A 256,905-nucleotide genomic window follows, 5' to 3' on the forward strand; every position below is an offset into this window, starting at 1 on the left:
TACAACCCCTGGGTTGTATGGTAGTTTTATGTTTAGTTTGTTAAGAAATTGCCAAACTCTTTTTCTAGGGTGACCATACCATTCTACACATTCCCACGACATTTTGTGTGTGTGTGTGTGTGTGTGTGTGTGTGTATGAAGAATCCAAATCCTTTTTTTTTTTTAAGTGTCCCACCTATATTTTTTTTAAATTTTTTTTCTCCTGAGAGTATCATCCAATTTGTATCTCCTGAATTTCCTGTAGCCCAGAAGTTAGGGCTAGAGGTTTGGTTAGATTTAGGTTAGATTTTTGTTGCATCACATGAGCCCTAAGGAAGTCAGAGTGTGCTGGTGGACAGCAAGTCTCTGAACAGTCATTAAACACGACCCAGAATGACAGCAAACATGTCAGGGATATTGAGCTATTGTGTGGTGAGCCCTGAAGAGTTAAAAGTGAGGATCAGATTTTTACCTCCAAGAACCCTATCTTTTGAAATTAACAACTAATTCTAATAGTGTGTGCCTGCTAATAGGAATACACCAAGTAGAAGCTTGGAGACAGCGGTTAATTCTGCTTTAGGGATATGTATATGGGGTTATAAAACTTAACTAAAGGCTAAACTCTGAGGTGGCCTTTGAATAAAAGAAAACCTGATTCCATGTAGAATAGCCATAAGAAATGATCCTGAGGTGGTATAGAGCAATTTGGAGTCCCTTGGTTTCTGTATTAAAGAATATTTTGTGGCCGATTAAAGAAACTCTGAAAATTTCTGATTTTTGTGTGTTTTAGAAGGTAAGCTGCATGAACACTGGGGCAGTGGGAAGAGTGGATGACAGTAGGCCAGGGACCCCTGCAGTAAACCACTGCAGTCGTCTATGTGAGATACCCTGAATGAGGTGCCGTAAAGAGGAAGAGTAGGGTTCAAAGTATTTAGGATTTGAATTCAAGACTGAAGTTTTAAGATTTTGTGGATATGACATTGCTACACTAAATGTGTTTGGAATATAGACGTCTGAGAAGGAAGATGAATATTAACGTGTTGTGTTATGAATCTGTGGGACAGTCGAGTAAAAGTATCCAAGTAGACTGTTAAAAATATAGCATCTGGAACTCAGGGGATAGTGTTCGGAGGTGTAGGGAGAAGAGAGCGGGTTTGTGATGGATTAAGGGGCAGGCAGGAAACGATCTAAATTCAGTCGCCGTGCTGAGGAGCTTTGCTGTCAGCCAGCAGGCTCAGACTTCCTTCAAAAGGAGGCTGAAACGGCCTAAGCAAGGGCTTGAAGCTGAAACCGGCACAGCCCCCGCTCCAGCCCCGGGCAGAGGCCGGCCCGAACGTGCAGGTCACGTGGTGCGGGTGCGTGACAGGAAAAGCGCGGGAAAGGCAGGGGGCTGCGCCTGCGCAGTAGCCGGCAGTCGGTTAGTGCGCAGACCTGCCCAGCCGAGGATGGAGGGATGGAGCCGCCCCAAGACATGGCTAAGGTTTCCAACACAGAAGACAATCACAACAGGCGGGTCCATTCCCTGTACGCAGCGCCGTTATTTCAGAGAATTTCCCAAACCCACTTGGAAAACATGCAAGCGAGGGGGTCGGAATTCTCTTCTACAGCTTGGAACGTCCAGGAGCAGGACCAGACCTCTAATCTGTCCAAAGTCGAGTTCAAGGAGAGTCCTGGGTACCGGTTGCTGAATGTAAGTGGGGGTCTGGCGGGTGGAGTCTGTCCCCTGACCCCGGAGAGGGTCAGGCAGGACCAAGGGGTCAGTGTGCCAGTGGGAGGGAGGGAAACCTGCCCTCGTTTGGAGAGTGGTAACACCTGAGGGAGAGTTTTCTTGTGGGGCACTGACAGTTATTTAACTTGTCAGAGCCCCGTTTCGTTACTGCCTACCCTGAAGGGTTGTCTGAAGAACTAAAAGAGGTAATAATATAAAATACTTAATGCAGTGTGAAGTAAAGCGTTAATAGATGTTAGCTGCTATCATCATCATCATCATCACTGGGAATTCATTTGTCTAAAGGGCTAAACTCCAGAAACATCAGTTAACTCTCTTTTCAATGCCTGAGGTTCTTATACATGGACCTGTAGGAGCAAAACTGTATCATGTCTGCAAAATGAATTATTGGCGTCCTGTTCTTAATTAGGTAAACTTGTACCTGAAGTGTGTGAAACTCGAGTTTAATTTCCATTTAGAGAAGGCAGTGGCAACCCACTCCTGTACTCTTGCCTGGAAAATCCCATGGACAGAGGAGCCTGGTGGGCTGCGGTCCATGGGGTCGCTGAGAGTTGAACAGGACTGAGCAACTTCACTTTCACTTTTCACTTTGGTGCATTGAAGAAGGAAATGGCATCCCACTCCAGTGTTCTTGCCTGGAGAATCCCAGAGATGGGGGAGCCTGGTGGGCTGCCGTCTATGGGGTTGCACAGGGTTGGACACGACTGAAGTGACTTAGCAGCAGCAGTGGTACTGCCAAAGCATAGGGGAAATGGAAAAGGGGAATCAAACTGAAACTCACATTTTCAAAGTTTGTTAGAGCATTATTAGGAAATTATGCATTCTTTGTTTTTCTTAAGTTATTAAAAAATAGTACAGTATTTATCAGGAAACAATTTGTATACATAAAGATATTGTTCTATCAGGAAGCAAATGGTACACAAATTTAAGGAATTGAATTTGCCTTCTAGTGATTGTATATCATTTTTATATTTGGATTCCTGATTTATTTGTAATGTGTGGTATGTGGTCTGGATTTAATTTATTCTTTTCCAAAATAGATGTCCCAACACCATTTATTTAAAAAAAAAAATCTATCTTTGCCCTAGAGTTTTGAGATGCCACCTTTATGCATAAGATTTAAGCTTCCATATACTTTTTTTTTCTGGACTTCTATTCCGTTTGTGTTTATCAATACAAGTGCCAAGACCTTACTGTTTTTTTAAGAAAAGATAAATCCTTTGTTGCAGGAATCTTTAACATGCTAAATGCCTTATGAATATTCAAGAAGGGAATATGAAATGCAGCATTTCCCAAGTCAATCATATTTAGTAGGCATTTCCCATATATTTCATGACTCTACCTTGGGAAAAGTACTTAAGACCATACTCTTTTATTTGAAGACTTAAACTATGTTTTGAAGTCTGGTAGGGCTGGTCCCCTCCTCTCTTGTGGTTTTCTTTTCCTGTAACTTCCTGACTATTCTCACTCTTTATAAAAACTTTGTTAACTTGCTTATCTCATAATAAAAGCCTTTTTAAAAACTAAAAATTTCATTAAATTGATAAATTAAGTAGAACTGACATCTTTATGATGTTGGTCTGTCCTATCCAGAGATGTTTTTTCATTATTCACCTCTACTTCTGTGTCTTTCAGAAGTGTTTTAAAGTTTTCCTCTTAAGAGTTTTGCCCACTTCTCATTAAGATTATTCCTCAAGTGGGGCTTCTTCTACTTATAGTTCACTTCAGTCGCTCAGTTGTGTCCGACTCTGCAACCCCATGAACTGCAGCACACCAGGTCTCCCTGTCCATCACCAACTCCTGGAGTCCACCCAAACCCGTGTCCATCGAGTCGGTGATGCCATCCAACCGTCTCATTCTCTGTCGTCCCCTTCTCCCACCCTCAATCTTTCCCAGCACCACGGTCTTTTCCAGTGAGTCAGCTCTTCACATTAGGTGGCCAAAGTATTGGGAGTTTCAGCGTCAACATTAGTCCTTCCAATGAACACCCAGGACTGATCTCCTTTAGGATGGACTGGTTGGATCTCCTTGCAGTCCAAGGGAATCTCAAGAGTCTTCTCCAACACCACAGTTCAAAAGCATCAATTCTTCTGTGCTCAGCTTTCTTTACAGTCCAACTCTCACATCCATACATGACCACTGGAAAACCATAGCCTTTACTAGACGGACCTTTGTTGGCAAAGTAATGTCTCTGCTTTTTAATATGCCGTCTAGGTTGGTCATAACTTTCCTTCCAAGGAGTAAATGTCTTTTAATTTTACGGCTGCAATCACCATCTGCAGTGATTTTGGAGCCCAGAAAAATAAAGTCAGCCACTGTTTCCACTGTTTCCCCATCTATCTGCCATGAAGTGATGGGACCAGATGCCATGATCTTAGTTTTCTGAATGTTGAGCTTTAAGCCAACTTTTTCACTCTCCTCTTTCACTTTCATCAAGAGGCTCTTTAGTTCTTCTTCACTTTCTGCCGTAAGGGTGGTGTCATCTGCATATCTGAGGTTATTGACATTTCTCTCGGCAATCTTGATTCCAGCCTTTACTTCTCCCAGCCCAGCATTTCTCATGATGTACTCTGCATATAAATTAAATAAGCAGGGTGACAATATACAGCCTTGACATACTCCTTGCTCAATTTGGAACCAGTCTGTTGTTCCCTGCCCAGTTCTAACTATTGCTTCCTGACCTGCATACAGGTTTCTCAAGAAGCAGGTCAGGTGGTCCGATATGCCCATCTCTTTCAGAATTTTCCACAGTTTATTGTGATCCACACAGTCAAAGACTTTGGCATAGTCACTAAAGCAGAAATAGATATTTTTCTAGAACTCTCTTGCTTTTTCGATGATCCAATTATTCATCTATTTTAAGGCTGTAGATTTCTGTATGTTAATTTCATGTCCTGCTTCCTTATTGAATTTTTTAAATATTTGAGTTAGTATTATTTTTAATTCTCTAGGTTTTAGATATACTATCAGATCATCTTCAAATGGATACAGTGTTACCTCTTTTCTTTCAATTCTCTTGCCTCTATTTGATTTTTCTTACCTAACTGCTTGGACTAATGCTCCCAGTTAGTAACATGTTGAGTCATAGTAGAGATCGTAGACAACCTTACCTTGTTCCTGATCTTAGTAAATGTTTCCAGTGTTTCCCCATCAAATGAAATATTTGAAGCTTCAAACTTCAAGTCCTGGCTTAATTGCTATTTTTGTCAGTGTTTTAACAGGAAGAGTTGTTGAATTTTGTCAGGGGCCATTTATTAATAAAGATATAGGGAGATAATTGCATAATTTTCCTCCTTATATCATAAGGAGAAATTCATTATTAGTGAATTTCTTGTTATTGAACCAACTCATTACATTCCTAGAATTAATCTCACTTGATTATTGCATATTGTTTTCTTTGTGGTATTAGAGTCTGTTTTTATTATTTAGTATCTTCGTGTCAATGTTTTTGTTATAATCATCTGTTGGAAAAGGCAATGGCAACCCACTCAAGTGTTCTGGCCTGGAGAATCGTGTGAACAGAGGAGCCTGGTGGGCTGCTGTCTGTGGGGTCGCACAGAGCTGGACATGATTGAAGTGCCTTCACATTCATCCATAGTTTTCTTTATGGGTTTAGGTATCAATGCTATGCTTGCTTTGTAAAAAGAATAAAAAAGTTTTCTTTAATGGTGCCATGGGATACTTAATTTTTGAATTTGGTAGAATTCCCTGTGAAATCATCTGGACTGTTGCTTTTCATTGGTGATAGCTCATTGCTAGCTGTCTCTCTCTCTCTCTCTCTTTTTTTAATAGAAAGTGATCTGTTCAAACTGTTTACCACTAACAGCATCAATTTTGTTGAATTGTATTTCCTTAGGAGATCCAGTGCAGCCAAATAAATAAATAAATATTTTTTAAAAAAGAATATATCTTGATTTTGTCAAATACATTTTCTGCATCTAGCTAAGTTATGTCATTTTGTCCTGTATTGGACATATTTACCAATATGACTTATTAATTTAATTTTATTACATTGATTTTTCAGATGAAAAAAATCCCACTTTGTCATGGTGTATGGTTCTTTTTAATACGTTGTTGGATTTAATTTACTAATATCTTGTGAAAGATTTTTGCCTCTGTGTTTGTAAGGAATAATGATTTATTGTTTTTTATCTTTGTGATGCCTGTCTGGCTTTGGTATTGTTAGGTCCATGAATCAAGGCAAATTGGAAGTGGTCAAACAGGAGATGGCAAGAGTGAATGTCGACATTCTAGGAATCAGCAAACTAAAATGGACTGGAATGGGTGAATTTAACTCAGATGACCATCATATCTACTACTGTGGGCAGGAATCCCTTAGAAGCAATGGAGTAGCCATCATAGTCAACAAAAGAGTCCAAAATGCAGTACTTGGATGCAATCTCAAAAATGACAGAATGATCTCTGTTCGTTTCCAAGGCAAACCTTTCAATATCACGGTAATCCAAGCCTATGCCCCAACTAGTAACGCTGAAGAAGCTGTGAACGGTTCTATGAAGACCTACAAGACCTTTTAAAACTAACACTCAAAAAAGATGTCCTTTAATTGACATATACATACTACTATATATAAAATAGATAACTGATAAGGACTTACTGTATAGCACAGGGAACTCTACTCAATACTCTAACGGCCTATATGGGAAAGAATCCAAAAAAAGAGAGGATACCCTTTGCATCATGTTAGACTTAGTAAATAGGCATGGTAGTCTTGAGCAGACATAATCTAATAACCTATATTATATATAAATAATAAAATGTATAAAGCCTCCAAATTTTTCTAAAACCTAGACCTAGAGACTGCCTTATTGAGTGAAGTCAGTCTGACAGAGAAGGAGAAAAATCGTTTGACATCCCTTTTATGTGGACTCTAGAAAGAAATGATACAAATGTACAAAATAGAAAGAGACTCACAGACTTAGGACTTAGAATACAAATTCAAGGTTGCCCGGGGGAAGAGATAGTTAGGGAGTTTGGGATCAACGTGTACATACTTCTGTATTTAAAATGGATAACCAGCAAGGACCTACTGTATAGCACATGGAACTCTGCTCAATGTTATATGGCAGCCTGGATGGGAGAAGGGTTTGGGGGAGAATGGATACATGTATTTGTATGGCTGAGTCCCTTCACTGTTCACCTGAAATTATCATAATATTGTTAATCAGCTATACTGCAATACAAAATAAAAAGTTGAAAAAAAAAAAAAAAAAAAAAAAGATGTCCTTTTCATTATAGGGGACTGGAATGCAAAAGTAGGAAGTCAAGAAACACCTGGAGTAAGGCAAATTTGGCCTTGGAGTACAGAATGAAGCAGGGAAAAGGCTAACAGAGTTTTGCCATGAGAACACACTGGTCATAGCAAACACCCTCTTCCAACAACACAAGAGAAGACTCTACACATGGACATCACCAGATGGTCAACACCAAAATCAGATTGATTATATTCTTTGCAGCCAAAGATGGAGAAGCTCTATACAGTTAACAAAAACAAGACCAGGAGCTGACTGTGGCTCAGATCATGAACTGCTTATTGCCAAATTCAGACTTAAACTGAAGAAAGTAGGGAAAACCACTAGACCATTCAGGTATGACCTAAATCAAATCCCTTATGACTGTACAGTGGAAGTGAGAAATAGATTTAAGGGACTAGATCTGATAGACAGAGAGCCTGATGAACTATGGACGGAGGTTCATGACATTGTACAGAAGACAGGGATCAAGACCATCCCCATGGAAAAGAAATGCAAAAATGCAAAATGGTTGTCTGAGGAGGCCTTACAAATAGCTATGAAAAGAAGAGAAGCAAAAAGCATAGGAGAAAAGGAAAGATATTCTCATTTGAATGCAGAGTTCCAAAGAATGGCCAGGAGAGATAAGAAAGCCTTCCTCAGCGATCAATACAAAGAAATAGAGGAAAACAACAGAATGGGAAAGAGTAGAGATCTCTTCAAGAAAATTAGAGATATCAAGGGAACATTTCAGGCAAAGATGGGTTCAATAAAGGACAGAAATGGTATGGACCTAACAGAAGCAGAAGATATTAAGAAGAGGTGGCAAGAATACACAGAAAAACTGTACAACAAAGATCTTCATGATCCAGATAATCACAATGGTGTGATCACTCACCTAGAGCCAGACATCCTGGAATATGAAGTCAAGTGGGCCTTAGAAAGCATCACTACGAACAAAGCTAGTGGATGTGATGGAATTCCAGTTGAGCTATTTCAAATCCTGAAAGATGATGCTGTGAAAGTGCTGCACTCAATATGCCAGCAAATTTGGAAGACTCAGCAGTGGCCACAGGACTGGAAAAGGTCAGCTTTCATTCCAATCCCTAAGAAAGGCAATCCCAAAGAATGCTCAAACTACCGCACAATTGCACTCATCTCACACGCTAGTAAAGTAATGCTAAAAATTCTCCAAGCCAGGCTTCAGCAATACGTGAACCGTGAACTTCCAGATGCTCAAGCTGGTTTTAGAAGAGGCAGAGGAACCAGAGATCAAATTGCCAATATCTGATGGATCATCGAAAAAACAAGAGGGTTCCAGAAAAACATCTATTTCTGCTTTATTGACTACGCCAAAGCCTTTGACTGTGTGGGTCACAATAAACTGTGGAAAATTCTGAAAGAGATGGGAATACCAGACCACCTGACCTGCCTCTTGAGAAACCTGTATGCAGGTCAGGAAGCAACAGTTAGAACTGGACAGGGAACAACAGACTGGTTCCAAAATATGAAAAAGAGTACGTCAAGGCTATATATTGTCACCCTGCTTATTTATTAACTTCTATGCAGAGTACATCATGAGAAACGCTGGGCTGGAAGAAGCACAAACTGGAATCAAGATTGCTGGGAGAAATATCAATAACCTCAGATATGCAGATGACACCACCCTTAGGGCAGAGAGTGAAGAGGAACTGAAAAGCCTCTTGATGAAAGTGAAAGAGGAGAGTGAAAAAGTTGGCTTAAAGCTTAACATTCAGAAAACTAAGATCATGGCATCTGGCCCCATCACCTCATGGGAAATAGATGGGGAGACAGTGGAAACAGTGTCAGACTTTATTTTTTTGGGCTCCAAAATCACTGCGGATGGTGACTGCAGTCATGAAATTAAAAGACACTTACTCCTTGGAAGGAAAGTTATGACCAACCTAGACGGCATATTAAAAAGCAGAGACATTACTTTGCCAACAAAGGTCCGTCTGGTCAAGGCTATTGTTTTTCCAGTGGTCATGTATGGATGTGAGAGTTGGATTGTGAGGAAAGCTGAGCACCAAAAAATTGATGCTTTTGAACTGTGGTGTTGGAGAAGACTCTTGAGATTCCCTTGGACTGCACGGAGATCCAACCAGTCCATCCTAAAGGAGATCAGTCCTGGGTGTTCATTAGAAGGACTGATGCTGAAGCGGAAACTCCAATCCTTTGGCCACCTGATGCGAAGAGTTGACTCATTGGAAAACACCCTGATGCTGGGAGGGATTGGGAGCAGGAGGAGAAGGGGGCGACAGAGAATGAGATGGCTGGATGGCATCACCGACTCGATGGGCATGAGTTTGTGTAAATTCTGGGAGTTGGTGATGGACAGGGAGGCCTGGTGTGCTGCAATTCATGGGGTCACAAAGAGTCGGACATGACTGAGCGACTGAACTGAACTGAACTGACCTCATAGCATAACCTGGGATGTGTACTTTCCTCTTTCCTCTTCTTTTTTATTTTCCTTGAGTTTGTTAAGGATTGTTATTATTTCTTAAGTATTTGATAGAATTCACCAGTGAAACAGTTTGGGCCTAAGTTGTTTTTGTTTGGTTTGGTAGGAAGAGCTTCAATTACTAATTTAATTTCTTTAGTTGCTATAAGTCTTCCCAGATACTCTTCTTCAGTTTTGATAATATGTGCCTTGATAGGAATTTTTCCATTTCATCTAAATTTCTGATTGGCTAATATAATTATATATTAATTGGTTATAAATATAATTGGTTAATATATTGTTTGAGATTGTAAGTAGTTACCTTATATGACAATAAACTTTTGCAGATGCAGTGAAGTTAGTATTTGTGATGGAGGCCATTATCCTGGATTATCTGATGGGCCCTATGTGTAATCACAAATGTCCTTATAAGAGAGAGATAGAGGGATATTTGGACACACTCAGAAGAGAAGGCAGTGTGATCACAGAGGTAGAGGTTGGAGTGATGTGACCACAAGCTAAGGAATGCTGGCCTGTTGTCAGAGGCTATAAGTCAGAAGGTATAAGACTGGACTTTTCCTTAAAATTTTGGCCTAGGGGGACTGATATTAACTTCTGGTCTACACAACTGTGAAAAAACAAATTTTTGTTGTTTAGGTCGCCAAGTTTGTAGCAATTTGTATAGCAGCTACGAGAACTAATACCATGCTATTTCTTTATAATCCTTTTAATTTTGTAAGATCAGTGGTATACCCCTTTCTTTTTTGGTTTTGGTAATTTGTAACCTCTATCTTTTTTCTTCATCAGTATAGCTAAAGATTTGGCAGTTTTGGTGATCTTTTCACGTGCCTACCTTTAGTTTCATTGATTTTCTGGTTTTTTTAATCTTAATAATTTCTATTCTAACCTTTGTTTTCTTCCTCTTGCTTACTTTGAGTTGAGCTTGCTCTTATTTTTCTAAGTATGTTTAATGCTAATTTTCAGCTGAGTGCTGCTTTAGGTGCACTTCATGAATTTTGTGTTGTGTTTTCATTTTTATTCAGCTCATAATATATTCTGACTTCTGTTGTTCTTCTTCTTTGACCCAGAGCTTATTTACAAATGTTTTTAATTCCCAGGATTTGTGTATTAGCCAAATTTCCTTGTGTTCTTATAATTTATTGTGTTGAAGTAGGAGAACATTCTTTGTTTGATTTCAATTCTGCCAAATTTTATTGAAACTGGTTTTATGGGCTAGCATATGGTACATCTTACAGAATGTCCTGTGTGCAGTTAAAGATATGTATTTTGGGGGGTTTTGTTCAGTATTTTGTTTGTGATATTCATTCATGCTGTGTTGTACGTGTAGTTACTCATTTTCCTTGCTTTGTAATATTCCATTGTATGAACATATCACATATTTATCCATTCCATTGTTAATGAATATTTGGGTTGTTTCTAATTTTTGGCTATGGTGAATAATACAGCTGTAACTGTTCTTGTATATGTCTTTTGATACACATATTTTTGCATTCTGTTGGGGATATATCTAGGAATAGAATTTCTGGGTCATTAATATGTATATATTCAACCAAATACCAAGTGTTTTTCAAAGAGAATATACCAATTTATATTCCCACTGGCAGTGTGTTAAAGTTCTAGATAATCTCCATCCTTCCATTTCATAGTGCTTGTCTCTTAATGGTTAGGCATCTCAGGGAAGTGTAGTGGTATCTCTTTATGGTGTTAGCTTTCATTTCCCTGAGGACTAATGAGGGTGAGTTCCCTTCCAAATGATTATGAGTGATCTGATAAACTATTTTGTGAAGTGCTTGTTCCCCATTTTTCTGTTGGATTGTCTTTTTCTTACTAGTTTGTATACGTTTGTGTACACATTCTAGTTATAGGCCCTTTGTCAGTTATACTAAACATGTGGCAAAAATCTTCCAGTGTCTTATCTTTTCACTTTGCTCTGTGTGTGTGTGTGTTTGTGTGTGTGTGTGTATTCTCAGTGGTGTCTGACTCTCTGTGACCCCATGGACTGCGCTTGCCAGGCTCCTCTGTCCGTGGGATTTTGCTGGCAGTAATACTGCAGTGGGTTGCCATTTCCTCCTCTGGGGATTGGAACCGAGCTTCCTGCATCTCCTACATTGACAGGTGGATTCCTTACCACTGCGCCACCTGGGAAGCCCCTTCACTTTCCTAATGGTGTCATTTAATAAACGGAAGTTATTAAATTTAATGTAGTTTAATGTTTCAAACTTTTTCTTTGTGGTTATTGCTCTGTGTTCTGTTTTAGAAATCTTCTACCTATATCACCTTCTAATTGTCTATATCATGAAAATGTCATGAAAGTCTGTGTTATCTTCTAATCGTTTTTTCTTTCACGTGGAGATCTACAATTCACTGATTCTGTGTGTGTACTGTGAGGTATGAGTCAGGTTTTCTATTCTTTTTCTCTCTTTTTTTCCCTTTTGTCCTTCATTCTTTTCTCTTCTTTCCTTTCTCTCTCTTTGCTTTTTCTTCTTTCTCTCTCTTTCTTCTGTGTGGCAATTTCTACTTACTCATTTGAGAGTGTTTTTTTCCCCACTATTCTTTAGTTCTGTCTTTGTCACAAGTGAAGTTTGCATAAATGTTTGTTTCCAGACTCTCTAATGAGTTTCTTTGGTGCATTTGTCTATTATGCTAATGGTAATCCCATTCTTCAAGGGCTTCCCTTGTGGCTCAGCTGATGAAGAATACACCCTCAATGCCGGAGACCTGGGTCCGATCCCTGGGTGGGGAAGATCCCCTGGAGAAGGGAAAGGTTACCCACTCCAGTATTCTGGCCTGGAGAATTCCATGGACTGTACAGTCCATGCAGTCTCAAAGAGTTGGACACGACTGAGCAACTTTCCCTTCACTTCTCTTCATGCTAATGCTGTTAGACATTAAGAAATAATGTCTTTATTTCTTTAATTTTTAAGTATGTTATCCTGTTTTTCTTCAAGATTGTCTTGGAAAAGCTCATCAGTTTCCACAGGAAGACTTGTTGGAACTTTGATTTTGATTGCATGAAACTATAGCTCAATTTGAGGAAATGAATTACATATATTTATGTAGATATATATAATATAAATATAAAATAATATCTAATGTTTGTATGTAGATATGTATATTTACATATAAGCATGTATAAATATATATAACATATTATACTTATGTATAATATATACATATTATGTAATATAAATTTATATATATATACATATAATATATAAAATACAACTTCTTTATGCTTTTACACTTATTTATTTTGTCTAGGCTCCTCTTCCCCTAGTCTTTAATTTTTTACTTCTTCAGACCCGCTTGAAATATTGTCATCTCCTTCGCTAACACTCTTTCTCCTCACTCCCCTTATCTGCCATGTGTTTATGCAATGGTTTATAGGCATCCTGAATGGGGCTTGGTACCGGAATCATAACCCTTGCTTCTCTTTAGCTCCAGAATTGTGACCATTAGTACTTTCAGAAAAGTGGACAACCAAATAAGGAACTAAGTATAACCTTCATCCGAGGCATTCTGGTGATGAATCACAGTTGAAAACTATTATGGAATTCTTACCTCCATATCATATTGAAGGCAGTGGGCCTATCAGATGGAGAAGGTGAAGTACTTCATTCTGAGCAGACTGTGCTGAGGTGGACATACACGTGGGAACTGGCAGCTTCAAACCTCCAGAAAGATAGATATAGGCATCTAAATGTGACTTCTTAGCAGTATTCTCCAAATTTCTTTGACTGCACAATATTATCAATAAAAATATGTGAACATCTTTAACCAATATTTTGGATATTTATTTATACATTATAAAATATAATGCAATTTACTCTATAGATTCTACAATATACAAAAATTAAAAATTATAAATAAGCAATATTTCTAAAACTGATTTTTAGTTCATTTTGTTTATTAGTGGTACAGAACTCAATAAGTATCGCTATTTTTGAAAAACATGATTTAATACTTAGTGAAGGTCTGGTTTAAGGCAAATTTATTTCAGTATTCGGTTTTTAATGCTGTTATATTTAGAAAAGATAGCTTTAAATATTTGAAATTCCAACTGGAAGCACTGCTTTTTCATTGAACCTGTTAAATCACAATACTCATTTTTTCATTTCTGCCATGTTATTCAAAGTCTTTAGTTCACATATTTTGCATAAAATGTTACTTCTCTGATTAATTAGTTCTGGTAAACTCTGGGGAGGGCTTTCATTTTTTTACATTTGAAAGGAAAAATGTTCTCTTAAGCTGCTGGTGGGCTTCCGTGGTAGCTCAGCTGGTAAAGATCTGGAGAATCCTCATGGACAGAGGAACCCATGGGGTCACAAAGAGTCGGACACTACTGAGTGTCTAAGCACAGCACATAGCATACAACCTGCCGAAGCTCTTCATTTGTGAATGTTTTAGACAAAAGTGTTTCTAAATTTTTAAAGTGTGATACTGTGAGCTTCTAGGGTGCTCATAGCACATTTGCATACACATAAAGAAACATTAGAAGGAAATATTTCCGGTAGTTTTTAAAATGTTCTCATCTTAACGTGAATTTATTTCAAAAAGATAGTTTTTTCATACTCATTAACATGCCACCACCTTACTCTGAAAGGACAGATTAAGAAGTATATATTTTAAAATATTTGCTAATTTGTGTACTACTGACAGCCATCAAAGAAAAGTTTAGCAAGTTGAAACATTTCTTTTTGTAAAACCAAAGTGTATGATGCATCGTTTATGTTTATCAACTTTTTAAAAGGGCTTTGCCATGAAATTTCTTGTGATCAATGTTTAGCTATTTGCAAAGTAGACTAAATATTCTACTACTCAAGGTAATGTAATTGATTGACCTACTTAACTAGCGAACGCAATACCCAGACTGTTTTAAAGAATTCCATGCACCTGTAGCTTGTACAATAAATGACAATATCTGACCAATCGAATAAATTATTGTTTTTCCATGTATAAGATATGTGCACAGAATGAGTAAAGATAAACTCCCTCTTCTCAGCATTTGTTTTTCTTATAGTGAAACTGTCTTTGTTTTTTTACTTGTCTTTAACACTGGCCTGAACTTCTCAAGGGCAGGAACATTTCAAGCTGAAATCAGCATAATGCCAGGCATATAATCCTGCCAGTATACTAGTGAATGCTAATTGATGTAAGGATAGTGAGGTTGCCGTTAGCACTAGGAGGGGGAAGATGCTAGGAAAAGGTAAACCTGTAGGCTGGTGGGTTTTCAAAGAAAACTGTGGAATGGGGGAGAGTGGTCCAGAAAGGCCGTTGGAAACAAAGTGCAGAGCGATGTAAGTGAATGTAGAGGCTTTTAAATAGAAGTGCCAGGAGGGACTTCTGTTCAAGGTGGGGCCAAAGGCGGCAGAGAGAAAAGGCAAGTGGAATTAATTGGAATTAAAATTCTCCACAGGTTCAGGAGAAATCCTTTGTGGTGTCAGAGGCTTTATGAGACTAGTCTTTAGAAGTTTTGTTCAAGGTTCTAAACAGAATTTTGGCAAAGAGTTGTTTTGCTCATGCTGCTGCCATTGAAGAGAGCTCTGCTCATATGAGGAAGGAAAAGTAAAAAAGATAATAAAATGAGGGATTGTTAAGTAAAATGCCAGATTCTTAAGGCTAAATTTAGTATTAGTATTCTAAAGAAGTTTTTCCTAATTATTTTGTAGTTATTATGATGCATTTTCAAAGTAGACTTCCATAAGAAGATCATTAAAACTTTAGAAAGTATGAGGTTCCATATTAAATACACATAGACTGTACACAGATTGATATTTTTGTAACAGTACAGTAATTGTCATTAAGTTAGCTTAACCTGTGAATTAATCACATATAAAAAGCACATTAAACCAGTCAGATGCAACAATAACAAAATGATCCAAGATATATTAAAAAAAAAAGTTTTCAGTACACCTCAAGTGTTTGTTCTGTCCTTTAAAACAAAATTTTCAACATAACTAAGGATTTATGCATATTATAAGAATTAGACAAGTAATTCTTAAAAGACACATAACAACAAAGCTTTTTGGAAATTTTTCCTTATAGATAAGACCATGTTGATTCAAGTTCAGCAATGGTTGAGAGTAAATATCATTCTCTTTTTTAGGTTAGATTTTTAAAAGACCATTTATTCACTATTCCCCTAACCTTTCCTCTCTTTCCCCTTCCCATCCCGTGCTCTTTACTTTCAAAATCTATATTAAAGTGTCTTGTAATTTTTAAATGCTAACCATTATGTGTAGTGACTGGAGCTTTTAAACACAAAGTTAAATATCAACCTACAGATATTTGATTGAGTTATTCTGGATGAAATCACACAATCAAAAACCAAAAGCCATCTATTTATTAGTCTTTTCCAGGGTACCTACTATTCCAAAGGATGTAATTGCAGTCCCTGCAGTGGCTGATAACTGAAGGAATATTGGAATAATTTGCACCAGGATTACTGCTGTTTGTGAGATACAGGATCTAGTCCGTATTAGACTGAGATGATCATTTTTTGTTTGCAAAGAGAACTCACTGTTCATGCTATTATGTACTTCTCTCCTGTCTCACAATTACCTTAATGATTTTACATTTAAATGTACACATTTTGTTTCTCTGCTAACTTAATAATAAACTTGGGGGTAGAGATGAGTTTTCAAGTCATAGAATATATAAGACTAAAATATATAGTATCTGATACTAGATACTCATGAAATATTTGTTGAGAAGTGGTATTTTATCTAATTATATTCTTCTTTGCCTTCTAAAGTCTCAACTTATTTACATTGTAGATGCTGAGAAAAACTCTTAAACGGTCTGGAAATAAAGAACAAGAAGTAACACATGGGACACCAAGTTTGGTGCCATTTGGGGATGTGGTATGTATGACTAAGTCTCAATAAACCCATATAAATTATTTCTTATTTCATATGAAGACAATTTAATGTTTATTGCATGGTATCAAAAAGCATGAATAGAAAATGGCTATCTCTGATAACCATATTCATGAATTTTTCATTTTTATGAGTCAGATAAGCATTCTAATAATCACTGAAATTATGGAAAACATTCTGATTCGCAGAAAAACTGTTATCTGTACTAGGGATTCCCAAGACATTATGTTTTATCAGTCCTTACCTAATGTAAAATGAAAATAATTCAGACAGTGACAGCTGTATTGAAGTTAATAAATGAACCATTTTTGGCTTTGTATTCTTGTTTATTTTAGGTTTACTTTGAACAAATCTTGCCTATTTTTCTTCTGTATTTCTGCTTTATATCTGTGACTAGATATTACTAATAAAAATTTCTAATGAGAAAAACTAACAAAGTGAAACTTTAAAAAATATAGTTTGGTGAACATAAAATGAAAGAAAAATTAACTTTAAAAAATTCATTCTCTGTGTTTTTATTTTGATTGTTATAGGTCGGCTGCCTGGCCATTCATGTAAGAAACTGCAAACATTTTACGCCTAAGAGTATCCTTTCTTTTGATTTAATGATCATACTATGATCATATGTCACTGTTTCAGTTATATATTGCTGCCTTACAAAACACTCAAAGACTCAGTAGCTTAAAACATTAACCACTTTACTACCAATCATTATCTGTGCATTCACTAAGTGGTTCTTCTGCTTTATACTTTCACAGCTGGGGCTGTAGTTCAAAAGGGCTGGTATGTCCAAAAGAACTCATTTACATGTCTGGTGCCTTAATGAGAATGCCCGAAAGACTGGACTTAGCTGAGAGATTGGACCTTTCTTCCCCTGTAGTCCCAGGGCCTTGTCTTTCATCATTAATTTTTTTCTGCATTAGTTTTTATTTTAAAATGTTAAAATACTATCTTGATTACTGCAGTTTCTGGTGTCCACTTAACTTTGTACCCTGGGTAGCGCCTCTCTCAGCTCGTCCTAGTCTCAGCCATGGTCATGTCCATTGCATGTTAAAACAGTCACAGGACTAGGCCAGATTCAAGAGCAGAGGGAAATACTAAGTTCACTGTTTGAGGTGGGGAGTGACAAAAGATTTTTAACTATCTGTAATCCACCTCAATCATCATGTATGTTTAAGAAAAAATATTTATCTTCTTGGATGATAGTACTAATTTATTTCTATGCGTCTCTTAAACATTGTTTAAAGAATTTATTTTTCTCGGTGACTTTAAGTAAGTTGAATGCTTATTATTGGATTATTGTGGCATAAAACCAGCCTCATTATGAAGGCTTGATGGTTAATTTTTATATAAAGTGAGTTATTGAAGAGAATTCTATATAAGCAGAGTTTTAAAGATAAATCATAAAAACAAAATTGTTTTAATTAATGGAGTGCTATGAAAGATAAAATACTGACTAATATAGTATATGTGAAGTAGATAGTAAAGTAAATTACAAGATAGAGTGCTGCTTTAAATTTTGTTGTCCTAAAATTAAGAATAGATTATTCTGAATTATATTTTTTGAATTTTCACATAATTATTAGAAAAAATTTTCAAGTATGTGTTGTGAGTGTTTGGTTACCTTAAAAATAATATATAGGAAAATTTTCAAAATAATTATAATGAAAATGTGAGGATAAAAATATGAGAAGTAATCTAATGAAGAATCAACCGTCTTTTCCTGATTGTGCCTACCACCAATAGGCAAAAATACTATTTTAAAAGGCTTTCCTTTTTGTTTAATATGCTCTATAACTTCTTTCTTTATTTGATTGAGTCTTAGGTTTTGGCCTGAATTGTTTAATGGGTTTATTTTACAATGTGTTACTATTCAGTCACAATGAAATTTGCTTCCTAAATATGTATTTTCAGTCATTTCCCAGCATTACAGTAATTTGTTCATTCGCATCTCTATTAACAATGTGGTGAAATGTACAAAAACTTGTAGCTTGCTATCCCAAAACACTGAAAAGGACTTTATGATTACATTTGATGAAGTGAAGTATTTTTCTGTACAGGTAACGTTAAATTTCTCTTCTAGAAAAAATAATGTATTTTTAATAATTTGAAATAGTCTACACTAATATGTTTTTTCCTCAGGGGATAGGAAAAAAACAAAAACAGTGTTTTTTTATTTGATATTTTACAGTATTTATTTCTATATTATGGGCTATAATGATGTTTTTGCAGCTTACTGTAAAGTGTATAATTGCGGTGTTCTTCTCTGAGAGCTTGTTGTTGGTGATTCTCAGTGTTTATCACACATGCATACATTCTTCTCTATCTCACTCTTCCCTCCCCATCTGCCCTCTTCCACCTGTCTTAGTCAGGGTGAGCTATTATAGCAAATTGCCCCAGACTGGACGGCTTAAACAGCAGACCTTTATTTCTTGCTTTTCTGGAAGGTAGGAAGTTCCTTAGAAGGACACTAATCAGAATTCACAAGGGCTCCAACTCTCCTGACCTAGTTACCTCCCAAACACCCCATGAACAAATGCCATTGCATTGGAGCTTTAGGCTACGGCTTGACTTTTGAGAGACCCAAGCGTCCAGTCCATACACACCTGTTTTTCATCTCCTTTTCCCTTACCTCTCTGCTTTCTTCTTGTGTAGACTCTCCCTCTTTCCTTTTGCATGGATTAGCTTGTTAGTCTTTATAACAACCCTTTGCTATATACTCTTATATATACTCTTATTATCATCTTTGTTTTGCAGATGAAGAAATAGGTACTGTACGGTTTTAAGAAATTTATTAAGGTCGTATAACTAGTAATTGGTGGAGCTGAGAATACAGTCAGTCTGGCTTCAGCTGGCTTCATTAGACCGTCTCCCACCAGGGCTCCCTCAGCTGAGTTTACTTCTATTTACAGTCAAGCTTCCTAGAATCCTAAATGTATCTCAGAGTTGTCTTTAAAATGAGAGATACATCAAGGGTGAAACAGATCACCAGCCCAGGTTGGATGCATGAGACGGGTGCTCAGGGCTGGTGCACTGGGAAGACCCAGAGGGATGGGGTGGAGAGGGAGGCGGGAGGAGGGATCGGGAAGCGGAACACATGTAAATCCATGGCTGATTCATGTCAATGTATGGCAAAAACCACTACAATATTGTAAAGTAATTAGCCTCCAACGAATAAAAATAAATGGAAAAATAAAAAAAAATAAAATGGGAGATACTATTTCGTTTAGCTGCAGGATTCCTTGATTAGTCCAATTGTTTCCTGATAGTTTTATTACATCAGTTGAATTTCAGTGAAATCCTAAAACATTTTCTCTATGTCATATATATGTATATATATGTGTGTGTGTGTTTGTGTACATATGTGTGTGTTTATATATATTTCAAACTTCATTTTGCTTAAGTGTTGAATATTGAAAATACTTCTTTAAACGTGTTTAAAAACCCATTATTTTCCTAGGTTCAATCCATATTATTTCTTTTACTTTGCAAATAATTTTCCTATGCTTTATTGCCAAGTTTTCAGGAATTTTGTAGATATATGTTCATTTAAATAAAGCTTGCAAATAATACTGGAAAAATATAAATTAATAGGGTGCTTATTTTCATTAGATAATCAAAATATTTTTCCTATGTTTATTTTAATAGTAGCTGTTAGTTTGATTATAATAAGAGGAGAGTTTTAGTGGAGCTCTAATGGAAAATTTTGGAATTATCTAGTAATATTAACATAGAAAATTGGACAAGCAAACAAAGAAATGTGAAAAAAAAGCAAGACATTAATTCCAGGGAAATTAAAAAAAATGATACAGGACTAAAAACATAATCATTGTAAGTATATTATTAAATCCTAAAAATAGTTACATATACATAATATAAGCACTAAGTATTAGTCTAACAAAAAAGTATGAAATATATTGGAGGACTAATGGGAAAAGAAATGTGAAAATTGTGGGACAAGGCTACTGACAGCTCATGTTTTTCTTTCACAATAAGCAGTCAATAGATTGTATCTATATGACCTCAGTGTTCATAGTAGCATTATTTATAGTGCCAAGATATGGAAGCAACCTAAGTGTCCATCAACAGATAAATGGAAATAGAAGATAGAATACATATATATATACACCATGGAATACTACTCAGCCATTGAAAGAATGAAATTTTGCCATTTACAGCAACATGGATGGACTTGGAGGGCATTATGCCAAGTGAAACAAGTCAGAGAGAGAGACAAATACTGTATGATATCACTTATATGTGGTATATAGCAGATTGGTGAATATAAGAAAAAAGAAGATTCACAGATACAGAGAAGACAAAAATAATGGTTGCCAGTGGGGAGATGGAAGGAGGAGGAGCAAAATAGAGGTGGAGAATTAAAAGGTACCAACTATTAGGTATAAAATAATATGTTGTTCTCCAGAAACGCAGGAACATAGCCCTGAGCGTCAACTTACAGGCTGCCATAGTCACACCTAACACATAGACCCATCTCAAAACTCATTACTGGGCACTCCATTGCACTCCAGAGAGAAGAAATCCAGTTCCATGCACCAGAACACCAATGCAAGCTTCCCTAACCAGGAAACATTGACAAGCCAATCGTCTAACCCTACCCACTGGGTGAAACCTCCACAATAAAAAGGAACCACAGACCTCCAGAATACAGAAAGCCCACTCCAGACACAGCAATCTAAACAAGATGAAAAGGCAGAGAAATACCCCGCGGGTAAAGGAACATGAAAAATGCTCACCAAGTCAAACAAAAGAGGAGGAGATAGAGACTCTACCTGAAAAAGAATTTAGAATAATGATAATAAAAATGATCCAAAATCTTGAAAACAAAATGGAGTTACAGATAAATAGCCTGGAGACAAAGATTGAGAAGATGCAAGAAATGTTTAATAAAGACCTAGAAGAATTAAAAGAGGCAATTAAAAATGAATAATGCAATAAATGAGATCAAAAACACTCTGGAGGGAACCAAGAGTAGAACAATGGAGATAGAAGATAGGATAAGTGAGGTAGAAGATAAAATGATGGAAATAAATGAAGCAGAGAGGAAAAAAGAAAAAAGAATCAAAAGAAATGAGGACAACCTCAGGGACCTCTGGGACAATGTGAAACACCCCAACATTCAAATCATAGGAGTCCCAGAAGAAGAAGACAAAAAGAAAGGCCATGAGAAAATACTCGAGGAGATAATAGCTGAAAACTTCCCTAAAATGGGGAAGGAAATAGCCACCCAAGTCCAAGAAGCCCAGAGAGTCCCAAACAGGATAAACCCAAGGTGAAACACCCCAAGACACATATTAATCAAATTAACAAAGACCAAACACAAGGAACAAATATTAAAAGCAGCAAGGGAGAAACAACAAATAGCACACAAAGGGATTCCCATAAGGATAACAGCTGATCTATCAGTAGAAACCCTCCAGGCCAGAAGGGAATGGCAGGACATACTTAAAGTAATGAAAGAGAATAACCTACGACCCAGATTACTGTACCCAGCAAGGATCTCATTCAGATATGAAGGAGAATTCAAAAGCTTTACAGACAAGCAAAAGCTGAGAGAATTCAGCACCACCAAACCAGCTCTTCAACAAATGCTAAAGGAGCTTCTCTAGACAGGAAACACAGAAAGGTTGAATAAACGTGAACCCAAAACAATAAAGTAAATGGCAACGGGACCATACCTGTCAATAATTACCTTAAATGTAAATGGGTTGAATGCCCCAACCAAAAGACAAAGACTGGCTGAATGGATACAAAAACAAGACCCCTATATATGCTGTCTACAAGAGGCCCATCTCAAAACAAGAGACACATACAGACTAAAAGTGAAGGGCTGGAAAAAAATATTTCACGCAAACGGAGAACAAAAGAAAGCCTGAGTCACAATACTCATATCAGATAAAATAGACTTTCAAATAAAGGATGTGAAAAGAGACAAAGAAGGACACTACATAATGATCAAAGGATCAATCCAAGAAAAAGATATAAAAATTATAAATATATATGCACCCAACATAGGAGCACTGCGATATGTAAGGCAAATGCTAACAAGTATGAAAGAGGAAATTAATAGCAACACAATAATAGTGGGAGACTTTAATACCCCACTCACAACTATGGATAGATCAACTAAACAGAAAATTAACAAGGAAACACAAACTTTAAATGACACAATGGACCAGCTAGACCTAATTGATATCTATAGGACATTTCACCCCAAAACAATCAACTTCACCCTTTTCTCAAGTGCACACAGAACTTTCTCCACAATAGATCACATCCTGGGCCATAAATCTAGTCTTGGTAAATTCAAAAAAATTAAAATCATTCCAGTCATCTTTTCTGACCACAGTGTGGTAAGATTAGATCTCAGTTACAGGAAAAAAATTGTTAAAAATTCAAACATATGGAGGCTAAATAACATGCTTCTGAATAACCAACAAATCATAGAAGAAATCAAAAAAGAAATCAAAATATACATAGAAATGAATGAAAATGAAAACACAACAACCCAAAACCTATGGAACACTGTAAAAGCAGTGCTAAGGGGAAGCTTCATAGCATTACAGGCTTACCTCAAGAAACAAGAAAAAAGTCAAATAAATAACCTAACTCTACACCTAAAGAAACCAGAGAAGGAAGAAATGAAGAACCCCAGGGTTAGTAGAAGGAAAGAAATCTTAAAAATTAGGGCAGAAATAAATGCAAAAGAAACTAAAGAGACCATAGCAAAAATCAAAAAAGCTAAAAGCTGTTTTTTTAAAAAAATAAAATTGACAAACCATTAGCAAGACTCATTAAGAAACAAAGGGAGAAGAACCAAATTAACAAAATTAGAAATGAAAATGGAGAGATCACAACAGAAATATAAAGGATCATAAGAGACTACTACCAGCAGCTCTATGCCAATAAAATGGACAACTTGGAAGAAATGCACAAATTCTTAGAAAAGTATAACTTTCCAAAACTGAACCAGGAGGAAATAGAAGATCTTAACAGAGCCATCACAAGCACAGAAATCAAAACTGTAATCAGAAATGTTCCAACAAACAAAAGCCCAGGACCAGATGGCTTCACAGCTGAATTCTACCAAAAATTTAGAGAAGAGCTAACACCTATCTTACTCAAACTCTTCCAGAAAATTGCAGAAGAAGGTAAACTTCCAAACTCATTTTATGAGGCCACCATCACCCTAATTCCAAAACCAGACAAAGATGCCACAAAAAAAGAAAACTACAGGCCAATATCACTGATGAACATAGATGCAAAAATCCTTAACAAAATTCTAGCAAACAGAATCCAGGAACATATTAAAAAGATCATACACCATGACCAAGTGGGCTTTATCCCAGGAATGCAAGGATTCTTTAATATCCACAAATCAATCAATGTAATATACCACATTAACAAATTGAAGGATAAAAAACCATATGATTATCTCAATAGATGCAGAAAAAGCCTTTGACAAAATTCAACACACATTTATGTTTAAAACTCTCCAAAAAGCAGGAATAGAAGGAACATACCTCAACATAATAAAAGCTATATATGACAAACCCACAGCAAGCATTACCCTCAATGGTGAAAAATTGAAAGCATTTCCCCTAAAATCAGGAACAAGACAAGGGTGCCCACTCTCACCACTACTATTCAACATAGTGTTGGAAGTGTTGGCCACAGCAATCAGAGCAGAAAAAGAAGTAAAAGGAATCCAGATAGGAAAAGAAGAAGTGAAACTCTCACTGTTTGCAGATGACATGCTCCTCTACATAGAAAACCCTAAAGACTCTACCGGAAAATTACTAGAGCTAATCAATGAATACAGTAAAGTTGCAGGATATAAAATTAACACACAGAAATCCCTTGCATTCCTATATACTAACAATGAGAAAACAGAAAGAGAAATTAAGGAAACAATACCATTCACCATTGCAACAAAAAGAATAAAATACTTAGGAGTATATCTACCTAAAGAAACAAAAGACCTATACATAGAAAACTATAAAACACTGATGAAACAAATCAAAGAGGACACAAACAGATGGAGAAACATACCGTGTTCATGAATTGGAAGAATCAATATTGTCAAAATGGCTATTCTACCCAAAGCAATCTATAGATTCAATGCAATCCCTATTAAGCTACCAACGGTATTTTTCATAGAACTAGAACAAATAATTTCACAATTTGTATGGAAATACAAAAAACCTCGAATAGCCAAAGTAATCTTGAGAAAGAAGAATGGAACTGGAGGACTCAACCTGCCTGACTTCAGGCTCTACTACAGAGCCACAGTCATCAAGACAGTATGGTACTGGCACAGAGACAGAAATATAGATCAATGGAACAGAATGTAAAGCCCAGAGATAAATCCACGTACCCATGGACACCTTATCTTTGACAAAGGAGGCAAGGATATACAATGGAAAAACAACCTCTTTAACAAGTGGTGCTGGGAAAACTGGTCAACCACTTGTAAAAGAATGAAACTAGAACACTTTCTAACACCATACACAAAAATAAACTCAAAATGGATTAAAGATCTAAATGTAAGACCAGAAACTATAAAACTCCTAGAGGAGAGCATAGGCAAAACCCTCTTCGACATAAATCACAGCAGGATCCTCTATGACCCACCTCCCAGAATATTGAAAATAAAAGCAAAAATAAACAAATGGGACCTAATGAAACTTAAAAGCTTTTGCACAACAAAGGAAACTATAAGCAAGGTGAAAAGACAGCCCTCAGATTGGGAGAAAATAATAGCAAACGAAGCAACAAAGGACTAATCTCAAAAATATACAAGCAACTCCTGCAGCTCAATTCCAGAAAAATAAATGACCCAATCAAAAAATGGGCCAAAGAACTAAACAGACATTTCTCCAAAGAAGACATACAGATGGCTAACAAACACATGAAAAGATGCTCAACATCACTCATCATCAGAGAAATGCAAATCAAAACCACAATGAGGTACCATTACACGCCAGTCAGGATGGCTGCTATCCAAAAGTCTACAAGCAATAAATACTGCAGAGGGTGTGGAGAAAAGGGAACCCTTTTACACTGTTGGTGGGAATGCAAACTAGTATAGCTGCCATGGAGAACAGTGTGGAGATTTCTTAAACAACTAGAAATAGAACTGCCATATGACCCAGCAATCCCACTTCTGGGCATACACACTGAGGAAACCAGATCTGAAAGAGACACGTGCACCCCAATGTTCATCGCAGCACTGTTTATAATAGCCAGGACATGGAAGCAACCTAGATGCCCATCAGCAGACGAATGGATAAGGAAGCTGTGGTACATATACACCATGGAATATTACTTAGCTGTTAAAAAGAATTCATTTGAATCAGTTCTAATGAGATGGAGGAAACTGGATCCCATTATACAGAGTGAAGTAAGCCCGAAAGATAAAGAACATTACAGCATACTAACACATATATATGGAATTTAGAAAGATGGTAATGATAACCCTATATGCAAAACAGAAAAAGAGACACACATGTACAGAACAGACTTTTGGACTCTGTGGGAGAAGGCGAGGGTGTGATGTTTCGAGAGAACAGCATTGAAACATGTATATTATCTATAGTGAAACAGATTACCAGCCCAGGTTGGATGCATGAGACAAGTGCTCGGGCCTGGTGCACAGGGAAGACTCAGAGGGATTGGGTAGAGAGGGAGGTGGGAGGGGGGATCGGGATGGGGAATACATGTAAATCCATGGTTGATTCATGTCAATGTATGACAAAACCCACTACAATATTGTAAAGTAATTAGCCTCCAACTAATAAAAATAAATGAAAAAAAATATGTTGTATATATATTGTATATATTGTACACATGGAGAAGACAGCAGATGTTTTGTAGAATTATAAATGAAGTACAACCCTTAAAAATTATGAATTACTATATTGTACACCTGTACTTTATATATTGCACATCTGAGACTTCCTGGTGGTCCAGTGGTTAAAAATACACCTGCCAGTGCAGGATCAAACATGTGTTTGATCCCTGGTCTGAGAAGATCCTACATGCTCATGTAGCAGCTGAGCCCATGTACCGCAGCCGTTGAAGCCCGCCCACCTAGAGCCCATGCTCTGCAACAAGAGAAGCAGCCACTGCTGCTTCTGCAGCAGGAAGCCCTCACACTACAACTAGCGAGTAACCTGTGCTCTCCTCAACTAGAGAATGCCCTCATGCAGCAGTGAAGACCCAGCCAAAATAAATAAATAAATGTTTGCTGCTGTTTGCAGCAACATGGATGGATTTTGAGGGCACTATGCTAAGTAAAACAAGTCAGGGAAAGACAAACACTGTGTGATCATTTATATGTGTAGTCCAAAAAAATAAGGGAATTCCATGATGGCCCAGTGGTTAGAACCCTGTGCTTTCACTGCCCAGGGTGTGGATTCAATCTCGGATCAGGGAACTAAGATCTTACAAGCCAGGTAGCACAGCCAGAAGAAAAAAAGGGAAATGAACTCAGAGAGAACTGATTGGTGGTTGCTAGAGGTGGGGTTTGGGGGTGAGCAAAATGAATGAAGGTAATCAAAAGGTGCAAACTTCCAGTTATTAGATGACTAAGTCCTTGGGATCTGATGAATAGGATGTGACGATAGTTAACAACATGTCTGCTCGGTCACTCTGTTGTGCCGACTCTTTGCAACCCCATGGGTCTGTAATGCGCCAGTCTCCTCTGTCCACGGTACTTGAAATGGGTGTTTCAAAAAATGGGTGCTTCAAAAAGTATATCTTATGGGTGTTTTTATTCAGAAATTATGTCTGAAATTCAGACTGAAAATGTATTGTTTCTTTTCATATGTATTTTGTGTTAAGGTTCCCAGACGTCAAGATGATGAGAAGAATAATATTCGCTTAGAACTAATGCAACGTGACAGTACAAAAAAGTATCTTCTTTTGTTAGGGAGTGTTCAGGTACATCTTTATGAAGTAATTCAGGTATGTATCAAATCATTTTTTTACCTTGGTATCACATTGTCCAGTTGGTGTTTATTTTCGAGATTTATCTTTACTTAATGGACTCCTTTTGCTTATTATCCGTCTTATGTGTTTAGTAAATTCATGTGTGTAGTAAACAATATTTCCCTCTGGCTCAAAAAAAAAGTTAGTTTGTAACAGCATAATGTTTTTTAAATTTTATTTCCTGGAGGGCAATAAATAAGTGAAAGTTGTTCAGTTGTGTCCGACTCTTTGTGACCCCATGGACTGTAGCCTGCCAGACTCTTATGTCCTTGGGGATTCTCCAGGCAAAAATATTGGAAAGGGTAGCCATTCCTTTCTCCAGGGGATCTTCCCCATCCAGGGATCAAACCTGGGTCTCAGGCATTGCAGGCAAATTCCTTACCATCTGAGCCACCAGGGAAGCCTCGAAGGGTAATGATATAATCTAAAAGACTAAGCACGCTTTTTGTTTGTTTTGTTTTCTGAAATGTTTCAAAACAGGACTCAGACCACAGACTCTCTTAACTGTCAGTTCCAGTTTCAGCTCAGTTCTTTTTTTCCCTAACTTATTTATTTTTTATTGAAGGATAATTACTTTACAGAATTCTGTTGTTTTCTGTCAAACCTCAACATGAATCAGCCATAGGTATACATACATCCCCTCCCTTTTGAACCTCCGTCCCGTCTGCCTGCCTATCCCACCTCTCTAGGTTGATACAGAGCCCCTGTTTGAGTTTCCTGAACCACACAGCAAATTCCTGTGGCTATCTATTTTACACATGGTAATGTAAGTTTCCATGTTACTCTTTTCATACATCTCACCCTCTCCTCCCCTCTCCCCATAAGTCTATTCTCTATGTCTGTTTCTCTGTTGCTGCTCTGTAAGTAAATTCTTCAGTCCCATTTTTCTAGATTCCATATATATGCGTTAGAATACAACATTTATTTTTCTCTTTCTGACTTACTTCACTCTGTATAATAGGTTCTAGGTTCATCCACCTCATTAGGAACTGATGCAAAAATATTCCTTTTTAATATTCCATTGTGTATATGTACCACAACTTCTTTATCCATTCATCTGTCGATGGACTTCTAGGTTGCTTCCATGTTCTAGCCGTTGTAAATAGTGCTGCAGTGAACAGTGGGATACATGTGTCTTTTTCAATTTTGGTTTCCTCAGGGTATATGCCTAGGTGTGGGATTGCTGGGTTATATGGTGGTTTTATTCCTAGTTTTTTAAGGAATCTTCATACCATCTTCCATAGTGGCTGTATCAATTTACATTCCCACCAACAGTGCAAGAGTGTTCCCTTTTCTGCACACCCTCTCCAGCATTTATTGTTTGTAGACTTTTTGGTGATGGCCATTCTGACTGGTGTGAGGTGATATCTCATTGTGGTTTTGATTTGCATTTCTCTAATAATGAGCAGTGTTGAGCATCTTTTCATGTGTTTGTTAGCCATCTGTATATCCTTGGAGAAATGTCTGTCTAGATCTTTTTCTCACTTTTTGATTGGGTTGTTTGTTTTTCTGGTATTGAGTTGTATGAGCTGCTTGTATATTTTGGAAATTAATCCTTTGTCAGTTGTTTCATTTGCTATTATTTTCTCCCATTCTGAGGGTTGTCTTTTCAGCTTGCTTATAGTTTCCTTTGCTGTGTGAAAGTTTTTAAATTTAATCAGGTCCTACTTGTTTACTTTTGTCTTTATTTCTGTTACTCTAGGAGGTGGGTCATAGAGGATCTTGCTTTGATTTATGTCATCGAGTGTTCTGCCTATGTTTTCCTCTAAGAGTTTTATAGTGTCTGGTCTTACATTTAGATCTTTAATTCATTTTGAGTTTATCTTTGTGCATGGTGTTAGGTAGTGTTCTAATTTCAATCTTTTACATGTAGCTGTCCAGTTTTCCGAGCACCATTGATTGAAGAGGCTGTCTTTCCCCATTATATATTCTTGTCTCCTTTGTCAAAAATAAGGTACCCATAGATGCACGGGTTTGTTTCTGGGTGTTCTATGCTGTTCCATTGGTGTGTATTTCTGTTTCTGTGCCAGCACCACACTGTCCTGATGACTGTAGCTTTGTAGTATAGTCTGAAGGCAGGCAGGTTGACTCCTCCAGCTCCATTCTTCCTCAAGACTGCTTTGGCTATTTGGGGTCTTTCGTGTTTTCATATGAATTGTGAAATTTTTGTTCTAGTTCTGTGAAAAATGTCACTGATAATTTGATAGGGATTGCATTGAATCTGTAGATTGCGTATGGTAGGATAGTCATTTTCACAATATTGATTCTTCTTACCCAGGAACATGGAGTATCTCTCCATCTGTTTATGCCATCTTTGATTTCTTTCATCAGTATAACTCTCTGTGTACAGTTCTTGTGTCTCCTTAGGTAAGTTTATTCCTAGATATTTAATTCTTTTTGTTACAATGTTGAATGGGATTGATCCCTTAATTTCTCTTTCTGATTTTTCATTGTTAGTATATAGAAATGCAAGTGATTTCTGTGTATTGATTTTGTATCTTGCAACTTTGCTAAATTCAGTGATTAGCTCTAGTAATTTTCTGATAGTATCTTTAGGGTTTTCTATGTACAGTATCATGTCATCTGCAAACAGTGAGAGATTTACTTCTTCTTTTCCAACCTGAATTACTTTCATTTCTTTTTCTTCTCTGATTGCTGTAGCTAGGACTTCCAGAACTATGTTGAGTAATAGTGGTGAAAGTGGACACCCTTGTCTTGTTCCTGATCTTAGGGGGAATGCTTTCAGTTTTTCACCATTGAGAATAATGTTTGCTGTAGGCTTATCATATATGGCCTTTACTGTGTTGAGGTAGATTCCGTCTGTGCCCAGTTTTTGAAGATAATCATAAATGGTTGCTGAATTGTGTCAAAGCCTTTTTCTGCATCTACTGAGATTATCATATGGTTTTCATCTTTCAATTTGTTAATATGGTGTATCACATTGATTGATTTGTGTATATTGAAGAATCCTTGCATCCCTGGAATAAACCCAACTTGATCATGGTATATGAGCTTTTTGATGTGTTGCTGAATTCTGTTTGCTAAGATTTTGTTGAGGATATTTGTATCTATGTTCATCAGTGATATTGGCCTGTACTTTTCTTTTTTTGTATTGTTTTTGTCCGGTTTTGGTATCAGGGTGATGGTGGCCTTGTAGAATGATTTTGGAAGTATTCCTTCCTCTGCAATTTTTTGAAAGAGTTTTAGAAGGATACACATTAGCTCTTTTCTAAATGTTTGATAGAATTCTCCTGTGAAACCATCTGGTCCTGGGCTTTTGTTTTTTTGCGAGATTTTTTTTTTTAATCACAGCTTCAATTTCAGTGCTTGTAATTGGGTTGTTCATAATTTCTATTTCATCCTGGTTCAGTCTTGGAAGATTGAACTTTTCTAAGAATCTGTCCATTGCTTCCAGGTTAACCATTTTATTGCCATATACTTGTTCACAATCAGTCAGTTCAGTTCGGTCACTCAGTCGTGTCTGACTCTTCGCAACCCCATGAAGCGCAGCACACCAGGCCTCCCTGTCCATCACCAACTCCCAGAGTCCAACCAAACCCATGTCCATTGACTTGGCGATGCCATCCAACCATCTCATCCTCTGTCGTCCCCTTCTCCTCCTGCCCTCAATCTTTCCCAGCATCAGAGTCTTTTCCAATGAGTCAGCTCTTCTCATCAGGTGGCCAAAGTATTGGAGTTTCAGCTTCAACATCAGTCTTTCCAATGAATATTCAGGACTGATTTCCTTTAGGATGGACTGGTTGGAACTCCTTGCAGTCCAACGGACTCTCAGGAGTCTTCTCCAACACCACAGTTCAAAAGCATCAATTCTTCTGCACTCAGCTTTCTTTATAGTCCAATTCGCACATCCATACATGACCAATGGAAAAACCATAGCCTTGACTAGACGGATCTTTGTTGGCAAAGTTATGTCTCTGCTTTTCAATATGCTGTCTAGGTTGGTCATAACTTTCCTTCCAAGGAATAAGCGTCTTTTAATTTCATGGCTGCAGTCACCGTCTGCAGTGATTTTGGAGCCCAAAAAAATAAAGTCAGCCACCATTTCCACTGTTTCCTCGTCTATTTGCCATGAAGTGATGGAACCGGATGCCATGATCTTAGTTTTCTGAATGTTGAGCTTTAAGCCAACTTTTTCACTCTCCTCTTTCACTTTCATCAAGAGGCTCTTTAGTTCTTCCTCAATTTCTGCCATAAGGGTGGTGTCATCTGCATATCTGAGGTTATTGACATTTCTCCCAGCAATCTTGATTCCAGCTTGTGCTTCTTCCAGCCCAGCGTTTCTCATGATGTACTCTGCATATAAGTTAAATAGCAGGGTGACAATATACAGCCTTGACATACTCCTTTTCCTATTTGGAACCAGTCTCTTGTTCCCTGTCCAGTTATAACTGTTGCTTCCTGGCATGCATACAGGTTTCTCAAGAGGCAGGTCAGGTGGCCTGGTATGCCCATCTCTTTCAGAATTTTCCACAGTTTGTTGTGATCCACACAGTCATAGGCTTTGGCATAGTCAATAAAGCAGAAATAGATGTTTTTCTGGAACCCTCTTGCTTTTTTCATGATCCAGCGGATGGTGGCAACTGATCTCTGGTTGATCTCTGGTTCCTCTGCCTTTTCTAAAACCAGCTTGAACATCTGGAAGTTCATGGTTCACATACTGTTGAAGCCTAGCTTGGAGAATTTTGAGCATTACTTTACTAGTGTGTGAGATGAGTGATATACCCATTTGAATGCAGAGTTCCAAAGAATAGCAAGGAGAGATAAGAAAGCCTTCCTCAGCGATCAATGCAAAGAAATAGAGGAGAACAATAGAGTGGGAAATACTATAGATCTCTTCAAGAAAATGAGAGATACCAAGGGAACATTTTATGCAAAGATGGGCTCAATAAAGGACAGAAATGGTTGGAACCTAACAGAAGCAGAAGATATTAAGAAGAGGTGGCAAGAATACACAGAAAAACTGTACAAAAAAGATCTTCACAACCTAGATAATCACGATGGTGTGATCACTCACCTAGAGCCAGACATCCCAGAATGTGAGGTCAAGTGGGCCTTAGGAAGCATCACTACAAACAAAGCTAGTGGAGGTGATGTAATTCCAGTTGAGCTATTTCAAATCCTGAAAGATGATGCTGTGAAAGTGCTGCACTCAATATGCCAGCAAATTTGGAAGACTCAGCAGTGGCCACAGGACTGGAAAATGTCAGTTTTCATTCCAATCCCAAAGAAAGGCAATGCCAGAGAATGCTCAAACTGCCACACAATTGCACTCATCTCACAGCTAGTAAAGTAATGCTCAAAATTCTCCAAGCCAGGCTTCAGCAATACATGAACCATGAACTTCCAGATGTTCAAGCTCGTTCTAGAAAAAGCAGAGGAACCAGAGATCAAATAGCCACCATCCGCTGGATCATTGAAAAAGCAAGAGAGTTCCAGGAAAACATCTATTTCTGCTTTATTGACTATGCCAAAGCCTTTGACTGTGTCGATCACAACAAACTGTGGAAATTTCTGAAAGAGATGGGAATTCCAGACCATACCTGACCTTCCTCTTGTGAAACCTGTATGCAGGTCAGGAATCAACAGTTATAACTGGACAGGGAACAAGAGACTGGTTCCAAATAGGAAAAGGAGTATGTCAAGGCTGTATATTGTCACCCTGCTTATTTAACTTATATGCAGAGTACATCATGAGAAACGCTCAGCTGGAGGATGCACAAGCTGGAATCAAGATTGCCAGGAGAAATATCAATAACCTCAGATATGCAGATGACACCACCCTTATGGCAGAAATTGAGGAAGAACTAAAGAGCCTCTTGATGAAAGTGAAAGAGGAGAGTGAAAAAGTTGGCTTAAAGCTCAACATTCAGGAAACAAAGATTATAGCATCCGGTCCCATCACTTCATGGTAAATAGATGGGGAAACAGTGGAAACAGTGGCTGACTTTATTTCTCTGGGCTCCAAATCACTGCAGACGTAATCGCAGCCATGAAATTAAAAGACGCTTATTCCTTGGAAGGAAAGTTATGACCAACCTAGACAGCATATTGAAAAGCAGAGACATAACTTTGACAACAAAGGACCATCTAGTCTAGGCTATGGTTTTTCCATTGGTCATGTACGGATGTGAGAATTGGACTATAAAGAAAGCTGAGTGCAGAAGAATTGATGCTTTTGAACTGTGGTGTTGGAGAAGACTCCTGAGAGTCCTTTGGACTGCAAGGAGATCCAACCAGTCCATCCTAAAGGAAATCAGTCCTGAATATTCATTGGAAAGACTGATGTTGAAGCTGAAACTCCAATACTTTGGCCACCTGATGAGAAGAGCTGACTCATTGGAAAAGACTCTGATGCTGGGAAGGATTGAAGGTGGGAGAAGGGGAAGACTGGATGAGATGGTTGGATGGCATCACTGACTCCAAGGACATGGGTTTGGTTGGACTCTGGGAGTTGGTGATGCACAGGGGGACCTGGCGTGCTGTGGTTCATGGAGTCACAAAGAATCGGACATAACCAAGCAATTGAACTGAACTGATTGTTTGTTTCTTTTCTTTTTCAGTTATTTCTTCTCTGATCTTTATGATTTCTTTCCTTCTGCTAATTTTGGGTTGTTTTTGTTCTTCTTTTTCCAGTTGTCTGAGGTGTAAAATTAGGTTGTCTATTCAATGTTTTTCTTGTTTCTTGAGGTGGGATTGTATTGCAATAAACTTCCCTCTTAGAACTGCTTTTGCTGCATCCCATAGGTTTTGAGTTGTCATGTTTTCTTTGTCATTTGTTTCTAGAAATTTTTTTATTTCTTTTTGATTTCTTCAGTAACCTGTTGGTTTTTTAGAAATGTAATATTTAATCTCCATGTGTTTGTGTTTCTTATAAGTTTTTTCTGGTAGTTGATATCTAGTCTCATTGTGGTTGTGAAGCATTGTGGTTGGTGAAGATGCTTGATAAGATTTCAATTTTCTTAAATTTACTGAGGTTTGAATCATGACCCAAGATGTGGTCAATCCTGGAGAATGTTCCATGTGCACTTGAGAAGAAGGTGTATTCTGCTTTTGGATGGGATGTCCTGAAGATATCAATGAGATCCATCTCATCTAATGTATCATTTAAGACTTGTGTTTCCTTATTAATTTTCTGCTTTGATGATCTGTCCATTGGTGTAAGTGGGGTGTTAAAGTCTCCTACTATTATTGTGTTACTGTCAGTTTCTCCTTTTATGTCTGTTAGTGTTTGTCTTATGTATTGAGGTGCTCCTATGTTGGGTGCATAGATATTTACGATTGTTATGTCTTCCTCTTGGATTGATCCCTTGATCATTATGTAGTGTCCTTCCTTATCTCTTGTAATCTTCTTTATTTTAAGGTCTATTTTGTCTGATTATGAGTATTGCTATTACAGCTTTATTTTGCTTCCCATTTGCATGGAATATATTTTTCCATCCTCTCACTTTAAATCTATATGTGTCTTTAGGTCTGAAGTGGGTTTCTGATAGAGAGCATATATATGGGTCTTGTTTTTGTATCCATTTAGCCAGTCTGTGTCTTTTGGTTGGAGCATTTAATCCATTTACGTTTAAAGTAATTATTGATATTTGTGTTCCTATTGCCATTTTCTTAATTGTTTGGGGGTTGATTTTGTAGATCTTTTTTCTTCTCTTGTATTTCTTGACTATATAAGTCCGTTTAACATTTATTGTAAAGCTGGTTTGTTGCTCCTGAATTCTCTTAACTTTTGCTTGTCTGAAAAGCTTTTTATTTCTCCATCAATTTTGAATGAGATCCTTCCTGGGTACAGTAATCTTGATTGTAGATTTTTCCCTTTCAGTACTTTAAAGATATCCTGCCCTTCCCTTCTGGCCTGCAGAGTTTCTGCTGAAAGATCAGCTATTAAGTTTATGGGGTTTCCCTTGTATGTTACTTGTTGCTTATCCCTTGCTGCCTTTAATATTCTTTCTTTGTGTTTAGTCTTTGTTAGTTTGATTAGTATGTGTCTTGGTGTGCTTCTCCTTGGGTTTATCCTGTATGGGACTTTTTGTGCCTCTTGGACTTGATTGACTATTTCCTTTTCCATGTTGGGGGAATTTTCAACTATAATGTCTTCAAAATTTTTCTCATACCTTTCTTTTTCTCTTCTTCTTCTGGGACTCCTATAATTCGAATGTTGGAGCATTTGATATTGTCCCAGAGGTCTCTGAGACTATCCTCAGTTCTTTTCATTATTTTTACTTTTTCTGCTCTTCAAAAAGTTATTTCCACCATTTTATCTTCTAGCTCACTGATTCATTCTTCTGCTTCGGATATTCTGCTATTGATTCCTTCCAGAGTATTTTTAATTTCAGTAATTGTGTTGTTTGTCTCTGTATGTTTATTCTTTAATTTTTCTAGGTCTTTGTTAATTGATTCTTTCATTTTCTCCATTTTATTTTCAAGGTTTTTGATCATCTTTACTATCATTATTCTGAACTCTTTTTCAGGTAGTTTGCCTGTTTCCTCTTCATTTATTTGGACTTCTGTGTTTCTCATTTGTTCCTTCATTTGTGCAGTATTTCTCTGCCCATTCATTATTTTTTTTTTTTTTAACTTATTACATTGGAAGTCTTCTTTTCCCAGGCTTTGAGGTTGAATTCTTTTTTCCTTTTGGTTTCTGTCCTCCTAAAGTTGGTCCAGTGGTTTGTGTAAGCTTCCTATAGGGTGAGATTTGTGCTGAGTTTCTGTTTGTTTGTTTTTCCTCTGATGGGCAAGGCTGACTGAGGTGGTAATCCTGTCTGCTGATGATTGGGTTTGTATTTTTGTTTTGTTTGTTGTTTAGATGAGGTGTCCTGCACAGGGTGCTATTTGTGGTTGGGTCATGCTGGGTCTTGTATCCAGGTCGTTTCGTTTGTGTGAGTTCTTACTATTTGATACTCCCTAATGTTAGTTCTCTGGTAGTCTAGGGTCTTGGAGTCAGTGCGCCCACTCCAAAGGCTCAGGGCTTGATCTCTGGTCAGGAATGAAGATTCCACAAGCGGTTTGTTATGGCATTAAGTGAGATTAAAACAAATACCCAAAAACAAGAAACCAGAGATGAACCCCAGACAAATGACAGTTGAAAAATCAGGCAAATAATAATTAAAATAATGGAATATACACATATATGTATACACCCATAAGCAAAGTCAAAATAGTCCAACTAAAATGTAGTACAGTATATTGACCTGGTGAAGAAAGGAAATCAAAAATTATATTTCCCAGTTAAGAACAAAACTAACTAAAGCACAAACTGGAAACCAAAACTAAAAGCAAGGTGCCAAGTGGGGAATAAAGCAATGAAAACCATACTAACAAATGTGTTGAGAGGAAAGGAAAGAAAGTAAAGAAAGAAAGACTAGATATGCAAAGTTAAATAGAGGTAGATGAAGAAGATTTATATGCATTAAAGATTAACTGCAAGGGGAAGAGAACAGTAGGAAAGGCAAGCAAAGGAATAAATATATAAAAAATATAATAGGTTTAAGAAGATTAAAAATTAAAATTATAAAAAAGAGAAAAAGAAAAAGAAACTCCATAGAACTGCAAAAGCCCAACATAGGGGCAGAGGTTTATAACAACAATAAAAAGTGTGACTGACTATACACATACACATATACACCCATAAGCAAAATCAAAACAGTCCAACAAAAACAAAGTACAATAGATTGGTGAACAAAGGAAACCAAATATTATATCTACCAGTTAAGAAGAAAACTTACTAAAGCACAAACTGGAAAACAAAACTAAAGCATGGTGCCAAGTGGTGAATAAGCAACGAAAATAAAGCTGACAAATATGTTGAGAGGAAAGGAAAGAAAGAAAGAATAGATATGCAGTGTTGCACAGAGGTAAATAAAAGAAGATTTATATACATTAAAGATTAACTGCAAGGGGAAAAGAATAGTAGGAAAAGCAAACAAAGGAATAAATGTAGAAAAGATAATAATAGGTTTAAAAAATTAAAATTAAAAAAAGAGAAAAGAAAAAAAAAAAAAGGAAAACTCCACAGAACTGCAAAAGTCTACAATAAAAAATGTGACTGAGGGGAAAAAAAGCTCAGAAGCTTAATTAGATTTCATAGTGACAGTAAAATCAACAACTACTACAGAGAGGGGAGAAAAAAAGGAAAAAAAAAATCCAAAAAGATCTACAGAACAAGTCAAAACATTATTAAGTGTTTTTCTTGAGTCACTGCTGTCAGAATCCTTTCCCTCGCTGGGAGTCACAGTCCACCTCACCTCCCCAGGATGCCCTCCAACACTGTGCTGGTCTCTGGACCTGCTGAGGGGGCAGCTCAGAGTCTAACTTGGTCCTCGTCCTGTGCGTTCTTGCCTCCAATGTCCACAGCTATCAGAACTAGCGCGTTTTCTTTTGTGGGAGCTCTCAGTGGCCTTTTGTATATTCCATAGACACAGAGTCTGCCTAGTTGATCCTGTGGATTTAATCTGCAGCTTTTACAGCTGGTGGGAGGGTTTTGGGTCTTCTTCCTTGGCCACACTGCCCCTGGGTTTCAATTGTGGTTTTATTTCCACCTCTGCATGTGGGTCGTCCACTGAGGTTTGCTCCTGAGGCTGCCCTGGAAGACTTAGGTTTGCCCCTGTGAGGGCCAGGTGTGGAGGTGGTGCAGCTGCTTGGGTCACAGGGGTTCTGGCAGCAGCAGGTAGTCAGGGGGGTTGGCGGCTAGGGCATCAGGAAATATAGCACTCTAGATGGGTATGGCAACCAGTATGGCCAGTACGCTCCAGTATTCTTGCCTAGAGAATGCCCCTGACAAGGAAACCTGGCAGGCCATGGTCTACAGGGTCGCATGGAGTTGGACACGACCAAAGTGACCCAGTGCACATAGACGCAAGACTTTTTTTGTGCCTGTGGCAGCTCTGCCCCAGTGAGAGTTGACCATGAAGGTGGTGTTGCTGCTTGGCTTGTGGGGACCCTGGCGGTGCCAAGTGTGCAGGGACATGGACTGCCTCCACTGCAGGAGTTATGGCCCTATCTGAGTGTTTTTTCGAGCCTCTTGTAGCTGGTGATCAGAAGGCCTCTTTGGCCAGTCTTTCTCCATAGCTCTGTCCGTTCAGGCACCTGGAGGGCTCCCTTGCCTGGGGTCCTTCTCTGTTGTTTGGTGTGTCAGGCACATAGAGGGACCCCCTGGCTGGGGTCCTACTCTGTAGATGGGCACATCAGGCACTTAAAGGGGGTACCCCGGATGGGGTCCTACTCTGTAGTTTGTCACATCGGTCACTTAGAGAAGCACCCTGGGTGGGGTCCTACTCTGTAGTTCAGTGCATCAGGCGTTTGATGGGTCAGCCTCTCTATTGTTCAGCTGCCCATGCTGGCGTTTGGGTGAGAGAGGCTATGGTGATGGCTCCACCCCCTATGCATGACTCAGCGGTATCGCCTTGCTTCCATGGCTGCCCGGCTTTTCTCCACAGGCATTGCCCTCCAGTCTCCTCCCTGACATCCCCTAAATCCGTGTTTCCGCAGTCAACAACAACTCTTGCCCTGGGATTGCTCCACAATCCCTAAACTCCAGCTCCCAGCTGCCGCGCCTTCCAGGGAACCTGCGTCCCTGTCTGGGATATGTATGGCTGTGACAATGACTGTCTGATTCTCATTCCGTTTAGGCTGCCACAGAGCAGCTGTTTACTCTCAGCCTTAAGTGTTTCTCCTCTGACTCAGGCAGTTGCCCTGATGTGGGGATCGGACCCCTGCTTCACTTCCCCCACCCGCTGAGGGTAGGTCCAGCCCTACTTACACTCCTGTTTTTCCCCCTAGTTCCTTCATCCTACCGAGTTTTGCGTGGTTCTATATATTGTTTTCCGCTGGTCAGGTCCTCCTCTCCACTCCACCTCCTGGTGTTCTGCATGCATTTCTGTGTCTGAAGGTGTGTTCCTGATGCCTCCGTGGAGAAAGATGTACTCCACATCCACCTACTCCTCTGCCATCTTATTCTCTGAAGTGAAGGTTTATAGAAGGATTTCTCGGACTTTCCTAGTGGCTCCGTGGTAAAAGATCTGCCAGCCAATGCAGGAGACACAGGTTTGATCCCTCATCCGGGCTCAGTTCAGTTCTTCAGCTAGGCTGCGTATGCCACCTGGGACTATTACCTGGGGCTTTCCAGGTGGTGCCAGTGGTAAAGAACCCACCTGCCAGTGCAGGAGACGTAAGAGACACAGGTTTGATCCCCGGGTTGGGAAAATCCACTGGAGAAAGAAATGGCAACCCACCCCAGCGCTATTGCCTGGGAAAGCCCATGGACAGAGGAACATGGCAGGCTCCAGTCCATAGGGCTGCAGAGTTGGGCATGACTGGAGCAGCTTAGCAGGCTGCTTGTAGTCTGCCCTGTTGCGTGTGTCATTTAGGGGTCAGTGAAGTTTTTAGGCAGACGTTTAAACTCAGATTCTGTGGTTCATTCTCTCTGTCTACTGCCTCCTGCCGTTGCCCCCAGGAAAAGGTGATTAATTATTCTAAACTTTGTATTTAATATTTAATTGTTCTTTTCATAATTTTACTACTAAATGTAGAGTTATAAAAAATAGTAGCATTTGTGTTTCTAAACATGTTTCTAAGGTTAAGACACTTATTTTATTAGCTAGTGTTCATTCTTTCACTGCTGTGTACTGTTCCATGTGGGAGTATTCCTCAGTTTATTTATAAATTTTTTAATGGATATTTGGATTGTTTTCAGTTTCTTACTATTATGCACATTGCTATAATAAATTTTTTGAGCATATGTTCTAATACATACCTGTGGAAAGTCTCTACATTAAGATGAATTGCCCTGTGTGAATCTCTATGGTGAATTGCTGCATCATAAGTAAAGAGACTGAATTATTTATTGAACAAAGTTTTCAGAGAAAGAAACTTTGGTTGTTTGTAGATTTCCCTCCAAGGCTTATGATTTCATCTGTAGCATGGTGCCTCTGTGTATTGTCTTCTCAGTATCCTTCTGTAGGCACCTCTTCATTAATTAAGAATTGCATCGTTTCCCATATTAGAATTTCCAAGTTAATTTCTTATAGTCAAAACTCAGATACCAGAAGTACAAAGTTGACCATGAGGACTTTTTTTTTTATGTCTTCTGATGGCTTGATGTTGGCATGGAGTGATAGCTTCATGATAATATTTAAGCATCTGGATGTAAGACAATAGAAGACAAGAACTATGAGAAAATCACACATGATATTATAAATGTCTTGCATCTACTTTGTATCCAACCCTATTTAAACTAGACCTAGTGGGAGAATAAATCCCCATGATGAGTTTGGCCGACCTTAAATAGGCAATTGGCCTTTTAACTGGTCTTTAATTGGCCTGTGTACTCATTCTCCTCCTGATAGTAACATCTTTCAAAACTACAGTGAATATCACAACCAAGATATGGAACATTTCCATCTCTACAAGGATCTCTTATGTTGCCCTTTTGTAGCTATATCCACTTCCTTCTGTCGTTAACCCTTCCTTAATCATTGGGTTCCACCAGTTTGTTCTTAATTTCTGTAATTTCCTCATTTCAAGGATGTTATATAAATGGAATCATACATTATGTAATCTTTTAGGACTGGAGTTATTTCTCTTATTGTGATTCTCTGGCGAATCATACAGGTTACTGCATATATCCACAGTTCACTCCTTTCTGTTGTTGGGTAGTACTTCGTGATGCAAATGTACCATGATTTGTTTAAACATTCACCCATTGGAGGACATCTGGTTTGTTTCCAGCTTTGGGCTGTTATAAATAAGTTACTCTAAATATTCACAGATTTTTGTGTGAACATAGTGTTTGCTTCTCAGATAAATTTCTGGGTTGTAAGATAGTTGCATGTATAGTTTTAAAACTGTTTTCCAGAGTGGCTATGCCATTCTACATTTCCACCAGAAAAGTATGAATGATCCAGTTTCTCAGCATCCTCATCAGCATTTGGTAGTGTCACCATTCTTTATTTTAGCCCTTCTGATGGATGTGTAGTGATATCGAGGTATTAATTTGCAGTTCCACCTATTAAGATGCAGAACATATTTTCATGAGGGCCTTTTTTCCTTATAGCTTTTTGAGGTAGAGTTTACGTGCAGCACTTTGCAAGGTTAAGGTGTACAGTATAATGACTTGGCTTACATACCTGATGAAATGATTATCACAATAAATTTAGCACATATCCATCATATCATATACATAAAACACTAAAGAAATAGAGAAAAAAGTTTTTTCTGATAAGAATTCTTACCATTTACTCTCTTAATAAATTTCATGTATCACATACCGTGGTGTTGATTATATTTATCATGTTGTACATTACATCTCAGGTATTTATCTTATAACTAGAAGTTTGTACCTTTTGAATCCTTTCATAAGTTAAAGGGTCCTTTACAATTTATGATTCTGGCCAAAAAATTTACACTTATCTGTCTAGTCTAGTCTCTGAAGCTTGAGCTGTATCATTTACTATTTGGGTCACATGTAGGAGTAGATTTCAGACCACTGGAGTACAGAATTGCTAGCCAGGGTAGAAGTCCTCATGCATATTGGTAAAATCTAGTGCTTGACTGAGTTGGAAAGACCTGATGATAAGAGTCAAACTGCACATCATGTTTGGAAGCATGGGGGGGGGGGCGCATCTGATTGTACAACAATTATCTCACATGTGTATGCAAAGGACATGTGTCTTGTTTATGATTACCAGTTGCTCTCAGTTGCTTTCTGAATACCATCATTGTCATTCAGTCACTAAGTCCTGTCCAACTCTTTGCAACCCCATGGACTGGAGCACACCAGGCTTCCCCATCTTTCACTATCTCCTGGAGTTTGCTCAGATTCATGTCCATTGAGTTAGTGATGCCATCCAGCCATCTCATGCTCTTGTCACCCCCTTCTCCTCCTGTCTGCAATCTTTCCCAGCATCAGGGTCTTTTTCAATGAGTTGGCTCTTCACATCAGGTGGCCAAAGTGTTGGAGCTTCAGCTTCAGCATCAGTCCTTGCAATATAATTTCTGAATATAACTGGCCTGATTTTGGAGTACAAAGACACTGAATTGAACTAAATCACATAATAGGTTTTGCATAGCTTTACAAAAAAAGTAATTGGTCTGTACTCATATCATTAATCCCTTGTTCCTTCCCATTCCTGATATATCTTGGGTTTCTTTGAAGCTCTGGGAGAAACCAGAAGTATCAGCTAATTGTTAAGGCTTGAAGTCTAATTAAGGCATATAAGTATGTTGGAGTTTATACTATTTCTGTATTGATTATATAGGGGCTTCCCCAGGGGTTCAGTGGTAAAGAATCCTCCTGCAATGCAGGAAACACAGCAGGAGCTCTGGGTTTGATCCCTGGACGAGGAAGATCCTCTGGAGAAGGAAATGGCAACCCACTCCAGTATTCTTGCTCGGAAAATCCCGTGGACAGAGAAGCCTGGTGGGTTACAGTCCATGGGGTTGCAAAAGAGTTGGATAGGACTTACTGCCTAAACAACAGCAAAATTGATTATAAAAAGGGAATGTATTGTTAAATTTGAGATGAATTGCAGTACCCTTTGCATTCGTTGATTTGGATATATAATCCATACCAGATGAGCCTAAGACTCGATGATAAATTCAACAATTAGAAAGATTGATAACTAGTGTAATTATTTGAGAAAGGTGATAGAAACTCAATGGTGTGGGAAATTGTTAGAGTAATGCCCCCTAAAGAATCATGCCTCCCTGTATCTACACTTATGAGTAGTCTACAGTTCCCCCCCAACCCCTCCACTACTGGGCTTAGCCATGTAACTTGCTTTGGGCTGAGCAGACCCACATTCAGGACAGGGAACCAGGTAGCTCATTGCCACAGATTGAAACTCATCAGTAGACCTGATTGAAGGCAAGCCTAAAACTCAGTGGATTTAGATGAGTTAGACGCACCTTCAGGTTGAATATTTAATTGGCTTCAATGAAGATTCAATTGGGTAGATCTCAGTGGGACTTTCAGAAATAACTCAAAGACATTTACAGTAGTTAAAAGTATGACTAAAAGTTTACTTATATTTGAGGAAGCTGAATCATTAGGTTCAGTTCTTCCATCAAATGCAGAGACACAGTTCATAAAAGAGAAGAAGAAGAAAAAGGCAGTCTTGGAACAGTAGGCTATTTCTCCACTCCTCACTTTGGGAAAAGGGAAGCTATCAAAAACAAAAAAAACCCTAAAAGAGCATGTTGACAGGATTGTTAAGGAAATCAGTTTCAATTACTTATGAATTTTCTGATAGATCTTGTGGCTTTATATGATGAATATATGTGATAAGCTAATTTTGTGTAATGTCTTGTCAGTTTACCACCACCTGTTATTTTCCTCATTATAATGCCTTACCAGGAACTGAGAGGGGAGCTGTTGAGTAGGTTCTTGTAGATTGTTATGTCTTGGGGGTGCAGAGGACATGTAGCCAAAGTTTTCACTAAATGAGAACTAGTGACCAGAATGTATGAAAGACATGCCAGAGAGCATGAGGCTTAAAAGAGGAAAACTTTTTATCCACATTAAATAACAAAATCTGGAAGGAATAGAAGAGAGTGTGGAGGATGCTGCTCCATCTCCTGACCTTGAGGTGTGTCAGCGTTCATCTGAGGAGTCTGTAATGGAAGCAGCACCCTTAGTGGTGAGGCAGGTCTGAGGTAAAGAAAAGGAGGAATGTTTAGCAGAACAGTTAAAGATGTAAGGTTGTTTGTCAGCCATGAATCAGGGGTTTCATGAGCCACAGGAGAAAATGCTGGGAAGAAAGGGAATCGTTGAATGATGGATTAGATGAGAGCAGTCAAAACACAGCAGAGATGACCAAAGATGGTGACCAAGGATACTGAAGGGTTGTTGCTGGACCACGAAACACGCCGGGATTCTTGGCCTCCAGAGAAGAATTCAATCCGGGGCCAGAGACGAGGCTTGATTGCTCAGAGCTTTTGTGTAATATAGAGTTTTATTGAAGTATAAAAGAGATAGAGAAAGCTTTTCACATAGATATCAGAAGGGGCAGAGAGAGTGCCCACCCCCCCACCCCCCGCTAGTCTGTAGCTGGATGTTATATAGCTACTAGCAGTCTGCTAATTAAAGAAAGGAAATGTCTCAAAACTCAGAGAATGGCACCAGGCCCCTCACCCACAAGATACATTTTGAGATAATCTTAGCACCAGGTGAGTCATCCCAGGCCATAAAACAATTGACATGAATCTTGAAAAAAGGCAGACTCCCATACAAATATATAGTTTCATTAACATAGATTAGGAGAACAGTGTATGAGTATAACATACTGGTTTGTCAAGTTGGTTCTGAGCCTTTAGGCAGAACGATTGAAGACAGAGTCTGGGGTAAATACATAGCACATTAACATAGCTTAAGAGAAACATTTCCATAAGAAAAATATATCGGTTAGCTCAAGGTTTGAGAAGAGTTAAGTTCAGGTGGAACCAGGTGTCCTTATGGCAGCACAGAATTTTAAGAGAAACCTCTTTTTAAATTTGTATAGAGAAGGGGGAAAAAATGTAACACTAGTTTGTTTCTTCCTGCCGCTTAAGAGAGAAAAAATAGACGTCTGACACTTGCAGCCTATTTCCTTCATTTGGAGACCTCTGGCCTTCCTGCCTGCTATCCTCTCAATACCAAAGATTTCCTTGGGTAAAAAGATTCCAACAGTCCCCAAGAGATGAGAGAAGCACTCAGTTCTGTCATGAGTCAGCCTATCATATTGATCCATGTTGACCCCTCAAAAGGAGTGTAGGCCTGGCAGTTCCTCTAAGTAGAAGTAGTAGGAACATTTTTCTTTAAAACATAAATGTACATATTAACATTTATTTCTGGTACAATCTGGAAGTTTTATTTTCTTCCAAACATTCATAATTTTTGTATTTTAGCTATTAAATCATATATGCACTAAAAATCATTACCTGATTTTTTTAAATTTATGAAATGATTTAGATAATTTACAAGTGACACCATGACTATATCAGTAATTCTATATTTAATAATTTTCTTGTTTCTTTTTTCTAGAAAGGGTGCTTTGCTGGAGAACTCCAAATGTTGAATAAAAATACAGTAAGAACTTTACTGAAACTTCCAAAGCCTTGTGCGCACATTTCATGTAACTTTGCTCTGATATTGTTTTTATTCTTTTGTTACACTTCCAGTCACTGTTTGAGTTAATGTAAACATATTAAAGAGAAAGTATAATATTTGCTCAAAAAATCATCTCTACTTTAAAAAAAAAAATTGCTGCTATCTTACTGCTAAATGGTGAACACAAAAATTAGAAATCGTTGGGTAAGAGAGTAAAATGCATCTCCTTGCTGCTTTGACTGTATAGCCTCAGGTTCCTCACTTGCAGAATTGAGGAAGAATTATTTTCCTCCTTGAGCAGTCTCTAAATTGGTGTTTACAGTTCTTACTGAATTTCTTTTTAAGTACTTAAAAATTATCTTGATTAATTGATCATCCATTCTGAGAGGCTTCTCCTTCCAAAAGCCAAATTGAGGACAAGGAACATAAAAAAAGAATGAAGAACATTTGAGGTCATAACCTCTGATTCCCTCCTTCATTTCACATATGAGCAAGCTGAGGTTCAGAGAGATGAAATCACTTTTTCCAAATAAAAAATTTATCTTAAAATGAAAGTGGAGATGGGAAAAGTGTGAATAAATACTTAAAACATATATATGTGGCCATGAATACATATGTATGTATATATCTCAGCATAATTCTGTTAACAATTTTAAATTGATATTTTTCATATCTTCATCATATAATATTCCATAACTTTAACATAAAAATGTTGTTTTAACATTTCCAGAACACCATAGATTCTTACATAGCAATTACTTCTGTAAAATTTTTTAAATGAAGAGATTCATGCTTTGGTTTTTCTAATTTAAAGATTTGTGAAGTAAAAATATCACTCTATTCAAATATCTTTCTGATCAAATAATAAAATAAATTTGGCATGTTTAGTTTATCTGCAGGGTGGAGGTGGAATTTATGTTCTCCTATGGAAACTTTGGTTATGGATTTTCACATCAGGTTAGTTTCCCTCTTTTAAAAATAATTCTGTTGCAGCTCTTTAGTCATATAATCCTCCTGAGCCTCTTCCCTTTCCAGTTTGATATGTTCTTTAAAATAAATATTTTTAAAAAGAATGACATTTTTCTCTAGTCTAAGGAGAAGTGAAACTTCACCATTGTTTATACATTTTTAAACAATGATATTTTATTCAGGATGTCTTTATTTTAAAACTTTTGTGTGTTAGTGTCTGTGTACAAACATACTTATGTGAAAACAAAGTTAAATATTCAAGAAGTGAGTGTGTATTTTTATATCTAAAAAAAATCATTAAAATGGAATCATTTATGTTATTCAGATATTTTGTACTCTAGTCACATGGAGTCCTTTCTCACTATGATTGTTTTCAGTGTCAACTCTTCTTGATTCATCAAGAAAGTAATATGCCCAAAGAAGATATCTTTCTAGCTTAAGCCTACCTCTTTAAATTTACTATGTGTATCCAAAGTTGCAGTGAAGATTTTTATACATTAGCCTTTATCCTGTTCTTTCATTTTGTCCTTAGGCTGGATTTCTATAGTGGAAATTATTGTCAGTAATGACCTTTTCAAGGAATTGGTCTAGAAAAATCTACCCAATAATCTACCAACATATATTCTTATTAAGTATTTGAAAGGACTGTTGATATCTCTGGATATTGTCACAGCTTTGGGGCATTTATAAATCCAGTCTCATTAGTACTTCTGTTGTATAGAAGAAAGGACCCCTATCCTTTACATATAATCTTTAATTTTCAGCTTTTACTATTTTTTATACTCTTGGTTTTTTAAATTAGGAATTTAGAGTCAGTAGATCAGTCTCATTAAATAAGTCTACTGCTGGTTAACTCGGAAATCCCTATAAAATGCATTTTTAAGTTTTACCTATGGTATATCATTATTTTTTTAATACATTTTGGATCACAAGTAGGTAGTGTAGTGATGAAAGCTGTTAGACACAAGCTTTTTTTCTTTTTTCCTTTGATTTTCCTTCTGTCCATTCTGGCTATTTTCTTATCATGAATTGGGCCTTATAGGGATTCTTAATTGTTTAGTCCTTTTGTTACAGTCACAGGTCATGAACACTAACTTCTGAGGTAGGTGTTGTGTGAATGTAACATATAACAATCCCAGAGATAGATCCTTTTCAAATAAAACTGGGCAGGTATTGCCTTTTATTTAGGTGGATTCTACTAAAAACTAGGAACGAAGGCATTATAAGGAAAAGAGTGGGAAGTTTAATAAAAGTTCTACTTGATTTTATGTCTGTGAACTTTTCAGTTACATATCCCCTACTTACCTAACATGGTAACGTATAAAGAGTACTTGCACTGAGGAGATAAAGTTACAGTCAAACCCTGGCTCTCATGCCTATTGGGTAGCCCTTGAGCAAATTACTGATCGTTAGTATTACCTGTAAAATAGAGATACTTATCTACCTCATAGAATTATTGAGAGGATTAAATAATATTGAAGATGTAAAATTCTTGACAGATACTTAATGCTCAATGTTAATTCTTTCTTTCTCTCTTAATTAATTTCCTCCTTTTATATATATGGGCTTCCCTTGTGGCTCAGCTGGTAAAGAATCTGCGTGCCATACGGGAGACCTGGGTTCGATCCCTGGGTTGAGAACATCCCCTGGAGAAGGGAAAGGCTACCCACTCCAGTATTCTGGCCTGGAAAATTCCATGAACTGTATACTCAGTGCTCAATGTTAATTCTTTCTTCCTCTCTTAATTCATTTCCTCCTCATTTCATTATATTAAATAATTTTATATATATATATGTGTGTGTATATATATATATATAATTTAAGTCCAGGAAATAGTCATATTAGGATGAACTGAAGTTGTGACTAAACAGTGTTAATATGTACTTATTACTTTCTTCAGTTAAAACCTCTTCAGAAAATTATTAAGCCATCTATGTTTATGGATATTGCACCACCTCCAGAAAGAACAGACCCTGTGACGTAAGTGTTAAAGTCTTATTAAAAGTCATTTAAAACATGTAATCCATCTGGTGGAACATCTTGATTGTTTTTAAGACATGTCCAGAATGAGCTAGTCTCCAAGGTAAAGAAAGCAGTGAATTGTTTTGCCTCAGGTGGAAGATATTTTGAGTTTCTGGATGTAGCCCTGGAGAGAGTAGTTGAGGAGGTCTGGAGATAAGAAGAGAAGGGTTGTCAACTTTGTGACTGAAGGTCGGAAGGGAGTGGAAGTCTAGTGAGGAAGTTGGCCAGTGAGATATTCCTTTTGTAGAAAGAGGTGAGGAACTTTTAAGATCAAGGTGCCTAATAGTTGCATTTTCTGTTCTGCAGTGTGGTAGCATTATGCCCATTTCCACACACTCCGTTTGTTACTTCTAAATTTTCAGAAAAAAGCTTATGGTCAAAAAATGTCGTTAGGAGGCCAAAACTAACTTAAAATATAGTATGTAAATTAGTCTTGAAATTTCAACAGTAAAGATAGATCAAAGAAAAATGAGCACCTGAGAGAGATATTTAATCTATGGTGCTATGCAAGAATAAAGAATAGAAAATACCTGAAATGGGATTGAGGAAATTCGGTATAGACTAGGAAATTATATTCTGAAGAGTTGATTGTCCTGTCAACACTGAGCATTATCATTAAAAATAAATTTTGTCCATTTGGTATTGGTGATTTGTTGAAATGGTAAAGTTTAACATTTTTCTTATGTTTATTGATTGTTATTTCATGTCCATCCACTGATTGAATAGACACTTATTGAATGTTTGCTGTACCCCACGTTTAATGCAAAGGTAGCATGTAAAAAATATGGTGATAGGAATGAGATGGAGCCCTCCTAGAGATAAACATGAGGTCCGTGGGACACAGCCAGGGCGCCTCCTGTACTTTTTAGGGGAGTTAGGAGGAAAGTATGAAGTGAGGATCCACAGAAGAAAAAGCGCTGGACATAGGACTTGGAAGGCGAGTAGTGGTGCACCAGGCGGGTTGTGTAAGGCTGAGGAGACACACTCCCTGACGAGGGCACGTGAGCAGACGGTGGGAGCCACGGGAGGCTGTGTTTCCATGGAGAGCAGTGCCTGGTTAGTGGTGGGTTGCCAGGGACACAGGAATAAGGCAGGGAGCAGTAGGAGCTGGGCTGGAGCAGCAGTCCAGGCGAGACGTAGCAGTCAGGAGGTCAGGCCCCAGAACCAGACTATGTGGGCTCTCCCATGGGCCAGCTGTGCAACCTCGAGCAAGTTACTTCGGCCCTTTGTGCTTCATCTGTTGAACGGAATAAAAATAACAGCTGCCCAGGTGAGTTATTGTAATGTTAAATAAGGTACGTATAAAGCACTTGGAACATGGTAGCAAATAACAAAATTGTCAGTTGTTAACTACTTACTGAAGTAATGAATGTTTTATCACCACCCTCATCATTGTAAGTTTATGCTTCTCAAATGTGAGTGAAGCTTACTGTTTTGAGCCCTCCCACATGTGGCGGGGCAACGCAAAGGCACTGGAAAATATGGTGCATCTTTCTGGAGTGTTACCTTGCTCATAGATTTTGAAAGGGAAAATGTTATTTTAAAATTAACATCCTCATATTATATAGTAGAATTTAAAAGTCACATAAATTTTCAAGAGAGCAAAACGATTGATTCCAGGAAATGATGTGGTTTGTGTCTGATTGCATTAAGCTACGCTTCCAGACACCTTCACTGTCCTCTACCCACAGGAGTTCTTTGTTGGGAAAATTTGGAAATACTTCAGATATAGAGCTGTTGAAGAATTTGAAGCGAGGTCAATAGGATTGAATATAGACAGAACTGGTTTAGTATTGGAGATCAAGGACTGGAGGGAGCTATCGCAGTAGTCTACACGAGAGGTACTGACAGTCTGGAAGAAGGCAATGGCTAGATGGGTATGACGGTTAATTCTGTGTGTCAGCTTGACTGGGCCATGGGTTCCCAGATATTTGGTCAAACATCATTCTGGATGTTTTTGTAAGAGTGTTTTGAATGAGATTAACATTTAAATCAGTAGACTGAGTAAAGCAGGTTGCCCTCATTGGGTAGGCTTCATCCAACCAGTTGAAAGCCTGAATAGAACAAAGAACTCTGCCCTTTCCGTGAGTAGGAGAGAATTCCTCCTTCCCAGTAATAGCCTTTGACTGAAATGTTGGCTTTTTCCTGCCTTTGGACTTGAATGGAAACATCAGATCTTCCTGGATCTGGAGCCTGAACTTCTCTCTCTTTCTCCCCTGCACCCCCCACCCCTTCTCTCCAGCTTACTTGTTTTGTTTCTCTGAATGCCTCTCACTAATACAGATTTTGATACTGAGAGTGGCTTGAGAGAAACAGAAGTTTAAGGTTGAGTTTTCTGAATTAGTTCTGAGTTTTCTGAAGTTAGCTCTCTAATCTGATTAGATTTAAAGACTCTAATGACTCAATTTCTAGTGGTAAAGAGACACTGATACTCCTCAGCACGACCTGGCAATAGCAATGTGAAAAATATCACCATTGGATATCCTTAATCAACAATTTATAAGCAAAGATATGAGTGACTATATATTTGATACTTCCAAACATTTTTGTCAAACTAGTGAACATAATGAGTTTGCTCAAGGATTCAAATTCCCAGCTCAAGCCCAGTGTAAATGACCTGAAATCATCCATGTGTGTTCTGAAGGAGACCCTGAGCTCCTGTAGCCATAATACTAAGATTACTGACAATCAAAGGCAGAATTTCATCTTGCAGCTGGCTGAACTACAAGGCGAGTTGAGCTCCCAGCTTCACAAGGTGTCAACTTTTAAAGTGAAAGTATTGATTGGGACTAAGTGGAACCTTCAAGTTAGAATGGGAAAATAGAAAATCTTGATGAAACTGGGGACACTGAGCCCACAAATTCTGATATACCTCCTTTGCCAGTAACGTCTTTATCCGTAGCAAAAGTGAAAGTGGGCTTTCTGCCTCCATCTCAGAAGATTAACTCTGTATTGCTTGAGGAAATAGTAATCTTCCTCTTCTGAGGCAGTTGCCATGCAAGATGATGTTGATTCTCCTCAAGACTCACCCTCGCAACCCCTCTTTGCTTTTAGGCTTATAACTAGATGCAAGTCCCAGCAAGCTCCTAAAGGTGAGGTTCAAAGTGTGACCCACGAGGAAGTGCATTACACTCTAAAAAGAACTGCCTGAGTTTTCTCATTTATATATACAAAAATCCAGGGGATGTGTAAGGATATTTAACGTATGGTGTAATGGTGGCAGGACTATTAAGTTGGATCATATAAAAAATTTACTGACATGGGCTGACTAAGTAGAGATTCTGTGTTAATTCAGCTTGAGGGGTTACATAGAACTCTTTACAGTGTGTTGGTTACTGAAACATGGACCAAAAGATAACCCACTATGAATGAACTGAAAAACCAGACCTAATTTAGTTTAATGTAGAGGAAGGGATTCGGAGGTTTAGGGAGATTATAGTGTTAGAGGGGATTTGTCGTTTAAGACCTACTTATTCTGGGAGGCTGCAGAAGGCACACTGATTTTTATGAAGCTGAGAAAAAAGTTTGTGAGGGAATCCCCACCCTTGAAGAGCCCTGTGATTGCTCTTCTCTGAGTAGACTTTGCAGTGGGAACTGCAGTCATCAGAAAGGAAAACCTAAATGAATTGGGAGGAATTGGATCCCAGCATCACAAGGTAGGTGTGGGTACTGTGCTGGACAGCAGAGTCCAAGCAGCAAACAGAGTAGTCTGACTCATGCAGAACCATGGCATTGGATAGTCGATCATGGTATTCCTGGAAACAGAATATACAGGAAGTCTACTAAATTCTTGCTTGATCTGTATTAGCATTGAAGTTCTAGATCAAGTGAACAAAAGTAACCTAAATCATAAAAGATGATGCTGTGAAAATGCCACCCCCAGTATGCCAGCAAATTCGGAAAACTCTGCAGTGGCCGCAGGACTGGAAAATGTCAGTTTTCATTCCAATCCCAAAGAAAGGCAATGCCAAAGAATGTTCAAACTGCTGCACAGTTGCCCTAATCTCACACGCTAGCAAAGTAATGTTCAAAATTCTCCACGCTAGGCTTCAACAATACGTGAACCAAGAACTTCCAGATGTTCAAGCTGGATTTAGAAAAGGCAGAAGAACCAAAGATCAAATTGCCAACATCCGTTGGATCATAGAAAAAGCAAGAGAATTCCAGATAAACATCTGCTTCATTTAAAGCCTTTGACTGTGTGGATCACAACAAACTGTGGAAAATTATTCAAGAGATGGGAATACCAGACCACCTTACCTGCCTCCTGACAAACCTGTGTGCAGGCCAAGAAGCAACAGTTAGAACCGGACATGGAACAACAGACTGGTTCCAAATTGGGAAAAGAGTATGTCAAGGCTCTATATTCTCACCCTGCTTATTTAAATTATATGCAGAGTACACCATGCGAAATGTCGGGCTGGATGAAGCACAAGTTGGAATCAAGATTGCCAGGAGAAATATCAGTAACTTCAGATGTGCAGATGACACCACCCTTATGGCAGAAAGTGAAGAGGAACTAAAGAGCTTTTTGATGAAAGTGAAAGAGGAGAGTGAAAAGGCTGGCTTAAAACTGAACATTCAAAAAATGAAGATCATGGCATCTGGTCCCATCACTTCATGGCAAATAGATGGGGAAACAATGGAAACAGTGAGAGAATTTATTTTCTTGGGCTCCAAAATCTCTGCAGATGGTGACTGCAGTCATGAAATTAAAAGACACTTGCTCCTTGAAAGAAAAGCTATGACCAACCTCGACAGCATATTACAAAGCAGAGACATCACTTTGCCGACAAATGTCCATCTAGTCAAAGCTATGGTTTTTCAGTAGTCATGTATGGATGTGAGAGTTGGGCCATAAAGAAAGTGAGTGCCGAAGAATTTATGCTTTTGAACTATGGTGTTGGAGAAGACTCTTGAGAGTCTCTTGGACTGCAAGGAGATCAAACCAGTCAATCCTAGAGGAAATCAATCCTGAATGTTCATTAGAAGGACTGATGCTGAAGGTGAGCCCCAATACTTTGGCCACCAGATGCAAAGAGCCAACTCATTGGAAAAGACCCTGATGCTAGGAAAGATTGAAGGCAGGAGGAAAAGGTGACAACAGAGGACGAGATTGTTGAATGGCATCACTGAATCAATGGCCATGAATTTAAGCAAGCTCTGGGAGATGGGGAAGGACTCAGAGGCCTGGCATGTTGCAGTCCATGGGGTCACAAAGAGTTGGACACGATTGAGCAGCTGAACAACAACAAAATGTCACTGTTATCTACCACTTAGAATAGGGGCTTAGAGAGAGAAGGTGGTCAAGGAAGTTTTAACTCTGATTTATCTCACAGGGGACCCAGCTGGTCCCCAAATCCATCCTTTAGTTATTTTCTCAGTTCTAGAATGCACAAATAGACATATTCAGCAGTTGGTGAATATCTCCCTTGACCTGTGGAATGAGGGATGTTATAGTGGGAAAGACCAAATGGAAGTCACTAGAGGTTCCAATGGTAAACCAAAAGTAATACTATATTACTGGAGGGATAGCAGAGATTTGTACCACCATAAGGATTTGAAAGATGTAGAGATGGTGGTTCCCATCACATCCCCATTCAACTCACTTATCTTGCCTGTGCTGAGACAGATGTATCTTGGAGAATGACAGTAAATGATTGTAAGCTTAACCAGGTGGTGACTCCAAATGCAACTGCTGTACTAGATGTGGTTTCATTGCTTGAGTGAATTAACACATCTTCAGTACCTGGCCTGCAACTCTTGATTTGACAAATGCTTTTTTTCTCCATATTTGCTAATAAAGACCATCCATAATAGTTTTCTTTCCACAGGCAAGACCAGTAGTACACCTTCTCTGTCCTACCTCAGAGATATATCTCTTCCCAACTCTATAATTTAGTAGACAGGACTCTTGATTACTTTCTCTTATATAAGGTATCACACTGTCCCTTCCAGTGATGACATGCTGATTTGACCTAGTGACAGCACTAGTGTAGACCTATTGGTAAGATATTTGCATGTCAGAAGATGGGAAATGTCTAATAAAATTCAAGGGCTTTCTACCTCCCTAGTGGCTCAGATGGTAAAAAAAAAAAAATCTGCCTGCAGTGCAGGAGACCTGGGTTCAGTCTGTGGGTTGGGAAGATCCCCTGGGGAAGGGTGTGGCTACCCACTCCAGTATTCTTGCCTGGAGAATTCCATGGGCAGAGGAGCCTGGTGGGCTACAGTCCATGGGGTTGCAAAGAGCTGAACACGACTGAGCGACTCTGACACTTTTTTACTACTTAAGTGAAATTTTAGGGATCCAGACATGTGGCTTGTTAAGATATTCCTGCTGAGGTGAAGGGTAAGTTATTGTGTTTGGGCTCTCCTACAACCAAAAAACAGTCATACCACCTAGTGGGGTTCTTGAGTTTTGGAGACAACATATTCCTTTGGGTATGCTGCTCTGGCCAATTTACTCAGTAACCTGGGAAAAAAGTTTATGTGTGTGTGTATATATATATATATAATTTTTTGTTCTCTCATTTCCTTATCATGTAACATAACATGTATTCACTTTATATCATAATATTTAAGTATTGTTAACCTTATGTCATAGTTATTTAAATTTCAGGATATTAAGCAGAAGAGTAAACATCACCCAAGGGCTTTACGTCCTCTTATAGGGAAGGAGCTAGTGAGTTTTTGGCTGTATGTATGAAGGAGAGCTGTATCATGTAAGATGAATTATGACCTTTTTATTTTCTCATTTGTAAATAAAGCATGCTGTAAGGAGATGTTTATGGGTGCCAAGTTGACAAGGGGATGAACTTGTCATGGTTAATTTTTTGTGTCTACTTGACTGGGCCATGACATAAAGATTTGAACCTAGATATAGGGAGAGAAATCTGGGCTCAAATGCTTTCTACATCTCCCTAGAACTTCAGATCCTTCTCTCCGTTCTCATCTTTGCTACCCACAATCTTAGTAGTAGGAGTACTCAAAAGCCACTCTCTCAGTATTTCTGACTTCCTCTTTCCTAGCTCTGTTCTCTAGTGGTCCAATGTGGATATGTGAGCTTACAGTTTAAAACAGAAAGTGATTCAAAAGTAATAGCTAACATGAATTTTAGAAGTGTACTTTTGTATAATTTTGATATTTAACTTTATTATCATTTTCCAGAAATGTTATTATACCACAGCCAATAGCATATCCAGCATTCTTATCCCCAGACCTGAATGTTACTGTTGGGATGCCAACTACAACATCCCAGTCCAACCAGCCATCTGTTGTGCAACTTGAAAAACTTCAGCAAAAACCCCGGGAAAGGTAAAAAACCAAACCAAAACAAAACAAAATTTTCAGCTTATTTATGTATTATTTATATATTAATTTTTTCCTTTGAGACATGGGCTTGCTTTTAGTCTGGAAAACTTCATCATGGTGATATTTCATGTGCCCAGAGGTTATTCCAGAGTTTTGCTTTAGCATATATAAGGGTTTGTGGTAAAAAGTCAATGACATGGGAAAAAAAGGGGTGAGAATGCATTATAAGGGAGAAAGTATAATATTTGCTCTGCCTCTTCACTCAACAATAGATTTTATAGGTCTCTTATGGTCTTTTCTATATTTCCCATCTTTTTTTCTCTATGCTTTAGATATTTTCTTCTGACTGATCTTATAATCATTGAATCTTCTTTGTTCTTTATCTGTTGTTAAGCCAACTGAATTCTTAATTTCAGTTCTTTCCTTTTCAGTTATGGAATTCATAATTTATTTCATAGTGCCACTTTTCTGCCAAAATCCCCAATCTTATCTTTTAGTTCTTTGAACATAATAATCGTTGTTATTTCCAAGTTCATCCCTGATAACTTGATTATTTGGATTTCCTAAAAGTTTATTTCTGTTGTTGGCTTTTCTTCTCATAATTTTTAGTCATATTTTCTGTTCTCACATGTCTAGTTATTTTTATCAAGTGCCAAACATTGTATTTGAAAATCTGTAGAACTACTTTGAGGATCTTGATCATATATTTTTTACAGATAATATATAAATACATTTGCATCTGGTTGCCAGCTAGCCTAGGAACACTAAGCAATCCTAGATCATCTTAATTCAGTTGAGACTGAAGTGATTTGGGCTTTCATCCCTGTGAACAGTAGTCTTTTTATGGTTTACTGTGGATAGCTGGTGAGAAGTTGCTGTAAACCACAGAGAGCCCAGCCTGGCACTCTGTGATGACCTAGAGTGGTTGGATAGGGCAAGGGGAGGGAGGCTCAAGAGGGAGCAGATATGTGTATAATTATGGCTGATTTGTGTTGTTGTATGGCAGAAATCAACACAGCATTGTAAAGCAATTTTCCTCTAATTAAAAAATAAATTAAAAAAAAAAAAAGAGTGACACTAGTGCGAGGCACCCAGGGTCCAATATTTAAGGAGGCCTTTATTCTTGGGGAAGAACCCTTTAGGGTCCCAACTGAAACCCCAGGTGTTTACCACGGCTTCTCATCCTTAGCAGGGTCTTAACTCTGGTTTCCCTCATTCTTACATATTTATCTCAGAGCTCTTAACTCTTCATCACCACAAATACCTTGAAGGAAAATGGCTCCAAATTATGGGCTCAAAGTCTCCAGACTTCTTTTCTGTCTGGAATCTTGGATCTGAACATGCTTGCTGCCTTTATAAACTGACTGATGCTTCCAAACAAAAAAATTTTAAATATTTTGTCCAGTTTTTTTCAGTTGTCCAGTGAGATGGTATGTCTGAAGTAACCTGTTCCATCATTGCCAGAAATAGAACTCTTGAATATTTTAAAAATAGTGTTTATGTGTATGCATAGTTTACTTGACTTATAAATTAATTCACAAACATTGAATTGAGTCATCAAGAAACCTCTTTTTCCCTTAGTCATGTTTTATTCTTTTAATGACGTTTGTGCATGTGTGCTCATTTGCTTCAGTTGTGTCTGACTCTCCAAACCTATGGACTGCAGCCTTCCAAGCTCCTCTGTCCATGGGATTCTGCAGGCAGAAATACTGTAGTGAGTTGCCAGGGTTTCGTCCCCACTCAGGGATCAAACCCGCATCTCTTACGTCTCCTGCATGTAGGTGGATTCTTTACCACTTGTGCCATCTGGGAAGCCCTCAATAACATTTATTTATTTATAATTTTTATTGGAATATGGTTGATTTACAATTCTAAATTGTAAATTGATTGTCAACAAAGGTCCGTCTAGTCAAGGCTGTAGTTTTTCCAGTAGTCATGTATGGATGTGAGAGTTGGACTATAAAGAAAGCTGAGTGCCGAAGAATTGATGCTTTTGACCTGTGGTGTTGGAGAAGACTCTTGAGAGTCCCTTGGACTGCAAGGAGATCCAACCAGTCCATCCTAAAAGAGATTAGTCCTGTGTATTAATTGGAAGGAATGATGTTGAAGCTGAAACTCCAGTACTTTGGCCACCTGATGTGGAGAGCTGACTCATTTGAAAAGACCCTGATACTGGGAAAGATTGAGGGCAGGAGGAGAGGGCGACGATGGAGGATGAGATGGTTGGATGGCATCACCAACTCAATGGACATGGGTTTGGGTAGACTCCAGCAGTTGGTGATGGATAGGGAGGCCTGGTGTGCTGCAGTTCATGGGCTTGCAAAGAGTTGGACATGACTGAGTGACTGAACTGAACTGATTTACAATGTCTTGTTAGTAAACAAGACATTTTTGTCTCTTGTTATGGTCTTTGGCTGATTTATTTGGTTGTCCATTTTATTCTTTTAGCACTTTGAGTGTATGATTGCCACTTTCTTCTGGCCTACAAAGTTTCTGCTAAAAGATTTGTTCATAGTCTTATGGTGGCTTCTTTGTACATAGCAAATTGTTTTTCTCTTGCTGCTTTTAAGATTCTCTCCTTGTCTTTCATTTTTAGCAGTTTAATTTTAATGTTACTCAGTGTGAGTCTTTTGGATTACTTTTATTGGGAACCGTCTGGACTTCCTGGATCTGGTGTCTGCTTCTTTCCTCTGGTTAGGGAAGTTTTCAGTCATTATTTCTTTGCGTAGGCATTCTGTCCCTTTCTTTGTCTCTCCTTCTAGTTCCCTCCCCTGTAATAAATATATTGGTCTACTTGATGGTGTATCATAACTTCCTTAAGCTGTCTTCTCTCTTTTTCATCCTTTTCTGCTTCTCTGATTGGATTAATTTCATTGCTTTGTCTTCACATTCACTGATCCTTTCTTCTGAATCATCTGGTTTGCTCTTAATCTCTCTGTTGAATTTTTTTCAGTTATTGTATTCTTCAGCTCTGTGATTTCTGTTTGATACTTTCTAGTATTTTCTGCCTCTATGTGAAATTCTCACTTTGTTCATGAATTTTTCTTCTGACCTTGATGAACATCTTTATGAGCATTATTTTGATTTCTTTATCAGGTAAGCCACTTATTTCTGTTTCATTTATGTCTGTTTCTAGAGTTTTATCTTCTTCTTTTGTTTAGAACTTATGTTTCTGGAGTTTTATTCTTTTTTTTAGGACTTACTCCTCTCTTACTTCATTTTCCTAACTCTCCATGTTGGTTCCTGAACATTAGATAAAACAACCACCTCTGTTAGTTTTCCTATTGTGGTCTCATGTAGGAAATGAACCTTATCATCAGCCTAGTCCAAGTTCTTGGTTGTCCCTCACACCTTTGTGACTGTCCCAGTTACCTTCTTTGTTTTTAGTGACCTTCCCAAGACTTGAGGGTGTGTCAAGACTTGTCAGTATCCCAAATGGGAGGACTTCAGTCAGCACCTACACTCAGGCTGATTGGAAGGCTAACCCCCCAGGTAGATGCTGGTAAAGTATGTAGTTAGAACCCTTCCAAGGAGAAACTGGTAAGACTTTTTTTTCCTGTTCTCTCTGTGCTCCGTCTGTGTGTATACGCACATTGTTGGTAGCTCCTGTACCCATTAAGAACTTCTTCTTTGTGTGCTGTAGTCCTGTGGACTGGAAAATGCAAACCCTGTTGACTATGACATCAGGCAATCCGGGGACCTGTGCCTCCGATGGCAGCCACAAAATCTGGGGTGCCACTGTGTGTGCAAGCTCTTTCCTTGGGGATACTGGTGATCTGGATCAGGCTAGGAGAGAAGGGAGATGTGGAGTCTGCTAGCTTTCCTGGTTTCCTAGAAGCATGCTAAATTAGAGGCCTGACCCTCAAGCAGCAGCTTTTACAGAATTCAAGTAAGCATTTCTTGGGGAAGGACTGGGAGATGTACAAATTTGCATACACTGTGCTGAGCCTTGGGCAAACATCTATGGCAAGTCCTTCAGTTCAGTTCAGTTGCTCAGTCATGTCCGACTCTTTGCGACCCCATGAATCGCAGCACGCCAGGCCTCCCTGTCCATCACCAACTCCTGGAGTTTACTCAAATTCCTGCCCATTGGATCAGTGATGCCATCCAGTCATCTCATCTTCTGTCATCCCCTTTTCCTCCTGCCCCCAATCCCTCCCAGCATCAGGGTCTTTTCCAGTGAATCAACTCTTTGCCTGAGGTGGCCAAAGTATTGGAGTTTGAGCTTCAGCATCAGTCCTTCCAATGAACACCCAGGACTGATCACCTTTAGGATGGACTGGTTGGATATCCTTGCAGTCCAAGGGACTCTCAAGAGTCTTCTCCAACACCACAGTTCAAAAGCATCAATTCTTCGGCCCTCAGCTTCCTTCACAGTCCAACTCTCACATCCATACATGACCACTGGAAAAACCATAGCCTTGACTAGATGGACCTTTGTTGGCAAAGTAACGTCTCTTCTTTTAAATATGCTATCTACATTGGTCTAACTTTCCTTCCAAGGAGTAAATGTCTTTTAATTTCATGGCTGCAATCACCATCTGCAGTGATTTTGGAGCCCAAAAATATAAAGTCTGACACTGTTTCCACTGTCTCCCCATCTATTTCCCATGAGGTGATGGGGCCAGATGCCATGATCTTAGTTTTCTGAATGTTGAGCTTTAAGCCAACTTTTTCACTCTCCTCTTTCACTTTCATCAAGAGGCTTTTTAGTTCTTCACTTTCTGCCCTAAGGGTGGTGTCATCTGCATATCTGAGGTTATTGATATTTCTCCTGGCAATCTTGATTCCAGCTTGTGCTTCTTCCAGCCCAGTGTTTCTCATGATGCATACAAGTTAAATAAGCAGGGTGACAATATACAGCCTTGATGTACTCCTTTTCCTGTTTGGAACCAGTCTGTTGATCTATGTGCAATTCTAACTGTTGCTTCCTGGCATGCATACAGGTTTCTCAAGAGGCAGGTCAGGTGGTCTGGTATTCCCATGTCTTTCAGAATTTTCCACAGTTTATTGTGATCCACACAGTCAAAGGCTTTGGCAGTCAATAAAGCAGAAATAGATGTTTTTCTGGAACTCTCTTGCTTTTTCAATGATCCAGTGGATGTTGGCAATTTGATCTCTGGTTCCTCTGCCTTTTCTAAATCCAGCTTGAACATCTGGAAGTTCATGGTTCACGTATTGCTGAAACCTGGCTTGGAGAATTTTGAGCATTACTTTACTAGTGTGTGAGACGAGTGCAATTGTGTGGTAGTTTGAGCATTCTTTGGGATTGCCTTTCTTAGGGATTGGAATGAAAACTGACCTTTTCCAGTCCTGTGGCCACTAATGAAATGAGCAAAACCCTCCCAGTTTCAGCTGCTGTTCTCAAACTGGCTGGCTGTGCTTTCTTGTGACTGCCTGTTGGCTATTTGGGGATGACTTATTCTCACATTCATCAGGTGCCCCTGTTATACCTATTGCTTTCTCCCATATATTCACTGATACCATGAAGGTCTTATGTGTATGGGGTTAATAGGAAAACCTTGTCACATGATTTGGTTGTAAATGTTGCCTATAAATTTTGGGGTATGCTAGCCAGATACTGTGAGTTTTCATGTAGATATTTGGGAAGATTCAAAAACTATACTGTCACTGCTTCTATCATCATCTTGTAGTTTTCCTTGTTTTGCAAAACTTTATATTCATAATACTTTGTTGTGGTATCATTTGGGGGGATTTTTTAAAAATAATCATCTATAAGTAATAACAGTTGTTTCTTTGTTCCCAGTCCTTAGTCTGTAACTTTTTCTTGTCATTCTGTGCTGGCTAGAAGCTCCAGTTAATGTCTGTTATAAATAGTGGATATCTTTGTTTAGGATCTTTCATGGCAAAACTCCTAGCATTAAAAAACCAAACACATTATCTATGTAGTTTTTTTTTGCTGATGTCTTATACCAAATAAAGTAAATTATTTCCTTCTCTTCCTCGTTTTCTGTGAGTTTTTTATTTTAATCATACATGGCCATGGGATTTTGCCAAATTATTTTTCTCTTTTAATCAGCTAAATTGTATGTAAATTATATGTTTTATTGTTAATGTCAAAATATCCCTATATTCCTGGAATAAAGCCAGCTTGTTCATGGTATATTATCTTTTCCTTATACCACTAGATTTTTTGTACTAAAATTGTGTTTTATTTGTAAGATTTGCATCTATGTTTGTGAGTGAGATTAAACTAATTTTCCTTTTTTGTAATGTCCTTGTTATGCTTTATTATCAAGGTCAATGTCCTCATGAAATAAATTGAGAAACATTTCCTCTTTTCCATTTAATTCTTGTCAATTATATATTTCGATTATGAAAGTCTTTTGAAATTTCTTGGATTAGAAACAAAATTCTCATCTTTTTATTTATTTTATTACTGAAGAGATATATGAACTGAATAATTTTAAAAATATGTATATATTGTTTACATAATGAAACCAATATATATAGAATAATTTCTAAAATATATGTGTATAACTTAAAAATAATAAGACCATTGCCTAGATATTTACAACATAGGGTTAAGAAATACAACATTACCAATATTATAATGTATTTTATGTGCCCTTATGAGATTACATCCCTCTCCAGGAAACTACCACTCTGAATTTTATTGTAACCATTCTTTTACCTTTGTATCTTTAAACAATATATTGTTGATTTTTTCTTTAAGAACTTTATATAAATGTATCTTACTGTATATGTTGTTCTTTGATTCATACCATATATATTCTTCTGTCACTTTTTAAGTCTGTGACTGATTTCTTTCTTTAGGCTGGAAAAAATGAAAAAAGAATATAGACATCTAAGTACATGGACAGAAAAAGCTAGCTATATAGAAGGACTTCTTACCCCAGGATTAGAATGTAAAGAATCTAAGGTAATTAACATAATACATTGTTTCATATATAGATTTTTATTTAAAATTTGTGATAGTTAAAAATAATGATCAAAAGCCTGTTCTTTGTGTCTGTGTCTCCTTTGCTGCCCTGTACTCACAGATGGAAAGAACGGACTTTGGACTCCGTGGGAGGAGGAGAGGGTGAGATGACTTGATGGGAGAGCATTGAAACACATACATTATTATGTGTGAAACAGATAACTGGTGCATGAAGCAGGCACCCAAAGCCAGGGCTCTGTGACAGCTCGAGGGATAGTGTAGGGAGGGAGGTAGGAGGCGAGTTCAGGATGGAGGGGACACAAGTTTACCAAGGCTGATTCATATTGATGTATGGCAAAACCATCACAATATTGTACAGTAATTCTTCTCCAATTAAATAAATAATGATCAGACACTGCTTATTTTTCCCTCTCTTGTTGTTGTTCAGTTGCTAAGTCATGTCTGACTCTTTATGACCCCATGAACTGCAGCACACCCGGCTTCCCTGTCCTTTGCTTTTTCCCAGAGTTTGCTCAAACTCATGTTCACTAAATCAGTGATGCCATTCAACCATCTCATCCTCTGTCATCCCCTTCTCTTCCTGCCCTCAATCTTTCCCAGCATCAGGATCTTTTCCAATGAGTGGGATCTTTGCATGAGGTGGCCAAAGTATTGGAGCTTCATCTTCAGCATCAATCCTTCCAATGAATATTCAGGGTTGATTTCTTTTAGGATTGACTGTTTTGATCTCCTTGCTGTCCAATGGACTCTCAAGAGTCTTCTCCATCACCACAATTCAAAAGCATCAGTTCTTTGGTACTCAGCTTTCTTTGTGGTCCAGCTCTCACACCCATACATGACTACTGGGAAAATACAGACCTTGGTTGGCAAAGTAATGTCTCTACTTTTTTAATATGCTATCTGGATGTAGATATAGCTTTTCTTCCAAAGAGCAAGCATCTTTTTAATTTCAAGGCTGTAGTTACCATCTGCAGTGATTTTGAAACCCAAGAAAATAAAGTCTCTCACTGTTTCCATTGTTTCCCCATCATTTGCCATGAAATGATGGGACCAGATGCCATGATCTTTGTTTTTTGAATGTTGAGTTTTAAGTCAGCTTTTTCACTCTCCTCTTTCACTTTGATCAAGAGGCTCTTTACTTCCTTGTCACTTTCTGCCATGAGGGTGGTGTCAACTGCATATCTGAGATTATTGATACTTCTCCTGGCAATCTTGATTCCGGCTTGTACTTCCTCCAGCCCAGCGTTTCTCATGATGTACTCTGCATATAAGTTAAATAAGCAGGGTGACAATATACAGCCTTGATGTACTTCTTTCCCGATTTGGAACCAGTCCATTGTTCCATGTCCAGTACTAACTGTTGCTTCTTGACCAGCATACAGGTTTCTCAGGAGGCAGATAGTGTGGTCTGGTATTCCCATCTCTTTAAGAATATTCCACAGTTTGTTGTAATCCACACAGTCAAAGGCTTTAGCATAGTCAATGAAGCAGCTGTTTTTCTTTAGAATTCTCTTACTTTTCCTATGATCCAGTGTATGTTGGCAGTTTGATCTCTGGATCCAGCTCTTACATCTGGAAGTTCTCAGCTCACATACTGCTGCAGCCTAGCTTGAAGGATTTGAGCATAGTTTCTGTACTTTCATATTCTGATAACATTATCAGTTATATTTGATCAGTAAATATTGATTACTTATAAGGTTTAGTTTTTAACAACTTTGTTGAGATATAATTCAGATACTATACCATTCACCAATTTAAGTGTACAATTCGGTGACACTAAGTATATTCATACAGTTGTGCATCCATTGTTGTAATAAATTTGAAAATATTACCATTACCCCTAAAAGAAACCCCATACCTCTTGGCCTATAACCTCCAAACCCTCCATGCCCCACCAGCCCTAAACAATAACTAACCTACTTTATGTCTCTATAGATTGGCTTGTTGTAGATATTTCATACAAATGGAATCATACAATATATGGTCCTTTGTGACTTACTTCTTTCACTTAGTATAGTGTTTTCAAGGTTTATCACTATTGTAGCATGTATCAGTACTTCATTTCATTGCCAAATATTTCATTGTATGGATATGCCTCATTTTTTAATCCACTCATTAGTTAGTGGACATTTGGTTGTTTTCACTTTTTAACTATTATATATAATGCTGCTATGAACAGTCATGTGCAGCTTTTTGTGTAAATGTATGTTTTTAATTCTTTTGTGTATATACTTAGGAGTGCAGTTGCTAAATCGTATCATAATTCTGTTTAACTTTTTCAGAAACTGACAAACTTTTCCACAGCAGCAGCATGATTTTACATTTAACCAGCAATGTATGAGGGGTCCATGACTTCTACAAAACTTGTTATTATTTTTTTTTTTAATTTAATTATAGCCATCCTGGTGGGTTTGAAGTAGTATCTCATTGTAGTTTTCATTTGCATTTCTTTAATGACCCATGATGAGAACAACTTTTCATGTGAATACTGGCCATTTGTGTATCTTCTCTGAATAAATTTTTATTTATATCTTTGGTTATTTTTTAAATTTAGCTATTTGTATTTTTATTGTTGAGTTGTAAGAGTTATTTATATATTTTGGACACTAGACCCTTATCAGGTAGATAAGTAAGGCTTAATATTTAGAAGTACAATCTAATATATACATTTTTATCTGGCTGTAAAGGATTCATAGGGATTTCAGTGAATAAATAAAATGTTAACTAAAATCACAGCCTTGAAATGGTAGTAAAACCTATTTTTTTTAAAACATATTCCTGTTTTTCAAAGCCTCTGATATAATTGGGCAGGATTGTGCTATGATAAGATGAATCAGTTAGCATTTGCTAATACAGAATTTGTATTTTAGGGAAATTGGGGGACTTTTAGGTTAAGGGACTTTGGACTTTGGGTTCTTATTGAAAAGTCAGTATTTTATTAGAGCCAGTGGTCACCCCACTGTATAATTCTCCTTAAAATTTTTTAAAGATCCATATCACTTTGCAGTTGATAGACTATAATGTATTCCAGTAAACAACTGATCTGTTTCCTGTGGATATCCTCTTACACCCCATGAAATTAAACATTATGTCATTTGTCTTGTAATCTTTCTCTCTCATGCATTCAGAAACCCTATCAATTCTTGGATCTCCTCTCCCCGGAACATCAGCTCCTAGCCAGGGTGTTAGTACTATTTAAAATAGTACTGTTTGCTTTTCTCACAAACCCATATTCTTCTTATCTTCTATAATATTTTAAAAGTATTAAAAGAAGTTATGAAGGCAGAGAAAAATGTTTTAGCTCTTTAAACATTTCTCTAATATGTTTTCTTCTTTTTTTTTTTTTTCCTTCTAGAAAAGTAATGTCAATGAGATACTAGAAAGCCAATTGGAAGAGAGACCTACAGATACTGTTACATCAGGTTATGTACCTAATTTACTTTTGTATTTATTATTAAGATAATTAAAACAGGGTGGTTATATCACAAAAAGAAAACCAGTAATCTGCTTTAAGTAGATTTCATTTTTTGTTAGGGAATAAAAATACATTTCATTATAGTCTTGGTATATAGTATTTATTTTGTAACACTCCAAAGAAAAAAATTAGACCCAATAAAGAATTATTTTTATTTTTGATACTCCTTTCCTCCTTTAAGGACAAGAAAAAAGTTAAATCTTATCCTATAGTCTATGAAAAGGTGTGTTGTTAAACATTGTTAACTGTAGACCTATTGATTTCTTTTATGTGGAGGGTGTGTATGTGTTTCTGTAAGAGAAAGGGAAAAGGGAAAAATTAGGACAGGAAATAAAGTTAGCATTAAATTTGAGAACTTTATACAAATCATCAGTGTGTGTGTGCATGCTAAGTCATTTCAGTTGTGCCCGACCCTGTGGGACCACATAGACTGCAGCCCACCAGGCTCCTCTGTTCATGGGACTCTCTAAGCAAGAACGCTGGAGTGGATTGCCATTTCCTTCTCCACAAATTATCAGTAACATATTTAATTAATAAAAGATACTGTATATGCAGCTTTAAGAAAAATCTATTAAAAGATTCACTTAGTAAGTTAAAATAGATGCATAATACTCTATCTTTAAAATCTTGGATTCTGCTGATGTGAATTAATGATTTATTGTTATAAGTTTTTGCCACAGGTTATTTATCTAATTCTACTTCTCCAGCTACCTCAGTCTTTAGTATATTCATTTCCTAACCTCCGAGGATCAACCAGCCTAGCAGAGCTATTTCATCTTTAATCTGCCCTTTAACTGAAACATTCAAGTTTTAGGTTGTAGCAGAATAACAGCTTCCCTCTTTAATATCACTGTTGAATATTGGAAGTTAACCTTTCTCACTAGTGAGTTAACCACTCACTGGTGGTTGCTATCTTTATTTTTCTTTAATTTTTTTTCAATTATCCTAGGAGTTTATTTCAGGTCCCATTGGATCCTCTGGTGACTTCTTTCCTTTTGGCATTCCAATAGCTTCCTGTAGTTACAGCTAAGTGATTTATTTACTGATCACTGTGTTCCTGGCATGTTACTTGGATTATATAAATCAGTCCTCACAGCAGTCAACTGAGGATGCTATTATTATTTATCCACATTTTTACAGATGAGGAAACTGAGGATCAGTCTGTGAGAGGTCACATAGTCATTAATTTGAACCTTGTCTGTTTGATCCAAGAGCTCAAGCTTTTAGCCACATTGCTGCACACGTTATATATACTTGCACCATTCCTATAAGATAAACTGTCTCTAATCTGATTTACTTGTGAGAAAACCAAGGCTCAGAAAAATGAGCTGATAGTAGTCATGCAGCTAATAGTGACCTTACTAAATTTTGTTTTTATTAGATTTAGGCATTCCATTTTATCTCTGTATTTAATCCCTTCCCCTTTTTGATTTTTTTCTTTGCTAAATATGTATTGTTTATATTTCTAAAGTGAAAGTGAAAGTGTTAGTCACTCAGTCGTGTCCGACTCTTTGTGACCCCATAGACTGTAGTCCACCAGGTTCCCCTGTCCATGGAATTCTCCAGGCAAGAATACTGGAGCGGGTTGCCATTTCCTTCTCCAGGGGATCTTCCCAACCCAGGAACTGAACCTGGGTCTCCCGCACTGCAGGCAGACTCTTTACTGACTGAGTCACCAGGGAAGGCCAATATATTTCTAGAAATATTTTATATTGCTAGGAAGATTTTGTAAGTGCTTCAGTTAGCTTCTGTTGAAAGATCCTAGTTCTTTGGTTATATACACCTTTATTCTAATCTCTTTTTCCAATCCGAACCTTAATCACTGACCATCTTGGGATTTATTTTATTTCCTCTTGATTTTTAGCAAGATATACTCAGTTTTCATTCCAATCCCAAAGAAAGGCAATCCCAAAGAATGTTCATACTACTGCATAATTACATGCATTTCACATGCCAGCAAAGTAATGCTAAAAATTTTCCAAGCTAGTCTTCAACAGTACATGAACTGAGAACTTTCAGATGTTCAAGCTGGATTTAGAAAAGGCAGAAAAACCAGAGATCAAATTTCCAACATCCGTTGGATCATAGAAAAAGCAAGAGAATTCCAGGAAAATATCTACTTCTGCTTCCTTGACTGTGCTAAAGCCTGTGACTGTGTGGATCACAACAAACTGTGGAAAATTCTGAAAGAGACGGGAACACCAGACCACCTTACCTGCCTCCTGAGAAACTTGTATGCAGGTCAAGAAGCAACATTTAGTACTGGACATGGAACAATGGACTGGTTCCAAATTGGGAAAGGGGTACATCAAGGCTGTATATTGTCACCCTGCTTATTTTACTTATATGCAGAGTACATCATATGAAATACCAGGCTGGGTGAAGCACAAGTTGGAATCAAGATTGCCAGGAAAAATATCAATAACCTCAGATATGCAAATGACACCACCCTTATGGCAGAAAGCAAAGAAGAACTAAGGAGCCTCTTGATGAAAGTGAAAGAGGAGAGTGAAAAAGCTGGCTTAAAACTCAACATTCAAAAAACAAAGATCATGGCATCTAGTCCCATCACTTCATGGCAAATGGATGGGGAAACAATGGAAACAGTGAAAGACTTTATTTTCTTGGGCTCTAAAATCACTGCAGATGGTGACTGCAGCCATGAAATTAAAAGATGCTCCTTGGAAGAAAAGCTATGACATACCTAGACAGCATATTAGAAAGCAGAGATATTATGTTACCGACAAAGATCCATCTAGTCAAAGCTATGGTTTTTCCAGTAGTCATGTGTGGATGTGAGAATTGGACCATAAAAAAGGCTGAGCACCAATAGAATTGATGCTTTTGAATTGTGGTGTCAGAGAAAACTCTTCTCCAACTTTGGACTGTGGTGTTGTTCTTCAAGGAGATCAAACCAATCAATCTTAAAGGAAATCAGTCCTAAATATTCACTGGAAGGACTGATGCTAAAGCTGAAGCCCCAGTACTTTGGCCACCTGATGCAAAGAGCTGGCTCATTAGAAAAGAATCTGATCCTGGGAAAGATTGAAGGCAGGAGGAGAAGGGAACGACTAAGGATGAGATGGTTGGATGGCATCACCAACTCAATGGACATGAGTTTGAGTAAGTTCCGAGAGATGGTGAAGGACTGGGAAGCCTGGCAGGCTGCAGTCCATGGGTTTGCAAATAGTTGGACATGACTGAGTGACTGAACAACCAATATTATATGCCTGTTTCAATGTCTTATATTGATGTATCTGAAGTGTTATCATATTATACTTTTTCACTTTATACTTGTTCATTTACTCCTCCATCTTCCTAGAGATTCGTCAGCCTGTTATTGTAAGTATATAGTGTCTATGTTTGAATAGCTGCTTTGATTTAAATTGTTCTTATTCTTGGTGAGAAAAATTGTAATGATATTTTATTAATGCATAATGTTTATTATTTTATATATAATAAAATACTTCTATAAATTTCTTAACAGGTATCTCCCTAATAAAGGAGCAAGCTGAAACTATTCCAAGTGAGGTAAGGAAATTTGAAAGAGAATTTCTAATAGTTACTGTTTTATAACGGGGTGAAATATTTGTAAACAGAAAATATTAATGGATGAAAGGAAAAAAGCACTCAAGAAGTTATTTAGGTCTTCATGGTTATTTCTGATACAGCAATATTTGTACAGTTACGTGTTTCATTTAAGTTAAATTATACTGTTAAAGGGGAAGTTTCAGCATTAAATTGTAACATTTTAAAGTATATATGACTATAGGGGACAAAAGGTGTTTATGAACCAAAGAGGGGAAACAAGTTAAAATCATGAAGTTCTACATCTCAGATATGGATGCCACAGACCTAACTACATTCTGTACTTTTTCTCTGTAACTATATACTCTCTGTAATATGCAATCTCCATAATAATAGTCTATATTGTATAATATATTTAACATAATATTTACTCTTTAGCTAATTTTACAGAAGATATCAGTTCCAAAAACCAGTGGACCCTTATGAAAACCAATAAAATATAAAAGGTTCTTTTGTACTACTTGAAAAATAGGACCTAATGATTTCTATTCTTGGGCCACTGGCTCCCCAAATACCAGTTGAGGAGTCAACATACACTGTTTTCCATAGTCCAAGAAGAGACAAAAAAGGCAATATAGGGAGCTTCTCATACAGCTAAATTTACTTGTCTTAACAGACTTTTATCATTTCTTTTATGATACTATTACTTGTAGTATTTTACTATTAAAATTTCTTTTTTTGTTATATAATTGTGATTTTTATGATATTGTTCTTTGTATTATTTTGCTATCAAAATTTCTTTTGTTATGATATATTGGTGATAGTATAGTAACAGTAAAATATCAGACACCTTAATTTTCCTCCTTTGAGATGTTGCTGATTTATAAAATATGAATATATGAGAACTACTGCTTCATAATGCAGTATGGTCATTTTTATGGGTAATCTCTGTAGTCCATGGCTGCAGGCAGGTAGAGAATTTCTCAACTCTTAAGGAATGTAATAATTTATAAATATTGATGGTAACTTTTATAATAAAGGATAAAAGTACAAATGATTTTACGTCCAGTTTTGTTAGTTTTAAATATTTTTAATTGGTAATGATTAATTGGTAGCTTATTGATATATTTTCTAGTTACTGGATAATGATGATAATGGTGATAAGAAAGGCCTGACTCTACCAACTTTGAACCAGTCAAGAAAAGATGATTCAAGTGTTGTTGCTCCTAAAACTGATGTGCCATCAAAGGAAACAGATACGCCATTGTCCACTGTTTCTAGGCTGTCAATAACAGAAGAGGACCAAATACCACCTTTAGAGGAACACCGGCAAGAAGCCATGCCAGTGAAGAAAATGAAAAATCTCTTCTTTCTACCAGAAGAAAAATTAAAAGAGAGATACCCAGGCCTTTTGAAAACTGACTCATATACATCAGAGGTAAAGTTGAAAAATACCTATATGAATCCAAGTAGAATAAAAAGGAGGAACTTGGATTTATCTCCAACAGAAATTCGGTGGCAAAGCAAAAGTCTCAGCTTAGCTTGAAAGAAGAACACAAGCTTAGTTTCCCCAGATTCAAAATCAAAAGGTAGCTTTCAAGGTAGGGATGCAAAGAAAGACTTTGAATAAAGGTATCTGCCATCATATTAGAAGTATAAGAGTAGGAAAAACAAAAATTCGTTAATAAAAATTAAATACAAATAAATTGGAAGTGCATTCAGATGTCTCCAAGTAGAAGTATGTCTAAGTATATTAAATATTCCTACCATACTTAAAATCATCAAGTAAAGGAGAAAAAGCCCCTGAAGGAAAACTGATGTGAGAAACCAGTAATACAAACTAGTCTCATCAGTTCAGTTCAGTCGCTCAGTTGTGTCTGACTTTGTGACCCCATGGACTGTATCGTGCCAGGCCTCCCTGTCCATCACCAACTCCTGGAGCTTTGCTCAGACTCATGTCCATCAAGTCAGTGATGCCATCCAACCATCTCATCCTCTGTTGTCCCCTTCTCCTCCTTCCTTCAATCTTTCTCAGAATGAGGGTCTTTTCCAGTAAGTCAGTTCTTCGCATCAGGTGGCCAAAGAATTGGTGCTTCAGCTTTAGCATCAGTCCTTCCAATGAATATTCAGGACTGATTTCCTTTAGGATGGGCTGGTTGGATATCCTTGTTGTCCAAGGGACTCTCAAGAGTCTTCTCTAACACCACAGTTCAAAAGCATCAATTCTTTGGCACTCAGCATTCTTTATGGTCCGACTCTCACATCCATATGTGACTACTGGAAAATCCATAACTTTGACTAGACGGACCTTTGTCAGTAAAGTAATGTCTCTGCTTTTTAATATTCTGTCTAGGTTGATCATAGCTTTTCTTCCAAGGAGCAAGCATCTTTTAATTTCATGGCTGCAGTCACCATCTACAGTGATTTTGAAGCCTAGGAAAATAAAGTCTGTCACTGTTTCTATTGTTTTCTCATCTACTTGTCTTGAATTGATGGAACTGGATGCCATGATCTTTGTTTTTTGAATGTTGAGTTTTAAGCCAGCTTTTTCACTCTCCTCTTTCACTTTCATCAAGAGGCTCTTTAGTTCTTTGCTTTCTGCCATAAGGGTGGTGTCATCTGCATATCTGAGGTTATTGTTATTTCTCCTGGTGATCTTGATTCCAGCTTGTGCTTCATCCAGCCTGGTATTTCATATGATGTACTCTGCATATAAGTTAAATAAGCAGGGTGACAATATACAGCCTTGACGTACTCCTTTCCCACTTTGGAACCAGTCTGCTGTTCCATGTTCTGTTCTAACTGTTGCTTGTTGACCTGCATACAGATTTTTCAGGAGGCAGGTAAGGTGGTCTGGTGTTCCCATCTCTTTAAGAATTTTCCACAGTTTGTTATGATCCACACAGTCAAAGACTTTGGCGTAGTCAGTAAAACAGAAGTAGATGTTTTTCTGGAACTCTCTTGCTTTTTTGATGATCCAATGGATGTTGGCAACTTGATTCCTGTTTTTTATGCCTTTTCTCAATCCAGCTTGAACATCTGGAAGTTCATGGTTCACATACTGGTGAAGAATTTTGAGCATTACTTTGCTAGCCTGTGAGATGAGTGCAATTGTGCAGTAGTGTGAACATTCTTTGGCATTACTTTTCTTTGGGATTGGAATGAAAATTGACCTTTTCCAGTCCTCTGGCCACTGCTGAGTTTTCCAAATTTGCTGGCATATGGAGTGCAGCACTTTCACAGCATCCTCTTTTAGGATTTAAAATAGCTTACCTGGAATTCCATCACCTCCACTAGCTTTGTCTGTAGTGACGCTTTCTAAGGCCCACTTGACTTCGCATTCCAGGATGTCTGGCTCTAGGTGAGTGACCACGTCATTGTAGTTATCTGGGTTGTGAAGATCTTTTTTGTATAGTTCTTCTGTGTATTTTTGCCACCTCTTCTTAATATCTTCTGCTTCTGTTAGGTCCATACCATTTCTGTCCTTTATTGTGCCCATCTTTGCATGAAATAGTCCCTTGGTATCTCTCATTTTCTTGAAGAGGTCTTTCCCATTCTGTCATTTTCCTGTATTTCTTTGCATTGATCACTTAGGAAGGTTTTCTTATCCCTCCTTGCTATTCTTTGGAACTCTGCATTCAGATGGGTATATCTTTCCTTTTTGCCTTTTTGCCTTTCTTTTTCTTGGGGATGGTCTTGGTCACTGCCTCCTGTATAATGTCATGAACCTCCATCCATGGTTCTTCAGGCACTCTGTCTATCAGATCTAATCCCTTGAATCTATTTATCACTTTATCTGTATAGTCATAAGGGATTTGATTTAGGTCATAATTCAATGATTCAGTGGTTTTCCCTACTTTCTTCAATTTAAGTCTGAATTTGGCAATAAGGAGTTCATGATCTGAGACACAGTCAGCTCCCAGTCTTGTTTTTGCTGACTGTATAGAGCTTCTCCATCTTTGGCTGCAAAGAATATAATCAACCTGATTTTGGTATTGACCATCAATACACATGGATATCAGTGATACTTATGTGTAGAGTCATCTCTTGTGTTGTTCAAAGTAGGTGTTTGCTAGGACAAGTGCGTTCTCTTGGCAAAACTCTATTAGCCTTTGCCCTGCTTCATTTTGTACTCCAAGGCTAAACTTGCCTGTTACTCCAGGTATCTCTTGACTTTCTACTTTTGCATTCCAGTACCGTATGATGAAAATAATATTTTTTCTTGGTGTTAGTTTTAGATGGTCTTGTATGTCATCATAGAACTGTTCAGCTTCAGATTCTTCGGCATTTGTGGTTGGGGCATAGACTTGGATCACTGTGATAGTGAATGGTTTGCCTTGGAAACAGAAATCATTCTGTCATTTTTGAGATTGTACCCAAGTACTGCATTTTGGACTCCATTGTTGACTATGAAGGCTACTCCATTTCTTCTAAGGGATTCTTGCCCACAGTAGCAGACATAATGGTCATCTGAATTAAATTCATCCATTCCAGTCCATTTTCGTTCACTGATGCCTAAAATGTTGATGTTCACTCTCGCCGTCTCCTGTTTGACCATTTCTAATTTACTTTGATTCATGGACCTAAGATCCCAGGTTCCTATGTAATATTGCTCTTTACAGCATTGTACTTTACTTCCATCACCAGTCACATCCACAGCTGGGTGTTGTTTTTGCTTTGGCTTTGTCACATCATTCTTTCTGGAGTTATTTCTCCACTGTTCTCCAGTAGCATATTGGGCTCCTACCAACTTGCAGAGTTCATCTTTCAGTGTGATATATTTTTGCCTTTTCATAGTGTTCATGGGGTTCTCAAGGCAAGAATACTGAAGTGGTTTGCCATTCCCTTCTCCAGTAGACCACATTTAGTTAGAACTCTCCACCATGACCCACTGTCTTGGGTGGCCCTACACAGCATGGTTCATAGTTTCACTAAGTTTGATAGGGCTATAAGCCATGCAATCAGTTGGTTAGTTTTCTGTGATAGTGGTTTTCATTCTGTCTGCCCTGTGATGGGTAATGATAAGAGGCTTGTGGAAGCTTCCTGTTGGGAGAGACTGACTGTGGGGGACTCTGGGTCTAGTTCTGATGGGTGGGGCCATGCTCAGTTCAGTTCAGTCTCTCAGTCATGTCTGACTCTTTGCGACCCCGTGGACTGCTGCATGCCAGGCTTCCCTGTCCATCTCCAACTCCCGGAGCTTACTCAAACTCATGTCCATTGAGTCGGTGATGCCATCCAACATTCTCATCCTCTGTTGTCCCCTCCTCCTCCTGCCTTCAATCTTTCCCAGCATCAGAGTCTTTTCCAGTGAATCAGTTCTTCACATCAGGTGGCAAAAGTATTGGAGTTTCAGCTTCAGCATCATCCTTCCAATGAGTATTCAGAACTGATTTCCTTTAGGAGGGACTTGTTGGATCTCCTTGTAGTCCAAGAGACTCTCAAGAATCTTCTCCAAGACTACAGTTTAAAAGCATCAATTCTTCAGCACTCAGTTTTCTTTATAGTCCAGCTCTCACATCCATACATGACCACTGGAAAAACCATAGCCTTAACTAGATGGACCTTTGGTGGCAAAGTAATATCTCTGTTTTTTGATATGCTATCTAGGTTGGTCATAACTTTCCTTCCAAGGAGTGTCTTTTAATTTCATGGCTGCAGGCACCATCTGCAGTGATTTTGGAGCCCCCCAAAATAAGGTCTGTCACTGTTTCCACTGTTTCCCCATCTATTTGCCATGAAGTGATGGGACTGGATGCCATAGTCTTAGTTTACTAGGCTATGCTCAGTAAATCTTTAATCCAATTTTCTGTTGATGGGTGGGTGTTTGACCTGAGGCCAAACTTTGTAGGAGTAATGCCAGTAATGGTGACCTTCTTCAAAAGGACTTATGGCTACAGGATTGTATTCAGTGCTCCTGGCCCTGCAGTAGACCACTATTGACCCACACCTTCACCAGAGACTCCTGGACACTTATAGGCAAGTCTGGCTCAGTCTCTTATGGGAACATTGCTCCTTTCTCCTGGGCCCTGGTGCACATAAGATTTTGTTTGTGCCCCCCAAGAGTCTGTTTCCCTAGTCCTGTGCAGGTTCTGTAATGAAATCCCACTGGCCTCCAAAGTCAAATTCCTGGGGGTTCTCAGTCCCTTTGCCAGATCCCCAGGTTGGAAAATCTGTTGTGGGTCCTAGAACTTTCTTAACAGTGTGAGAATTTCTTTGGTATAATTTTTCTGCAGTTTGTGGGTCGTCTGCTTGGTGGCTATCATGGTGGGGCCCAACTAGTCTTATGGGATGGTATAAGATTCAGCTGCAAGTATAACAGCAATAGCAAAATCTAAATTCAAAGGAAAACCTGAGAGGTTATCTCAGTGGAAAAAAAATTTTTTTAAGTTGTATGTTATTTCTTTCTTTCAAAAAAATTTTTACTGGCGTATAGTTTCTTTACAGTGTTGTGTTAGTTTCAGGTGTACAGAAAAGTGAATCAGCTGAGTGTGTATGTATGTCCCCTCTTTTTTGGATTTCCTTCCCATTTAGGTCACCACGGAGGACCGAGCAGAGTTCTCTGTGCTATACAGTGAAGTCAAGTGAAGTCGCTCAGTTGTGTCCGACTCTTTGCGACCCCATGGGCTGTAGCCTACCATTCTCCTCCGTCCATGGGATTCTCCAGGCAAGAATACTGGAGTGGGTTGCCACGCCCTTCTCCAGGGGCTCTTCCTGACCCAGGGATCGAACCTGGGTCTCCCGCATTGGAGGCAGACGCTGTAACCTCTGAGCCACCAGGGAAGCCCTATACAGCCCTAGAGCACTTCCCACCAGGGAAGTACTATACAGTAGGTTCTCGTTATAGTGTCAGTACCAATCTCCCAATTCATCCCACCTTCCCCCTCGCCCCATTGGATTCCGTACGTTTGTTCTCTTTGTCTGTGTCTCTATTTCTGCTTTGCAAATAGGTTCATCTGTTCCATTTTTCTCGATTCCACATGTATGCATTAATATGCAATATTTTTCTCTTTCTGACTGACTTCACTCTGTCTTTAGGCCCATCCACATCTCTGAACATGGCACGGTTTCATTCCCTTTAATGGCTGAGTGATATTCCATTGTATGTATGTGCCACATCTTCTGCATCCATTCCTCTGTTGATGGACATGTAGGTTGCTTCTGTGTCCTGGCTATTGTAAATAGTGCTTTAGTGAGCATGGGGGGTGCATGTATCTTTTGGAATTATTGTTTACTCTGGGTATATGTCCAGGAGTGGGATTCCTGTGTCAAATGTAAGTTCTATTTTTAGTTTTTTTAAGGAACCCCCATACTGTTCTCCATTGTGGCTGCACCAATTTACATTCCGACCAACAGTGTAGGAGGGTTTCCTTTTTACCACATCCTCTCCAGCATTTGTTCTTTGTCGGCTTTTTAACGATGGCCATTCTGACTAGTGTGAGGTGGTACCTCGTCATAGTTTATATATTTTGTTTTGTTAGATAGTCATGCAAGGGCTTATTCTCCCATTTTACCTGGAAGTTTCTGTAATTCAAATGCAGCTTCAGTAAATGATTTCTGGGTTTTAATGAAATATTAGTAAAATTCTTTTCAGCGACTGCTAAACATTTCCCTAAGTTCAACTAAATCACTTTCCTTCCTGAATAGGAAAAAAAAAAACACTTCCTAAACTTGCTGCTGCTTCTAAAATTAGTACTGTCAGTGTCCTAATACTTGTTCTTCATCTCTTCTAAGAACCCATTACACTTTTTGTCATTCCCTTTAGAATGTATTTGTCTTATACTGAAATACACATACAGGAAATACATAAAATGTGAGCATCTTAACAAGTAATTATAAAGCAACAACCATTGTAATCTCTACCTAGGTCAAGAAATAAAACAGTGCAGTTACATGAAAAGTACTCCCTCAACCACGTGCTGTTTCCTGATGACAGTCCCATTACATTCTCTCCAGAGAGAAGCACTGTCTTGACTGTTGTGATAACATTTCCCTCCTTTGTAGTTTTACTGGTTATTTTTACATTCCCAAATGACAAAGTTATGCAAAAACTTATTACATTATTGCTTATTATTTTTAACATTAAATTTGCGAGATTCAATCATATTTTTGTATGGATGTAGCTAAGTAATTTTCCTTGCCATAAAATAGTCAATTGACTGGAATACAATTTAAATGTTGTGTGAATGTAATTTATTGTGTGTGTGTGCTTGCTCAGTCAGTCATCTGTTAAAAACATGCTGTTATTAATATAAGCATTTTTGTGGCATGCAACTCTCTGGGGTGTATACATAAAGCTGAAATTGCTGATTCCTAACTAGATAATATACCCAGTTAGCCACATTGTTTACCAAGATAGTTGTTCTTGTTGTTCAGACACTAAGTCATGTCCGACTCTTTGCAACTGCATTGACTGCAGCATGCCAGGCCTCCCTGTCCTCTACTATCTCCTGGAGTTTGCTCAGAGTCATGTCCACTGAGTCGGTGATGCCATCCAACTGTCTCATTCCTCTGTTGCCCCCTTCTCCTTTTGCCTTCAATCTTTCCTATCATCAGGGTCTTATCCAGTGAGTCGGCTCTTTGCATCAGGTGGCCAAAGTACTGGAGCTTCATCTTCAGCATCAGTCCTTCCAGTGAATATTCAGGGTTGATTTCCTTTAGGATTGACTGTTTTGATCTCCTTGCTGTCCAAGAGATTCTCAAGAGTCTTTTGCAGCACCCCAATTCAAAAGCTTCAATTCTTAAGTGCTCAGCCTTCTTTATGGTTCAGCTCTCATATCTGTACATGACTACTGCAAAAACCATAGCTTTGACTAGTCTGACCTTTGTCGATGAAGTAATGTCTCTGCTTTTTTTATGCTGTCTATGGGTGTCATAGCTTCTCTTCCAAGGAGCAAGTGTCTTTTAATTCCATGGCTGCAGTCACCATCTGCAGTGATTTTGGAGCCCAAGAAAATAAAATCTGTCACTGATTCTACTTTTTCCCCTTCTATTTGCCAGGAAATGATGAGACTGGATGTCATGATTTTCATTTTTTTGAATGTTGAGTTTTAAGACAGCTTTTTCACTCCCCTCTTTCACCCTCATCAAGAGGCTCTTTAGTTCCTCTTTACTTTCTGCCATTAGAGTAGTATCATATGTATATCTGAGGTTGTTGATATTTATCCCAGCAATCTTGATTCCAGCTTGTGAACCAACCAGTTTTTCGTGTGATGTACTCTGCATATAAGTTGGATAAGCAGAGTGACACTATACAGCCATGACGTACTCCTTTCCAAATTTTGAACTACTTTGTTGCTCCATGTCCCGTTCTGTTGCTGCTTGACCTGCATACAGGGTTCTCAGGAGACAGGTAAGGTGGTCTGGTATTCCCATCTCTTGAAGAATTTTCCACAGTTTGTTGTGATCCACACAGTCAAAGGCTTTAGTGTAGTTACTGAAGCAGAAATAGATTTTTTTTAATTCCCTTGCTTTCTCGATGATCCAGAATTAGTTGACAATTTGATCTCTGGTTCCTCTGCCTTTTCTCAATCCAGCTTGTACATCTGGAATTTCTCAATTCACATACTGTTGAAACCTAGCTTGAAGGACTTTGAGCATTACCTTGCTCACATGTGAAATGAGCACAGTTGTATGGTAGTTTGAATGTTCTTTGGCATTGCCATTCTTTGGGATTGGAATGAAAATGGACTTTTCTAGTCCTGGCCACTGCTGAGTTTTTCAAATTTGCTGGCATATTGAGTGCAGCAGTTTAACAGCATCATCTTTTAGGATTTGAAATAGCTCAGCTGAAATTCCATCACCTCCACTAGCTTTGTTCATAGTAATGCTTCCTAAAAGGCCCACTTGACTTCACACTTGAGGATGTCTGGCTCTAAGTGAGTGACCACACCATCGTGGTTATCTGGGTGATTAAGACTTTTTTTTATTGCTGTTCTGTGTATTCTTGCCACTTCTTTATCTCTTCTGCTTCTGTTATATCCTTGCCATTTCTGTCCTTTATCATTGTCATCTTTTCGTGAACTATTCCCTTGGTATCTCCAGTTTTCTTGAAGAGATCTCTAGTCTTTCCCATTCTATTGTTTCCCTCTATTTCTTTGCATTGTTCACTTAAGAAAGCTTTCTTATCTCTCTTTGCTGTTCTCTGGTACTCTGCATTCAGTTGTGTATATCTTTCCCTTTCTCCTTTGCCTTTTGCTTCTCTTTTCTCAGCTATTTGTAAGGCCTCCTCAGACAACCACTTTGCCTATTTGCATTTCTTTTCTTGGGGATGGTTTTGGTCACCACTTTCTGTACAATGTTAAGATGGTGGTACCAGTTTACCTCTTACCTATAGTGTGTAAGTTTTCCTGTGGATATTTCTTGAATAACATGTTGATACTCTTGGACTATTAATTTTATCAATGTGAAATGTTATGGTACTTTTCTTTTTCTTTTGTTTTCTATAAATTTTATTGAGGTTATTACTATAATAATTTCCTAATTATGATTTTATTAATTATAACTTATTAATTTCTCTTAATTTCCTAGGGATGCCATTGTTGTTGTTGCTGTTCAGTTGTGCAGTCACGTCCAACTCTTTGCAGCCGCATGGACTGTAGCTCGCCAGGCCTTCCTGTCCCTCACCATCTCCTGGAGTTTGCTCAAGTTCACATTCACTGCATCAGTGATGCCGTCCAGCCATCTCATCCCTTGATGCCCTCTTCTCCTTCTGTCCTCAATCTTTCCCAGCATCAGGGACTTTTCCAATGAGTCTGTTTGCCTCAGATGACCAAAATACTGGAGCTTCAGGATCCTTCCAGTGAATATTCAAGGTTGATCTCCCTTAAAATTGACTAGTTTGATCTCCTTGCTGTCCAGAGGACTTTCAGGAGTCTTCTCTAGCACCACAGTCCAATGGCATCAATTCTTTGGCATTCTACCTTCTTTACAGTCCAGCTCTCACAACTGTACGTGACCACGTGAAGACCATAGCCTTCATTATACAGACCTTTTCAGCAGAGTAATGTCTCTGCTTTTCAATACAATGTCTAGGTGTGTCATATCTTTCCTGCCAAGAAGCAGCTGTCTTCTGATTTCATGACTGCAGTCACTGTCCACAGTGATTTTGGAGCCCAAGAAGAGGAAATTTGTCACTACTTCCACCTTCCCCCCCGCCCCTCTATTTGCCATGAAGTAATGGGGCCAGGTGCCATGATCTTAGTTTTTTTCAATATTTAGTCTTAAGCCGGCTCTTTCACTCTCCTCCTTTACCCTCATCAAGAGGTTCTTTAGTTCCTCTTCCTCTTTCTTTTCTGTCAGAGTAGTATTAGTGAATAGAGTGGTATTATCCACATATCTGAGGTTGTTGTTTCCCCCACCTGTTTTGATTCCAGCCTGTAACTCATCCAGCCTGGCATTTCTCATGATGCACTCAGCATATAGGTTAAACAAATAGGGTGACAGCAGACAGCCCTGTCATACTCCTTTCTTGATCTTGAGCCAGTCAGTTGTTCCATACAGTGTTCTACCTGTTGTTTTCTGACCCGCATACAGGTTTCTCAGGAGACAGGTAAGATGGTCTGGTATTCCCATCTTTCTAAGAGTTTTGCAGTTTGTCGTGATCCACAAACAAATAGGTACCTTAAAACAACAGAAATTTATTGTCCCATAGTTACAGAGACTACAAGTTTGAAATGAAGGTGTCAGCAAGGTCTGGCTCTCTCTGAAACCTATAGGGGAGAATGCTTCCTTGCTGCTTCTAGCTTCTGGTATTGGCCAGTAATCTTTGGTATTCCTTGGCTTCTAACCATATCATGCCACTCTCTGCCTCTGTCATCACATGGTCATTTTCTCCTTGTATGTGTCTCTCCTTTTATGAAGATATCAGAAATGTCAAATTAAGGTTCCAGCCTATTTCGATAGGACCTCATCTTAATTTATTATATTTGCAATAACTCTATATTTGCAATAACTCTATTTTCAAGGGTACATTTTGAGTTATTGGGGCTTTGAACTTTTTTGAGGGACTTTGTGTCTCAAATCTTTTTTAGAGACAAAGTCAACCCATAACATTTACATACCATGAAATACACCCAATTTTATATGGACAGTTCAATGAGTTTTGATAATGTATATTTCACTATATGAAGATCTAGAATATTTTCATCACTACACCATTAAGAATTATAATATTTTCCTCCAGGTTTACTGAGATTTCATTAACAAACAAAATTGTATATATTTAATGTGTATACAGGCTTCCCGGGTGGCTCAGATGGTAAAGAATCTGCCTGCAATGAGGGAGACCTACATTTGATCCCTGTGTTGGGAAGATCCCCTGGAAGAGGGCATGGCAACCCACTCCATTATTCTTGCCTGGAGAATCCCCATGGACAGAGGAACCTGGTGGGCTACCGTCCATGGGGTCCAGAGTTGGACATGACTAAGCAACTAACCACAGCAGAACGTGTATACAGTGTGATGCTTTGATATAAGGGTACCTTGTGAAATCATTATCATCACCGGGTTAATTAACATACCCATCACCTTCCAGAGTTACCTGCGTGTGTGTGTAGTGAGAAAACTTAAGATTTACTCTTTTAGCAAATGCGATGTATAAAATGCAATATTACTGTTAATAACTATATTAACTATGCTGTGTGCAGAACTTATGTGCTGTACTCTCGAACATTTTCCATCTTATAACTACAGTCTTGAACCCTTTGACCAGCATTTCCCTATCCCTTAAACCCTAGCTGCTGGTAACTACCATTCTACTTTCTGTTTCTACAAGTTTGGCCTTTTTTTTTTTTTTTTTAAGATTTCACTACAAATGAGATTTTCTCCATCTGACTTATTTCACTTAGCAATATGCCTTCAGATTTCATCCATGTTGTCACAAGTGGCATTATATCCTTATTTTTCATGGTTGAATAATATTCTTTTGAGATAGATACCCATCTTCACCCATTCATCTTTCTATAAACATATAGGTAGTTTCCATACCTTGGCTATTGTAAATAATGCTGCAATGAACATTAAAGTGCAGATATTTCTTTGATATATTGTTTTAAACTCTGGTATATGCCCAGCAGTGGGAATGCTGGATCATATAACTCTACTTTTAATTTCTTGAGGAACATCCATACTGTTTTTCATAGTAGTTGTTATCAATTTACATTCTCACCAACGTTGCATAAGGAATCCCTTTTCTTTACCTCCTTGAAAAATGTGTGAACTCTTGTCTTTTTAATGAGAGACAGTCTAACAGTTAAGATTGTGGTTTTCAGTCTGTCTGCCCTCTGATGGAGAAGGATAAGAGGCTTATGGAAGATTCCTGATGGGAGAGACTGACGGAGGGGGAAACTGGGTCTTGTTCTGATGGGCAGGGACATGCTCAGTAAATCTTTAACCCAATTTTCTGTTGATGGGGGGAGCTGTGTTCAGTCAAGGCTATGGTTTTTCCAGTGGTCATGTATGGATGTGAGAGTTGGACTATAAAGAAAGCTGAGCACCTAAGAATTGATGCTTTTGAACTGTGGTGTTGAAGAAACTCTTGAGAGTCCCTTGGACTGCAAGCAGATGCAACCAGTCCATGCTAAAGGAAATCAGTCCTGAATATTCATTGGAAGGACTGATGTTGAAGCTGAAACTCCAACACTTTGGCCACCTGATGTGAAGAACTGACTCCTTGGAAAAGACCCTGATGCTGGGAAAGATTAAAGGCGCGAGGAGAAGGGGATGACAGAGGATGAGATGATTGGATGGCATCACCAACTCAATGGGCATGAGTTTGAGTACACTCTGGGAGTTGGTGATAGACAGGGAGGCCTAGCATGCTGCAGTCCATGGGGCTGCAGAGAGTTGGACACAACTGAGTGACTGAACTAAACTGAACTGAACAGTTATGAGGTGATCTTGTGGTTTTGATTTGCATTTCCTTGATGGTTAGTAATTGGAGCACTTTTTCATGTTGGAGCATGAAATTAGTGATTGGAGCACTTCCCCTGTTGACTGTGGATGTGTTCTTTGAAAGAATGTCTATTCAGTCCTTTTCCCCCTTTTATTTTTTTTCTTAATATATATTTTATTGAAATATAGTTGACTAACAATGTTTCAGGTGTATAGCAAGATGATTCAATTTTATACACATATATATTATATATATATGTATATATATTTACACACACATATATGTTGTTTTTCAGATTTTCCATTATATGTTATTACAAGATACTGACTATAGTTCCCTGTGATAAACAGTAAACCTCTGTTACTTGTTGCATATCTAATTTTTTAAATTAGAACTCTAGCATTCTATTCATACTAGTCAAAAATGTCATAAATTTTTTGGTTAGGCAAAAGTTGATAAGTTTTCTAAAATATATATATTATACATACTATTTATATATATGTATGCAAAAGCTTTCCTAATATGCTTGATAAAGACTTGATAAAGAACATCAAAAAGAAAAAAGAAGAGATGGAGAAGTTGGAAAACATAAACTAAATGAAATGGGAGCACTGAATATGAAATAGAAAAAGTGAAACAAACTGGATAAAAGTAAAAGATCATCATAGAGTCCAGTGATTTTTAAACATAGCTGCTCATTAGAAACATATCTGGAGCTTTGGAGAGAAAAGGCAATATCTGCTGAAATCTCTTAACTTTTGCTTATCTGGAAAATTTTTTATTTCTCCCTCAAATCTGAATGAGAGTCCTGCTGGGTAGAGTATTCTTGGTTGTAAATTTCTTCCTTTTCATCACTTTAAATATATCATGTCATTTCCTTCTGGCTTGAGTTTCTGTTGAGAAATCTATTGATAACCTGATGATATTTTCCTTGTATGCTGTTGTTTTTCCCTTGTTGCTTTTAATATTTTTATTTGTGTCTTTAATTTTTGTCAGTTTGATTACCGTGTGTCTCAGTATATTCCTCCTTGAATTTTTCCTGCCTGGAACTCTCTGTGCTTTCTGGACTTGGTTGAGTATGTCCTTTCCCATGTTAGGGAAGTTTTCAGCTATTATCTCTTCAAATATTTTCTCACATTCTTCCTCTCTTTCTTCTCCTTCTGGGACCCCTATAATGCAAATGTTGGTGCATTTAATTTTGTCCCAGAGATCTCTTGGGCTGTCTTAATTTCTTTTCAGTCTTTTTTCTATTCTCTGTTCTACAGCAGTGATTTCCACCTTTCTGCCCTCCAGATCATTTATCCGTTCTTCTGCCTCAGTTATTCTGCTATTGATTCCTTCTAGTGTATTACTCATCTATGTTTGTTTGTTCTTTAGTTCTTCTAGTTCAGTTCAGTTCAGTTCAGTTGCTCAGTCATGTCTGGCTCTTTGCGACCCCATGAACCGCAGCACGCCAGGCCTCCCTGTCCATCACCAACTCCCGGAGTCCACCCAAAACCATGTCCATTGAGTCGGTGATGCCATCCAACCATCTCATCCTCTGTCATCACCTTCTCCTCCTGCCCTCAATCTTTCCCAGCATCAGGGTCTTTTCCAATGAGTCAGCTCTTCGCATCAGGTGGCCAAAGTATTGGAGTTTCAGCTTCAACATCAGTCCTTCCAACGAACACCCAGGACTGATCTCCTTTAGGATGGACTGGTTGCATCTCCTTGCAGTCCAAGGGACTCTCAAGAGTCTTCCCGACACCACAGTTCAAAAGCAGGTCTGTAGTAAACATTTTTTGCATCTTTTCCATTGTTTTCCTGAGATCCTGGATCATCTTCACTATCATTGTTCTCAGTTCTTTTTTTGGAAGGTTGCCTATCTCTACTTCATTTAGTTGTTTTTCTGGGGTTTTATCTTTTCCCAACATCTGGGACATAGCTGTCTGCTTTTTCATCCTGAAAAGACTCTCATGCTGGACAAAGATTGAAGGCAGGAGGAAGGGATGACAGAGGATGAGATGGTTGGATGGCATCACTGACTCAATGGATATGAGTTTAAGCAAGCTCCAGGAGATGGTGAAGGACAGGGAAGCCTCGCGTGCTGCAGTCCACGGGATCACAAAGAGTCGGACATGATTGAGCAACTGAACAACAGCAGCAGCATCCTGATTAACTTTCTGTAATGTGGTTTTTGTTCTAGCCACTATGGGATTGTGGTTTCCGGCTAAGAGGCTTTTGTAAGCTTCCCAATGGGAGGGACTGGTGGTGGGAAAAAATTGGGTCTTGCTCTGGTTGGCAGGGCCAATCTTGTTAGTTGTTTGGCCTGAGGCAACCCAGCCATGGGGTCTACTGGCTCTCTGGTAGGGTTGATGGTGACCTCCAAGAGGGCTTTCACCAAAGGGGACGTTCCAGGACTGCTGCTGCCAGGGCCCCTGTCCTTGGAGTGAGCCCCTGCCAATGCACACCTGCACAGGAGCCCCTCCAGCACTCGCAGGTTGTGGTTCAGTTTTGGTTCAGTCTCCTGTGGGGTCACTGCTTCCTTCCTCTGGGTCTTGGCACACACAACATTTTGTTTGTGCCCTCCAAGGTTGGAGTCTCAGTTTCTCCCCAGTCCTGTGGAAGTCCTGTAATCAAATCCTGCTGGCCTTTAAGTTCAGATTCCCTGGGGATTCCCAGTTCTTTTTATTGGATCCCCAAGCTGAGAAGCTTGACGTGGGGTTCAGAACTTTTACAATAGTGGGAGAACTTTGCTATTTCTGTTCTCTAGTTTGTGGGCCACCCACCTGGTGGGTATGGGATTTGATTTTATCATGATTGTGCTCCTCCTACCATCTCACTGGGGCTTCTTCTTTGTATTTGGATGTGAGATATCTTTTTTTGGTGGGTTCCAGTATTCTCCTGTCAGTGTTCAACAGCTAGTTGCAGTTTTTGTGCTTTCTCAGGAGGAGAGGCATGCATGTCCTTCTACTCCACCATCTTCCTTTGCCCCCTTTTAAAATCTGGTTATTTGTTTGTTTGCTATTGAGTTGTATAAATTCTTTATACTGTTTGACTATTAGCCCCTTTAGAGATATACAGTTTGCAGATATTTTCCCCCATTACTAGATTGCCTTTTCATTTGTTGACTGTTTCTCTACTGTGCAGGAGCTTTCAGTTTAACTTAGCCTCGCTTGTTTATTTTTTTATTTTATTACCTTTGCTTCTGGTGTCATATAAAAAAAAAAAATCATTGCCAAGATCAATTCAAGGAGTTTTTTCCCCTACGTTTTCTTTTAAGAGTGTTATGTTTTCAAATCTTATATTTTAACCTTTAATCCATTTTGAGCTATTTTTTTGTGAGTGATATCAGATAGGTGTTCAATTTTATTCTTTTGCACGGAGATATCCAGTTTTTCCAACTCCATTTATTGAGGAGACTGTACTTTACCCATTGAGACTTTGTGGTCATCCTATCAAATATTAGTTGGCCAGATATGTGGCAGTTTATTTCTGGGCTCTCTATTCTGTCTTATTGGTCTGTTTTTATGCCAGTACCGTACTGTTTTGCTTACAATATAGCTTTGTAATACAGTTCAAATCAGAAATTGTGAGACCACCAACTTTATTCTTCTTTCTCAAGATTGCCTTGGCTGTTCAGGGTCCTTTGGAATTCATACATTACTTTAGGATTTTTTTTTTCTTCTGTTTTTCTGAAAAATGTCATTGGAATGTACAGGGATTTAATTGACTCCATAGATCTCTTTGGTTATTTGGACATTTTAGCCATAGTGATTTTTCAATCCATGAACATTGGCTATCTTTCTATTTATTTGTATCTTTGTCAATTTCTTTCTTTCAGTGTCTTATAGTTTTCAGTGCAAAGGTCTTTTACCTCCTTGATTAAATTTGTTCATAAGTATTTTATTTCTGATACCACAGATTGGTGGTTGCCAGAGGTGCATTTTGGGAGGTGGGTCAAATGGGTGAAGGTGGTCAGAAAGTACAAACTTCCCAGTTATAAGACAAATAAGTCCTTGGTTTGTGATGTATACTGTGGTTAACAATTCAATGAGTATATTTGAAAGTTGCAGAGAATAAATCTTAAAAGTTCTCCTCACAGGAAAAAAATTATAAGTGTGTGGTGATGGATGTAAACTAAACATTATGTAATCATTCTCTCTCTCTCTATATATATAAAAGCATTATGTATACTTAAAACTAGTACAATGTTGTACACCAGCATGTAGGAAATATTAGAAGTTACAAGCCACAAGTATGATAATGGTAGCTTTTATATTTACCTACATAGATACATTTTCCAGAGTTCTCTGTTAGTACAGGCTTGAGTTACTGTCTAGTGTCTTTTCCTTTTATCCTGAGAGACTCTCTTATCATTTCCTGTAACAAAGAAATAATAGTGACAAACTCCTCTAAATTTTGTTGATCCAGGAATGTCTTAATTCTTCATTAACCAGTCCCTGGTTGCTTTAAATTTTGCATTAAATTATGAAGTTTGAATTAGTTGATCTTTCAGCCTTTTGACAGTTTATTATATTTGTTTCAGGAAGGAACTAATTCTTTGAGCAATCTACTATTTTCTATGGTATCACTTTTGCATTCTCTTCTAATATGTGCTTTATTTTATGCTAATCTTATTTTTATTTTAAGTTACTGTTTTTGTTTCCTGGGGCTTAGGGGAATAAAAAGAGGTCAATGATATACAAAGTAGTATCATGTACTTTTTGTTATGTTTGCCATTTCCTACCTCAAAAAACTATTATTACCGTGTTTCAAGTTCTCTCACTACCTCTATTGTACTGGTTAAATTATCAATGAATTATTTTGTGTATTTAAGATAAAGCCAAATGGTAACACTGGATCTCATTTTATTATTATTTGTAGCTATCAATAATGCTGAATTTAAAAATTATAGTGATACTTATTTTTTCTATTCACCTTCTCTGTTCTGTTTTTACTTCAGAGTTCACCTTGTTACTGTTGCACAAAGGAAAATTTAAATAGACCTTCTGGTTTAGGTAAGTTATTATTTGTATATATACTTGTAATTTTCAAATATTTAGTGAAATTGAGAACATAAACTCATGTAAAGCAATTATTATCAAGAACTTTCTTCAAAATATTAATTACACTATGATGTTTGTGATTACTGACATGACAAAACTATGGAATTACAGTATTAGTGGGAAATCAAGCAAAACAAAATACAAATGGCCGAAAGATCCTAGATAATATTTATTTTGCATGCATTATAATATTGCTAAGCCATTTATTACATTTATCTGTGTTTACAAACATTCTGGCTATATGTAGATATACCTAATGAAGAAGTTTTTCTAATTCAACGAATTGTTCTGTGATATCATTATGAAGACATACTTGACATATCAGAAAACACAAAGGTAATAATCAAAATATTTAACAACCAGTACAGCATAAGCATGGAACAACGAGATTAGACAATGCCGTTGGATCAAAGGTCTGGAAGTCCCCTGCTATGCCATGTTGGGGTTGAAGGAAATGGGAAATTCCTATACTTTGGCCACCTGATGTGAAGAACTGACTCATTGAAAAAGACCCTGATGCTGGGAGAGATTGAAGGCAAGAGGGGAGAGGGTGGCAGAGAATGAGATGGTTAGATAACATCACTGACTCAATGGCCATGAATTTGAGCAAACTCCGGGAAATAGTGGAAAACAGAGGAGCCTAGTGTGCTACAGTTCATGAGGTCACAAAGAGTCAGACACAACTTGGCAACTGAGCAACAATAACAACAGAAATGTTTTAATATTTAACAATTGGGGCAGTTCTATGACTGTGTAATAACTGAATATCCATCCAGAGGAGACTGTAGAAATCTAATTAAAATGAAGACAGAATAAGAATATAACTCAAACACTTGACAGAAGATGAGCAAGCAAAAACATTTTTTTGTAATATGAAAGCATCCTTGAGTTGTAGAGATTGTTCTTCAATTAGGAACTTAGAGAGAAATAGAAGCTGAAAAAATGTATTTAAAAAAATACAGGGAAAATACCAGATGAAATTGTGATTAAGAAGTATAATTTTAGAAGACAGTTTCTTTTTTTTTTTAATTATTTTTATTAGTTGGAGGCTAATTATTTCGCAACATTGCAGTGGGTTTTGTCATACATTGACATGAATCAGAATGGATTAAAGATCTAAATGTAAGACCAGAAACTATAAAACTCCTAGAGGAGAACATAGGCAAAACACTCTCTGACATGAATCACAGCAGGATCCTCTATGACCCACCTCCCAGAATATTGGAAATAAAAGCAAAAATAAACAAATGGGACCTAATGAAACTTAAAAGCTTTTGCACAACAAAGGAAACTATAAGTAAGGTGAAAAGACAGCCCTCAGATTGGGAGAAAATAATAGCAAATGAAGCAACAGACAAAGGATTAATCTCAAAAATATACAAGCAACTCCTGCAGCTCAATTCCAGAAGAAAGTTTCTGAAGTGGAAATTTGACTTACCTGAGTAGTTGATGTGGTGAAATGAAAATTATTAAAAATTAATGTTTTAGCCATATATGTTTTTGTATTTATCCATAAGAATACATATGTATATGTATGTGTATATACGTTCTACACAATAATAACAATTCTAAGAACATATATTATGGTACAGGAAACTATTTTAGAACATAGTATGTCAGTGTCTGGAATACTTTAAATGTCAGGAAAATTTTAAAGTACACCTAAATTATTATTTATCCTAGAAGAAAAAGTGACCATTTGGAATAACATTCAGGAGTAATTAAAACATCCTGGACGATTAGGATATTTGGAAACCCATAATGTGATTTCTCCAGAACTTTCATTGTAATATCCTTTGGGATATTCTAATCATTAAATTACTTTTGGAGTAAATCTGATAGAACAGCAAAGCAAGCTCCTTATTTTATTATTAATACTTCCAACTATTTCTTCAAAGGGTGAAATAGTGTATCAAGTAATAGGAAATATTGATGAGGGGGTACACTGATCTTACCCCTGCCTTGCCACTGATTAGCTATGGAACTTCAGTTCAGTTCAGGCGCTCAGTCATGTCCGACTCTTTGCGACCCCATGGACTGCAGCACACCAGGCTTCCCTGTCCATCAGCAACTCCCGGAGCTTGCTCAAGCTCATGTCCATCAAGTCAATGATGCCATCCTACCATCTCATCCTCTGTCGTCCTTTTCTCCTCCTGCCTTCAATCTCTCCCAGCATCAGGGCCTTTTCCAGTGAGTCAGCTCTTCGCATCAGGTGGCCAAAGAATTGGAGCTTCAGCTTCAGCATCAGTCCTTCCAATGAATATTCAGGACTGATTTCATTTAGGATGGACTGGTTTGATCTTCTTGCTGTCCAAGGGACTCTCGAGAGTCTTCTCCAACACCACAGTTCAAAGGCATCAATTCTTTGGCACTCAGCTTTCTTTATAGTCCAGCTCTCACATCCATACATGACTACTGGAAGAAAACCATAGCTTTGACTAGATGGACCTTTGTTGGCAAAGTAATGTGTCTGCTTTTTAATATGCTGTCTAACTTGGTCATAGCTTTTCTTCCAAGGAGCAAGCATCTTTTAATTTCATAGCTGCAGTCACCATCTGCTCTGAAACTTAGGCAACCATTTATCTTATAAAAGCCTTGATTTTTTTTCCTTTTTAAAAGTGAAAGAGTGGAACTAGATACCACCCCCTTGCAGTTGCCTTATATTGCCTTATAATCTTCATAACTTTGTAGACATTTCATATATATTAATTTATTTAGTCTTCATACAACCTTGTTAGGTTGACATTATTATCCTAGTTTTATAGATGAAGCAACTGAGGCATTGAATGGCTGAGTCATTTGACAATTCTGGAACAGAAGTCTGTGAAACAAGCCAGTGGTCCAATCTCCTCTGAAGAGTGAAGAGCCTTTATAAGCAGTGCCAAGTCAATTGAAAAGAACAAACAGAATTGGAAAGAGCATCTATGGTATATCTTTTAAAAAGTAAATGCTTAGGGAGCAAAACAGGGCTTATTTTCTTATTGTTCATTCCAGTTTGCTCTTGAGTAGGTTAACTTTTCTGGATTTTTCTTATTTTTAAAATGAGAAAGATGGTTTTAAGACTATTCACTCTCCAATTTTTCTAACAGTCTATATTCCTAAGTTTATATGTGACTAGATTCTTTTAAAAATGATTTAATTCCTAAATACATATTTTATATGATTTTATTATACTTTGCTTTACACTTTTCAGTTTATTTATGTAGATTAGTCTTATATAATTAACCTAATTCTCCTATGGATACATTATATAAAATAAAATGCAATATATATTAAAGAGTTTATTTAGTAAGTTTCCCATAGCACTCTTGTTAATAAATTCCTTGCATGATCATTACCTTTAAGCAAATTGGAGACATATGCTAGCCCAGTTCCTTTGCAGCAGCTTTCATTGATACCCTCTGGCTACTGATACGTATGTACATATATTTCAGCATACTACCGCAATTCATTGAAGAGAATGATTGTTTCACCCCATGCTTTTATAAGCTCTTTAAGTTTATTATGTAAGAATCTTCTCTAGTGTCATGAATTGCGGAAATACAGACCTATTCATGAAAGGTATCTAGAATGTAGGGTGTGTGTCCACACAGCTTTACAGAATTGGGTATGTATAGCAAATGTATGATGGAAGATCACCCAAATGACTGCCAGAGGATAGGCTAAAATGAGGCTCCAAGAAGGATTAGTAAAAGTGATCCTTTAAATATTGTCAAGCACATATGGGGAGAAGGCGATGGCACCCCACTCCAGTACGCTTGCCTGGAAAATCCCATGGACCAAGGAGCCTGGTAAGCTGCAGTCCATGGGGTCGCTAAGAGTCAGACACAACTGAGCAACTTCACTTTCACTTTTCACTTTCATGCATTGGAGAAGGAAATAGCAACCCACTCCAGTGTTCTTGCCTGGAGAATCCCAGGGACAGGGGAGCCTGGTGGGCTGCTGTCTATGGGTCGCACAGAGTCGGACACAACTGAAGTGACTTAGCAGCAGCAAGCACATATGTGATAAGGTGCATAATCTTTAACAGCCACAAAAATATTCAGAATCACCTAGAGTATGGTGATTATTTTTTTTTAGTTTTTACTTCATTTTTTTTTTTCAGTGTTTTATTTATTTATTTATTTATTTTATTAGTTGGAGGCCAATCACTTCACAACATTTCAGTGGGTTTTGTCATACATTGATATGAATCAGCCATGGATTTACACGTATTCCCCATCCCGATCCCCCCTCCCACCTCCCTCTCCACCCGATTCCTCTGGGTCTTCCCAGTGCACCAGGCCGGAGCACTTGTCTCATGCATCCCACCTGGGCTGGTGATCTGTTTCACCATAGATAGTATACATGCTGTTCTTTTGAAATATCCCACCCTCACATTCTCCCACAGAGTTCAAAAGTCTGTTCTGTATTTCTGTGTCTCTTTTTCTGTTTTGCATATAGGGTTATCGTTGCCATCTTTCTAAATTCCATATATATGTGTTAGTATGCTGTAATGTTCTTTATCTTTCTGGCTTACTTCACTCTGTATAAGGGTACATTGTGTGAAATGCCAGACTGGATGAATCTCAACCTGGAATCAAGATTGCTGGGAGAAATATCAGCAACCTCAGATATGCAGATGATATACCACTCTAATGGCAGAAAGCAAAGAAGAACTAAAGAGCCTCTTGAGGGTGGAAGAGGAGAGTGAAAAAGCTGGCTTGAAACTCAACATTCATAAAATTAAGATCATGAAATCCAGTCCCATCACTTTCTGGCAAATAGAAGGGGAGAAAGTGGAAACAGTGACAGATTTTATTTTCTTGGGCTCCAAAATCATTGCAGATGGTAACTGCAGGCATGAAATGAAAAGATGCTTGCTCCTTGAAAGAAAAGCTGTGACAATCCTAAATAGTATATTAAAAAGCAGAGATATCACTTTGCCGACAGAGGTGCATCTAGTCAAAACTATGGTTTTTCCTGTAGTCATGTACGTATGTGAGGGTTGGACCATAAAGAAGGCTGAGCACTGAAGAACTGATGCTTTTGAATTGTGCTGAAGAAGACCCTTGACAGTCCCTTGGATTGCAGGGAGATCAAACCAGTCAATCCTAAAGGAAAAAACCCTTATTGGAAGGACTGATGCTGAGGCTCCAATACTTTGGCCACCTGATGCAAAGAACTGACTCTTGGAAAAAACCCTGATGCTGGGAAAAACTGAAGGCAAAAGGAGAAGTGGGCAGCAGAGGATAAGATGGTTAAATAGCATCACCGACTCAATGGACGTGAGTCTGAGCAAACTCTGGGAGACAGTAAAAGACAGGGAAGCCTGGTGCGGGGCAGTCTGTGTGGTTTCAAAGAGTCGGACACCACTTAGCGACTGAACAACAACAAAGATGGTAAAATTAACAGCAAAACTTACATTCATTTGTGCTTGTTATGTCGCAGACACAGTGTTAGATGCTTTAGCCTGTACATGACACAACCCTGTGAGAGAGGATCGTCACCCTTTGACAGATGAGGAAACTGAGAAAGAGAGAAGCAGGATAACATGTCCAAATTTAGGTGGTTGGTCAGTTGCAGAGACTGAGTCTAGGCAATCTGGCTTAGAGCCTGTTGCCTTAACTGTTGTGCTACACAGTCACTAGAGACATGTCTGAATAACTTGTTTATCAAATGCCACAAGGGCTGAATTAATTATATTATTTTTTTCATTCTTTTTCAGATGAGTTAGTGCAAGATAAAGCCTGTGGACAGAAAAATACAAATAGAAAAGGAAAATCAGTAAGCATATTGATATATCCTTTAAAACTCATTGTTAAGATTTTATATTATTTTGAATTAATTAATATTTATTGTATATCCTGTCATCAAAAGGCATATAATTATATAGTATAATATATGTAGTAGAAAACTTAGGAATTTTTGCCTAGCTAAAAAATTTGTGACATTTTGATTCCACTTGTTTAACTTAGTCTGAATAGAATGCTAGATTTCTAATTTATATTCACTGAAAATTTTTATATAGTTCCATGTATTTTGGCATCTGATATTACTACTAAAAGACTAGAAAGTTTATTACATTAGTGAATTTCTTTAAAAAAAAATTTGAATGAGGCTTGAAATTTCAATCCAGTTCTGAGAATATAAAGAAATACTATGTTGTGTTAAAAAAAAACAAAACAGGAAATTAACATGTGATACAGTACTATTAATGGTCTTCACTGGTGGCTTAGCGTAAAGAATCTTCCTGCATTGCAGGAGACACAGGAGACCAGGTTCTATCCCTGGGTTGGAAAGATCCCCTGGAGGAGGGCATGGTAACCCACCCCAATTTTTTTGCCTGGAGATTCTCATGGACAGAAGAGCCTGGCAGGCTACAGCTCATAGGGTTGCAAAGAGTCAGACATGTCTGAAGCAACTGAACACACACATATACAGTATTATTAAATAAAGTACAGATTACGTTCAAATCTCACAAAATGTTATGCTACTGTCCATTATTTGTTTTCATACTTTATTCAAGACTCCACATTGTATTTAGTTGCTCCATGCAACAAATTCTGGTAAATTCTCTTTTCATCTTTATTCTGTTAAAATATTTTCTTTGTAAGGTTATAGTGTATTGAAAATGAAAATTAAGGCGTAGTAGAGGAGTACTAGAGGACTTTAAAAGAAATAAGAGAAAAAGAAAAATAGAAAATAGAAGAGAAAAAGGAAAGAAAAAAAAGAAAAAAAAAGAAAGAAAAAGAAAAAAAAAAGAAAAAAGAAAAAAAAAAAAAAAAGGAAAAAAAAAATTTTTTTTTCCCCCCTAATTAAAAAATCGTAAAAGTCTATGGAAATGAAAGTTAAGGAGTAATGGGGGAGTAATAGGGGATTTTAAAGGAAAATAAAAGAGAAAAAATAAAAAAGAAAAAAGAAAAAAAGAAAAAAAAATTAAAAAAAGAGAAAAAGGTAAAATTATATCTAGGAGTTTCTCTGGAGCTGTTGCGGTCAGTGTGGGTTCGGCTCAGTTTCAGATAGCTCCTCGTTCCAGCTTATGCTTCTCGATATCTACAGGCTCCTCCGGTGTAGTCAATGTTTCCTAGAGGGATTTTAATCTGTTGCACCAGTCCCTTCTGAAGCGGTTCCCTTTGTTTATTTGGCTTCTGTTTGCCGGTCTCTTCAGAGCCTCATTTCCGCCCTGACACAGGCGGGCGGAGGTGGACTCCCATTCAGGTAGCTAGTTCCGTCGCTCTGCGGGGAGGGACCTGCGCCGCGGAGATGGGCTGGGGCTGCCGGGAGGGGCTGACGCTGCTCTCTCCTCTGCGCTGCTCAGGCTCCCGGCTGTTCTATATGGGGCGCGCCCCGCGCTGCGCGAGGTTCCAGCCCTCGGGTGTTCCACAAAAGCGCGGAGGGAAAAGCTGAGCCTGCTCTCAGTGCCTTCCCCGTCAGAGCGGTCCAGGCAGCCAGGGGCTTGGTGGGCGCACCCCCACCAGGTGTGGCGCGCCCCCTCCCTTCCGCGGACCCAGTCTCAGTTTCCGCTGGCGCCAGTCGGGTGCGCGCGCCTTCTGCCCTCCGCGTCCCCAGCCCCAGTCCCCGCCCGCGCCGGTCGGGTGCCTGCGCCCTGTGTCTCGCCGCGACCTTCCCCTCCCCCCTGCCTCCTGCCTCCGGCGGGGCTGGGCCGGTCCGCAGCCTGCGAGCTCCTCTCTGGACCCTCTCGGTCTCTTTGTTCTGCGAACGGCCGGCAGTGTGTTCGGGCCGGCTAATTTACTCTCTCTCTTTTGGTCTCCCACAGTTCAAATTGGCAACTCACAGAAGCTCACTCCGATTGTCCTCAGGGCACTCAGGCCCGGACCCTACCCCAAGCAATGCCGCCTAAGAGCTCCCGGGACGGATCTCCGTCCTTAGCTCTTTTGTCTCACTTTTTATCTTTTATATTTTGTCCTACCTCCTTTCGAAGACAATGGGCTGCTTTTCTGGGCGCCTGATGACCTCAGCTAGCGATCAGAAGTTGTTTTGCGAAGTTTGCTCTGTGTTCAGCTATTCTTTTGATGAATTTGTAGGAGAGAAAGTGGTCTCCCCGTCCTGCTCCTCCGCCATCTTGGCTCCTCCTAAAATATTTTCTTATTTTCCTTGTATGGCTTCTTGGATACATCCATCATTTAAAAGTGGATATTTAATTTCCAAATAGATGGGGTTTGTAAAGTATCTTTGATATTAATTTCTAATTTTAATGTTAAATCCTCATTTGTATGCTTTCCTCTCTGCAGTCACCTTCTGTGGTCTTTGTCTTCTAACTTTATTGAGGCTTTCAATGGCTAGGTCAAAGTTCTCTCTTGGTAAATGTCACATTGCTCTTGAAAATATATGCATTATTTTCAAATATCTTTTGATATTGATTTCTAACATAATTCCACTGTGATAAGAGAACAGACTCTGTGTAATTTCAATACCTTTAAACCATGAAATTTTTGCACCTTATTTTAGGTCCTTGGATATGTTCCAGTGTCTCCTAATTTATAGTCTACGGGAACTTGAATAGAATTTGTATCCTATTTTGTGAAAATTGTATAAATCTTAATTATGTTAAAAAATAAAATAAATACCTCTAAATAGAGGATTATTAGGCAGAGAAATGGAAAAGTATATAGTACCATGGTAACCATAGAATTAACTAAATAAAAGACTCACTAAATTAATCAAGATACTAACACAATCATCTCAGGAAGAATTGAGTACAGACAATAGAAAAAGTGTTCATTTATATGAATAACTGCATTTAATTCATTATATTAAAGGTTCTTTCCACCTAAATAACCTAAAGCTTACTTACATCTCATGGAAAGACTTTAGCATTCTATTAGTAAAATATTTTCATTAAAGCTGTCTATTGGTGAAAATCATTCAAATAAAAACAGAAAGCATATACTCTACCATGATGAATTTATTACCTTATTATAAGTAAAGTTTACTTATATTATTTGTCATGGTTTATTACAAACTTATAAATTATTGTAAAGCAATATAAATAAATATAACATTAATTTTAACAAGTTATACTATTTAATTCTGCCTCTCCCAAATTGTTTTAATAGGCAACTCACAGTAGCACCAGGAAAGCATAGACCATCTCTGCCCAGCTACCTACAAAATTTCCGTTCAGACCAGAGTAAATCCAGATTAGTTTCTAATATATATTTCTTCCAGTAGGAAAGGACAAGAGAAACAAGCTCTACTTTACAAAAATGTCTTAAAATCTATTAATGATATAATCTTAATTTAATTATTTCATAAATGTAATACCCAAAACCAGGATTTTTTAGGGATCTTCATAAAACTTAAACCTTTATAACCATGGTTCAACTCCTCTCCCTAACTAAATGTTTATAACTGACATCTTAATACTCATTGGCCCAATTCTTCTAGCTGTGGCATTTCTCATATTATATGAAGAAAGTTTTAGGTCTCATGTAACTTCAAAAAGGACCAAATATTATTGGACCATATGGTGTATTATATCCCATTGCCAGTGCAATCAAACTGTTCATTAATGAATGACTATGACCAGCTATTTAATACATCATCTATCTCCATATTTATTATTGTATCGTCTTAACTCTAACCTTAGCCTTAAGCCATATGAATCCCTCTACATATACGTTATCCTCTCATCAACAAAAATCTAGGGGTATTCTTACTAGCTGTGTCAAGCCTAGCCATCTGTTCTATTCTGTGAGGTGGATGAGCTTATTATTCAAAATACGCTCTAATTGGATCCCTAGGAGCAGTGGCACAAACAGTATGATGTGAAGTAGCACTACAAATTATCCTTTTATCAGTCCTTTTAGTAAATAGATCTTTTACCCTCTCAACTTGCATCACAACACAAAAACATCTATGATTAATTTTTACATCATCATGACCTCTAGCCATAATATAATTTATTTCAGAATAAATTGTATTTATCCTACAGAAACTAATTGAATCCCTTTGATATAACAGAAGGAGAATTAGAACTTTTATCTGCCTTTAACTTAGACTATGCAACAGGCTCATTCATTATATTTTTCCTATCAGAATATGCCAACATCCATCATAATAAACATTTTCACAACAGTCCTATTTCTAGGAGCATTCCATGATCCCCATACACCAGAACTATATACAATGAATTTTATTACCAAAACACTACTGTTAACACCCACGATTCTCAACCCCTAACTCATACATCTACTTAGAAAAAATTTTCTATAACTAACACTAACCTCGTGTATATGATATATTTCACTACTGAACATAACATCAAACATCCCTCTACAAACATAAGAAATATGTCTGATAAGAGTCACTTTGACAGAGTAAATTATAGAAGTTTAAATTCTCTTATTTCTAGAATTATAGGAATTGAACCTACCTTTAAGAATTCAAAATTCTTCCTGCCACCACATTTCACTATATTCTATAGTAAGCTCAACTGCATAAGCCATTGGACCCATACCTTGAAAGTGTTGGTTTATAGCCTTCCTTTACCAATAAATCCCATTATCTTTATCATTATCTTAATAACCATTATTTCAGGGACCGTAGTATGACCTAGTTCATACTGATTACTTATTTGAACTGGATTCGAAATACATTAGCTGTCATCCCTATTCTAATAAAAAACTTTAACTCACGAGCCATAGAAGCATCAGCTAAATATTTCTTAACACAGGCCATCAGATCAATAATACTTATAAATAGCCTACCATATTCTGGTCAATGAACCACCATAAACATTTTTAATCCAACAACATCAATACTCATAACAATAGTTCTAGTCATAAATTAGGACTATCCCCATTCCACTTCTGAGCACTTACAGTCACACGGGGCATTTCACTAACAGCAGGGTTGATTCTACTAGTAAAACCCAAACTTGCACCATTATCCACATTGTACCAAGTCACACCATCCATTAACCTAAACTCACTACTAATCCTCCCCACACTGTCAGTCATGACTAAAAGATGAAGCAGCCTGAATGAAACCCAGCAACAAGATATCAGAGCTTATTCATCAGTCACTCACATGGGATGGGTAACAGCCATGATATAATGCGACTCTACCAACCCTAAACCTACTGATTTACGTTATAACAACACTCACTATATTCACATTGCTCATTCACAGCTCAGCCACCACTGCATTATCATTGTCACACACCTGAAACAAAACACCCATCATTACAAGCCTTATCCTCACCATTCTGTTACCAGTAGCAGGCATCCTGCCACTATCAGAATTCGTACCCAAAAGAGTAACTATTCAAGAAACAACAAAAATAAGCATGTTATGTTACCTACACTATTAGCCACCGTAGCACTACGTAGCCTGCATTTCTGCATACAACTTACATATTCTACATCACTAACCATATTTCCATCAGTCAATAACATAAAAGTAAAATGACCATTTGAATATATAAAACAATTTGTCTACCAATAATAGCTGTAATATCTATATTACTTTTACCCCTTACACCAATCCTTTCAGTACTGGGATAGGAATTTAGGTTAATACAGACCAAGAGCCTTCAAAGCTATAACCACGTATAATTTCCTTAATTCCTGTACAATAAGAATTGCAAATCTCTATCCTATATCAACTGAATGCAAATCAAACACTTTAGTTAAGCTAAATCCTCATGAGATTAGTGGGATTACATACCCACAAAATTTTAGTAAACAGCTAAATACTCTTGGGCTCAGTTGCAAAGATTAGTGGGATTACATACCCACAAAACTTTAGTAAACAGCTAAATACTCTTGGTGGCTCAGTTGCAAAGAATTTGCCTGCCAGTGTAGGAGACGTGGGTTTGATCCCTGGGTTGGGAAGATCCCCTGGAGTAGAAAATGACAACCTGTTCCAATATTCTTGCCTGAAAAATTCTGTGAACAGAGGAATCTGGCAGGCTATAGTCCATGGGGTTATAAAAGAGTTGGACACAAGTTAGCAACTAAACAACAATAAAATACTCCAGTCAACTGGCTTCTGTCTACTTCTGCCACTGAGGGGGTGGGGAGGCAAGAAAAGCTCCAACAGAACTGAGGCTGTTTCTTTGAATCTGCAGTTCAGTATGTTTAATTCGCCACAGGACTTCACAGAGAGGACTCAACCTCTGTCTTTAGATTTACCATCTAATGCTTACTCAGCCATTTTTGCCTGTGTTCATAAACCACTGATTATTCTCAACCAATCATAAGAAATCAGCCACCTGTTTTTATTATTTGGTGCCTGGGCTGGAACAGTGGGTACTGCCAAAACCTACTGATTAGTGCTGAATTAAGTCAACCTAGAGCATTACTTGGGAATGATCAGATTTACAGTGTAATTTTAACAGCCCACGCATTTGTAATAATTTTCTTCATTATATATGATATACTTCATAGGTATCCCCTGGAGAAGGAAATGGCAACCCACTCCAGGATTCTTGCCTGCAGAATTCCACAGACAGAGGAGCCTGGTGGGCTACAGTCTATGGGGTTGCAAAGAGTCGGACGCAACTAACACACACACATATTTTATAGGTATATCATCTATACCTGTGATAATAGGAAGCTTTGGAAACTGGTTAGTTCCTCTGATAATTGGATCACCAATATAGCCTTCCCTCATGAACAGCATATGCTTCTGCCTACTTCCACCCTCTTTCTTACTCTTATTTGCAGCTGGTGCAGGTACAGGCTGACCTGTATACCCACCTCTAGTCAAACACCTTGTTCATGCAGGAGTTTTACTTGATCTTACCTTTTCCTTCCCTTATATTTAGCAGGTGTTTCTACAATTCTAGGTGCTATTAATTTTATTACCACAATTATGAACATAAAAGCACTCACTGTACCTCAATACCAAACACTATTATTTGTGTGATCTCTCCTAATTATAGCTCTATACTATTATTATCATTGCCAACACTAGCACTGTAATTATCATACTGCAAACAAACCAAAATCTAATAACAACCCTTTCTGACGCTGCAGAAGGAAGAGACCTCATTCTTTATCAATACCTGTTCTGATTTTTTGGTCACCCTGAAGTTTATAGTCTTATCTTACCTGGATTTGGAATAATCTCACATATTGTAACTTATTATTGAGGAAAACAGAGCCTTTGAGGCATAGTATATGGGTATATGGGCATATTATGAGCTACGATATCTCTTAGGGTTTATTGTATGAGCCATTCATTTGTTTATTGTTGTTATGTGCTCAGTCGTGTCCAACTCTGCAGTCCATGGACTGCAGCATGCCAGGCTTCCCTGTCCTTCACCATCTCCCAGAGCTTGCTCAAACTATGTCCATTGGGTCAGTGATGCCATCCAACCATCTTGTCCTCTGTCCTCCCCTTCTCCTGCTTTCAATGTTTCCTAGCATCAGGGTCTTTTCTAACAAGTCAGCTCTTCGCATCAGGTGGCCAGAGTATTGGAACTGCAGCTTCAGTATCAGTCCTTCCAATGAATATTCCAAGGGACTCTCAAGAGTCATATGTTTATAGTGGGCATAGATGTTGATACATGTGCATATTTTATACCAGCTCCTGTCGTTATTGTTATTCCTGTAGGAGTACGAGTGTTTAGTGAAGTGAAGTCGCTCAGTCGTGTCCGATTCTTTGCGACCCCATGGACTGTAGCCCACCAGGCTCCTCCAGCCATGGGATCTTCCAGGCGAGAATACTGGAATGGGTTGCCATTTCCTTCTCCAGAAGATCTTCCCCACCCAGGGATTAAACCTGGGTCTCCCACATTGAAGGTAGATGCTTTATGGTCTGAGCTGCCGGGGAAGTCTGCAAGTATTTAACTAACTGGCAACTCTTCACAGGGGCAATATCAAATGATCCCCTGCTATATTATAAGCCTTAGGCTTTACTCTCCTTTTTATAGTAGGTGGTTTAATAGGAATTGCTTTAGCTAACTCATCCCTAGAAGCCACTCTTCATGATACATATTAGGTAGTTGCACATTTCCGTTTCACCATTATAGGAGGCTTCAGACATTGATTCCCACACACTTAACTCAGCATGAGCAAAAATTCATTTTGTATTTATATTTGTAGGCATAAATATAACTTTTTTCCCATAACATTTCCTTGATCTGTCTGGAATATCACAATGATATTCCTACTACCCTGATACATACACAACATGAAATACTATTTCATCAATAGGCTCATTCATTTCACTAACAGCAGTGATACTTATAATTTTTATCATCTGAGAAGCATTTGTATAAAAATGAGAGAGCTAACCACTGCAAACTTAGAATGACTACATAGATGTTGTCTATGATATCACACATTTGAGGAACCCACTTGTATTAGTTTAAAATATCTAAGAAAGGAAGGAATCAAGCCCCCTTTTACTGGTTTCAAGCCAACACCATTATGTCTTTCTCAGTAAGTGTGATATTAGTAAAATTTACATAACTTTGTCAAAGCTGTAGGTGAAATCGTACATACCTCTATGGCATGTCCTTCCCAACACGGCTTTCACGATGCAGTGTCACCTGTTACAGAGGAACTTCTACACTTCCGTGATCACATGTTAATAATCATATTTTTAATTAGCTCCTTAGTCCTATGTATTATTTCACTCGTGTTAACAACTAAGCTAACACATACAGGCACAATAAATGCACAAGAAGTGGAAAAAGTTTGAGCAATCTTAGGAGCCATCATCCTAATTTTAATTCTCTTGCCATCACTATGAATTCTTTATAGATAGATGAAATAAATAATCCCTCTCTGACTATGAAAGGACACCAATGATATTGAAGTTACGAATACACAGACTGTGAAGACTTTCATATATGATTCATACATCAGATCTAAAACCAGGAAAGCTGCAGTTACTAGAAGTAGATAACCAAGTAGTACTATCCATAGAGATAACAATCTGAACATTAATTTCCTCCAAAGATGTTTTGCACTGTTGAGCAGTTCCTTCTTTCAGCCACTCCAGGATGCGTAAAACAAGCAGCCCTAGACTATGGACGGTGCTCTAAAATTTGTGGGTCAAATCAGAGTTTCATGACTGTTGTCCTTGAATCAGTTCCACTGAAATACTTTGAGAGATGATCTTCACCAGTATTATAAATTCATTAAAAAACTAATTAACCTTTTAAGTTAAAGACTGGGTTTTAACTCTCCCCTTAATGATATGCCACAACTAGACACATCAACATGGTTTATTTCTATTTTTTATTGTTTTCTTTTTTAAATTTATTTATTTTAATTGGAGGCTACTTACTTTACAGTATTGTAGTAGTTTTGCCGTACATCTATTTTATCAAAAATTCTAGTCTTAATCATTATATTCCAACTAAAATTTTAAAAATATATTTCAAACCAAGAAATAAAAATATACTAAAATGCAAAAACAACTCACCCTTGAGAAGCAAAATGAATGAAAATTTATTTGCCTCTTTCATTAACCCAACAATAATATAACTTCTTATTGTTGTATTAATCATTATATTCTCAAATATTTTATTCCCCACAGCTAACTGACTAATCAACACTGCATGGTTTTATTCAACAATGATTAGTCCAACTTACATTGAAACAAATAATAGCTATTCACAACCACAAAGAACAGACCTGAACACTAATATGTATATCATTAGTATATATATACATATATTAATATGTATATACATATAACACTAATATATGTATATGTATAATATACATAACACTAATATGTATATCAGTTATGCTTATATTTATTGATTTACTATTTATTGGATCAACAGATATCATACAGGACTCACATCACATTCATTTACACACACTATACAACTGTCAGTAAGTTTAGATATAACAGTCCCTCTGTGAGCAGGAAATCTAATTACTGATTTCTGCCATAAAACCAAAATTTTATGGCAGGATTTTGGCAGAATTTATGGCAAAACCCAAAAATTTCTGCCATTTGTTACTGCAAGGAATACCAGTTCCTCTTTTATTCAACCAATAGGCTTTGCTGTATCATTAACACCTAACATTATAGCAGGACATCTATTAATACATTTAATTGGGGGAACAACTCTAGCACTACCAAATATTAGTAACACCACAGCCTTCATAATATTTAAGTAGAAAAGGAAAGATATACCCATTTGAATGTAGAGTTCCAAAGAATAGCAAGGAGAGATAAGAAAGCCTTCCTCAGTGATCAATGCAAAGAAATAGAGGAAAACAATAGAATGGGAAAGACTAGAGATCTCTTCAAGAAAATTAGAGATACCAAGGGAATATTTCATGCAAAGATGGGCACAATAGGACAGAAATGGTATGGACACAACAAAAGCGGAAGGAATTAAGAAGTGGTAAGAATGCACAGAGGAACTGTACAAAAAAGGTCTTAATGACATGGATAACCACGATGGTGTGATCACTCACCTAGAGCCAGATATCTTTGAGTGTGAAGTCAAGTGAGCCTTAGGAAGCACCACTATGAACAAAGCTAGTGGAGGTGATAGAATTTCAGCTGAGCTGTTTCAAATCCTAAAAGATGATGCTGTGAAAGTGTTACACTCAGTATGTCAATGAATTTGGAAATCTCAGCAGTGACCTTAGGACTGGAAAAGGTCAGTTTTCATTTCAATCCCAAAAAATGGCAATGCCAAAGAATGTTCAAACTACTGCATAATTGTGCTCATTTTACAAGCTAGCAAGGTAATGCTCAAAATCCTTCAAGCTAGGCTTCAACAGTACATGAACTGAGAAATTCCAGATGTACAAGCTGGATTTAGGAAAGGTAGAGGAACCAGAGATCAAATTTCCAACATCCATTGGATCATCAAAAAAGCAATAGAATTCCAGAAAAACATCTATTTCTGCTTCATTGATTATGTCAAAGTCTTTGACTGTGTGGATTACAATAAACTGTGGAAAATTCTTCAACAGATGGGAATACCAGACCACCTTACCTGCCTCCTGAGAAACCTGTGTGCAGGTGAAGAAGTAATGGTTAGAACTGGACATGAAACAACAAACTGGTTCAAAATTGGGAAAGAAGTATGTCAAGGCTATCTATTGTCACCCTGCTTATTTAACTTATATGCAGAGGATATCATGAGAAACGCTGGGCTGGATGAAGCACAAGCTGGAATCAAGATTGCTGGGAGAAATATCAATAACCTCAGATATGCAGATGACACCACCCCTTATGGCAGAAAGTGAAGAGGAACTAAAGAACTTCTTGATGAAAGTGAAAGAGGATAGTAAAAAAACTGACTTAAAAGTCAAACATTCAGAAAACAAAAATCATGGCATCCAGTCCCATCACTTCCTAGAAAATGGATGGGGAAACAATGGAAAAAGTGAGAGGCTTAATTTTCTTGGGTTTCAAAATCATTGCAGATGGGACTGCAGCCATGAAATTAAAAGATGCTTGCTCCTTGGAAGAAAAGCTATGACAGACCTAGACAGTGTATTAAGAAGCAGAGCCATCATTTTGCCAGCAGGTCTGTACAGTTAATGCTATCATTTTTCCAGTAGTCATGTATGGATGTGAGAGTTGGACCATAAAGAAGGCTGAGTGTTGAAGAATTGATGCTTTCACACAGTGGTGTTGGAGAAGACACTTGAGAGTCCCTTGGACAGCAAGGAGATCAAACCAGTCAATCCTAAAGGAAATCAACCCTGAATATTCATTGGAATGACTGATGCTGAAGCTGAAGCCCCAATATTTTGGCCACCTGACGTGAAGAGCCAACTCACTGGAAAAGACCCTGATGCTAGGAAAGATCGAGCGTAGGAGGAGAACAGGGCAACAGAGGATGAGATGGTTGGATGGCATCATCAGATCACTGGACGTGAGTTTGAGCAAGCTCCAGGAATTAGTGAAGGACAGGGAAAGCTGGTGTGCTGCAGCCCATGGGCCCACGAAGAGTCAGACATGACTAAGCGACTGAACACAACAACAATCCTTGTTTTACTTAACTGTCTTTGAATTTGCCGTTGCCCTAATTCAAGCTTATGTATTCACCTGTCTAGTAAGTCTTTACTTATATGACAACACACAGTGACCCACCAAACCCATATCTCATAGTAAGTCCCAGTTCTGACCCCTTAGAGGCGCTCTCTCGGTGCTTCTAATAACCACAGGCCTAGTAACTTGATGTCACTTTAATTCAGCAATATTATTATCATTAGACCTATTAACTGATACCTTAACAGTATAACAGTTGTCCAAGAAAGCACTTTCTAAGACTACCATAGACCAGTTGTTCAAAAAGTACTTCAGTATGAAATAATCTTATTTTTATTTCAGAAGTCCTCTTTTTTTAACTGGCCTTTTCTGAGCCTTCTATCACTCAGGTCTTGTTCCTACACCTGAATTACATGGATGTTGACCACCAACAGGTATCCATCCTCTAAATTCACTAGAAGTGTAGCTCCTTATTGCCTCTGTCTTCTTAGCTTCTGGAGAATCCATCATCTGAGCCTAACACAGTCTTGTAGAAGGAAACCAAAAACATACTCCAAGCTTTTTTAAAAAGACATAAGCAAAATTAAAATGTCATCAATTCGAGTCAGTAGTGGAGTGGAAATGATAGAGGACAGAAGTAGTGAGCTTGAAAAAATATCAGTAGGATTTGCCAATCTGAACAACAGAATGAAGATAAACTGAAAAAAAACAAACACAACTTCTGGGATCTGTGGAACAATAACAATAGAACAATAGGAGTTGTCAATATTGTCAATAACACTATTCATACTCAGATTATTAGAATCCCAGAAGAAGAGGAGAGGGAAGGAAGAGGAGGAGAAAGAGAAGAAGGAGGAGAAATTATTCAAATAAATATTGGCTGAAAACACCCCAACATTGGTGGAAAACATAAACCTACAGATTAAAGAAGCTGAGCAAAGCCCAAAGAGGGTAAACCCAAAGAAATTCAATTTAATTCTAAAAATTAAAGAAAAAATGTCTTGAAAGCAGCCAGAGGGAAACAGTGAAATCTATAGGGAATAGAAACATACCATGGAATATCTATTTGAATGATAGTGATTTTCTCATTGAAAATCATGGAAACCAGAGGATGTGGTACAATATTTTTCAAGTATGAAAATAAAAGAACTGGCAACTGTCAATTCAATGCCCAGCAATAATTCAGGAGTGATGGGGCAAAGAAGATATTCTTAGACAAAGGAAAACTAAGAGAATTTGTTGCTAGCAAACATACCCCTAATGAATACCTAAAGGAAATTCTTTAAAAGGAAAGAAAATGAAAACAGAAAAAGGCTTGGAGCTATAGAAAGAAAGAAACAGCAGAATGGGCAAATATTATAGCCATCCTAATTCTCATGGGTTTTTCAATAATATGTCATCATTAAACCAAAGATTACAACACCACCTCCTGACCAAAATAATCTGCAGATGTGAAATGTAAGTAGGAGAGATACATAGGACAATTATTTTTTAAAAGTTGGGATGGTTAAAATGCCTAAATGGAAGTAAGATTTCTGTACTTCACTTGAAGAGGTAAAATATCAATGCCAGTAGATTGAAATAAGTGAATATATTATAATACCTAGGACAACCACTAAGAAAACTGTAAAAAAAAAAAACTAAAAAAGTATAAATCAATGTGGAATCCTAGAAAATATTCAAATAACCCGCAATGAGGTAAGAAAAGAGAAAAAGGAATGAGAAATAGAGGAAACAAACAGGAAAAAAATAACTAAATGGCAGACTGGAGTCCCAACATGTCAATAATAACTGATATAGAAATTTAGTAAATGATAAATGGTCTAAATGCACCATTTAAAAGACATGGTTGGGAGAGAGCAGCCAAGATGGCAGAGTAGAAGGGCCCTGAGCTTACCACCTCTCATGAGTATACCAGTCAGAATAATCTGCAGAATAATCATCACTGAAAAAGATTGAAACCTACCAGAAAATAACCTACAGCTAAAGACATAAGGGCAGAACCACGATGAGACAGGTAGGGGAAGCAGACTCTGGATATAATCAAATCCCATATCCTTAGGTGGGTGATCCACAAACTGGAGATAATTATATTACAAAAGTTCTCCCCAGGAGAGTTCTGAGCCCCATGTTCGGACCTCAAGCCCAGGGTCTGGAACCAAGGAGAGGAGCCCCCAGAGCATTTGGCTTTGAAGGTCAGTGGGGCTTGATTGCCTGAAGCTCCACAGGATTAGGGAATAGAGACTGCATTCTTAAAGGGTGCACACAAAATCTCACACACACTAAGAATAAGGGCAAAAGCAGTAATTTGGGACAAGGCTGGGCCAGACCTACCTGCTGGTTTTAGAGGGTCTCCTGATGAGGAAGGGGCAGCTTTGGCCCACCACAGAGATATAGACACTGGTGGTGGATATATCGGAGAACATTCATTTACATGAGTTTTCCAGACTGACATTTTGGCACTATGATCTGGCCTCACCCAACAGACCACAGGCTTCAGTGCTGTGATGTCTCAGGCCAAACAACAAACCAGGTAGGGACACAGCCCTTCCCGTCCACAGACAGGCAGCCTAGAGATTTCCTGAACCCAAAGCTGCCTCTAGACATGCCCTGAGACATGACCCTGCCCACTAGGGAACAAGACCCAGCTCCACCAGCCCTTCTTGCGAGGAAACGTGTACAAGTCTCTAGACAAGCCTCACCCACCAGGAGGCAGACATTAGAAGCACAAAAACTGCAGTCCTGCAGATATAACATATACATGAATTGGAAAACTCAACATAGTAAAGATGTCAGCTCTCCCCAGACTGACCTTTAGATTTAATGTAATTTTTATCTAAATACCAGCTCTTTGTAAATATAGACAAAACTATTCTAAGATTTATATAGAAAGCACAGGTCCTAGAGTAGCTAGAGTCATCTTTAAAAAGAAGAAAACGGGAGGAATCACTTTACCCATATTAAGGCCTACTAGCTATAGTAATCAAGCTACAGTAGTCAAGAGTAAAGATAGTGTGGTATTAGAAGAGAGACACAAAGATCAATGGAACAGAATAGACATCCCTGAAATAGGCCCACAAAAGTGCACCCAACTGATTTTCAAAAGTGATGCAAAAGCAATTTAATGGAGGAATGATAGCCTTTTCAAGAAGTGCTGAAGCTATTGGGACATCCGTGGGCAAACAAAACCAAACCTTGTCCTAAGTCTCTTACCTAAGATAAAAAACAGTAATAAAATTAAGTGCTGGTGAAATGTGGAGAAATTGCTGATGGGAGAAGACACAGGTGGTGGTTATTTTGCAAATGAAAACTGAAATCAGTCACAGAGGAGAGTTAGAGTAACAGGCAAGAGACTTGCAGACAGCTCTCAGGCCAGACAATGTTCTTTTCACTGCCTAAATCAACTGAATATTTTAAAAATCCTTTCCACTGCTGCAGAAGATGTTCCAAGGCAAATCAGGAGTTGTTGCTCTGGGAAGACTCTGTACAATCAGAGCTAGACATGGGAATAGAAATCACAGGAATAAAAGTGCAGAAATGATACACTCCGGGCAGGGGAAGCAAACGGGGTCTGTACTTAAAGGAACCATCTTAACTTCCGCATATCCCACCCCCAACCCCTACTCCCTCCCCGACAAAAGTAAAGTCTGACCTAATGATTTAAAAAAAAAAAAAAAAAAAAAATTTTGTAACCGCTCCTGAAAACATTTTGGCAGTTTTTCAAAAACACTAGCTATGCAACCTCCATGTAACCCAACAGTTATACTCTTAGGCATTTATCCTAGAAAAATTAAGTCTTACAATCACACACACACAAACACCCTGAACAAAATGTTCATAGTAGCCAAAAAGTGGAGACAACACAAATATTCTTTAATTGGTGAATGGCTAAACAAACTGTACTACCTCTATGCCTTGGGATAATACTCAACAATTCAAAGGAACACTGATACATACAACAACCTGGATGAAATTCCAGAGAAGTATGCTGAGTGAAAAAAAAGCCAATCTTCAAATGTTATACACTATATGAATTCTTTTATATGACATTCTTGAAATTATAAAAATACAGAACAGGTTAGTGGTTGCCAGGCCATAGGTAGGAGATGGAGGCAGGAAAGAAATGGCTGTGACTATAAAAGGACATTAGGGATCCTTGTGGAAATATTCTACATCTAAGCTGTATAATGTTAATATCCTGATCGATATTGACATTATACAGTTTTTCAAGATGTTACTATTGAGGGAACCTGGATGAAAGGTACATGGTCTCTCTGTGTTATTTCTTACAACTGTGTGAATCTACAATTATTTCAAAATAAAGTTTAATGTTTAAAAAAGAAAAAACTTACCTTAAATACTTTTCTTAAGGGTGGTAGTCACACCTGTGTATGAGAGATAAAACTAAATTAAGTTAAACAAGAAGAATTCAGTGGGTAACCTGTAAAACATAGGTTACATAAAATCAGCAGACTTAGAAAGTTGAGAGGCTCTATCACCTAGGGCAACAGGATTGTGAATTGAAAACTGGAGTTCTAGAACAAATTGCTTAGAGTCTAAGCTAATTGCTTCATAAACAAGTCACAAAATCTTCAGACTTCTATGGTAAAATAAACTTTGACGTTTGAAGTTCAAAGAAGAGTTTTTTTTATGAGCCAAGGTACACAGTGTGTTAAAGAAATGCTGTATTTTGAGACAAACTTCTGGAATGCTAATATGAACTGGAAAGGACTAACATCTCTTTCAATTCACAGCTGATTCAGGTGACAGTCTTTCAATGGTTCCTTCACATTTTTAGAGTCCCTTCCTAAATTAAGATTTTTTTTAATATAGCATAATAAGTTTCTGTCTAAACCCTGACAGTGACAGAATGTGAAATCCTTTCCCCAAAGGTCAGGATTCAAGAAAGGTAGGGGCAGGGAGGAGGGAATTTACCTACCAATGAAAGGCAGTGTTTGGTGATGGTAAGAGAATTAGGAATAGGAAACTAGGATATGGGAAAAAGAGCTTGGATTTTACAGAAAGAAATACCTAGGTTCAAATCCAAATTCTTCTACTACCATGGTCATATAACTTTAGGTAATTTACATCTGAGTTTCAGTTTTCTCACCTGCAAAATGATTATACTATCAAATATTTCAAAGAATTTAAAGAACTTGGAACATAATAGTTGCTTGCTAAATGGTGTATATTTTCAGCTGTACAAGTATATGATAGGATAAATATGAGAAGCAGAATTATTGGATCAAAGTGAATGAGCATGTTTGCTTTTGATAGATACTGCAAGATTATCCTTTAAACCATATTTACTTATTTGCATTTGTACCCAAAATGTAGGAAAATGTCCATTATCTCACAGCCTGGTCATTTTTGTTTTTGTTAATTTGATGCACAAAAATGATACTCCATTGATATTTTAATTTGCATATTTCTGAGAATTAATGAGTGAACAGTTTTCATGTGTTTATTACCCATTTGTATTTCTGTTATTTGACCGTTTATAATCTCTGCTCATATTTACAAGTTGAGTTGTGTATGTGCTTATTTATGTGTGAAAATGCTTTTTATTTTTGAGTAACAACACTTTGTTATCTATGCTGTTTGTTACCTACATTTGTTTTTACTTCTTCACGGTCCTTATAGAAATTTGAAATGTTTATGTAGTCAAATCTGGCAGCTTTTCCTTTATGGCTATTAGTTTACATCTTGTATAGAATATCCTTCCCCTCTCCAAGATTATGTCAACATTTTCCTAGATGTTTTTCTGTGTATACTTTCTATATTTAAATATTTAATCCATCTATATTTGATGTTTTTGGTATGAGGTAAGGATCTATTGATAATTTTGCTGAAATGGATAGATAGTTGTCTCAATGCTATCTATTAATTGTGCATATAGTTAACAGGATTTTGTCTGTCAGTAACCCTTCTTGAGGGTATCATCTCTGCCCCAACTCTAATCGTTGGTATATTTGGCAAACTTGACACTATACCTCTGTGGCAACAAGGATAACCATGTAATTTGATATAAAAATATTTAGAGGCACTTCCCTGGTGGAATCTTCTCAGCCCAGAGATTGAACCCATATCTATTGCATCTCCTGCACTGGCAGGTGGATTCCTTACCACTCTGCCACCTGGGAAGCCCAATAGTTAAACGCATACTGACTTCCACAGTGGCTGCACCAATTTATATTGGTTTGTTTCCCTCATTTTGTTTTCCCCTTGAGATATTATTGACACAACATATGTAAGTGTGAGGTGTACAGTGTGATAATTTGATACATGTATATATTGCAAAATGTTTACCATATTAAGTTTAGCACCTCCATCCCCTCATATGTTTACCTTTGTGTGTGTGTATGGTGATAACATTTAAAATTTACTCTTTTAACAACTTTCAAATATATAGTACAGTAATGCTAATTATAGTCACCATACTGTACATTAGATCCAAGAACTTATTATTAATCTTATAGCAGAGAGTTTCTACTGTTTGACTAGTTAGAATCCACATGTAAGTGAGAACATATATATCTCTTTCTCTATGACTTATTTCACTTAGTATAATGCCTTCCAGGTCCATGCATGTAAACCAATAGTTTCTTACTTTTTTTATCTATTCATTTGTCAGTGGACACATAAGTTATTTTCATGTCTTGACTAATGTGAATAAACCTGCTGTGAATGTAGAGTGCAGATTTCTCTTCAAGATAGTGTTTTCATTTCCTTCACATATATGCCCAGAAGTGGGATTGATTGATCATATGGTAACTATTTTTAACCACCCCATAGTTAAACCCATGTGTGTGTGTGTGTATGTGCCCAGTCACTGAGTCATGTGTGACTCTTTGCAACCCCATGGACTGTAGCCCACCAGGGTCCTCTGTCCATGGAATTTTCTAGGCATGAAAGTGAGCAAGTTGCCATTTCCTACTCCAGGGGATTTCTCAACCCAGAGATTGATCCCATGTCTCTTGCTTCTCCTGCATTAGCAGGCAGATACTTTACCATAGTGCCACCTGGGAAGCCCAATAGTTAAATCCATGCTGACTTCCATAGCAGCTGCACCAATTTACATTCCCACCAACTGTGCACAGGGGTTCCTTTTTCTCCACAGTCTCACCAACACTTATTGTCCCCCATTGTCAACATCTTATATTACCATAGTACATTTGCCAAAACTTAAGAAACCAACATCAGTACATTACTAATAACCCACATCCAGATTTTATTTGGATCTCACTATTTTTTCCATTAACATTCTATTCCAGGTTTCAGTACAGAGCACCACATTATATTTAGTTGTCATGTCTTCCCAGACTCCTTGGGTCTATGACAGTTTCTCTGTTTTTCCCTGATTTTGTTTCTCTTTATGACTTAAAAAATCTTGATGAGCTCTGGCCAAGTATCCTGTATAATGTCCCCCAATATGTGCTCATCTAATAATGATCAGATTCATGAGTTTTCACAGAAAATGATGAAATATCCTTCTCAGCACATCACATCAGGATTCATGATATGGTAGTGATATTTGCCTTCACTACCTGTTTAGGTCTTTTTTGTTTGTTTGTTTATTATTATTTTTTTAAATTTTAATTGGAGGCTAATTACTTTACAACATTGTGGTGGTTTTTGCCATACATTCACAGTAATCAGCCATGGGTGTACATGTGTTCCCCATCCTGACCCTCCCTCCCAACCCCCTCCCCATCCCATCCCTCAGGGTCATCCCAGTGCACCAGCCCTGAGCACCCTGCCTCGTGCATTGAACCTGGACTGGCGATCTATTTCACATATGATAATATACATGTTTCAATGCTATTCTCTCAAATCATCCCACCCTTGCCTTCTCCCACAGAGTCCAACAGTCTGTTCTTTACATCTGTTTCTCTTTTGCTGTCTCGCATATAGGGCCATCATTACCATCTTTCTAAATTCTATATATATGCGTTAATATACTGTATTGGTATTTTTCTTTTTGACTTACGTTGTTCTGTATAATAGGCTCCAGTTTCATCCACCTCATTAGAACTGATTCAAATGCATTCTTTTTCTTTTTTTTTATTAGTTGGAGGCTAATTACTTTACAATATTGTAGTGGTTTTTGCCATACATTAACATGAATCAGCCATGGATTTACATGTGTTCCCCATCCTGAACCCCTCTCCCACCTCCCTCCCCATCCCATCCCTCTGGGTCATCCCAGTGCCCAAGCCCTGAGCACTTGTCTCATGCATCCAACCTGGACTGGTGGTGTGTTTCACACTTGATAATATACATGTTTCAGTGCTGTTCTCTCAGATCATCCCACCCTCGCCTTCTCCCATAGAGTCCAAAAGTCTGTTCTATACATCTGAGTCTCTTTTTTGGTCTTCCATATAGGGTTATTGTTACCATCTTTCTAAATCCATATATATGCATTAGTATACTGTATTGGTGTTTATCTTTCTGGCTTATTCACTCTGTATAAAGGGCTCCAGTTTCATCCATCTCATTAGAACTGATTCAAATGTATTCTTTTTAGTGGCTGGGTAATATTCCATTGTGTATATGTACCACAGCTTTCTTATCCATTTGTCTGCTGATGGGCATCTAGGTTGCTTCCATGTCCTGGCTATTATAAACAGTGCTGCAGTGAACATTGGGGTACACGTGTCTCTTTTGATTCTGGCTTCCTCGGTGTGTATACCCAGGAGTGGGATTGCTGGGTCATATGGCAGTTCTATTTCCAGTTTTTTAGGGAATCTCCACACTGTTCTCCATAGCGGCTGTACTAGTTTGCATCCCCACCAACAGTGTAAGAGGGGTCCCTTTTCTCCACACCCTCTGCAGTATTTATTGCTTGTAGACTTTTGGATAGCAACCATCCTGACTGGCGTGTAATGGTACCTCATTGCGGTTTTGATTTGCATTTCTCTGATAATGAGTGATGTTGAGCATCTTTTCATGTGTTTGTTAGCCATCTGTATGTCTTCTATGGAGAAATGTCTGTTTAGGTCTTTGGCCCATATTTTGATTGGGTCATTTATTTTCTGGAATTGAGCTACAGGAGTTGCTTGTATATTTTTGAGATTAATCCTTTGTCTGTTGCTTTGTTTGCTATTATTTTCTCCCATTCTGAAGGCTGTCTTTTCACCTTGCTTATAGTTTCCTTTGTGGTGCAAAAGCTTTTAAGTTTCATTAGGTCCCATTTGTTTATTTTTGCTTTTATCTCCAACATTCTGGGAGGTGGGTCATAGAGGATCTTGCTGTGATTTATGTCGGAGAGTGTTTTGCCTATGTTCTCCTCTAGGAGTTTTATAGTTTCTGGTCTTACATTTAGATCTTTAATCCATTTTGAGATTTTTTTTGTGTGTGTATGGTGTTAGAAAGTGTTCTAGTTTCATCCTTTTATGAGTGGTTGACCAGTTTTTCCCAGCACCACTTGTTAAAGAGGTTGTCTTTTCTCCACTGTATATCCTTGCCTCCTTTGTCAAAGATAAGGTGTCCATAGGTGCGTGGATTTATCTCTGGGCTTTCTATTCTGTTCCATTGATCTATATTTCTGTCTTTGTGCCAGTACCATACTGTCTTGATGACTGTGGCTTTGTAGTAGAGCCTGAAGTCCGGCAGGTTGAGTCCTCCAGTTCTTTTCTTCTTTCTCAAGATTACTTTGGCTATTAAAGGTTTTTTGTATTTCCATACATATTGTGAAATTATTTGTTCTAGTTCTAAGGAAAATACCGTTGGTAGCTTGATAGGGATTGCATTGAATCTGTAGATTGCTTTGGGTAGTATAGTCATTTTAGCAATATTGATTCTTCCAATCTATGAACACAGTATATTTCTCCATCTATTTGTGTCCTCTTTGATTTCTTTCATCAGTGTTTTATAGTTTTCTATATATAAGTCTTTTGTTTCTTTAGGTATATATATGCTTAAGTATTTTTTTGTTGTTGTTGTTGCAATGGTGAATGGTATTGTTTCCTAGATTTCTCTTTCTGTTTTCTCATTGTTAGTGTATAGGAATGCAAGGGATTTCTGTGTGTTAATTTTATATCCTGCAACTTTACTGTATTCATTGATTAGCTCTAGTAATTTTCTGGTAGAGTCTTTAGGGTTTTCTGTGTAGAGGATCATGTCATCTGCCAACAGTGAGTTTTACTTTTTCTTTTCCTATCTGGATTCCTTTTATTTCTTTTTCTGCTCTGATTGCTGTGGCCAACACTTCCAACACTATGTTGAATAGTAGTGGTGAGAGTGGGCACCCTTGTCTTGTTCCTGACTTTAGGGGAAATGCTTTCAATTTTACACCATTGAGGGTAATGCTTGCTGTGGGTTTGTCATATATAGCTTTTATTATGTTGAGGTATATTCCTTCGATTCCTGCTTTATGGAAAGTTTTTATCATAAATGGATGTTGAATTTTGTCAAAAGCTTTTTCTGCATGTATTGAAATAATCATAAGGTTTTTATCTTTCAATTTGTTAATGTGGTATATTACATTGATTGATTTGTGGGTATTAAAGAATCCTTGCATTCCTGGGATAAAGCCCACTTGGTCATGATGTATGATCTTTTTAATATGCTGTTGGATTCTGTTTGCTAGAATTTTGTTAAGGATTTTTGCATCTATGTTCATCAGTGATATTGGCCTGTAGTTTCCTTTTTTTGTGGCATCTTTGTCTGTTTTTAGAATTAGGGTGATGGTGGCCTCATAGAATGAGTTTGGAAGTTTACCTTCTTCTGCAATTTTCTGGAAGAATTTGAGTAAGATAGGTGTTAGCTCTTCTCTAAATTTTTGGTAGAATTCAGCTGTGAAGCCATCTGGTCCTGGGCTTTTGTTTGTTGGAAAATTTCTGATTACAGTTTTGATTTCCATGCTTGTGATGGGTCTGTTAAGATCTTCTATTTCTTCCTGGTTCAGTTTTGGAAAGTTATACTTTTCTAAGAATTTGTCTATTTCTTCCAAGTTGTCCATTTTATTGGCATAGAGCTGCTGGTAGAAGTCTCTTATGATCCTTTGTATTTCAGGGTTGTCTGTTGTGATCTCTCCATTTTCATTTCTAATTTTGTTAATTTGGTTTTTCTCCCTTTGTTTCTTGATGAGTCTGGCTAATGTTTTGTCAATTTTATTTATCTTAAAGAAAAACACAGCTTTTAGCTTTGCTGATTTTTGCTGTGGTCTCTTTTGTTTCTTTTGCATTTATTTCTGCCCTGATTTTTAAGATTTCTTTCCTCAACTAATCCTGGGGTTCTTCATATCTTCCTTCTCTAGTTCCTTTAGGTGTAGAGTTAGGTTATTTATTTGATTTCTCTCCTGTTTCCTGAGGTAAGCCTGTATTGCTATGAACCTTCCACTTAACTGCTTTGACAGTGTTCCATAGGTTTTGGATTGTTGTGTTTTCATTTTCATTCGTTTCTATGCATATTTTGATTTCTTTTTTAATTTCTTCTATGATTTGTTGGTTATTCAGAGGTGTATTATTTAGCCTCCATATGTTTGAATTTTTAATAGTTTTTTTTCCTGTAATTGAGATCTAGTCTTACTGCACTGTGATCAGAAAAGATGCTTGGAATGATTTCAGTTTTTTTGAATTTACCAAGACCAGATTTATGGCCCAGGATGTGATCTATTCTGGAGAAGTTTCCGTGTGCACTTGAGAAAAAGGTGAAATTCATTGTTTTGGGTGAAGTATCCTCTTGATATCAATTAGGTCTAGCTGATCCATTGCGTCATTTAAAGTTTGTGTTTCCTTGTTAATTTTCTGGTTAGTTGATCTAACACCTATGGATAGATCAACTAACCAGAAAATTAACAAGGAAACACAAACCTTAAATGACACAATGGACCAGCTAGACCTAATTGATATCTATAGGACATTTCACCCCAAAACAATCAACTTCACCTTTTTCTCAAGTGCACACAGAACCTTCTCCAGAATAGATCACATCCTGGGCCATAAATCTGGTCTTGGAAAATTCAAAAAAATTGAAATCATTCCAGTCATCTTTTCTGACCACAGTGCAGTAAGATTAGATCTCAATTACAGGGAAAAAATTGTTAAAACTTCAAACATATGGAGGCTAAATAACACGCTTCTGAATAACCAACAAATCATAGAAGAAATCAAAAAAGAAATCAAAATATGTATAGAAATGAATGAAAATGAAAACACAACAACCCAAAACCTATGGGACACTGTAAAAGCAGTGCTAAGGGGAAGGTTCATAGCATTACAGGCTTACATCAAGAAACAGGAAAAAAACCAATTAAATAACCTAACTCTATACCTAAAGCAATTAGAGAAGGAAGAAATGAAGAACCCCAGAGTTAGCAGAAGGAAAGAAATCTTAAAAATCAGGGCAGAAATAAATGCAAAAGAAACTAAAGAGACCATAGCAAAAATCAACAAAGCTAAAAGCTGGTTTTTTGAAAAAATAAACAAAATTGACAAACCATTAGCAAGACTCATTAAGAAACAAAGAGAGAAAAACCAAATTAACAAAATTAGAAATGAAAATGGAGAGATCACAACAGACAACCCTGAAATACAAAGGATCATAAGAGACTACTACCAACAGCTCTATGCCAATAAAATGGACAACTTGGATGAAATGGACAAATTCTTAGAAAAGTATAACTTTCCAAAACTGAACCAGGAAGAAATAGAAGATCTTAACAGACCCATCACAAGCAAGGAAATCGAAACTGTAATCAAAAATCTTCCAGCAAACAAAAGCCCAGGACCAGATGGCTTCACAGCTGAATTCTACCAAAAATTTAGAGAAGAGCTAACACCTATCTTACTCAAACTCTTCCAGAAAATTGCAGAAGAAGGTAAGCTTCCAAACTCATTCTATGAGGCCACTATCACCCTAATTCCAAAACCAGACAAAGATGCCACAAAAAAAGAAAACTACAGGCCAATATCACTGATGAACATAGATGCAAAAATCCTTAACAAAATTCTAGCAAACAGAATCCAACAACATATTAAAAAAATCATACACCATGACCAAGTGGGCTTTATCCCAGGAATGCAAGGATTCTTTAATATCCGCAAATCAATCAATGTAATATACCACATTAACAAATTGAAAGATAAAAACCATATGATTATCTCAATAGATGCAGAGAAAGCCTTTGACAAAATTCAACACTCATTTATGATTAAAACTCTCCAGAAAGCAGGAATAGAAGGAATATACCTCAACATAATAAAAGCTATATATGACAAACCCACAGCAAGCATCACCCTCAATGGTGAAAAATTGAAGGCATTTCCCCTGAAATCAGGAACAAGACAAGGGTGCCCACTCTCACCACTACTATTCAACATAGTGTTGGAAGTGTTGGCCACAGCAATCAGAGCAGAAAAAGAAGTAAAAGGAATCCAGATAGGAAAGGAAGAAGTAAAACTCTCACTGTTTGCAGATGACATGATCCTCTACATAGAAAACCCTAAAGACTCTACCAGAAAATTACTAGAGCTAATCAATGAATATAGTAAAGTTGCAGGATATAAAATTAACACACAGAAATCCCTTGCATTCCTATATACTAACAATGAAAAAACAGACAGAGAAATTAAGGAAACAATACCATTCACCATTGCAACAAAAAGAATAAAATACTTAGGAGTATATCTACCTAAAGAAACAAAGGACCTATACATAGAAAACTATAAAACACTGATGAAAGAAATCAAAGAGGACACAAACAGATGGAGAAACATACCATGTTCATGGATTGGAAGAATTAATATTGTCAAAATGGCTATTCTACCCAAGCCAGTCTATAGATTCAATGCAATCCCTATCAAGCTACCAATGGTATTTTTCACAGAACTAGACCAAAGAATTTCACAATTTGTATGGAAATACAAAAAACCTCGAATAGCCAAAGTAATCTTGAGAAAGAAGAATGGAGCTGGAGGAATCAACCTGCCTGACTTCAGACTCTACTACAAAGCCACAGTCATCAAGACAGTATGGTACTGGCACAAAGACAGAAATATAGATCAATGGAACAGAATAGAAAGCCCAGAGATAAATCCACGAACCTATGGACACCTTATCTTTGACAAAGGAGGCAAGGATATACAATGGAAAAAAGACAACCTCTTTAACAAGTGGTGCTGGGAAAACTGGTCAACCACTTGTAAAAGAATGAAACTAGAACACTTTCTAACACCATACACCAAAATAAACTCAACATGGATTAAAGATCTAAATGTAAGACCAGAAACTATAAAACTCCTAGAGGAGAACATAGGCAAAACACTCTCCGACATAAATCAAAGCAAGATCCTCTATGACCCACCTCCCAGAATATTGGAAATAAAAGCAAAACTAAACAAATGGGACCTAATGAAACTTAAAAGCTTTTGCACTACAAAGGAAACTATAAGTAAGGTGAAAAGACAGCCCTCAGATTGGGAGAAAATAATAGCAAATGAAGAAACAGACAAAGGATTAATCTCAAAAATATACAAGCAACTCCTGAAGCTCAATTCCAGAAAAATAAATGACCCAATCAAAAAATGGGCCAAAGAACTAAACAGACATTTCTCCAAAGAAGACATACAGATGGCTAACAAACACATGAAAAGATGCTCAACATCACTCGTTATCAGAGAAATGCAAATCAAAACCGCAATGAGGTACCATTACACACCAGTCAGGATGGTTGCTATCCAAAAGTCTACAAGCAGTGAATGCTGGAGAGGGTGTGGAGAAAAGGGAACCCTCTTACACTGTTGGTGGGAATGCAAACTAGTAAAACCGCTATGGAAAACAGTGTGGAGATTTCTTAAAAAACTGGAAATAGAACTGCCATATGACCCAGCAATCCCACTTCTGGGCATACACACTGAGGAAACCAGATCTGAAAGAGACACATGCACCCCAATGTTCATCGCAGCACTGTTTATAATAGCCAGGACATGGAAGCAACCTAGATGCCCATCAGCAGATGAATGGATAAGGAATCTATGGTACATATACACCATGGAATATTACTCAGCCATTAAAAAGAATTTATTTGAATCAGTTCTAATGAGATGGATGAAACTGGAGCCCATTATACAGAGTGAAGTAAGCCAGAAAGATAAAGAACATTACAGCATACTAACACATATATATGGAATTTAGAAAGATGGCAATGATAACCCTATATGCCAAACAGAAAAAGAGACACAGAAATACAGAACAGACTTTTGAACTCTGTGGGAGAAGGTGAGGGTGGGATATTTCAAAAGAACAGCATGTATACTATCTATGGTGAAACAGATCACCAGCCCAGGTGGGATGCATGAGACAAGTGCTCGGGCCTGGTGCACTGGGAAGACCCAGGGGAATCGGGTGGAGAGGGAGTTGGGAGGGGGGATCAGGATGGGGAATACGTGTAAATCTATGGCTGATTCATATCAATGTATGACAAAACCCACTGAAATGTTGTGAAGTAATTAGCCTCCAACTAATAAAAAAAATAAAAATAAAAAAATAATAAAAAAATAAAGAGTGTATGTTTTCTTCTTAGGGAAAAAAAAAAAAAGTCTCCCACTATTGTTGTGTTATTGTTAATTTCCCCTATCATACTTGTTAACATTTGCATTACATATTGCGGTGCTCCTATGTTGTGTGCATATATATTTATAATTGTTATATTTTCTTCTTGGATTGATCCTTTGATCATTATGTAGTGTCCTTCTTTGTCTCTTTACACAGCCTTTATTTTAAAGTCCATTTTATCTGATATGAGTATTGCGACTCCTGCTTTCTTTTGGTCTCCATTTGTGTGAAATATTTTTTTCCAGCCATTCAATTTCAGTCTGTATGTGTCCATAGGTTTGAGGTGGGTCTCTTGTAGACGGCATATGTAGGGATCTTGCTTTTGTATCCATTCAGCCAGTCTTTGTCTTTTGGTTGGAGCATTCAGCCCATTTACATTTAAGGTAATTATTGATAGGTATGGTCCCATTGCCATTTACTTTGTTGTTTTGGGTTCGTGTTCTGTGTTTCTGTCTAGAGAAGATCCTTTAGCATTTGTTGAAGAGCTGGTTTGGTGGTGCTGAATTCTCTCAGCTTTTGCTTGTCTGTAAAGCTCTTGAATTCTCCTTCATATCTGAATGAGATCCTTGCTGGGTACAGTAATCTGGGTTGTAAGTTATTCTCTTTCATTACTTTTAGTATGTCCTGCCATTCCCTTCTGGCCTGAAGAGTTTCTATTGAAAGATCGACTGTTATCCTTATGGGAATCCCCTTGTGTGTTATTCGTTGTTTCTCCCTTGCTGCTTTTAATATTTGTTCTTTGTGTTTGATCTTCATTAATTTGATTAATATGTGTCTTGGGGTGTTTCGCCTTGGGTTTATCCTGTTTGGGACTCTCTGGGTTTCTTGGACTTGTGTGACTATTTCCTTCCCCATTTTGGGGAAGTTTTCAGCTATTATCTCCTTGAGTATTTTCTCATGGCCTTTCTTTTTATCTTCTTCTTCTAGGACTCCTATGATTCGAATGTTGGGGCCTTTCACATTGTCCAAAAGGTCCCTGAGGTTTTCCTCATTTCATTTGATTCTTTTTTCTTTTTTCCTCTCTGCTTCATTTATTTCCACCATTTTACCTTCTACCTCACTTATCCTATCTTTTGTCTCCATTATTCTACTGTTAGTTCCCTCCAGAGTGTTTTTGATCTCATTTATTGCATTATTCATTTTTAATTGACTCTTTTTTATTTCTTCTAGGTCCTTGTTAAACATTTCTTGCATCTTCTCAATCCTTGTCTCCGGGCTGTTTATCTGTAACTCCATTTTGTTTTCAAGATTTTGGGTCATTTTTATTATCATTATTCTAAATTCTTTTCAGGTAGATTCCCTATCTCCTCCTCTTTTGTTTGACTTGGTGGGCATTTTTTATGTTCTTTTTCCTGCTGGGTATTTCTCTGCCTTTTCATCTTATTTAGATTGCTGTGTTTGGGGTGGCCTTTCTGTATTCTGGTAGTCTGTGGTTTCTTTTTATTGTGGAGGTTTCTCCCAGTGGGTGGGGTTGGACGATTGGCTTGTCAAGGTTTCCTGGTTAGGGAAGCTTACTTCGGTGTTCTGGTGGGTGGAGCTGGATTTCTTCTCTCTGGAGCGCAATGGAGTGTCTGGTAGTGAGTTTTCAGATGGATCTATGGGTTTGGTGTGGCTTTGGGCAGCCTGTATATTGACACTCAGGGCTATGTTCCTGTGTTGCTGGAGAACTTGCATGGTGTGTCTTGCTCTGGAACTTATTGGCTCTTGGGTGGTGGTTGGTTTCAGTATAAGTTTGAAGGCTTTTGGATGATCTCTTATTAATTAATGTTCCCAGTAGTCAGGAGTTCTCTGGTGTTCTCAGGTTTTGGGCTTAAGCCTCCTGCCTCTGGACTTCAGTCTTATTCTTCCATTAGCCTCAAGACTTCTCCATCCATACAACACTGGTAATAAAACTTTTAGGTTAATGGTGAAAAGATTCTCCACAGTGAGGGACACCCAGAGAGGTTCACAGAGTTACATGAAGAGGAGAGGGAGGAAGGAGATAGAGGTGAGCAGGAGGAGAAAAAGGGGGACTCAAGAGGAGAGAGACAGATCTAGGCAGTACTCTGTTCCCCAGTTGTTCTCTGTGGCCCAGAACACCCACAGAGATTCACAGAATTGGATTGAGAAGAGAAAGGGGAGGGAGGAAATGGAGGTGATCTGGGGGAGAAATAGGAGAGTCAAAAGGGGGAGAGAGTAATCAAACCAGTAATCACACTCCTGCGTAAAAATGGGTACTGAAGATTGGATTCTTAAATGTCCAAAATTGATATCAAATACTGAAAAACAAAGATTAAAATTCTAGAGTAGAGGTTAGAATTTTAAAAATACAATATTTAAAAAAACACAAAATTTAAGAAATATGTATGAAGTTTGCTTTAAAAATAGGGTCCTTTTTTTTGGCAAGGTTATAAAAATGAAAATTGAGGAGTAATAGAGGACTTTAAAAAAAAAGAAAATTTTTTTAAAATTTTTTTAATTAAAAAAAATAATAATAGTAAAAATATATCTAGGAATTTCTCTGGAGCTGTTGTGGGCAGTGTGGGTTCAGTTCAGTTTCAGATAGTTCCTTTTTCCAGCTTATACTTCTCAATATCTATAGGCTGCTTCCAGTGTAGTCAGTGTTACAGGGATTTTAATCTGTTGCACCTGTCACTTCTAAAGCAGTTCCCTTTGTTTATTTGGTTTCTGTTTGCAGGTCTCTACCGTGTCTAATTTCCGCCCTAACACAAGTGGGCAGAGGTGGTCTCTTGTTTAGGTTCACTTGTTCAGTCGAGCTGTGGGGAGGGAGGGGCGCTGCAGACAAATCTCACTGGCGTGTGTGGGGAGCACTCACAGTGTTCCAGCCACACTGGGTTTGTCCCCGCTCACGGCGCGTGTGCTTCCTCCTACACTGCTCAGGCTCCAGGCTGCTCTACAGGGAGTGGGCCATGAGTTGTGTGCACGTCCCAGGCCCAAGCCGCTCAGGTTCAGGTTTTCGGGTACTCCACAAAGGCGCAGACTCAGTTGGGCCTGCGTTTTGTGCCTTCCCTGTCTGAGCAGCTCAGGGAACCAGGAGCTTGACAAGCACACTCTCACCAGGTGCAGCACGACTTCTCCCCTCCCCGTCCCAGGCTCAGTTTCCAGACGCATCAGTCAGGTGCACCTTGTGTCTCTTCTGGGGAGCTGACCTCTGGCTGCGACCCTCCCGGCAGATGTCAACCATCCAGAATCTCAGGTAGTCTTTGGTTAGAAACTGGAAGCCTGTTTGCAGTTTGGTAGGGGATGCCACCTCTGGGGCCCGAGTTTGCCTCTTTCCGGCTCTGGCTGGCGCCCGCCTCCCCCCTGCCTCCTGCCTCCGGCGGGGGATGGGCTGGTCCACAGCCGGCTAGCTCTTCTCTGGTATTGCTCAGTTCTTTTGTTCTGCGAACAGGCCGGCTGTGTCTTAGGTTAGGGCTTTTTGCAGTTTAATTCTCTCTCTCTATCTCGCTATCCCACAGTTTAAGTTGCTGTCTCACGTTAGCTCCCTCAGATTGCCCTCAGGGAATTCAGGTCTGGTCCTTACCCTAAGCAATGCTGCCCGCTCCTCTCTGTTCAGCCCCCACTTGCTGGTGGCAGATGCGAGCGTCTGGGGTACTTTTCTGCTGGGAGTTGCTTTTAGGAATGTAATCTGTGAGTTTTATTGGTTTTCCCTCCCAGTTAGGATGCCCTCCAAGATTCGAAAACTTCCCCCAGACCCGCCAGTGAGAGGGTTTCCTGTTGTTTGGAAACTTCCTCTATTAAGTCTCCCTTCCCAGGACAGATCTCCATCCCTAACACTTTTGTCTCTCTTTTTGTCTTTTATATTTTATCCTACCTCCTTTAGAAGACAATGGGCTGCTTTTCTGGGTGCCTAATGTCCTCTGCTAGTGATCAGAAATTGTTTTGTGTAGTTTGCTCTGCATTCAAATGTTCTTTTGATGAATTTGTAGGGGAGAAAGTGGTCTCCCCCTCCTACTCCTCCGACATCTTAGCTCCCTCCTCCAAATGCCTTCTTTTTAATAATTGAGTAATACTCCATTGTGTATATGTACCACAGCTTTCTTATCCATTCGTCTGCCGATGGACATCTAGGTTGCTTCCATGTTCTGGCTATTGTAAAGAGTGCTGTGATGAACATTGGGGTACACGTGTCTCTTTCAATTCTGGTTTCCTTGGTGTGTATGCCCAGGAGTGGGATTGCCAGGTTGTATGGCAGTTCTATTTCCAGTTGTTTAAGGAATCTCCACACTGTTTTCCATAGTGGCTATATTAGTTTGCATTCCCACCAACAGTGTAAGAGGGTTCCTTTTCCCCCACACCCTCTCCAGCATTTGTTGCTTGTAGACTTTTGGATAGTAGCCATTCTGACTGGCATGTAATGGTACCCACTGAGGTTTTGATTTGCATTTCTCTGACAATGAGTGATGTTGAGCATCTTTTCATGTGTTTGTTAGCCATTTGTATGTCTTCTTTGGAGAAATGTCTGTTTAGTTCTTTGGCCCATTTTTTGATTGGGTCGCTTATTTTTCTGGAATTGAGCTGCCCGAGTTGCTTGTATATTTTTGAGATTAATCCTTTGTCTGTTGCTTTGTTTGCTATTATTTTCTCCCATTCTGAAGGCTGTCTTTTCACCTTGCTTATAGTTTCCTTTGTGGTGCAAAAGCTTTTAATTTTAATTAGATCCCATTTGTTTAGTTTTGCTTTTATTTCCATTACTCTGGAAGGTGGGTCATAGGAGAATCCTGCTATGATTTATGTCGGAGAGTGTTTTGCCTATGTTCTCCTGTAGGAGTTTTATAGTTTCTGGTCTTACATTTAGATCTTTAATCCATTTTGAGTTCATTTTTGTGTATGGTGTTAGAAAGTGTTCTAGTTTCATTCTTTTACAAGTGGTTGACCAGTTTTCCCAGCACCACTTGTTAAAGAGATTGTCTTTTCTCCATTGTATGTTCTTGCCTCCTTTGTTGAAAATAAGGTGTCCATAGGTGTGTGGATTTATCTCTGGGCTTTCTATTTTGTTCCACTGATCTATGTTTCTGTCTTTGTGCCAGTACCATACTGTCTTGATAACTGTGGCTTTGTAGCATAGCCTGAAGTCAGGCAGGTTGAGTCCTCCAGTCCATTCTTCTTTCTCAAGATTGCTTTGGCTATTTGAGGATTTTTGTAATTCCATACAAATTGTGAAATTATTTGTTCTGATTCTCTGAAAAATACCGTTGGTAGCTTGATAGGGATTGCATTAAATCTATAGATTGCTTTGGGTAGTATACTCATTTTTACTATATTGATTCTTCCAACCTATGAACACGGTATATTTCTCCATCTATTTGTGTCCTCTTTGATTTCTTTCATCAGTGTTTTATAGTTTTCTATATATAGGTCTTTTGTTTCTTTAGGTACATTTATTCCTAAGTATTTTATTCTTTTCATTGCAATGGTGAATAGTATTGTTTCCTTAATTTCCTTATGAGAATCCCCTTGTGTGTTATTCGTTGTTTCTCCCTTGCTGCTTTTAATATTTGTTCTTTCTGTTTGATCTTCATTAATTTGATTAATATGTGTCTTGGGGTGTTTTACCTTGGGTTTATCCTGTTTGTGACTCTCTGTGTTTCTTGGATTTGGGTGGCTATTTCCTTCCCCATTTTAGGGAAGTTTTCAACTATTATCTCCTCAAGTATTTTCTCATGGCCTTTCTTTTTGCCTTCTTCTTCTGGGACTCCTACAATTCAAATGTTGGGACATTTAACATTGTCCCAGAGGTCTCTGAGGTTGTCCTCATTTCTTTTAATTATTTTTTGTTTTTTCCCTTCTGCTTGATTTATTTCCACCATTCTATCTTCCACCTCTCTTATTCTATCTTCTGCCTCAGTTATTCTACTGTTGGTTCCCTCCAGAGTGCTTTTGATCTGTTATTGCATTATTCATCATTGATTGACTCTTTTTTATTTATTCTAGGTCCTTTTAAACTTTTCTTGCATCTTCTCAATCCTTGTCTCCAGACTATTTATCTGTAACTCCATTTTGTTTTCAAGACTTGGGATCATTTTTACTATCATTATTCTGAATTCTTTTTCAGTTAGGCTCCCTATCTCCTTCTCTTTTGTTTGGATTGATGGGCTTTTATCACATTCCTTTACCTGCTGAATATTTCTCTGTCTTTTCATCTTGTTTAGGCTGCTGTGTTTGGGGTGGCCTTTCTGTATGCTGGAAGTTTGTGGTTCCTCTTTATTGTAGAGGTTCTTCCCTGTGGATGGTGTTGGACGAGTGACTTGTCAAGGTTTCCTGGTTAGGGAAGCTTGTGTCGGTGTTCTGGTGGGTGGAGCTGATCTCTTTTCTCTGGAGTGCAATGAAGTGTCCAGTAGTGAGTTTTGAGGTGTCTATGGGTTTGGTGTGACTTTTGCCCGCCTGTGTTTTTGTTCTTGTGGTTATGTTCCTGCTTTTTTGGAGAATTAGCTTTGTATGTCTTGCTCTGAAACTTATTGGCTCTTGGGTGGAGCTTGGTTTCAGTGTAGGTATGGAGGCTTTTGGATGAGCTTTTGTCAACTAATGGTCCCTGGAGTCAGGAGTTTTCTGGTGTTCTCAAGTTTTGGATTTAGGCCTCCTGCCTCTGGCTTTCAGTCTTATTCTTATGGTAGCTTCAAGACTTCTCCATCCATACAGCTCTGATGATAAAACATCTAGGTTAATGGTGAAAAGATTCTCCACAATAAGGGACACCCAGAGGGGTTCACAGAGTTACATGAAGAAGAGTAGAGGGAGGAGGGAGATAGAGGTGGCCAGGAGGAGAAGAGAGGGAATCAAAAGGGAAGTCTAGCCAGTAATCAATTCCCTTTTGCTCTCCACAGTCTGGAACACTCAGAGAGGTTCACAGAATTCCATAGAGAAGAGAAGAGGGAGGAAGGAGATGTGACCAGGAGGAGAGGAAGGGAAGTCAAAAGGAGAGAGAGAGACGATTCTAGCCTGTGATCAGTTCCTTAAGTTTTCTCCACAGCCCGGAACACCCAAAGAGATTCACAGAGTTAAGTAGAGAAGAGGAGGGGGAGGGAGGAGATAGAGGTGACCTGGGGGAGAAAAAGGAGAGTCAAAAGGGAGAGAGCAATCAAGCCAGTAATCACACTCCTAAGTAAAAATGGGTACTGAAGATTGGATTCTTAAAGGTATAGAATTGATAACAAATACCAAAAAAGCAAAAATTAAAAATCTAGAGTAGAGGTTAGGCTCTCAAAAATACAATATTAAAAAAACAAAACAAAATCACAAAAGTTATATATAAAAAAATATGAAATTTGCTTTAAAAATAGGGTCTTTTTTTCAAGGTAATAGATTTTAAAAATGAAAATTAAAGGAGTACTAAAGAACTTAAAAATAAAAAAAATTTTAATTAAAAATTATAATAGTAAAATATATCTAGGAATTTCTCTGGAGTTGTTGAGGGCAGTGTGGGGTCAGTTCAGTTTCAGATAGTTCCTTGTTCCAGCTTATACTTCTTCTCAGGGTCTGTAGGCCCCTTCCAATGTAGCCAGTGGTAACTACAGGGTTTTAATCTGTTGCACCTGTCACTTCCAAAGCCATTCTCTCTTCTTTGTTTATTTTGGCTTTCTCTGTTTGCAAGTCTCTTCAGTATCTAACTTCCGCCCTGACACAAGAGGGTGAAGGTGGTCACTTATTTAGGCTCACTTGTTCAGTGGTGCTGAAGGGAGGGAGGGACACTGCAAACAAACATCACTGGTGTGTGTGGGGAGCGCTCGCAGTGTCTGGGCCCACTGGGTTTGCCCCCACTCACAGCGTGTGTACTTTCCCTGTCTACACTGCTCAGGCTCCAGGTTGCTCTGCAGGGGAACTGTCCGAGGCGGGCCCTGGGTTATGTGCACTTCCCAGATCTACACCACTCAGGTTCAGGTTCTCGGGTACTCCACAGAGGCACAGACTCAGTTGGGCCTGTGTTTTGTGCCCTTCCCAGGTCCCGGCAGCTCAGGCGACCAGGTGATTGGCAAGCGCAGTCTTCCCAGCTGGGTGGTGCATTTTATCACCTCCCAGTCCCAGCCGCTTGGTTTCCTGGGTGAGCAGTGGGAGCACCATCTCAGGTGTGCCGTGTGTCTCCTCTGGGGAGCTGATCTCTGGCTGCGGCCCTCCTGACGGATGTCAACCGTCCAGGACCCCAGGAAGACTTGGTTAGCAGCTGGGAGCCTGCTCACAGTTTGGTAGGGGATGCCGTCTCTGGGGCCGAGTTTGCCCCTTTGCTTCTGGCTGTGGCTGTCGCCCGCCTGCCTCCCTGCCTCCGGTGGGGGATGGGCCGGTCCACAGCCGGCTAAATCTCCTCTGGTATTCACTCAGTCCTTTGTTCTGTGAGCGACCCAGCAGTACCTTAGGTTAGAGCTTTTTGCCGGAAAGGTCTCTCTCTCTCTTGTTTTTTTTCCTCTCTGGCTACCCCATAGTTTGGGTTGCTGTCTCACGTTAGCTCCCTCAAATTGCCCTAAGGGCTTTCAGGCCCAGTCCTTACCCTAAGCAATGCAGCCTCGGCCTCCCTGTTTAGCCCCCGCTTACTGGTGGTGGATGCAAGCGTCTGGGCTACTTCTCTGCTGGGAGTTGCAGTTATGCACATAATCTGTGGGTTTTATTTATTTATTTTTTCCTCCCAGTTATGTCACCCTCTGAGATTCCAAAACTCCCCCAGACCTGCCGGTGAGAGGGTTTCCTGGTGTTTGGAAACTTCTCCTCTTTTAAGACTCCACCCCCGCCCCACCCCCAGGATGAGGCTCCGTCCCTAACTCTTTTGTCTTTCTTTTTATCTTTTGTATTTTGTCCTCAGTTCAGTTCAGTTCAGTTGCTCAGTTGTGTCCGACTCTTTGCGACCCCATGAACCACAGCACACCAGGCCTCCCTGTCCATCACCAACTCCCGGAGTCCACCCAAACTCATGTCCGTCGAGTCAGTGATGCCATCCAACCATCTCATCCTCTGTCGTCCCCTTCTCCTGCCCCCAATCCCTCCCATCATCAGGCTCTTTTCCAATGAGTCAACTCTTCGCATGAGGTGGCCAAAGTATTGGAGTTTCAGCTTCAACATCAGTTCTTCCAATGAACACCTAGGACTGATCTCCTTTAGGATGGACTGGTTGGATCTCCTTGAAGTCCAAGGGACTCTCAAGAGTCTTCTCCAACACCACAGTTCAAAAGCATCAATTCTTCGGTGCTCAGCTTTTTTTACAGTCCAACTCTCACATCAGTACATGACCACTGGAAAAACCATAGCCTTGACTAGACGGACCTTTGTTGGCAAAGTAATGTCTCTGCTTTTTAATATACTATCTAGGTTGGTCATAACTTTCCTTCCAAGGAGTAAGCGTCTTTTAATTTCATGGCTGCAGTCACCATCTGCAGTGATTCTGGAGCTCAAAAAAATAAAGTCTGACACTGTTTCCACTGTTTCCTCATCTATCTGCCATGAAGTGATGGAACTGAATGCCATGATCTTAGTTTTCTGAATGTTGAGCTTTAAGCCAACTTTTTCACTCTCCTCTTTCACTTTCATCAAGAGGCTCTTTAGTTCTTCAATTTCTGCCATAAGGGTGGTGTCATCTGTATATCTGAGGTTATTGATATTTCTCCCAGCAATCTTGATTCCAGCTTGTGCTTCTTCCAGCCCAACGTTTCTCATGATGTACTCTGCATATAAGTTAAATAAGCACGGTGACAATATACAGCCTTGACGTACTCCGTTTCCTATTTGGAACCAGTCTGTTTTTCCATGTCCAGTTCTAATTGTTGCTTCCTGACCTGCACATACGTTTCTCAAGCGGCAGGTCAGATATGGTCTGATATGTCCATCTCTTTCAGAATTTTCCACAGTTTATTGTGATCCACACAGTCAAAGGCTTTGGCATAGTCAATAAAGCGGAAATAGATGTTTTTCTGGAACTCTCTTGCTTTTTTGATGATCCAGTGGATGTTGGCAATTTGAACTCTGGTTCCTCTGCCTTTTCTCAATCCATCTTGAACATCTGGAAGTTCACGGCTCACGTATTGCTGAAGCCTGGCTTGGAGAATTTTGAGCATTACTTTATAGCCTGTGAGATGAGTGCAACTGTGCAGTAGTTTGAGCATTCTTTGGCATTGCCTTTCTTTGGGGTTGGAATGAAAACTGACCTTTCCAGTCCTGTGGCCACTGCTGAGTCTTCCAAATTTGCTGGCATATTGAGTGCAGCACTTTCAGAGCATCATCTTTCAGGATTTGAAATGGCTCAACTGGAATTCCATCACCTCCACTAGCTTTGTCCATAGTGATATTTTCTAAGGCTCACTTGACTTCACATTCCAGGATGTCTGGCTCTAGGTGAGTGACCACACCATTGTGATTATCTGGGTCGTGAAGATCTTTTTTGTACAGTTCTTCTGTGTATTCTTGCCACCTGTTCTTAATAGCTTCTGCTTCTGTTAGGTCCATACCATATCTGTCCTTTATTGAACCCTTATTTGCATGAAATGTTCCCTTGGGATCTCTAATTTTCTTGAAGAGATCTCTAGTCTTTCCCATTCTGTCATTTTCTCTATTTTTTTGCATTGCTCGCTGAGAAAGGCTTTCTTATGTCTTCTTGCTATTCTTTGGAACTCTGCATTCAAATGGGAATATCTTTCCCTTTCTTCTTTGCTTTTTGCTTCTCTTCATAGCTATTTGTAAGGCCTCCTCAGATAACCATTTTGCCTTTTTGCACTTCTTTTCCATAGGGATGGTCTTGATCCTTGTCTCCTGTACAATGTCATGAACCTCCGTCCATAGTTCATCAGGGACTCTGTCCAGTCTAATCCCTTAAATCTATTTCTCACTTCCTTGGTGGCTCAGACGGTAAAGTGTCTGCCTACAGTGCGGGAGACCCGGGTTCAATTCCTGGGTCAGGAAGATCTCCTGGAGAAGGGAATGGCCACCCACTCTAGTATTCTTGCCCCCCCTACCAGCCCACAAAAGGGGCTCAAAGAAATATTTTGTCCTACCTCCTTTCAAAGACAATGGGCTGCCTTTCTGGGTGCCTGGTGTCCTCTGCCAGTGTTCGGAAGTTGTTTTGTGGTATTTGCTCAGCGTTCAAATGACTGTTTGATTAATTTGTAGGGGAGAAAGTGGTCTCCCCATCCTATTCCCCACCATCTTAGGACCACCCTGCCCCCATTTAGGTCTTGATTGCCAGGTTTCTCCACTGTGCAGTTACTGTTTTTTTGCTTTCACTGCTCTGATTTTTTGAAGTAAGTCCCTAAGTCTCGCCTACCCTCAAGGGTGTATATGCGAGGGTGGTGGGCCAGAATTAAGCTCTACTTCTTGGATGGGGGAGTATCTACATGTCTTTTTTTTTTTTTTAATTCTTCTGTGAGAAAGATTTGTTTCCCTCATTTATTTATATAATTTATTTCCATGAGTGTAGTTATATACATATATATATAGTTATATATATGTAGTTATATACATATATATATAGTATTATATATATACATATGTATTATATATATATATATGTTTACATACATATATACATATATATATATATAGTATTATAATCTAATGTGGTATTATTTTGTTGGATTTCCAGCTTTGGCCAATGGGGCTTTCAGTGTGTTCTGTGTCCCAGTGACATGCCCATGTCCTTTCATTTTTTGAGCATTTTCATAGTTTTTAGTGCTCTATGATGTTCCAGGCTTATACTGAATTTTTCTTACCCAGTCATAATATCAATAGTTTCTACATGGAGTCCTGGTTATTTCACTGGAGAATGATATTTGTAAATCAAGCTCTGGGCACTGAGTGTACTTGTTGATACAAGTGTTCACTTTCTTCATATTTGTTATTTTTCCAGTTTCCTTCTATTACTGATTTCTAGCTTCATTCGTTGTGGATGAATAGACTCAATATGCGTGGAAGTTGTTGAATCAGTTAAGAATTATAAATGAAAGTTTAGAAACACTGCCTTAAATAGTGGTGCAGTGGTTTTCATGATGTCATCCTGGACCCAGATGTTCTTTCTTTCTGGAATCTATTGCCAGCATATGCATGTTAGTGTAGAGTAACAGTAAATGAACTCTTACTTCTAGGAGTCACGATGTGTTCCAGGCAGGAAGAAGAAAGGAATAAAGGTTGACCAAGTACCTGTCAGCTCAGTCTGCCTGTTTTAAGATATACTCTTAGAAGCTTCGTCCAACAGTTTTCAATGATATGTAGTTGGCCAGAACCTTGTTACATGGCCACTCCTGTCTTTTAAAGGAGGCTGGAAGATGTAGCTTTTTGAGTAAGGGACATTTTTGCTCCAGAGAAGGCAATGGCACCCACTCCAGTACGCTTGCCTGGAAAATCCCATGGACGGAGGAGCCTGGTGGGCTGCAGTCCATGGGGTCGCAAAGAGTCGGACACGACTGAGAGACTTCACTTTCACTTTTCACTTTCATGCGTTGGAGAAGGAAATGGCAACCCACTCCAGTGTTCTTGCCTGGAGAATCCCAGGGACGGGGGAGCCTGGTGGGCTGCCGTCTATGGGGTTGCACAGGGTCGGACACGACAGATGTGACTTAGCAGCCACAGCATTTTTGCTCCAAAAAATTGAGGTTCTTGAAATAATATGTATTTTGGGAAAGTAACTCTCAGTCTGTGTCACAGGGAGCAAGAGATTAGTTAAGAGACTCTTGTTGGGAAGAGATGATGGTGACTTATGCTGCAGGGGTAGTAGGTGGTGGTAGCATATGATTGGATATTTAATATATTTTGAAGGCAGTAGCCACAGGACTTAATGCTGGCTTATACATGAAACAGAGGAGGAGGAGAGAAAGATTGATGCAGGTTTCTGGTCTGACAGTTCAGTGGAGGTGGCACCATTACCTGAGATGAGGAAAAACAGAGAAAAGCCAAGGTTTTGTGGGTTTTTTTTTTTTTTTTTTTTTTTTTTTTTGAGGGAGGAGGGGAGCAGGGAGGTAATCTAGAATCCTATTAGGTATACATTAAATTTGACGTGCCTATTATATAGCTAAGTGGAAATCAATGCCGTTCTAAATATTTCTGAGGATACTATTTTGAATCTTTCCAAGGGTCTTTTTCCCCCTGCATTCCTCGGAAATAGCTCTATTTACTCTGGGGTTAGTTCTGTTTATTCTTATTGATCCTTCACTTACATATACTGATTTTCCTCACATATCTGATGAGTTTTGTTGGCTTGCTTTATATTTGTGAATGAAGGAGTATGTTGGCTGTATAGGCATGCTCTGTGTGACAGGCAAGCTTCCCTGGAGGGTATTTGGGGAAATAGTGTCAGATTTCATTTTCTTGGGCTCCAAAATCACTGCAGACAGTGACTGCAGTCACTAAAATACATTTGGTTCTTGGAAGAAATGCTATGACAAATCTAGACAATGTATTATACAGCAGAGACATCACTTTGCCGACAAAGATCCATATAGTCAAAGCTGTGGTTTTTCTAATAGTCACGTACAGATGTTGAGAGTTGGACCATAAAGAAGGCTGAGAGCCAGAGAATTGATGTTTTCGAGCTGTGGTGCTGGAGAAGACTCTTGCGAGTCCCTTGGACAACATGGAGATCAAACCAGTCAATCCTAAAGGAAATCAATCCTGAATATTCATTGGAAGGACTGGTGCTGAAGCTGAAATGCAAATACTTTGGCCACCTGATGTTAAGAACTGACTCACTAGAAAAGACCCTGATGCTGGGAAACATTGAAGGCAGGAGCAGAAGGGCGTGACAGAGGATGAGATGGATAGATGGTGTCACTGACTCAACATGAGTTTAAGCAAACTCAGATAGTGAAGGACAGGGAATCCTGGGGTGCTGCAGTTAATGGGGTCACAAAGAGTTGGACATTGACTTAGTGACTGAATAACAACTGTCCTGAATTTTTTAACTCACAAAAGTATTGGATGTTCACCTAATCAATAATACAGAGTTAAAAGTTAATAGTGTCCTCATCTTTCCTTTTGTCCAGAGTTTTCTCCCTTGAGAAAACAATGTTAACATTTTGTATCCTTTCATATATTTTTCCATGCTTATATATTAGGGGGGAGTTTTTGTTTTTTTTGTGTTTTTTTTCCCCAAAATGAGATTTTTTTTCCTACTACTTATTCTTTCACTTCCTTGTCAGACATATTTCATTTACCTTTAATTTTTCTACTAAATTCACTTAAAGCAACAAACTTTCAAATGTTAGAATTTAAACTTTTTAAGGGAGATTTTGGAAAATTCAAAGAAAAAGAAAATGAGTAAAAGAACAGGTGTGGAAAAGAATGAGATGTATTTGTAGAGTTCCGAGTCAGACACATTTTTCTGGAGGAGAGAAACTGTAGTAGGGAATTCTGAGATACTTGGGGAAATCACTTGGAGTCAGTGTCTCAGGGTAGTGAATAACATAACATGGGAAGCTGCTGAAGATGTAAGAATAAAGTCATGTTATTGACTGCTTAATATTAACAAACACTTAAACCAAAAGTATTTCTTATGAAAGCGTCATTCCTTGAATTATTTTAACTGACTTGATATATAATGAAGCATCTCTAGACTAAAGGAGGCAGTGTATAGAAAAGTGGTTTATAATACTAAGTGTTCTGCAAAGAGATAGTATCGTTTTCTCTAAATGAGTTGGAAGTGTACATGCATCTTATGATATTTTCAAAGCACCATTGTCTTTCACTGCAGTTTTCATTGTGTGGTAGTAGGCACATCAGATAAAAATTTAGAATGCCTAGGATTTAATCTGGTAATTTAGGGCAATAACTTCAACTGCAGATTCTTGTGTAAAACAGAGAGTAGGTCTTGATTATCACTAAAGTGTCTTCTGGGCTTCCCAGGTGGTGCTAGTGGTTAAGAATCTGCCTGCCAGTGCAGGAGAAGCAAGAGATGTGAGTTCAGTCTCTGGGTTGGGAGGATCCCCTGGAGTAGGAAATGGCACCTACTCTAGTATTCTAGTCTGGAAAAGTCCATGGGCATGGGAGCCTGGCGGGCTGCAGAGCAGGGGGAAGAGCCGGACACGACTGGGCGCACACGCATACAAAGTGTCTTCCAGCTCCAGAAATTGTTTCTGTAATTTTCCTGTACACCTTGATTTAGCATAAAGTATTTCCTTAGGGAGTAGTTACCCATTTAACAATTACAGGTTGAGAGTCATTGAAATTGTTGTCTCAATATAATATCAGATGCCACTTATTATCTAAAGCATTTTACAACCTTTTAAAACTAGATTACATTTGTTTTAACAGTTCTGTTTTCTTTTCTACTTTTGTTTCTGCTTAAAGTTGCTGAGCATTATTTTGGTTTTACAGATTCAATAGAGAGAGTGTTGTAGTGTCAGGGAAGTGAAGATTATATGTCTGATATAAACTTCTTTTGATTATTAGCAAATTACAGTAGTTATGAGGAAAATATTTCTTTAGTTTTTAAAATGTTTAATATCTTTAATAACTATTGAATGAGTAAAATTATCTTGGGAAATATTCTTTCATTACAAGCAGTCTAAAATTAAAGCTTCTCTTTTTAAAAGGTGGTTTTCTCACCAAAAGAATACATTTCACCGTGTTTCAAACCAGAACATACAGAATTCAAACCAGCATATCAGGTGAGTCCTGAGTTTTCTTATCCCAATAGCAATTATACTTAATAATAGGTTTCTCTAATACTTTGTGTAATTCAGTGATTCCAAAACCAGACTACCCATTGGAAACACTCACCTATCTTTACAAAAATACACATTCCCAGGTCCCACCTCTGACCTAATAAATCTCAATTTGGAAATGGAGCCTGGAATTTGTATTTTTCAAAAAAAAAAAACAGGGATTCTGATGCTGTCACCTGGGTATCAATTAACATTTGAAAACCATATGAACTAAAACAAATACTAGGTTGATTATTTCACATTTTGCCTTTTAAATTGAATAATGGAGAAGTTGTATGAACAAAGAGTTTGAATAAGAGACTTCATTTTGAAAGGCTATTTCAATAATAGAATAGCCTGATCTCAGAGCTACAAAATTGCCCGTGACTATTACAATGACATTTCACTGTACTTTGGAACTTTCTGTACTGTTTTCTATAGTTTCTGAGGCATATATGATAATTATCCAACAGCAAGATTCTACTGTAACATGCTAAGGACATCATTGTTTAAATTCTCAAATGATCTGTGCTCCCAAATCAATCTTTAGAGAATACTTATGATACTTTTAATGGAGTATCTATTACTTGCTTTGCATTTTTAAAAAGTTACCCCCATTGCGGCTAAAATATTTATATGGATAGGACTTAGATCATGATGTTAGCTTTTGTCTAAGCAAATTCAGCTAATACTGGAAATGGAATTCTTAAAGAAAAACTATTGATGAGTGCCTTTTAAGTGTTCAAAATCTTTCAGGTAGCAAAAAGCTCTTGAACACAACATAGTATAAGAATTAGGAATTTGAAAAATTTGCATTATGATTCTCATTATTATTCCAACTTTAAATATTTTAAAAGAATTAAAATTGATTTTCTCTTGGTAAAAAGGTAGGAAGATGAATAAATTTGAAGATTGCTCAAAGAAAATTAAGTAGAAATTTTATTATAAATTTCAAATGTTTCAGAATTTCTTACCTTTTTTTAAATATTATAATTCCAGAAATTCAACATCAAGAATGGTTTTGATCCTTTTCTAAGGAATATAAACAACAAAATGCCAGTTCAAAAAAGGAAAGACCAAGATATGCTCAAATGTAGAAATATTTTAAGTGCAGAGATTATAGAGCATGAAGATCAAGATCCTCCTTACCCAACACATTCAAAAACTGCAAGACCTGCTAATAAAACCTGGCCCCATAATCTTGATATCATTTCAATAAAGGCTTTAGACACTAAGAATAAGTTAGCTGGTGATCCGGGTATCACCACAGTAAAGACTTCAGACCCTGAGAATAATGTGGCCCATGATCCAGGTGTCATCACAATAAAGACTCTAGACACTACAAATAATTTAGCTCATCATCGTAGTATCACCAAAATAAAGACTTTAGACACTAAGAATATATTACAGGAAAGATTACCACATGTTTCGTTACCAAACTTTGAGGGAGACTCATCAGTGACTGAAAAAGTAAATGTACATAAACGTCGCCTCTCAAAATCATTAAGTCTTACTTCCCACATAGAAAATTTAAAACAATCAATGGTGCTCAAGTCAATTTTAAGTAAAAATCTGCAAGACCTTTCAGATAGATTATTTTCTACACCAGGAGTTCCTATGGACCCTGCAGCAAGAAAGAAAAGTTACAGTTCTCCACTTCTAACGGTTATCCATGATGAACAACCAAGTAGTTTGGAAGATAAAGTATTTGAAAACATTCAAGATTTAAGTAACCGGCTTTCAGAAGGAGGCATTTTAAATTCAAAGTCTCTTTTAAGTAAAATAATTAAAAATATTCCCGCAGATTCACTTTCAGAAGGCAGACCAGGAAATTCTCCTGAGGCAGAAGAAGAACCTGTCTCTGAAAAATACTTACAGCCTGGTGAGACAGACTTTCCAATTAAAAAAAAGAGTAGTTTCAAAAAGAAACATTCAAAAAGTGAAATATCTAGCTCAAAACCAGATTTGAATAGCCTTGTATATGATTATGTTATAAAGCAAATATTCATTGCACCAATCTTCTCAGAGTTGGCGAGAGGAGTGAAAAAAGCAAGTGAGACACAGATAGACTCGCAGAGTCAGTTACCCACAGCTTGGGAGAGTTTGCTCTCTTCCAATGTTCCAGTTCCCCACTATGAAGAAAGCAATAATGAAATAGAATTTCCACCAGCCAATTCTGTTATAAGCCAGATAATACAGGCATTTCCCGTAGATACTCTTTTAGAATCAGGGATAATCAAAGTGATGGAATTAGATAAAGAATACCAGAAAGGTTTTTTGCTTGATACAGAGACAACTTTTGCTGAAGAAAAGCCAAAGGATTCTACAGAATATTATTCAGAAATAAGAGGCAAAGCAGAACCTCTTTCAGACCAGAATTCAGCCATCATTCACCAAGAAACCACTTCTTCTTTTAAAAGAGTTGAATTCATAGACAAAGGCCAAAATACATCCCCACATGAATCAAAATACCAGTCGACACCAGATAAAAAACCAGATTTGCCAAGTAATGGTCAGAGACTTGATAGAGAAGAAAATGATACAAGTTCTACTTTAGAAAACTTAAGTACCTCATTAATGGGTAAACTTAATGACTCTGATGTAATAATGTTAAAATCTTTTTTGAAAAACATATATAACTTTTTTTTCAAATATAATCAATCTGAAAACAGACCACCAGAAAAAGAATTAGAAAGACTAATTCAACATCCTTTTCCAAATAAGACAGAAGACTTTGAAGAAATCGAAGAGAATTTTGATAAAGCAGACAAACTGGACAGAAAACCTGTTTTGAATCCAAAGCTGCGTATATTTCTAGAAGAACTCTCAGAGTCAGAAATAAAAAATTTAAAATCTGAATTAAGTAAACATGTCCAGCATTACCTTGTAGAAAGGCTTTCAGAATCAGGACATATCACCAAAGAAGACTTACCAAAAATCTATCAAAATCTGTATTTGATGAATGAGAAAGTAGAACCAAAAGGACAAAATATTTTTCTGGAGAAATATTCAGAAACTGTAAAAGAAATCATGTCTTTTGTAAATAATTTTAATCATCATTTCATAGATAAACATTTGGAAATAAAACTAAGATCTTTTTTAAGTGAAATTCTCCAAAACTATTTCCTGAAAAACCTTTCAGACAACAGTTTATTTAAAGAGACAGAATCTGACCCTATGTGCTCAGAAGTATCTTCTCTAAGAGCTGAAAGTGCCTCAATATCTTTCCACCAGTTAGGACAAGACACTTCAAGCAGGAGTTTTGGCAGTAGACTTGAAATAAACATGAAATATCCCTTAAATAAATCTCTACAAAGCTATCTTATCGCTTTATCAGAAAATGAAATCTTAGATCTAAAAGCTGATTTAAGCAAACACCTCCAGAGCCTTTTTATAGAAAAACTGTCAAAATCAGGACTAATCACAGAAAGGCAATTAGAGGGGATAAGCCAGCACATAAATTTGGTTAATTTTAGTTCCACACCACTAAAATATATAAAGCCAGATTTGTCTTTAAGAGATGAAAATCAGTTTGTGGAGGAGCATTCAGAAAAGCAAAATAAATATTCAAAAATTGCTCAGAAAACCACTTTACAAAAAGTTCCCAAAGATAGACTTGTAGAAACAGAGTTGACCAAAAAGGAAGAAAAAGAACTTTTTTCCTTAGAAAATATTAAAGAAAATCCACCAATAATTCAGGAACAGAAAAGACATTCTCAAGAAGCTAAAAAACTGAGATTAATTAAAGTACAAACCTGTTCCAACAAAAACACTCAGGTGAGTCCACTAAATAAGTCTTCAGAAAGACTTACAGATACAGTGCCTAAAAAAAAAAAGAAAGAACATGGTTTCATGCAGTTTCCTCATAAAGAAAATTTTGAATTTAAAACAGAGACTCAAGACCCACATAATTGGAGTGGTAAATCAAAAATAACTCAATCAAAGGCTTGCTTTGAAAAGACACTAAAAATGAAGTCTCTTGACAAAAAGGATCACAATAACACCTATAAGTTGATGGTACAGGAAAAACCTGAAGCAGTATTGTCACCATATCAAAGAATTCCTAATTGCAAGATGCCAAATGAAGATGAGGAATACGTAAACAAATTCACTTTTCCTTCCAGGCAAAAGAATATTCTAACTTGCCTCAATTCAGAGGCTGGAGAGAAATCAAAGTTAGAAGACCAGTATCATCAGAGATTTAAAGGAAATAATAACAATAATAAAAAACAACATTTAGAAATATTTGCACATTACAAAGAAGAAATACAAACCCTTTACACCAAACCAAATGAACTTTGCAATGAAACATGTGCCTGGGTGCCTGAATCACAATTGCTTAAAATTTTGATAGCTGAGAAAAATTCAAAACCATCTCTCTTCCCGAAAGTACCAAAGAGAGAAAATCTAAAGCCCAAGGTCCGAAAAGAAAGAGATCATGTCAGCAAAAAAAAGTCATTTAACAAGACAGTTAGTGTATTACCAACTACACCGCCCAGCACAGGAATCCATCCAAGAAAATCTGTTCCAAGGACATTGCTTCATTGGACTGCAAGAAGAACTACACATGTAATAATATTTTTCTAAATCTTTTATTTCTTTACTTGGCAAAGTTCTTTAGATAACATAGAGTGTATGTGTCTTCATGCAAGTATGTGTGTAACCTTAATTGCCCCAAAATATACAGACCTCCAAATTTTAAAAAATTCTTTTGACATTCAGATATCACCTTGCCTCATTCAAAAGGTAGTCAGAAAATCAAGGGACTGTTAACATCCTTAGTGCCTTTGTATAAAACAGATAAAAGGGACCCCCTGCTCCAGATCATGAATTAGAAAAAAGTACTCTTTCCTCCAGGCCAACCCCAGGCTGGCACAGCCTGCGCAGGGTACAGAGTTACGTGTACGGAAGACCGGCTGTTTCAGCCCTGACTGACCCCTCGGCCATGGGCTGTTAGCAGCCACACCTGTGCAGCCACGGGCAGTGGCTGTATACTACAGAAAGGCTGGGACTGTCTTTTCATGCATATATACGTATAAATATATAGTCTTTTTTCAGATCGCTTAATTTTGTTTTTAAAACAAATATGAAACTCCTATTACATGCCAGTTATTCTAAGCCTTAGAGATAAGCAGAATTTAGTCTTGAATTATGAATTACAGTTTAGCTTAGCTTCTATTCTTTTCTTTTTTCCATCACCACCCCTCTGCCTTGTGCTGAGAAACATGGGAATTCAAATCTATTTTTGATACTAATATAAAGCAATTAGGAAGGTACCTCTGCTACCTGGCTTTATACAAACCATTCAAGAGCAGAGTTAAAATCTAGGAATGGAAGGGACTTATTTTAATTTTCTGGAACATTGCTCTTTCTGTTAGTATATATAAATAGGCATGACCAACAGTTGGGAAAACACAAATTCTAAAATGACATAATATTGATAATTTGATGTGCATAACTATCTCTGAATGAGAAAATAGAAAGCAAATTATTAGTTTTAGTAAATAGTAAGGCAAATCAGTTGCAGGGTAAATATTATCAACATAGCTTATTCTCTCAACTTGGGATTTCTCTTTTCTAAATTCAGTAATTTAGAGTGTGTGTGCGCATGTACAGGAAAAAGTAAGTAAAAGGTGTTCATAGTTTTTGGAGAGGGAAGACTTTCTGAAGTTCCTTCAGATAAGTGGAATCTTTAATATCACTTTTCCAAACAAAATAAGAAATTATGTTTATGTTTGTGTTAGGTTGCCCTAATTCTTCTTAGTCCTGCCTCAGTTCTTCTTACTTGGCAGTTGTATTAATCTACTCCCACCTTCTCACCAGATCAGAGCAGGCTTATTCCCTTGGGGTGCAAGGTTTTAAGTGACAAACTGCAAAGGAAACTAGTTTACGCTAATCTGAGAAATTACTAATAAGTCCACACCTCCTATGGGTACTTATAGATTATTATATATTTTTACTTTTTAATATAAATTTATTTTAATCTGAGGCTAATTACTTTACAATATTGTAGTGGTTTTGCCATACACTGACACGAATCCACCACAGGTGTACATGTGTTCCCCATCCTGAACCCCCCTCCCACCTCTCTCCCCATCCCATCCCTCTGGGTCATCCCAGTGCACCAGCCCCGAGCACCCTGTCTCATGCATCAAACCTGGACTATATTTTTAATATAGTCATATTATACCAATTTGGAAAAAAAGGAAAACAAAGCCCATAATCCCACCACCCTAAACAACCATCATTTTTAAAAAATTATGGCAAATTTCCTTCCAGTTACTTTCTTAAATGTAAAATTTGTTTAGTCTCAGAATGTACACAAAAATTTTTAACATTTTAGACTCAATGGACATCAGTTTGAGCAAACTCTGGGAGATAGTGAAGGACAGGGAAGCCTGGCATGCTGCAGTCGTGGGGTTGCAAAGAGCCAGACATGACTTAGCCACTGAACAACAACAAAAATCACAATAAACATAACCATATAGATGCTGAGCTCTGCATGTGTGTGTATGGATATATCAAAGGTGTTAATTTTTAAAGAATGAATGTTTAGATGATTTAAAAAGTGAAATGAGTTCATAATTTATATTTGGGGTTGGGGAAGAGCTAATTTAGAGGAGAGTTAAAGGAGGGCTGGCTTTGCCTAGGAGTGTGGCCCCTGAAGACAGCTCCCTTAAGATTTCTGGTTTCCAGCTTGATATCTTGCATCTCTTTTGAAACAACAGATTCTTTGAAACAATAAGATTATTTAAAGTATGCTTTCTATGGTATCTGATGGCAGGCATTGAATGTAGGGTCTGAATTTAGGGACCATCTATAAAACATTTGAATGCTCTCATTCTTTGTTGATATTATAAACTTTAGTCCTTGTAAATCTAAAATGTACTCTTAAGAAATCTAACTCACCAACTTGATCTTTTATTTTAATGTTTAGGATTGTTCGGATAGATTTGAGGAATTACATGTGACTCCATTTAAGCATCTTGAAAATGCAAAATCAAGAGCAAGGCTTTTAGAAAAGAGCCCAGATGATAGCCATAATCAGTTCAAACGCTTTGCAAGACCATATACTGCTCCAGAGGTTAACAAAAGAGAAAGCTACACTGGAAAATTTACAAGTCCTCGAATGGTTTCAGCAGGCTTATTTCATATAAATGATTCAATCCCAGAGTATGAAATCCATAAAATGCGGCCAAAAAAAAAAATTTAAAAGAGAATATTGAAAAATGTTTGCTCATTTGTGATATTATCCAAATGTTAAACAGTTCAGAATATGTGAGGCCAACAGAATAGCATTTCTTCAATTAGCAAAATGGTTTGGAGATCAGTCCTTTTTATGTGATAGGAGTCAGTAACCAAATTTCATCTTGTTAGAACCATTTTGTTTTAATTAAAATGAAAAAGAAACACTTTTGATGTAAATGTGTTTTTGTTTATGAACCTTAGGGAACAAACTCAGAAATACATATTCATTAGTAAAGTTTTATTTCCCAGCTTTTCCCCTTTCCACTAGTCTCTTATTTCCCAAATCTTTGCTATGCTCTGAATTATCCCTGAACACCCAGTCTCAGGGTCTCTATTTGCAGTTATGTGTGTTTAGCCTTTGGTATGAATATACTTTAAATCTTGAGCTCTAGACTCAACAGTATGCAACTCCCTGGGCCTGCAGAACATCTATCAATTTCAATAACATCTATCAATTTCAATATCATCTGATACCACAGCTTTTTACACTATAAAGATAATAAAGAACAGGTTTAATGGTACTAAGAACTGAGGCATCTAATACACTGGAGTGACTTTTTTTTTTTTTTTTTTTGGAGTGACTTTCTAAATTCGCCTATGAAACAGCCTCTTTGATAACACAGAACTCAAGAAGAAACTATAAAACAGAAACTGCATTAAAGTATCTAGCTAATCAGCATAGGATTTAAACCAAGAGACTGGTTCTATTCTTACCAAACACAGTATCTGAATATTGTTAAACTTTGGTTTACTCTTGAAAAGAATTTCAATTTATAGAATTTTTGTCAGTTTCCATTTTCTACCATAAATCATAAAGTCTATGGAGTTCAAATAGAATTGGCTGATGTAAAAGGTAATTCCCGATCACTCATTTAATAGCATAATCAAAGTAGTAATTTGGGGAGGGAGACCAAGAATTTCTCAAAGTTGCGAGAGCACGTACCAATCAGAGTATGACTGGGAAAGCACAAATACCCTTGGATCTTCCAAGTAGAAGGAACATAGGGAGTTGATTTCATGGGTAATGGAAAACAAGGCTAAGAAACTAAAAGGGATGATGTGGCAATCTAGAGATTGGCAAGAGGAGAAAATACCAGCCCTCAGGACATCAGGAAGCAGTGGTGTGACCCGCGTCCTAAAGCCAGAAGTCAAAGACCAGACCAGTGAGAGACACCACAAAAAACAGGGGAGCGGGGCAGAGGGTGAGAACTGTTTTCTCTCCTTCCGCCCTCTAAAAGTGTTGGTCGCTCAGTCATGTTCAACTCTTTGCGACCCCATGGGCTGCAGCCTCTGTCCATGGGATTCTCCAGGCAAGAATACTGCAGTGGGTTCCCACTCCCTTCTCTAGGGAATCTTCCCAGCCCAGGGATTGAACCTGGATCTCCCGCATTGCACGGAGATTCTTTACCGTCTGAGCCATCAGGAAAGTCCTGGAAACAGAATGAGGTAGCATGGGATGTTTACTTTCCAGTGAGGCAGAGCAGCGGAAGCACGGAGAAATGTATTTGACAGCTAAGAGGCAACTAAACAACACTTATGGAGAAAACCACTGATCTAGCTTGCAGTAAGGCCTTCCCTGGTAGCTCAGCTGGTAAAGAGTCTGCCTGCAGTACAGGAGACCCCGGTTTGACTCTTGGGTTGGGAAGATCCCCTGAAGAAGGGATAGATTAGCCACTCCAATATTCTTGGGCTTCCCTGATGGCTCAGACCATAAATAATCCACCTGCAAATGCAGGAGACCTGGGTTGGGAAGATCCCCTGGAAAAGGGAACAGCTACACACTCCAGTATGCTTGACTGCAGAATTCCATGGACAGAGGAGCCTGGCAGGTGACAGTCCATATGGTTGCAGAGTCAGACATGACTGAGTGACTTTCACTACTACTAGCTTGCAGTAAAGGAGGAAATAACTTACTAGATGGAAATCTCAAGTCACTTTGCCTCATTAAACTTTTAATGGCAATACTGTGACACAGTCAAAAATCTACCATGGAAATAAATTTTTTTTCAAGTTTTTTTAAGAAACAGCAAAAGCAGAAGACCCATGCCCTTTATTCAAAGAATCCCTTAAATATTTATTAAATGTCTAATGACAAACATTTTGCTAAACACTATATACTCGTGAATAAGACAATGTGCTCAAGACATCCTCAGTATACTGGGGACATAAACACAGAATTAGTCACAAGTGTTGTTGTGGAAAGTACTGTAGAAACTCATGGGGGAACATTTTGGCCAAAGTGGCTGGGCTAGTTTGGATCCTTCAGAAAGCAGATACCAAGATGAGATCAGTCATGTATGGTAAGCAGAATAACTGTCCCCCCCACCCCCAGTCAACAACATATCTACAACCTAATCCCAGGAACCTGTGACCATGTTACCTTACATGGCAAAAGGTACTCTGCAGCTGTGGTTAATGATCTGGAGATAGGCTATCCTGGATAATCTGAATTGATCCAACATAATCAAAAGGGTTTTATAAGACAGAAGCAGAAGGGTCAGTCAGAGAGAGACAGAGGTGCGAACTCTGAAACAGAAGCTGAAGTAATGCCTGTGAAGCAAAGGAAGGCTGGTAGTTTCTAGAAGCTGGGAAAGACAGCAAATTCTTGAGAGTTCGCAGAAGGAATGTAGCCCTGCCAAATCATTTTACAATTCTGACCTCCAGAACTGTAAGGTAATAAACTTGTGGTTGTTTGAAGTCACTAAATTTGTGTTGTTATAACAGTGATGGGAAAAAAAAAAAAAACTGATACAGCATTCCAGGATCCTCAGGAAAAAAATTTAAGGCATTCACTCTCAGGGTGAGGCTGTTAATTACCGTATCTACTTCTGTTGTTTTTGTTCAGTCATGTCCGAGTCTTTGCGACCCTATGGACTGCCAGGTTTCCCTGTCCTTCACTATCTCCCAGAGTTTGCTCAGACTCACGTCCATTGAATCAGTGATGCCATCCAACCATCTCATCTGTCACTCCTCCTTCTCAGGCCCTTAATCTTGCCCAGCATCAGGGTCTAATGAGTCAGCTCTTCACATCAGGTGAGCAAAGTATTGGAGCTTCAGCATCAGCCCTTTCAATGAATATTCAGGGTTGATTTCCTTTAGGATTGACTGGATTAATCTCCTTGCTGTCCAAGGAACTCTCCAGAGTATTCCCCAGCACCACAGTTCGAAAGCATCAATTGTTTGGTGCTCAGCCTTCTTTATGGTCCAACTATCACATCTGTACATGACTACTAGAAAAACCATAGCTTTAACTGGTTATGGGATAGTTAATATTTTTGTTTTTTAAAAAAATTAACCATTTTTTTTGTTTTTAAAAATTCTTTTCTTTTTAATGGGTGTACATGTGTTCCCCATCCTGAACCCCACCTCCCACCTCCCTCTCCATCCCATCCCTCAGAGTCATCCCAGTGGACAAGCCCTGAGCACCCCGTCCCATGCATCGAACCTGGACTGGCGATCTGTTTCACATATGATAATATACATGTTTCAATGCTATTCTCTCAAATCATTAACTAAAAAAGTTAATCATTTTTTAAAAATTTATTTTAAATGGGATATAATGGCTTTACAATATTGTGTTAAGTTTCTGCTGCACAACCACGTGAATCAGCTGTAAGTATCCGTATGTCCCCTCCGTCCTGGCCCTCCCGCCCACCCCAGGCCCCACCCCACCCCTCCAGGTCAGCACAGAGCACGGGGCTGAGCACCCTGTTACGCAGCAACTCCCCACTAGCTATCCACCTTACACACGGCAGCATGTGAATGTCAGTGACACTCTCTCAATTCGCCCTACCCTCTCCTTCCCACCGTGTGTCCACAAGTCCACTTTCTATGCCTGCATCTCTTTTCCTGCCTTGCAAACAGATTCATCGGCACCATTTTTCTAGATTCCATATATATATATATATATATATGCATTAATATACAATATTTTTCTTTTTCTGACTTACTTCACTCTGTATGACAGATTCTAGGTTCATACACATCACTACAGCTGACCCAGCCTCATTCAATTTCATTCCTTTTTTGTTCCTTTTAAGCTCTGTGATGACCTGGAGGAGTAGCATGGGGAGCTGGGGTGGGAGGAAGGAGATTATACACACACACACATATAGCTGATTCACACTATCATACAGCAGAAACTAACACAACATTGTAAAGCAATTATCCTCCAATTAAAAAAATACCTTATAAATAAATACACAGAAAACCTACAGTTACCAAAGGGTTAAGCAGGTGGAGGGATAAATCAGGAGTTTGGGATTAACAGATACACACTATGTAAGTAAACAATAAGGATCTCCTGGATAGCACAGGGAACTATACTCAATATCTTTTAGTCTATACCAGAAAAGAATCTGAAAAACAACATGAGAGAGAGAGAGAGAGAGAGAGAGAGAGAGAGAGAGAGATCACTTTGCTATACACCTGAAACTAACACATTGTAAGTCAACTATATTTAATACTTAAAAAAAAAATCCACTGGCTTTGTTTCTCTGGAGAACCCTAATACAGTGGAACTCAGAGGCACTGTTCCTTGGCCTCCGGTCACCTTTTGCAGTACACATATTGACTCTCCACACAGATGGGGGAGAATTTCCTCCATGGTACCTGTATCTCTTGCGGAGGGGAATTTAGGAGGTTAGTGGAATGAACTGTAGTGCCCCCTGCCCCCCACGACGGCCCCACCTCAAGGCCTCAGTTGGTACTTGTCTCCTCTCTCTTCCTCGCTGGCAAGTCTTGCAGGCTTCCTGATGGAGTAACCCAAACATCCTTGAGGGAGGCTGGCCAATAAACATGAAAAGGTTTGTGTTTTTAACTATTTAATTTGTGTATTATTTGTCTCAGTGTCAAGTCTTAAAGCAATCATTTAAACATAATTTTTAATGTAATGTCAAGTGTGTGCAAATAAAATCTGCTAATTGAGGTAAACCCAACTTACCACAGTCCAAAATACATACTCCCTTTAAGACAGCATATCCCCTTTTGCTAATAAGGTAAAACCTCAAGTTCACTATGTCCTTATATGTTGTACCCCCTACAGGAGCAAGAATAATCATATAAAGGGCTGGAAGATCTGCTTCCACTGAATCAAATACCAAGTTGTCCCCAATTCAAGAGGTTATATAAGTGTATCTATTTCTCTGAGAAAAAGCTTTCCTTGACAAAACAAATTAGACTCTTATGTTTTAGCTCTGTCAAACCACACAAAATTATTAAGTATAAACTCAATTCAATAAATCTTTATTAAGCTCCCACTGGGTGCATGAATTTAGGATCTATAATTTACATAAGTAGAAAAGTGTTACTTTAGCCCCTTAAAAAAAGCAAATTACAACTTCTGTGTATATTTCAAGTGAATCATTTAATGTGAGTGAGGCTCAGTTTGATATTACCAGAAATATTAACAGAAGAAAGTGGGAAAGTATAAGCATTTTCCCTTCTATCAGAAAAGGGTTTGATGCCAGGATAAAACCCTGTTGTTTTAACAATGGCTGATCAAAAAGGCTAGGATCTGGAAGTAAAAAATGTACTTGGAAACACTGTCCTCTGCGGGCTCATTCCCCTGAGGGCAGCAAAATGCTGAAAAATTTAACTGGCTCAAAAATCATACTGAGAGATCAAAAAGAAGAGTTAGTCACAGCTTGGGGAAGAATATTTTTTTCATGTCATCTGTCATCTACAGATGACACTAAATGTAGTTAGAGTAATAATTCCAAAGTTTCCCTGGAGTTGTCAGAGCACTCTGAGCTAACCGAAGGGGCTATAAACTCCTGCTCCTTTGAACAGAGTGGTTTCAAATGATAGATTCTCCAGTGCACCAACTGTATTTTCAAGTATAATTCTAGTACTTGTACCTAGCAATACAGAAGAAAAAGCAGCAGGGAGAAAGTGTCAAGTATATAGGACATAAAAGGATCTGGCAGCCCTAGAATTCCCAGTTTGAGTCTTTTTCATCAGGAAAATCACATTCTGGCTCAGTCCAAGGTGATGCTGGAGACAGTGATATTGATGGCTTGTGACAAGGAGGAGGCAACAGTGAAAGTATTGAACTCTGGTTTTCTTCTTTCATCTGTTAAATAAACTCAAAATAAGGTTGAAGGCACAAAAATTCAATACATTAATTTTTTTTTAAATAATAAATAACTTTTAAAGAAGTCATGTTAGAAGTGTTTAAATTGTTTTAGGTATTTTCACTTAAACATGCCTTTGATTCTTATCATCTGAAAATAAGTAGCACTAACCAAATAAACTGATTTTTATCAGAGAATTATTTTGCCCTTACATCATTTCTAACCAATATAGAAAAATACTTCTAAATTAATCAAAATATAAACTTAGAATAAAGTAACACGTGATGATATTCCATTCGTTTTATTTTAGAAAGTCTACAAAAATGTTTTGTTTTTAATTTTACCTTGTAAGAAAGTTATTATTAAGAATCTCAGTAACCAAACTGTCCCATTAAGCTAACAAAATGATGTGACTTTAACAGTATTAAGAAACATCCAGACAACAAAGATAAATCAGCTCACCTGTTTGAAGAAAACATGGGACAGTAAGCTGCTTGCTGATGGCCTGAAATTTTTTTGAAAAAATTATAAAAAAGAACCTATTAGAATGTAGATATTTTGCTTTAAACTGTTAGAACATAAGTTTAAAGCTATAAAGCTCAATACACAAAAATTGAAAGTAAAAAGAATATATGTAAAGAGGCCCAATTCTTAGCTTCAACCTTGACTAATTAATTCTAGATAGTCTTCAGCTACTCCATGATTTCCCTCATAGCTCAGTTGGTAAAGAGTCCGCTTGCAATGCAGGAGACCCTGGTTCGATTCCTGGGTTGGGAAGATCCAATGGAGAAGGGATAGGCTGCCCACTCCATAGGCTATCCACTCCAATATTTCTGGGCCTCTCTTGTGGCTCAGCTGGTAAAGAATCCACCTGCAATGTGGGAGACCTGGGTTCGATCCCTGGGTTGGGAAGATCCCCTGGAGAAAGGAAAGGCTACCCTCTCCAGTATTCTGGTCTGGAGAATTCCATAGACTGTATAGTCCACGGTGTCAAAGAGTTGGACACGACTGAGTGACCTTCAGTAAAATCCCATAGACGGAGGAGCCTGGTAGGCTACAGTCCATGGGGTCACAAAGAATTGGACACGACTGAGCGACTTCACTTTCACTAACATTTATTAGGCACTAACTAATTATAACAAGCTATCCTAGGCATTAAGGAGCTTTAAAAAAAAAGGATTAAAAAGACACACACCTTATTTCTAAAATATTAATGCTAATAGTTATCTATGATAATAATTACTTTAATACCAGCAACTAACATTCTTGTACTGCTTGGAAGTTTCTAACATGGCTTAACATAAGCATAGTAACTTATGTCCAGCATAAGCATAGTAACTTATGTCCAGAAACACTAATTTTTGTAAGGGGATTCGGTTAGGAAATGATACAGCAGAGACTGAAGCCCAAGTATTCTGACTTCAAACCTAGTATTCTTCCCATTTCTTCACTGTCTCTACCTGCTTTAGGCACTGGTATTTTCTGGGTTAGTCTATAGTTTTTTGATGAAAAGACTGATAGATGATTTGAATTTGGCGTGAAGCAAATATCGCAAAAGCTTTTACAAAACACGGATGTTTTATGCTATTGAGATCTGACCAGTGTTACCTTTTCTCAGGATCTTGTTGCAAACAGAGCTGTACCAAGCTGAGGAAGGCGGGAGAGAACGTTTTTGAGGAGGGTGTCTGCAATCTGTCACTATTTACTGTGCGAGTCCCACTGGAGACATGTACACTTTCTCCAATCCCAGAGTCTACACCTGATCGGGAATTTTTCATTCTGGATTCTGACTGAGGAAAGATACTGGCATCCAATGGACTGTAGGGAGGACCTTTCAGTTTCTGTAATAACATCTAAAAGAAGAAAATTTTCCTTCAACCTTTTTCAGGCAAAATATTAAAACAGTAACAATGACAGTAAGGATCCTAAGAGTTTAAAAGATGTTTAGAAGAAATTATCTAGAATGTAAGGGATCTCATGAAGGGAAAGTAGTTCAGGAATTTTGGCAGCACTTACCTGTGTCCTGTGCATGTCTTGGAAAGGAACCTGCCCACTGGCCAATTCACAAGCTGTAATCCCAACGCTGTAAATATCTGACTTTACATTATATCCATGTAAATCCTATAGAACAATTAATTTGAAGTCCTTTAGTGTAAATACCCTTTAAAAAGTTACATACATATGCTTTTTTTTTTTGATAAAGGATGGTGAATAATAATGGAAAAAACTTGTGAGAAATCAAGATACACCTAATATTTGGTATACATTTAAAAATTCCTAACAGAATAATTTTGACAAGAAAGAATAAAAAAAGTCTTGCAGTAGGCCTTTCATCAGTCTGAATATAAGGGCACAATTGTCCTTTTGTCAAACTCAGAAGACACTCAAGACGCATAGACAACCCAATGCAATGGCCACACCTGACCTGTCTCAGTAGTTCTGGACTCAGCCACGGCTGCACTGATGTGCTGAACTGTGGGAAATCATACACAGCCCTATGCCTCTGTCCGTGCTTAACCAAACTATGCAGGTGGGACAGGCCAGAGAGGGTCACTAGGCCATCACCAGAAATGAGGATATGGCTGGCTTTAATACTCCTAGAACAAAAAGAAACAATCCTAAATACTAAGAAATTGGCCAAGAAAGAAAGAATAGAAATATGGTCAGAATAAATTCATGTATTCCCTTGGAAATTAAATACTCTTTATAAAATAATGTTTAAAGCATGAAGTTATAATTTAAAGTTAAATGCAATATTATCCAATAAAAGATAGCCTCTGATGGTATTAACAAAATTTATAAAGACACGTCTAATATAAAAATTTCCTTTGTCAAATAAATTATAGAAGAGTCTTGTTTTTCATTTGAAACATGGAAAATTGGAAACTAATAGAGCAGGATGGCCAACAGTCTGGTAAAGTATAATAAAAGCTTGATTAATTAGAATACTGTCTGTTAGAAATCCTCAGTTAACCAGAATGCTGCTAAGAAATAATAAACAGTAAGAAAAAAAGCTTTAAGGAGGTAAAATAATAAGAAAACAAGCTTATTTAAAAGTAACTTAATTAAAAAGGAAAAAAAAATTCCCAAGTATCCCAGAGCAGCACTGTTTTGAACATTCAACCAATTACTTCTGTACCTACAGTTTGGCAACTAGAGAACTGATATTTAGTATGGTAATCTCAATGTGCTACATACAAAAACACTTAAGAAATCAAAGTTTAGTTACAACCTGTATACAATATAAACACAACATAAAGCTGAAAAGCAGGTAAAGAAGCTCTTTATTTGCTTAAGAAAAAAAAAAAACCACAAGAGCTAACTAGGATCCCACTCCCCACAGCTTACAGCTGAAACAGGCAGGTTCTAGTATCCTTCATCACTGAGACCTGAGCTCAACGAAGGCAGGCATTCCACCCCAGTGCTGAGCAAAGCATTTGGCACAGAGGAGGTGGGCTGAACGTTTCTGGTGAATGAACTATAAAATGTAAGCATCTACTATAACCACTGATCCCTTCCTCCCCCAATATTCATTTGCAAATTTCCTATCCTCTATTTTAACACTCAACTGTTTCTTCCTAAAATCTCCCTAAAATATTTCTTCCTCTCAAATTCTTTCATTTTGTAAAAGACAAATAAGTAAATACCTGTGAATACAGCCATTTTGATGCAGATAGTTCAACCCTCTCACTGCTCCAAAGAGAATGTTCCTTATTAAAGTTTCACTCATTCCTTCAGGAAAGTAAGTCCTCAAGAGTTGACTTGCTGAACCTGAAAGAAACCCCTGAAATCCTCAGATGAACACTAAAATGACGTTGTTTCTATGTTTTAAATGTTCTTATCAACCATCAACACATACACACACGCTACATTTTAGAGTCTAACCATTTTCCTATGCAAAGGTAATTTTCCTTCAAGAATCTTTAAAAAGACTTTTCTAATGACATGCTAGAGATTAGGACAGTGAATTAATAATACTCAATATTACTGAAAAAATAAATACTGTGTGAGAATATATATTTTTAAAACCACAGGCAATCCATAAAAGTATTCTAAAAAATCAAACCTCTAAAATCCATTTATTTATTCAACACACCTACTGAACACTACTTTATGCTAGGCATTTTATGAGTACCTGGGGACACCAAAATGAAAAATACATGCATGATCCTGCCCTTGAGAAGCTCAAATCCAGAGAAGGGAGACAGAAACACAGATGTTTACAATGGAGTTAAATAAGTTTACAGATGCAGAGAAACAAAGACAGGAATGGTGTACACAAGTAGGAAAACTACTTCTGCTTGAAGAATAATAGCAGCTCTCCATTGACAGAGAGGAAGGAAACTGAAGGGAAAAAAGACAGCTTGTAAAAAGGCATGGATTTCTTGGAGAAATCAGTGGTGGTTTCACTGATCATGAGAGCCATTATATCTTTTTTTCTGAAGACTAAAATTCAACATGAACCAGATATAGAACTATATCATGAAATCTAGAATTGGCCAGGTTAATAAATTAAAAGTAGTAAACCATAAATCTAAGATCACACTCATCCTTATAATTACATCATCCAGGCTAAACCGTGAGTTATTTTACCTAAAATGAGTTTTCTTACCATAGGCCATAAAAGGAGAAATAACCCAAAGCCAGCTGCCAACAGTGAAAACAGTCCAGTAAGTTGTAATATTGGGATGCCGGAAAAAGTGGGATAGAATCACTGCTTTCTAGTATAGACACACAAGAGACAAGACATTTAAACAATGGTTTTTCTTCATGATGAAGATAACAGCAGTAGCGGCAGCTATTAGTACTAGTAATGGAGTTTATGAGTACTAAGCGCTGTTCTTGTACAGTCATGCCTTTCAATCTCACAACCACTACACGGAGTATGTGGCACTATAATTCCCATTTTATAGAAAAGGCTACTTAAAAACAAGATAGAAAGTTTGTTCAAGAGCACCTAATTAATGAAAGTAGGACAGTCTGACTCCAGAGATCATATTCAATAACTGTCCTGTGTTCTCATGACAGAAACATTTAAAAAATACATTAAAACATGAAGATAAAGTCCCTTCTAACACTAAATGATAGAACCACTGTTAATATTTCAGTATAATTTCTTCCAATCTTTTTCTGTTCAATATCCATGTGCACAAATACGTTAAATACGTTAAAAACTGAGATAATATCAAAATGAAATCCTTTCTCTCTTTATATCAAAAATGATTAGTGACAATGGAAATAGTATTATAATATTCCTGAAATGCAATCTGTTAAAATTTATCAATTCAGAAGCTAATTTAACTTAGCTGTATGAAAAAGAAACTTTGCTTTTGTTTTTTTCTATTTTCCTATTATTTGTAACCAGACTGATGAGGGGTATTTAAATAAATTTCAGACCAGTTTTTCAAATATGACATTCATTTGAAGGAACTTACAGTAGATACCAAAGTCTGAATTTATTTGTTCTTTCATGGATCTGGCTTCCTTTCTTTCCAATTCTGTAATTTTATGTTTATTAAAAGAAAGAAATCTACCTTTTTCTAGCAGAACTACTAATTTGTGAAAAAGAAAAGTTTTTACAAATATATCTCTTCAAATAGACATTAAAATAGATGTATCTTTTTTTTTCGTATTGTTACCTGTAAAGCTTTTAGGCGTTCTTCAGTGCAGTTTTCCAGATTTGTAATTTTTATAGTGACCAATGTTCCTGTAGGAGTATGCCGTGCAAGATGGACAGAAGTCAAGTTGTCAAATCCCCTTCCTAAAATCAGACATAAAACTCATGTTAAAAATCAAAGAGAGAAACTGATACCTGGACTTTATCAAAATTAACTTTTGCTCTTCAAGAAAACACTGATAAGAAAATGAGAAGGCAAGCCATTGACTCAAAGTATGAACAATATTTGTGTCTGATAGGACTCACATCCAGGGTACCACATAAAGAACTCCTACAGCTCTATAATAAATGACAAATATCCCAATTAAAAATTAGGCAGAAGATTAAACAGGCAAGCCAAAAAAGTAGAAAAGAAATGGCCAATAAGCACATGAAAAGATGCTCAAGATAGAGGAGCACAAATTAAACACAATATACCATTACATACCTATTGTAATGGCTAATACTGTGACTTGATAAACAAGTTGTGACATACTCCAACAATGGAATTGTTACTCAGCAATCCCCGAGTCTCAGTCCCCGGCAACCACTGATATAATTTGTTTGTTATGTAAATAGTATCATAAGGAGTACAGTTTTTTAGGGTCTGGCTTCTTTCACTGAGCATAATGTTTTTAAGATTCATCCATGTGTCAGTAGTTAATTTCTTTCTATCGCAGAGTAATAACAGGACTTCCCTGTAGCTCAAACAGTAAAGAATCTGCCTGCAATGCAGGAGACCAGGGTTCAATCCCTGGGTTGGGAAGTTCCTCTGGAGAAGGGAATGGCAATATACTCCAGTATTCAGATGGTAAAGAATCTGCCTGCAGTGTGGGAGACCCAGATTCGATCCCTGGGTCTGGAAGATCCCCTTGAGAAGGAAATGGCAACCCACTCCAGTATTCTTGCCTGGAAAATCCCAGGGACAGAGGAGCCTGGCAGAGTAATAATCCATCACATGTACATACCATAATTTATTTATCTGTTCATAAGTTGATAAGGTACTTGGGTTGTTTTCAGTCTTTGGTGACTATGGAAATAAAACTGCCAAAAACATTCTTTAAGTAGACATGTTTTCATTTCTCTTTGGCAAATACCTTCAAGCGGGATTGCTGGGATCACGTATGTTTAGCCTTATAAGAAGTTATGAAAGTGTTCTTGAAAGTGGCTGAACCACTTTGCATTCCCACAAGTGATGTGTACGAACTGCAGTTGCTTGACATACTTATCAGCATTTGTTGCTGTTAGTTTTTAAACTAAAAACATCTAGAATTGTAATCTATTAACAGACATCTAATAAATGTTAGTTTCCTCCCTCTCTCCAGTCACCAAATTCTGCCACTTTTATTGGTGAAGTGAGGTTAATCTGAGGTTCATCCCTTTCTCCCCAGTATCAGCACCACTTGCCCGAGTCCTGTCCTTTTTCTCCGGATAGACTGACTTCCTCACTTGCCCTACATTCTCAACCAGCACATGCACCAAAACCACTGATGGAGCTACTTCAAAAGCCTGCGCCAAGGTCCTGTTCACCAAAAATTTTGATTCAGTAGGTCTGATGGGATTCATACACTGCAATTTTTAAAAAGACTCAGGTGATGAGAATGATACTTCCGGTTTTAAACCACTGATCTTCTCTGTCTTTCAGGTTATTGCCTGGAACTGCTGCCAATTGTCCTAAATTTAACATTTTATCAAAAGAAAGGTACTACAGTGCAGCAGCTGAGAGCTTAGACCTTATGAAGACAAAAGTCTGCTTTCAAATTACTTAAATTCTCAGAGTCTCAGTATCTTCATCTATGAAATGGGAGGAATAAACGAGTGAGATGAAAAAAATTCATACAAAATGTTCAGCCTAATGCCTATTGGATGCTATTATTATCATCATCACTATTCCACAATGTCTCTCTAGCACAGAGTGTGAACCTCTACACACCCCATATAAGGTCTTCCACAATATGTTCCAAACCTCCTTTTTCAGATGTATCCATTTATTTTTCAGATTTCTCTCCTCCTACTGCCTACATTCTCTTTGTTCCTGAATCTAGGCACAGAGCAACTACGTTGATAGTCCTTCCTCAGTCACCTACTGGAGTATTTTTTTTTTTATCTTTTTTTACTGACATCATCTGAAAGTTCTTTCTAATTTGGGGAGCATTTTCTACCAGTGCTATTTTATTGTAGAAAAAGTCAAATCCTTATTCTTTGTCACCTTGACCCTGGCAGGTGAGGGTCAATGATCTAAGCTTAGTCAACTGGAGGATGAAGTGAGTGACAAAGGAAGCAGGGGTGATCAGAATTCACTTAAAACTGATCAAAAATCCCATTTTTAGTAGAAATGTTTTTCAGTTAAGTGTGGAACTCCGCAGTGGGGTCCAGCATCTGGTGGTAAAAGCATCTGCTCACGTCCATTAGCGAGGCTGCTCTTACGCTGTGACCCTGCTTGTGGTTCTGTCACGGAGCTTCTCTTGGCTTCTTCCAAGCATATTTTTCTAGCCAATGATTCTGTGAGTTAGCAAAATTGCTCAAAAAATTCCTTCTTTGATTAAGTAGTCAAGACTCCTTTCTGTTGTTTGAACAAAAACCCTGCCAGAATATTTAGTAAACTTTTCCTCATGCTTCAGGATCCAGCCCCTTTTTTGCCATCTTCCTTGACTCTTAGAAGAGTCGAGATGAACAGCGGGATGCTCCGTCTTCTCTGTTCCCATAACACTCGGCACAGCTCTACTACAGTACTCTCCAGTGCGTGAGACAAAGCTGTCTCTCATGTTTATCTGCCCAGAGAGGATGTGAACTCCTCAAGGGTTGTACATGGCTTTATATCCCTGGCACCTAACACAGTACCTCTTCGCAGTGCTTATCAGATGTTTCTAAATAGTCAGAGCAAATTTTCACATGTATAAGACTATAAACAATAAATCAGCCTGTTCCAAACCTAACTGAAAAAAGTTTCTACTACAAATGGAATTTTAGGTAAGGTTTTAAGTTAAAAGAAAGTAATCTGGTTAAAGGACTGTGACTGAAAAGATTTACATGATTTGATTTAACTCAGACAAATGATTAGAAGTTTCCTACAATAAAGATACAATAACAAATACTTATTCAGTGTCCTCCTCCTCTACAAGTACTTCAGTGAAAAAGGAAAAATTCTAGAAGGTAATTTTGAAAAAAATCTGGCTACTGTTTTAGGACAAATAAAATTAATAGATCCATTTGACTGACACAATTAACATTTAGTTTTATGCTGTGGGTAACAACAGAAAAAAGACTGCTTGCAAAATAATCATTTGTCATCAATTTCATTTCTAACAATGATGAGTCAAATAACTGCACTGTAGAATTATTACCTATTTCCACTTGGAGTTCATAGTGAGAAACATCGGTGGAACAGATCACTTGACTGGCGCTAGTGGATGAAGGCAGCAAGGAAAGCGGGGGCTCATCAACCTGCATTGTTTTGAAAACATGGAAACAAAATAGGTATAAACTTTTTTGGTGACCCAACTGAGTCTCTTACTCCAAAATAAAATACTGATATTTTCTTCAAACACACACTGCTCATTAGGAAGGTACTGAAAGGTTTCTTAAGAGACTATTATAAGATCCAAAAGGATTCACAATAGCTAACAAGTTATGCCTATCAGCCTGTGAAGCAGGACAGGGCTAGAGAAGCAGATTTATAGGTAGTGAAGAACACTTTTCAGCTCAATTTTCAGGAAGCATTGTCAGGAGCTGCTAATATTGGCTGTTGAGCCCTTGGGGTATCTAACAAATATATCAAGGGAAGAGATGCAAAGACCTATGAAAAACATTCTATTCTGTTGTTCTTGCTTCAAGTGGTTGCCAGTTACAATCATTACACATACAGCTATTCTGCTCAACTAGTGGAGATATTAACAGTCAAGGAACACTGTGGCTTATTAAAAGAAGCTGAAGAAGTTTTTCACAAGATGAGGTGAATCAGAAGAGAGGTCAAAAGAAAAATAAACCTTAAGAGATGGGAGAAAAGAATAGGGTATAGAAGTCCTGAGTTAATGACCAAGCACCACTGTGGTCTTTCACAGGGTACTATGCAGTCAAGAATCCCAAGTCTGCACCAGGTCCCAGGGAGAGTAAAATAACATGCATGCAGGAGAAAGAAGCGACCAGCAGCACTGGTGCCATATGACAGCCAAGAGGATTTCCAGAAGACACCTAGTAGTCTTGACAGGCACCAGCAGGTGGCAGGAGTCTTGTTGCACCTCCAAGGTAAAGAGAATGAAGAAGGCAGTTAGAAATTACATTATTATGTTCTAGGAATTCTGCTAGCCACTTTTCACATTTGATTCTACATGTCCCCTAAACTTTTAAGAGAGCAGAATATAATTATAAGATCTTGGCAAAAGGTAAATAAAGGTGAATAGTCTTCAATAGGGATAAAAGGCTGTAAAAAAGAAATTCTACCATATGACTGGAAATAATCCCAACAAAGAAAGAAACCTAAAAAAACAATTCGATTTCTTTAGAATAGTAGTCTTATTAAACTCAGATTTAAAGAACACTATAAGAGAGAGAATGAAGAGCATATAGCAATTTTTTTAAAAACTCAAAGTGATAAGCTGTAAATCTGTCAGGAAGGCTAGAGCACAGAATGAACTGAGACTTACAGTTTACCGCTAGAAAAAATATGGCATCAGATTATCAGATGATGGGTTGAAATCAGGCTAATAAACCTCTACTTTGCATCCATCAACTCCATTAGGGAAACAGTCTTCTTTAAACTAGAAGATGCACTTAATTTGTAATTAAGTAGCTAAAGACCAAAACAGGTTGTTTTAAATAGGTTCAAATCTCCAGATCAAAGACAATTACATCTAGGATATTAAGTCTTCAAATACAGTAGAACTCAGGTGAGAAACCAGAATAGAAACAGTCAAACATTAACTCAATTTTGAGAAAAGGGAAAAATTATAAAAGGGAAAGCTTGATACTGTTGCCCAGTAAGGTCTGGTATCAACTGACTACATAGACAGTTATGGACAGTTAAGAAAACAATATTAGCAGTCACAAGAAGACAAAATAGGTTTACTACGAGTAAATCATTTTTAACTGCAGCTCTTTAAGCCAATTAGTTAGAGAACTAAAAGCAAAAATCATAGCAGTGTCCTTGTCCTTCTCAAACTTTTTAAATAACTTTCTAAAAATTCAAAAGACTTGGTTAATGAATAGTCTAGAAAAAAGCGATGAAAACAATACCATTTATAATAGCATTAAAAAGAATAAAGTACTTAGAAAGTAACTTAACCAAGGCAGTCAAAGGCCTGTACAATGGAAACTACAAAATGTTGCAAAAAGAAATTAAAGACACTACTGAATGGAAACACAGCTCGTTTAAAGACTGTAAGATTTAATATTATTAAAATGCAAAGCACCTCAAATGGCAAAAACGTTGAAAAAAAATTGCAAGACTCACTCTTTCTGATTTCAAAATCTTCTACAAAGCTACAGTACTTAAAATAATGCAGTACTGACAGAGACAGACACATAGAGCAACAGAACAGAGACCTCAGAAATCAACCCTCACGTATACAGTCAAAAGACTCTGACAAGTGTGCCAGCATGATTAATAAGGCTAGGTCAGTATTTTCAACAAACAGTACTAAGAACACTGGACATCCAGATGCAAAAGAATGAAGCTGGACCCGTACCTAACAAAAACTATCTCAAGATAGATCAAGAAAATATTTGCAGGTCATATTTCTGATAAGATGTTAATCAGAGTACAAACTGAACTAAAACTCAAAACAAAATAAAACCCACCAACAACCCAATTCAAAGATGGGAAAGAACCTGAATAGACATTTCTCCAAGAACACATGTTTATGGTCAATAGACGCATGAAAAGGTGTTCAACATCACTAATCATTCAGGTCAGTTGTTCAGTCATGTCTGACTCTTTGCAACCCCATGAATCACAGCACGCCAGGCCCCCCTGTCCATCACCAACTCCTGGAGTTTATTTTACTCAAACTCATGTCCATTGAGTCGGTGATGCCATCCAACCATCTCATCCTCTGTCATCCCCTTCTCCTCCTGCCCTCAATCTTTCCCAGCATCAGGGTCTTTTCCAATGAGTCAACTCCACATGAGGTGGCCAAAGTATTGTAGTTTCAGCTTCAACATCAGTCCTTCCAATGAACACCCAGGACTGATCTCCTTTAGGATGGACTGGTTGGATATCCTTGCAGTCCAAGGGACTCTCAAGAGTCTTCTCCAACACCACAGTTCAAAAGCATCAATTCTTAGGCACTCAGCTTTCTTCACAGTCCAACTGTCACATCCATACATGACCACTGGAAAAACCATAGCTTTGACTAGATGGACCTCTGTTGGCAAAGTAATGTCTCTGCTTTTTAATATACTATCTAGGTTGGTCATAACTTTCCTTCCAAGGAGTAAGCATCTTGTAATTTCATGGCTGTAATCACTGTAATCATCTGTAGTGATTTTGGAGCCCAGAAAAATAAAGTCAGTCACTATTTCCACTGTTTCCCCATCTATCTGCCATGAAGTGATGGAACTGAATGCCATGATCTTAGTTTTCTGAATGTTGAGCTTTAAGCCAACTTTTTCACTTTCCTCTTTCACTTTCATCAAGAGGCTCTTTAGTTCTTCTTCACTTTCTGCCATAAGGGTGGTGTCATCTGCATAACTGAGGTTATTGGTATTTCTCCCAGCAATCTTGATTCCAGCTTGTGCTTTCTCCAGCCCAGCGTTTCTTATGATGTACTCTGCATATAAGTTAAATAAGCAGGGTGACAATATACAGCCTTGACATACTCCTTTTCCTATTTGGAACCAGTCTGTTGTTCCATGTCCAGTTCTAACTGTTGCTTCCTGACCTGTATATAGGTTCCTCAAGAGGCAGGTCAGGTGGTCTGGTATTCCCATCTCTTGGAAGAATTTTCCACAGTTTATTGTGATCCACACAGTCAAAGGCTTTGGCATAGTCAATAAAGCAGAAACAGATGTTTTTCTGGAACTCTCTTGCTTTTTCAATGATCCAGGAGATGTTGGCAATTTGATCTCTGGTTCCTCTGCCTTTTCTAAAACCAGCTTGAACATCTGGAAGTTCATGGTTCACATATTGCTGAAGCCTGGCTTGGAGAATTTAAGTATCACTTTACTAGCATGTGAGATGAGTGCAATTGTGCAGTAGTTTGAGCATTCTTTGGCATTGCCTTTCTTATCTAATCATTAGGGAAATGCATATCAAAACTATCATGAGACACCAACTCACATCCTTTACAATGGCTATTATCAAAAAGCAGAAAATAATGAGTTTTGGAGAGAACATAGAGAAACTAGAAGTCTTATGCACTGCTGGTGGGAAGGTAAAATGGTACAGCTACCGTGGAAAACAGTATGGTGGCTCCTCAAAAAATTCAAATAGAATTACCATATGATCCAGCAATTCCACTTCTGGGTATGTACCTAAAAGAACTGACATCACAATCTCAAAGAGATTTGTATACCCATTTTCATAGAAGCACTATTCTTCACAAAAGCTGCAATGTGGAAGCAACCCAAGTTTTCAACAGCAAATAAATGAAGAAGCAAAATGTAGTATACAAATATAATGAAGAATTATTCAACCTTAAAGATTAAGGAAATTCTGCAATATGCTGCAATACCAATGAACCTTGAGGATATTATGCTAATGAAAATTCTCAGTCAGAAAATAATAAATACAGTACTTATATTGGTACTTAGAGCAGTCAAATATCAGAGATAGAAAATAGAATTGTGGTTTCCAAGAGGTGGGGAGTTATGGAGATGAATAGCAGTAATGGTAGTACAATATTATGAATTATTTGATGCCACTGAACTATATCCTTAAAAATGGTTAACATGGTAAATTTTATGTTGTATGTATCCTACCACAATATTTCCCCTACTCCTTGCCCCTGCTGAAAAAAAAAAAGCAGCACTTGTGCAAGTTTCCTGAATTCTAGGCATCTCTCTTAGTAACAGCAGAGAGCCAACATTAGACACTTTACTTTCTAAACTCTACCTCAGTCTGAAGGGTAATACTTGACTGGAAACTAGGACTGGATGTTGTATTCTATTGTACAAAAGGGTCTGTAACTAGAAGACTTTAAAGTATCAGTGAGTAAAAAGTGAAATGACAAAAATGATGACAACGGAAGATAAGATCAGGATAAATTTATAAACAAAATTAAGATTACTCTATTCTGTAGGACTAAGGTATTTGCAAGGCAGGTTCGATATTATAGAAATAATTATAAAATAAAGATTTAGAGATTAAAGGTGGAAAATCCCAGAGAAACATTTATTTATCAGCATGTTTCTTTAAATATTATTTAATGTATCAGTTATTACCCAGGGATGATAAAGAAGACAGGATGCCTATTTTTGGGGGCTCATGTGGACAGACATACATCAATCACTGTGAGATTAATATAGTAAATGCCTTTTATGAGGATGTCTAAGATCTGCAGGAGCATACCAGAATTAAAGATACAAGAGCAAAGGCTTCAGATGTGATATTTGAGCCAACTCTTTAAATAAGAGGACGAATTTTAGAGGCGAAAAATCGAGAAAGGTATTTCAAGCAGAAATAAAAGTATGTGCTAAGACTCCGTAGTAATAAATGAAACTCAAAAATCAGACATATTCCATACCATTAAAAGTTCTTATACCACATTAAGAAATTTAGACTTTATCCCATAGGCTTTAGGAAATCAATGGCAATTTAAAAGCTGGAAAGTGGCACAAACAGGCCTGGTCAGGTAACAGTGTTGAATACCGACCTACGTGGGAGATCATAAGAGGTTATACGCATGACTAGGAAACTAGAAGCAATGAGTTTACCTGCAATGGTCCAGGTGAGAGATGATGAGATTTGAGTAGTAATAGTGATCAGGTCAAGGAGGGGATGGACAAGGGCGTTTCAGAGACTTCGCATATAACTAGATATGAGGGCAAAGGAAGAAGAGGCATATAACTAGATATGAGGGCATAGGAAGAGGCATATAACTAGATATGAGGGCAAAGTGTGAGGATAACTACAAAGTTCCCAGTGAGGGTGATTTAGCAGATGCATTTTCATTTGCCAAAGCTGGAAATTCAATAGGTCAGTGAGGTCTGAGAGAAGATTAAGGTTTTACTCAAATTGATACAGAGATAGCTTTGAAAAGTCTAGCCAGAGGTATTCTATAGACACATCTGATATCCAGGAAAGAGTCAAAGATGCAAGTAAAAATTTGAGAATCATCAGTCCTGCTGATGACAGGGTCTCCTATCAACCTGAAGGATAACCTTAGGTACCTCTAGATAATCTGAAATCTGAGCAACTGAAACCACAGGAGCCTGTGAGACTGCTTAGGGAGAGTCTGTTTAGGCAGAAGAGCAGATATCAATTGTAGACTTCTGGAGAACAGCTTAAGTAGAGGAAGAAAAAAGAGTAAGAAAAGAAAAAGAGGTAAAGGAGAACCAAGAATTACATTCTGTAAAACGGCATTACTGGAGGCAGAAGAGGAACACTTGTACTCAACCATTTTCTTACCAAATTTTGATGGGTACTGGTTTCAGACTGTTTTTCAGGTCTGAGTGATTCAACCTGTGTTCGTGAAGTGCAGAAACAATCCTGTAAAGTCAGAAATACATTAAATAAGTGAAAAATCAGCCACACTGTAAGGGTGGCACATGGATACAAAAAGTTTGTTGACTAGGGTGAGGAACAGAGAGAAAGGGCAACTTGCAGGAGCCTGAACTGGAGCCAGGATTCATACTGTGGGGTACACAGCCTGGGGAGAAGGGAGAAGCAGCTGGGTGTGCAGAAGACAAACTTCACATCTGCTGCAGTGTTACTTGGTGCTCTCTCTGACTCTTGCTCTCTACCCTGGAGGTAAAATCAATTCTTTCTTACTGCAGGTGCTAGTATTTAACTTTTTCATCATCTTTGCAGTTTTCTTCTGAGTATTTAGCTAGAGATTATTTCGTTATACTCACATCATTTTATCTTGATCCTCAGATTTTTTTTCCCTCAGGTGTAGGAACCATGTTTATCTATATTTAAACCACATATTGAGTATATTTGGAACCAATGTTGTTTTCTAAATTGATATAAGATCTCTAACGGACTCAAATCAAATTAAGAGACTTAGCTCCATTATCACAATTTACATTTTCCTGCATTTTAACTCAAGGTTCTATTATCACATACTGTCAATAAATAAATGTAAACACCTAAACATGTTAGTGATGTGAAGCTGATGTTACATTATTTAGGAAGAAAATGTGTCCCCCAAAAAAGTATAAACATGCTATATGAAAGAGATTTTTAACTAATGTCAAGCATCTCATGAACATTCATTTTTATATGAACATTAACGTATAATTGGGCCTCTGGTGGCTCAGATAGTAAAGAATATGCCTGTAATACGGGAGACCTGGGTTTGATCCCTGGGTCCTGAAGATCCCTTGGAGTGGGGAAACGCTACCCACTCCAGTATTCTTGCCTGGAGAATTCCATGGATAGAGGAGCCTGGTGGGCTACAGTCCATGTGGTCACAAAGAGTCAGACATGACTGAGTGACTAACACTTTCACTTTTCACTACTAAAGTATAATATCAACTGAGTCTTTAAGATAAATCCATCCATGTCTACTTAACGGTTTCAGTCACTTACTTAAACTTCCCTTCTCTAAAAATATGCCATAATTTCTCACTAATCAAACTAATAATTTTCCCAGTTAGCCTAAATTACTGATTAAGTTGAATTCCTATAGTATGTATATGTTATCAATCTTACTACAATAATCTTAAATAGATCCCCACCATTTTATGTAAAATTTGCCCCTGAAGAACAGGAGCTAAGAGTGTCTTGATAGCTGTAGAATTATTTCCTTTGCAAATTTCTATTGGTTTGTGTAGGGTGAATAAAATTTATAATAAAACAGTTTTTGAAGATACCATTGTTGTTCATATAAAAAATAATCACCAGTTAGGTCATTTATATGTTATTTGGTACTTAAATATATTTTCCGACATTTACCCTGAATCTTTCACAATAATCATTAATACTCTGTGTGAAAAAGGGTTAACACAGCAGGCCTAAAACTGCCCTCCTTAGAGAGGACTGCTTGTAAGGCTGACACTTGGCTGGAACAGGGACTTGGATTTTGGGAGGGCTCCCACCATTCCTTGATAAGAATGGATCACGGTGCCTAAACTGTTTGTGCAAACAACATGGTTTATGCTGAACACCTGCTTTTCTTCTAATAGTGTGGAATTTTGTTACTTGCTGCTCCTTTGAAAACACCATTTCCTACCTGTCAAACAGACAGTAAACTTTGAACGGGGAAGAATCCTTCATTAACTTTATCTGAGTTGCACAAATATCTCATTGAGGAGAAAACATGAAGGTTTTGATTCAAAAGAGTCTAAATATTTCATCATTGCAAGAAGAATATAAACTAAAATTATTAACAAACTGAACAAATATAAATGACTCACTATCAAATTCTATATTTTAAAAAAATCCATAATTATGAAATAATAGATTAAGTAAGATGTCTTCCCCCCCGAATTTGGAAACCTGGGCAACCACATAGCTCTTTGAATCTCAGGATCTTCATCTATCAAATGTCCTTTTACATCTCATCCAGCCTACAAACTGACATAAAATTGTTAAATCTTAGATAATCCTTTAGAGCAGAAACTATGGTCCATGAATCAAATCTGACCTACCACCTGTTTTAGTGTGTAAAGTTTTACAGAAACACAGATACCTTCATTTGCATTTAACTCATATTGCCTATGGCTGCTTTGATAACAGAAAAGTAATTTAATGGAGATCATATAGCACACAAATCCTGCCTGGCCCTCTAAAGAAAAAATTTGCAGATCCTGCTTTAGAAAAATGAGGTAATATTTCACCTCAATGTATTTTCCAGATATATAAAGCTCCCCTTTCAGGTAGATAAACTTTACTTTAAACACAAAGTGAATGCATTCTATATTTTCCAAATAACCAACAATATAGTCTCCTAACTTCATAGTTCTGCCTCTCAGATTTGACAACTGATGGAGTGAATTGGCAGATATGAGTTTGATCCTTGCCTCTAATTCTTTGCAATCTTAGGCCAAACTGTAACTGAGGATTATACCACCTGCCCTACCAATCACTAACAAGTTTGAAGACTAAGAGAAATATAATATATTAAAGTACTTGAAAATTACATATGTACCCACCACTTTTTAAAAGATCACTGCTTTAATAATTTAAATGTTCAAATAATGTATTATATTCTATATAAGACATAATGAAAGTCTTAAAACTACTTAATCTAGGCTAGATACCATGGACTTCATATAAACAAAAACCAAGTTAGTATCTATACATCATATTATACATTGATTCAAATGTATCTTGTCTTGCTAAGTCAAGGGGCTTATTTTTCCTACTATTTTGCTTGCCTTTAGTCAAATGGAAATCTGTAAAAAGGGATTTCTGAACGATTTAAAGAATAAGGCTGGATGAAAGAGGTATATCTAAGGATAGTAAATGTATGAGAATAAGTGTGCATGGGACAAAGGAATAGAGGGAATATATCAGAAAAGTATAGGAGAAGCTCTTTTTTAAAGAGACAAAAATTCAGTGAGCATTTAGCTTATGTCTAAAGACCAGAAGTCATTCAGATCAAAATAACATCTCAGAGCATAAGAATATTCCATCAGAGGACGCCTTCTCTTATGGCTTTACATTAATATCTAACTACTCTGTTGATACAAAATTAGATCCACATTTACAAAAAACTTACCAAAAGAGACATTGAATCGCTTTAGTTCACAGAAAGTAACAAAAATCCATCTACTCCAAAGAAGATTTCTGCTTTAACTTCAAGACATTGAAATATCCTAATGCAAAAGACAGAAGCAAAATAACATATTTACATAAAAATTCCTTAAAGATATAATTGTCAAAACCCACCACTATTTGGGCAACTGTTCTCTGACACAAGGACTACCAACACTTCTGAAAGGCGTTCTTAAAGAGCACTTCTGTTTACCGAATGCCATTTCAGATCTGATATCACAAGATATCAGATATTACCCACTCCAGTATTCTTGGGCATCTCTGGTGGCCCAGCTGGTAAAGAATCCACCAGCAATGCAGGAAACCTGGGTTCGATCCCTGGGTTGGGAAGATCCCCTGGAGAAGGGAAAGGCTACCCACTCCAGTACTCTGGCCTGGAGAATTCCATGGACTGTATAGTCCATGGGGTCGCAAAGAGCCAGACATGACTGAGCGACGTTCACAGATTTCTATCACAAAGGCAAAGTGCAGTTGAAAGGAGGTTCTGAATATTTCCAAAGCCTTGATTACCTGCATCTGTTCTTCCTTATCTGTACTACTTTTTTCAAAGAACCCTAAGCAAAATGTAAAAACAATACAAAAAGGCAATTTTGGACCCACTTTTACTACAAATGATGCCCAAGAATTTCCAATGGTTCTACTTATAAGTAAACTTTGACTCTTCCAAAGCTTCCTTATCAATTCATTACCTATTAAGTCATTTAGGGTCACTGACCAGCAAATTTGGGAAAGAATCAGGATTAGTAATAGACTAGGAATTAATAATATTTTCTTCTTGCCATATGTTTACAAAAATTTTTTTTTCAGTTTTCATATGAAAATATTTTCTGTAGGTTGAATTTTTTTACCTTATGATTCTTAGTTCTCATTTCCATTCTTCTTGGAATTTATTGACAGATATGAGAAATATGCTGATTATTACACAAATAATTCCTGTCCACTCTCACTGATGGCCTATTAATCTCAATCATTTATGAAGACTCCAACATATGCAGAGATTTAAAATAGTAACTTACTAGATTTACATTCAAGAAGCTACAAAAGCACCACCAAAATTTCCCAGATCTTTCTGCATAGAAAGGGTGGCAGTGTTCTAAATTTCCTAGTGTGAGGTGCTCCCTTACACTTACCCAATTTCTCTTTCACCTAAATTGTGATTCATTATTTCATTTTAATGAAATTCCCAAGTTTGATCAAGGCACCTGCAAACATCTGAACAAATGGCATAGAAGAGGATTTTGTAAACCACAGAAATTATAGACCAGCATCTAATCTTATTGTTAAGGAAAGAAGTCAATTTGTTCATGATATTCACTACAGACCAAAGGTAAAGAATTAGGTGTGTGTGTTGGGGGCGCGGGGACCCGACAGGGTTTGATTATTTTTGTCTCCTGCCATTCATTATCATCAATATAAGGCACTGATGTTTGCTGTGTTACAAAAGGGATAATGCAACACCTGCCCTGCCCACTTTCCAGGTGGTTCAGATCAAATGAAATGCTTCATCTGAAAGTGCTTAGAATTACCAAATACTGTATCCATATAAGATTAGCTTAAGGAGATGCTCTGAAAGGTACACTCAGTTATTACTGGTGGCAGTACCAAATGGTAGGACTCATTTGGAAAGCATGTTGGCGATGTTTTGATAACCATAAACACATTCATACCTTTTGATCCTATAAAATTATCACTTCTAGTAATCTAAAAAAAATCCAAGTAAATGAAGAAACCATTCATGTGCAGAAAGTAATTACACTGCTATCTGAAACAGTCAAATATTCTTACCACAGTGTTTAATGAATGGCTATCATGGGTCAGGTGCTGTGCTTGGCACTGGGGACACTCACTAAGGACCCAGGGAAACAAGGTCCAGACCACTTGCAGCATACATTCCCACAAGCCAAGATTAGAGATGTGGTGATCAACTGCATTTCTAGTTCTCATGATTGTTTCCTGCTTTTTCCACATAATAACAGTAAGTTCTTTCTTAACAAAAAAAAATTTTGACTAGAGTATCTATTTTTCAGGAAAACTCACAAGAAACTGACACAATCTGTGAGAACTGTCAGTACTAAAGGGGTTGCCCCTGTGCGGGGCTTAATCCCAGAGGATTTTGCTTTAGATGTGACAGACTACTAAGAGATAATTTTATAAGACATTTTGAGGTCAAGGCAGCAGTTGCCCCCGGTAAGGGGCGGGGGGAGGGGGCAAATTTGCTGTTATAATTTTCTCCTGCATGCTTTCACTAGGTATAAATATCTTTTTTAAAAAATTCATAGTTGAGACTTGTATTTCTGAATGTACACGTACATCACTGGTGTGATCTCTCATACTTGTATCTAAAAAGCTAATCAAGAAAAAAGCTTTGTAAATAAATTTATTCTAGGTGATTCAGATCAAATGAATTACTTCATCTGAATGAAGAATGAATGAAGAATGGTTCCTCTGAAAACTTTAATCTGAAAGGTTAACACTTTCTGGAACAATCAGAATGCGCAAATTACAGAACTCGGGTTTTGAGTTAATTTAAGCATCCAACAGAGGCCCTTGGTACAGGGAATGTTAAAAAGCCCGATTTAACTCTTTGTGGAGCCTTAAAATTACTATACTTTTCAAAGCGATGTTGGGAACCCATAAAAACTATAGCGTCGCACAACTTGGTAGAATTTTCCAAACTTAGCATCGTGACTCAAGCTTTCAAAAAATATTTACTAAGCGCCTACTGTGGGCCAGGCTCTTTGCTAGGTACGCGCTGTCACAGATTCCAATCGCGTTTTGAGGGAAAAGGTGCTCGACACAACAAATCCATGAGGGAAAAAACACAACCCTGAACTTAACTACCGAGAAGAAAACACAGCTTACGTTCAATTCTGTAAAAGCTTCCTTCCGAGTCCTGCTTTGGGGGACTCTGCAGCGAACTCGCAGAAGGCACACGGAGCCGGGCCGGAGGGCGTCTCGGGTTTGGGAACGCCACGCGTGGGTGAGTGCGGCCAAAGGCGAGAGCGGGGGTGGGGGTGGCGGGACCCGGGAGAGCACCGCGGGCGGCCGGCCCCGCGCACCTGGCGCCGCCGAGCCCAGCAGGCGCAGCCTGCCCACACGCAGGTGCTCCCCGCCGCGCGGCCCGGGACGCCGGGCACAACCGGAGCTGCGCGGGGCGCAGGGGCCGCTCTTCATGCCGAGCCGCACCCCCGCCACGGCTCCGCCGGCCGCCCGGGCTCCGGCTGGAGGTAGGACGGCGAGTTCTAGCCTCGAGCTTCCCGAGGCGCGCGCGGACTAAGCCGCACTCCCTCACTTCGCGACCGGCCCCTGACCCTTCCCCTCCCTGCCCGGCCTCCCCTCATTACCCTGGCGGCGACCACGGCCAGCAGTTCTCCTCAAGCGGCCAGCTGTGCGGGGCCTGGGCGCCCGGCCCGCCCAGGGGCAAAGCGAGAGCTCAAGGCCCGCTCCCAGCGCGGGCCGCGGAGCCAAGGGGGCGGCACGACCCGGACTGGGGCTGTGGGCCTGGAACTCAGCCCCAAAGCCCCGCAGCCCGCCGGGACTGGAGTCGCCCAACCCCGGCCCCAGGGTCGCTGCCCCGCCTCCCGTCTCCCGTCTCCCGCTTCAGGGCTTGCAGGGAGAGGCGGGGCCTTCGAGTTAAGGGGCGTGGCCGAGAGGAAACTACAATTCCCAGCAGGTCGTGCGCTGGCGCCGTGCAGGCTGCTGGGAGAATGGGTCTCCTCCTCTCTTCCCCGATTGTGTGGGGGCTGTCATTGACCTGGCGTCGCTGCAAAACCGAAGTCGCTGAATGATGATGTTGTCAAGTTGCCCGCCCGTCCCTGCCACGCCCAGGTAGTTTTTGGCAGTGGTGGCCGCTCAGGCTGCTGCTCTCCAGCTGCCGCTTCATTGGAGACTTCCCTGAGGGAGCTTGGGCGTTGGACGGAGGACGCCGGGTCGTTCCTGTGAGTAACCTTTCCGTTTACGACCCGAACTTGCCCTTGCCATCTTCCCTTGAAGGCGGAGGAGCTTCCCCGTCCCGCGCTCCTCCGGGTCCTTGGAGGTCACGCGCGGACCCCGGAGTTGGGGTACCGGAGGACTGGGTCCTCCCCTTGTCTTAGCCCCGCGATGGGAAGCGGGTGGTTTCCCAAGTGTAAGTGCTAAGTGATGGGCGTTAGGCTCTGGCCTCGGGGTTCACACCAGCTGCACCTCAGGATTGGCAGCATCCCATCCTGTGCCGGACAGCACCCACCTGGTGCCCCATCGTTGAGCGATGAGCCGCTTTAGTGTCTGGATGTTAAACCTCAACCCTTGGTTGCCATCTGTGATGTGAGCGAGACGAGAGGGTGTGGAAAAGAGCCCTTTCTGTGTTGAGTTGGGCTTTTCTTGCGATTGATTTTGAGCCAGACACCGCACGTCTTTTAAAAGAAAGACGCTTGCCTTCAGTTTGAAGCGTAAGTAAGTAATGGATATTTGCAGACGTCCTTAAAAGGACAATTATAATGACCGAGAAATCTTTTAAGTGGTTAGGAGACTACCTTTACCAGAGTAAAGGTCATTATAATTGTCGTGAACTCAGTTATTTGCCCAAAGACCTTTTATTTAAGCCTGCAGTTTCTGCATCGAAAACTAACTTTTCACTGGAAATTTATCAAGCTATAATGGACTATAGGGTAAAAAAGGAAATGAATTCTTCCAGTTTTGTTTTATCTATTTCAGTGATTTTTTTTCCTGGCCTTCTAATCTTTGCTGTAGAATTGGAAGTCTGAGCTACAGTGATCTCCAAATAGCATGTTACTGCTGGTGTGGTGATACTTGGGAAGAAATTGTGAAGGATACTGGTGAGGAGAAAGGGCAAGGATGAAGACACTTGTTTATCTCGGCAGTTATCCCAGCTTTCTGTTGTTTTATCTTTTAATTACGCAGACTTCTTTTTTTGTTGACTTCTGTCTGTGTGACGGAGAAGGCAATGGCACCCCACTCCAGTACTCTTGCCTGGAAAATCCCATGGATGGAGGAGTCTGGTAAGCTGCAGTCCATGGGGTCGCTAAGAGTAGGACACGACTGAGCGACTTCACTTTCACTTTTCACTTTCATGCATTGGAGAAGGAAATGACAACCCACTCCAGTGTTCTTGCCTGGAGAATCCCAGGGATTGGGGAGCCTGGTGGGCTACCGTCTATGGGATCGCACAGAGTCGGGCATGACTGAAGTGACTTAGCAGCAGCAGCAGCAGCAGCAGTCTATGTGAAGGGGAGACCCGTTGACAGCTACTTGGGGAACATTCCAAGGTGTTTCCAGAACTTGAAAGTTCCACCTACCTTCTTCACCTCACCCAACTGACCAGAGGAGCCTCTTCCATCCCACACCCATTACCCCCTGACCTGAGGCTCTGCAGTTTCGGGAGAGTTTTTCCTGATGAGAATATGTCCTTGCAGACTTTCTGTCTGATGTTCCCCCCTCTCCCTGAAAGTCTGGATTTCTTGCTGCAGAGTGAGCAGGATGATCGGGTCTCAATTTCTGGAGAAGATGTGGAGGCGGGGGCTCTAGCTGGAAGGCTGCCTGGGTGGCTGGGGAAAGCACGGGCCAGCTTTTTGTTTTTAAAATTAAGCCATTTTCAGTAAGCCTCAGACACTCAGCAAATACATGCTATGTGAAAGATTGTTTTAAGTTATTTTACAGGTGTTTATTCATATGATTACAGGTGTCAGAAAGACAAACATTTGATTACTTTCAATCAGGCAGGCATATCGGTTATGAGCTCTCCGTACATTTGATCAGTTAATCACTATTGGGGCTTCCCTGGTGGCTCAGATGGTATAGAATCTGCCTGCAATGCAGGAGACCTGGGTTTGATTCCTGGATCAGGAAGAATTCCCCTGGAGAAGAGAATGGATACTCACTCCAGTATTCTTGCCTGGAGAGTTCCATGAACAGAGGAGCCTGCCGGGTTACTGTCCACACAGGTCGCTGTGTGGCTAGGTACCTCCCAGTTAGCCAGGCATCTCAGTTATGAGCTCTATGTGCATTTGATCAGTTAGTCACTATAATAACCCCATTGCATAATCTAAGGCTTTAAAACTGTGCTTATGTAACAAGTGGAGATTCATACCTAGATCTGCCTTACTTCAAAGTTATAGGTCAGATAACTTTTACCTACTTCAGAAATTGCTGACCTTAAAGGTTGGATGATTAAAAAGCATTTTCCAGCATTATTTTCTAATACTAGTTCCTACTACATACCTTGAATATCTAGAATAAGTCATGAACCCTGCTTTAGTACTTTTGAACCAGGTATTCTCTCCCCTTGCAATGCCCGTCCTTCACAGAGCTTTTCATTAAGACCCTAAGAGCCCATTACAAATCCACCTGTTTACTTAGGTAAGCCATGATAGGATTGGCCTTTCTAGTTCAAAGGTTTAGTGGTTCTGAAGTTGAAAATTTGAGCCAAGGAGTAGTATTCTTTATTACAAATGATTAACATCCGTAGTCACAGAGAGTAGAAAAACTTGTTTAAGATTTTTACTTCAATACCCAAGATGTTTAAACACCAAAATAAGGAATGAGGCACATGGAAATTGATTATTTCATGTTTATTTTTATCTTTAGTTACATCATCCATACCAGTTTTTGAACCTCTTTAGTTACTATCCTATGTGGTTGGTAGGAAGTCTGAGGCATTTAAGTAATATTCACATTTAAAATAACTTTATAATTGAAGGAACTAAATTACTCATGATATCCAGCCATATTTGTTCAGATCTTAAGTGATCGTATGATAGTAAACATCCCCACATTAGCAGTGAGAGATGTTTATCTAGATAAGCAACTGAAGCAGAGGGGAAGTTAACATACCTGAGGTCATTCAGCTACTAAGTGGGGAAATTGGGTCTCAAACCCAGGCAATCCCAGAATCTATACTCTGATGTTTAGCGAGCACCTGCTATGTACCACCAGCTTCCCTGGTGGCTCAGACAGTAAAGCGTCTGCCTGCAATGCGGGAGACCCGGGTTCAATCCCTGGGTCGGGAAGATCTCCTGGAGAAGCAAATGGCAACCCACTCCAGTATTGTCTGGAAAATCCCATGGATAGAAGAGTCTGGTAGGCTACCGTCCATGGGGTCACAAAGAGTTAGACATGACTGAGCAACTTCACTCACTCACTATGTACCAACCCTAAAAATGGATGCTTTTATTATAATCAAGTCATTATTCTTTATAACTACCTTATGTAGAATGGAAGATCAACATTTAGTGACTTGTTTAAAATCATAGGTGCATATTAGAACCAGGATTTGAACTGATGCTTGCCTTTATTCAAAGTTCATATTCTTTCTTCTGTGTTCCCTAAATAATCAAATCTTTAGTAAATCTCTTCAATGGGACAGACACTGTGCTAAGTGCTAGAGCTTTAGTCTCTTCTCTTAAGGAATACAGTCTGAAGAAGGAAAGAGACAATTGCAATTGTGTGTTTATGAGTGAGCAGCACACAGAAGTACTGTGGGAACACAGAGACAGGACAACAAAATCTGCCTGGATAGGAAGACTTGGGCCAATCTTGGAAAAACAAATAGGAATTAGCCTGACCAAGGAAAAGGAGAAGGCCTTATTGTGGGCTCAGTTGTGTTTCTCCAAAATTTGTAAATTGAAGCCCTAACCCCCATAACCTCAGAATATGGCTATATTTGGAGATAGGGCCTTTGAAGAGGTAACTAAGTTAAAATGAGACCTTTAGGGTATAATTCATTCTGACTGGTATCTTTATAAGAAGAGGAAATTTGGACACAAAAGAGACATTGAGAACATGTGCACATAGAAAAAAGACCATGTGAGGACAGTTCGGGAAGGCAGCCATATGCAAGCCTCGGGAGAAGCCAGTCTTGCTGATACTTTGATCTTGGACTTCTAGCCTCCAGAACTGTGAGCAAATAAAGTTCTGTTGTTTGAGCTACCTAGCCTGTGCTTGTGCTTAGTTGCTGAGTCATGTCTGACTCTTTCTGACTCTGTGGACTATGTAGCCCACCAGGCCCCTCTGTCCATGGGATTTTTCAGGCAAGAATACTGGAATGGGTTGCCGTTTCCTCCACCAAGGAATCTGCCTGATGCAGGGATCAAACCCATGTCTCCTGCTTTGCAGGCGGATTCTTTATCCATCGGTATTTTGTCATAGTGGTCCTAGCAAACGGGTGGAGAGATGTTCTAGCAAAGGAATAATATATAAAAAGTCTCTGAGGTGCGGCCAGGTGATTAGGTTTCATGGTAAAAAGTGTTGAGAGATGATTCTGAAGATGTGGGAGGGGCCATTTTGGATGAATATGTATGAGACTCTAAGGATTTTAAACTTTATCCTAAGGGAGGTAGAATGGAGGGGGTTTGCAGCAGTGGGAAAACATTAGGTCTGCATTTTAGAAAGATACTCTGTGAGCCATGGAAGGATGAATTAAAGAGGGTAAGACTGGAGGCAAGAAGATCAATTGGGTGTCTTATTGTCACAGGAAGCTGAACTAAATATTTTCTCAGAATATTGAAACGTCAAACTAAATTGTTTGACATAACAAGATCGTTGTTAATATAAGGAAGCTTTAAAAGGGCACAGCTAACCCTTAGGGCAAGTCAAGTCAAGTCTAGTCAAGGCTATGGTTTTTCCAGTGGTCATGTATGGATGTGAGAGTTGGACTGTGAAGAAAGCTGAGCGCCGAAAAATTGATGCTTTTGAACTCTGGTGCTGGCGAAGACTCTTGAGAGTCCCTTGGACTGCAAGGAGATCCAACCAGTCCATCCTAAAGGAGATCAGTCCTGGGTGTTCATTGGAAGGACTGATGCTGAAGCTGAAACTCCAGTACTTTGGCCACCTCACACAAAGAGTTGACTCATTGGAAAAGACCCTGATGCTGGGAGGGATTGGGGGCAGGAGGAGAAGGGGACGGCAGCGGATGAGATGACTGGATGGCATCACCAACTCGATGGACATGAGTTTGAGTAAACTCTGGGAGTTGGTGATGGACAGGGAGGCCTGGCGTGCTGCGATTCATGGGGTCGCAAAGAGTTGGACATGACTGAGTGACTGAAATGAATTGAGCCCTTAGGGCATACATAAGATTTAAGAAGAATCTGTATATACCTATTTTGTACCTAGAGACTAGCTTTGCTTTTGACATTTTGCTTTCGGTAAATAAAGCTTCACTAACCTATCACAGAATATTTAGTATTTTTCCACTTTTAGTAGACACTTTTATAGTACTTATTCTATTCTCAGCCAAGTCCTCTGACAGCTTTATGAAATATCTACTCTTGCTATGGTGGTTTAGTCGCTAAGTCGTGTCCGACCCTAGCGACCCTACGGACTGTGGCCCACCAGACTTCTTGTCCATGGGATTTCCCAGGCAAGAATGCTGGAGTGGGTTGGCATTTCCTTCTCCAGGATTTACTTTTATTATCTCTGTGTTATGCATAAAGATATTGAAACACAGAGAGACTAAATAACTTGCCCATGGTCACTTAGCTAATAAATGGCAGTATTAAGATTTCAAACTCAAACAGGCTGTCTTCAGAGTCTGTGCTTTTAGCCACATATAATTGCCATATATTATTTATCAAGATCATTACTGTTGCCATGTATTATTTATTAAGATCTTCAGCTACGTATGAAAGGAGGAGGAAATAAATTGGGTGTGTTTGCCATGGAGAGTACAGTTTGTCAGAAAAGATAAGGAACAAGTGTAAGGTTTTTGAAAAAAGTGTTTTAGAGGAAAATGAAGAGTATTGGGAGGCAATGCTTGCTCTGAGTTGGGGCTTCTGGGAGAGCTAGATAGGAAAAGTAGCATGGACCTCGGATGTGAATAATGTCTAGACTTTGGATACCTAGAATGGGGAGAGGACGCTAAAGAAGACATAGCATGAACAAAGTCATTAGTTTGGGAATTTCCTGGTGTGTCTAGAGAACTAGTAAATACAGTCCTTTGTTTTGGCTGGAATATATTATGTGGTTGGAGAAGCCAGTTTGGGGGATGGGAGGCAGAAAATAGCAAATGTTTGAGAAAGAGAACTCTTAAGGAGTGAGGGGCAAGGAAAATTGTATAGGTTTTTAAAACCAAATGATTGAGGTGTATATTAAAAGTAATTATCTTTTAGGCGAGGATAAAGTTCATCTAATCCCTACTTAACAGTTAAGTCCTATTTTACCATTTCACAAATTGCACACATCCTTCTTACTGCTTCTATATACATAATTTATGCCTTTATTACAATAATTCATGCATAATGCAATAAAATTTCTTAATTTTCTGTCTCTAATCTCTCCATTCCTGAAATTTATCCTGTATTCTGACTCCAAATTTATTTTTCAAATGTCATTTTCCACTTAGAAACTTGTTCCCCCACCTACATTGTTGGTGGGAATGTAAATTGGTGCAATTGCTGTGGAAAGCAGTATGGAAATTCCTTAGAAAACTAAAATAGTATTACTATATGATCCAGCAATCTCACTTCTGGGCATACATCTGGACAAAACTATAATTCAAAAAGATACAAGCACCCCTATGTTCATAGCAGCACTATTTACAATAGCCAAGGCGTGGAAACAACCATGTCCATTGACAGGTGAATGGGTAAAGAAGATATACATGCAGTGGAATACTACTCAGCCATAAAAAATAATGAAATAATACTATTTGCAGCAACATGATGAAACTAGAGATTATCCTATTAAGTCAGAAAGACAAATACCATATGATATCACTTATATCTGGATTCAACACATATGAAACTATCTATGAAACAGACATAGAAGAGAATAGACTGGTAGTTGCCAAGGCGGAGGGAGGTGGGAAAGGGTTGGATTGGGAGTTTGGAATTAACAGATGCAAACTGATATATATAGAATGGATAAACAGCAAAGGTCCTACTGTATAGAACAGGGAGTTATATTCAGTATCCTGTGATAAACCATAGCAGAAAAGAATATGAAAAAGAATATACATATATGTATGATTGAGTCACTTTGCTATACAGCAGTAATTAACATTGTAATTCAACTGTGCTTCAATAAAAACTAAGTTTTAAAAAAAAGAGTTAGAACACAAATGTGACCAACTGACCAAACAATATTGTTTCATGGTAGGAAAAAAAAAAGTTTTAATAGAAAAAAAGAAAAAAGAAACTTGTTCCCTGAGGGATCAAGTTCACACTTCCTAATCTGAACTAGTCTAATTTAAAACTCCAAGTACCCTCCTCATAATCATTCCCACTTCAGTTGGTCTGTACACTGCTGCCAAATTGGCTCTGTCTGCTGTTTGCTTTGGGGCCTCTTTTTCTTTGACCTTTGCCTACCAGACACCCCCATTTTCGGTACTGAAATCTTTCCATCCTTGAGGAACCCTGTGTTCCTTGAGTGGCCCTGTACTAAATGTTACTCCTGTGTGAAGCCAGGCCACTTCAGCTAGAAAAGAACTCGCCCCCCTCACTATCTATACAACAGTTCTGTTCCAATACTCATTAAGTACTTATTTCTTATCTGGTGGTGTTATCTTATATTCTCAGATTTCTTAGATCATCAAATCTTAGATCTAATCTAGATCATGGAGATCATTAGAACTCTCCCCATTAGAGTTCTTAGATCTTTATCTTCCCTTTAAGACGGAGACTGTCGTATATTACTTTTTATCTCTTTTCAGTACTTGTAGTTTAATTCAAGAAGCATTTATTGAAAGCAGTCCAATAAGCAAGTAGTTGACCAGTTGTTAATAGTGATCATTTTATTAAAATTTCCTTTATAACTGGCTTCTTAATACGTAATGTTCTGACTTTATTGTAGCTTTATTACTGACTCACATAACCTTGGGGACATTCTGATTAATTACACTCTGTATTATGACTTATTCATGCTAGAAAATGAGCATACAAAGTCTACCCGTGGTATAAAAGTGGAACTAATTCATGTTGTAAAGATCACTGAGGTCTTTGAAGCTTATCCATCTATCTCTGTCAGTTTGCCAAACTGCAAGTTCTTTTTCTTTAGAAAGCTTTCTGACAAGTCATGAAGAATGAAGGAATAGTTCAAATAAAATAGAGTCTAATTTAAGAGTGTTACACTATGTTATATAACAATGAAGTTGATAGTTATGCATGTTAGTGGTGAAAGAATTCACCCACCAGCTTCAGTTAATAGTTCATTTCAACAACAAATATTTATTGAGTTGCTTGAGCTCCTGCTATTATATATCCATTCTGGTCAGCGAGTGAGAGGAAAGGGAGAAGATAGCACCTTTCTCCTTCCTGTCTGGAAGAGGACTTCCAGGAAGTAAATTGGAATACATGTTGTGAAAGAAGCATTAAATGCGAAGTTAGAAAATAAAGGTGGCAGGGGAGTCTACTTCAGATCAGGTGAGCTGGTAAAAGTAGTTAACATACAAAGAACAAGAGGGAAGAGTATTCTGGGTACCGTGAACAGTTGCAAAGGCCCAAGATAGGAGACAGTGTGATGAGGAAGTGGAAAGAATGACAGAAGGCCTGTGGCTGAGTATGAGGAAGGAGGAGAGTGGTGCAAGCTGAGGGGAGAGTAGTAGGCAGGGGCCAGGCGGGGCTGGACCTTGGAGATCTGAAGCGTGAATTTTATTCTGTATATTATGGGCATCCTTGAATTTTTTTTTAAAAAAAGGAGTCTAATTTTTAAAACTTTATTCTTTTGCCTTTTGGAGAATACAGAGGAGATTAAGAATAGAGTCTGTTGGGTTTTTCCTATTCTAAGAGATGATGATGGCTTGAATTAGGATGGTGGAAGAGAGGATGAAGAGAAGTGGGTGCACTTGAGATATATATATATACATATAGGCATTATACCACACAGGAAATGATAATGCATTGAATGCAGCAAGATGAGGGAAAGGAGGTATCTGTGGTTCCATGGGTCAGTTCATGGGATCATGATCAGCTGTGAGAAATCTGAGTGGTGCTCAGGAAGAAGTCTGGTCTGAAGAGCCTGTTGGGGAGTTACTAACATGAAAGAGGTGGTTTAATCTGTGGTAGTGAATGGTTTGTACAAAGATACATGGACGAAAAAATGAGAACATGGTCAATACTGGAACTCTGGGGAATACCAGCATTTAAGGATCAAAGGAGGGAGCTGGGTGAGTGGAGCATTTGAGAAAGAGCATTCATTGTAAAATTGTAAGCTCCAGGAGAGCCACAGGAGGAAAGTTCAAGGAGGGAGTGGTCAGTAATATTGAATCAGAGGTAACCCAAGACAATACCTAAGAAGGTTGATTAGATTGGTTAGCAGAGACTATTGGCAACTGAAGGGAAACTGGGTTCAGGAAAGATCAGATTGTAGTGGGGTTGAGGTAGCAATGAGAGACAAGGAGAAGAGCATGAGAGTGAATACTCTGTGAAAAAACTTGGCTGAGGACAGAGGGCAGCAGCTAGAAGGGACCCCAGAGTCTGGTGGAAGGGAGATTTTCAAATTTCTATTTCATCTGTTTTTAATGAAATGGAAGACTTGAGGCATGATAATAGGCCATGGAAGAAGGTGAAGCTAATGGAGTATAGGGATAACCTGTAGAGCAGTTTAGGCAGGAGTAGAGACTTGTAATGTATGTTTCATTATTTTTTAACGGGTTGAAATGAAGGAAATGATGAAAAATAAGTTTCTTTCCCCCTTTTGTCTTCCAGCCACGCAGTTCCTCTTCTTAGAGGATTGCTAATTTGTACTGCCATCAAATGTGTAAATGTATGATTGGCATTGTGCTTGTACTAAATTCTCAGAGTTTGGAGAGACAGTTTCTATAGGCTATGTGGGTTTATGGGTGGGAGGAATGAGAGAGAGATGGAGCACAGATAGGGGTTCAGAGAAGACTGAGAAAGATATGATATGCAGTTGTTATTTAACAGGATAACAGAGGGCATGTTTATGGTGTAATGCCTGTAGCTGAAGAACCTGCAACACCCTCTCCCCACAAGCTTCTGTGATCTTTTCAGAACTTACCTTCTTCTTTACATTTAGTATGTATGTCAGCTTCGAAAATGGATTTCTCAAAAATCCATCACTTGTGGAAAGTAAGTATGCGTTTGGGTTCTGAGTGCCAAAACTCTGCCTGCAGCTCTTAATTGCTTTCAGTCATAGTCTTCCATTTCAAGTCTTCCATCTCACGACGCAGCATCATGTAGCGTGGTGCTTTGGGGTTATTCAGCCAGTGATATAGATCAAGACAAAGGGAAGCTTGTTGGTTACGAAAGAACAGTCTCTGTCTGAAGGAAAGGAAGAGGAGACTGGAAACCAACTACAGTGTCTCCGAGATGGCACTACTGTTCCTAAAGCACATAATTTAGCAACCTAAAAAAAAATAAAATTTCCTTTCAACCATTCTCCTCTTTTTAACTAGTTCTAGGCTAAAGCACTGAGTGTGACTTTGTTTTATTTTTAGTCACAAAATTGAAAAGATTACAAATGAGACTTATTTTAGTAGCTAAGTTTTTTAAGAAGATACTCGGTCATTTCTTATTTGATACAGAATTCATTTTAAATGCGTTCATAAACAGCTGCAAATGCTATTTGCGAAAAACATGATAAAACTAAGCAATGAGTCAAAGGTTCAGGTTTAGCTTTCTGACAAAATTGGCAACTCATTCTTTTTAGTTATTACAAGGAAAGTGGTTACTGTGTTATTGCTATGAAGATGATAAATCATCTGTTTACCAGCAAACTCTTTTTTTTTTTTTAATTTTTTTTTTTTTATTATTAGTTGGAGGCTAATTACTTCACAACATTTCAGTGGGTTTTGTCATACATTGATATGAATCAGCCATAGATTTACACGTATTCCCCATCCCGATCCCCCCTCCCACCTCCCTCTCCACCCGATTCCTCTGGGTGTTCCCAGTGCACCAGGCCCGAGCACTTGTCTCATGCATCCCACCTGGGCTGGTGATCTGTTTCACCATAGATAGTATACATGCTGTTCTTTTGAAATATCCCACCCTCACATTCTCCCACAGAGTTCAAAAGTCTGTTCTGTAACCAGCAAACTCTTATACAGAGTTTTTCATAAAGCAAATATAGTGTTTTCTTTCAAATATTGAATCTTAGCTTGATTTTGCTTTCCCAAGCAATTCATTTAATTGATGTTGGATTGAAATGTACCAATAGTCAATTTTGTTCATTCAATTACATCTTTAATTCAGTGTGTTGACATTTTTAATCATTAAGTTATAGTTGGGCATGTACTGCAAGCCTACTGTGTGTCAGTTTGGTTTGGAGCATACAAAAGTAAAATACCTTCATTCAGGGAGCTCATAGTGTAGTCAGGAAAGAATTGAGCATGTAATCTGCTGGGGGTATCCAAGTAGGGCAGTCAGTAAACACTGATTAAGGAGCAAAATCACAATACAGATTTTATAAAATTTCCTGAACCATTTTCTCCTTGTTTCCTGTATTTCTCTATAGTGATTCATAGTAAACTTCTCACAAAAGAGACAAGGACCTATGCTTTTCAGAGGAGACTGTAAAGATTAAAGACAGAACATATTCATAGCCAGCCTAGAGAAAAGAACACTGGGTTGAGAAAAGCACTTGGCAACAGTGTCAAAGGAAGAGAAGCCAGCCAGCTAAATCCCTAGTGCTGGAGGGGTGAAAAAAGAGGTGCTTGAAGAGTGAGTCAAGGGTCAAAAAACAGGTCCTAGGGTTCGGTCTCAAGCAGACACCTTCTGGGTTCTCTGATAACCTGGTTATCTGGTTTCTCGGCCAACAGCAGGTTAGAAAGGGAGAGGTGCACTGGCAGCAAAGATTGATAGCCTCCCAGTGAGGGAGAAAAGAAAATTAGAAGTGGACTTCATAGCTCAAAAAAATTAGCCACTTGAGACCATTTAGCATAGGGAGAAAGAAGTCTTTAAAAGCTCGTAATCCTGGAGCATATCACCATGTGTGTGCGTGCTAAGTCACCTCAGTCATATCCAACTCGTTGCGACTCTATGGGCTATAGCCTGCTGGGCTCCTCTGTCCATGGGATTCTCCAGGCAAGAATACTGGCGAGGGTTGCCATGCCCTCCTCCAGAGGACCTTCCCAACCCAGGGATCAAACCTGCATCTCTCATGTCTCCTGCATTGGCAAGCGGGTTCTTTACCACCACTGCCACCTGGGAAGCCACATATCACCATAGTCACCATAAATTGCTAGTCATAGTTATGCCCCTGTGTCATCAAATTCTTTTTATTCTATTCTAGTCTAAGGACTTTTCCCCCTGCCCATTGCAGTTTGTTGGACCTTTCTCATTACCATGTATTAACTTTAGGGGGAAAACATCTTACTATCAATATTTCTAAGAGAAGAAAATGAGGGTGGTGTGGGAAAGTTGGATAGAAGGGTCCCCTGATATCAAAAAGTAGAGCACTCCTGTGAAATCTTTTAGAAAGCTGGAGTAACATGAAGCAGTTACCTTAGGACACATCTTGCTAACAGATGCACAGAATAAGTCAGGATGAAGCACAGATGGTCACAGACACAGTTCAAAGCCATAGTGGTTGGATGATAAGATGCTGAGTGTAGTTCCCTGGGAGGGAGCTGGACGGTGCCCCACTCACTGCCTGGGATGCCCACTGCCTCTATAACAGTTCTCAGTGAAACAAATGCCTTTTTTTCATAAAGGCAAAATCCTCTTTGAATTTTTTTCATTCATGAAAACAGGTACTTACGTAGGTCCTTCATAAAAGCAAAGTGATGTAAAGTCAACTTTCAAGAAGCAGGGGATACAGGTATTAAAGGTTTTGTGGGTTTTTGCCACACTGCTATCAAACCCATCTCTAGGGGATGTTTTCAGCTTCAGTGTAACTGATGGGCTTAACTGATAAAGCCCTACCTATATGCTCACATTTCTTACGGAAACCCAGGAGAGGCCTATGCAGATCTTTGTAAATCAGGCTAAGAAAGCCTTCAGTTTTCAAATGCTCTCAGTCTTCTATTTCTCACGCGGCTCCATTTTCTCCTTACTGCAGATTGCAAGGATGTAACTTGACTACAGATTGATTCATTCATTTAATAGATGTTTATTGAATGCCTGCCATTTGCAAGATATTAAGATAGAGGTGGACTTAATTTTTTGGAATAAGCATTTATTTTGATCTATAGTCCACTTACTATCTTTAGCAGCTCAGAATAAGAAACAGAAGTATTCCCAATTTATGGTAATATGTTTGTGTTCTTTTCTTGATACTGTAGACTAGCCCATTTAAAGGCAAAATCAGTCTCATATTTGGAGTTGTCTTATTAAAAAAATCATAATAGACTTGAAAACATAGGTCATTTTGCTTCATTGTAAATACAGCCAACTCTGGGATCAGATGACTCACTTCTAAAAGCAAATGTAAACCACATAAGAACAATAATCAATATGTGTTTTCACAAAGTGAGATAAGATTGTATTAGAACTATTTCTGAGACTTTTTCAAACTATACACATTTGCTGTTCCCCCACACTCCCAGTCTCTTATTGGTAGAACTCAGAGTTTAGAGGCCCAGCTTTGGAAAAACAGTCTTGGGTTTTACTGTTGGCTCTTAATTATCTTGGACAAATCACTTAATCTCTAAGCTTCAGTTTCACTATCTATAAAATGGTGAAAATAATAATATTCACATCATGGGTTTGTTGTGAGGATCATGTACATGAAGCATTTAATGCAATGCCTAGCATTTAGTAAGTGCTCCATCAGTGTTAGCTATTAGTAGCAAAGACTGAATGTGGAGTAGAGTTGATGATACATTTCTTTATCATGTGTTTTTCATTTGAAATACAGAAAGTTCTTGTATCTATCATCAATTGTTTACAGAAACCAATTTTAGAAGACTTCTGTAGGACGAGTTTCATGTGGTATATTCTACAGTAAAGTCATGAATTTAGCAGATGTTTGAGTCTTTGCTTTCAGTGTCAAAAGAGCTAGTTTCTTCTCAGGAAAGGTTTCACAGAGCAGTGGTTTCTCTGCTTCAATTATTCAGGCCCAGAAACTAAAGTTTTTTTCAGTGTGCTCAGGGCTGATCAGGCCTGGAGGAAAAGACGCACTAGGCGAACTCACTGAAGAATGGTAAATAAGCCCGGATGTCTGCTCTTAATGTGTGACAGCAGACTGCATCTTTTGGTTCCCATAGTTAGTATATTTTTCCCTTACAGGAAAATGTGCGTCAGAAACCAAGCTACCAGCAGTTTTTTCATGTATGTGCCTTTAGAGGTGGAGGACATTTGAAATAGAATGAACAGTATTCTCAGGGAATGGATAAGGGGTGGGCTGAGTAGCATTATTCATTCCAGGAACCACACTAGCTCAGAGGCGAGCCAACTGAGGCTGGAGGGCCAGGTGAGAAGCTATTGCAGTAGCCAGGGACAGAGAGAGGGGCTTGGAACAGGCCAGAGCAATAGGCTTGGAGAATAAGTTGACAGGAACTGGGAAGTGCGGACTAGGGGAGAAGAAAGGTGATTCTTACATTTTTGGCTCTGCTTATCAGGTGGATCAATGGTATGAACTCGTTAGTAAAACAGGAAAAAGCAGATTTCATAGGAGAAGGATAATGAATTTGGTTTAGAATGTGGTGAATTTATGATGTTGATTATAAGTTGATATTTAGAAGTCCAGTTTAAAGCTAAGAAATGCCAATTTGGGCTGAAAATAGGGCCTTCAGGACCAGTTATTGTATAATTAGAAGTTAAGTCCTTGAAGCAGATGCAATTTCTGAGGAGATAAAGGAGAGGAGGGTTTTTTTCATGATAAAATCCTGAGGAACTTGGGATATTGGCTATTAAAGACAGATGGAGGAAGAGAATTCCTGAATTTCCTCAGCCACCTAGTTACTGTACACATCAAACTCAGAATCTAATGGTCTATCTGTGTTGCAGATAGCCAGTAGTCAACGCCCCTCCCAAAATGTATTTGTTCTTATTTGATTCCTGAATTTCACAGCAAATCAAAATCATCCACTGCATGTCAGTTCTCCCTCAAAAGGTAATCTTATCTCAAAGTCCTGGAGTTGACTGTAGCAACTGATTTAGAAAATGAGTGTTAATGTCTAAACCATAGTATAACTTGAATGTCTCTTGTGCGGTAGAATTATATTATTGAAATGGTTAAATGTCTTAGATATGCAGAATTCTAGAATTATATATGTTTATAAATATGTTTATGATAAATATTCTATCCTGACCATCACTCACCCCTATTTTAAGTTATACCCTATTCCTGGTCAAGTAAGCTTGCGTGTTCTGGTGCCACTGATTACTTCATTGATCTGAAGAGCTGTCTTGCCTATGTTTTTTCTTGTGGCAGCTTTTGAAAACTTTTTACTTCAAAAGGCTTTAAGTACTTAAGTTTAAAATAACTGAAAGATTTAGGATCATATTAAAGCCACCAAAGGCAAATTTATATTTTATTGTCAGAGGAGACAGAAATGAGGACACAAGAGAATCTTAAAAAGAGTGGATATATATGTATATGTATAACTGATTCACTTTGCTATACACCTGAAACTAACACAATATTGTAAATCAACTATACTCCAATAAATATCTTTAAAAAAGAAATGACATAGATTTTTTAACCTCTCCTTGAATTTCTGTGTTTAAAGTTTGAATTTACCTCATTGCTCTATGAAAGCCTGTTTCAAGGTGTCTTCTTGGCTGTTTGATTTGAAGATAAGTCTGGAAGAGCAGATTATACAGAAATATTCTCAAGTTGCCAGCATGATTATATCTGTTCTGTTTATTTCTTAACCTTATGTGAAATGTTTGTAGATTTTCAGGTGATGGTACCTTTTGATTTAATTTACTACCTAAATTTTACCAGTCAACCTTGAAAGAAAATGCTTTCTGATTTGTTAGGGAAGGACTTATTTGGTTCTGTAAGTATCGTACATATTTTGGTACCCGCAGAATCTATTATATAAAATGCCTCTGTTTGAGGTGTTCCCCTCATTTTTGGTTAAGAGAACAGGAAAACCACAAACTCAATCATGCCATTTACTCTGCATTATCCATCTTTGAAGACCTGTAATTGTTTTTTATCTGTTTTTTAGCCATTACTTTAGTCAAAAGGGCTTCCTGGGTGGCTCAAACGGTAGAGTCTGCGTGCAGTGCAGGAGACCTGGGTTTGATCCCTGGGTTGGAAAGATCCCCTGGAGAAGGGAATGGCTACCCAGTCAAGTATTCTTGCCTCTCCATGGACAGAGAAGCCTGGCAGACTACAGTCCATGGATGTATAGAATCGGACAGGACTGAGCGACTCTAACACTTTCACTTAGTCAAAAGGACATAACTTTCTATGTTAAAAAAATTTTTAAATATGGTAGCTATGATGACATTATTAATATCCTAGAATATAAATTCTTGACAGCAACTGCTCTTATGAATGAATATTTTAATATGTCTATACCTAAATGTCATCTGAGTGTCCAGACAGACCCTTTAAGAACTAAACAGTCGGCTCGAGAGCCTTCAGTTTTATGTTATGAAGAAGCCTAAACTTTCCCTAAGATTTCTGCAGATTCTAGTGTTCTGTGACCTCTGAGTTGCTGCCATCTGGATGGGACTTCTTTGCCTTCCCTTCTCTCTCCCCTCCAGAGGAGGGAAAAGCATAAAGTTGTTTCCCTGCAGAGCCCCTTTGCCTTCCTTTGATGCTACAAGGCCTTACCTTCCGCCAAAAGTGCATTTTCCATGTGTTTTCCCGAACAAAAAGCATTTCTTTCGTAAGAGGAACTCTGCTGTTGTATGTTAAAATGATGAAATGTGTGCCTTATTAGGTTTAATTTGATAATAATAATTCTTCCAGTAGTTTATTTTCTCCATTTAGAAAACTTTATAAAATTTCAGTAATTCATATCAAACTTAGTCTCCACTGTTTACAGAAGTCATAAGAAAACCTACCTTGAAAAGACTTTTGCAGTGTTAGAATTGATTGTAGTATGTAACCTTATATAGTTCTTTAGCCAGGTGGTTCAAAGATGGTGTGCTCTTAAAAAGATAGTTTCAGACAGAGGTTAAGTATCAAGTTGCTCTTTCTCTTAGGGAACTAAATCAAGACTATTTTGTGAATGTGAGAAGTCTACCCTTTTGAGGTGTGCATTTAGTAATTTTGAGCTATTCATCAGATGGTAAATAGGTTTGTTTAAGAAATATAAACTTATTATATGCCACTTTTAAACTCTTGTCATCTTTGAACTTCAAGCATTTTTCCCTTCAAATTTTTTTTTTTTACCAGATAACCAAACACCTGAAGATATCAACATCAAGGCTTAATCTCACTTTGTATTTTTTAACCACTTTTTTAGTTGAAATCTAATTATACAGATTTAGAGCAGCTAGGTAGTAATAGAAAAGTTACATGGCCTTTTAAGAAATTGTCAGGAATTGTGCCCCACATAGTTTACATTGCAGAGATTGCTAGTTCTGCATATACTCTCTCCAGCAAGTGTTTTCATGTCCAGGCACATGTTCAGATATTAAGGACTGAAGAGATGCAATAGTAATGATACGATAAGTAGTCTGCCCAAACAGCAGTAGGATTTCATAGATTTTTAAATTTTTTTCCCTTGTATCTCCATACCTTGCTCCAAATTCTCCCACTCTCTTCTCATCAAGGCAAGCATTTTAATGTTTATAGTGCAGAAAATATTGATTTATGTGAATTGCATTATGGTATCTCTCATTTTATCCTGCTTTATTCACTCAGCACTGTATTTTTAGAGCTGTGTTACTCCATGGTGTGTATCCACATTTGACCTATTGCCCTCCAGGGAGCAGACCCTCACCTTGTTATCACAAACAGCAAATGCAGGAAACAGTCTCACGCCTGTCTCTTTACGTGGTGATATGAGAGTCTCTTCGAGGTAGATGTACCCAGGAGCAGAACTGCTGGACTGAAGGGTACTTAATTTGACAGCATAGTTTCTGTGGGTCTTCTGAATGTCTGTACTAGCCTGCATTCTCACCAAGGGCTTTTTATTTGGGTAAATTTTTATAGGATTAGAACAGGTCCTCTAAGGCCAGTGATTAGTGACAAGAAAGGATTACCTTGGGTAAGAATAATTATTAATAACTCCTGAATTATTGCTAGGTGGCATGCCCAGATAGATCTAGAGAGATGTAGAGCAATGAGATATAGAGCCATGCTTTCTATAAAAGCATGTTCTTCGTGAGAGCCAGGGCTGCTGACCATGCGGAGGGGATCTGAGTCCTGTTTCTTCTCAGTCTGTGTGCCATGACCAGGTACCATGAAATGGTGTGATTTGTATTTTATAATTCTACCTCCATATCTATTTAGCTTTTACATTTGTTAAACACATAACTAATGCTTACTGTATACCAAATACTACTATATATGCTTTATAAATATTAACCCATTTAATCCACATAAAATAGGTCCTATGGCTTCCCTGGTGAATCAGAGGTTAAAGCGTCTGCCTGCAATACGGGAGACCTGGGTTCGATCCCTGGGTCAGGAAGATCCCCTGGAGAAGGAAATGGCAACCCACTCCAGTATTCTTGCCTGGAGAATCCCATGGACAGAGGAGCCTGGTGGGCTACAGTCCATGGGGTCGCAAAGAGTTGGACTCAACTGAGCGACTTCACTTCACTTCATTATTGCTCCCATTTTATAAATGAGAAAACTGAGGCACAGAAAGACTGTTTTAATATTAGCAATTGGTGAATGTGGATAACAAAAGTCTGTAAAAATAAATGGGGTATGTAATTTATCTTATTTCATAATCCTTTATAAATAGAAAGGTGTTATTTAACTTTTCTGACCTTAACTTTTGAATACCAGTGTGTGTAACTCATTGAAATGCCAAATGGAAAAAGGAAGCACATTTACTAACGTGTTTAATATTATACTTCCAAGAATTGGAAAATAAAATCCAGTGGTAGTGGTAATCTTTATTAGATGCCATAGCTGTTCAAACTAGGGGGGTGGGGAAAGGGTTCAAGAGAGAGGGGACATACGTATCTTTATGGCTGATTCACAGCGTTGTATGGCAGAAACCAACACAACATTGTAAAGCAGTTATCCTCCAATTAAAAATAAATTTTTTAAAAAACTTAAGAAAAAGATGCCATAGTTATTATTCTGGCACACCTGGGTGTATGAATTTTCCAGATAGGTAAAACTTACTTACTTAAACACCATAAAATATTGTTTCTTAACATTTTCTTTTAAATCCTGCTTTTCTAACTTCTTGAAGAGTAGGCATGAGAGCATGATTTAACATTTCCTCATGATTGGGGTCCTATTTTAATAATTGTCATTGTACTTTGATGAGGATGTAGGTGTCAAACATGGAACAGAAGGCTTCTAATAATGACTAGACCTGGCTTTCTTGAAAAAGTCCCTAATGTTTTGTGTTTTTGGTTTGTTTTTGGATTGTTTGTCTAATTTTGTGAAAGGTACTATATGGACTATACAACCACAGTTGTATAATGTGACTGCGGTAAAATTAATCGTTGACTCACAGATGGTCCCTTGCCTGGAAAATCTTCAGTGTTGCTGTGGTGGCTTCCAGTTCAGTTCAGTCGCTCAGTCCTGTCTGACTCTTTGCAACCCCATGGACTGCAGCATGCCAGGCTTCCCTGTCCATCACCAACTCCCGGAGCTTGCTCCAATTCATGTCCATCGAGTTGGTGATGCCATCCAACCATGGTGGTTTTAGCTCTTAGTGATTTGATGACCCTGATGAATCAGATACTTATTAGCAGTCACCCATTCTCTTGCTATTTACTGTTTGTTGAGGAAGGATAGAGAAACAGTATCCCTTTCTACTGCCATAGTTCAGACTGGATTATTGAAATATAAATTCATTATCTTTGCAGACAAGACAGCAGACTAATTTTTTCTTCAAACCTTCTTCAATATTTGGCTTGAAACCAAATGTCAAGCATAAGCGACATCTAAAATTACATTTCTCTAATCGCTTCTCGGCCTTTCGGCTAAGATCAAGTGTAAAATTACGTCTCTAAATGTATAGGACAGAAAGCCCTGTCCTTGCATGGTAGATTTTCTTTCTTATAAATCCTTTGAAACACAAGCTTGTCTGCTTAAAACCTGTAACTTCTGAAAGTTTCTGGATAGGGGCAATGGATGCTACAGATCAAGGAGTTCAGCTCCACTGATCACCAGTAGATTAAATCATTTCCAACTCAACCATTGTTATTTATAACATGTTTATTTTATATGTGTATACTTTTGAGGTATCTTGTAAATATTATAAAGCCCCATTTTGTCTCTGAAAGCAGCACTGGTGATAGATGGATAGATGGACATGAAAATACAAATTGCGTAAAAAACGGAAAGTGAAAAAATTACGCATGTTAAATTTATGACTGGATAATAAAAATGATTATGAAGGACAGTCCCAGGATGTGCCTGTGCAGTTGACAGGCGGCCAAAGGTGAAGAAATATGAATGTCTAAAATGGGATGCCTGTTTAGTCAAAGTCTAATTCAGGTTAAAGTTGGAGTTCAAGAACTTGAAGGCTGGGTATGATGAGTGAAAGTGGTCCTGTGGAAACTTATCAAACCCCACAGATGGCACCGTGGGTTCATGGCCATTTCTAATCTGCAGGTCAAACTCTAGTGTGGATTCCTTAGCTGCCAGAGGCTCCCTCCCTTCTGTTGCTGGAGATTATGGAAGGGAGGGGTTGACTGCCTCCCTTGTAAATGTTCATTGTAAACAAAACAGAACACTTATTTTTTTTTTAATGCCAAAAAATATACCAGCTCAGAGGAAATGTGGACCCCAAAAACCTAAATCTCACTCGTAGTTTTGGACTTTTAGACTAATGGATTTCACAGCCTTTTGGAATTCACCCTGTTTGTAAGTAGAGCTGCCTTTCTGTATTTTATACTCTGGAAACCCTACTGGTCATTACATTGAATGACACACAAAAAAGGGGTCAAAATTTTGCCGGGACCACGTAGCTCCTGGGGTGAAGTTGACAGCTGCTAGTGGAGTAGGTGTGCTGGAGGTGGTGTACTGTGGCTCGCCCGAGCAGCTGGCCCTGGTGTCGCGTGTGGTCTCTGCCTTTGTGAGATCTGTTGCTCACTATCCAGGGTGGATTTCAGAGGTACACCCCTCCGCCGCCACCCCTTTTTCAGCTTTTAGCACTGAAACCTTCCTATAGACTTTTTTGTAGTTTAGTATCTGACTTTAAGATTATAGTGAGGTTTTTCAGTAAGTTTTATCTTTGATGTAGCCAGAAAATTAGTGAGTCTCTTGAAAGTCTGTTGTTTAATGTAGGAATGTGGTACATTTATTTTATGTTTGAAATTGTACAGTTTATCTTTGGTCTGGATTAAGGTTCTCACTGCCTACTGGAGCTGCTGCTGGAATTAGTGATTGTCACTGTTCCCATTTCTGCAGGCAGATCAGCAGCCAACATGTATTTTAAATTAATCCCCAAAGTATTATTTGTACAGTAAAAGTTTTAAGTATATTTTTTCAATTTAAATATTTGTCACATCATTATAGTTACTGTATTGTAGGCTCTGCACTCTTGTCAAAGTGAAGTGTCCCTGAATTGTTTTAGCCTATCCTGTAAGGCTGTTTTGGCCACAGTATCCTGCTTTAAGGAAGTAGCAAGATTATTTTTTTTAAGGCACAGGACCTATATTTAGGCCCTCACTGTTGACCATTTAGTTTCCATGGCTAGGCTAAACTAAGTCATCCGCCTCTTGTATTCTGCCAGGAGTATTTATATCAATGACATGTTTTGTTTGTTCATTTTATGTCTCATTGTTATTAAAATAAGTCACTGGGCTGGTTTAGTTTATTTCCTCCTAAATGTGCAAGAATTACAAAAGCTGGCTTCTTGCTAAATGATGCATGCTTGGTTGATTATTTTATGGAGAAAAGTAGTGAAGTTGTTCTTAAAAAGAGTGAATATAAATCCAGCATAGCAAGTAGAAAGTACTCTAGGAAGCACTAAGAGTCTGTGTGTAGGAACTAGGAAAGGCACTGGGTATGTACTGTTTGTGCTTGCCAGACTTCAGTTTCTACTGCATTTAGGACTGTGACTCTCAGGCTTTCTATTTATGCATCACAGAGGTAGAGAGAAAATGACAAAGGGCGCTACACCAGCATCACTCAGCAGAAGACAGGAAGGAAATGTGACTTCTTAGTTTCGAGAAGATGCCATAAAGCGATCGGCAGTAGGCTCTACAGTGTGTGCAGCTTTCTGTAAGCTTGAATAATTACAATTATAGTGATAAAATAGTACTATTTGATGGTGATAGAAATAATAATAACTAATATTTGCATAGCATTTACTGAGATATTGTTCTAAGAGCTTTACATGTAGTAACTCATGGAATTTCCCAGTGACCATCTGAGGCGGGTTCTTCTATTATCCTCTTGTGACTCACTTAATCTCCATAAAGGAGACATGTTATTAAGGCCATTTTACAAATGAAGAAATGAGGTTAAGTAACTTGTCCAGGGTCATGCAACTAGTAGCAGGACTGGGGTTCAGAATCCATGTTTTTAACCTCTGTGATAGGCTCAGTAATGGCCCTCCAGAATACCTAGACCTTAGTCTCCTGGGACCTGTGAATATTACCTATTATAGCCAAAGGGGTTTTGCAGAAAGGACTACTTTGAGGGTTTTGAGAGGGGGAGATTATTTTGGCTAATCCAGTTGGGCCTTAAATAAAAGTATCGGTGTCCATAAGAGGGAGATAGCAGAAGAAGGTGATGTGACAGGGGAAGCAGAGAGAGAGAGATCCGGAGATGCTGGCTTTGAAGATGGAAGAAGGGGCCCCGAGCCAAGGACTGCAGCTGTAGAAGCTGGACAAGACAGGGAGAGGGATTTCCCCCCTAGAGCTGAAAGAGGAAGCATAGCTCTGCCAACACCTTGGGTTTTGGTTTTGATCCACTGAAAGTTTTTCATTCCTTGAGGTCCAGAACTGTAAGATAATAAATTGGTGTTGTTTTAAGCCACTGAAATTTGTGGTGATTCATTGGAACAGCAATAGGAAGCTAATGCAGCTACTATGCTAGTTAGTTTTTTATGGTCAGCAGCCCTTCCCCAGAATCCATGAAGGAATCAGCTTCAGTAATAATCTCCTTCAGTGGTCCTGCTTTATGGCACTTATTGCTTTATTGCTTAATCTTTCTCTCTTTCTAAATGAAGATTTTTCAGAGGTAATCTTTACATCTAATACATACTTAAACAAAGTAGCCATTCTGAGCTCAGAGTTGACTGTTGGGCCAGAAACCTTAGAAATATTAAGAAGACATCATTTTCCTTCAGGCACAGGTAAAAGGGGATAGCTGGAGGCATGAGTGTCACATTTCAGTGCCCACTCTCTCTCTCTGTTACCGAGTTAGGCATTTCTGTTATTCATTTTGGTGCTCATCATACTTGACCCTCCCTATAAAGAATAATTGATTATTACTTCCGCCTCGACAATTATGAACTGGGAAGTAATGTGCTCAGAATCAGAAAACCAGTAAATGAGATAAAATTCAGGCTTGTCTAATGCCAAGGTGTATACATTGTCCTATATTGCTATATATATATATATATATATATATATATATATGTCCTATATGTCAGAATTGCTACTCTAAACTAATCCTAGGGAGGAGTTCAGATCTGGGCCAGGGCATGTCCAAAGGGTTTCCTTAGTTTTAAAGAGTCATCAGGAAGAACATATCACTTCTAAATCACCCCTGACCTGATGCACAGTGTGTAGGTTGGTCAGGTTTCTGAACTGCCCTGGAGACCTAGATTCTTCCTGCATGACTCTGGAAATGGACTTAGTTCTGTGTTCACCTGGGTTTTCTCTATTCTTGTATATAATAGTTAAGACCAAATCATTAACAAAACCTCTAAAACTAATTTAAAAGCAATTCTCTAGACTGAAGATCTAGCACCTGTAGTGAACACGCACGTACAGTTTTTTGTGTTCCTGTGTGCCATAGTAAATATAAAAAACAAAAAATGGGAATCATAATGAAAATATGAGATTAAACCAGCCAATGTGTAACAGAGTAGCAAGCAGAAGATCCCGAAGTTATCATTAGATTTCCACAATGGTATTTGATTACAGTATGATTAAGGACCACAATTTTGTTTAAGAACCCATTTGGACCATAGGAGAGGCATTTGCTTTTATTCCTTTTCATCCTCCTTCTCCTTCTGCCTCTCTTCTTTCTCTCTCTTCCTTCTTTCACCTTCCCTTCCCTCTCCACTTCTTCACAAGCAATTTGTAGCTTATGAGTTTTAACAAATATTTTCTTAGAACTTGAAAATAATTTTTAAGTATACTAATAGGTATAGAAAGTCGAAGTCTATTCCTTACTGAAATTCTTTAGAGATAGTGATCTAATTACAAGTATACCTAAATGTAGGTGGTTCCCTATTTCAGAAGTTGAACTAGGAAACTATTGATGTATACAGATGGTTATTTGATGTCTGAATTATTTTACTACTAGATCAGGAGTCCGAAACCTTTTTCTGTAAAAAGTCAGATAGTAAATATTTTAGGCTTTGGCTGACTATAAGGTTTTCATCACAGTTACTAAGCTCTGCCATCGTCGCATGAAAGCAACCAGTTGACGACACACAAACAAGGGAGCATGGCTCTGCTCCAGTAAAACTTCACTCATAGAAACTGAAATCTGAATTTCACATATTTGTCACACATCATGAAACATTTTAACTTTGACTTTTTCTTTGCCCCAACCGTTTAAAAATGTGAAACCTGTTCTTAGCTCACAGGTTACAGGGAACGGGTGGCAGGTCAAATTCAGTCAGTACATCGCTGACTCTGAACTAGATGACCTATTAGACAGTAGCATGTTTATTCTTATATTTGCATTACCATTCTATCTTCTTAAATATAGCACCGGATTCATAATCTATAAATTCAGATCTCTGGAGTATTGTAATTTGAAAGAACTTGATAAAAATTACATGTGGCGTAAGGACTTACGTAACATGTGATTCTCAGTTGCCAGCTCAACAGTTGTCGATTCTTTGTGGACAGAACTCTTAGTTGAGATTGTGTTCAGGTTCCCGGTGGTCGAGTTCTTCAGGGAAGGTGCTTTCTTCCTCTCTTCAACTTCAGGGGGTGGGTGTAGGCAAATCTTAATTGGTTTGATCCCATTTTAGTTCCATTGCCCTTGCAGTGGTTAATTTGGAAATGACAGCTTGGACAGTAAGATAGCACATGGGGGATAACTTAATTGCATGCAATAGACTGAGCTTGGATAGGAAAATGAGTTTCTGACAACTGAAATTAAAATTAAAGTACCTAATAAATACTTTCAGCTTTACTTCATGTTGCACTGGCTTGTACAGATTACTATATTGACAAACATGTTTCAAGAAAATAATTGTTTATATAAGATGGAATTTTAGAAATTTATTAAAGTTTTCTGAATTCAAGTATAGGAAATTTTTTCTTATACCAACATAAAATTATAAACTTTTCTGGTAAATGCTGTTGTTTATTATGTTTTTTTTCTTATACATTTTTCTCCATCTATGAAGTAGAAAAACAGCAACCCTATGCCAATAACCACAGAAGTTTTTTTAAATTTTACTTGTCCATGATAATCTGAAAGCCTGGATATTACAGACCTTGGTGCATGCTCACTATTCTCCATTCCTACCACCTTCGTGATTACTTACAGCCTGGCTTTGGGCCTAACCTCTTGGTTGGACTGCTTTCTAGATTGTTACTGTTGATTTTATGGTCTCCGTATACCCCCTTTTAAAAACCAAGTACCTTTTTGAACATTTCTGTATGTTTAATTCTTTTGCCCATTCTATCTCTGAAATCCTCTTTCCTAGTATTTGCTGGGATTGTGTGTCTGTGGCACCTCAGTGACCATTTTCAGTCTTCTCTACTGCTTTTATTTTGGTCTTCTCTATTTCTTGGTTGTGACTCTTGTTAAAAAAAACAACACAGTGTTTATGATGCCTTGAATAGTAGGCATGAGAACGATTTAGCCATAAATAGAAGCTGCACGTTGCTAAGTAGACACTATTTAGTAGAGACTGTCTTTTGATATAAAGCTAGGCTTAAAATTAATATTAAACAGTTTTTTAAAGTACACACATGTATTTAATGTATTGTATTGTTTTGTGTTCCTCTGTAAACTGTTTCTTTATGAATGTTTTGATTCCAGTTGTGTGCGTATTTTTTTTTTCTAAAGAAAATGCTATACGAGCATCGTTATGCCTACATCTTAGCATACTCTGAGTATATCCATCGTATAAATTCTTAATGGTAAAATTGTTAATATGCATTGAAAAGTGTAGTAGGCATTGCTGAATAACCTTTCTGAAAGCTTGTATCAGTTTGCACTTTTATCAACAGTATGAGTACCACTTTCTCCATATCCCCTCCAACAACAAACACAATGCTTGTTGATCTAATGGATGAAAAATATTTTCTTTACATTTTAATTTATTTTAATTATATGTAAGGTTGAGCATCTTTTATATCAGTAATTTTCAACTGGGAGCAATTTACCCCTGTGCCCAGGGGATATTTGATACTGTCTGGAATTGGGGGGGCTTTAAAACTGGGAACAGGTCTGGGAAGAGGATTCTCCTGGCATGCAGCTAAACATCCTACAATGCACGCTGCTAAACATCCTACAGTGCACGCAGTGAAGTATTATCCAGCCCTAAATAGCAGTAGCACCAAGGTTGAGAAACTCTGCTTAATATTATTCCATTTCTTTTTCTTTTTTGATTTGTTATCTGTAATTCTTGAATTATTATTTGCTTTAGAGTTTATAGTATACATTTTTGGAGTTAAACTTTGAGTAGTATTTTACTATTTCCTATATGGTATAAACACCTTGCTATAGTAAATTTCCATTTTTCTCTTCCTGGCCTTTGTGCTATTGTTTTAATACATTTTACTTCTATATATGTTATAGACCCCACCGTATATTATTATTATTTTACTTTAAATAGTAGATTACATTTTTTAAACAGCTTTCATGAATTTTATATACATTCTATGTGTATGCGTGCTCAATCAGGTCTGACTTTTGTGACCCCGTGGACTGTAACCCACCAGGCTCCTCTGTCCATGGCATTCTCCAGGCAAGAATACTGGAGTGGGTTGCCATTTCCTTTTCCAGGGGATCTTCCCAACCCAGGGATTGAACCCATGTCTCTGGTGTCTCCTGCATAGGCAGGCAGATTCTTTACCACTGGCGCCACCTGGGAAGCCCTATAATTTGCATTAGATTGCACATATTTCAAATATACAATTTGATAAGTTTTGACATGTATATACTTGTGAAACCATCACCATCAAAATATGAACGTATTTATCGTCCTCTAAACTTTTCTCCAGTCCCCTGGTAATCCCTCCCCCGCCCCAGGCAACCGGTGATCTGCTTTCTGTCACTGTAGGTAAGTTTACATTTTTTTTGATTTTATATAAATGGAATCACAAATTATGTACCTTTTTTGTCTGGTGTCTTTCATCCAGCATAATTATTTTGAGATTTATCCACGTGGTGTGTGTATCATTAGGAAAACATTCTTAAAGACATATATTCCAGGTAATTGGATTGCTGTTATTAACAAGCATGCTGAATTCTAAAGTCACTTGTTGATGTGTTCTTTGTTTTAGGTCATGACCATCCGAGGTGTGATAATCACATGAGAGCACTCTGCTCCTGATGTCATTTGTCTCATCAAACAAAAATCTATTTGAAAGTAAATATCCCTTTGACCAGAACCTTTCTTTATTCAATGGCTTGATGGATTTCCTTTACTCTGATTCAAACCAAAGCTATCCTTCTCAACCAAAACAAAAAAGGATTTTGCATGAGTCAATCCCAGGATGCCACTTTTACAGCACCGATGGGTGAAGAAAACCTCATGAATATCAATCACAGAGACTCAGAGAGCATCACTGGTGAGTCCAGTTTAATAAATGAAGTGCTCTTGCCTACAGAACAAAATGCATTTAAGACCCACCATGATGAAACTCAGCCTCTCTCTCCAGCCTCATCTTCTGAGAGACCTCTGAATTAATCTCTCCGTCCTCAGGTCTCCTATCACAATGGTCCCCAGCCTTTTTGGTCCACAACTGGTTTCATGGAAGACAGTTTTTCCACGGATTGGGGCAGGTGTAGGGGGTGGTTTCTGGATGATTCAAGCTTGTTACATTTATTGTGCACTTTATTTCTATGAATATTATATCAGCTCCTCCTCAGATCTTCAGGCATTAGATCCCAGAGGTTGGGGATCCCTCTTACTGCATTATCAAAATCTGCCTTGGGTGTTGATCCTTGTCTATGTCTGACTCCCTATATCTGTGAGCCCTGATCAGTAGAAACTGCGTCATACTCATCTTCCTTGTCTTATCTTCCTATTCCCATCTTCCTATCTCCGAAAAGACAGAGTTGCTACCTATACCCTGCAGTCACTTAACAACAGTATCTGGCACATAAGGCTCTCAGGACATATAAGTTTGCAAAACAGGTACAACCCCGTAAGTCCTCATCTGCAAGACTAAATTTTAAAAACTCTGTATACCCAATTTTTTTCCTAAACTTTGTTTCTAAAACTCACTGGTCCACAAAACCTGACCTGTCCAGTTATTTCTAGATTTATCCCACTTTGTTTGAATGTTTGTTTGCTGAAAAATGTATTAATGTGTTTAAATATGGGATACTGCTACAAAACCAGTTGGAGGTGTTATATAACATACAGTAAATGCACAGGACAGCTTTTCTAAAACTCCATAAAATTCTGAAATGCATCTAAATCTGTAGGGTTTTTTTTTCCTGTTATTTATTCACCAGTACTGAGATATGTGTATTAAGATGCACCCATTTTAAGTGTAGAGTTTGGTTTTGACAAATATGTACACTCATGTAACCACCAGTATAATCAAGTTGTAAGATATTTTTATTATCCCCCCAAAGTTCCCTCATATCCAGATCTCTCCAGCCCTCAACTGCTAACTCCAGTCAATGTGCTTTTTGTTACTATGGTAACAGAAAAAATTTGCTTGTTCTGGAAGGTCATATAAATTAATCTGTCTTTTGTGTCTGGACTTTTTATGCAGCAAAGTGCTTTTGAGATTTATCAACATTGTGGTATGTGTCAGCAGTTCATTTGTTTTTATTGCCAAGTTACAACTTCTCAACTCTGCTGTTACAGCAGTAAAGATGTCATAGACGATCCATAAAGGAACATATATAATTGTTTCAATAAAACTTAATTTATAAAGCCAAGCAGAGGCAGTAGGCTAGAGTTGGCCTCTGGGCCATAGTTTCCTGACCTCTTCACAACAACATAACACTTGGTAACATCAGTGTTTTTGTTTTAACCATTCTAGTGGGCGTGTATCTGGCATCTCTGTGATTTCAGTTTCTTTTTCCCTGAAGACTAATGATTTTCAGTCTCTTCTTGTGCTTATCGGCTCTTTCTAGATACTTGGAGTTTTCTATTTAAATCATTTGCTCATTTTTATATTTGTCCTACTATTGAATTATAAATGTTCTTTATATATTCTATGTAAATTCTTTGTTAGGTAAAGGGGTACAAATATTTTCTTCCAGACTGTGATTTGCCTTTTCATCTACTTAATGGTGTCCTTTGAAGAGCAAAAGTTTAAAATTTTGGTGGAGCCCAGTTTATCAAGTTTTGCTTTTATAGTTCATATTTTTTGTGTCATTTCTAAGAAATCTTTGCATAGGTCAGAATCACAAAGATATCTCTTCAGTTTACCTTTAAGAGTTTTACAGCTTTTGCTTTTACATTTAGGTCAACTGTCCATTTTATAATTAATTTTAAAGATATAATCAAGTTAGGGTCCAGATTTTTTCCCCAGTTAAATATTTAATTGTTCCTGCACCATTTGTTGAAAGCATTATCTTTTATGCTGTTGAATTACTTTGGTAATTTCATTGAAAAATCATTTATTTTTATATGTGTGGGTCTATTTCTGAACTCTCCATTCTGTTTCTTTAATCCCTAAGTCTATCTTTACATAAATACTACAATGTTTTGATTACTATAACTCTATAGTAAACCATTTTATTATTATTTTTAATTTGTTTCTTTTCTTTCTTTTTACTTAAACTTTTATACAAATGATCCAATGCTAATTGTTATTTTTTGGAGTTTAAGAAGTTATTAACAACTGAAAAGACAGCACAGTGTTAGTACAATCTGTATTTTAAAAGCATTGATTTGGATTGGTCCTGTACAGAAATCTATAGTAAATTTTGAAATCAGGTAGTATACATTCTCTAACTTTGCTCTTCTTTTTAAAAACTTATTTTGGCTATTCTTGACCTGTCACATTTCTATATAAATTTTAAAACCAGTTTGTCAGTTTCAGCCAAAAAAGAGTGATGGAATTTTGAATGGAATGATACACACTTGATAAAGAATTGACATCTTAAGACTGTTAAGTCATCTAATCCTCCATTTATTTAGGTCTTCTTTAATTTCTCTAAATAGTACTTGCAATTTTTGTTACACAGGTCTTGCACATACTTTATTAAATTTAATCCTACATTGTTGTTTTTTTCCTGCTACTATAAATAACATCGTTTATTCAATTTTATTTTCCAGGTGTTATTACTAGTATGTAGAAATGAAATTTATATATTGACTTTGTATTCTGCAACTTTGCTTAACTTAGTTTTATTAACTTTGTCTACATAAGTCACTGGTGCTCTGGGTTTTTTCCCTAGTCTTTTTTCATTTGAGATAGTTACCATTGCTCTGCCTTCAAGTCTACTTTTCTTTGCTTCTGGAGCGTGTCTAATATGTTAATGTTATCCAGTGAATTTTTAATTTAGATATTGTACTCTAGTTCTGGGGGGCTTCCCTGGTGGCTCAGACTGTAAAGCATATGCCTACAATGCGGGACACCCGGGTTCAATCCCTGGGTTGGGAAAATCTCCTGGAGGAGGAAATGGCAACCTGCTCCAGTATTCTTGCCTGGAAAATCCCATGGACGGAGGAACCTGGTAGGCTACATGGAGTGGCAGAGTCGGACACGACTGAGTGACTTCACTTTCTTTCACTCTAGTTCTATTTGAATTTTAGAAGTATAAGTATACTTTTTGTTTCTCTTTTCATCAAATTTAAGTTTTCCTCTTAAATCTTTGAGCATATTTATAATGGCTTTTTAAAAATTTCTCTTTACTAATTTTATCAGTTTTGTCATTATTGAGCTTGTTTCTGTTGATTTATTTTCCAACTGGTAATGGGCTACAAATTGCTTATTCTTTGCATTTCTAGTAACTTGTTATCAAATATTTTGAATGTTACATTGATGTTTGAATTTTATTGTCTTATTTGGAAAACTGTTATTTTGGCAGGTGCTTAAATTACTTGCTGATAAGATCAGTTCTTTTGAGTCTTGTTTTTAATCTTTGCTATCTGAGTTTGTAGATCACAAGACCATATTCCATTATGCTTTATTCTAGCATTAATTAATTAATTAATTAATTTTTTTAAATCTTTTTTTTTTATTAGTTGGAGGCCAATCACTTCACTACATTTCAGTGGGTTTTGTCATACATTGAAATGAATCAGCCATGGATTTACACGTATTCCCCATCCCGATCCCCGCTCCCACCTCCCTCTCCACCCGATTCCCCCGAGTCCTCCCAGTGCACCAGGCTGGAGCACTTGTCTCATGCATCCCACCTGGTTAATTCTACTAGTAGCAAGCACAACCCTTCTAGGATCTTTTGATTGTCTCAACTTTTCATTTTCTTGGGCTCCAGAATCACTGTGGACAGTGACTGCAGCCATGAAATTAAAAGATGCTTGCTCCTTGGAAGAAAAGCTATAGCAAACATAGGCAGCATATTTAAAAAGCAGAGAAATTACTTTGCTGACAAAGGTCTATCTAGTCAAAGCTATGGTTTTTCCAGTAGTCATGTATGGATGTGAGAGCTGGACCATAAAGAAGTCTGAGCACTGAAGAATTGATGCTTTTGGACTGTGGTGTTGAAGAAGACTCTGAAGAGTTCCTTGGACTGCAAGGAGATCAAACCAGTCCATCATAAAGGAAATCATTCCTGAATATTCATTGGAAGACTGATGTTGAAGTGCCAATACTTTGGCCACCTGATGTGAAGAGCTGACTCATTGGAAAAGACCCTGATGCTTGGAAAGACTGAAGGTGGGGGGAGAAGGGGACGACAGAGGATGAGATGGTTGGATGGCATCATCAACTCAAAGGACATGACTTTGAGCAAACTCCAGGAGATGGTGAAGGACAGGGAGGCCTGGCATGCTGCAGTCCATGGGGTTGCAAAGAGTTGAACATGATTGAATGACTGAACAACAACACTGTTCATTAGGTTTTTACAGTCTGGCTAGATGAAATTCAAGCCTTTCTTAGCTTTGCATAGGAGAGTAACGTAAGAAAGATATGAAGATGTGGAGGAAAATATGAATGTAATGAGAACAGATCACTTTGAGGCCATATTCAAGAGAAACAAGAAGAGACCTTCCTTGAATCTAAATGAGGCAGTGTGGATAGAAAGAAGTGAACACAAGAAAAGAACATTTGGAGGATAAAAATGTTAGGACTGGACAATTAGAAAATCACTAAATAGTACATTATCAGAAATACGGAAGCAAATAGGAGGCGCTAGTCTGAAGGATATTATTCGAATCTACTAAACCTTGAGTGTATACTCATTTTGGAAGTAGGTAACTGGTAATCGCGAATTTTCACAGAATTTCATTAATGCTTATTAAAAGAAAATTTGTAGGGAATAGTAGTTATTTTAATGGATATTAATTTTGCTCATCATTTGCATTATACCCATGAGTGTCTCAGAGTTTGTTTTCAGCTCTGCATGTATTGATAGTCAACTTCTCTTCCTGCACATATTGTAACAATAATAATATGTATGTCATATATTCATGGCAGGAGAAATTTGAATAGTCACATAGAATTCATAGTAATATTATTTGGATGTATTTTTGGAGTTCTTACTTAAGCAATCTGCTAAGGGTTGAGAGGAGCTTCTTCAGACCCACATTTAAGGTTTTAAATGTACCTCATATCTGTGATTATGTACCTCATGTTTTGGTTATGAAGCCACTGCTTGTCTTTCTATATGGAGAGGATTTTCTAATATGGTCAGCCCCCTCATATTTGATTAATGTCAGCCTCCTCATTTTTGAATTAAAGTCAAGTAGTTGAAATTTACTTTTTTAAGGTACATTTTCTTAAAATAAACCTTGTTGTTCTTTGCCAGAGTTAGAACATGTTTCTCTGTGCCACCCACAAAGGAAATACCCGATGTCTTTAAAAAATGAGAGGGTTGAGATGACATCCTGTATTTTCTGTATTTTAAGCCCTAGTATTTTAAGCATATTAAAAAGGGTAACCTTTTTTTGTAAACTGCTAAATGTGGAAGGTGTTAAATGATGAGCAGCATTTGGAATGAGAAGCCAGGAGCAAACACATGAAGATAGAGAAGCCCAAGAGAAATGTGTGCAGGGACAGTTAGAGGTGTGCAGGTGAGAGTAGTGATGTAAAAGATATTCAAGACTTTAAATGTATCACATCTTTAAAGTAGAAGTGATTACGTACTTATTCTAGTACCAGTGTAGGACACTGTGCTGGAATGTTAACATTACTGTTTAACATTTAACCAGTAAACATTGATTTTTTTTTATATCTAGCTTCTGGGAGAATATAGTAAAATGTAACTTTTCCATATTTTGAAGAATCCTCCACAGAGGTCAAATTCTATTATTGAAGAACATATCGTTTTATTCCTTTTGAACTCACTATTTTCTGCTGGTTGTCTTGTTGCCTTTTTTCCCTCAAGCGTATGAGTTATTTGAGATCACATGTCTTTTAAGCGGCACTAAATAGATTGATAAGGAGGAAATAATAAAATCTAAACTTAAAGACGTAGTTATATTCCCTAAGCAATATACTTTAAATAGAGTATAATTAAAAACATGGTAATGTTTCTATTGTGGAAGTTCTTATATTAAAGAAACCTAGAGAAAGACCACCTGGAATTCCAGGATACAGCAATAAAAATCATTGGCGACATGATCTTGACTAATGTTTCTTGATTTTCTTACTTTCACAGAACTAATTTCACTGATTTTTCTCTGTAGCCTAGTAAATTGGAATATATTGGATTCATTTACATGGAATCTTCTCCTCAGATGTCTGCTCCAATGAAGATGTCCCTGAAGTTGAGCTTGTGAGCCTGCTAGAAGAACAACTACCCCAGTATAAGCTCAGGGTGGACTCTCTCTTTCTTTATGAAAATCAAGATTGGACTCAGTCCCCACACCAGCAGCAACATGCATCTGACACCCTCTCTCCAGTACTTGCTGAAGAGACTTTCCGTTATATGAGTGAGTGTTTGAATTTATCCATTGAACTAAAGATCATGAGTGTCTTGTTGACTTTTACAATTTTTGGCATCCCTAAATGTTGTTTAGTTTGTACCTACTTTTAACTCAAACTGCTTTAACAACATGAAGAGATGACTCTAATTGTGTTGTCTGAACGCAGAAAGTTTATCGTTTTTAAGAATCTGAGTGTCCAGGGTTGTGAGCATACTCAGAGGTTTCCAATTCTCTCCTCTTTTCCTTCGTACTTTCCTCAAACTGAGTAGAAGTAGTGAACGTGTTTAAATTTTTAATATCCCTTTATATTTGTTGTCTTAATATAATATTTAGTCCGTTAAACTGACATAGTCACAGGAACTTGTCAAGTCATTAAGAAACATAGTTCTTGGATACGTAAGTAGTTTTAATAATGCCAAGGAGAAATACATGCACACTATATAGTCATCTTCATTATTTATGTAAGGATTCAGAGAGAATATTTCAGTGAGAAACTAAGTCAGATATGTCCTAAATATAGATCTGTTTTATCCCACACCCTTAAAAAATGACAAAATTAAATAGAACTCTATATTTTAAAGTTTAAAGAGTGATCTTTTTTGTTGTTGTTTTTTACCTTATTCCAAAAATCTGCATTCAGGCTGAGCTTTCCTTTTTTTAATGTGTTCACTATAAAGATATTGTATGCATAATAGCTATTAGAATACATAGTAAGTCTCTGAGTTCAATATTGATATATTTATAAAACTATTTTCATTTGAATTAGATATGAGATTGCATCAGCTCTTAGATGTTTGCCCAGTGAGTGTTTCCATGTTTTAAAGATTCTAGCTGGAGAATGATTGTTGTGAAATCCTCATTTTCATAGTAATTATTAACTTTTAATGGTACTTTCCTACAACCAGGTTACTTACTGCTCAGAAAAAGAATTGTAAAGTTTGTTTAAACTTGAATTAGGAACTCAAACAAAATTGTTTCTGTACAGTTTATTCTATTAAGTAGCTGAATATTAAATTAGGGCTCTTAAGGTTTTCTTAACTTTTTAGTTTGAGAAATTACTTACTTGAGATTTCTGGAAAATGCTTTTTAAAAGGCACATTTTTAGATTCCATTTTCCTTTGTTCCATGAGTTTTTAGATTTGTGAGAAAATTTCAAACTGAAATTTTGTCAGGATAAATTTAGTTTGTCATTATTTTTATAAAGTGGTACAGAAAGTGCACTTAGTTTACACGTTCTTTGTTCTGTACATCACTAGAGGGGGCAGGGAGGGGAGACTAGCTAAAAAGATGTTTTAGGTTATGATTTAATGGAGTTGCTGTTAGGATGAATTTTACATAAAAAGACTAGAAAATAAAAGGTAGACAGATTCTAAAATACTTGGTTTATAGGTAAACAAGAGTGTAATTAAAACTAGAGGTTAATAGGATGTTACAAGATCCATACTTCCAGGATCTAGAAAACTGTCCTATTCCTTTCATCTAATGGTACTATTTTCACTTCAACAATTTGAAAATTAAACTACATATGATTTACTAAGATCATGAAGAAAACAATTAGGATTATCATTGGTTCACTAATACTTTTTCTGTGTAACTGCATGCTTAGTTGCTAAGTCATATCCGACTCTCTGCAATCCCGTGGGCTGTAGCCCACCAGGCTTCTCTGTCTGTGGGATTTACCAGAGTAGGTTGCCATTTTCTCCTTCAGGCGGTCTTCCCAACCCAGGAATTGAACCTGTGTTTCCTGCATCTCCTGCATTGGCAGGGAGATTCTTTTTAATCACTGATCCACCTGGAAAGCCCACTTTTTCTCTATATTGTACTTTAATTTCACTGTTATTTTAAAGTTATCAATTCTTTGGGTTAACAGTTCACACAAATATAAATAGACTTCATTATGAATTTGTATCTTATGAATGTAAAAGATAAGTGATTTACTTTATTTAGCACATTGACCAGGGTCTTAAAAAGCATGATACAAACCATTCTCTCACCTTTTTCCACTGTTTTCTGTCCCCCTGAAATGTCAAGATTTTTTGGTTTTGCATATTTACTATGGACACTGGCAAGCGATCCTAGGATTCAGCTCGCTGGTTCTATTTCAGCCCCTTCTTGTCCCTAGTTCCCTCACATGGCAGTAGACACGTGCTCACTAAAATGAATTATTACAACTAATAAAAGAGGTGCCAAGCAGAGGCACTTTCTTTCTTAGTTCACACAAAGAAGTTCAAAGTACCGTAAGAAGAAAATGATGAAATTTGGAAGGAAACGGGCAAAAGTTTTGGGATAGGAACCTGCCTCACATGAATAAAAGGATACTGGTTGTTCTCCAAAGCCCCTTCCAAACCAGAAAGAGATTGCTTTCATGTGTTTTAAAAGTAAACAATGGGTGGGTCCAGAAAAATAATTCCCTCCTAGTCCCTGCCATGGGCTTCCCTGGTGGCTGAGTGGTAAAGAATCCATGTGCAATGCAGGAAAAACAGGAGATGCAGGTTGGATCCTTTGGTTGGGAAGATCCCCTGGAGAAGGACATGGCAACTCACTCCAGTATTCATGCCTGAAGAACCCATGGACAGAGAAGCCTGGTGGGCTACAGTCCATGGGGTAACAAGCAGTCAGACATGATTGCAGCGATGGAGCACACAGGCAGTCCCTGCCATACACACACAGTTTAAGATACTCAAAGAATGTGTTTTGCTTGCAGGGTTTTCTAATTTTATTAAGAGAGTCCCACAGTGACATGTGGGACAAGCAGTGCAATCAGTCACACCGTGACAGAAAGTACCGTTTGTTCATGTGAAGGCTCAAAGTAGAAACCTGATCTGCTTTTCAGGGTATTTTTTATTTGGGAATAAAAGATCACCTTACCACTTCCTAATGCATAAGGAAAGAGGGGGTGGTTATATAAGTTTATTTAAGGCATCAACATCACTTCGTACTTGTTAAAAACACAGATCCTGTGTCCCCATCCCAGATCTACTGATTCAGAAACTCTGGGGGCGGGGCCTACTCTGTTTAAATTAAATAAGACCTCCTGCTGGTACTGATGCACTCAGATTTGAGAACCAGAGATCTGAAGCAGTGTCACCAAAACTGGCCACTTCACAGAGACGTTAATTGGAGAAGTTGAGAAACTAGGGAGGGTGCAGAATTTTGCAGAGAAGTACAGTTTTAGAGATTATTACTTCTGGTTGGTAGTTATACTTTTCCTCAAGCTCTGCCTTTGAAACCTTTACCTGCAGGAAGGAAATACAACAGGTAATTCTCAGGAAGCAATAACCATAAGTCTAGTTGTAGAGGTTAGCGGATTTATAATTCCTTTTGAGCAGTTCCATGGAAGAATTAAGTCATGTGCTCTAAGACATCTATTGTAGAATGAGTTACCTTATCACTTATACATCATGTCCTATCTAGGTATTATTAGTGAGAAAATTCTCTCAAATCATTATCTATGGGGTTTAATTCTCTCCTGGAACCCCGTTGAGAAAGTCTGTCCTAGGTGATACGTATGATCAGCCTCCTTTTTTTTCCATCTCAGTTCTTTTGAAGGCAGTTTTTTGTATTGCAGAAATGTTCTCTGTATTATAGTAGCAAAAAAACACTGCTCTGGAGCTAAAACCTCAAAACCTGTCTGTAGTTACCAGGAGCTATTCCTGCTTTTACCCTGTCGCGGAGGAAGTGTTTGTGTTTCGTTTTGTTTTTTGTTTTTGTTTTTTCATGTGGAAGAATTGGAGAGTGATGAAAGATCAGATATCTTTTAAAAATTAAATAACTGCGGTAAAAGCTCTACACCTTAAAAAAGGACATTTGAGAGAACTATTCAGGCACCATCTCATGTAAATAACAGGGATATCAAAATGGGTCAACGTTGGCATTTTCCATCCTGAAAATGATTGGGGGGAGTTGATGTAAAATTATGTGTTATAAAGTAAGAATCAGTGAAGAAAAAGAATTAGTGAAGAAAAAGCATCTCCCCCATGTTTGTTCAGGAACATTAGAGTCTCCAAATATTAAACAAAAATACTGGACATTAATTAACAACCTTCATAAACCAAAGCTGTTCTGTAAAAATGTTTATTGTCTCTCTAATGAATAATTCTTTCTTAGAGTTAGAAGGTTCATGTCTGGAAACAAGCACAGAGCATTGGTAATTTCCGCACCATTTCTCATTTTTATTTTAACCTCTGAGAACTGAAGGGAAAGTAGAATTTGATAGGATTAATTATAATAAAGTCAGTCTGTTTGGCCCTGCATTCCTGGTTACAGAATTAAAGTGAGGAATTAGTCTATTGCTTTGAAAGCATTTAATCACCATGCCTAAATGCCAAGAGAACACTTAAGAGCCTTGCCCTGAGTGCTTTTGGAATCATTCCAAACAGCCTATCTTTATCAGGAGGATTGTGTTAAGGAAGAGAAGACAGAACTGATTAGGCTGCAAACAAGAATCCTTTGTGTTCCTTTATCAATTGAGCAACTCTGTGCAGTTGAGGTAGCCCAGCCTTTGGGCTTGGTGGTCTACAGACTAAACAAACTGGAGAATTCTGGTTGCATTATCTAACTTCTTTCTCATAATAAATACTTAAGCATTTGAAAATTCATTTTTCCTTTTCGGAGCCTTTGAAGAAGAGCTGCTATTTTTTTATTGCAAAGATAACATTTGTTCTTCATTGAAAATTAGCAAAAAACTGACAAGAGAACAACAAATCAACTATAATCCATACTCAGAGATAATCACTATTAACATTTTGATGTATATTCTTTCAGCCTCTCTTGTGTATAGATATGCATAGATATGCTAAGTGAAGTTGCTCAGTCGTGTCCGACTCTTTGAGGCCCCATGGACTGTAGCCTATCAGGCTTCTCCGTCCATGGGATTTTCCAGGCGAGAATACCGGAGTGGGTTGCCATTTGCTTCTCCAGGAGATCTTCCCGACCCAGGGATTGAACCCGGGTCTCCCACATTGTAGGCAGGCGCTTTACCGTCTGAGCCACCAGGGAAGTGTATAGATATGAGTGCATGCTAAATCATTTCAGTCATGTCCGACTCTGTGACCCCATGGACTGTAGCTCGCCAGGCTCCTCTGTCCATGGGATTCTCCAGGCAAGAATACTGGAGTGAGTTGTCATGCCTTCCTCTGAGAAATCTTCCCAGTCCAGGGATCAAACCCATCTCTCTTAGGTCTCCTAGATTGGCAGGCAAATTCTTTCCCACTAGCACCACCTGGGAAGTCCATGTATAGACATACTCACACCTTAAAAATAAAATCAGGACCTATGTTGTTTTATAACTTGTGTTCACAGATGAGTACTCTTAATATTTCATCAGATAAGAGCCTTTTGACCTTGGTGGTACTAAGGTAGAAATAGCAACATGGTGCAAAGACCCATCACTGAGAATGAGCAGACCCAAGTTTTTTCTTAGGACCTTGTGAGGTGGAAGGTGTTCTCACCTCCTTATTATATCTTGGCTTTGCCACTAATAGTTTGCTTTGCCATCTTGGACATGTCACATAATTCCTCTCAGTAAGGTTCCTCATATAAGAAAATGAGATCATTAAACTAAATATCTTCTTAAGGTTCAGCTTGAAATTATCAGTCTATGACAGATGGTTAGCATTTATAACAAATGTATTTTAGTTTCTCCTCACTAAAACATATTTTATTCCAGACATTTCTGTAATTACTGGGTCCTTCATTTTCAATTCCCCTTTTATCATCTGTGACTTATATCTCACAGTGTTTTATTACAGCCTTAATTCACTGGTTTTACTTCAAATTAAATTTTCCACTTCATCTTCAACTCTTGTTAGTCATATAATATAAACCATGTCCTGCAGTTTTTAAATTAGTTGTATGAAAACTGTCTTTAACTGAGTTTCCAGGATTCCTGGTTCTTTCTTTGAGTGTTAATCCTGGCTCAGTGGTTTTCATCCCTAGCTTCACATCAGAATATCTGGTGTGTTTTCCTTGCTACTTGTGCCCTGGGGTCCCTCTAAATGAACTAAGTTAGAATCTGGAGTTGAGACTCACTGCACTGTGTTACATTTGTCTTTGCAAACATTGGCTAGTTTTTTGCAGTGTAGAGTGTGGTTATATTGACTTGATTTTCCCCCCGTCTATTATTGACACAGGAGGTAGAAGAGACCACACACTGCATGTCTCTGCCTCAGTTTTTCATCTTTGTTCCTGAGCTATGCCACCAAGTTAAACTGTGAAGATTCCTTAGGCCCAAAAGCCTATTTCTTTTATCCCTGTGTGGGCCATTTTACCTACTTGTAAATAAAAATTCTTTTGGAATAAAAATGTTTCTAGTTTTGTTTTTCTTGCTGCTGTTGTTAGTTTTCTTCTTTTCAGTTTAAAACTTTTCCAGCAATCTCTTAATACTGACAACCCAGCACATTGTTTTACTTTTAACTAGAAGTAAGACTGTCATTAATAATTTGCTCTGGGTAATCCCTAGTTTCATTTTGAGCAGTGAAGCTGGGAAGAAAAATTAAAGGCTTAGGTTAAAGTAAAACCTGTCTCTGGTATCTTTTGAGCAATCTTCAGTGTTAAGATGGGTCCAGGGAACTAAAGATAACTTAACTCATCGTTTCTGCTGCCAACTCAGTGCATTGTTTACAGAGAATTTTAAATCGGGGCTGTTTCATACATACCAGTTTAAAGAGTATAGCTATGAATAGTTATGTAATACTTAGCAGTTTATTAAATACTACTTAGTAAATTATCATATTTGAACCTCCTAATGACCTTGTGAGACGCTATCACCTCCATATTATAATATGAATCTGAATCTCAGAAGGGGTTAGTGACTTGTTCAAGCTCACTCAAATACATGAATTCAGCTTCTCTGCTTCAAACCTCTGCTTTTTCACATTTCACGGCAAGCAAATTATAAAATCAGTCTAAATCAAACACAAGTTGGTTTCATTAATGCTCTCCAAAGTCAAAAGTTCCTCTCTTATTATGCATCATTGGCTTTAAAAGGTATTGCTTACTGTGCTTGTGGAATCATTTGGGTCCTATCTGTTCTTCTCTTTGGAGCTAAATTCAGTTCAGCTCAGTCGCTTAGTCGTGTACGACTCTTTGTGACCCCATGAACCGCAGCACGCCAGGCCTCCCTGTCCATCACCAACTCCCAGAGTCCACCCAAACCCATGTCCATTGAATCGGTGATGCCATCCAACCATCTCATCTTCTGTCGTCCCCTTCTCTTCCTGCCCTCAATCTTTCCCAGCATCAGGGTCTTTTCCAGTGAGTCAGCTCTTCACATCAGGTGGCCAAAGTATTGGAGTTTCAGCTTCAACATCAGTCCTTCCAATGAACACCCAGGACAGATCTCCTTTAGGATGAACTGGTTGGATCTCCGTGCAGTCCAAGGGACTCTCAAGAGTCTTCTCCAACACCACAGTTCAAAAACATCAATTCTTCGGCACTCAGCTTTGTTTATAGTCCAACTCTCACATCCATACATGACTGCTGGTAAAACTATAGCCTTGACTAGACGGACCTTTGTTGGCAAAGTAATGTCTCTGCTTTTTAATATGCTGTCTAGGTTGGTCATAACTTTCCTTCCAAAGAAAGGAGCAAGCGTCTTTTAATTTCATGGCTGCAATCACCATCTGCGGGGATTTTGGAGCTCAGAAAAATAAAGTCAGTCACTGTTTCCACTGTTTCCCCATCTATCTGCCATGAAGTGATGGGACCAGATGCCATGATCTTAGTTTTCTGAATGTTGAGCTTTAAGCCAACTTTTTCACTCTCCTCTTTCACTTTCATCAAGAGGCTCTTTAGTTCTTCTTCACTTTCTGCCATAAGGGTGGTGTCATCTGCATATCTAAGGTTACTGATATTTCTCCCAGCAATCTTGATTCCAGCTTGTGCTTCCTCCAGCTCAGTGTTTCTCATGATGTACTCTGCATATAAGTTAAATAAGCAGGGTGACAATATACAGCCTTGACGTACTCCTTTTCCTATTTGGAACCAGTCTGTTGTTCCCTGTCCAGTTCTAACTGTTGCTTCCTGACCTGCATACAGGTTTCTCAAGAGGCAGATCAGGTGATCTGGTATTCTTGTCTTTTTCAGAATTTTCCACAGTTTATTGCGATCCACACAGTCAAAGGGTTTGGCATAGTCAATAAAACAGAAATAGATGTTTTTCTGGAACTCTCTTGCTTTTTCGATGATCCAGTGGATGTTGGCAATTTGATCTCTGGTTCCTCTGCCTTTTCTAAAACCAGCTTGAACATCTGGAAGTTCACGGTTCACGTATTGCTGAAGCCTGGCTTGGAGAATTTTAAGCATTACCTTACTAGCGTGTGAGATGAGTGCAATTGTGCGGTAGTTTGAGCATTCTTTGGTATTGCCTTTCTTTGGGATTGGAATGAAAACTGACCTTTTCCAGTTCTGTGGCCACTGCTAAATTAGTCAAGTGCAATTACTGAATTTATGGAGTGTCAGAAATAATGGGTTTCAGTAATGCAAGGAATATAACAGTATACAGTTCATTTTATAGCAAGGGCCTACCTATAATGAGGTTTATTATAAAGAAAAAGAATTTTAAAGCTAAAAGGGTTATGATTCACAATAAAACTACAAAAAGTCCTGCAAGTCCTATTCCTTAATTATTGATATTAGCTTACATGATAGCTGATCACAGATGTTCAAAATAGTCACAACAGAATTCTAATTAATTTCCTTTATATATTCAGTTCAGTCACTCATTTGTGTCCGACTCTGTGACCCCATGGACTGCAGCATGCCAGGCTTCCCTGTCCATCACCAACTCCCAGAGCTTACTCAAACTCATGTTCATTGAGTCGGTGATGCCATCCAACCATCTCTTCCTCTGTCGTCCCCTCCTCCTCCCGCCTTCAATCTTTCCCATAATCAGGGCCTTTTCCCATGAGTCAGTTCTTCACATCAGGTGGCCAAAGTATTGGAGTTTCAGCTTCAGCATCAGTCCTTCCAATGAATATTCAGGACTGATTTCCTTTAGGATTGACTGGTTTGATTTCCTTGCAGTCCAAGGGACTCTCAAGAGTCTTCTCCAACACCACAGTTCAAAAGCATCAATTCTTCAGTGCTCAGCTTTCTTTATGGTCCAACTCTTACATTCATACATGAGTACTGGAAAAACCGTAACTTTTAACTCAACAGACCTTTGTCAGCAAAGTAATGTCTCTGCTTTTAAATATTCTGTCTAGGTTGGTCATAGCTTTTCTTCCAAGGAGCAAGTGTCTTTTAATTTCATGGCTGCCATCACCATCTGCAGTGATTTTGGAGCCCAAGAAAATAAAGTCTATCACTGTTTCCATTGTTTCCCCATCTATTTGCTGAAGAGATGGGGCCAGATGCCATGATCTTAGTTTTTTGAATAACTCCTCACAAACTCACCCCTCAATAACTTTAGATTAGGGTATAAAACGATTGGTAGTTCAGTTAATTCTCTGGCCTACATCTTCTAACATGAGTGAGACAAAATTCCAGTCTTACCACAGAAAGAGAAGATAGTCAGGAGGTGACTACCCTGTGACCAGTTGATACTTTCTCAATTCATTGTATGATATACGTTTTGTTTGTAGTACATTGGTCTGTCCTGACTCTCTAATGTGTGAAATATTTCTTTCCTTTTTCTTTTTTCACCTGTATTTTTATTCTAAATAAGTTTTCGTAAAAGCCTGGGTTGTTTGTTTTGTTGTTATCTTTCAATTCTTATGAATATTTAAAACTTTGTGTTATTTCTATATCCTATAAACAAGTTCTTTTGACTATCTTAGTTCTAGGCACAGACAGGGTGGAACAGATGACCAGAACTTACAATGACATCGACATGGTTACACATCTCCTGGCAGAGGTAGGAATGTGTCCTTTTTCTCCAGTGCAAAAAGTGAATGTTGAAGATCATTTAGGAGCTATTAAATTTGCACATCAATGAAGAATGGTGATGTCTTTGCCCTAGGTTGTTCTGTATAAGGTTGTTACAGCTAGAACAACTGGCATACCAACTGGTATTCCAAAGTAGAATGGCTTCTGAATTTTATTTTTATAAAGTTGCACAGCACTTAATTTTTTATTGTTGTGTTATAATGATGCTGGCTGGCTTCACTGTCTTAGAAAAGCAATCTTTAAAAAAAATATGTTTTTTTAAATAAATCCTTGCTGTCACTTACCCTGAAACAGAGCTCCCATTCAAGAAGCAGCTCGTTTGCAAATAAACACCAACAGTTTGGAACACCTTCCCTTTTCTACTTTCTTTCAGGCTATTATTTTAGCTCACTTTGTCCATGACATTTTTAGTATATGTGGTGTATCTCTTCCGAGTGGTGGTCTTAGAGACCTCTCCCTATGCTTCAAGTTCAGTTGATCTTATGGGAATTATCTTTCTTTTTGAAGTACCCTTCTCCTCACATGTCCCCCTCACCCCTGGCAGCTCCCCAGAATGATTTTATGTACGCCACTTAGCCTATATTGAAAATGAAATAAGTGGGCCTTGAAAATTTAGAGATAACCCATCTACCAGTTTTCATGTTACTATGGAACAAAAAAAAGCTTAATTTTATTTGCAGTGATTAATGTGAGCATAATCATATACCATAAGGCACTTATAGATGTTTTAATATATTGATAGTTTTCCATCCTACAGAATACAAGCCTCACCCCCACCATATAGAGGGAATCCCTATGCCCTTGCTAAGTTATTACCATCTACCCAGATAGAGTAACTCTTGCCTTGGGCCTCCCTTCATCATTACCACCAATTCCTTCAGACTCCCTACTTCTCTATACTCTGAGAAGAACCCTATAGCCTTGAAATGTCCAGTCTGTTATATCCCCTATTTTATTTCATATCATGATTCTTATACCAGTTGACAATAGGGTTCTTGATTATGCTTTCTTCTGAGCCTCTGGCTCTGAATGCATACAAACTTTGCCTTGGTTTTCTTTTTTTTTTTAATAGTGGAGTGCAGTTTATTACACCGGCGGGCCCAAGGCAGAGTCTCCTCTTAGCCAAGGGCCCCGACCAACATGCCTTGGTTTTCAACATGCCTACTGTATCATTACCATGCTCAAAGACAAATGCATTCAACAAATATTTATTGGGCTTTTACTGTGTGTCAGGCCCTGTCCTCAATTTTAAAGACTATATTAGTTTTCTGAGTTTCCAAAGTCATAAGTTTAAAGATAGAGTTGCTGTATCCTAATTAATAGGGTGATCAATAAATCTCACTTAATATTAAGAAATACTCTCTTGCATTTATAACTATGGTGGTCATCTATTTGACCACCTATTTTAAACACCATTTGTGTGTCAGGCTCTGTATTTGTTTGTATATCTGGGCATTAAAATGGGCCTTGATGCTTTCTAGGACATTGCTTTTAATGACTACAGGATTTCTAAACTACTACTTAATTTTGTTTGTACTCAAGAGATGTATTTGGTGTTTTAACAGAGGGATCGTGATCTGGAGCTAGCTGCTCGAATTGGACAAGCTCTCTTAAAGAGGAATCATGCCTTGTCTGAGCAGAATGAAACCCTGGAGGAGCAACTGGGACAAGCCTTTGATCAAGTATGTCTTGGATCAAGTATTTGCAGCATGAAACAGTTAGATTTGGGAAGTGGAGAATTTATTTTCCTGGTGTCCCTGAAATGATGACAATAGGTAGACAGATAATACCAGCACATGTTAACTGTTGGTATCCATTGAACTAACCAGCAGAGAAATGAAATGTTAATGTACAGAGGAGTACTCATGTGACTCTACCTTAGTCAATATAAAGTCTATATTGAGTACCCACAGTACCTGTGGCATCCTGTTTAGATTCTAATGGCTTCCCTGATAGCTCAGTTGGTAAAGAATCTGCCTGCTATGCAGGACACCCTGGTTCAATTCCTGGGTCAGGAAGATCCACTGGACAAGGGATAGGCTACCCACTCCAGTATTTTTGGGCTTCCCTTGTGGCTCAACTGGTGAAGAATCCACCTGCAGTGCAAGAGGTCTGGGTTCGATCCCTGAGTTGGGAAGATCCCCTGTAGAAGGGAAAGGCTACCAACTCCAGTATTCTGCCCTGGAGAATTTCATGGACTGTATAGACCATTGGGTTGCAAATTCTAACACTTTATCCTTACTCCTTCGTGTAAACTCTTTGTATTTTCTTATCTTAATATTTTAAAATATACCCCAAAGTAATAGATACCAAAGAAAGTATCTTTGTTCAAAAACCCAAATAAGAAAAGGAAAAAAAAAATTTAATTTGTTTCCTAGTTTCATTTATATTTTATATAAACACATAGTGTTTAGTAACAGTCAAGCTTTTGAGTTTAAAGTACTAATTCCCCAGAATTAAAGTTGGGAAGTCATATAGAGTTACACAGCTTAAAAATACAAACCTTTAGAATGAGAATTTGAAGTAAGGCTCTATTCTGATATTTTGAAGTTTCTTCTGTTTTGTTTTGAACTGTGAGTATGTCACCTTATGTGAAATTTCCTCCTATATTCCTATTATATTGAATACGGAAATTGGCTTTTCTTTTCACCTACTATAGAAAAAACTGTATTCATTGCGTTAATGCTCTGAAATTATAGCTCAGGAAATATATGAGGTTTTTGACTCTCTTTTTAGCCCTTATTACTTTAATCAATAGAACCTAGAAGCTGATTTTATGATTTTGTTTTATGGTGAGAAACAATTGCCCCATGAATTAGAAGGTATATTACTTGTAAATGATGTAAAATAAAGACTATTTTGTAAATCAAGCCCTTTTGATGTGCAGGTTAATCAACTGCAGCATGAGCTGTCCAAGAAAGATGAGTTGCTTCGAATTGTCTCCATCGCTTCTGAAGAGAGTGAAACTGACTCCAGCTGCTCTACACCTCTTCGCTTCAATGAATCCTTTAGCTTATCTCAAGGTTTGCTGCAGTTGGACATGCTGCAGGAAAAGCTCAAGGAACTGGAAGAAGAGAATATGCTTCTTCGATCCAAGGCACAGTCAACTTATTTCTCACTCTCCTTTACCTTAAAGGCTATCAGGTTTAGGTCTAGGTAGTATTGGGGTGAAATATGGCATAACTAAGGACTTGCTATTGACATTCCAATGGGGGTGGGGTGGGTGGCAGCTAAGGCACAGGTGATTGATTACCTTCCACTGTTACTTAGAGCCCACTGAAAAATGAATAGCAAGCTGACAGGCGAAAGAGGGGAAACCGCAGCATAGAATATATATGTTGTGGAGTTTGCACAAATAGCTAAATCATTACAACCAAAGTAAGAACTGTATTGGAAAATGTTTCATGAGCTTATATAATGGGGGAGGGTCAGAGAATGGATCAAAGTAGTGCTACTTAAACAAGTGACATTTTAGTTGAGGCTGAGGATTAGCCTATCAGAGATATATGATGGAGAGCAGGGGCTGGGGGTGGAGATGTGCAAAGGCCCTGCGAGGAATAAGGGGGAGATGTTTGTCATGTCCTATTCCATAATCTTTATTTTGTCATAGATAAAGCTTTATGAGTTTTTGTTTTCCTTTGCAAGTGATGATTATCTTAAATGAGTACTAAAAGTTTTCTTTAGTTAATACTAGAAAATAATTAGAAGATATTATCACATACTGATTTTTTTCCCTTGAAGGCTTGTCACATAAAGACAGAAACTATTACCTATGAAGAGAAAGAACAGCAGCTTGTCAGTGATTGTGTTAAAGAACTTCGTAAGTATTAATGTGTTCTGTTTTATAGCCTCTGGGTAATTCTTTGGTAGGGTATCACTAACTCAGAAATTAGATCAATGATTACAATAAAAGCATGTCAAGAAACAATTTGAATAGTTGCTGAAAATCTTGGTTTATAACATTGAGCCCACCACTCTAAATAAAGTTCCATTTGTATTTTTAAGAAATATCTTTGTCATCATTAAATAAAGACCTATATTTCTGCCTGTTACAGCACATTAAAATGAAAGGAACCAAAACTCTTATATTGTTGGTGGAGAAATAATCCTGTAGAGAATATGATTGCTAAAGTCAGGAAACTGATTAGTAGCAAAACTAGAGCTTAAATGATGGTGTAAAATATAACATTCAGGGAGTATTTGTTAAATGTAAACTGTGTTTCTATAAAAGAATATATTTTGCTTTCACGTATTATTACATAAAATTTTAAAAAATAAATCAGTTGGAAAACGATCAGCTTTACTAGAGAAAAAGTTTGAATCTCTCTATAAATGTATAGCCTTTGTTATATTTGTTAAGTTTGATTCTCATTTCTTTTGGGATCTTATTTATATCCCTGAAGATTACTCAAAGACATAACGTCTCGGCACTTGCTAACATGTATAATTCACCTATCTCTTTTCAGCCTTATCCTTCATAAAGAAAAAAACAGAGGCAAAATGTTTAGCTTGCTTGTCTTTATAAGTTCTCTGTTTTTGGCTTCAGTGCCTCTTATTAAATTCCCAGCATTCGTCTATTTCAGAAGAACCTTCAGTTTTCTCTGTTGGGTTATTCAGCTTTATTACTTTAAATTTATGTTAAAGAAAAATCAATTCATGATAGCTCAGTGCTTGTTACAAAACAGGATTTGGCCCACAGGCCATAGTTTAATGTCCCATATTTATATTAATTTTTAAATTTCTATTTTGTTTTCCAGGTGAGACCAATGCTCAGATGTCCAGAATGACTGAAGAATTGTCTGGGAAGAGTGATGAACTGATCCGATACCAAGAAGAGATTTCCTCTCTCCTGTCTCAGATTGTAGATCTTCAGCACAAACTGAAAGAAGTAGGTTCATTCACTCACCGACGTTTGTTGAGCAGTGGCCCGGCCCTTCTGCACTCTGCTCAGTGACAGTCCCTGCCCTGCTGCAGTGCCGGAGTCTGTCTGACTGCTGTTTCAGTCTTCTGTCATGAAATAGCATGAATAACTACTTTCAAATCATTATTTCTTTCTGGTAAATGAAATTATCTTTTCCTCAGAAAGTTGTGATATGAACTACTGACTCATGTTCTTTGTCCTTTAAACACCTTGATGGATTTTGTATTCTGCCCATTTTATTGCTATTGTTTGGCTTTTGAAAGGTTAGCTTTTGCTATTCCTCTGGACTGTCCCCTAAAAAACATTCTCCAGATGTCTTAAAAAGAGAGTAACCTCTATTTTACGTGGGAAGGCTTCACATGTCTCTTTTAATGTGTTGTTAGCACGTGATTGAGAAGGAAGAACTGAGACTTCACCTCCAAGCTTCCAAAGATGCCCAAAGACAATTGACAATGGAGGTAATGAGATCTGCCTTTATCTTGTATAATATGGGAGAGAGGAATGAATAGTTTCTTTCTTCTTTGTGAATAAGAATGATTAAAGATGATTACCAGGTTTGAAATAACCACAGAAGATTAAAATGAAATTATGAGATCCATGAAATAAAGCTTTTTTAAAATTCTGTCTCTAAAACTAATAACAACATGACAACATCCTTCTTAGCAGGGAAACCTTGAGTTTATAAGATTTTTTAGGAATGTGTGACCCCTTTACAGGCCTCTGTTAACTAACCCAATAGTTTTTAAAATAAGGCAATCTCCATTTTTAATAAGCACCTCTAGCCCTAGTGATGCTGATCATCTAGTCCACATAATATATACACTTGAAAAAATTTTTGAAGTTAAAATGTACTCTGAAAATTAGGTACTGTTTTAACATGCTTATGTAGTCTAACTATAAAAGAAAGTTTCTGAAACAAGGGAGAAGAAACTACTTGTTTTATGTCGATTGAGTACCCTGACATCTTTTTTTTTTTTTTTTAAGATTTTATTTATTTATTTATTTTGGCTGTGGTGAGTCTTCATTGCTGTTTACAGGCTTTTCTTTAGTTGCAGTGAGCAGGAGCTACTTTCAAATTGCTGTTGCATGCTTCTCATTGTGGTTGGCTTCTCTTGTTACGGAGCATGGGCTTCGGTAGTTGCAACTCATGGGCTCTAGAGCTCGGGCTCAGTAGTTGTGGCACATGGGCTTAGTTACTCCATGGCATGTGGGATCTTTTCAGACTGGGGACTGAATGCACTGTCCCCAGCATTGACAGGTGAATTCTTAACTGCTGGACCGCCAGGGAAACCCCCACCCTGACATCTTATAGACTTGATAGACATGATCTTGTCATTTGCAAATTTCAGAGAGATGTTTAACTTGACCATAGCTATTATACTTCCTCTATAAGTTTTTTTTTTTTAATAAGAAGCATTAAATACTGAATTGACAGCTATGGTTGTCTCAGTTACTTTTCACATTTTTAGGAAATTGTGTTTGTTTTTGATTCTGGCCAAGACACCTCTAAATCTGGCAGCTGGAAATACATATACTGTCCTTGCTTAGGCTGTTTCAGAGTCTTTGTAGAAAATTTAAATTCATAAAGTTAGTCCTCTGGATAAAATTTAAACTTATCTCAATTTTTTTCCTATTGTCACTTTGGAATATAATAAGGTACACTAATCACCCTCCAATCTTTCAGCTGCATGAGTTACAAGACAGGAATATGGAGTGTCTGGGAATGCTACATGAATCTCAAGAAGAAATAAAGGAACTTCGCAGTAGATCTAGCCCTGCAGCTCATCTCTACTTCTCTCAGCCATATGGAGTTTTCTCTGGGGTAAGGGACTGAGAAAAATATTATGTATTTAAGGAAACTTGCTTAAGATTTGATGGTCCTTGAGAGTAACAGGGTTTTAGGTAACTCTATTACCCCTTAATACTTCAATGAGTATATTATTTTTAAAAAAGGACCCTCTCAAGGACATTCTCCTACCTAACCACATACAACCGTCAACTCCAGGATATTGACATTGATACAATACTATCACTGTCTCATGCATAGAGCCCATTTAAATTTCGCCAATTGTCCCAGCAATGTCCTTTGAAGGATACATTGCATTGGGTTGTTACAGTCTGGAACAGTTCTTCTGTCTTTGCCTCATCATTTCTGACCTTTGTAGAATGTCTTCAGTTTTGGTTTGTCTGTTGTTTCCGCACAGCTGGATTTGGGTAATGCATTTTCAGCAGAAATGATTGCTTGTTCTCCTCAGTGCATCGCATTGAGAGGCACGCATTGTCTTTTTTTCCCATTACTGATGATGGGAATTACTGATGATGTTAATTAACTTTGATCCCTTGGTTAAGGTAATATCTGCCAGTGTTTTTCCACTGTAAAAATTTCCGTTGTTAATTAATTACGAGTTAATTGAATTAACATTACTAACTAACTTTGCAGTGATGAAAATTGTCAATACTACCTTAACCAAGTGATCAAAATGACTATTTTGGGGTGATACTTTGATACTGTTTAAATATTATGTTCCCCATCAATCTTTACCCACTAGTTTTAGCACCCATTAATGGGAATGTATCTGACTCAGTTATTACTATGGTAGTTGCCAAATGGTGACTTTTTAATTCCATCATTTTTTTCAGCTTTTTTAAATTGGCATTCTTTTGTAAGTTAGAACTTTTCTGTCTCATTTATTTATTCATTTGTTCATTTAGGTTATGCAGTATAGACCCATGAATTCCTATTTTAATCAATGGATTATAAGCCATTATTGCTCTTTTTTATTTTGATACTTATATTGTCCCAGATGTGGTCAGTAGGATCCCTTTCAGGCTCTTCTTGCCCTTTCCCTGGCCCAGCCCCTGAGATCAGCCATTCTCCAAGGAACTCTGGTTATTTTTAGTGAGGAATGACACTTAGAATCCAAAATCTGGGTGCTAGGTATGCCTTGCCACTACAGTTATCATTGCTTTCAGTCCCTCTCAACAGATAGAGCTAGGCAATATGTATGCACCCATATAAACACATGTATATCTATCTTTCTATTCATATCTTATGTTTACATGCATATTTAACATCATGAGTTCACACCAGTACCTCCAATTCTAGTCATTGTCAACTTAGCCCCATTGAGTCTATCATCCATGCTAATTGAATCTTCATCTTTGACCAGGGGAAGGAGAAGATTGCTGATTTTTATTTTAAACATTTTTTTATTTAGTAAAAGCTTTTCATGTTTATTATAGAAAAGTTAGAAACTACAGAGGACCAAACAGAAATTGTTAAATACTGTCAATCCTGACCTCCACAGAATCACTGTTAACGTCTTGGTTTATAGCCCTTCAAACCTTTTATTTTTCTGTATCTGTATATGTAATACTTTTATGTATCATAATTGGCTTTTCCCATTGCTTCCTGTAAAAATATATGATGAAAAAGTAGTCGTTTCTTGTATAAAAGCTACATTTCCAGAATGTCTCTTTGCTTCCCCTGCATTTTAGCCTATGACTCTTTTCTTGTGTTTTCTTTTACTATAACACTGAAAGTATTGGATTCTGGGAATTCTATTAAATAATTGAAAGGTCGTTTATTTCTCCTAACAGGCTTCTTGGTTAATCACTGTAGTACCCTCAAACTCTTTTCTTAGGAATCTCTGGCAGCTGAGATTGAAGGGACCATGCGTAAGAAGTTGAGTTTGGATGAGGAATCTTCTCTCTTTAAACAAAAGTAAGTACAGATTGCATGTGTTGTTACTAGACCATTGGGATGGAAATTGAAAAGAAGCTGCAATCCAAAGTGACCAGTATTATGAGATTCAATAGTATATCTTCTTACCATTCAGTTCTTTCCTGATGGTGCTCCCATCTGTGAGAGCATTCTCTTGTTCTGAAATTTATTTTCTAATGATTCTCCCAAACTTGAGAGGCTTTTCAGGGTGGCTTTGTTTTTAAAGAGCTGCGTTTACATGCCTCTTGTCTAGAGTGCTCCAGTGGTAGGCAGTGGCAATAATGAACACTTCTTTTTTGACAGAGCCCAACAGAAACGGGTATTTGATACTGTCAAGGTTGCCAATGACACCCGGGGTCGCTCTGTCCCGTTCCCGATTCTACTGCCCATCCCAGGCTCCAATCGCTCAAGTGTCATCATGACAGCAAAACCATTTGAATCTGGCCTAGAACCAACAGAGGGCAAAACAACCCAGAAGAGTAACTTGGAGGAGGACCCAGGGTAAGAAATATGGATTCACACACAAATTCCAGCATTGTTATGTGCTGTCTGAAGACAACACTGAAAGGAACTATCAGTTCTCATTCAGTAATGATGCCTTGTATCATTATTTGTTAGATGGATCACTGGAGTGAAAAGGTTTAATTAATTATATTCAAAATGGAGTTTGCATTGAACTATAAAATTCTTTACTTCTTTCTTCTCTGGTTTGGCAAAATTTGAGTCTATATCTTTGTGTTCAGAATCAAATTTGTTTGAATCTGTTTGGTCATTGGCAGTTATGCATAGCATTAGATGACAGTTTCTCATAACCCGTGCTCATGATTTCAGCTTCTTTGGTGCCTTTACGATAAACAATAATCTTGAATACCTATTAAGGAAAACTAGATTGTTCTTAATTTCCTGTTTGTTTAAATTGAGATTTCTGTTTCTGTTTTTTTTATTAATTCAGTTCATTGAATTTTGTTTAACTAGAAATTAAAGAGAATTATTGGAAAGTCAACTGAAAGTTTTTGAAAATTAGATGTTTGGCACCTGAGAGAAGTCTTTCCTAATGCAGAAATCCATTACCCTGGTTTTTTATTGTATTGTCTGGTCTTAGGGGTAGATTCTGTACCCATGGTGGCCTTATCACTGTACACAGTTACCTTAGGAAAAGATCTAACAAGAACGTCTATGTGAATTCACACGTGGAATGCCTAAAACTTGGCTTACTACTCTTACTTTTGGTATCAGTTGTAAGATATCTCTGATTTTTTTAATCTTCAGAAGTGAAAAACTGTGTGTTGCGGAGCTGTGAAAATGCGGTATTTATGAATCTTGTTTTCTTTTAAATGTCTGCAGTATTCATAGAGGATTCTATGGCCTAAAGTAAATTTTTTCACATTTTACTATTTTTGAAATTGTTTATCTTTTGCAGCTAATGATGTGTTGTAGTATAATGAGTAGCATTTTTAATTTCTTAGTAATACATAAAATAATGGTACCTCTTGCCCTCAGTGGTTTACAGATTCAGTGAAATAAGACAATATTTAGTTTTTTGACTACCTAAACTGAATTTATAGATGGTCGTTATCTATAGCTTCATAAATTAAGTGGAACAGAAATTTTAATAAATACAATGTAATATAGCCTATCTGAAGTCATCTGAAATGATTTATAAAAATGTTACAAGGTAGTATTAGAGATTTGGGTTTGTTACTATTTCTGTATTCCAACTATCTAAGAAAAATATGTGTTTTTAAGATCAGTCTCTTGAACATTCACCATTGTGGAAAGGAGAGCTCTTTGCTGTGCTTCTGACCCTCACAGATATAGTCAGTGAATGTGATCTTCCCGTAGGAACATCCAGAAGGCGGATCAACCAGGACTCTCTACAGAGAGCGATTTGGCAACAGCACTTCATCGCCTGAGTCTGCGGCGGCAGAACTACTTAAGTGAGAAGCAGTTCTTTGCAGAAGAATGGCAGCGGAAGATCCAAGTTCTGGCTGACCAGAAAGAAGAGGGCAGTGGCCGTGGCACGCCCACAGAGAGCCTGGCCTCCCTCTGCACTGACCAGTCGGAGATCACAGACCTCAGCAGTGCCAGCTGCCTTCGAGGTTTTATGCCTGAAAAATTACAAATTGTCAAGCCCCTTGAAGGTAATAAGTGAGGGCCATTTCTAAGCCATGTTGCTGATGGCTTTGCCTTCCCCTGGAAATGAAATGTCTCTTGTAATTATAAAAACTCTATGTGCAGGAGCTATCTTTATTATCCCTAAATCTTCACTGTTCATGTGACCATGCACTGCAGAACTTTGTGGAAAAGTAATGAAGAGATTTGCATTCTCCATGGCCATCAGCTATCAGCTCTCCTCTACAGATGTTGTTTTTATACAAATTTGGGGGAGGAGAAGTAATCTTTTCTTGTCCTTTGCTGAGGAATATCCTTGATAGTGGGGCATTCCAGGTAGCGCTAGTAGAAAAGAACCCATCTGCCAGTGCAGGAGATGTAAGAGATGTGGGGTCAATCCCTGGGTTGGGAAGGTCCGCTGAAGGAGGGCACAGCAACCCTTTCCAGTATTCTTGCCTGGAGAATCCCATGGACAGAGGAGCCTAGCAGGCTACAGTGTTTAGAGTTGCACAGAGTTGGGCATGACTGAAGTGACTTAGCATGCATGCACACATCCTTGATAGCAGTTTTCATGATAAGATAAATGAGATATGACAGATGAATAAAAATAATCTAGACGGAATACTTCATCTCTACCTTCCGTTTCAAGAAAGAGGTCTTTACCCAAAGAGTGTCTTTTACTTAGAGGTGTGTGCGCCTGTATTTTTCTTTTGTTCAGTTAGAAAATGTTAATTTCAGGTCAGTTTCTATTCTCTCTTAAAATGGGACTTGAATTTAAAATAGATTTCTTTGTTTTATGGAATATTGACAATCTTCAAATGATCCTCTGCTATTACCATAAAAGAGTCTGCATTAGACAGAATTTTGAGTTGATAACCTAGAAGGCCCTCTCAAACTCAAAGGTGTTATGTTGGTTTTCTTTATTAATGGTCAGTGCAGGTGTTTGCAGCTATTTTTAGGGTTAAATGACTCTCAGTGACAAGAAGCAACTGCATCTGGTGCAGGCATTTGGGATGATCATTAACCTGCATTTGCAGACAGAAGCGGTGGGGATATGTCCTCCTTTTATCATTTCCTTTGCTTTCCTACTCTCCCTGAGATCCTAGTGAAAGGACATGAACACAGTGGAGAAATATTCAAAAAAAATCACTGTAATTCAAGATGCCTTCCAACCTAGGAGCCTAGCTTTTGAGTTCAAAGTTCGTAAGCATAGTTCCAAAACAAAAGAATATTGACTTTTGTCACCTAGAAGAACACAACCCCACATTGTACATATCTTTCTTCTCATCACTGCCTCAGCATCCTAGTTCCTATTAAGCATGTTGAGTTGGTTTTTTCACCCCTGCTTTAGATGTCCTTTTTAAAGTTAACTTTTGAAATAAAAAGATGATTATTCTTACCTTTAGTATCTTGTTAGTTTTCCACAGAGAACTTCAATGTACAAATTTTACCAAAATAGTAAGACTGAAAAAGCAGTTTTATTATTATCATTACTTTTTTACACACGTAATTTTAGCTTCTTTCAAGATTTAATATTTGTGGGAAATTCAAAATATGTTCCTTTTTTTTGTTTGCATACTCAGGATCACAAACTTTGCATCAATGGCAGCAGCTTGCTCAACCAAATTTAGGAACCATTCTTGACCCACGACCAGGTGTCATCACTAAAGGCTTTACCCAGTTGCCCAAGGATGCCATCTATCACCTCTCAGATTTAGAAGAAGATGAAGAGGAAGGTATCACTTTTCAGGTTCAGCAACCTCTTCAAGTGGAACAGAAAACATCAATATCCCAACCGGTAACAGGAATCTTTCTGCCACCCATGACTTCAACTGGTGGTCCAGTTACAGGTGAGAAGAGTATAGCTTGTAACCAATAGTACTTTGCTTTCTGCATCACTGTATGGTCAGCTGACTGCTTCTACTTAAGTCTTACTGGAGTGTACTCATCTTGAAAATAGGGTAGTAGATATGCCCTATTCTAAAGGCATAAGTGCCCCTTCTGATTCTCTCCATGTCTTAGCCAACCTGCATAAGTAGATCAGGCAGAGAGGAGAGAGCACTTCAGTCAATGGTTCACAAACCTTTAGGACTCAGCATCTCTTTACACTCTTCTTTTTTTTTTAATTGAAGGATAATTGCTTTATAGTATTGTGTTGGTTTCTACCAAAAATCAACATGTATCAGACATAGGTTAACCCATGTCTCCTCTCACTTGAACATACCCCCTATCTCCCTCCCCATCCCATCTTTACATTCTGAAAAATCATGAAGAATTCCAGAGAGCATGTCTGTGTGGGTTGTATCTACTCATAATTTACCATATTAGAAATAAAAACTGAGAAATTATAAAAATATTTATTAACTCATTATTTTAAAGTAGTTACATATTAACACAAATAATATATTTTATGAAAAATAGCTATATTTTTTCAAGTAGTGAGAAAAATGGTTTAGTTTTATAATTTTGCAAGTCCCTAATTTACAGATTAATGGAAGATAGCAGGATTCTTGTGTCAGCATCTACATTCAGTCTATTACAATATGTTGTTTTGATTGAGAGTATGAAGAAAATACAGGCTTCCCAGTTGGCTCCGGGGGTGAAGAATCCACCTGCAATGCAGGAGACACAGGAGATGTGGGCTTGATCCATGAGTTGGAAAGATCCTCTAGAGGGGAGCAGTATTCTTGCCTGAAGAATCTCATGGACAGATGAGCCTGGTGGGCTGCAGTCCATAGAATCTCAGAGAGTTGGACATGACTGAAGTGACTGAGCATCCACACTTGAAGAAAATACAACATTGCCATCATCAAAAAATCTGCAAATAATAAATGCTGGAGAGGGTGTAGAGAAAAAGGAACCCTACACTGTTTGGAATATAAATTGGTACAGCCACTATGGACAGCAGTATGAAAGTTCCTTAAAAAACTAAAAATAAAGCTACCATATGATCCTGCAATCCCATTCCTGGGTATATATTTAGAGAAAACGTTAATTTGAAAAGCTACATTCACCCCAGTATCCACTGCAGCACTGTTTACAGTAACCAAGACATGGAAGCAACCTAAATGTCCATCAACAGATGAATGGATAAAGAAGATGTGATACATATATATTACATAATACAACAGAATTATTCAGCCATAAAAAGAATGAAATAATGGTGTTTGCAGCAATATGGATGGACCTAGATATTATCATACTAAGGGAAGTATGCAAGACAGAGAAAGACAAATATTACATGATATTGCTTATATGTGGAATTTTTAAAAAATTAATATAAATGAACTTATATACAAAACAGAAATAGATCCACAGATGTAGGAAACAAATTTGTGTTTACCAAAAAAGAAAGGAGGGAGGGAGGAATAAATTCGAAGTTTGGAATTAACAGATACACACTACTACTATTTTATAAAATTAATAACCAACAAGGACCTAAGGACCAAATTTACAGCACATGGCACTATACTCAATATTTTGTAATAATCTATAAGGGAAAAGAGTATAAAATAATGTATGTTTATATATGTAACGGAATCATTTTGCTATATACCTGAAACTAACCCAACATTGTAAATCAACTATACCTCAATAAAATAAAAAAAAACTTAAAGTTTTAAAAAAGAAAGTACAGCCTCACACAGATATCTGGTTGGAAAAGGAAAGTGTGTTTTAACAGACTCTTCAGATATTTGTGAATATTACACCAAAACTTGATAAGTGGTAGTTTCTTTAAGGTTTATAACAATGTGAATTTAAAACTTTTCATACTTTGTAACATTAAAATCTACTAGTCTGTTCTATACTCTGAATACATCTTTTACCCATGCATGCTTTATAACATCATGCACTGGTCATTTGGAAAATATTGGTTCACTAAGTTATGTAGATCTTCCAAATGTTGACACATTCCATTATATAATACAATAAAATCATGTAATATTACCCATCTATCTCATTGGGTAAGTCTTTTAGTACTAGAAAGCTTTCAAGCTCTCAGTGGTGGGTTCAAGTCTACCAAAATGGTCATTTTCACTTCAAAGCTCAAATTTTGTCACCGGCAGCAAATCCTTTCAGCTATTTTCTTGAAGAGACAGGCTCACTACATTCTTTTTCAAGAAAATGTTGCCATACTGTATAACACAGGGAATTCTGCTCAGTGTTATATGGTCTGAATGAGAGGGGCGTTTGGGGGAGAATGGACACATGTATATGTTTGGCTGAGTCCCTTTGCTTTCCACCTGAAACTCGCACTTTATTAGTCAGGTATTCCTCAATATAAAAAAATGTTGCCACATATTCAAATCTGAATAAATGTAGTTTTTGTATTAATTGTTCTTTCAAGTTAAAATGGTGTTCTGTCAAAAAATATAAAACTTAATTGCACTTGTGCTTTTCCTTCATGTAAGCATTGTATCTCTGTATACTGCAAAGAAGTACTTCCCATTTCATCACACAGAATATTAAAAAGATTCAAGGGCCAAGATTTACTAATTTATACTGCTTCATCAAGGGCATTTTTGTGTGAATTTGGCCTTTTTTTGCCACTGTAATTGGACAGCAATGGGAGATGCTTGTAGCACTTGGTGCTTTTGCCCTGCTTTGTGCTCAGGAGCCGATAGCTTCACGCACTGTCACCTTTGAGTCAGCAGTGCAAGTGCCAGCCCAGTAGGAGAGACAGACAGCACCTTCGTGTTGCCGTGACAGTAGTTATGACCTGCGGACCCCATAACATGGTGCAAATCACACGTTGAGAACCACTGGAGTAGTTTGGCTAGAAAGATTGGATGACTAGTTCTTGGTTTGATTTTAATTTTTTTTTTTTTCAGAATGTGTTTGTCTCTTGTTTCTAAGCTGTTTTAAATCCGTTTGAATTACAATTTCAAATTACTAAAGGATTCAGCTATGTACTGATCAGTGGATACTATTACAGTGTGTATATTTCATTTCTAGATTGTGGAATTTTTGTATAAAAGAACAGTTGATAAATGTTGTACTATTAATAATGAACTTTCTACATTATTAACCTAGTCTTTCAATTTTGTGTTTGATTCCCTAAAATTCTCCACTTCAGTTGCAACCTCAAACCCAGGCAAGTGTCTGTCCTGCACAAACTCGACATTTACTTTCACCAACTGTAGGATATTACATCCCTCTGATATCACCCAGGTTACCCCCAGGTAAGAGGGGCTGGGCAGTTGGAGTCCTTACTTCTTTCTTCAAATATGTTTTACTAAATTTCTTTTTTTAATTACTGTCATTTTAATTCCTAGAATTTTAATGTTCTGTGATAATTTGCCTTTAGAATATTTTCACATTGTATTTTCTCATTTGATGATTATAACTCTTTGAAGTAGACAAAGAGTGAGTATGTAGTGTCTAAATGAAGAAAATGAGGCGAAGAACGTTTGGGTGACTGGTTCAAGGATAGAGAGGCAGTAAATGACCCAACTGAGCCCATACAGAGAATTAGCCAAACGGAACAGCTGGAGGACCTAGTTCTCCGTACAAGACTGCCCTCGGTTCTGATGCCACCTGCAAGTTCAGGAGATTCCCGAAACCCTGCTCTTGTTTGACTGATATTCTAGAAGGACTCACAGAACTCTCTCAGAGCTCTCATGCACGTGGTTACTATTTATTACAGGGAAAGGTTACAGGATAAAATTAGCTGAAGGAAGAGACTCTGACAGGTCAGAGTCTGGGAGGACTATACACATGAAGCTTCTTTAGGATTCATTACTTTCCTGGAATTGATGTTTGACAGTGCACACAGAGTACTGCCAACCAGGGAAGCTCAACTAAGCTTCAGGGTCCAGATTTTTACTGAGGTTTCACCGTGTAAGGCGTGATTGACTACCCATATAGTTATACCTCACTGTAATTATAATAACTCACCTCCAGGTCCACTGACCCAAAGCTTCGACCCTGAATCACAGGGTTAGTTTTCCTGGCATGGCCAGTCCCCACCCTCCAACTACAGGCTATGGCCAAGTCCACCCCAAGATCTAGCTAGTGTGGCCAGCCTCCTTCCTGAACAAACATACTTCTAGCAAACATGGCGTAGATTACCTCCCAGAAGCTGAGGGCAAAGGCAGAAACCTCTGGGCAGTCCAAATCACGTACTACACAGGCTAGAACAATAAGCAGTATTGCTGCAGTTTCTATCCTACCAATTCCCGGAAGAATTGATGGTAGTTTCCAGAGATACCTAGAACATTGCAGGAATAATGTTAACTAGAAGTATAGAAGAATAATTATTAAAATAATTTTAAAATATTTAATTATTTAGAATAATTAAAATATTATGAAGAATTAAGTTTCTCCTTCAATGAGCATCTTAGATTTAATTTTGAAAAATTGTATTTTCTAAAGGGTTAAAGAATTGTTTAACTGTGGGTTATCATCTTTTGGTGTATTTTGCTTTACAGAATGAATATATTAGTAAAAATTTCTAAAGTTTAGTTTCTTCAGTATTTAAATTTCTTTAATTTTTTAATCGTAAATTTTAGTTATATTTCCACAGGTAACATATTTTAGAGTTAAAATTTAAGAATAAGTTTATCTAAGAGTATAGTAAACTTTTTCATATTCTGTGACAATAAATATGTTTCAGTAAGTTAATGACTAAATTGCAAATAACTAATCTTTGAAGTAACACATCAGAATTTTCATTCCTCAGATACTGATGTGTTACTTGTTCCTCTGCATTTGCTATGGATAACTGTAATTACCTTAAATGCTCACTTTGGATTACTTTTTATTCTTAAGCACTCCCTCCTGCTTTTTTTTTTTTTCTTTGTAAAGCTCTGGCTTCCCTTCCTTATCCTGTGGAAGCAGTGGTACCTGCTCATCAAGCACGGCGGTGAGTTCTCCTGCCATGTCCTACAGGCTCAGCATTGGCGAATCTGTCACCAACCGACGCGATTCCACCATAACCTTCAGCAGCACCATGAGCTTGGCCAAACTTCTACAGGAGCGAGGCATCTCCGCTAAAGTGTACCACAGCCCAATTTCAGAGAACCCCCTCCTCCAGCCTCTCCCTCGAGGCCTGTCTACCCCTTCCACACCACCAAATTCACCATCTCATTCCCCTTGCCCTTCTCCTTTGCCCGTGGAGCCTCGAGTGCATCTCTCTGAAAATTTTTTGGCCTCCCGACCAGCGGAAACATTCCTCCAAGAGATGTATGGGCTGAGACCATCCCGAAACCCCCCTGATGTTGGCCAGTTGAAGATGAACTTAGTGGACAGGCTGAAGAGACTGGGGATAGCCAGAGTGATCAAGACCCCCAAGGCCCAGGCAGATGGAAGAAGCCAGGAGGCAGGAAATAGTCTTCAAAGACCAAACTCTGCTGTCTATTTAAATTCAGGGAGCAACTTACTGAGTGGACTTAGAAGGAATCAGAGTCTTCCAGTCATGATGGGTAGCTTCAGCACCCCAGTTTGCACATCATCCCCCAAAATGGATATCCTGAAGGAGCATTGAGGTTCAGCAGTTGACTGACCTCTTATCAAGTTAGCACATGAAGGAACAATTTGCACTGATTATATGTAGTCTTGTCTGAGAGAAAAGGAATGTCGCAGAAGGGTTGTGAATGTAGAAAGGGGAGGGTGGAAGAATGGAAACAGGGTTAGCATGAGGTCTGTCTGATAACTTGGAAGTATAGATGAATGGGCCATGAGTATTTGGAGGCAAGGGAAAGAAGAAAGGTTGAATGTAGCCCTTCAGTTGGTTTTTCTTGTCTTGAAAATAAAAAGTGACTAGAAAATAAATCCAGTAATATTGACACAGCAGAAATACTGAACTTCCTAGTACACTTACTTCTGGTGAGCGTAAGCAGGAAGGACCTAGGTTAGGAGATGGGATAGAAGAAGGAGCAGCTTGGACCACTGCCTTTAGAAAGCTATTCCAGAAGGTTGCTGGGGTAAACTCGGTCTGTTACTGAGACGACAGTGATATGGCTTTTATGTTGGCCCCTGTTAACGTCTGGTTAAATTACACATCCACCAGAAAGTAAGCTCACTGCATTATCAAACAAGGAATTTCACCTTTTTCATAAGATCAGAGTAGTGGAGACTCCCTTTTTGCTTTCTGTTTTCAGGCCTTTGAACCCCTGGGAGCCCAAATGTCATCCACATTCCTTTTGCATTTGTGATTAATAAGTGTTCAGTTTTTTAATTTGTATTTTTATACAGTATCCCCCTCAAACAGTGTAAGTTGGGGATGGGGGTAGGGAGGATTTATTTTAAGAAGGGACGTGTGGGTACATTGGAACCAAGGAATCTTGTTTTCAGAGTATTTCTTCTGAATAAAAGCAATGACCAAGGCGTATGAACATAGTTACATGTCTTTCAAATTTCCTTGGAGGCTGAAAGGGTTAAACCAGAAGTGCAATCAATAGGAATTTGAGAATGTTGTATATTTATGTCTGTAAGGTTTTTTGTAAGGAAGGTTGATTGCAAGTAAACTTTTTCCAAAATATGCTATGCATGTTTTAAATGAAGGATAACATGTATTTGCACAAAAATTCTCAGGCACAGTCTATTATTATAAACTGAAGTAAAACCCAGGTGCTTGCTTTGAGATTGTTTTTTAATATAAAATAAAATTAAGACACATTTGCCTTTTTCTTGATATCTGTAGAATTAGAGAATGAACTTTTTAATGGGAAAGTCAAAGCTTTTGTTTTTTCTCTGGGATTCTGTTTTTGTTTTTAACTATGTGACCTGGCAAAGTGAAACTTGGGATTAGGTTTCAGCTTCCAGCAGTGTGATGCAAGGCTGTGAATTAGGAAGAAACAGACCTGTTCTTTGAGTATTGCTGACCAACGTCTTTATTTCGGCCGTACAGTTCAGAAAGAAATGCCATCACACAAAAGGCATAATGGAGAGAAGCTAGAAGGGGGCTAGTTATTTTTGAAAAGGAGAGGCATATTACTTGATCTTTTCAGTGTTTCATGAGCAGATGTTTTGCCCCTTTGTTCTGACTTAAAGTGAAAGGCCATTTTCTGAAGAATTCTTGATGGGAGTGTTGCTCCTGGGGCTCCCATCCGCACACCTGTTACAGACCAGAGGAGGGCCTTCTCTCTTCTCGAGCTGCTTCATGTGCTCAAAACACACGTGCAGTAGTCAAATGTGTGAGTTTTCTGTGCTTTTTAAAGATCTTTTAAATTGACTTTTCTAAGTAAATTTCTCAAGAACAAAAAGTGAGAGTGTCCTCTCCCTATTCTCTCCCCCTTGCTCAGTCCTTCTGAAGTCAGAAGACTGTATATGTAGATGTTCAGAAAGGATTCCAGCTGGCATGTAAGTGAATGTCAGTGTCCCGAATGTGAACCAAAAGAATTCCTGATGTTTCAGTTTCTAAAATATTCCCATTTTAAATGATAGTATTTGAGTTTCTGCTTCATAAAGTGACTCTGGGGTGCTTATTTTAGACAATTCTTTAAGCTTTTTATTTATTCTCTAAGAAAGTAATCTTTCTGTTGCCAGTTGCCGAGAAACATCAGAATCTAGGAAAATGTAGGGCCAGAGAGTAGTACAAAGTGTTAAATTATCAGAGTTTATGTATATTATATAAACAGCTATAAATTAAGCAAAATTTGGGCATGTTGTGTATAATTAGTATACTTGTAAAATAACTGATGCTAAAATGATTGCTTTAGAGGCAGGGCAAGAGTGTATTCACAGCCAAATAAGCCCGTCTGATTAAAGAAAAGCAGACTTTGGTTTTTGAAAATTAAACTGATGTTGCTGTTCCACCAGAAACACGAGGATTAAAAACTGATGCTTGCTTGTCTCTAGAAATGAATCCCGTTTTGAAATTGGGTTTTGTTATTTTTGAAATTTCCATCTAAAATCACTTTTGAATACTGCCTGAGACTCTCTATTATAATGAAATAGTGTATAAAGGACAGTAAGAACTGGAGCCTTGTAGCAAGTTCTTTCTTAATTTATTTGTTATGCTTTAGCACTGTTCACATTTTAATTTTCCTGTATCCACTGTGTAGGTACTTTAATTCCAGTTTGGAAAACGCCAGTCTTTCTTTTTTCTTCTGAAGGTTCTCAATGATTATACCTCAGGTATTTCTGAGTATCCTTTTGCCTACTAGGAGGGATACCTTCCCTGTGAACTCAGAATTAAAAGTTCTCCAGAATTATCATGATCCCAAATCTTATGTAAATAGCTTTACCCATGGGTCTTGGAAAAAAAGTTAATGACCATTGTTAAAGTAGTTTTTTACAAAAATTTTGTACTCTATGTCCTTGATTTGACCTGAATAAACAGACTTTGACGAAGGGAGGCATGTTATCGGCAGCTCACAAGAGCCTGTTCTCTAGAAAAGGTGTATTTTTATACAGTATTCAAAGCCTGTTATTTTATTCTGGTACTTAATTAGTACTTGTTGTTCAAACATTGACTCTTGACATCTGAAAGCAGGGCTCTTGGTGTTCAGTGGCCCACTCCCCGGATACCTGCATCCTGTACAGGCCTGAGCCTGGATCCCGAGCGCATCACAGCAGGGTCAGCGCTGAGTGGCTGCTTTGCCTTCACGGCTCTCCGGGAGTGAGTGGCGTGGGGCCCGCGGTGGCTGCCAGCGAGATACTGTAGTGTGATATCTGGGGCTTGACTTGGTCAAACAGCTCTTTATGCACCTACCTTTGCTTTGTCGAATGTAAATCAGATAATAAACATGAGTATCTTCTTCAATTTTGCTTTGTCTTTCTGTGGTTTTGTCCCAGTTCTTTTCACAGATAATCCTGCATGAAGTCTTTCCTTTCTGTTATGTTGTTTTGGGTACAGAGAACAAGCTCTATTTGCCAAACCAATGATAGTCATGAGTAGTAAACAGATATTACTGTATTTTCTTAGATTTTTTAAAATAGAATAACCATATTGTTTCCTCAGCAAAGCATCAGCAACAGAAAACTAAAACCTAAAGTTGTTGATATGCAGATCCTTAATTTGAAAAGACTCAGGAAGTAAGAAGCAATTCTGATGGTCCACAACTGACCACTGATACTTAACTATTTAGAAAGTGTTTCCAAGAAATTAAATTTGAAAATTGTTGGATTTTAATAGAAAAGATTCTTTGATGTTCCTTTTTCTCTGTCACATTTTAATTGCTATATTTTTTTAAAGCTCATATGAGCATTTTGTGAGAAATGAGTCTCCACTTCTTTGATAGATAATTTAGTGATGTTCCAAGCATCTTTGATTGTGTTTTCTTTCACAAATGATTATCAGTGGATGTGTTTGAAGTTCAAAAACCTGATGAAATAAGGCTAAAGATTTGAGGCTTTCAGCATTCTGTTGCCTTTCGTTTCTGTTTTTATTATATGTTTGAGTTATGCTAGTATTGGTTTTTCTTTTTTCTTTTTTTCATTAGTTTTTATGAAGTAAGGCTAAAGTGCCAAAAAAAAATTTTTTTTTTTTTATGAAAAAATGTTGGGCAGGTTTGCCAAAGATGCCAAAACACAACTGTTAGGCATGAAGTGCTCTATTCTTCAGCATAAGGAAGTGTGAGTGAAGCACATCAAAGGTAATGTGAGAAGTTAGAGAAAAAAGTATAAATGTCAAATATGTTTAAAAGTTTAATTCCGTTAAATTTAATTTTTTTTACCTTCTCAGCAAAATTGTTTAAAAGCAAGAATTTCACATCATATTCAAGCAGTATAATGGGCCAGAAAATTACCAAGTATTTTGATTTCATTTAATTCACTACCACTTTTGCAGCTATTTCACCATCTCTCAAAGCAACCGCAAAATTCATACAATAATGTGAACAATTCGCACCATGATTCATTTGCATTCCATTTAGACCTTCATACATAAATATATTTACAGATAATCGGGACCCATACTGCAAAATGCTCTTCAGCCACAATATGTAGTTCTTGCTAAGTACCACTCCAATATATGAGCACCTGTGGAATTACAAGTGAAAACATGAAGCAAAAATGAATGCTCAGCGTCACTGGGAAACAGTATCTCGTTATGGGTGAATCCAAGCATTCAAACTTTCTAAGAGTTTTTTAACAAGTTCCCTTTCCTCTCACCTCACTGCTCTTGCCCCAGTCCTTTCTGCATTCCAAAGCAGGGTCTCTGACCTTAGCAGCAGAACAACCCAGAAATATTTATAACATGTGGTCACAGGCATCTTTTGTTCTGAAGATAAAGGGCAAGAGATGGCTAGGAGCGTTCCCCTGGGTCCTGACGATGTTTATGATGAGAGTGGATGTTTAGGGTTGCAGGTCCCGCTATCCCGAAACTGAGTTCAAGATCAAGTGCCCATGTGCCCTTTAACAAAGTTAGGTGTTTGTCTTGCCTGTGATACACAGAGCCCTCTGAAGTCCAGGGCTCAGGACAGCGGCCTGCCTGTCTAGGTGTGACGGTGGCTCTGCAGGCTTGTGCCTGATTCCTGTGGCTCCCTGCCTAGGGGCCATTTGGAAACTATTGAATGAGTCTCTGGGATTTAGCTTGGCCCCCTTCATCTTGAAAGACAAGGAATGATCAAAGAGAAATGAAAATAATGACAAGTTCCTTAAGAGTAACACTGACTTTTCCACACTGGGAATATTCTCTTACAGCCACCAAACAGAGCTACATGAATGGGAAAGAAGCTTGTAAATGATCACCAGCTGATCACATTTGCCACTTCATGAGGTCTGCAGTGTTACAGAAGATGGTGCCCATTTCCCCAACCAGTGTGCAAACTAATTTTGATGATGTGTGAATTGTTAAGTCACTGTTTCTCTCATTCATTTATTCAGCTTATACTTGGTTACACTGTTGGTATTCTGGCCTCATTCACCTCCATTCCAAATACTAAGACAGATTGCTCTGGGGAAAGTTATTGGGAACGTCAGTAGCTCCAATCCCCTTATGGGGTCTTTCGGAAACAGCCTTTTATGCAATGCCAAAGTTACCCTAAATTCACCCAAAAAGAGAGCAGTTGACTCTTAGCTCCTAGAAGTTCTAGTTAACACTCAGTCCTAGAAGCTTTCATTTCTGTCCCTTCTACTGTTTTAGGGCTGTTAAAGTTGTCCTCATGTCTAAAAAGAGGAAAGGAGGGAAAAAAATACAAAGTTACCAGGGCCAAACCTCAAACAAATGGCTGGGGTTTTCCTCACCCACTTCATTTGTGTCTTTGCTTTTAGCCACTCTCCACACAAGACCCAAATCCTGTATTTAAAGGCATAAGACAGCTTTTAAATATAAACTTTCACCCAATAAACAGACTCAAAGTAAATCTCCAATCTCCTAAATCCAATCCCCTTTTCCTCTTGGTAATTTTTCTCCCTCCCTTTTAGATTTTGAAGTCATTCCCACCCAATCTTGGGACTTCTTGGTGGCTCAGATGGTAAAGAATCTACATGCAATGTGGGTTTGATCCACGTTTGATCCCTGGGTTGGGATTATCCCCTGGAGAAGGAAATGGCAACTCACTCCAGTATTCTTGCCTGGAGAATCCCCATGGACTGAGGAGCCTGACGATCTACAGTCCATAGGGTCATAAAGAATCAGACACAAATGAGTGTCTAACACACATACACACACCACCCAGTCTGCTCGTGGTACTTGGAGTCATGGCAGCTATCATGCAACCATGAGGCTCCCCTCTGTCAACACACTGAGGGTGGCAGGACAGAAAAATGGAAAGAACCCAGTTCTAAAATGATGCTTCTGAGTCTGCACCAACTCTGGTAGCATGACCAGCAGAATTTGTATGTCATGAAATTAATGAACATCTTTGCTTTAAGCCACAATCATTCACATGATAGTTGTACATACTTTAACTAGTACATGGCCCACATTTGAGAAGCACTGTCATCAACATTGTTTCTCAGGGGTCTGTTCTAGACCCTCCCCTCTTCGTACACACACCCTTTCCCTGTGTGATCTCATCCACCACCTTGGCTTAAAATATGATCTTCTCTGAAAACTCCTATTGTTTCTGGCCCAGACTCTTCTTTTGAACACCCCAAATATGTAACAAACTCTGTAACAGACTTCACCACTTGGATGTCTTCCTAGCACCTCAGACTCAACAAGTCCAAGAAATCATGACCTTTTTCCCTGAACTTGTTTGCTCCCCAGACTTTCCCATCTTGATAAATGACCCCACCATCTACTCAACTGCTTGAGCTAGAGACCCAGGAATCATCACTGCCGCCTCCTTTCCCTTCAATCACCAAGTCCTATGGTGTCCTCTTTCTCTCCATCCCCAATGCTTCTCCCTCAGGTGAGGCCACTGCCACAGACTCCTCACTGCTTTTCCTCCCAGGGCCCCTCCAATTGTTTCTCTACACTGCAGTCAAACTTATCTTCCTAATATGCAAAGCTAGTTAAATTCTTTCTCTATTTAAAACTATTGCCTGACTCATTAAATTAGAAAGGAATCTTTTCTATCCACTCCAGTACATGGGGTAAGGCCCTCAATAAAAGCTTCGTTGTGCTTTTATTGAATTTATTAATTGTCTGTTTCCCTACTAGTCTCTAAGCTCTTTGGATCAGGGGAACTGAAGGATCTCCCACACCTCACAACAGTGCCTGGCACACAATAGATAATAAGTACAAGATGGCAGAGTAGAAGGACATGCTCTCATCTTCTCCTGCGAGAGCTCCAAAACTACAAGGTGCTGCTGAACAACCATCGACAGGAAAATGTTGGATCCCACCAAAAAAAGGTATTCCACATCCAAGGTAAGGAGAAGCCTCAGCAAGATGGTAGGAGGGGCGAAATTGCATTTAGAATTAAACCCCATGCCCTCCAGAGACACTCAGAGGGCTTAAATAAAACCTTGTGTGCACCAGGAGACCCCATGGAGACTGAGCCAGACCTGCCTTTGAGTGTTTGAGACTCTCCTGCAGAGGTACAGGTCAGCAGAGGCCGGCCACAACGGCAGGGGCTCTGGGTGCAACAGACCTGGGAATGGAATAAGTCCTCTTGGAGGATGTCACCATTAACTCCACCATAGACCTGATAGAACTTACGCAGGACTGGAGAAATAGACTCTTAAAGGGCACAAACAAAACCTTGTGCACATCAGGACCCAGGAGAAAGGAACAGTGACCCCACAAGAGAGTGACCCAGACTTGTCCATAAGGGTCCAGGAGTCTCCGGCGGAGGTGTGGGTCGGCAGTGGCCTGCTGCAGGGTTGGGGGCAGTGAGTGCAGCAGTGCCTGCATGGGCTCTTTAGAAGGAGGTCGCCATTATCTCCATTACCTCCACCATGGTTTGGCCTCAGGTCAAACAACAGGGAGGGAACACAGCACCGCCCATCAACAGAAAATTGGATTAAAGATTTACAGAGCATGTACTCATCCATCAGTTCAGTTCAGTTCAGTTCAGTCGCTCAGTTCAGTTCAGTTCAGTCGCTCAGTAGCGTCCGACTTTGCAATCCCATGAATTGCAGCACGCCAGGCCTCCCTGTTCATCACCAACTCCCGGAGTTTCCTCAAACTCATGTCCATCGAGTCGGTGATGCCATCCAACCATCTCATCCTCTGTCGTCCCCTTACTTCCTGCCCCCAATCCCTCCCATCATCAGGGTCTTTTCCAACAAATCAACTCTTCACATGAGGCAGCCAAAGTACTGGAGTTTCAGCTTCAGCATCAGTCATTCCAATGAACACCCAGGACTGATCTCCTTTAGGATGGACTGGTTGGATCTCCTTGCAGTCCAAGGGACTCTCAAGAGTCTTCTCCAACACCACAGTTCAAAAGCATCAATTCTTAGGCACTCAGCTTTCTTCACAGTCCAACTCTCACATCCATACATGACCACTGGAAAAACCATAGCTTGACTAGACGGACCTTTGTTGGCAAAGTAATGTCTCTGCTTTTTAATATGCTATTAAATAAATAAATTTATTTAATTGGTCATAAATTTCCTTCCAAGGAGTAAGCGTCTTTTAATTTCATGGCTGCAATCACCATCTGCAGTGATTTTGGAGCCCAAAAAAATAAAATCTGACACTGCTTCCACTGTTTTCCCATCTATTTCCCATGAGGTGATGGGACTGGATGCCATGGTCTTAACTTTCTGAATGTTGAGCTTTAAGCCAACATTTTTACTCTCCTCTTTCACTTTCATCAAGAGACTCTTTAGTTCTTCTTCACTTTCTGGCATAAGGGTGGTATCATCTGCATATCTGAGGTTATTGATGTTTCTCCCAGCAATCTTGATTCCAGCTTGTGCTTCTTCCAACCCAGTGTTTCTCATGATGTACTCTGCATACAAGTTAAATAAACAGGGTGACAATATACAGCCTTGACGTACTCCTTTTCTTATTTGGAACCAGTCTGTTGTTCCATGTCCAGTTCTAACTGTTGCTTCCTGACCTGCATACAGGTTTCTCAGAGGCAGATCAGGTGGTCTGGTATTCCCATCTCTTACAGAATTTTTCACAGTTTATGGTGATCCACACAGTCAAGGCTTTGGCATAGTCAGTAAAGCAGAAATAGATGTTTTTCTGGAACTCTCTTGCTTTTTTGATGATTCAGCAGGTGTAGGGCAATTTGATCTCTGGTTCCTCTGCCTTTTCTGAAACCAGCTGGAACATCTGGAAGTTCACAGTTCATGTATTGTTGAAGCCTGACTTGAAGAATTTTGAGCATTACTTTGCTAGCCTGTGAGATGAGTGCAATTGTGCAGTAGTTTGAGCATTCTTTGGGATTGGAATGAAAACTGACCTTTTCCAGTCCTGTGGCCACTGCTGAGTTTTCCAAATTTGTTGGCATATTGATTGCAGCACTTTCACAGCATCATCTTTTACGATTTGAAATAGCTCAGCTGGAATTCCATCACCTCCACTAACTTTTGTTCTGCCCATCAGAACAAGACCCAGTTTCCCCCTCAGTTTCTCCCATCAGGAAGCTTCCATAAGCCTCTTATCCTTATCCATCAGAGGGCGGACAGAATAAAAACCACAATCACAGAAAACTAATCAAACTGCTCACACGGACCACAGCCTTATTAAACCCACTGAAACCATGATCCATGTCATGTAGGGGCACCCAAGACAGACAGGTCATGATGGAGAGTTCTGACAAGATGTGATCCACTGGAGAAGGAAATGGCAAGCTACTTCAGTATTCTTGCCTTGAGAACCCCATGAATAGTACAAAAAGGCAAAAAGATAGTACACTGAAAGATGAACTCTCCTGGTGGGTAGGTGCCCAATATGCTACTGGAGAAGAGTGGAGAAATAACTCAAGAAAGAACGAAGAGATGGAGCCAAAGCAAAAAGAGCACCCAATAGTGGATCTACTTTTGATAGAAGTAAACTCTGATGTTGTAAAGAAAAAATATTGCATTGGAACCTGGAATGTTAGGCCCATGAAACAAGGTAAATAGGAAGTGGTCAAAGGAGAGGGCAAGAATGAACATCGACATTCTAGGAATCAGTGAACTAAAATGGACTGGAATGGGTGAATTTAACTCAGATGACCATTATATCTACAACTGTCGGCAAGAATCCCTTAGCAGAAATGGAGTAACCCTCATAGTCCACAAAAGTGTCCAAAATGCAGTACTTGAATGCAATCTCAAAAATGACGGAATGATCTCTGTTTGTTTCCAAGGCAAACCATTCAATATCACAGTAATCCAAGTCTATGCCCCAACAAGTAATGCTGAAGAAGCTGAAGTTGATATACTGTTTATAATAGCCAGGACATGGAAGCAACCTAGATGCCCATCAGCAGATGAATGGATAAGGAAGCTGTGGTACATATACACCATGGAATATTACTCAGCCATTAAAAAGAATTCATTTGAACCAGTCCTAATGAGATGGATGAAGCTGGAGCCCCTTATACAGAGTGAAGTAAGCCAGAAAGATAAAGAACATTACAGCATACTGACACATGTATATGGAATTTAGAAAGGTGATAACGATAACCCTATATGCAGAACAGAAAAAGAGACACAGAAATACAGAACAGACTTTTGAACTTTGTGGGAGAATGTGAGGGTGGGATATTTCAAAAGAACAGCATGTATACTATCTATGGTGAAACAGATCACCAGCCCAGGTGGGATGCATGAGACAAGTGCTCCGGCCTGGTGCACTGGGAAGACCCAGAGGAATCGGGTGGAGAGGGAGGTGGGAGGGGGGATCGGGATTGGGAATACATGTAAATCCATGGCTGATTCATATCAATGTATGACAAAACCCACTGGGAAAAAAAAAAAAAATAAAAAAAAAAAAAAAAAAAAAAAGATGTCCTTTTCATTATAGGGGTCTGGAATGCAAAAGTAGGAAGTCAAGAGATACCTGGAGTAACAGGCAAATTTGGCCCTGGAGTACTAAAAAGCAGGGCAAAAGCTAACAGAGTTTTGCCAACATAACACACTGGTCAGAGCAAACACCCTCTTCTAACAACTCAAGAGAAGACTCCACACATGCACAGCACCAGATGGTCAACACCGAAATCAGATTGATTATATTCTTTGCAGCCAAAGATGGAGAAGTTCTATAAAGTCAGCAAAAACAAGACCAGGAGCTGACTGTGGCTCAGATCATGAATTCCTTATTGCCAAATTCAGACTTAAATTGAAGAAAGTAGGGAAAACCACTAGACCATGCAGGTATGATCTATATCAAATCCCTTACAATTATACAGTAAAAGTGAGAAATAGATTCAAGGAATTAGATTTGACAGACAGAGTGTCTGAAGAACTATGGAAGGAAGTTCGTGACATTGTACAGGAGACAGGGATGAAGACCATCCCCAAGAAAAAGAAAAGCAAAAAAGCAAAATAGTTGTCTGAGGAGGCCTTACAAATAGCTGAGAAAAGAAAAGAAGCTAAATGCAGAGGAGAAAAGGAAAGATCTACCCATTTGAATGTAGAGTTCCAAAGAATAGCAAGGAGAGATAAGAAAGCCTTCCTCAGTGATCAATGCAAAGAAATAGAGGAAAACAATAGAATGGGAAAGACTAGAGATCTCTTCAAGAAAATGAGAGATACCAAGGGAACATTTCATGCAAAAATGGGCACAATAAAGGACAGAAATGGTATTGGCCTAACAGAAGCAGAAGATATTAAGAAGAGGTGGCAAGAATACACAGAAGAACTATACAAAAAAGATCTTCATGACCCAGATAACCACGATGGTGTGATCACTCACCTAGAGCCAGACATCCTGGAATGCGAAGTCAAGTGAGCCTTAGGAAGCATCACTACAAACAAAGCTAGTGGAGGTAATGGAATTCCAGTTGAGCGATTTCAAATCCTGAAAGGTGATGCTGTGAAAGTGCTGCACTCAATATGCCAGCAAATTTGAAAAACTCATCTGTGGCCACAGGACTGGAAAAAGTCAGTTTTCATTCCAATCCCAAAGAAAGGCAATGCCAAGGTATGTTCAAACTACTGCACAATTACACTCATCTCATAGGCTAGCAAAGCAATGCTCAAAATTCCCCAAGCCAGGCTTCAACAGTATGTGAACCATTAACTTCCAGATGTTCAAGCTGGATTTAGAAAAGGCAGAGGAACCGGAGATCAAATTGCCAACACCCGCTGGATCATCAAAACAGCAAGAGAGTTCCAGAAAAGTATCTACTTCTGCTTTATTGACTACGCCAAAGCCTATGACTATGTGGATCACAACAAACTGTGAAATTCTTCAGGAGATGGGAATACCAGATCACCTGACCTGCCTCTTGAGAAATGTGTACACAGGTCAAGAAGCAATAGTTAGAACCGGAAGTGGAACAGCTGACTGGTTCCAAATGTGGAAGCAGTACGTGAAGGCTGTATGTCGTCACCCTGCTTATTTAACTTATATGCAGAATACATCATGAGATACGCCAGGCTGGGTGAAGCACAAGCTGGAATCAAGATTGCCAGGAGAAATATCAATAACCTCAGATATGCAGATGACACCACCCTTATGGCAGAAAGTGAAGAAGAACCAAAGAGCTTCTTGATAAAAGTGAAAGAGGAGAGTGAAAATGTTGGCTTAAAGCTCAACATTCAGAAAACTAAGATCATGGCATCTGGTCCCATCACTGCATGGCAAATAGTTGGGGAAAGAATGGAAACAGTGAAAGACTTTATTTTCTGGTGCTTCAAAATCTCTGTAGATGGTGAGTGCAGCTGTGAAATTAAAAGATTCTTGTTCCTTGAAAGAAAAGCTATGACCAACCTAGACAGCATTTTAAAAACCAGATACATTACTTTGCCAACAAAGTTCCTTCTAGTCAAAGCTATGGTTTTTCCAGTAGTCATGTATGGATGTGAGAGTTGGACTATAAAAAAAGCTGAGCACGAAGAATTGATACTTTTGAACTGTGGTGTTGGAGAAGACTCTTGAGAGTCCCTTGGACAGCAAAGAGATCCAACCAGTCTATCCTAAAGGAGATCAGTCCTAAATATTCATTGGAAGGACTGATGTTTAAGCTGAAATTCCAATACTTTGGCTACCTGATGTGAAGAACTGACTCATTGGAAAAGGCCCTGATGCTGGGAAAGCTTGAAGGCAGGAGGAGAAGGGGACGACAGAGGATGAGATGGTTGGATGGCATCACCTACTTGATTGACATGAATTTGAGCAAGCTCCGGGAGTTGGTGATGGACAGGGAAGCCTGGCGTGCTGCAGTCCATGGGGTCGCAAAGAGTCGGACACAACTGAGTGACTGAACCGAACTGAACTGATGGAGTAGAATGAATGGATGAACTTATAGCAATGTTTTAAAAGCTTCGGCTTGTGGCTCTTCAGCGAATCATGAAATCAATAAGATGGATTTATAATCAGCTTTCATTTTAACTAGAAGCATTGTTAAAAATAGTTGAAAGAAGGAATAGATCAGGAGTTTGTTCTTAACATGTACACACTACTGCATTTAAAATAGATAATTAACAAGGACCTACTGTATAGCGCAGGGAACTCTGCTCAATATTCTGTAGTAACATAAATAGGAAAAGAATTTAAAAAAGAATAGACATATGTATAACTGAACTACTTTGCTGCATACCTGAAACTAACACAACGTTGTTAATCAACTCTGCTCCAACAGAAAATAAATTTTAAAAATAATTTTTAAACATAAGTAAAAATTTAAAATTATTTTAAAAAGAAAGATAAAATAGTATGTAATAAGGGTATTATTTCATGCAATTTTTTTATAAAATGTGTAAAATACAGTGAGGTGCAGTAGATTAAAAATAAAAGCTACTGGTCTTTGATAAACAAGCTTCTTTTTTTCTGTAATAAGTAAAAGCAGTTTTCTTTACGGCAAAAAATCTGAGCTCCTTGGTAACTGAAAAGGACTCCTGCCCTGGTTGACTGGTACTTTAACAGATTTCAAAGCCTGAAATTCAAGGAAGAAAGTGCCTACTTTAGAGTTTTAGGTTTCTGTGAGCCAATGACAGAGGAAGACAGAGCCATCACAGATCCTGCTTGGAAACGACTGCCACAGCCTACTAAGCCTAGGAGTGCTACTTCATTCTGTTTCCTCTGGTAATATGTCTTAAACAGATCTTGTCTCTTGTCTCATGTCTTAGTATGTCTTAAACATATCTTGGAGAATTTCTCAAAGGCTGCTTCTCTAGCCTTCTCTCTTAAGAGCTGAGGGCCTGAGCCAATGAGATGCTGCCATTCTGTTTCCATAGCAATAAAAGAAACAAACCTTTCCTCACCATCTGCTAGGGGAAATCTCACAACTCCAGCTCTCACAAGAGAGTCTGAATGAAGGGGTGACTTTCTCCTCTAGTTTGACTTACACTGCAATACTGAAAGACTCAAACTGGATCGTCTTCAGAAAGGAAATTCACGCTCATGCCAGGTCAGCCTTTGTGAAAGACTTCTATTGGATTCCCTGGAATACTGTGGATTTTCTGCTCTGGCATTTCAATCACTTGGAATGACCACTAAAATCTCACATCCTGGAACCCTCCGGATTTGACCTAAAATTAATTCTGATTTTGCATTGATGAAAAAGAATTTGTCTATAACCTTATGGTGACTTTAAGACTCCTGACTTGAAGAGAAACTACATGGGGAAAACAAATCTTTGGGCAGTCCAAGGTAAGCTCTTTGGAAAGATGTTTCATAAAAGTTGTTCTCTTCTGATTACTAATGCTAACCAGTGACCTTTCTGGAGGCTCAGCAGCTCACTGGTTACTACAGGGTCACCAATCGGCACATTCGGTCCACTAAGTCTCAGATAAAACCGTCAGAAAGAGATATAGGAAAGGAAAAGAATGACGAGCAAGATTCTAAAACACACACACACACATCTATAGTCTTAGAGCCATAAAATGCACATCTAGCCACTGTGTATGCATTAGATCTATCCATGCTGATATGGAAATATCTATTAGATATCCTGTTGTTGTTTAGTTGCCAAGTCATGTCCAACTGTTTTGTGACCCCTTGGATTTGTAGCTCGCCAAACTCGTCTGTCCATGGGATTGCCCAGGCAAGAATATTAGAGTGGGTTGCCATTTCCTTCTCCAGGGGATCTTCCTAACTCAGGGATCAGACTTGAGTTTCCTGCCTGGCAGGCAGATTCTTTACCACTGAGTCACCAGGCAAGTCCAGATATACACACACCAAAAAAAGCAAGGCATGGTGTAGTGTATTAGGTGTGTCCTTGTTTACGTAAAAAAATTTTAAATATTATATAATATTTCTGGAAAGATACCCAAAAAGCTGTTAACAGTGATTCCATCTTGGGGGAGTATGAAGGCAGAGGGCTGACATTTAGCTTGTATGCACAGTTATTGAAATATAAAAATACTGCCATACTGGCTGTGCGTACACATTGTTCAAGCCCCTCAAATGTCATGCCTGCCTCCTTGGTTACCTCCACAATTCTCCTGGCACCCCCATATCTCCTCAGGATTCAACTAGTGGTTAACACCCGGTGTGGGGATGAGAGTGGGGTCCTCCATCACTGTGTTCCACCCCATAACCCTCAACTATTCTACTTGTTCCATAGCCTTGTCTTACTGTTGTTAATAATTTTGAGTATCATTCCCATGAGTATTTGGAGGCCTTTACTTTTTAAGAGCAAAAGAATATGCACCAAGGTATTGCTCATAATCAGAAAAAAAGGAAACAAGCAAATGTTTATCAATACAAAACTAGCTAAAAATATAAGTGGGTACATTCATAAAAGAGAAATTTACAAAGTCATGATAATATAGAAACAAATGTCAGACTTTTTTAATTTATTTCTCTATTTGTTTATTTTTGGTTCTCTTGGGTCTTTGATGCCGCACGTGGGCTTTCTCTAGTTGCAGTGAGCGGGCGCTACTCTCTTGTTGCGGAGCATGGGTTCCAGGGTGTGAGGGCTCAGTAGTTCTGGCACGTGGGCTTAGTTGCCCTGCAGCACATGGAATCTTCCTGGACCAGGGATGAAACCTATGTCCCCCGCTTTGCAGGCAGATTCTTAACCACTGGACGACCACGGAAGTCCTCAGTCTTGTTTAAAAGGCTTGTTTTAAATAATTAAAGTTATAGATTTGCTTTAAAATAATCTAGTGTTAGAAAAGTGTGCTAACTCAGTTCAGTGCTCTGTGATGCCCTAGAGGGGTGGGGTGGCGGAGGGGCAGGGGGTCTCAGGAGGGAGGGTAGATATGTGTCCGTACAGTTGATTCACACTGTGGGACAGCAGAAGCCAGCACAACATTCCAAAGCAATTATTCTCCAATTTTTAAAAAGGTGAGCTAAGACGAATGAGACTAGCCATAAATTGCTAATGATTGTAGCTAGGTGACAATATGTGTGAGTTCACTGTACTCTTTTCTCTACTTCTGTACATTTTAAAAATTTCTCCACAGTAAACTTAAGTTTAAAAATAATTCTATGATTGTATATGGATATAGTTACTGACTATATGTTTAAAAAGGCATATCTAGGATGTAAGTAGAATTTGTTTCCATTTATGGAAAATTATGCATCTGTTTCTTTAGACTAGAGAGAATTCTAGAGGGCACTCACCAAAATATTTTCAGTGGTCATCTCTAGATGCTAGTATTTTGGATTATTTTTACTTCATTAGGCTTTTCGGTGTTATTTTCTTTACAATGAACATAATTCAATTTAACACGTATTTTTAAAAAAGCCTATTCTCCCAAAAATTTAGAAATAAAAGCTTCTGTAAACAAAATACCTTTTTCATAATGTTCCTAAACTCATTTGTCAGTTTTTGAAACCCTAATGTATGCAAGGCAGTGTGCTGAGAACTTTCCTGACATGGTCTCATTTCATGTGCCGGAGAACCCAGTAAGGAGGCATGAATTTTCCCCTCATTTTGCAGATGAGGAAGCTGAGACTTGTAAAAATGAAAGTACATTTATTGGAGCCCCACAGATGATAAGCAGATTTTCTGTGCAAAATCAGGCCCAATGATTCCAAAACCCAAGGGGAATTTAAGTAAAGAATGTTGTGAAGAGAGAAATAATGGAATATTACTAGGTCACAAAAAAGAATGAAATCTTGCCATTGCAATAATATGAATGGACCTAGAGACTATTATGCCAAGTGAAATAAGTCAGAGAAAGACAAACAGTATGATTTCACTTATATGTGGAATCTAAAAAGCAAAGCACCCTTTTCATTTTTGCAAACATTCCAGTATATTGTAGTATATCTTTAGTATAAAATTTCTAATTTTAATATAACATTTTAAAATATTTTAGTTATTTACACTCTCTTAAAACTCAGTTTCCTTTCAACTTTTCCATATGACTTTTTAACCAGCCAATCAACTCTGATTTACACTATTCTGATAACACACCATATTGGCCTTTCTTTTTGAACATGAGTTATTTTCAACAAAAACTTAATAATGACTTCAAAAAAAAAAGCAAATGAACAAACAGGACAAAACAGAAACAGACTCATAGATACAGAGAACAAAGTGGTTGCCAGAAAAAGGAGGGGTTAAAAACTTGGGCAAAATAGGTGAAGAGGAACAAGAGGTACAAATTTCCAGTTATAAAATAACTATCATAGAGATATAATATATAGCATAGGGAATATTGTCAATAACATTGTAATAACTTTGCATGTGACAAATGGATACTAGACTTTTATTAGCTTATAATGTATATAAATGTCAAATCACTGTGTTGTATACTGGAAACTAACATATTGTACCCCTTAGAAGAAATGGAGTAGCCATCACAGTCAACAGAAGAGTCCAAAATGCAGTACTTGGATGTAATCTCAAAAATGAGAGAACGACTGGAGAAGGAAATGGCAAGCCACTCCAGTATTCTTGCCTGGGAAATCCCATAGACAGTGAAGCCTTGCAGGCTACAGTCTATGGGGTCACAAAAGAGTTGGACATGACTTAGCAACTGAACAACAACATAGCCTTTTTAGTAAGTTTATAATAATTTAAGGCAACAGCTTTCTTACTTTAGAATCTTAAATTGCTATTCACAAAGAAAGCCACCATTGACAACAGATGTTAAGACTTGTTCTTCTAGAAAATATTGGCTGAGCACTTTATGCTGTAAGGACACACTAGCTGACCCTTAAAATTAGCTCAGAGTGAGACTGAATTGTTCAGATTTCTCTTTTTTTGATGACTTACATAATATCAGACCTACCCTAAAGTCAAAATCTTGTCATCTTTGTAAAGATTATTTTAAGTGTACCATAAACCGTAGTGTCAGGGTTCAAAGTAGAGTATCAAAGATAGCTTGAATGATGGTGGCATTGTTAAAAGAAGGTAACTCCTTCGAAGTTTACAGTGTTCATTCAGTATGTAAATTCCAGCGTATTTGTTTCAAAAACATATCCCATGGGATTTGCCTGGTGGTTCAGTGGTTAAGACTCCATGCTTCCACCACGAAGGCACAAGTTCAGTCTCTGGTCAGGGAACTAAGATCCCACATGCTACATGGCCAAAAACTAAAAAATAAATAAAAGTCTTTTAAAAATTTAAAAAATACAAATAAATCCCATGGAATCACATTGGATAAGGCACTGGTCATTATTAGGCCCTTTACAAAAGTAAAGAGATTGTTGGTATATTGGACACTACCTTGGAGTCTGAAGACTGCAGAGGCTCAAGTTCACCCTCACTCTGCTGGCAGGATTAGAGTTCTGTCTTCCCCTACATCCAGGCAGGCTGGTGACTGAAGCCTGCCACCACCCAGTGACCACAGATGCCTGGACTTGCAGCAGAGCATCCCTGAGTCCTCAGGAGAGCACTTTCCCAGTGGTGATTCAGGAGAGAAAAGGACATCTTGCAAATAGCATTATCTTCTACGCCACCTCCACTTCCTTTGAAAGGCCACACCACATTGGAACAAACCTGCTTTTCTTGGGATGTCTGGCACCCTGAAGGTGGCCTGAGAACTAGGACTTTTTGTCCCGACTTTCTTTCAAATTGTTATGAACTGAGTTCACTTTTTAAACATGTGGCTTTAAAGCATAGAGTAAAATCATATTATTACATAAAGTATCATAAGTCATTTATAACTCTACCAGGATGTGCCAAGCCTGAACTTGAAAACTATAAAGATGTATGTTGTATTTGGAAGGTTTCAGCATCAAAAATGCCCTGTTCATACTAACGACTATGAAGCATTAAGATAAAATTATCTGTGTATTCTCTGATTAAACCGATGTCATGACATCTTATTTAAAAAAAAAAAAAATGAGAGAATGATCTCTGTTCATTTCCAAGGCAAACCATTCAATATCACATTAATCCACGTCTAAGCCCCAACCAGTAATGCTGAAGAAGCTGAAGTTGAACAGTTCTATGAAGACCTATAAGACCTTCTAGAACTAATACCCAAAAAAGATGTCCTCAGATTATAAGGGACAGGAATGCAAAAGTAGGAAGTCAAGAAATACTTGGAGTAACAGGCAAATTTGGCCTTGGAGTACGGAATGAAACAGGGCAAAGGCTAATACAGTTTTGCCAAGAGAACGCACTGGTCAGAGCAACAACACAAGAGAAGACTCTACACATGGACATCACCAGATGGTCAACACAAGAGAACAATGCAAGAGAAGACTCTACACATGGACATCACCAGATGGTCAACACTGAAATCAGATTGATTATATTCTTTGCAGCCAAAGATGGAGAAGCTCTATACAGTCAGCAAAAACAAGACCAGGAGCTGACTGTGGCTCAGATCATGAACTTATTGCCAAATTCAGACTTAAATTGAAGAAAGTAGGGGAAAGCTACTAGACTATGCAGGTATGACCTAAATCAAATCCCTTACAATTATACAGTGGAACTGAGAAATAGATTCAAGGGATTAGACTTGACAGACAGATTGCCTGATAAACAATGGACAGAGGTTCATGACATTGTACAAGAGACAGGGATCAAGACCATCCCCAAGAAAAAGAAATGCAAAAAAGCAAAATAGTTGTCTGAAGAGGCTTTACAAATATCTGAGAAAAGAACAGAAGCTAAATGTAAAGGAGAAAAGGAAAGCTATAAACATCTGAATACAGAGTTCCAAAGAATATCAAGGAGCGATAAGAAAGCCTTCCTCAGTGATCAATGCAAAGAAATAGAGAACAATAGAATGGGAAAGACTAGAGATCTCTTCAAGAAAATGAGAGATACCAAAGGAATATTTCATGCAAAGATGGGCACAATAAAGGACAGAAATGGTATTGGCCTAACAGAAGCAGAAGTTGTTAAGAAGAGGTGGCAAGAATACACAGAAGAACTATACAAAAAAGATCTTCACAACCCAGATAATCACGATGGTGTCATCACTCACCTAGAGCCACACATCCTGGAATGCGAAGTCAAGTAAGCCTTAGGAAGCATAGCTATGAACAAAGCTAGTGGAGATAATGGAATTCCAGCTGAGCTATTTCAAATCCTGAAAGGTGATGCTGTGAAAATGCTGCACTCAATATGCCAGCAAATTTGGAAAACTCAGCAGTGGCCACAGGACTAGAAAAGGTCAGTTTTTATTCCAGTCCCAGAAAAAGGCAATGCCAAAGAATGTTCAAACTACTGCACAGTTGCACTCATCTCACAGGTTAGCAAAGTAATGCTCAAAATTCTCCAAGCCAGGCTTCAACAGTATGTGAACCATGAACTTCCAGATGGTCAAGCTGGATTTAGAAAAGACAGAGGAACTGGAGATCAAATTGCCAACACCTGCTAGATCATTGAAAAAGCAAGAGAGTTCCAGAAAAACATCTATTTCTGCTTTACTGACTACGCCAAAGCCTTTGACTGTGTGGATCACAGCAAACTGTGGAAAATTCTGAAAGAGATAGGACTATCAGACCACCTGACCTGGCTCTTGAGAATTCTGTATGGAGTTCAGGAGGCAACAGTTAGAACTGGACATGGAACAACAGACTGGTTCCAAATAGGAAAAGGAGTACGTCAAAGCTATATATTG

The 256,905-nt window shown here is 38.2% G+C and overlaps 3 protein-coding genes across 4 annotated transcripts; 2 read left to right on the forward strand and 1 right to left on the reverse strand.

The window, feature by feature from the left end:
- The first annotated feature begins 1,432 nt into the window (after positions 1 to 1,432).
- Positions 1,433 to 145,328, forward strand: C2CD6 (C2 calcium dependent domain containing 6). The gene is made up of 17 exons (XM_061147983.1): positions 1,433 to 1,669; positions 16,216 to 16,302; positions 16,851 to 16,902; positions 18,232 to 18,377; positions 27,184 to 27,306; positions 45,368 to 45,412; positions 46,322 to 46,390; positions 48,303 to 48,382; positions 55,592 to 55,738; positions 62,534 to 62,639; positions 66,016 to 66,082; positions 69,623 to 69,666; positions 70,799 to 71,101; positions 137,589 to 137,661; positions 138,691 to 138,957; positions 139,054 to 142,268; positions 144,637 to 145,328. Exons 1-17 carry the CDS (start codon positions 1,433 to 1,435, stop codon positions 144,910 to 144,912), a joined length of 5,337 nt encoding a protein of 1,778 aa, XP_061003966.1. The 3' UTR covers positions 144,913 to 145,328.
- Positions 145,329 to 150,293: 4,965 nt separating this feature from the next.
- STRADB (STE20 related adaptor beta) lies at positions 150,294 to 173,138 on the reverse strand. 2 transcript variants are annotated; one of them, XM_061149005.1, is made up of 12 exons: positions 172,902 to 173,138; positions 169,502 to 169,598; positions 166,243 to 166,323; positions 160,022 to 160,121; positions 156,661 to 156,782; positions 155,634 to 155,742; positions 154,669 to 154,792; positions 153,447 to 153,618; positions 153,038 to 153,142; positions 152,630 to 152,874; positions 151,484 to 151,526; positions 150,294 to 151,020 (listed from the first exon to the last, which is right to left on the reverse strand). In XM_061149005.1, exons 2-12 carry the CDS (start codon positions 169,511 to 169,513, stop codon positions 150,877 to 150,879), a joined length of 1,257 nt encoding a protein of 418 aa, XP_061004988.1. In that variant the 5' UTR covers positions 169,514 to 169,598; positions 172,902 to 173,138; the 3' UTR covers positions 150,294 to 150,876. The 2 variants fall into 2 exon arrangements, with proteins under 2 accessions (XP_061004988.1, XP_061004989.1); XM_061149006.1 differs by lacking the exon at positions 172,902 to 173,138 and adding an exon at positions 172,420 to 172,554.
- A 119-nt stretch (positions 173,139 to 173,257) lies between these two features.
- Positions 173,258 to 239,245, forward strand: TRAK2 (trafficking kinesin protein 2). Its single transcript, XM_061149007.1, has 16 exons — positions 173,258 to 173,495; positions 201,153 to 201,440; positions 207,704 to 207,898; positions 217,672 to 217,748; positions 219,346 to 219,462; positions 220,668 to 220,877; positions 221,522 to 221,600; positions 222,538 to 222,668; positions 223,085 to 223,159; positions 224,386 to 224,523; positions 226,346 to 226,425; positions 226,729 to 226,926; positions 228,268 to 228,566; positions 230,121 to 230,387; positions 233,615 to 233,720; positions 235,345 to 239,245. The coding sequence occupies exons 2-16, from the start codon at positions 201,350 to 201,352 to the stop codon at positions 236,021 to 236,023; spliced, it is 2,742 nt and encodes a 913-aa protein (XP_061004990.1). The 5' UTR covers positions 173,258 to 173,495; positions 201,153 to 201,349; the 3' UTR covers positions 236,024 to 239,245.
- Positions 239,246 to 256,905: the final 17,660 nt, after the last annotated feature.

The sequence above is a fragment of the Dama dama genome, chromosome 8 (assembly GCF_033118175.1).
Source record: "Dama dama isolate Ldn47 chromosome 8, ASM3311817v1, whole genome shotgun sequence".
Classification (NCBI taxonomy): domain Eukaryota; kingdom Metazoa; phylum Chordata; class Mammalia; order Artiodactyla; family Cervidae; genus Dama; species Dama dama.

Bases quoted from the DNA above. Each gene is read 5' to 3' on its own strand.
- STRADB (XM_061149005.1), bottom strand. The intron at 154,793-155,633 runs GTAAGAAAACTC...GGTTTCTTTCAG, and splicing joins TTCTCCTTTTATGGCCTATG to GTTCAGCAAGTCAACTCTTG. The intron at 151,527-152,629 runs GTAACACTGGTC...AAAAAATTTCAG, and splicing joins CAACAAGATCCTGAGAAAAG to GCCATCAGCAAGCAGCTTAC.
- TRAK2 (XM_061149007.1), top strand. From the start codon at position 201,350: ATGAGTCAATCCCAGGATGCCACTTTTACAGCACCGATGGGTGAAGAA. The intron at 220,878-221,521 runs GCACAGTCAACT...TTTCCCTTGAAG, and splicing joins ATATGCTTCTTCGATCCAAG to GCTTGTCACATAAAGACAGA. The intron at 223,160-224,385 runs GTAATGAGATCT...CCAATCTTTCAG, and splicing joins AAAGACAATTGACAATGGAG to CTGCATGAGTTACAAGACAG.
- C2CD6 (XM_061147983.1), top strand. From the start codon at position 1,433: ATGGAGCCGCCCCAAGACATGGCTAAGGTTTCCAACACAGAAGACAAT. The intron at 16,303-16,850 runs GTATGTATGACT...TGATTGTTATAG, and splicing joins TGGTGCCATTTGGGGATGTG to GTCGGCTGCCTGGCCATTCA. The intron at 66,083-69,622 runs GTTATGTACCTA...ATTTCTTAACAG, and splicing joins TACAGATACTGTTACATCAG to GTATCTCCCTAATAAAGGAG.